Here is a 239,021-nt window from a genome sequence, read left to right as displayed (position 1 = left end):
GAACTGGAAGAAGAGTCATCCGACTTGATAAGCCCATGTCCTTGGAAGGATTCCAGGGTTTCCCTATTAAAATGAATTTCACAAAGTCCAGGGTTTGCTGGTAGAGGCAGTTAGGTTCAGTGACTGATGCACCCTCATAGGCATTTACACACACACACACACACACACACACACACACACACACACATCAATATTACAACCCAACTTCAAAAATACCCTCACTTCAGGCATATAAGGTTTGTTACACTGAGACACAGTCCCCAATATCACCTATTAAGCTTCACATTTGAGTAGGGTTGAGTCTCCTATTTTGACACAGTACCCACTATAAATCACTGGTTTCCCATGAGATATGTGCCGGCAGATAATTACTGGCAACTGTACCTTTGGGCTAGCAGGACATTCCTATAAAAACTTCAGCCCTACTGAATCAGATCAAAGGTCTGGCTAGCTTAGAGCAGCATCCTGTTTGCCACAGTGGCCAGTCAGGTAGGACGGTAGGCAGCTGCCTTATCCCAGCTCAGACCACAAGCCCATCTAGTTCAGCCTTTCTCAACCTAGAGTCCTTAGAATGTTGAACTACAACTCCCATCATCCCTGACCATTGACCATGCTTTCTAGGAATGATGGGAATTGTAGTCCAACAACACATGGGAACCCAAGGTTGAGAAAGGCTGGTCTACATTGAGTTGCAATGGCTCTCCAGGGTTTCAGGCAGGAGTTGTGGCAACAATAGCTCAGCCATGCAGTGTGTGAATAAATACTATTGTTTGTCTCTCCTGAACATGCTACCCTTCAGCTTCATCGAATGACACCAGATATCCTTTCTCCACACTATGCATAAGTTTATACAGCTTTATCATGCCCCTCTGACTCAGATTTTTTTCCAAGCAAAAAAGCCCCAAATATCATAACCTTTTCTCATAGGGGAGTTGTTCCAGCCCGTTGATCCTTTCCATTGCCAATTTTTGTAGCTTTTCCAGCTCTACAATATCCTTAAGGATTGGCGATCAGGACAGGACACAGTATTCCAGAAGTGGTAAGATCTTATATTTCTATTAAAAACATTATCACACTGACAGATTTATTTTCAGTCGCTAACATTTTAATTCAGTGTTGGCCCTATTCAGTGTTGGCCCCAAGATTCGTTCTCCTGGTTAGAACTGCCAGTTCAGATCCCATTATGTGAGCTTGAGACCGAACCACAATTGCCATTTGAATGCCCATTTACCAAGATTGAGGAGATCCTTGTGGATACTCTTTACATCTCTCCATTGCAGCAGCAGTCCAATTATTCCTCCTCTCTGCTTCCTGCCTCTAATAGCTACCTCACCGCTGCTTGTCATCCATGCCGGCACCTCCTGTATATTGCAGTACATTAGCCCTACTGAGACATTAACTGGTGTGATGGATAGACATGTGTTCAAAGCGCTTGTGGGACTACATCTTTAGCCCTGGCCCCTTCATTGCATGGCCATAGGCCATTTGTTCAGTGTAATACTCTCTCCTTTGGATGCCTCCCTGATCTCATTCTCTATTACAGGATCTCCCTTGGTCAAGGGGCAATGGTACAGTCTCCAATGCTAAATTACTTTCATAGCCTGGTATTGCTAACCCCAGCAATCCCATGGAGGAAGATCTGCCCCTTCTGAGACTTATCTACCATATTTTTTGCTCTATAACTCACTTTTTCCCTCCTAAAAAGCAGGGGAAAATGTGTGTGCGTCTTATGGAGCGAATGCAGGCTGTGCAGCTATCCCAGAAGCCAGAACAGCAAGAGGGATCGCTGCTTTCACTGCGCAGCGATCCCTCTTGTTGTTCTGGCTTCTGAGATTCAGAATATTTTTTTTCTTGTTTTCCTCCTCCAAAAACTAGGTGTGTCTTATGGTCTGGTGCGTCTTATAGAGCGAAAAATACGGTAGTTTGTTTGACTCTGTGTTCTCTTTGACGTACAGAAAAGGGGGCTTTCCGAATTCCTCCAGGTTGCCTTTCAGTGTTCACAAGTGAGACTAGCATATTTTGTCACTATAGATTAATTCTGGTAGCTGCCACCGCCTTATCCATTCATACCGAACCAGATCAGCAGCCGCCAGATGTAAAGCTGACATAGCCTTTAGACACAGTTATTTAAATCTAATTTAGGTGGTTTCAAACTACTGTCAATCCTTCCTCTATGTTGTATCAAGCAATGTTTTGAACGTTTGACAATGCTGCTAAATGGAAGAGCTGTGAATAACAGAGGGGCAAAGAATCAGCTAAACAAAAAAGGACTTATTTAGGCCAAGAGAGCATAGCTTCAGGCAAGAAGGAAGTAGCATTCTCACTAATGCATGTGCAGTACAATCCTGCCTATGCAGGTTTACTCAGAAGTAAGTTTGATGGTGTTCAGTGGAGGAGTTTATTCCATAGAAAGCATGCTTAGGTTTGCAGCCTGGATTTGCATGGGTATTAAATGCTGGAGATAGAGATGGAAAGCTGAGGAATTCCTTTGATTTACTCAATATAATTTTAGCAACAAAGCAATGTTTGTGTCTCATATGGAAGAAATCAGTGATATATCACTAGGAAGTTGATCACTTAGAAGGCAGCTAGAATCTGAGGACACTAACAGTATAATCCTACACATGTCTATCATAAATAGTAAGTCCTATTGAGTTCAGTGAGGTTACTCCCAGGTAAGTAGATAAAGGATTGCAGTCTGAGTCATACAGGACACTTGCGACCAAGTTATTCAAACTCAAGAGACATTGCAATTCTGCATGGGAACAGACTCTTCTTACCTGTGTACCATTTGCATGAATTTATGGCTGAGACATAAATGATTCATATTCTGCATTTGTAAGAACTCAATCCTTTAGTGTGGCAGCACCTGCACTTTGGAATTCAATGCCTATTGAAATCAAGCAGGCTCCTTCACTGTATTCTTTTCAGGTCCTGCTAAGAATAGACAAGCCTACCCAGATGCTTAGAAAGTTGAGGTAATTTTATCGGTTTTAGTATTTTAACTTTTGTATGTTTTAAAGTAGGGTTGTTAATTCTTCTCAGTTTTATTTTTATCATTTTGTAAACTGCTTTGAGGGTGGTGTTGTTGATGTTGCCCCAAGTGAGTGAGCGTAAGGTCCAGTTATGCTTTTTAAGAGTCTCATTAAAAGGGTTTGTCTTACCACCCAGATAGGCAGGAAGACACAAATTGTAGTGGAGAGACAAAGACACTTAATAGGTGAGAACTGGGTTCAATATACATTCCAGGAACAAACAACCTGAGATTCCGGGAGGCTGAACTTTTGACCCTAGGATGGTAAGATGGTTACAGATTCAATTCACAAAACAGACATGTTCTAGTATTTTGTCACAGTTACACATTCCAGCTCTTAAAATTTATCACATTCTATTGTATAACCACAACTTGTGAATACGTGCTACAATATAGCCCTTTAATATTTTTGCTTCCTACCCAATCCTTAAAGCCCATCGCTTCAAGGTACTGTAAAGGCAAAATAAAGCAATAAGGCAAATACTATTAAATGCTGCAGATTCCTTAGCACAATGCATCCCCATAGTTGGGGTTTCAAATCCAGTTTCCTCTTCCTTCACAACAGCTTCTTGTTGCCGAATAAGTATGAATACCTTTGACTTGGAGCCCACTCAAAAGTCATGGCTATCAGCATAATGAGTTCTGCAGATGGTTTTAGTTGCCATTCTCCTCCTTGCTGCAAGCTAAAAACTTTCTCAAGCTTCTTCAGCAGCTGCTCCCAGATGGAGGAGACATGTGGAGTATGACAGTCCCCCTAAGGAAATGGGCAACATCTCAAAATAAGAACAGTAAAATAAGCAGTTTTGCAGAGTGATCAGAGGTTTCCCACCAATCTTTCTATCACTTGTGGGAGGGGGGGCACTGGCATAAAAGAATGCCATAAATCCCTCCCTGCAGGGAATACCACTTTGCTGTGCTCTTGGCTATAAAAGTGGTGTGTGTGTGTGTGTGTGTGTGTGTGTGTGTGTGTGTGTGTGTGATGGAAATGTAGACTGCAGCCTTATGTCACTTATCCTAGGTAAATACTTAAGAAAAATGTTTTTAGAATTTGGCCTTAGACTGTTAGCAAAATTAACTTATTTCAATCCAAAGTTTGCTTAAATCAACAGAGTTTGCTTCCGAGCGATTATGTTTTGGGTTGTAGGGTGGATGAGTTAACAGGAGTCACTGAAAAGAGTTATTTGCTCCTGGAAATCAATTTCCTACATGATACTGAATTTGATTATTAGTTCTCAGTTTCTTATTTGCACAAAAGTTTAAAACACAACTCAGCTGGAAACCTCGAAGGAAGCTTGGGCATGCCTCGTGTCATATATCTCCCTAACCAGGGGACTGTCCCCTCCAAGATCTATGGCAATATTCTACAGTTGACACACTACAAAAACCCTACAAAGCGACTACAAAACTTTGGCACCAGTTTGGATGGGATCCAAAATTTTGGATTTGTAGTTATTTAAACTGAAGCACTAAAAAGTTTATTCAGTGCTCATGAATGAGTGATAACCTCAAGTGACAGTAACAAATAAGAAACTACGGGTATGCATTCTGTAGTAAGTTTGGGGTCACCACACATCCAGGCAAATGTCTTCTATGAGACAGTATTCAATCATATCCACCCCAAAGCTTTCTTGGGGCACAAGACATCGTCAAATATGGCACCCAGTGTCAATCAAAGTCAAAATATGTAGAAATTCATAAGAAATTGGGGGTGTACACTTTCAAAAATTGAGTGCCACACAATATCCAGGACGCAGTCCTCTATGAGATTTCACTGATTACATTCAGTTAAAAAATTTCCTTGGGTTCAAGACACTCTCAAGTGCATGCACCCATGTCAATCAAAGTAAAAATATGTATTTTTTAAAATTAAAATGGAAGTAGGGGTGCATACCCCAAGATAAGCTTTGGACTGCCACAAATCACACACATATAGGACAGTGAAATGCATCCAGCCAAAATCTTTCCTTCACAAACCATAATAAAAATAGGTAGAAATTAATAAGGAACTGGGGGTGCACCCCCCAAAAAAACCTATTGAGCCATCATAAATCATGCACCAACACATCCAGGGCAGTGTTGTCTACAATAAAGCACTGAATTACATCAAGCCCAAAGCTTTTCCAGGGTCCACACCTACCAGTCAGAACATGTCAAAAGTAATAAGAAACAGGGGGTGTGCTATCCATAATAAGTTATTGGCCACAACAGGTCATAAATTCACACAACGAAGAGATGTGTTTTGACACACAATATTGTCAAGGGTGTGTACCACTCCAACAAAGCCAGAATATTTTATTGGGGGGGGGGAGAGGTCAGTTATGGCTCTTCTGTCCTACCTGTCATACTAACTTTCTACATGTAGGGAAATGAACAGAGGCCACTTACCTGTTAAATGGAAGTGCTCCAACTGGAGATGCTCTTTCTGTAATCTTCTTTCTTTCTTTTAAATAAATACTTAAATTAAATTAAATTAAATTAAATTAAATTAAACAGCTCTTCCACAAAAGGGTGTATAATAGTTTCTTTGGTATCTGAAGCAGAACATACGTAGTTCCAAATCATAGCCAATAAAATCTCCACACTTTAATATAATCTAATACATGTATCAGTCTTCCAAAAATTAAGTTTACTAAAGTTGTGCTGTGAAGGTGCTATTCTACTAGGGAAATCCACAAGCACATGTCCATTGCACCAACATGTACTTGAAAAGGAAGAGCAGTCACTTTGAATACAAAAAAAGAGCTTTTGTGGATTTCACTAATGGGTGGTGATTATATCTGTCTGGAAAGGGTGGGGTTGATAAAAGCTATGCTGACAACAAAGATTTATCAAAAGCTTATTTTGGGATGCTCACCTGCACTTCTATATACATGCCTTCATGTAGGAGAACTATAGCACATATCTACATATTTTAAATGGCAGTGGCCATTAGGTTGATGATTATGTCTTCAGCCCCCCCCCCCAATAATATTTGGGCTGGGCTTGTTTCACTTTAATTTTGCAGATAACTGGCTTCCATGTGTTCACATACACCCATCCATGTCCCTATATTCCCTGCATGTAGAATTTTCCCATGGATACATTCCCTGCACGCAGAAATCAGATATGTGTACACACCCTTGGCATGAAGTTCAGTGGGAATCATTCCAAATTAATGTCTCTAGGGTTGCATCTTTACAGGACTATCAAATAATTGAGTTTATATACATACTTAGGGGACATATTTTTATTTATTTATTTATTTATTTAATTTACATTCTGCCCTATACTTGCAGGTAAGAGGTTCGTTTATAATTATTTTGGGGGAAGGATTCATGTTTTTTTATAGCTGCATTGTTTTATACTTTCTGGATATCCCGTTATCATATCATAAAGTAGTTATGTTCTACGTTATAAATCAAGCACTGCTAGGAATTGATTGTTTTTGTTTTCCAGTGTATTTCTTTTCAATAAAATGTTTGATGTGGCATAAGCAAATTTTTATTCTGAAAGTCTGGCCCAGAGAAAAAGTTTGAGAACCACTGGTCAAGAGAATGAGTGATCATTTGATGATATTTCTTTGCCTCCCCCCACCCCCCATGATAACACTTACCTGTGAATGTACTGTGCAGGAGCATATTTGTACAGGTGAAAGTATTTTGGATAGTGAACAGTGGGGGCTGGAAGCTTCTTTGTGTAAGAATGAAGCGGAAATGGCATTACATGGCTTTTTAGCTGTCAATAATTGTTGTATAAACTTAATTAAGGGCTGGTTTACATACTGGGTTGCTTTAAATTGCTCCACATGGTAACTGTAACTGCACATCATTTGTTTGCAGTGTTTCGCCACTGAAGATTAATATTTTCCAGCATGTCCTTTTTTCTTGCCACTTGTAATAGCTTGGTTTAAAAAAACCTCTCTCTCTCTTTCTTTGAGGTCTGACCATAGGGTATCCCAGAGGTTTTCAACCTTTTTGAGTTCATGGCTCCCTTGAGCAGCCACACTCTTTCTGCAGCACCCTTGTGGGGCTCAGGAGCCCAGTTGTGTCACCCCTTGCCTGCAGAGCTGGCAGTCCCTCACCCCTTTTCAAACACCCTCCCTTGCGAAGTATTCCCTCAGCCTCCTCTCTTCTTCCCTCTCCTTGGGAGTCCTCCAGGAAGCTGCAGCTGCTGCCCCTGGTCGGTGAGCTGCTTCCCCTGCCCCAAAGAGAGGTGCGTCCTCATACTTTCCCACAGGGCCCTGGGAAGCACCCCCTGGCCAGCCCCAGAGCCATCATTCACCTGGGGAGCTTGTAGTCAGGGCTGTTGCAACAAACAGCTGTGCAAGCCTTTGGGAGGCAGAGATGCAAGAGGCTATCAGAGGAGGGAGGGAAGGAAAGAGAGACAGAGGTGGTGTTGCCTGCGGTACCCCTGACCATCATTCAAGGCACCCCAGGGTGCCACAGCACACTGGTTGAAAACCACTGGAGTATCCTGATTATGTCACTGCTCAGCCTTCCTGAAGGAAATTTGAAGCATAGGACAAGGGGGTAAAGATACACAAAGATTGCCCTCTAGAGGAATAAACTCTTTCTGACCTCTCAGCTGCTTTCAGTAACATGGTATCCTCCTGAAGTGGCTGTTTGGGTTGGGGGTGGGTGGCTCTCCGTTGCGATGGTTCAGGTCCTACTTGGATGCTTGTTTCCGGAGCTTCTCCTTTACATCTGCAGATGTGGCAGTGGATGTGCTGGACCGATGGTTTTGCCTCAGTAATGGACAGGATGAGAGTAAACAAACAGAAGCTCAATCGAGATAAGACTGAGGAACTATTAGCAGGCACCTCCCTAGACTGGATGAATGGGAGGTTGCCTGCTCTTCATAGGGTCATACTCCCTCTAAAGGAGCAGGTACTTGACTTGGAGGTCTTTCTGATCCATTGCTGTTACTGGAGGCTGAGATGGCTCAGTGGTGCAGAGTGCCTTCCATCAGCTTTGGCTGGTGACCCAGCTGTGTCCCTATCTGAACAGGGAAGGCCTAACTTCTGTCATCTATGCCCTGGCAACCTCTATGTTAGATTACTGCAAAGCATTATACATGGGGCTGCCTCTGGAGACACTTCAGAGACTTCAGCTGGTGCAGAATTCAGTGGCCAGGTTGCTCACTGGGGAAAGACAGCATATAATACCAATCCTGGCCTGATTGCACTGGTTGCCAATTAGTTTTATAGGTTAAATCCAGCACTTTGGATTGGGATTGTCCACAAAAGGCTTATTCCTTTTGTTTTCTTCACCTCTCCACTCCCATCCACTCGCAAGCTTCCTCCAGCTCTGAAAATGTAACTTCCAAAAATTCCCCTTAGGGATTTTCCATGTCCTCCTCAGCTTTTCCTTTACCCTAACAGTGTTTCCCAACCTTTGGTCTCCAGCTTTTTTTTGGATTACATTTCCCATCATCCCTGACCACTGGTCTTGCTAGCTAGGGATGATAGGAGTTATAGTCCAAAAACAGCTGGCAACTCAAGGGTGGGAAACAATGTCCTAACAGTTTCCCATATTTTTTTGTTCTGAAGGCTTTGTAGAAGAAAACATGCCATTACTTTTAATCTCAAGTAATCCTATGTACACAGAACAAAACAATGCTACTGGTTAAGTCAGGACCTACATTTCCCCCCATGACAGCTCTGATTTTGAAACAGCCTTAGGTGCTGTGCTCTTGGCTGAATTAGTTCATTGTATGAAAGCCAAATTAAGAAGCTGTGGTTGCAGTCAATTGCCTTTGCCAAACCCTGATCCATGTGGAATTCAGTAGAGCGCTTGGCTTTCAGAGGCTGCAGTTCAGTGGACAGACTTCAGTACATGCTTTGCATGGATAACGTTTCAGGTTGAATCCCTGGCATCTCCTGTTAAAAAGCACCTCAGGTAGAAGGGCTGGGAAATTTTTTGCCTGAGGCTTGGAAAGTCAATGCCAGGCACAGCAAATAGTATTTGACTAGAGAAACCAAAGGTTTGACTCTGTCAGATGTTTCAGAGCCAAACTAGAAGCGATGTTAAACATGTGTGTGCTTGGTTTTTGTTTAACAAAGGCAATCATTGGGTGGGTAGATGGGTGGTCTGGATCAGGAGTGGTCAAGGGCATAGGTCAGTGTTACAGCAGGTGCTTTGCCTACAAGAAGTCCCAGGTTCAATCCCTGGGGGACTCTTGCTTGAAATCCTGGAGATTTGGCAACAGTCAACATCAACAACAGTCCCAATGCAGATTCCTACCCTTGCAGCTATCTGGTAAACAACAACGAAGTATGCAAGAGCCAATAATGTAGTTAAAGTCAGGTCTACTTTGGTCCTAAGTCAGCCTAGGCTCATGCAACTGTGAGGTTTGTATGACTTAGCCCTATTATTCTGGCACCCATATTTGGGCAATAATACACAGTGGATATGATTTTTGTTCTTCCCATGGGGCCTCTGTGCAACATGAAATTAGCAAGCACCTGAAAGTGTCTCATTTGAATGCCTGCTGGCTCCTCCCACACACAATCTAAAACTTACAGCATGCACACATAGACAGCTTGGCTAACAACACCCAGCTTAAATCTTTCCCTTCCTGCCCCTTGAACTTTTTTTTTTTTTTAAGGCCTGATGAAGATTTCTGGGAACTTGAAGGTGACTATTTTACGACATTTGGGTTGTGCTAAAAACAGTATTGCCCTAATCTGAATTTGCATTTTTCAAAACTTTTAAGCTGTATTATTCTGTCTGCTGTGAATAGCATAGTGTGCAATTATCTCATATCATAACATTATAGTGTTCCTGTTTTCAGCAGACTGTTTTCACCTTAAGCCATATAGAATTTTGATTATTACTGTCTGCTGGCTTTCTAACCTTGTAAAACAGGCCTTGTCAAACTTGGGGTCACCAAGGTTTTCTTTTGACTAGTTTAAAACTGCAAGTCCACACGGTGCCACCAGAGGGGGTTCATGACACACAAAACCCAAACTTTGCTGTGGTATTTGTGAGATGCTAAGAAGACACCAAAAATGTTGAACAAATTCAGTAGCTGCTCCTTTGGAGACAATACATGATGCCCAACAGTTTCCCTCATAGGGGAAGTGTTAGGCAGTGGTTAGAAAGTTGGTTTGGATTTCATGTCCCCACTTGGGCCTAGTCCTCACAAATAGATGAGGTAAACCTGTTTCAGGGGCAATTCAGACTGCAAGTGTGAGATATCAGGGGGAAAGTGTTCTAGCCTAGACTTTCCCCTGACATTTCACCTTCTGGGTGCAGGGCACTTTTGGGGGCCCCAACCGTAGACTGAAAAGGTACAAACCGGAAATCAGTTTACTACTTCATCTGCTGTTTGTGAGAATGAGACTGCAGTAGTACTCACACCAACCTAGGAGTAAGGTAAAACCTAAAGGACCCCTGGACGGTTAAGTTCAGTCAAAGGCAACTATGGGGTGAGGCACTCATCTCGCTTTAAGGCCAAGGGAGCTGGCATTTGTCCATAGACAGCTTTTCGGGTCATGTGGCCAGCATGACTAAACTGCTTCTGGTGCAACGGAACACCGTGACGGAAACCATTGTGCACAGAAATGCTGTTACCTTCCCACCGCAGTGCTACCTATTTATCTACTTGCACTGGTGTGCTTTCGAACTGCTAGGTTGGCAGGAGCTGGGACAAAGCAATGGGAGCTCACCCTGTTGCAGGGATTCAAACTGCGAACCTTCCAATCGGCAAGTCCAAGAGGCTGAGTGGTTTAGACCACAGTGCCACCCTAGGAACAAAGCCTCTTGGAACAAAGGGGACTTAAAAGGTAAAGGTAAAGGGACCCCTGACCATTAGGTCCGGTTGTGTCCGACTCTGGGGTTGCGGCACTCATCTCGCTTTATTGGCCGAGGGAGCCGGTGTACAGCTTCCGGGTCATGTGGCCAGCATGACTAAGCCGCTTCTAGCGAACCAGAGCAGAGCACGGAAACGCCGTTTACCTTCCCACCGGAGCGGTACCTATTGATCTACTTGCACTTTGACGTGCTTTCGAACTGCTAGGTTGGCAGGAGCAGGGACCGAGCAACGGGAGCTCACCCTGTCGCGGGGACTCGAACCGCCGACCTTCTGATGGGCAAGTCCTAGGCTCTGTGGTTTAACCCACAGCGCCACCCACATCCCTGAGTAAATATGTATAGGATTTCATGTGGCCATGTGCCCTACTCCATGAAGGACAGTCCTCTATTTGAAGGGCTGTCTGGTTCAAGTCCAGTTTAAACCATGAATGGGAGGGAGGCAGGGAGGGAAAGTTTCCTAACAAGAATTAGCCCTTGGGCACCAGACTGAGCAGGGACACAATTCTCCTAGCAAGATGTGCTACATTTCTATTTAAATGACAGCAATTACTTCTAAATTTGCATTGATATGTATACATTAACACATACCGTTTTTATGCAAATGTGTCCCCCTTTGTTCTCTTTTTGGTGCTGCCCACATCTCCATTCTAATAGAATTGTGAGATGAAGGGCCTTGATCACTATCTTGTTGGTGTGGCGTCTATATTGCCCTGTTCTGTGCTAGCCAAGATTTTTCTTATCAGATTTTTCAGTATTTTGCATCTTCTATATAAATCGCATCTCAACTGAGCAGTGTTAAGCAATTCAATACAAGAGCTAAATAAACTCCAAAAAGACAACATACATAAACAACGGAAGACTGGTGTGCGTGTTCACATTTTCCTATAAAATATGACTCCTAGAAAAGTGGAGTTAAGGCAGATAAAACCATTCAAAAAACAAACACTATGAAGACGGGGTACCCTGGGAAATGACTTTACCATCACAGTTATTAAGACTATTAAGAGATGTGAAGATTATAGGGAGAGAGGGAGAGAGAGAGCGCACAGGAAAAATCAGCAGAAGAGTATAGTGAGCAGGCAGAAGTGGGAAATACATTCTGATGGTGTGATTTAAAATAACACTTGTGCATCATACAGTTAAAAACTGTACAGTATTCTTCACCAATTGTACAGATCACTATGAAAATCTAGAAATTCCAAGAAAACGAGGCATCTGTATGCATTCCAATGAAAGCCTGCTATGTAATACAACACCCTCTTAAACACACAACAACCCTTATCATGGTATACTAGATAAAGCAGGCAAGAAGGTTACAATCAGTGAAATGGAGCTGATCAGACCTTGTGCCGAAGGAAAACAAACACAGTTAATTTATTGTGTTTTTAAATGCTTAGAACTAAAGCAGCCAGCTCCTCTGCTCTAATGAGCAAAAGCGAGAGATCACAGGACACAGTATTAGGATCTCTCTGCCTAGTCCAAGGAGACAAGTCGTCCTTTCACTCTGGTGCTGGGACCTGTCTGAGACTTGTACCGAGTTGAGCTTTCTTCTTGTAAAACAGCAAGTGAATAGGCCCACAGTTAAATGTAGTGCTTATAATGCTGGCACTCCAGTATCTCACTGCCAAGAGCAAGTGCCCTGCCACCACAGAGATTAGGAGGAATTCAATTTACTGCGTTTTGTAATTTTGCCAAGTGTAGTGATTTGTTTTCTATTACTCATGCAGAGGTCATTCTGCAGAGGGTGAAAATGGAATGCAAACTTTACGCCAGCTATGCTAGGCAACTGTGCTCAATACTTTCCAAGAGCTCATTTGAAAATTACTTCAGTACTACTGGGAATCCATTTTACCTACTGTGGGGCATTCCAAATTAAATTTTAAAAAGTACCCAGTTTGCGCAGCTCTGTATACTTTTTCTTACTCCCACATCTGTCGTCAGACAGTGTAAGGAACTGGTTAAGGGCTGCAGTTATGGAGACTGACCATAGGCAGTTATACTTGGAAGTAACTCCTCTTGAGTAACATGGGATTTACACCAAAACAATGTTATAAATCTCAGTCTCTCCTTCCTAGGAACCCGGGTTAAGGCCATTGGCATGCTACTATAGATTTCCAATTACTCCATTACAGTCCAGTAGTTACATGAAAAATGTAGATCTCACTGGTAAGCGGAGATGGCATTTGTTCTGCTTGGTGATCATTGAAGACACTCTTTTCCTAGTCAGAAGTTAATTTACACTGTTTACGGTGCTGTTTTGGCATTTTCCAAACTTTTTTGCCAGAAGTAAATGAGGCTTTAGAGACATTGATCCAATTACAAAATAATCAGTACTATAGAATGGAGAGAAAAAAGCAAATAAGATTAACAAGACAATGATTAAGGAAACAGTGAGTTAATCCACTGAATAATAACATTAGCTGCATCTATTGATTTCCTAAACAACCCTGGTTTGGAGATTATGAGTCACAAAGATCTCAAATTAGTGGCATTTAATGACACAGGTACAGAAAGGGGAGGATGAGCAAAATGAAGGTGTTTGCAAATCTTTTGTTCAGTATGCCTTTTGTCTGAGTAAGTAAAATAAACTTCAGAAATCCTTGTTAAGTGTAACATTTCCTTGTATTAGAGCAGCTCATTAAAAGTTTGTTAAGCCAATGGAAAAGTATTTTACATTTGTTCCACATATACTGGATCCTGGATTTCATTTGGGAAAATAACCAATCAAAGAGCCTTGTGGCTCTTTAAAGATTAACAAACTTATTATGGCATAAATATTTGTGGGCTCAAGCCCACCTTATCCAAAGCATAAAGTGAAATCTTAGCTGAAAGATCTATAAAGGAGAATTTTGTAAAATGAGAGTTGAATGGCAATGAGATGCAAAAATTACAGTCAGCATATTTCCCCACTCCCAGTCCTTTCAGAATGAGATCCTACTAGTTGCATTTGTTTAGAAAGATGATGTTTTACTTTATGAATCCCTCCCGTTACTTTTAAATCCCAACTATATGGTGCTATAGACTATTTATTTATATCTGAACAATGATTAACAACCTTGAAAGAGAATTTTAAACAAGTAGACCTGTTCTGTAATCCTTTTCAGGAAAACACAGAAAGACTGCGACTTCACATGGCTAAAGAGAAAGCCACACAAGGATTCAATATGGCTTCTCCACTGTACACTTTGCAGTTGTCCCTGCATATGAAAAATCATGACTCAGTGGCTTGGATCAGAACTTCGCTTACAGGAACAGAATAAAGGTTAACAGAATGGGGCTTTCCTATCTGCCCCTTCTCCTGCAGCCCCCTGCAAATCTGATCCTGGACAGTTGAAACTGGTGAGGGATTTGGTGCCTGTGGAAGCTGCAGGAGGAAGAGGTCGAAATTCATCTCCTCCATTTTGCATGAACAGAGGAGCAGCTTAGAATCCAAGAACATAGAGTTGAGAGGAGCAGATTGCACACCATAACTTTTGAAGTACATTTGAAGCACATCCGCTGCCCAATAATTCCCCAAGGAAAGTGTTTGTCAAGGGTGACAGTAATTGTAGCTTTGTGATGGGCAGTAGCAGCCAGTGAGGCAGTATGGCTGGGACACTGAGGTTCTCCTGGAGCCAATCCAATGCTTCTGCCACCATGTGCTGCCCTGCACCAAACTCCCCACACACCTTGCCCCTCCCCTTGCTAAGCAGCAGCAACCTGCTGTGTTAGGAAGCCAGGAAAGACACTACAGGTGAGGGGTAAACTAGTTTCCTGTATTCTTCCAGGGGGGCAGGAAGTATGTGCTTTAAAGGTATGGTGGCATCTGTGAACAGACTGCCGTTTTTGTGTAAGGAAAGACCAGCTTTTCGTTAGTGTATGTCTACAGTGTAAACATAAAGCAGTTTTGAAATAGTTTATCTATTGTTACCATTATCATAACTATATTAAAAGAATTAACCAGCCTTCACCAGCAGGTCCCAAACGGGTTACAACAATTTAAAGTTCAGTATTAAGAATACTTACATCACAGGAAGGGATGTGGGTGGCGCTGTGGGTTAAACCACAGAGCCTAGGACTTGCTGATCAGAAGGTCGGGGGTTTGAATCCCTGCGACGGGGTGAGCTCCCGTTGCTCGGTCCCTGCTCCTGACAACCTAGCTGTTCGAAAGCACGTCAAAGTGCAAGTAGATAAATGGGTACCGCTCCGGTGGGAAGGTAAACGGCGTTTCCGCACCAGAAGCGGCTTAGTCATGCTGGCCACATGACCTGGAAGCTGTACGCCGGCTCCCTCGGTCAATAAAGTGAGATGAGCACCGCAACCCCAGAGTCGGCCATGACTGGACCTAATGATCAGGGGTCCCTTTACCTTTACCTTTACAGTCACAGGAATAGGGTAGGTCCTAAAAACACACATCTGCCAAAGATCAGGGCAAAGAGGTGTGTCTCTAGCATTCACCTGCACCTCTGTGGGCAGTTCCACAATTTAGGAGCTGCCACAGAGAATGCCTGCTACTGGGCCACCCAATCCCCAACTTCTGAAATCTGCAGAGCTAGCATCAAGAGACCCTTTTCTGCTGCTCTTAAAGCCCGAGAGGGCCTATAGGGAAAGAAGCAGACTCAGATATTTGGGACCTAAGTCATTTAAAATGAATTCAGAAATGAACTAGCAACCAACGCAACTGTTTCAGAATGGGAGTTGTATGGCCTTTAAAGGCAAATGGGCTGCTGCATTTTGAACCAGTACAAATTTCCAAGTTGTTTTCATCTGGCTACAGATTTCTGGCAGATTTCTTTAGATGCCCCCTAGCAAAAAAGCACACTCAACATATTGGTCATTATTTATTTATTTTCCAAAGTTATACGTCACCTTCGGGGTAAAGGCCTCCCAAGGTGGTCCACTTAAACATTTTAAACCATAAAATACAACTAAAACATCTCATTACAATTTCAAAAACTAAAAACAGCAGTTCTAGAATACAATATAACCCAGTACAGCAATCCAGATAAAACAGATTTTTAAACATCAACAACACAACAATTTAACAGTTAGGTACTTAGGCCCTCACCTTATTAAAAGCAAATTGAAATAAAGGTTTTAAAGCTAACACAAACAGGGCCAGACATCAATTCCTCAGGAGTGAATTCCACAAATATGGCGCTACCACTGAAAAGCCCATGCCCCTAGTGTTTGCCAGTCTAAGAGATCTTATTGACAGTGGCCATGTGAACAAAGCCTTTCTAATCTTTTTTTTTTAAATTTATTAATTTCCTTTTCTTTAGTTACAAATATACTTATAACATACAGCTTAAATAAACATCTCTTCCTCCCCCCTTTTGGACTTCCCTCAACTTCCATTTCTGATTTATTAACCTCATTAGTATATTCTGCTATTTTCTACAAATATCATATTTTTCCTTTTATTACATTACCTATTCTCTATCCGTAATGTTGTGAATGTTTATTTAAATCCTACCATCAGATCAATATTCTTTCTTTGTTTCTGCAAATATAATATAAAAAGTTCCCACTCTTTTTCAAAATCCCTATTGTCCTTTTCCTGAAGTCTGTGTTTCAGCTTCGCCAATTTCGCATAGCTCATCAGTTTTTCTTGCCATTGTTCTTTTGTTGGAATTTCTCCAGTCTTCCAATTCTGTGCTAGTAGTATTCTTGCCGCCGCCACATACATAAATAATGTCCTTTTCTCTTTCGGCAGGTCTTGTCCTAATATACCCAACAGGAAGGCTTCTAGTTGATTAACAAATGTTATTTTAAACATTTTTTTAAATTCGTTGTAGATCATTTCCCAATATACCTTAACACTTTTACAATCCCACCACATATGATAAAAAGTCCCTTCAACCTCTTTGCGCCTCCAACATTCCCTCTGTTCATTTTTATATATTTTGGCCAATTTCACCAGTGAGATGTACCATCTATACAGCATCTTCATGCAATTTTCCTTTAACAATATACAGTCTGTAAATTTCAGATTTACTTTCCAAAGTTTTATCCAATCTTCAAATTGTATATTGTGGCCTATGTCTTGCGCCCATTTGATCATTACTGATTTCACTTCCTCATCTTTCGTTTCCCATTCCAAAAGGATGTTATAGATTTTCTTTAATAATTTTGAGTTCTATTACTTCCTTTTGGAATTTAGAAACCGTGCATAAAAAGCCTTTCTTATTGTCCTCTTAAAAAATATATTTTAGCTGCCTATGATGCAATCAACTTTGAAGATGTTCCTTTATTTCCTCATATTCTTTCAATTCTAGTTTCCCTTCCTATTCTACTAACAATTCTCTATCTGTCGGCCAGTCTCCCTTTTTCCCCAATGCTTTTAGTGATAATGCCTAATAGATGATAACCACCAAGGTGTTTTGGGTTCTAATAGTTCTTTATATTTGTCCCATACTTTGAACAACACTCTTCTTATTATATGATTGTGGAATCCTTTATGGATTTTTGTTTTTCCATTCCATAGATAGGCATGCCATCCAAACCTATTGTCATGTCCTTCCACATCTGTTATCTCTTCTCTGTCAAGTTTGATCCAATCTTGGATCCATATTAGGATTGCAGCTTTGTAATACAATTTCAAGTCTGGAAGTGAGAAACCACCTCTCTCTTTCACATCTGTAAGTATCTTATTTTTTATCCTCAGTTTTTTCCCATTCCAGACAAATCTTGAAATTTCTTTTTGCCATTCTTTGAAGCATGCAGTCCCTGCTATTATTGGTATTGTCTGAAAAAGATATAACATTCTTGGAAGCACATTCATTTTTATTGCTACGATCCTTCCTAAAAGGGATGGATTCATCCTGTTCCATATTTCAAGATTTCTTTTAACTTATCCTTATATATGTTAATATTTTTTGCTATTAACCATATACCTAAATACTTTACCTTTTTGTGGGCTTCTATTCCTATCTTATCTGTTATTTCTTTCTTTTCATGTTCTTTAATATTTTTTAAAATCTTAAAAAAATCTTACATTCTAATCTTAAGGGCCAGGCAACTTCTTTTGGGTACAGGTGGACAGAGTCCTTCAAATAACTTTGTCCTGAACTGTTTAAAGGTCAATATCAGCACTTTAAACTCCCCTGGAAACTAACAGGTAATGCATCTGCTACAGTATAAAATACAAACACCATGGTTTCTAAAAGATGTGGGGAGGGAAGCAGGTATTTATGATATAGCCAAAGTTGTGTTCATTCTGAGAATGACAGGATGTGTAATGCCTTTGCACCCTCTGAAAGGTCAGCTGGGCTGTAGTTATTGCAGACTGGCAAATCTTGGCGTATATATACACTGAGCTGAAATGGTTCCAAAAAACCAACAAAGGGATCATCGCAGGAGCAACCTGTTTCCTGAGGAAAGTGGGAAGGTACAAAATGCTCGCTCTCCCTCCCCAGGGATTGATCTTGCAAAGATTCCCATAATATGATACATATTGGTTTCATATGTGAATGTCATTTTCTTCTTTTCATGAAGTTCCCACCAAGCAGAGACACATACACACAAAGTGGGATGCCCTGTATACTTTTGCTGCATAACATCCCGGCAAAAAGCTTTTTTTAAGTCAATAGCCACCATCACCCAATAAACATTTGCACATCTCTGGATCACAGTAGGAAACATGGCAGAAAAGATTCAAATCTTTCAGAGAGAAATGCTTCTGCCAGAACAGGATTCCCTGCAGCTGTCTGTAATTAGCTTCTCATGTGAATCCTTTGGATTTTATAGTGCAGGCCCCATACATACAGAGCTTCCTGAGGGCCAGAGACACAGCTGTAGGGAAAACTGAGCTACAGAATTTTATGCAAAGCCTCCTTGATGTATGTAGCCCTCCAGATGTTGGCCTCAATGTCCCATTATGCCTGACCATCAGTCATGCTGGCTGGGGATGATGGGAGTTGGAGTCGAACAATATCTGGGAAGTCACAGCTTCTCCGCCCCATTGTATGTTTAGTCCTCACAATTTACAATGATGCATCACTACCTCCTTTGGTTAGTTATCTGAAAAAATAGCTCCCCCTTTCCCTGAAAATAAGCTATTAAGCTGTTAGAGAAAATGTCCCCCTCCCCTTAGTAATAGGAATAATGCTACAATAGTATTTACAGCAGGGATAGAGAACCTGTGGCCCTCCAGATGTTGTTGGGCTCTAAGTCCCATCATGCCTGATCACTAGCCATGCTAGCTGAGGCTGATGGGAGTTGGGGTCCCATAACATCTGGAGAGCCGCAAGTTCCCCATCTTTGATCACCATTTATTTTCCTTCGCAAAATCATTCTTCTTTTTTCAGAACTAGTTGACAAACATCCAAGCAAATTTGTAACGTTATAATTCCTCGATAAGAGTTTGCAGTTTATGAACGCTTCACATCACGCTTCAGCAATACACTAGTGTATTGGGTGGGTGATTCTATTATTTTATCATGTTTTGAGATAAATTGTTTTTCACCATTAGAAACTGAGATTCTCTGTGGGATCTCTTCAGCTTTGCCCGGCGATTCTGGAACCAGATCTGAAATTGTTCCAAAAAAGAAAAAAGAAAAAGGTACACTTGTTACAGATCAACCATCTTTATAGCACCACTTAAAGGAAAGTGCTATGTTGGAAAATGAAGCCTCAGTGGACAACCACATACTAATATAAAATATTGCCACTGTGAGAACAGGATGGTGAAACAGATGGGCCTTTGGCCTGATCCAGCACGGCTCTCCTTATGTTCTTTGAGCTATGACATACCCAATATGGGTGCTAGATTGAAATGAACATTTTGTAGATAAATGAGAGAAGAAAACTTGTGGAATGGCTGCATTTGGTGATTGGTTTTAGGAAATCAGACTGTCACAGTCTCTGATGCAGATCTATCCAGACTTCTAAGCTACTAGAAAGTGCTGGCCGTGGATGCTTGGTCATCCACTGCAGTCCACAAAAGAGACCTGACTTTTTAAAGCATTAAATGATGCAGTTAAAACAAAGATAAAAGTCCATCATCAGCACCTGAAGCAGAGTCAGAAAGTATTCTGAACAGCATCCAAAACTAGTTGCAACCAGGTCAGAAAATACAAATTATGTCCACTTAGTAAGACATAACTTCAGTCTGTTTGAAGGCAGATAAAACAAAGTTGTTTAAAACTATGTGGAATTTTAAATCAAATGTTGGATAATAAGTCTCAGATTGCTAAATGCACTTTCATCATTTTGTAGTTATAACAAATCCTATTTTAAGTTTCTCATTCCACCTAAACAAAAGTTTGAAAAACGTACAGCACCCAATCCCATGCATGTTTACCCAGAAGGAAGCCCCACTATGTTCAATGGAGCCTACTCCCTGGCAAGCGTGCTTAGAATTGTAGCCTTAGTTTTTGCTAATATAAATTCCTAATATAATCATAATTTTACATTCTCTTACAATCCTAAGCACACTTACTTGAGAGTAAACATTGAATTCTGTATGAGTTACCTCTCACTATACAATCAAGACATCACACTTCCAAGTCTTAAATCCTGGCAACATACATGCTTTCGGGTTAAATAAAATGCTTTTCTTTCATAGTAAGTTTATATTTAGGCAAATATATGTGGAGTTAGGGGGTGCAAATATATGCAGTGTCCGGTTTTCTCCCATAAAGTGCTCCAAAGGCAATCCCAAAACAGTAGGAGTCAGAATCTCTGCAGTTAATTATTATTTCCAACCACTGCGAGATCTGTTAAGCAGACACACAGACATGATCACAGAAAGATTCAAATAATGCTATTCAAAAGTTACCTGGATTCTGTCTTCATCTAAATCTAATTTTTTAGCTAGTTCTTCTCTAACATCAATCCCAGGATAAGAGTTCACTCTGAAAACATTTTCCAGTACTTCAATCTAAGGAGAATAAAAAGGAACACTATTACTTATTTATTGTTCACTGCAGCAAACAATAAAGTTGAATCGCCTGATAAAAACTGAGGTCAGATTCTAAACTTAAATCCAAATCAACAGTAATCAACTAAGCTATTTTGAACAACATTGATGATTACATGTTAACATCTATATGCATTTTTATTCAGCAAATGAATGATTGTACAGACTTTTGTGAAACAGGCATTTCTGGATTCTTGCTAATAAATACCCTCTTACTAAACAATGCCCCAAGCAAAACATCCATTCTTAGATTTATGAATAGGTTAAATGTACTCAATCCCTACCTGGCTTCGAGTGAATGCAGTTCTTGGCCTCCTACCTCTGTACCAACTCAATTCCCTTTTGTAAGAAAGCTTTTCATTGACTGCAAAATAGTTTTCGCATTTCCGAACCCTTTCTTCTGCCTCTGGGTAGCTGATCGCATTAAACAATGGGATTGCATAGGAAATGGCAGGAAACCGTAGACAAGGGTTGCAATCCTCTCCTGCAAAGTCACAAATGCAGTGTTTTAATACCATGAAATGTTGGGTTATACGTTTCAAACCTAAGAAAGACAAAACTGAAAGATAACAACCTGATTTTTTCTTTACAGCTTATTTAATGGATGCACACTGCTTGTTAATTATCTTTTTTTTAAGCCCTGAACTCAGGTTAAAAAGTTAAGAAAAGAGAAATGAAGGTTTCCCTCTTACCTAAATCACTGCATTTATCCATCCATGGCCTGTGTGGCTTTGCAGCAGTTGTGCCATCTTTTTTCCGCTCTAACCCCAAAATGCTTTCAATGGAAAATGAACAAGATGCCTTTTTGCTTTCCCCAAGATTGGATTTGTCCTGATGGTTTTGAGAAGTTTCATTAAGAGGACAGAGTGATCTGCTTGCCATTCTTGTACTGTCAGCCTAGGTACCAAATGCACCATAGTTCAGGTTTTTCTTTCCCAGTTCCTCCTTATAGCTTTGTTGACAAGGGGGTTGGATTCGCCACGTCATTAATTAAAATCTTTTATTAGAAAGTTTTAGCATGTCAATGAAGATTCTCCCACCAAGAGGCACGAGGAGTTAATTGTTTATTTGTTTGCAAGTAATTAGCAACTAATGGTGACACCAGGGGGGGCACCAAGAGGGACAAAAAGTGTTATCTCGTCTAACCAGAGCATCAGACTTAACTTTCTCAAAAGAACCAGCGCACAAATATAGCACTTCTCTTTTATTTGAAATCATTAATGTATAAAATCAGGTTCCTTAAAAAAAATAGCATTCTAATGGACTCCACTTACCTAAACATAACAGCATGATAGGAAACCAGTCAAGTAATAAGTAATCTCATTTAAGTGAATTTTCTTCCAATGAAATTTTAAAAATAATCTCTTAATGCTATTAGGGTAATCCTGATGAAAAAGCTTCTGTTTTTTCATATGCATATGTAATAGTGAACATGGTCAATAATATAACAATGGTGTTTGGCATAAGGCACACTGCAATGGGTTGGCAATGTTGTCAGAGCTCAGTGTAATTGTCTTCCAAGAGCATGGATTAGTTAACAGGAATTGTTGAACTAAGTAGTTTGAAAAGGTAGAAATTTGTTTGCTTCTCCCCAGCCCCCAGCACTTGTATTATGCTGATGTAATTTTATGCTGATATTCTAAGAGGAGCCCAACAAATACTTGTACAAAACTTTGGAGAACAATCCCAGTGAAATCAATAGCAGAGGAACCTTTTGTTTTAAAAAAGCAGGATTGTACCCTGTATGCTACTGTTGTTTGCGGGGGTGGGGGTATTTAACATTAGTCAGTCTCATAGTATACCCACTGGAATCAGTTAAGTAATTTTCCATTAATTTCAGTGGGTCTACTCCAAGTTGCAAAGTACACCTTTTTATATCAGAATCTGTTATGGATTGTGTCTTGTATGACTCCTTCTGGCAACTCCTGCAGTCAAGCTGGTGCCAAACACATTGTTCTGCTTTCCTTTGGACCACATCCAGTGGTGGAGCTTCATGCACATCCTGGAGGCGTGGCGCGCCACCCACAGGGGCGTGGCACCCGGAGTGGGCAGGGGGGCAGCCGCGATGGCACCCCACCGGGATCACACTGCCGGGGGTGGCGTGCTCCCCCCGCACTCCTCTTCCTCTGCCAGTGACCACATCAGTGAGGCTGGGTGGGGGTCTTGTCATCTGGGTAGCTCAGGACCTCCATATACACTGCCCAACCTTGTGTCTGGGAGTTGCTTTTATGCGCTAAGTCAATTGGAATTTAGGTACAGTATCATAAATAATTAGTTTTGCTATCCTAGTTTTTATAATGAACTAAAGCAAAAACGTGGGTGGCGCTGTGGTCTAAACCACTGAGCCTAGGGATTGCCGATCGGAAGGTCGGTGGTTCGAATCCCCGCAATGGGGTGAGCTCCCGTTGCTCAGTCCCTGCTCCTGCCAACCTAGCAGTTTGAAAGCATGTCAAAGTGCAAGTAGATAAATAGGTACCACTCCGGCGGGAAGGTAAACGGCGTTTCCGTGCGTTGCTCTGGTTTCGCCAGAAGCGGCTTAGTCATGCTGGCCACATGAACCGGAAAAACTGTCTGCGGACAAAACGTCAGCTCCCTCAGCCGGTAAAGCAAGATGAACACCGCAACCCCAGAGTCGTCTGCAACTGGACTTAACTGTCAGGGGTCCTTTACCTTTTTAAAGCATATAAAAGGTTTGAAGTTAAATACATTTATTAAATGCATCAGTACTGTTTGTCTTTGGGCTATTTCCCCCCCCCCCAATAAAGTATGAATGGGAAACTCAATTTCATCTCTGGCCTCCACAACCTTACTGTCAGAAAGTTCTTCCTGATGTTTTGCTGGAATCTCCTTTCTTGTAAGTTGAATCCATTGGCTTGGGTCCTACCTCCAGAGCAGGAGAAAACAAGCTTGCTCCATCTTCATTGTGACAGCTCTTTAGATATTTGAGATGGCTATCATATCTCCTCTCAGTCTCTTTTCCAAGCTAAACATACCCAACTCCTTAACCATTCTTCATAAGGCTTAGTTTCCAGACCACTGATTGTCTTGATTGCCCTCCTCTGAGCACATTCCAGTTTGTCAATATCCTTCTTAAATTGTGGCACCCAGAACTGGACATAGTATAAATAATAATAATAATAAAAATAATAATTGATCATTTATACCCCGCCCATCTGGATGGGTTTCCCCAGCCACTCTGGGCAGCTTCCAACAAAATATTAAAATACAATAGTCCTTCAGATATTAAAAGCTTCCCTAAACAGTATTCCAGGTGTGGTCTGACCAAGGCAGAATAGAGTGGTACTATTTCTTCCCGTGATCTGGACACTATACTTCTGTTTACACAGCCTAGAATAGTATTAGTTTATTTGTTGCTGCATTACACTGTTGGCTCATGTTAAGCTTATGGTCTAAGACCTCTAAATCCTTTTAATATTTACTGTTGGAAATCCAGGTGTCTCTCATCTTAATTTGTGCAGCTGGTTCTTCCTACCTATATGTAGAGTTTTGTATTTGTCCCAATCTGTTAAAGTCATTTTGAATTCCGATTCTGTCTTCTGTGGCATTAGCTACCCCTCCCAGTTTGATGTCATCTGCATCCTCTCAATTCCTTCATCCAAGTCATTTATATAGACATTGAACAACAACAGACCCAGGAGAGAACCCTGTGGCATCCCACTTGTCACTTTTTCCCAGGATGATAACCATTAGTGAGCACTCTGGGTTTGGTCATTTAACCAGCTGTAAATCCACCTTGCTCAGCACACATTTTGCCAGCTTCTCTGCAAGAATATAATGGAGGACTTTGTCAAAAGCCTCACTGAAATCAAGATACGCTATATCCACAGAATTCCCCCAAGTTGGGAATAACATTGTGCCATTTTGTGCCACTTTTTATTTTAAAATGAATGTTAAATTATTGCTTTTTGTTCTACAGTACTGAGAAGAACATTAACATTAATAATAGCTCTATAATGCTGCCATCTAGTGTTGGCAATTTCTTGGTGTAAGCTTTGGGGGTAAGGTAAATTATAGTTATTAAAAACATTAAAGTCTCTTTAATTCCTTATTCAAAAGAAATTAAAAAACGAGAGTTCAATTAATCTATGAATAATAAGCTTACATTATTTTGAGTTAATAATCAATATTTGCATTTATCATAGTTTGTTTTCTGAGAATGGCTTCCATGGAAGGTAAAACTAGAGAAATAAATTACTTTATTTATGGCATACTACTGAAGCCTGCTTTGCTCCTTTCAAGTCCTTTTTTGCTGCCTTGGCTTAGTATGCTGACCAAACCCAGGTTTGTGGTTAAGCTCTCTCCAGACTAACCTTAGGTTACCAGATGTACCCGTTTCCCAGGATTTACAAATCAATTCCCTGGATTTACAAATCAATTCCCTGACAAAATCCTAACATTCCTATTGAAGTTGAAAAATGTCCCCGGATTCATTGGGGGAAAAAACTGGTAACCTTAGACTAACCACGAGCTGTAACCAAAGTTTGTCTGGAGACAGATTAAGCACAAGCCTGAGTTCAGAGAGCACATGAAGCCAATCCTTGGCTTATCTCAGCACAGGCTTGAAAAGGACCAGGGAAAAGCAAATTAGGTATGAGCTCCAACCAAGCCACAAGTCCGTGCTCAGCCAAGGTTTAGTTCGGTGTGATGTGCACAACAGCCCAGAGAAATAAGAGCACTCTGTTCCGTACCAGATGGAAACCCAGCAATGAAATGTGGAAAAAGACAGCAAGCAATCTGCAGCAGTGCAAAACATCCCATAAACATGTTCGACTTTAAAAATCCAGTACATATACAAACTCTGCTCTTCTTTGGGAATACATTTACAAATAAAACAGTATTTGAAAGTTTATTGTAGAACCTTTTTTATCTGTTGGACTCTTGAAGTGAGCAATGCTCTCAAGGTGTAACTATCTAGCTATACTTGTTCCAATTTTGCCAGTGAACTGTCTGTATTTATCTTCCGTCTAGGCAAGCAGGAGGGGTGGTGAGGGGTGCAGCCTAGGATAAGGAGCCTGGGTGTAGCTAGGGAGAAGGTATGGCCTGGAAAGAGTCCTGCAGGCAGATAGAGAAGGCTGGAGGGCTCCATTTGGCCTGCCTGACCTGAGGTTCCTCACCTCTATTGTGATTTATGTGAAGGAGGCCCTTCAGCCTGTTCACAGGTCCTTATATGATCAGTGAAAACAGTTGGTCCTGGCAAGTATTAACCGCTCTCAATCTTAACCTGATAACTGCTATTTGTCCAGATTTTAATTTGTCTGAATTAATTTGAAGATGTATTTTAATTAATTGATGCCTGTTTTTACGTATACTGTGTTATTTGTATGATGTTAGCCGCTCTGAGCCTTGCTTCGGCTAGGGAGGGTGGGGTACAAATAAAATGTATTATTATTATTATTATTATTATTATAAAAATGTAAAGAGTGAATGGCAGATGTTATATGGATAACTAATGACAGTGTCCCTTATCTTCCTAAAGATGCAGCCAGTACCTCAGAAAAGTATTTTACTCTGGAATGGGTTAAAAAACATGGATGCACCTTGAGAGTAAGTGCAAATGCAGCCTTATTATACTTTCTGGTGGTAATGTAAATTCAGTACACTGGAATTTTGATTTATGCTTTATTTATATCCTTTTTTTTTTAAAAAAAGAAACATTGGACTATTTTGATGTACTATTTTGATGTATCTGGCAGCCCAGCCAGTGCCATCTCAGTATACATAAAAAGAGATGAGAAAAGGTCAAACCAGAAAAAAAACATAATGGCCTAGGCTGCAGTTCTATACACTTACCTGGGAGTAAGAACCACTGAATTCAATACTGTAGTGCTTATTTCTGAGTAGGCATTAGATTACACTGTTAGTTAATCATTTCATTAAAGGTCTTACTTTTTCTAAGTAAGTTTGTATTACACATGGTAAATATTTGATAACGGAGTAATTCTTATCATAATGACTTGGGTTTATATATACTGTACTAATGTACTGCTGCATGTATCCCAGTCTCTGAGCAATGAGACTGCTGGGATTTCTGTGCTTACCTAGGGTTCTATTTTCTTGGAATGAAGGTCAATAGAGATTTTGGTGTCTTTAGGATATGTGGTTGTATTTACACATATATACAATCTGAGCATGAACCTACAATCTGTAGGTAAAACCTCGGCGCCTAGGACTTGCCGATCGCATGGTCGGCGGTTCGAATCCCTGCGGCGGGGTGAGCTCCCGTCGTTTGGTCCCAGCTCCTGCCCACCTAGCAGTTCGAAAGCACCCTTAAGTGCAAGTAGATAAATAGGTACCGCTTTATAGCGGGAAGGTAAACGGCGTTTCCGTGTGCTGCTCTGGTGCCGGTTCGCCAGAGCAGCTTCGTCACGCTGGCCACGTGACCCGGAAGTGTCTGCGGACAGCGCTGGCTCTAGAGTGAGATGAGCGCACAACCCTAGAGTCTGTCAAGACTGGCCCGTACGGGCAGGGGTACCTTTACCTTTACCTCTTTACAATCTGAGCATAAGATCGACTCACAGCATTAACACACTAACATATCAATTCTCCATTTGGGTTCCAGGGAAGCTCCAAGCCACAGTGCTTGTGTCCAGTACAGAGCATGACATACCTGTCTCTTCAGCTTCCAGTATCAGCCAAAACTTACCCACAAAAACCTGGCTACCATTCTTCTACCTTACAAGGTGATCTTGATTCCAAGTAGGGGGCAGAGTTAACCCCACTTGTCTATATGGCAGCATGGCTAATGTAAACAGCACTATTATACTGCCTGCCATTACCTTACCAAAGGAACAGGTTCAACTGGCTTCCACCCCCACATACACTGGATCACAGGTTTGAAGGGGCCCATGGGTGTCATCCACACTGACCCTGGCAAACTCACAACAGTATTCTTAAAGTGCTCAGTAGAACTTTATTTTAAAAACAGTACTAATATATGATCAATTCTTTTTGATTGGCCTCAGACACTTTTCTGTTGGCTAGGTAAGCATAATGTTGGATAAGCAGAGCACGCTTCCTCCTCCTAATGGTGCAGACAAGTTAACCAGCTGGCAGTTATTAATACTATGGAATCATTTTCAAATCCATCTGGAATTTGCAGATCCCAGGCTCTGCATGCCTCTCAGTATATTTTGACCCATTCTCCTTTCCTATCCAACGAATAAAATAATATTGTAAAGTAAAAAAAAAACCCAAAAAGCAAAAAAAATCCACACACAAATAAAAACGTGTTTTTAAAATTCCACTTAGCAACAGAGATGTGAGCTAGGCCGCAAAGCAGTAATTTTAACAGTCGGGGCTGGAAGGGGGAAAAGGGCATCGGAAGCGGCGGCTGGGATGACACGCAACATGGCGTGCCTGTGCCATCCTTTGCCCTCGCTTCATGGAGAAGCCCCGCTGTGACCGGTGAGCTCCCAGGTGAGCCTCGCGCAGAGGGCGACCAGCCGCAATAACCAGGGGGAGGGTCTCCCTTCCACCCTCTGAGAGCCACACGGGGTGGGGGAGGCAGTGCAGGAAGGGCCGCCAAACCCGGAGCAACAACCCCCGCATGAGAGGCCAAGAGAAGAGCGAGCCTGTGGATCCGGATTAATAAATAAGAGGCCGCGCGCCTCCTCCTGCTTCTTCTTCGGTTCGGAGTGGCCGCCTTCTCAGCCAATGGGAAGCAGGCGGCGCGCGGTCCGCCGCGTCTGAGGGAGGAGGCGGCAGCAGCTGCTGCCTTTGCAGCCGCGGCCCGCTGCGTGGAAGTGCCGGGGCGGGATTTCCTGAGCTTCCCTGTTGTGGCTGCTCCGGGGAGGGAAAGGGGAGGTGCCAGGCGGCGGGCGAGCGGGCGGGCGAGAGCGCGAGGGTGGAGACCTGTCAGCTGGGTGCGGCGTGAGGGGGCAGCTGGGCCGGTCCGGCCTGTGGAGATCCGTCCGCCGACATGCCTGGGATAGACAAGCTGCCCATCGAGGAGACGCTGGAGGACAGCCCCCAGGTGAGGAGGGGAAGCGGCGGGAGAGACGGCGAGCTGAGGGCCCTCGGCGCCGCGAGGCGGGCGGGCTGGTGGCGGGCTGCGGAGCCCCATCCCTCGGTGCCACCATCCCGGAATAGTAACGCTTCGCTCCCTCCGCCTTCCTTCCTCTCTTATCTCCCCCCCCCCTCCGTCGCCGACCGCCGCCTCACGAGCGACTCCATAGCGACAAGGAGCCTGTGCAGGCGGCAAAAACTGTCCCGCCGCCGTCTGGTCTTTCCGCTTCGCCCTCTGTAGCATCTTCTCCAAGTGACACGGAGGGTTTGCTGCACCTCGCATGCAGAAGTGCTTCTGCTAAATCTGTGGGGAAATGGTCTTCTGCGTGGGCTCAGCGTTTAGACTTGTTTGGGGACGGCCCCCTGCCCTTTTCCAAGTCGCCACGGGGCGCTTAAATGGAGTCCCAGGAAGCATAATCACGCGACTGTCTTAGGCACAAAAATAATCAAACCCAAAAGGCCTTCTCTCTCCACTCCACTCCTTTTTTTTTTTTTTAGTCCTTGGCTAGTGTAGAGGAAGCACTGTCTCCTTTCTCCATGTTTGGGCTGTTGGGGGTTAAATGGGGATGTTGCTTCTGTCGAGTATAAAATCTGGAGGGTATGTACAGGGTGGGACATAAGAGTTCTTTCAGCGTGATCTGGAGTTTTATACAGTATTGTATTCCCCCCCCCCCACTGAAGGTCTTTTTCTCAGGTCCCACAGAGTCAAGGGAGACAGTCTAGTAAGGGCAGTATAGAGCCCAGTGAAATCTGTTCCTGTCTCAAATTGCTGTGCAATTATTGAAATTGCTGCCTCAGTTTCCTCACTACACCCTTACTCCTACATTTGGTGGATTTGTTTATCAGTGACTTTAAAATTGTTTCCTTACATATAGTGTTAGCTCAATTGCCTTGTAGGGACACCTGTTCAAAGATTACGTTCAATAATGTACCATTGCCTTATGCACATTTACTTTGAATTTTGTTCTCTTGTAAGTGTGATTGTTTTCAGGTACAGTTACCTTGCAGTCCACTCCTATACACAATTAAACATTCATTTTTTGAAACTGAAATATAACAAAATTCTTGTGAACCACATACTGTCTCAAGAAAACTTGACAGATGCTTGCCTGTTGATTCTCAAAAAAGTAAAGATGTGTAACAATATACAGTAATGCTTTGAAAACCTTGTTTCAACAACTGAGTCGGTATGTGACCAGATTGGAAAGAGATGATGATTAGCATCTTCTGTTTCTTTTGAATAATTGGCTTCATTATCTCATATGTTGCTGTGTAAGAGATGTTTTACACTTCCTGTGATCTCATCTAAACAAGCTTTCAGAGTAGTGCTTTGCAGTCTCCTGTTTATGGTCTTGGCCACAGCAATAACATTAGTGTGCAAATCTTGCACGATAGATTCAACTTTGTTAGATTGAGAGAGTTTTTATACTAAGTAAGAGATGGACTACATATAAAATATGGAATTGATCTAGACCTAGTCTAGATATTCATTAAATCTAGAAGATACTTCTACCTCATCTTAAAATCCCTTCCAGAATTATAGAAATTTAAAAAGAGGGGTTCTTTAGTTAAGGGTTAGTCAACATAATGCACTCCAGATATTGTTGCACTACGTCTCCCACCATCACTGTAGACATACTTGCTGGTGATGATGGGAGTTCTAGCACAACAATATCTGGAGGGCACAATGTTTGCTACCCCTGCTTTAGTTCATCATGCATCAATAAGATGGATGGTGATTTTCCCCTAATGATGTAAATGGGCAAGAATTAAAGTATAAAATGTTTCAAAAAAGGATTCTCTAGAGACCAGAGGCATCCAAGTTGCTGCTAGCTTGATTAACAAACAACAGTCAGACCTTGAAGCACAACAGATTTTAGGGGTACTATGCATAATTTCCTATATCTTAATGAAGTTGTTTTCAAACTGTGTTCTGGGGTTCCTCAAAAACTTAAGGATGCTTCATTCAGAAAATCAGCAATGTGGGCAAGTGCGCTCATTACTAGCAGTGTCCTTACAAAGTTACTCCTAGGGCCCATTTGAGAACTAAAAATTACTGAGGTCCACCAATCACAAAATTGTGCTGCAGGGGTTGGATAGATGCAGAAATTAGCACCATCTGCTGACAGTTACTAACATCCAAAAATCATTGTGCTTGTGGAATGACTTCATTGAGTGCAATGAACTTCTCCAAACTGGTCTGGAGGGATGGAGGAAGCCCCAAAGCAAATTTAGGGGTCCTTCCTCCTCTGAATGAGGAAGCTGCTGCTGCTAGCATCTAGCCAACCAAAAGTCTACTGTACAATCATGGGGTGGGTTGTAGCATTGAGGCAGGACCAGAAAGTGGGCTCTAGGCCACTGTCGGTCCTTGAACCAGTTTGAGGAATGCTGCTCTACAGCTCTCAGCTATAGTTTGACAAATTCTAGGAATCTAGAATGTATTCTCAGTGTGGTGATATAGACCTGGACAGCGTTACTCTTGAATCAACTGTGCATGCTACTGATGCTTCGATACCCTCTGCAATGTACAAGAATTCCTTTACAGAAGTTCCTCATCAAACTAGCATAAACAGGTTTCCCTGAAAGTGGTAAGCTTTGGCATAACTCAAAGATCCATCATGCAAGCAGACAAAAACATTCAGCAAAGTTCTCAAGCTTGAGCATTCAACTGATAAAGTGTAAGCATAGGATTGTACTGTTGGCATCATAGGAATTTGTACCCATACAGGGTCATTTATCACAACCTCATTTTCTTATTCTAAATTCTTGTATCTGCAAAGTGTGAAGTTTCATTCCCTTGCTTTGCATAGCATAAGTACTCTTTCTACAGAAAAATAATTTCTCTTCCAGAGTCCAAAGGGGCCTTTGAGAGCATATCCATTAGCACACACCCCTATATAAGATAACTGAAGTCTGTTACACGTACACTTTAACTTCACACTGACACAGCCTGTTTGAAGTCTATTATGAAAAGTTATTTGTCTCATTTAACCAGCAATGGAAGCTCTGTTGAATTGCAAAACTGGATCAACTCTGATTTTGTCATGATGACAAATTGAAAGATTGGAGGCAACACACACTGAACAAACTGTGGCTTACTTAATCACTGCTTAAGCAAAATTTGACTCATAGTGTTCCTGACTCTTATCCACAATGCTACACCAGTCTAGAACATTAATAAGTTTTTACACACATTATATTTTATCAGAAGCTACTATTTTAATAGGTTTACTTCCTTTTGGAGAAGAAAATATACATTCTATTAAAAATTCATTTTGACTCAACTTTTGGAGGCATGTGATTGCACATAAATTATAAAATGAATAGATAAGGCTATAATCCCAATATCTGTCAAAATTATTTTCCACTGAGCTCATTTCTTGATGAACATGCATAAGATAAGGATGGAGAGATCATTTAACGTGACAGTACTACAGTAATAATAATAATTTAAATAAATAAATAAATTTATACCCCGTCCATCAGGCTGGGTTTCCCCAGCCACTATGGTTGGCTTCCAACAAAGATTACAAAATACAATAGTCCTTCAGATATTAAAAGCTTCCCTAAGCAGGGCTGCCTTCAGATGTCTTCTAAAAGTCTGGTGGTAGTTTTTTTCCTCTTTGACATCTGGTGGGAGGGTGTTCCACAGGGCGGGCGCCACTACCAAGAAGGCCCTCTGCCTGGTTCCCTGTAACTTCACTTCTCCCAGTAAGGAAACCGCCAGAAGGCCCTTGGCACTAGACCTCAGTGTCTGGGCAGAACAATGGGAGTGGAGATGCCTCTTCAGGTATAGTATTGTTACCATGTTAGGACAAAAACCACTATACTCAAATAGCAGCATAAAGGCTGTTCTACTACTCCAGAGGTGCAGCATTTAAACAGTTCCACAAATAAAAACATAAATATTTAAAATGGTGTTTGCCCAATCAAGTAAAAATTCATATAGCTGAATAATAAAAGATGAGCTAAAAATGTAGTGTCCTTTCTGGCACCAAAAGAACAGCAAGTTTGATGTTAGGCAAGTGTCCATGGTAAGCTGATTAGTAGTTTACAAGCACACCTAGGTAGTGTTTGTCATTCCAATTTAAATCCCAAAGTAAATAGAGTTCGGGTGGTGGCTCCAGTTTTAATGTCTACACTTCTAAATAGCTCATCGTCAGCAATACAAAAAGTAGGGCATACGTTATAGGTGTTGGCATTTGAAATAGATTTCATGCCGCCTTTGGAATCCATAATGATCTATGATAGACATAAGAAAATAGCAGGCCAGTGGGGGAGAACTTGTGGCCCTCTAGATGTTGCTGGACTACAGCTATCATTCCTGACCATGGACATAGCCAAGGGGGAGCAGCGGGGCATCTGCCCCCCTAGAGCAAGTAAATCAATACAAATACTTAACTGAGGTTCTGCCCCCACTAATATGAAGCCTGCCCACCAAAATAAATCCTGGCTACATCCATGTCCCTGATCATTGTTCATGTTGGCTTGAGCTGATGAGTCCAACAACATGGAGGTATGTAGCTTCCCTATTCCTGTTCCATCCCTCCCTTTTTCAAACAGCTGCTTAGTGTTCTGTGGTCACCAAGTATGCACGGTTGTTAATAGGTCTGCACCATAGGGTTTAAAGTTTTTTTGTACTTCTGCAAGCATAAAGGTTAAATAGCTGTTTTGGCTATTTAAGGGTCAGCACTTGACTTTGGTCACATTCATCACTTCTCTGCCTTTTGGCTAAGATCAAGTGACTATGATCACATTCATGTACTTGAGGCACATGCCTTCCCCCAATGAATCTTGGGAACTGTAGTTTACCCTAACAGCTACAATTCCCTGCACCCTCAACAAACTATAGTTCCCACAGTTGTTTGGGGGAAGAAGCTATGTGTTTTAAATGTAAAATGTGGATGTGACCTATGAGTTTGTTAGTATGCTCTTTGAAACTTGAGATTTATGGGACTTCTTAAATTGAACCAGAAGCTGTAAAATTAGTCTTTCCCTCTCTCCCCCTCTGTGTTTGTGTGTGTGTGTGTATTACATAGACCGCAAGCTATATATTCCAGTACAGTGGTACCTCTAGTTATGAACTTAATTCGTTCTGGAGGTCCATTCTTAACCTGAAACTGTTCTTAGAGGTGTGCTTTCGCTAATGGGGCCTCTTGCTGCCGCTGTGCCGCCGGCACACGATTTCCGTTCTCATCCTGGGGCAAAGTTCTCAACTCGAGGTAACTCTTCCAGGTTAGCGGAGTTTGTAACCTGAAGTGTTTGTAACCTGAGGCGTTTGTACTTGGTCTTCATTAGCAGCTAGGTGGATGGAAAGCTCACAAGGAGGACATGCTGGAAATGGCTGTGCATATTGTGTGTCATCAGGTTCCCCAAACTGGAAGCATAAGCTGTCTTCAAAGACATGAGTTCAAGTTCTTGTTTTTACAGCATGTAGCCATCGATGAACCTATTATCCCTAATTCTAGATTCAGGTAGGTAGCCATGTTGGTCTGACGCAGTCAAAATATATATAAAAAATTTGTCCAGTAGCACCTTAGAGACCAACTAAATTTGTTCTTGGTATAAGCTTTTGTGTTCATGCACACTTCTTCAGATAGTGTATCTGTATCTGAAGACGTGTATCTGAAGAAGTGTGGTAGTGTCTTAGGAGGTGCTTTCTGCTTCATGACTGCTAGACGCATGTCAAATGCCTAGTAGCAATACATTTTATTCCAATATGTTTTGAGTCACTGGAAACTAAAATCTAGCTACTACACTATAATCTTAATGTTATGAATGTACATTGTTATTTTTAGACACGTTCCTTGCTGGGTGTATTTGAAGAAGATGCTGCAGCCATTTCCAGATACATTAGCCAGCTGTATCAAGCCATGCACCGAATTTATGATGCACAGGTAGGGTGATTATTGCAGAATGCATATGTTAGCTAATCTTGAGTTAGCTCTCCAAAATAGTGTGTTTTATGTTTTCTATATTCTATATGTGTCTTTGGGTCTTTTTTTTCTTTCTATTCTTTCCCTTTCTGTCCATTACTTCACACTCCAACTACTAACTGCCTTGTACCGACATTCCATGTGAATATGTGTCTTTTCCTTGGTTTTTATTTGCTTATTTTTTCAACTGCTGTTTTCCTCCTGGTTAACTGGTTCACCTGCTCTGGAGCACTATCCAGCTGCTCCTTTCAGAGTTCTGAGGCGGCTCCCAAAGCTATGATAACTGCCTGCCTGAACTCCACTCTCCCTCTTCTCTCTCTCCCCACCACCACAGCACATATGAGCTCATGCATGCACACCTAATTATTATTATTTAACTGCCCCCTTTGTGGGTGTAGTTTTTAATATATGCATACTTCTACATACCTTGTCATTCCCTCAGGGATGCAGCAACCTTCCTTCTCATTTGTTGGGTTTTCTTCCAAACTGATTGGCAGGGGACTAATCTTGCTGTTAGAGAGAATGATACTGCCTTCTGTTTTGAATGATGGTCCCTTTTACATTGACTTAACAGCAATCTAAGTGTGATCATGTATTGTTGGTTTAACTTAGAAATGCAACTTCTGGTTCAAAAGCGTGAAATTTATAATATGACAAAAAAGATCTTTCTTTCTTTTTACTTAATAGCTAAGCACCACCTTACCATGGTTAAATAATCCAGAATGTTGCAGCCAGAGTGGCTCTTTGCAGTTGTGTGGTGTTTTTATGAAATCTACAGTATATTTCCATTATCAGTGCAAAGTAGGAAATATTTATTGTCTTTTTTTCCTTAACCAGAATGAATTAAGTGCAGCAACACATTTGACTTCAAAGCTTCTAAAGGAATATGAGAAACAGGTATGAATGAACATATTTGGGTTATGTTCTTAGAACTCTACAATTCTATGTTACAATCTGAAGATTGCTAGCCTCTTATACTGGGTCAGCTTATGTTCATTTAATGCAGGGCGGGGAATCGGTGGTCCTTGGTTGTTGTTGGGCTCCCACCTTCCATCAGCCCCAGCCAGTCTGGCCAGTGAAAATCAGAACTGTAGTTCAGCAACACAAATTCACTACCTCAGCTTTAAAAGTAGCCAGTCATGTGGGAATTAAGGAGGTGAAGTGTTTCCTGTTTCTTTATTTCTGTGCCAGGCAGGGAAAGCTCCATTTGCTTAATTTCTTCATGTCATGCTTACTGTTAAAAACACAGAACCTGACTAGTAAAGAAACAGCATCCCAAGTTAAAACCACCACGAATAAGCAGACTTAACATTTCAGTTTTAGAACAACATAGGCATTCTACTAACATCAGCTAACTTGTCTTTTTGTCAGGTATGTTCATTCAAAAAAGTTCCAGAAATACATTTTTTCTTGGCCTATAATCATCCAGGAATTTCTATTCTTTGAGCATATCAGTGCTATTAGATACCAGCATATTTTACTAAAGCTTTGGAGTGTTCTAAATCTTTATAAGAAAAGTAAACGGAGGTTAACTTCTGAGTAAAATATATGTTTTTGTTTTGGTAGCGCTTTCCCTTGGGAGGTGATGATGAAGTTATGAATTCTACTCTGCAGCAATTTGCAAAAGTGATAGATGAGGTAAGTTTGTATGTGTGCTGCTGTTCTTTTTTAGACTCACATTTGTCTATGTATTTACAAATCATAGTGATGGTTTGCAATAGTCCAATTCATACTGAGCCTTTTATGTAAAACTGGTGACTCTTCCCCTTTTCTGATGCTTTCAATGAAGAGTCTCAGTAGAATGCCTTAAATTAGGAAGGGCCTGTTGTGCTTCTAAAGCAACAGAGCATGTGTGTTTACTGCATTTCTTTAAGTTCATTTAAGAGTAACATCCTACTTGTTATTCATGGTTAGTGCTATAATTGTACCAGAGGGCCTTGTTTAGAATTGGTACCCCATTGTGCTAAATGCCGTAGTTCCTGATAAATTGAAAGAAGTCAAGTTTAATAGTTATGTTCTTTTGGTGACAGCATTTCATGGCTGAAGAAATTGGTGTTTAACTGTTGAAGAGACAGGGGGCTGTCAGAGAAAGCTTTTAGCCTATGTTAAATGTTACTTTAATCTCCAGAATGTAAGTGTCAAATGAGGTAAAGGTAAAGGGACCCCTGACCATTAGGTCCAGTCGCGGACGACTCTGGGGTTGCGGCGCTCATCTCGCTTTATTGGCCGAGGGAGCCGGTGTACAGCTTCTGGGTCATGTGGCCAGCATGACTAAGCCGCTTCTGGCGAACCAGAGCAGCGCACGGAAACGCCGTTTACCTTCCCGCTGGAGCGGTGCCTATTTATCTACTTGCACTTTGATGTGCTTTTGAACTGCTAGGTTGGCAGGAGCAGGGACCGAGCAACGGGAGCTCACCCCGTCGCGGGGATTCGAACCGCCAACCTTCGGATCGGCAAGCCTCCTTGTGCTTTTTATCTCTTTATATTATAGTTTTGTAGGTGGCATGATGTAGTTTGCATGGCCTCCCACAGGCAGCCATGCCAGTTTCAGTGCGACGAGAGAGCCTCAGGCAAACAAATGAGCAAGTGGTGGGGTGTGGGGTGGAGAGCCACCCTAGGTGAGCTGCTGAGGAAGAAGAGATGCTTAATGTAGGGGGGGCACTTCAGGGATCAGTTTTCCAAAGCATTATTTGAAGCACGTCTCACCGTTCTTTAAGTGCTGCTCCAGGAATGTAAGGATGCTTCATAGAGTGCTTCAGCAAATCACTCTTTCATGCACCCTATCTCCATTAAACACATAACAAGCTGTGAGGGAAGAGCTGTTTGAGCAAGATGTGAAAGAAGCAGGCTGGGATTTGGTGTGGGATGAGTGGGGGAGGTGGGGAGTTTGGTCAGGTGACGTGGAAGGGACATTGGCCAGGTGTGAGAGATTGGTGGGGTTGGGGAGTGGCGCAGAGGGGGAAATAATTAGATCCTTGATTGCTGTACAAAATTCATAAGGCGGTCCCTGTCCAAATGACCCTGCTACCTAACTTACACAAATACCATGAATAACCACTTTGAAGTTTTTACAATCAATTTACAACCAAATTTTAGGAAACAAATAAATAAACTAAAACCCGTTGAAGGTCGAAAGAATAGGACAGACTTTATGAAGGAAATGAGTTGTAAGGAACAACCTGTGCATATCTGTTCAGAGAGTTCAGTGGCACTTGCTTCCAGATAAGGGTGTGCAAACTGGGGTGGCTGTACGTAACTTTAATTGGCATTACTAGAATGTCGAAGTGCTTAATTTTGGCTGGATTGTGCCCTCTTTGTCTGTTTTTAATGAAGACTTGTAAGTTATCTTCAGTTGAAACTTGATGTTTGCATTAGTTGAAGTATTTGTGAAACAGGAGAAATCTCTATCTGCAGATAAAATTGTGTACCTTTGTGGTTTTTCCCTCTCCTTAGCTCAGTTCTTGTCATGCAGTACTATCAACTCAATTAGCTGATGCCATGATGTTTCCCATTACCCAGTTCAAGGAAAGAGATCTAAAAGGTACGATAGTTACTGTCACAAATGATGTAGAGAAGTTGATCATGTTTCAGTTCACATAATTTGAATTTATAGCATACTCTGGTTTCAGTAAACAGAACTCTAGTATTATATTTTAGATACTTTGAAAATTACTATTCATTGCAGTTTTTTGGTCTTCAGAGTCACTTTTGAGTGGAAAAGTAGGCTAATTGAAAAAGAAAATAGGCAGTAGTCAATGCCTATTAGACATTTAGAAATGTAAGGCTGAACCCTTATGCACATTTACTTGGATCTTTTTTCAGAAATAGAGTTGCAAAATTGGTTTTCTGTACTGAATGTTCAGTTGTCCAATTATAAAACCCTGAATCAAGTCTTTTTCTATATTTTATAGTACAGTTAGCAAAACTGCTTTGATATTATGTGCTTCCTTAAATAAAATTTATTCATTTCAGAGATTCTGACTTTGAAAGAAGTTTTTCAGATCTCAAGCAATGGTAAGTATACCTTAAATGTTAATTCTCTGGCACTTCTTAATAATAATAATAATTAATAATAATAATAATAATAATTCTTTAATGTTATGACGTATGGCTGAACTCTTGAAAATAGTGAGGCTTTACAGATGTTGTGCAGAGCTTTGAGAGGAGCGAAGCATTAACATAGTCTCAATTTCTAGCTTCAGTGGTTTCTTTTGCTAATTTGTTGGCTGAAGGAAGTATCCTCTAATTTGAAAGTTTGAAGACATAGTTATTTTAAACACAGTGGATGGGAGGAAACTTTTTACAGGTTGGTAAGCCCTTGACATTCAGCTTGCTAGCAAACTCTTACCATAATAATATCTCAAAAACTATTAAAATACTTCTGGAATAACTTAACGCATGGGGGGAAATCTTAGTAGCTATTGTGTATTAAAATATCCTACTATGGCATTTCATAATTTAAACAATTCTGTTGTGGGTAGTGAAACATAACGTCTATGAAAAGAAGCTTATTTTATCCTTAGATTAAGCACTTACAGTATCATAGAATTGTAGACTTGGAAGGGACCCTGAGGGTCCCTTAAACTTAAATTGTTTTGTAGCTGCTACTCAAATGCAGTGTAAACTTCATTTTGCAGATCATGATACTGCCATCACCAGATATAGTCGACTGTCAAAAAAAAGAGAAAATGAGAAGGTTTGAGAAATTTTCAATACAGCACTTAGATTTCATGTTATAGAATGGCTACAAAATCTGGTAATTCTTAAATGATGCACATGCTTAATTATATTAACTGTTACACACCTCCAGCAGTTTAGACATTCTTGCATAGAAAATATATATTGTTCCATTGTAAATGTGGTGTCATGTGGAATTTTTTTTTGAAAATACGTATTTCAATACAGCAGAATGGGGAGAAGGCATTAGTTCTTTTTTTAAAACATGAGGTGTTTATATATTAAATCTCCAGAGCTTAATGCCTGTTAACTACAACCTGCTCATGAATAAGGAGGCTGATTTGCTGTTGCAGAGATCTGGTTGTGTGGAACAACTCCAAATTACCCTCTCCTGGGTAATTTAGTGCAGCACCAGCATAGATTGAAAGGTAGAGGAAGTGGGTGTTTCATCTATCAAAATGTCATCTCTTTTACAGGAAGCTAGTGTGCTTGAGTGCTAAATTTGAGGGTTGGTTTTTAGTGCGGGACCAAAGAGACAAAAAAGACATCCTCTAGGTATACCACCCATCCCACTATCCAATAGTTTCCTGTCAAAGCTGGCTGAGGTGGTCTCAAAGGTGGTGTTGGAGAATCCACAGACAGTTGTACTGAGGACTTCAGCATCCACACTGAGGTTGTCTTCTTAGGTCTAGCTCAGGAATTCATGGCCTCCATGGCAACCATGGGGCTATGTCATAAGAGCAGCCTGCTGGATCAGGCCAGTGGTCCATCTAGTCCAGCATCCTGTTCAGGGAAGCTTTTAATGTTTGATGGGTTACTGTATTTTAGTATTTTCTTGGAAGCCGCCCAGAGTGGCTGGGGAAGCCCAGCCAGATGAGCGGGGTATTATTATATTCATACAGTGGCCCAATTGCTTGTGATCGTTGATCTGGTCTTTGCCACACAGTGGACCTATTTGGTTCTGTGATTGGGGTGGTTGTCCTTAATACTTTCTCATGGATGGACTGTTTCCTACTATAGTTTTACTTGACACCCAATTCCCCTCCATAGGTATGAGAGGACTGATTAGTATGATTTACCCCTAGAGGCTTATGAAATCTCATGAGTTCCTGAATTTGTTGGGGGATTTTCTGTTTAACACGTCTGATGCTCCTGCTGAGGCCCTGGTTTTGCTGTGGAATGGTGAGCGGTTGGCGGGATTGCTCTTAAACACCTCTCACTCCAGAGCCTAAATTGTGCCTTGGTTTCCTACTGAGCTTTTGATGATAAAGCAGATCAGAAGAGACCTGGTGCATATGCATATGTTCTATAGTGAAGCCTATCTAACACTATATGCTGCCAGGCCTAGTTTAAGGTGCTGATGTTAACATACAAAGCTCTGCACAACTTGGCTCCTACGTACTTGATGCAACATCTTTACCCATATCAGTCAGCCTGGGCTCTGAGATTGGCTGAAGGAGCCCTTCTTGTCTCATTGGCGAGTGTTGCTTGCTGTATGTGGAGGTTACACTGGGCCTTCTTGGTGGTTGTGCCTGACTCTGGGGACTAGTTCTCCCTTGAGGCACAGGTGGCCACATCTTGATGGGCTACTTAGAATATTCTTGTTCTCCAAGGTTTTGGAAGGATTTGGTTAAGCTTGCTTTGGGATTGGCTTTATTGCTCTGCTGATCTTAATTTATCATTTTAATTGTTTTATGGTTTGTGTAACTTTAGTTATATAGGACAGTGTTTGTGAACATAGCATGTTAATAATAAAAAAGAGTTGTTAATTAATAAATGTCATGTAAAACAATTCTTTTATTGGCACAATACACTGCCTTGAGTCAGAAATTCTGTTTCTCCTCAGGTCAAGTATGAGGTTACAGAAGATGTATATACTTCCCGGAAGAAACAACATCAGACCATGATGCATTATTTCTGTGCATTAAATACTCTGCAGTATAAGAAGAAAATTGCTATGTTGGAACCCTTGTTAGGATACATGCAAGCTCAGGTGAATGTCTATGAAATGAGATGTGTACATAAAATTATTTTGGTTAAATAATAAGTGTACTTGGGATTCACGTACAGGCGTGCTAGCATTATAGGAGTGTTTTTGATGCTTAAAGCAATTTAAAAATACTAAAACCTCAAAAATAAATATGCCAGTTGCATGAAAATTCAGTACATGAGGAAATAGGACTGCCTTGTGCTACCATTTGCATTTAGTATTGACAGAACAAGTCCTTGACGGGTGAGGTGTGGGGAGACTCCCAACATGCAGATAAATTGTGGAGACTGAATCTGTCTAAGCTTTTTGAGGAGATAAAGGCATATATAAACAGAAGTTAAAACACTGTACAGTCTGTATAGTTCTTCCTCCTTGTAATTAGTGGGGATTATTATTTTAGTTAGGAGAAATTGTGAATACAGTCTCTTACAGGGGTTGTGTTTTTCTCAGTTTACTCTTTACTTAATCATATAGTGTGACTGATTATCCTGCTCTGCGTCTGTAGCTATATTTTTGTTTCTTTAAAAATAGAATCTTAATTTCCATTATACACACCTAAATGTTAATTGTTAAATGATTTGATTCTCCTTTCTAAAAGATAAGCTTCTTTAAGATGGGCTCAGAAAATCTTTCTGAACAACTGGAAGAATTTTTAACAAATATTGGGACAAGTGTTCAGGAGTAAGTTAACTTTTTTCTTTTAAAATGAATGGTTTAACGTCTTTTTTTATTAAAAAAATACTTATTACAGTTAAACTAAAGCATTTGCCCAATTTGTTTAGTGTTCGTAGGGAAATGGACCATGACGTAGAGACTATGCAGCAGACTATAGGAGACTTGGAGGCAGCCAGTGACCCATTGTACCTGCCAGATCCTGATCCTACAAAATTTCCTGTCCAGCGGCACCTTACTCGGAAAGCTGGTTATCTTAATGCAAGAAAGTAAGAATCACTTTCCTCTGTCTACGTATGAATTGCAACAGCCTAAGCTAGTTTGTAGGACCTGAATTATTGCTATGTGCATTTAAAAATAGGAGTATTTCCTATGTCTTCCAAATATTTGAAATGGTTTAAGTTTCTAATCTTTCCCCTAACACTGTGTTGAATAAACTATTTTGAAATGACATACTTACATTTCGTGGCAAGTGATGTAGAAAATTTAATAGAAGAACTTGCAAAAAGAACTTTTGAAATCAAAGTATTTTTAAAGAACTATGCTAGAATGCCAGTAAATGCTTAGATTACAAAGTTGAAATGCAATGCGTATGGTTTTGTCTTAATGTGGTAGAGACTTTTTATGTTCTTTATTTGCAGTTTTATAAGCAGCTTCACAGCCAAAAGGTATTAAAGCAGTGTACAATAAGATAAGATACAAAAGATTACAGAATTGGAAAACTGAACACCAATAAAATCATTTATTATAATTAATTCATTAATATTCCATAACATGATTGGGCCACACTTCAGGGAAAGCGTTCTTGAACAAAATATTTTAATAGTGCCCTAAATACCGAGATGCTAGGTGCTTATCTAATTTCAGGTAGCTTATTGCAGAGGGCTGGAGCTGCAACACTAGAAGCCTGGTTTCTAGTACTTACTAAGTGCATCTCTGAAGCATGTGGCACACGCATCAGTGCCCCATTAAAGGAGTACAGTTGCTGGGCAGGGAAATATGGGGTCAGCCAGTCTCCTTGGGACCTGGTCCCAAGTTAAGAACTTTAAATGCTAAAAGCAAAACCTTGAATCAACAACCTACCTGCTGCTTACTGTATCAGCTGCAGCTTCCAGACTAACCCCAAGGGAACCCCTACATAGAGTGTATTGCATTGTAATAATCCAGCATTGAGGCTACCAGTGCCAGAACCACAGTGGCACAGCTATATCAGTCCAGGAATGACCAAAACTGTCTTATCAACCAGAGCTGATAAAAGGCACTTGACTGATAAAATAGCTGCCATGCACACTCTTGTTAGATTGGGAAGTGATGATATGAACTTTACACCAGGCCTTGGATTTGTGAAAGCTCTTCTGTGTGGAGATGCCTGCCTATGCTCGCCTCCAGCTAGTAAAATATTAAGTTAATCTCTCTTCTTAATTTTCAGTAAAACGGGGCTGGTGTCTTCCAGCTGGGACAGACAATTTTACTTCACTCAGGGTGGAAACCTAATGAGTCAGGCAAGAGGCGATGTAGCTGGAGGACTTGTTATGGATATAGACAACTGTTCAGTAATGGCTGTGGATTGTGAAGACAGAAGATACTGCTTTCAGATAACCTCTTTTGATGGCAAAAAGTTTGTATTTTGTTTCTTTTGTTTTAACTAATGTAGCTGTTAGAGAGAAAATTGAAAGCACTTTGGGTTTGGGGGGGATTATTAAAGAGAGAATGTGTGGGTAGAAGGGAGGGAGGCTTCATTTTTTGTCCATCAGATTGGAGAAAATGGCAGGCACGTAAAACTTCTAGTAAAATCCAAATTGTTGATATTAAATCAGATCATTTGATCAGGACTTGATATCATTCTGTGCGCTGAAATTTTAAGTAAATTTTGTAGTCCAAAAAAATGAGAGGATGTGCTGTATTCAAGCTTTACTTGGAGTAGGCTCATTAAAACAAATGTTTATATTGGGTATATTACCATTTTAGATTCTTAGTTAAAATTATTTTTGTTTATCTAGCCCCAGATTATTTTCTACTGAACTCTTCATTACCTGCCGCTTGCCTGCCTGCCACCTCTGTTCTTTTACTGAGAGGACAGTATTGCACAACCCCAGGCAGGGCCAAATTCTTGTTATAATAGATACCTCAAGATTGCTGACTTTTACCACCCTTGTATCAGTGAGTGGCTGTCTCAGTTGCTTAGCTCATGGACACAGCTGGATATGTGCTATTCACCCCTGGGACTTGGTAAGCCCCATGGCACATAGATAAACTTTCCAAATGTGAAAAATACACCTGGAGTGTATTTTATCCAGAGTGTTTTATCTATAGTTTAGAAAGCAGCAAAGTGTCAATCCTATATTTAGTAAAGAAATACACTGCCTAAATAGTATCAAAATTCCTACTATTATATTTTATATTATATTATATTATATTATATTATTTTATATTATATTACATTATATTATTTCCCTTGAGAAATACATTTAAATCTGTTCATTTTTACTTACTTTTCTGCCAGGTCTTCAATTCTTCAGGCAGAGAGCAGAAAAGATTATGAAGAGGTAAGCTGCTGCACAAGAATGAGTGCTAAAATTACAGATTGTCTTGTGGCGCTTCAAAGACTTAAAGAGATGAGCATCTGACAAAGTTGACTGTGGCCCCAGTCGAAGCAGGTTAAAATACAGTACACATTGAAACACCACCACAGTAAAACCAATTCAGCACATCTTATTAAAGCAGATAAAAAGATGACATCATCAAAAGTACCCAGAGAGTCATAACTGGATTTCTCAACTTCCAGAACCAACTAAATTCCAAGTAATTCAAGAAAAGCTTGCACAATGAGATTAATTCTTCACCGTATTATTAGACTTATTCTGTGTACCATTTTGATCAACTGAAATGAGTATTGTCAGTAGGTTATTGTAAGGAATTCTTTGTACTTTTGACCAGGTATGAACAGCTTGCTCAATAATTTTTATTTTAAAAACAGCATTATCTGGAATCTCTATACTGTTGGTTTCCTGTGATTAAACTTTCCACTGTTGCCCCCATGTGATCAGATGAATCAGATTTTTAAACTCCCTGAAAAATTAGCTGCTTCAGAAGTTAAATATGAACATGTAGAGGAAACAAATTACATGGAGAAAATGGAGTGAAAAATATGGATTTTTGCACTATTTTAAACTTAGTTGCACCTATTGGCTTTCTTTTTCAGTGGATATGTACAATAAACAACATCTCCAAACAGATCTATCTAAGTGAAAACCCAGAGGTAATGTGATTTATTTCTTCTAATGTCAGAGTAAATTTTATTTATAAACATAAATGAAAAGTTAAATTTGTGTTTTAATGAAATTTCCTAATCTAGTCTGTGCTGGGAAATTAAGAGGAGTGTTTTATAAATTAGTTCTCGTATGGAGTATGAAACTTCAGGTTTAAACCTGCATTTACAATTTAAAGCAACTTATACCGCTTTCTAAGCATACTATGATTTAGAGCTACTTGCTTGTTTTTGTTTTCCATTTGTTCAGCTTTTCTGTTTCAGTGTTAAGCTGCCTCAGAGACACAACTATAGCTGTAACTTTGATTTGTCAGTTCATTCATCGTGCACTCTTCTTCACCATGATTTGGAATAAAGTCTGAAGCTATAAGTACCGTAAATGAATCCTTGACATACCAAAGGCTTGCATGGCAAAAATCAGTTACTAAAATTTACCTATAATTTTGCACTTGTGTCTTTAGAAAATGATACAAATTGTATTGGGCAGTAATTGGATGGAGAAGGGAAAGTTTCATGGAGTTTCTCCTTCTCAGCCATAATGAAGTCAACTGTGATGCTTTGTACTGGAGAGAAAGAATGGAATTTGTTAGAGTACTGATGAGACAGCCTCAATTATTCAAGGTTAATTTTACTTGCTCCATTTTAAATATTCTATATTTTTTCCAGCCAATAAATTAATAAGATTGGAAGAAAAGAAACGCTATACAGGCTCCCCACCACCACTTACACACAGTTGACTCGTGTGTGACCATGCATATATGTAGCGCTGGTAAATAAATACAGTGGTGCCTCGCAAGACGAAAAGAATCTGTTCCATGAGTCTCTTCGTCTTGCGGTTTTTTCGTCTTGCGAAGCAACCCCATTAGCGGCTTAGTGGATTAGCGCTGTTAGCGGCTTAGCGGGCGTAGCGGATCAGCTGATTAGCGGCTTAGCGGATCAGCTGATAAGCGGCTTAGCGGAACAGCTGATCAGCGGATCAGCTGTTTGGCGGCTTAGCGGATCAGCTGTTAAGCGTCTTAGCGGATCAGCTGTTAAGCGGCTTAGCGGATCAGCTGATAAGCGGCTTAGCGGTTTGGGAAAAGGGGGGGGGGAGGAAAAAAACCCCGCAGGAACTCGCAAGACATTTTCGTCTTGCGAAGCAAGCCCATAGGAAATTCGTTTTGCGAAGCACCTCCAAAACGGAAAACCCTTTCGTCTAGCGGGTTTTCCGTCTTGTGAGGCATTCGTCTTGCAGGGCACCACTGTAATTAAATTCAAACCTGGAAATGGTGGGAGAGAGCAGGAGAGTCTTTGTGGCTTACAAGGAGACTCTCCCCGGAGCCCAAAGAGGATGCCAGTGAGGAAGCCCCAAAGAGACTGGAGGCACAGTGGGGGCTTTGTTTAAGCTGCTCAGCCTCCTCAACTAACATCCGATGTGTGTAGTAGCACAGCCGCCGCCGCCACTTTTCTGTGCATCCTCCAGGTTCCAGCTGATCTCAGTGCTAGAAACAGTGTTTTTGGTGTGGACTGGAGAAAAAGTGGCAGAGAGGGCATTTAGAGGGTGCTCACTTACCGTATATACTCGAGTATAAGCCGACCCGAATATAAGCCGAGGCACCTAATTTTAGCACAAAAAACTGGGAAAACTTATTGACTTGAGTATAAGCTGGTTCACCACACCACAAACGTGGTGGTGGTGGCGGCAGTGGCGGAGGAAGAACAAGCAGCCCAAAAGGGCTGCTTTTGGGCTGCTCGTTCCTCCTCCTCCGCCACCAACAGCGGCAAAGGTGGTGGTGGAGGAGGGAGCAGCCTGAAAGACTGCTTTTGGGCCGCTCATCCCTCTGCCGCTGCCTTTGCCACTCGCAAGAGCAGGCATAGGAACCGCGGTTGGGAGAGGCACAGTGTAGCACCTCTCCCAACTCTGGCTCCTGTGCCTGGCCTTGCGAGAGGCAGGCGGCGGCAGGACCAGCGACAAGAAAGGGCTCCTTTATGGCCGCTCGGCCGCCACTGCAGCCGTGCGCCTCACTCGAGTATAAGCCAAGGGGGGCTTTTTCAGCATAAAAAATGTGCTGAAAAAGTCTGCTTATACTTACGTTCCAGGCCGCTGCGTGAATAACACCTGTGTAAGTAGGGACGGGGGTGCCTGTATCTATCAGCTTCATCATCAGTATGTGATAAATACACCTCTGCTGTCATTTAGATGTTCATAAATTGCATTTTCACTATAAAGATCACTTTGTATTGGGGAAAGAAATATGCGAAGCAGCTCTGAGATGTGAATTGTTTTCTTGTACGGTAAGGCTCTTTATTCTAGAAATACGCCATTTGCACCCTTATGTGTCTACTGCATTTGCCAAAATGCTTACAATGGAGCAGGGTAAAGATTTAAATATAATTATTTATAAAAATAATTTTGAGAGGGTAAAATACAGTTGGCACACAGCTTCTATGTGACTGTCAATGAGAAGTGTATATTCAAATTTAACTGAAAGGAAACTCCTTTTTTTGTCACCCTCCCTGCAAACGTAGGAAATTGCTGCACGTGTAAATCAGTCGGCTTTAGAAGCTGTTACCCCCTCTCCTTCCTTCCAGCAGAGACATGAGAGCATGAGACCAGCTGTGTAAGTTGTAAAACAGCACACTGTTTAAAGATTATGTTCAGTCAATCCTGGTTATTTCTCCAGGAGCCAGTGAAGTTTGGATGGTTATTTGGGGTTGTTTTAAAATATCACTGAAGGTTACTTAAAGCTTGCAATGAATTGCCATGCATTTCCTCTCAGACATATTGCAGAGAACAATAGGAATGGGAACATTTGGAGAGAAGTATAAAGTTCCTTGTCTTTAAGCAGAGCTAATGGAAGGGAGCTGCAGTCCTATATACAGTGGTGCCTCGCAAGACGAAAAACGTGCAAGACGAAAAACGCGCAAGACGAAAGGGTTTTTCGGTTTTTGCGTTGCTTCGCAAGACGATTTTCCCTATGGGCTTGCTTCGCAAGACGAAAACGTCTTGCGAGTTTGTTCGCTTTTTTCTTAAAGCCGCTTGAAGAGGCGCAGTTGCAACGGACCGTGCTTCGCAAGACGAAAAACATCGCAAGACGAAAAGACTCGCGGAACGAATTAATTTCGTCTTGCGAGGCACCACTGTACTTCTCTTCCAGCTTGATGGAATGGATGCTGTAGGTATGTCACTTTAATAGCCTGTTTGACCTGGACATGATCTGAGGAATTATCACATTATCTTATTTAGGCCCTTGCTTATTATTCTTCATGACCATTCTGTTAAGGCTTCTAAATTGATGGTGAGGGTAACTGTTAGATAGGCTTTGAGCTGTCTTCAGATGTTGTTGGACACCCAATTCCCATCAGCCTTAGCCAGCATGGCCTGTGGGCAGAGATGAAGGGAATTATAGTCCAGCATCTGGAGGGCACTGCATTGGCAATCCTGATTTAGGGTGTTTCCGTGATCCTGAGTTTCAGGTGGTTTATTTAAAACCATCATACTGACTTGAAGTGGGATGATTGGCAGGTAGTTTCAGATTGGTAAGTGGGAAGGAAGTGATTATTGATGATGACAATGATGATGACTAGGGATTTCCTCAGAATCCACTGAAACATAAAACATTGTATAGCTTGAGACAATTCCTTCTGTTCTTACTTGTGTGGTTTTATGTTTTTTTTAGACAGGCTCGTCCTCCCACGACTCGTACTAGCAGCACTGGGTCTTTGGGCTCTGATTCAGCATCTCTGTCAGCTCTTTCCTTGGACTCTCTTGTTGCACCTGACACTCCTATACAATTTGACATTATTTCTCCAGTAAGCGAAGATCAACCTGGCCAAGCAAAATCCTCAGGGCAGGGAGGCAGGTAAGAGAAGAGCAACAAATGATGTACAAATGGCAAAACACAACTGAAGCAAATGCTGCTGGTTTACAATATATAATGCCCTTCACTGATGTATCTGAGCCTATGCAGATTAATGCTCACAATCTTTTATTTGATAATAATTTCTGTACCACTCAAAAGTGGTTTACAGAAGATAAAATACGTATTACAGCAATTTAAAATGGGGAAACCAAACTGCAGACAATAAGGGAGACGTGTCAAGTGCTACTTTAATGGGATGAGGAGCATGCTGTGGGACAGCTTGCTGTCTCCCACCATGGCTGTATGCTTTCAGTCTACCATCAACTACTTTCATCAGCTTTAACTATGTTTAGTCCTAAATAGGGCTTGATTTAATTAAGTTTTAAGTTTAAGGCCTTGAAGCAAATATCAAATCTTTGGTTAAGAGTGAAACCAGAATAGCATGTAGCCACTATTAAGGTGTATGTTGACATGGCCATTACCTGTTTAAAACTCTGTGAGGAATGCATGCATGTAAGGGCAGGGGGCTGGCTTCTGAAAGTGTCTGGTTCCACAGACTCTGGCTCAGTCCTTTAAGGGCTAGGATTGCCAGATCTGCAATGGCCCCTCCTATCAGAGAAGAGCTGCAAAATCAAAATAATGCACAAATGGAAAAGCGTGTGCTTGAACCTCTATGTGCAATATCTTAATTCTTGCAGCAGACTTCTTTCATCCTTCTGAGCAAACTTTAACCTGTTTGGTTTAAAAAAACAACAACCCATATTTTCCTTTCCTACTGCTTGCTTGCCCCAGCACTTTGGGCATTTCCTCTTAGAAACCCAAGAGAAATGTGGTAGCCCTGCCTCTAGGTAGTGATATCAGACTGATGACTGTCATCCTAAGCTTAAAAAGGTTAGTGAAAATGATCTAGGCTTTTAGGGTCACATCTCCTAGGAAGATAAATTTTGACAGTTTTTAAAGATATATATTTCTTACCTATACCCAATAATTTTATTTTAAATTTGAATATTTTAAGCATTTGCTTTTTATCAGTTAAGTAACTTATGCTTTTACATATATGAAAAATGAAGCAGCAGTCAGTACCTACAGTAAATCTACAAGGCTCCAATAAATGCAGTTTTGTAACATGAAGACTAGTCTTAATGGAGAATGAGGAAAGTGATAGAGAAGCTTTAAAGCTAAAACAGGAACAGGCAGTATCTGACTCAATATACTGCATGTCTTTGTCTTATGGCTCTGCAAATGTGCTAGGACTCTTCTACTCTGTACAGAAATTACAGCATGAGGAGAACCACTGCTTTCTACTTTATGTGGTGCCTTAGGCACCCTCGTGATAGATAATGGGACAGCCAGGTGCTGACTGAGACAGTTATGACTTGGATTGATGTATGGGATTTTTGTGTAAAGGAATGAGTGAATTTCAGTTACCACTAAGAAAAGTTCAAAACAGGTAGAGAATTGACTCAAAGAGAACTGTTGGCAGAAGAAGTGTGAGTTCATATTTAATATTTGAAATAAAATGTCTGTGATACAAAGTTCCCAAGAACTCATTTGAACACCACTACCAAGGTGCAATGACAGTAATGAAGCTCAGTTTCTTGAGCTTTGCTCTGATGGAGACACAAGCTATTTCGGTGAAAAGTCCAGAACTGAGTGATCATTGCTAAACTGACTGAATTTCTTAAACGATGCTGAAAATGTCTCAGACTTCAATTAGTTCTGACCCCAAAGCTGAAGGTCAGTATTCCGATACATTTAGTTGTGTTGAGCAGATGCATTCTGGTTGTAATTCTGAATGGCACTTGGAAACTCCAGTCAGAAAATTCAGTCTAGTAGTTCCTATCCATGAAAAGACAGCAGTTTTAAAAGTTTCCTGAGAAACTGCTATAAATAAATTGGCATCACAATTTAACTGAGATAACCAATAATTTGCTGCTTATTTGTTTAAGTGGCTTCTGTTTAAAATTAGCATAGTGAAAGCTGCTCTTTTTCTCTTTTTTCCTACTATTGTGAAAACATAAGCTCTGAATGTATTATACAATTGGGTGGTATTCAGCTAAGTTTTACTTAGAATAGACCCACTGAAATTAATGAATATGACTAAGTTGGGCCTATTAATTTCAGTAAATTTAATCTGAGTAAAACTTAGTTCAATACCACCCACTATATTCAAAAGTATTATTAACAAAATAAGACCCAATTTTTAAGTTTTGTTAAAGTTTTTCATATGCCTGTGATACACACTAGAAGCCTAGAGAATTTTCACAAGTATAATTCTACAATTAATGATACATCTGCTGATAGTCATGTGTAGCCCATGTTTCTTTTAACACTAAATCCAATTAATGCTTTCAGAAAGCTGTATTTTAAATGGTAGTTGTTTATAACCGAATAGTATAACAAATAAATGGGATGGTATGCATTCTTGACTGGAGAAGATGGCCTTTTGCTCTGTTTGCAACTTGCAATCTTGCATTGTATTTTTCAAGTGAAAGAAAATTAGCTAACTTATCAGACTAGAACTGAGGTACATAAAAGTTTCTCATGGGTTGCTTTTGATCTTCTAGCTAAAACATTGGGATGGTACTCCAAGCTACTGATCTTTTCACTTGATTTTTACTGAAGTGCAGCAGTTCTTCAGTAGAATAGATCTTCAAAAAGTTTGTGTTGTGAAACCCATTGCTGCATGTATCATCACATGATCTTAAAATCTTGATCGTTGCTTTGTTATAATACAGAATTAGATTATTGGGATTCAGTGTGCAAGAATCACTGTATTATTATTTATTATTAACAGACGAACAAATCCATTTGGAGAATCTGGAGGAACCAAATCAGAAACAGAAGGTAGAGCAAAACTGTACTTAAATTGAAGATGTATTTAATTATCATCTCTGTAGCCCCCTCCCCCTTCTTCTAAACGTGTTGATGAAAAGTGTTGGCAAACACTTTTGCAGTTGAGCCTGAACAGAATTAAACAGTTCCTAGTTGGAGTTTTAATAATTTTCATAGCTAATGCCTCCTAGTAGGGAAGTGGGGTAGGCTTTGAGACTAGAAATTCCTGTCTTTCTCCCAGTGTTCCTGTCCATTTCACACCTTGTTCATCCTGAGGAGAAAATAACTGAAAACTGGCCATCCTGTTTGCTTGACAAAAGGGTGAAAGACTTTTGATGGTGAGCGATTAACTGAACCATCTCTTTGTCTGCCTCCTGTACCATTAGCTTGAAGGCCTCCATTCAGGAGTTTGGATAGACTTTGCTAGCAGCTTGATTTGCAAGGTATGAAGTATTTCCTGAGATGAGGCCAGCATCAGGCTTGTACCAAGGTCAAGCAAGGTTCAAGATGGAGAATCTCATGTCGTGTTTAACCTATGTCAATCTTGTACATCATCATCATGATCATGGCATCATGATCTACAGAGACAAACTATATAATAAGTTCAGATTTGCACACTCCTGTCCACATCTCCAAAGGCAAGGAAGCACAACTTTCATTTGACAGTGCCATTTCTTGTCCTTAGATTGGGGAACGCTTAAATTTGCTATATCCTTTTAAAGTAATTGAAATTGAATTAAATTGGGGCAGTGTATTGTTATTCTGTTAGGCCAAGGCCACTGGTTTTCTAGAAAGCCCAGATGTTGTTCATATCATTTTGTTTAATATGTGCTTGCTCCAGATTCTATCCTACATCAGTTATTTATTGTAAGATTCCTTGGATCCATGGAGGTGAAGTCGGATGAAAGTCCTGATGTTGTTTATGAAACAATGCGCCAAATACTAGCAGCTCGAGCTATACACAACATTTTCAGAATGACAGAATCACATTTGTTGGTCACATGTGATTGTTTAAAGTAAGTATTCTCATTCCAAACCAGCACATTTGTCAGTGTTTAATTACAGTTCTCTTTTTCTTTGTATCATAACTTATAGTTTCTTAAATTAACACTTCTAGGTTAATTGACCCTCAGACGCAAGTTACAAGACTCAGGGTGAGTTGCTAAAATCAAAGCAGTTATAGAAACATACTTCATGATACATCAATACACTCTCTGTTTTCTGTCAATTATAAGTTGCACCCAAGCTTACCTTCCATTTACTATGTGTACTTTTACCACAACTTAACAGGCTCAGGTTCCACATATTTATCATATAACATCCATTCCGTAGTGTCACATTTACTCCAGCATTTGTAACTTGTAAGTTATAACAGCAGCCTCCAGATGTTGCTGAACTACACCTCCCATCTGGCCCAGCAACTAACATTAAATATGTTTATCTGGTATTCAATGAGCTTTAAAGTTCTCTCATTTTTTTCTTAACAGTTTCCGTTGCCAAATGTAGTTCTGTATGCCACACACCAGGAAAACAAACGGCTTTTTGGATTTGTGCTTCGGACTTCAGCAGGGAGAGCAGACAGTAGACCAACTTCAGTCTGCTATATATTCGAATCAAATAATGAAGGGGAAAAGGTATTTATCATGCTCCAGCTAAAGTTCTCCAATACGCTGAACTATTCTATACTTGCAGCAATGTGATTTAATTATATATTTAAAGATGGTCACAGTTGATCATGTTTGCTGTGTGTTCCTTTTCCCCCTCCCATTTAGATTTGTGATTCTGTGGGACTTGCAAAACAGATCGCATTTCATGCTGAATTGGTAAGACTTTTCATTTGATGTAAAATATGTATGCATTCTGTTGGCACCGCAGAATTAATGAGCTGAAAGGAACCTGAAGGCCATCAGTTTAGGCATCTTCAATAACACAATATATTTTGCCTATTAACCATTTCTAACATGATCTGTTAACCAGTTGTTTCTTAAATGTACTATGACCAGTGCTATGGGCCTGCATTTCTTCCAGTGCTTTTTTTTCTGGAGAAACATTTCTGTTTCATAAGTTCTTTATTAATAGTGAATGGATGCCAATTGGAAATATATTAAGCAGTTTGAAAGTTTTTTAGTTTTGTTTACTAAATACAAGTAAAATAAAGATGCTAAAGTAGATCACTCCTTAGGCCATCAGAAACTTTTCTGATGCAAGCTGCAAATTATTCTATGATTTCTTTTTTAATTTGAATTTTAACTTTTTTGGAACATCCATATCACTGATTTTTACAGAGATACCTGTAAGCAAACACTTTAGTAAAGCAATCCAGATCTGCATTGCATTTGGCATGAGTTGCTAGCTATCAGGAGTTGGAGAAGAAAAACCGTATTAACTTCAAGGCAAAATTAGAAGTGTCCTTTGTGACTCCTCATTTAACCACCCTGAGCTAGAGAACAGGAATGTATTTACAGCAGGGGTGGCCAGCTCCCAAGAGACTGTGCTCTACTTACAGAATTAAAAACTGGCAGTCATCTACCCCCATTTTTGGGGGGTTCAGGTCAAAGTTGTTGACTTTTTTTTAGGGAGGGGGAAAGCCACGATTTTTAGGGGTACAGGGCAAGGTTGTTGAGATTTTTTTAGGGAGGAGGGAGGAGGAAAGCCTCGTTTTTATGGGTTTTGGGAGAAAAAACAGCCACTCACCAGCAGATCTGGGGAAACAAACAGCCTCACTGAGTAAACTCCGTCTTCCGTTCTGCAGATCGTGCAACAATGGAGGGTGGGGCGAGGGGACTGGAGCCAGATTCTGTTTTACCAATGCTAAGAAAAGGGACCCAGCGATCGACCGCAATCTACCAAAACCTCCCAGGGATCTAACAGTAGATCGCGATCGACCTGTTGGACACCTCTGATTTACAGGAACAGAGTTCCTTAAGCCTTTAAAGGCCATTGTCTCAAATTAAGGACTAGACATGCTGCCTGAAACCACTTTTCCAGGTTTTTTGGCTTTACAAATTCCTACCCACTGCCCAGCCATATCTTTTGAGAACATGCTTCATGACTATCTGTTGCTAAAGTATTATTAACTCATGGCATGTGGTCACTGTGAAATCATGCTGAGTTTTCGTTTAAAAAAGCAACAAAAAACTTGCAGCATTGCAAAGTAGGCAGGAAATTCCTTTTCAAACTAGTATTCCTTTTCAAACAGTGTCCAGTATAGAAATTATCTGGTCTGGTAGTTTATTGCTTTTCTGCTGTAATCTGATGGTGCAGAAGAATCATGCAGAATCATGCAGGCAGTTCCTCTATTTTGAAAGGCAGCAGCAGATATTTATTAAAAATATTTGCTACGTACATCAGTTCTCTGAAGTGAAACTTTCCATGGAACATATTATATAACATACTAATGCAATTTTTCATCAAGTATTTATGACGTAAATTACTTTAACAATTATTAATGTGCTGTACCTTTTTTAATTTTCCAGGATCGCAGAACATCAGAAAAGCAGAAAGAAATGGATAGAGTGAAAGAGAAACAACAAAAAGAACTCAGTAAACAGAAACAAATAGAAAAGGTATGTTGTTTGCCAAAATTTTACCTGGAAAAGAACTTGTATGCAAGAAAACAGATTTGTTCTAACAAATTGGCAGATTGGCAGATAGCTGTGAATCACCCATTCCCACCACCCTTCTGAGTAATACCCCTCCCCACCTTCTCACTATATAGAAGGATCTGGCAACTTCTGTTTCAGTGTATCTGAAGAAGTGTGCATGCACACGAAAGCTCATACCAAGAACTAACTTAGTTGGTCTTTAAGGTGCTACTGGAAGAAAAAAAAAAATTTGTTTTGACTATGGCAGACCAACACGGCTACCTATCTGTAACTAGATTTGTTCTAATGACTAAACTACAATGCAAATTTAGCTTTAGAATTTGCATGAGCTTGGGCCTTTTCTGTAGAACATCTGCATTGAGAAGCATTGAAAACTAGTTACTGGAGAAAAGGCAAGCAGCGGGGGAGGCTGGTTGTCTTCATGCCCTGGAGTCTTCCAAGAATTGTCCAGTTTTATAACTTGTGGTTTGGTGGCCATAGTAAAATTCTTGCTAGTCTTTTATGGTTGAAAATCATTGCACTATTCGTATGCCTGTTATATATAAGAACATTAAGAATAGCCCTAGATCAAAGGCCTATCCTATCCCACAGTGTCTGGCCAGATACCTCTGGGAAGCCCACAAACTAGACATGGTGGCAATAGCTCTCTTCATTGTTTCCCTGCAGCTGGTATTCAGAGACATGGTGAGAAATTCAGCGTCACACCCTTCTGATTTTGGCTTGCCAGACAGAGCATTCCGCACTCTCTTCCTCCTATAAAGTTTCTTAGTAGTTCTCCTGACTCTCTGGAGTGGATTTGAGGGAGGCACAGTGAAAGGAGGCAGGGAAAGCTCTCGAGGGAGCCCTGGCAGTGGCTTCTGCTAATGCTTAAGATCCCTTGAATTTGGGCCATGGTGTCACTGATCCTGGAGGTAGTATGCAGCCATCATGACTAGCAGCCATTGATAGCCTTATATTCCATAAATTTGACCAATCTCCTTTTAAAGTAATCCAAGTTGGTGGCTACTACATACCATGTGGTAGCAAATTCCATAGTTTTAGTTGTGCATTGTATAAAGAAGTGCTGCCTATTCAGCTTCATTGGGTAACAATTCCTGATTCTAACATAATCATTTTCACCATGCCATGCATAATTTTATAAAACCATATTGTATTTCCCTTACTTCCCTTGTTCACCTTTTTTCTAAAACAAAAATCTTACATTGTTGTAAACTTCCTTTGTAGGCTACCCTTTCTGCACCTTTTCCAGCTCTGTAATACCTTTTGGGGGATGTGGTGATCAAAATCTACACTGGTATTCCAAGTGTTTCAACAGCATAAGTCTGTATAAATGCAGTTACAATGGAAAGTCCCATTTAAAACTGAATGCTTTCTTTCAGGATTTGGAAGAGCAAAGCCGGCTAATAGCTGCTTCTAGTAGATCCAACCAGAGCACTGGGGAGGGACAATTTGTAGTCCTTAGCAGTAGTCAGTCGGAAGACAGCGATTTGGGAGAAGATGGAAAGAAGAAACGAGAATCTGAAGCATGAAGTGACTCTGGTGTGCAAGTCTTCGGACCTGTTGTCTGACATGGAAAGTCGGAGAAACAAAGGTGGTGGGTTTGCTTTATTAGATGAAACTCCATTGTGCTTTGATTTTTCTTAAACAGCCAGCTTAATGTGAATATGGACTTTCTTCCATATCATAAGGTACCATGGTGAAACTTAGCAGAAGTATACATGGCTATATATGGATCTTTTTTTCTTCTTCACTTGCCTTGCTGTGCAGATAATTTCATGAGGAAAAAATTGGTATAAGGTAAGCATAATAGACAAAAGCTTTTGTCTTCACTTTCAACCTGCATTGGATAACCATTTAGTGTGTTGTGGCAAAAACAGAGTCCTTTGACTCTTTTAAAGACTTAACAAATTTAATATTATGAAGTGGAGTGCAGTCTGCGAAGGGCTCTGCTATAATAAATTTGTTAGTCCTTATTTTTTCAAAGTTCATTTTGATTCCCAAAGATTACCGAGAACAGAAACAGAGTGCTTGCTTGTAGTTTAAACATGTCTGAAAATGAATTGCCAGCAGAGAAAAGTTCAGGAAAACTGGTAATGCTGCAATGCTATTTTTACTTGAGAATGTACTTGGTGGTACTGCCCTTGGCTATTCTGCATTATACTTCAGAGCACTTTGGTGTGGAGGGTGTCAGAGACATTAAAGCACATATTAGAAGTTAGGCTGCAATTGCAGTATGTGTTTTGGTAATGTACGAATACGTTTTGTAACAAATACAAATAGATGAGAAGAACAATTTGTATGGAGACATTGCCAACTATTATTTCAGATAAAACTGATTCTGTGATCCATGCCCATATTTGCACAATTTCTCTAAATACCATTTAGCAAGACTTACTGAACAATTCCACATACAGCATAAGTGCATTTACTGTAAACCTGCTGAATCACTGAGGAAAATTATGCTGAGCCTCTTCTTCTTGATCATTTTTAATTGCAAGTGTATGACAGGTTTAGTTATATCAAACATGTATTGGCCTTTTCCTCCAGCAAAGTAATACTATCAATACAAAACAGTGCATCTGTTTTTACAATAGTCAGATCCTTTAGTTTATGCAAAAAGAACAATTGGTCTTACCTGAAGAGCAGACTTGATAGGTTGCTGATGACTTGAATGAGTTGGGTATTATCTTATCATGTGACGAAGGCAGGAGGGCAAAGAACCCTGGGAGGCAGGTGCGGTCATTCCTCAGTTTTATATGATTCACCGAACTCCAACAGGCATTGAACTTACAGTAGGAATGAAAATTCTCTACATATGCCTGCCTCTCTCCTGGCTCAATATGTAAACTTTAAACAAACATATGTTGTAAACAATGCAGCAACTAACCAAATTATCAGTATCACTACAGTCTATTCCAGGGAGAGGTCCCATTCATGTCATCAGCAGCCTATCAAATCTACTCTTCAGATAAGACCAATTGTTCTGTTTGATTCAGTTGCTGATGCCATGAATGGGATGAACGTATCACAGCTTTCCCAATTAGGGCGGGTCCCAACTGCAGTTACAGTAACTAAAGCACCTGTTGAAGGACTGCGTGCCCAAAGGTAGCGTCAGCCAAAGCAGAGAGGTCCATTTTGTAATGCCTGGTGAATATACTTGGTGAGGACCAAGTAGCTGCTTTACAGATCTTTAATAAAGGAGCATTAACTATAAACGCAGCTGAAGTTGCTGTTGATCTAGTGCAGGGGTCAGCAAACTTTTCAAGCAGGGGGCCAGTCCACTGTCCCTCAGATCTTGTGGGGGGCTGGACTATATTTTGGAAAGAAAGAAAAAAGAACAAACACCAGGCAGGCCCCACAAATAACCCAGAGATACATCTTAAATAAAAGGACACATCTACTCATGTAAAAACACCCTGATTCCTGGACTGTCTGCAGGCCAGATTTAGAAGGCGATTGGGCTGCATCCGGCCCCCAGGCCTAAGTTTGCCTACCCATGATCTAGTGGAATGAGCCAATATGTGCAACGGCAGAGGCAACTTGAGTGACTCGTACGCTAGAGGTATGCAAGCCCTGCTCCACCTTGCAAGGGTGGAAGGAGCAACCTTTATACCCATAATTGAAAGGATATGAACAAGGAGTCAGTGATTCTAATGCCCTTTCAATATACACCTTCAGTGTAAGGCAAAGGTTGTGCCATGCTTTCTCTCTCAGATGTTTTGGATCTGGACAAAAGATAGGTAGCACCAACTCTTGCTGGACATGAAAGTGGGAAAGGACCCTCCGTAAAAAGGAAGGATCTGTTAGAACCCCTTTGTCTTTGTGAAAGATGCACAGATGTTTAGCTACCAATAATACAGACAACTCAGACACTCGACATGCGGACATAATGGCCTTTAAGAGAACCTTAAAGGATAGATACTTTACAGATATCTTGCACAAAGTTTCAAATGGTGGTTTCTGCAGTGCTGCCAGGAAGGAAATTCCAGGAAGGAAAACGATGTGCTACTAATGGATTTTGCAGAAATGCCCCATCAAAAAGTGTTTAACTAATGAGTTTTGCAAATTTGTGAAATGGGGGCACGACCTGTAGTGCACAAAACGGAAGATATTGCAGAAAATTGCCTTTTTAGAGCATTTGGTTTCAAACCATTCTGTCACCCATGCATTGAAAGTGTAACATAGTTCACATAGAGCTTCAGTTCCGGAAATGTCCAGAACTGAAACTCTATGTGGACACAGCTTCACTGTAGAAACACCAAGTCCAGGTTGCCTAATATATCCACACAGTGTAAGGTCTGCATGAGGCCAAAATGGTGAAGGTGACAGCTGCATCCAAGCCTTGATGTTTCAGACGGCTGCATTCAAATGCCATGCAGTCAAATATCGCCACTATGGATTTGGAAGGAACAATGATCCTTGCTGCAGTAGGTAGGACAACACTGGAAGATGGCAAGGAGGTGAGATGGCTAGCGCTTGGAGCTCCGACATCCAAGGCCTGCAGGGCCAGAAAGGGGCCACCAGGATGATCTCTTTCTATTCTGATCTTTTGGAGAACACGTTGCAGAATTGACTGCAGGAGAAAGGTATATAGGAGACATTTTGGTCAAAGATACCATCAAGGCATTCCATGCTTCTGCTTGACTGTCTTTGAACCTGGAAAAATAACATGAAACTTTATTGCAAACAGATCCACTTGACATGGACCTAGATACTCCTGAATCAGGTGGAAGACTTGCCTGTTGAGCATCCACTCCCCCGAATCGAGAAGGGAGCGACTCAGCCAATCTGCCTGTAAAGTGCTGTCCCCTGCAAGACTAAGGGTGTTCCTCTCCCTCCCCCCCCCCCAGTTGAAGAGGAGCAATGATTCTTTTTGCAGAGAAATTGATCTTGTCCCACCCTGCCTGCAAATGTGTGATTTTGTGGTGGAATTGTCTTTGTGGAGCAGCACATGGTTGATGTGCAAAATGAAACATCACCAACCTGGTAGCTCTTAGCTCCAACCAATTTATCAAGTGCTTCTGATTTTGTGGTGACCAGCACTTCTGTGCAAAGTGACCTTGATAATGAGCTCCCCAACCCTGAAAACTGGCATCTCTGATGATCACAGTTCTCCAGATCACGAATGGGAGTTCCGTTCTGTAGATTGGATTCTGCCGTTCACCATCTCATTGGCAGCCTGACCAGCGGAGGTAACTTGAGCACACTGCAATGCTTGTGAGCGATTGCCCATTGATGAGGAAGCAGAAACCATTGTAGGTGATGGGCGTGATCTGAGAAGCTGACATACAGAGGCTCATGATTATCGATAGATGCTTGATATCAATTTCCTTGGTAGATTTCAGCAGAGATGCTGCTGCTCTGATCTTGGTGCACTTTGGAGACTGAGCCACCAAACCTTTGACTGTGTCCAACTTGGCTTCCAGATGGATAAGCTGCTGTGATGGCTCAAGGCAGCTCTTCTCCTTGTTTATCAGGAAACCAGGGGATTGAAGGGCCAACATCATCGCTTGGAGATGCTCCCTGAGCTCTTTGCAGGGTTGTCAAGATATTTCCAGAGCCGATTCCCTTGACGTTTTCTACACGTCACACTTTCCAGTTCACACTGGCTGTCGATGCAATGCACATAATCAAGGCAAAGATACCAGTCAGAAATGCACATAACTGGAGGCAAGGACAGCTATCTCACCACCAGAGGTCCTCTTGCCCACGGGGGGGTGGGTTAGGAGAGGAGATGCCCCAGGTAGACAATGGCAGGCATCGGTCTTCATGCAGATACAGTTCCGTGCAAGGGTTTTGCCGACAAGTTCTTCCAGAGTGTGGTGATGTTTTGAGGGGCTGTTTACTTTTCCCTCCTTCCCCGTTTCATCCTCACCTGAGGAGATCGTGGCCATTCTCTTGACAGTGACCTCAGTTCTCAGGCCTGATTTCTGTTTTCCTTCATTCCTCCTCCTCCTGGCCTGGTTCAGATTGATATGGTCCATGTAATAAACACCAATCTGTTTCCCATCCTAAAGTTTCCATAAACAGTTTCCCATCCTAAAGGCAGTTCATCGCCAACACAGTCGGCAAATGCCGATGGCTTTGTAATCCACATGATCCGTCAGTGCAAGTGAAACTTCGGCTTTTTAGTGCTGCTGCCTCCGCCTGCCTCCCAGCCGGGCTCGTTTCCATCACCATGGAGCAGCTTGCTTCCTCCTTGGCCCTTCCCTTGAGGGCCCCCTCCCAGCTCCCTGGCTGGTGCTTGGCCGCTCCTGAGGCGCACACTGCTGAGTGGGATGGAGCCCCTCGCTAAATGCTCTCCTGCCTCTGTCACATGACGAGATAATACCCAACCCATTCATTGCATCGGCAACCAACTCAAATTGTGAGTAGATAACATAAATCAATTTCAGCCTGTTGATTCACTACTTTCTAATGTGGTCTGCCTTTTATCTAAATCACTTCTTAAAAGAAATCAACAAAATATATTCAGTAACTTTTTAGAAACAAGGTGAGAGAAGAAACCAATATTCTTCCCAAGCTTTGCAAAATCTATGCATCACTTCTTTCGACCCCAGCAGGTTTTCAGTTACCAAGAACACCTAACTTTGGGGAAAAGTAAACCCAAAGGAGAATTTAGCTTTTCTGTAGCAAAAGAAAATGCAGCAGCCAATATTCAGGACTTTTCAGAATACGCCAGACCTTTTCCACCCTTCTCCAGAGAGCTGGGGAGGGGAAATTCATTTTGGCCTTTATAACACTTTATCGTAATGTGTGTTAAGAAGCTTTTTCATACACATTGGGGGTGTTTCTGTTCTAAGCTATCTGAAGGAGAGGGATATCACTCCAGTAAACCAAATGGACTGCAGGAGCCCATTGAGCAGTAGTGCCATCTTCTTCTGTCTCCCTTAGAATAAGATTGAGGGAATGCCACCCATATAGTTCGTAGTTCTCTTCATGGTAAGGTAGACTAATTTTAATTAAGTTTTCATATTTTTGGGCAGCTCAGTTGGCAAATCTATATTAAATTATACCACTTTTTTGAGCCCTTAAAGCCATATTTAACAGTGCTCCCAGAGAATATAAAATTTGATATAACCAGTTCACTTCATCTGACAGATGAGTTGCTTTGTTCTCATGTTTCAAGCTAACCTCTAGCAGTTGTCACCTGCAATTTGGATATGTATATGTGTGTGTATACATGTATGTTAAATCACTGTATTATAATGTGTATAATACCAAATTTTCTCATTTATATAACCAGTTATTTTTTATCTTCCTGTTAAATATTGATCTCAAAGGGCTTAATGCTCTTTGTGGAACTGAAACCTGTCATTGTTCCCATATATAATCTGTATGTTCGAAACATTAAGGGAGAGTACGTTTATACCTGCGTAATAGTGGAATTCCCATTGTCAAAGTCTAGACATCTAACCATGAATTTGCAAGTATCTGGTTTATGTAGTGTGTACAGGTCCCACAACTTGCTAGAAAAGGGGCCACTGGTCTAACCTGAAAGGTTTTTCTCTTGGGTAATCATCCCTCAAGTGAGAAAGGCAGGAAATGCATCAAATTCAAGAAAGTAGGTTACTCTGCTCACTCTGTCCTAGCCAGCCTCTTTCACGACATGACCGGGACACAAAGATACATGAAAATAGAAATACAGTGGTACCTTGGTTTTCTGACATAATTCGAGTTCAAAAACATTCGAAAACTGAAAGCGGAAGCCTCAAAACGCAAGCCTCAATATGGAAAACTCAAAACGGAAGCAGCGTTTCCCATTCAAGTTCCAAGGTATGTTCGAAAACCGAGGCATTTACTTCTGGGTTTTTGGCATTTGAATTCCGAAATGTTTGACTTCAAAGGCATTTGAGAACTGAGGTACCACTGTAACACAATCTGCATTGCTACCATACCGACTTCCCCATCACAGTTATATATCAAACAGAAATAAACATAAAATTTGAAGAACATGTTAAAAAGTAGAAATTGTAAAACAAATTACAAGTTACAGATAACAATACATTAAAAGAAAATTCATTTGAAGATAATGCTGACTGAAAGCTGCCCTTACCCCAGGCCTTGAGGGACTATCATCAAGGAGACATGTTTCAGGCGAGATCAACAGTGCCACCTTCTTGAATGACAATTCAGTAAGTGGGATGCACAAAAGCAGGCGATATTAAGGTGGGGAAAGCATGCTGTCTAGGTCTTCAAGACATATCACATGCCTCCTAAGACATAAGTAACAATTTTATAATGCTTTGTGATTGCATTTGGTAAAGATCAACCCATCAGTCAGGTCTCAAAATAGATTCATTTGTAGGGAAGGCTGCTGTAGTTGTCTTAAATTTACTTAAATGAACCATAATGTTTCTTGGTACAGGTAACTTTAATGCTTCATAGGATGAAATAAATGCTGTTATAAGCCAACATGCTATGATAGTGGATGGCACCTTTTAACTAAAGGTTGTAGGATGAAAAGACACAAAAGAGCCTTTGTCTAAAATCTATCATTCTGTTGATGTGAGGAGGGCATTAAAAGGGTACATTATCGCCTTTCTCACACCAAGGGAATGGACAAGATCAGGGCAAAAAGTTGACAGTGTTTGCCATGGAAGCTAGTGTTAACCTTTGGCACAAAAGAAGGAACCTTTGGCACAAAAGAAACTCACTGTCCTTATGAAAAAGCACAGATATCTTGCTAAAGAAAGAGCACATAGCTCTGAATCCAATGTGATTGCAACTAAGAACACTACCTGGAAGGATAGGAGCAGGAGAGGCATAGACTTCAGTGACTCAATAGGATGATGCTGTAAGGCCAAAATAATTTTCTGAAGGTTCCACAATGGGTTCCACATTGAGATGTCGTTTAGACTTAAACGTTGCTGCTCAAGCACCATGCTGTCTCAACCGCCCTGGTTCTTCTTGTAATACTGGGTCTTGTAATAGTAGATCTGGCTGAGGTGGCAAGGCTCAAGGGTGTGACACCAATAAATGAAGCACTCCTGAGAATCACACATGTCCAGGCCAAGAATCGGTTGTGCCTTTTCTTCCTGGAGCTTCCAGAGTGAAAGCACTCCTATTTGGGGAGAAGGGAAGCATGCATAAGATCCTTCAGCCATGGAACTGGGAGCATATCCACTGGTTCTGCTTCTAGAGATGGATAGTGGGCAAAAAAACAACACATTACTGACCATTGTATTTTATTTTTACAATTTTTGAGAAACAAATGGAGACTAAGAGCACAATTGGCTAGACAAAAGGCAGGAACTGGACTGGCCAGGAGAAAGAGCACAGAAACCTAGTTGCTTGAATTTTTACGCATTTCTTGCCTTTGGATGCTAGCTGGCATGAAAAAAAAATCTGATCACTGTGCAAATTCATTCTATTTCTTGCATTAGTTTTACTATTGGATACGATCGCTGTATCTAAAAATCTGGCAATTTGGTCGGTATGGTCATGGTGCATTAACTCACCTGTGCCACACTTCAAATTGTATGTTAAAAATGAGGTTTCCTACCTGTTTCCTACATGTTCCTACATGTTCATATTGGAAGATTCTAGTGTGTAAGGTAATGTCATGAAGCAAACTTTCCCTTTTATTTTTGAAATAAAGAGTGAAACAGTTCCACCCCCCATTGTCAGATTAGGTCTTTGAGTAAGCTACCACATTTCAAGTGGGACTTAATTTTGAGTAAAAATGCATAGGATCGTGCTGTCAAGGAACAGAACAGCTAAACTCCACAGTGAGCACAATTGCTTTATTATATCTTTTATACTTCAGTTTTGTAAACTAGAATGATCAATGTTTCAAGGCCAAAATTGAAGAAAGGAAGATTATTAAATGTTTGTGAGAAGTGAGCTTCCTAAGATGTGCTTTTCTGTGTTACCCAGAAATATAGCAAAGCGAAAAATATTTTTGCATGTCCCTCTCTTCCCTAACATGATGTAATTGAAATGCATTCCTTCTAATTGTTTGCATGTGAATCTGAGGTTTAAAAAAACCTCAGATCAGCATTCTCACTTGTGTTCTCTGCCAAAAAAAAAGCACTAACACCCAAGTTTGGTGAAGATTAATTTTTTAATTACTATTTCTGGACATCTCTTTTTTAAAGATCCTTATGTGAGTACTCCTCGCTCTGCAAAATTGAATTTGCAACCAGTAGACTAAGATCATGTGCTGTAAGCGGGTAGAAAGAATAAACCAGCACACAACTGAAGGAACAATGATCTATAGTGAGGTTTATATGCAAGCAAAGCAGCTTGTATAATTATTATGGGTGACTTTTATAATGTAGTGGATGGTCAAATTCTTACAGTAATGTAATGGTTTGGTCCTGTTCTAGTGATTGTGATTTTTTGCAATGTTTTAAGAATCTAATACAGTTTCCCTGAATACTTGTTAATAATATCCAGTGATTGCCAAGTTGGTATTGTCAACTGCAAACTGAAATCTAGATACTAATAAACCTATCTGGGAAGGACCTTGGCAAAGTCCAGTCAATTTTAGAAGATGGTTTTCTGTAATGATTATGTAAAATATATTTTGTTTGCAATTGCTCCCTAAAAGGTCATCACCATCATCATGTTATCCAAAAAAATTAAAAAGATCCTGAAATTTTGTCAAATGTATTTTAAGTCTGTCAGTCATTCAGGAATCTTATTCATATATTTAATATAGTCAGAGATCATTTATTGTACTTAATAAAAAAGTTAACAGCTGGAATAATGTCTTTATTTATTTCCAGTAGAACAAGAAACATGCGCTTATTGTTTGTAAGAGCTTATATATAATTTTTATTTTATTTTATTTTAGTGTGGCTAGATTGGAGAAACTGAAACCATGTCCCTCCTGATGTGACTGGGGTTTTATTAATCCATCTGCTTTATATGTAATTTGCAAAGAATGAGCGGATCAGTCTCTCTACCTTGGGATGTTTGACATCCAGAGATGTAAAAGGGGAAGAAATTGCAGTACTTTGCATTACTTAAGCTTCGTTCTTTGTGGTCTCTGTGCTGCCACACACTTGGGCTAAATCAACTCTTTCACAAACAGAAGGACTCCGATAGCTACAACTTAAAGATGCACAGAATAACGTATAGGACCCCCTCCCAATACAACTCTATATATACCTGCATTAGTAAATTCCTTTGAGGTTTCCTTGTCCATAGAGATCATACTCCTTATAGAGAATATAGTCTTTCAAGCGGTTTGGTAATCGCAGAAATGTAAGGAAGACAGGGCAGCGTAGACGCAAACGTCCTAAGCACTTGCGGATTTTCAGACGACAAAGATGTTGCAGAGAACGGGTGTTTGCTGGAGGAGGAGAGAACATGCATTCATCGTTAGGCCTGCTTTTGAAACTTCTTGATCTGGTGGGAGTGGGTACCCGGGATTAAATCACAGGACAGCCAATGATATCTATAAGCACAACCTTGCATAAATCACTGTCTTTCCTATTTTTAAAAAAGAAGTGACTTATTTGCTTCCCAGAGTTGTGAACAATATCTAATGAGATAAATGGCTCTCAAGATAGGAAGAACTGTAATACTCTCAAGTTGCAAACCTATGCCTACTTACCGAGGAGTAAGGGCCATTGAACACAGTGCGAATTACACTTGAGTAAACAGATTGTTCTGCATGGATAGGAAAAAGCTCTCAGGCTGAATTGAGAAGTAACAGAAAACACTTTGAACACTGCAAAGTGTGATATTAAAAAGGCTAATAGTTTTATTACATCAAACTTTTTTTCGTCTTGTGTAGCCTCTGTCCTAGTGTAACCTTTGCAAATTGTGAGCTGTGACAACTGGTCCAGTGCCTTGATTAATCAAGGCAGAAAAGCAGATGTCAGCTCAGCCATCCCATTGTGGATTGACTCTTGCAAGTACACAGTGTGCTGAGTAGGATATAAATAATGCACTCAGCATTTGAATACACACCTTACTGTATCACTCATGCAGTGCATTAGTGATCCATTGGCAGTGTGCTGGGGATATTTTGGATTTCCTGAGTCCCAAGCCCCCTTGTTCCCCCACCATCCCCCTAGATAGGCCAAAAAAGTGTGCCAACCTGGGAACTTGCAAAGTTATTTTCCTTCTCAGTGGAAGGATTCCATCCCCACCCATTTAAAGACAAATAGGCAAGACGGAAAACAGAAGATCACTCCATATCCTCTCTTTTAGTCCTGGCAGGCACAAAGGGGCTTAGATATGATGGACCTGTAAGATTTTTCTGCTCTGCTCAGTAAGTTGGAGAGGTTGTTGGCCCACAATGTTGACATTTGCGCATAATGCTAAGCCAAGCCATGGCTTAACATGAACTTGGTGGCTGCTGAGAAGAAGATCACAGCACTTTCGATCCTCCCTAGTCCTCTTAGCTTAATGTGGTGCAGCAGCTAAGCAAAGGTGACATGAATGCAAGATTGTGGTCAAGCTCTTTCCTCCTTAACCACGATCTGTAGCCAAGGTTTGCTCCCGGCTTACCTTGACATGTGCACCATGCCGACAAGTCATCTTCTATCCAGAAGTCTGGATAACACAAGTGTACATGTCTCTCTCCTTACAATACAGTGAAGGGTTTATTATAGGCAGTCTAGGTGACTTCATAGAGACATGGGTGATGTCAGTATGACCCACAACAATTACATTTGAGTATTGTGGCTTTGAGTCACATTTATCAAAACCAAACCTGGTGGATCTTTGTACCCATATCCAGCAATTGTTTTAATGATATTTTAAGCTTCTAATGGTGGTGGTAAATGAAATACAAATGTTGCACTACTACATACCTACCCAACCTTGCCATTACATGTAGCATTTCCTCCCACTGGCTCCAACCACTGCCTGCCACATCCCTTTGGAGGCTGCTGATTTCAGAGCACTGACATTGGTTGGACCAAGGTTGCTGCAGAAAGGGAGGCTCCAGTGTTGGAGCTCCTATGCTTTGAATGTTGGAAGAATAGGTCTGATCTAGGGATTCTGGGAGGCCCTTGCAAGGACCACAAGTTTGAACTCTCAAATGTGATGCAACTGGTAATTTGAGGACAACAACATGCTCTGTCCCTCGTATTTGAATATTACATTTCTCAAGATGCTAAAATGTATTTGACACTTACTCAAAATTTCGTGGATTTCTGGCCAGAGTTTCTGTTCTTGAAGTACTACTTGAAGCTTAGAGCAGATCTTGACGTGATCCACATAATCTAGCATCACACGAACCACTTTCCCAGACAGGTGCTTTAACCACGCTACTGTTATCACCTCACAGAACTAAGAGAAGAAAAAAGAGCATTTGAGACCAGTTCATTCAGCATTTTGCATTATTAAAGTGCCCCAGAGGACTCAACCCAGTAAAGCCCTGGCCAAAACTGCAGCAAAGCAAACCAGCCATACAGCAAATTCAGTTCAGACTTCCGGGGTGGTGCCATCGGTAATGGCGGACTCCCTCTGAATTGGAGGGACCAGCTCCGCATGAAACGGGTCTTTTCCGCTGCGGCGAAGCGGGGACCCTTCTGGAAATCACAGGCGGATGAAGCCTGTGACCTTGGGACTCGGCGGGCACCCTTAGCGCCCCCCCAACCCGCAAAGGAACCCACTAACGGGCTCCGAAGCGACGAGGGGGAAGTGGCGCGGTGCTGTGAGTCAATTGCTTTTTCTGCGGAGCGAAGCCGTATAGCCGTTACTGGAGAGCGCTGCCTTTTTCCTGGGACAATTTGGCATCTAAAATAACAACCCGTGAGTACTGAAACACTGAATAATTCTACTTGAATTAAGAACTGGCGAAATAGAAAGGAATTTGGACTTAAAATTTACCCTAATTTGGTACTGAAACGGGAAGGTCTAAACAGGAAGTCAGCCTTCCGTTTCCTTGTAGCCAGAACGAAGCAAAGACAACGTAAACTAGAGCTTTGAAAATCACTTTTAAAGGATTGGCTTTCATCATTTAAAATCACTGAACCCCCCTTCGGCAGCAGTAGAAGAAGAAAGGGGATCTTTTTTGGGCTGTTTAAACCTGCAGAAGTGAGTTTAAAGCAAAGTAATTTTCCATCGTCCTGATCCTGGAGCGGGGTGTCAGAATTGACGTTTGAAGCTCATTGACCAGAAACAAATGTTTCTGATAGATAGTTAAGAGAAGAGAAACATAGTGATCCCATTGTTTCCTTTCGCATTTTAAAAGAACAAATATGGACAAAATATCCTAAAAAAGAAACTTTGTTGCTATTGTTATCAAAAGAAAGAACAACTAGAAGCTTTCCCCCTAGAGGGGGACTGTGAAATTGTAACTAATTCCTGGGAGCTTGCAGCTGTCTCAGATTACAACCGTGGGAAAGGATTTGTGACCTTGCAGGACAATGTCTTCAGAAGCACTGTTGGGTGCTTTCTGCAAAATAAATGCCCTATTGGATCAGTTAAGCCAGAAGACGGATTTAATGAATAATGCGGCCAGAACCCTTGAACAGGTAGTGGGAAATTATATGGAGCCCACTCAGGAACTAAAACAGGAGTGTGCCATGACAGAACAACTGAAAGAAGAGGATGTTGCTGAATCTTGGGCGCCAGAGACGGAGGGAGCAGCGGCCCAGCAGGAACATAAATTTTTGGAGTTGACAAATGAACTTGGAAAAAACCAGACTTGGAAAAATAAAGTTTGGTTAGGTTTGGAAATGGGGGGCTGGATAGACTCCCCTTTACAGGGAGATTTGGACTTTTCGAGTCTGGCAATGGGCCGTCAGATGTCTGGAGCTGTGGGGGCTCTCAATTTTGGAGGGAGTCTGGAACATGTTTTTAAATACCATATGGAGTCCAGTCTGGTCTATGGAAAAGGGGCTGATTTGTTGAAAAGGGTCCAAAACATTACTAAGCTGGAGTTCCCGCGAATGAAAGGAAAATATGAAGAAGAGCTGCGGAAGGGACATGGAAGAGACTTGAGGGCCTCGGATATAAGATTACCAGGTTAATGTGCTAGATTAATAGGTTAAAAAGGACTGACAAAGCCCGGGACCAGGAGGAAGGGACGCTGGATGAAGATTGGATTGTTTTTGTTTTTTTTTTATAATTAGGATTGTTTTATAAAATTAATGAATGTTAGAAAAATGTTGAAATGAAATTACTTGGCTCTTGTAAAAATGTCTAAAGAATTAGGTAAGAATGTTATGGTTAGGAGAAGTTGGTAAAAATAAGATTTAAGCTTTAAACTTTAAGGTTTCTATATGAGAAGATGAAAATAGATTAAGGTAATGTAATGACAGAATATTATGAATTAAGGAAAGGATTTGCTGCGATTATTATTAATCAGGATACAAGAAAAGGGAGGAGGAGGTCAAAGAAAGAAGGTATTGAAAATGGGGAATCTGAGAATGATGGTTTTATTTTTTATTTTTCCTTTTCTGTCTTGTTTTTTCTTTGTGTGTGTGTAATTTTTTTTTTCTAAAAACAACAACAACATTTTTTTCCAATAAATATCATTTAAAAAAAAAAACATACAGCAAATTCAGTTCAGAAAAAAATAACACCATTTGCAAACAGGATAACCAAGTACTAGCCATTTACTCTTAAGGAGTGCCATCTTAAGGTAGCATTTGATTTTGCAGTCCCATATATCAGGCTCCCTATTTGCCTTGAAATGCTAATACACAGGGTGCTTATTTCTTCCACTGTGACAATATCCAGTTGTTTTTTTTAAAAACTTCCCACTCCTATGCAGACTCACAGTTCTGGAGCCCAGCTGGGGGGAAATAGCCTGATGGGTGTTGTAGGGGCAAATCAGAAGATGGTGCAAATGTAAGCAGTCCTCCCTCCCATCAGAAGGACTCACCATTGTGTCTTTGATAACAGTTGAGGTCCAGCCTTCAAATATGTACTGGGAATGCACACTGGCTCCATGAGGACAATCGAAGCAGCGGTGAACATTGTACCCATAATTCAGCAACATCCTTAACATTACTTCATCTTTCAACGTGTACTGCAGAGCTGATGGGAAATGTGTTGTATTAACCCTACAGAAATAGTTCACATTGGCCCCATGGCGAAGCAGGATACCAATGAGCTCGTAGTTGCCCATTCTCAAGGCCAGCTGGAGACAGTTAACTGGGTCTTGGTTTGGTAGGGCTCCAGCATCCAGGAGCAACTGAACAGAGTCAATATCCCCATTAGAGACAGCAAAATACAAGGCTGACCTCCTCTCATCGTCATAGCCTTTGCGAATTCTCTGATGCAACATAAAATTGGCATCAAATCCAGATTTGAGAAGGAACTCAAGGCACTGAGGATGTCCACCTGCGGCTGCAGAGTGAACTGGACTGATCCCACTCTCCTTGATGGCAGCACTGTCCGTCACTGGAACCAAGATCTGTACAACTCTAGGGAGCAAAGCAAATCAAATCAAAATATTCTTCGAGAAAGCTCCAGCTTGATGAATTTTTGACAATGGGGACAATAGGTCATTTGTTGCTTCTCACTCAGGCAAAAGAGGAGAGGTTGTAGCTGCATGTGTTGGGAGTTTGTTCCTACAACTTCTGCATTTTTCAAAAGATGTAACATGGTACCATAGACACATGGGCAGACAAAGATCCCAAGAGGAAAAAGAAAACGCATAAATATATCCAAAATAAAACTGCAAATTGAGGAAATATATGAAAAAGAGGGTGGGGAGGAAGTTTGGTTTAGTTTGTAGCTACAAGGAAAGGAGAAAAGTCCAAATGTTGCTGTGGTATTGGTGGTAAGAAAAGAAATGAGTGGGAAGTTGCTGATCTTGTCTGCTCAGGAATGCACTTCAGTTGAATTGGTAGACCTTTGCACCCAAAACATTTACTGAGTTAGCCCTCAAAGCTTCTGTACAAGGGTTCTGTGCAAGTGCAGAACCTGTATGGAGGACTGCACAGAGACACTACCTGCCCGCGGACTATCTCACCAGAGCAGTGCACGCTCTGGTTATCTCCCGCTTGCACTACTGCAATGTGCTCTATGTGGGGCTACCTTTGAAGGTGACTTGGAAACTACAGCTAATCCAGAATGCGGCAGCTAGACTGGTGACTGGGAGTGGCAGCTGGGACCATATAACACCAGTCCTAAAGTATCTTCACTGGCTCCCAGTACGTTTTTGAGCCCAAATCAAAGTGTTGGTGCTGACCTTTAAAGCCCTAAACGGCTTTGGCCCAGTATACCTGAAGAAGCGTCTCCACCCCCTTTGCTCAGCCCAGACACAGAGGTCCAGCTCCAAGGGCCTTCTGCTGGTTCCCTCACTGCAAGAAGAGAAGTTACAGGGAACCAGACAGAGGGTCTTCTCGGTAGTGGCACTCTCCCTGTGGAACGTTCTCCCTTCAGAACTACATAACTTTTAGAAGACATCTGAAGGCAGCCCTGTATCAGGTAGTTTTTAATGTTTGACATATTACTATATATGCTGTAAGCTGCCAAGAGTGGCTGGGGAAACCCAGCCAAATGGGTGGGGTATAAATAAATAATAATAATAATAATAATAATAATAATAATAATAATAATTATTATTATTATTATTATTATTATTATTATTATCATCATCATTATCATCAATATCATTATTATCATCATCATTATCACCATCATTTCAGGTTTTGATTAGGTTTTTTACATCAAACTTGCAGATGAGTATATGATAAATTATTGCCCTGCTCATCTCCCGCAAATAGTTATGTCACAAGGCAGATTTTGGGAGAGAGCCGACCTGTAAGGCAGTGTTGACATGCCCAGGGCATATGACTAACTCCACCAACCCCACCCACCTCCATCCCAATTGTATAACCTGTTGGCTTTCATAACTCACAAGAGGTGCCCTCTATAAGCAGCTCTGTGAATGGGCAGGTGACCTGAATGCTTTGGTACATTAGCATCAGCTCCATACTCTAGTAGGAGAGAGACACAATCGGGATTTCCTCCTCCAGCAGCTTCAAATAATATGGATGCACAATCAGATGCCTGGGAAAGAACACTGGCACCTAAGGGAGGAAGAGCAACAGAGATTTAGTGCAATAGGACTTAGTACCCTCATTATAGCACCCTAGACTGCTATAATGTGAATTCTAGTTCTTTCAGAAAGAGTTGTGCTGGAATAAGCTGGGGTTTTTTGCAACAACTTTGAGATATGGGATCAGTATTACACTGCAACAGGGCCAGTCCTGAATAAAGGGCTCTTGTAGGCAAAAGTGGCGTAACACATTCACAAACCAGCAGGTCTCTTTTTGCACATCCACACACATACATCAAATTGCTACTACAGTCTCAGTTCCCATTCTGCTTCCTGATGCCTCTAAAACCTTATTCATCCTTTCTGTGTCCTTTATGCCTTACATCTGTGTTCTGAAAGTATGATGGAGCTAAAGAATCAACTTGCCACTAGTATCCCCAAACTAGAATGCAAATGCAACCACACCCAGAATGGGCCGTCTACAAAATTCCCACGCTCAGGAGCCTCAGTGGTCTTTGAACTTTCAATCGTGTCCTGAATATATACACTGAGTTTCATTCCAATATTTCAATGCTCACTGTAATGTAATATCTACCTTATGTTTTACGTCTCTTGGCTCCTTTTTTGTAGTAGCTGAATTGGTATCCGTGAACACAAAACATAAATGTGTGTTGGAGATGCTTGCCAGATATACCAACTGAGAATGCTGAACGAGCACATTCAAGCAAAGGTCTTTCTTACTTTGCTCACCCAGCAAAGTTTTGCAAAACTCCCAGTGTATACACCTCTCCATCAGCATTGGCTCCTTCAGGTTTGCTATCAACAAATCATTATGGGTTGGCTGCTGTGAATGAGCATTCAAAGATGGAGGGAGAAAACATATATGTATATGCCTGGACAAAAAATCTCTGCCATCCACTCTGTACAGAGTATTTTAATTCTATACCTGTGTTCCCTTAGTTAGAACAGCATTCTATCACAGGACTGGTCTGGCAATTACCAGAAAAACTAGTCTTAGGTGCATCACTTAACTTCCAAGTAATTGTATGAAAGTCCTCACCTTTACGCAATAGAATTTCCAGAATTTCTGTATGCCCATTCTGCGCTGCCAGTGCTAGAGGGGTGAGTCCATATGCACTCCGTGGATCTGGATCTGCTTTAGACCAAAGCAAAAGCTCCACCATGTTTTTGAAGCCTAGCCTGGCCGCCTCATGTAAAGCTGTCCTCTTGTTGACACACTGGAGATTGACATCGGCACCAAATTGTATCAGCAAGGAGACAATTTCGTACGAATTGTGTTTAATTGCTGTAAAATGTTAAGAAAGAGCAGCATTTTACATGGTTAATGAAAAAGACATCAAATCCAAAAGCTTCCCTCTCTTGTGAAACCAAGACGGGAGAAACCATTGCTTGGCTGCCTCGTGCTATTTATATGCAGCAATAAAGGTCATGTAGCACTGCAAGGGGCTAAACTTAGAATCAGACTTTGTGTTCAGTCCCAAATTTAGCAAAATGCAACTAATATTGACAGTCTTGTGCAACTTTTGCAGGTTTTTTCAGAGATTGAAGAAACTCCTCCCGATTCATGGAGGGCCTCCCTTTGAATGGGGTGCAACCAAAGAGGGAAGCAGCAGGCGTCGCTTGATCTTAGCTGATCAAGGTATGGGGAGAAGCACATGCTTTATTTGTAAAAGGTCTCAGGTTCAATTCCAGGGACCTCCAGGTGGGGCTGGGAAAGATTTCTTCCTGAAACCCTGGTGAGTGACTCAGTGTTGACAATACTGTGTGGGCCAATGGCAGCTTCCTATCCAAAGCACGCCCTTTCATAAAGGTAGAGAGGGCCTCTGGGCAACTTAAAATCGTGTACGGCTGGGTCTCCATGGCACAGAGCTTTGCAGCACACCTAGATGCCCTGCAAACAAAAGGGGAAATAAGAAAGGGCAAGGTGATCTGAGTGCTGTCCCTCAGTCACAAACCTCAACCCTGCCACCGCTGTCTAGAGCTTGGACTCCTTCCCTAGTCCCAGCATGGCTCAGAGAGGGGAAAAGGTAAGACAGGGCAGTGGAATGAGTCAAATTCAGGTCTGCCATTTGATCAGTACTGAAATAGACAATTGTTCCCCGAGTCTTTCTCAAAATGAGAAAAAGGTTTGATACACTCACATTATTTTAAAAAAACACAAAAAGCATCCAAAAAAATCACTACATGAAACTCTGCAATTTGATTTACCAATAATTAAAGCAGAATCTCCTTCTTCATTCTTCACATCAGGATTAAAACCATTGATGAGGAGAAATTTGACGTTTTTCTCAAGACATTTGTCCACTGCTACAAACAGAGGTGTTTCCCCTTTCAGGTTTGTCAGTTGCCACACCACGGGGTGTGAAGCTGAAAGATAATCAGGAGAGACACATGGCTTTGGCACCAAGTGAGCATACAAAGCTGACTTGAGAACAAAGCTGGGGGGGAGATCCTTCTACCTTTCAGAGTTATTTCTAGAATATTCTTGTTGGGTTGTGCTGCAGCTTCATGTAAAGGAAGGCACCCTTGCTGGTCTGCTTCCCGAAAAGCAGAGCCACACCTCATTAACTTAAGCAAAGCCTCTTCTTCACCTGTTAAGGGTGAAAGAGGTCACAATAATGCACCCTTCATGCTTTTTAAGTCCAAAGATAGATATGAGCATTGTTAACCCTGATGAACTCTAATTAAAATGGTGAAGGGGGAAGTTTCACACATCAAGTGCTTTTGGGGGGGGATGCAGGGGTACGCATACCCCTAAACATTTTGTGTATCTAACGGGAGAAGAAACTATTAAAAAAAAAGTTTCTTCTTTAGCACGGTGAATCGTCAGTTCCATTGAATAGCATGGTGAATCATCAGTTCCGTTGCTACCCCCGATGGTGGCCTCATTTCCTGTCACGGTGTTTCCTGAGTCTCAGACGGAAGCGAGTGTTTAATGTGTGAAGCAGGAGTTGGAATCTAGTGTGGTGATTGGTCAGTTTCATTGTATTTACTGTATTTATTTTTCCTGATTTGAACTATAAAATGGTGGTTTTCTTGAGTCAAAATGAGAGTACCCCTAAACATTTTTTTTAGAAAAAAAGCACTGCACACATCCATGTACATCACTTGATGGTTCATTATCAGTTAATGAATCCAGTTCTTTAAAAGTCTGTGCAAGATAAAGGAAATAAAGTACTCTTCCTTGTGTCGGAATCCCACTTAATTCCCCAAAGAAGTCAAAGCAGATACTTAACTGTCCGAATGGCAGTGATGATCTTCCTGTAATCTGTACTTGTAGCAAAATTAAAGCTGAAAGACAACCAAAAATAATAATTAAAATCAGCCAAAACTATTAATTTCTCCCTCTTGTTGCACAGCTTCCTAGCATTGCTCCTTCAGGATATTTCTCCCCCAAACATGAAAAGAAACAAGAGACAATGCTCACTTGTTATCACTCCAAATAGACATTTAATATGTTTGTTTTTTACCCTCAAGGCATTTGGATCTGGCTCAGTTTCTTCTGGTGTTTTTTGTTGAATCATCCCCCCTAATACACCGTGCTTGGATGGTCAGTTATCAGTTTAGAAATAAAACAAGAGTACTAAAAATAAGATAATGATATCTGCACATTTAGGGGGCTTATTTAGCCACACAGAAGTATATCTGCTTGCAAGTTAAAAGAAAAATTAAAGTGTAATTATTTGATCCCCTAAAGCTCAACAATGGCCTATGGGCAGTGCTTTCCAAGAGCTACTGAACGCTGCAGGCAACTCCGCCAAAGTATGTTAAGACTCAAGCAGCCTTTGCCAATCTGGGGAAGAGAGAAGATTGTTCAATCTGGCAAGCGGCAATGTTTGTGCAGACAGAACATTCATAATAGTGTGACATTTAATTTCACTCATGGTTCCCTGTAGGTCTCCCATCTTAAAGCATGGGTAGGCAAACTAAGGCCCGTGGGCTGGATCAGGCCCAATTTCCTTCTGGATCCGGCCCACGAACGGTCTGGGAATCGCTGCGTGGATCACCAGCATGCGTGTGCGTTCTTTTCCTCTCCCTCACATGCCGGTGCCAGCGGCACCTCCTCCCTCCCTCCTCCTGGCTTCTCCCCGCCCTGCCTAGAGGAGGAAGGGAGCTGGGCTTTGTTGGTGACGGTGACAGCAGCAGCAGAAGCAGCAGCACTCGAGCGGCCACCATTTTAAGCAACCCCTCCCCGGAGCCCTTTCGCACACTGCTCATTGTCCCTCTGCTGCTGCCGCCAGCCCCTGCCGCTCGCAAGACACAGGTAAGCAGCCACCGGGGCTCGTAGTGCTCTTGCATCACCCCCCCCAAATACAGTCCGGCCCCCCACAAGATCTGAGGGACAGTGGACCGGTCCCCTGCTGAAAAAGTTTGCTGACCCCTGTCTCAAAGAGCTGCAGCAGCATAGATCATCCGGAGGGCTTAATTCTCCCACTGAAATAAATGGGATTTTAAAGCCCTTTGCTGTCTGTGTCACCAGAACTCTGACAGGAGGTTCGGAACAGTGTGGGAAAGGCTGCCATTTCAAAGACACACAATGGCACCTTTGATGGCAGCATTCAGTAGTGGACATACTTTGGGACAATATAGGATTCATCATTAATGCAACTGCCAGCCTTAAAATTCTCTCTCTCTCTCTCCCCTTCTCTGGTGGCATCCCATAGCCTTAGACATCTTGCAGCTGAAGCTATGAAGGTCTGTATGTGATTGTTTCTAAATGTTTTAAATACTTTAAAAAATGTTTTGTTTTACTACCTTGTTGTTTGCCACCCTGGGCAACTTTGAGAGGAAAGTCAGGAGAAACTTAATTAACTGATAAAGATAATAATGATGCTGTGTGGAGATAGCTTGCCTCTCTGTCCAGTGCAAGAGGTGAACAAGACTTCTGAATCTTGTGAGGAAAGGAACCGTAAAAGTGTGACTAATGAATGTACAATGCTTCACTTTGGATGAATCATTACTAAAATGACTATGTTATTCACTAGCCATAACATATATCATGATAACCACTCACACTCAAACAAATACATAAAATGGAGAAAAACCCATGTACATAACACTATTATGCAAAATCATTGAATGTCACGATAACAACACTATTGAAAGAGTTTATAGCCTCCAGCATGGGCGTAGCCAAGATTTTTGTTAGGTGGGGCAGGCATTTGTTGTGGGGGCAGAACCTCAGATTTGTATTGATTTGTATTGATTTTGATGGATTTAGGGGGAGCATCTGCCTCCCCTTGGCTACACCAGTGCTGGCATCCAGTGCTATGTTTTGAAGCCGCACATTCAAAAGTTTCAACAATATCTAGAAGGACATACATACCTGTCATTTCTTGCTGAAGCCTCTTTCTCACTCTTTTGAATGTCCTGCAGACTTTGCTGAATGACATACTGAGTTGGAATGTCATCATCAACATCATCATATATATCTGTAGTACTGTACATGCTAAAACCACATATCTTGGAAAACAAGTAGGATCAAATAGCTGTTCTATGCTGCAAAGACGATTTCTAATTCTTTTATTTCTTCTGCACTTCCAGAAAAATTAGTAGCTATATATGTGGAAATAAATATATAGAATTAGAAACAAATAGAGCTGAAACAAAAGCAGAGATGTCTTAACTTAAAAGTCTCAACTGATCTCTTTTTTAAAAAGCAACAACTTGATTTCCTGCCCACTGTCAGATTTTTCCCATGGTAGGAAAAAAGGGATCACATCAGATATGATGCTGAGAAATCTATTCTTGACCTTTACTATTGCTTTGCTCAATACTTGTTTAACTATTGGGGAACATACAGCTGTTGTGTTCTTGCCCCACCTCAAAAAGGTCATTGTAGAGTTGGAAAATGTTCAGAAAATGGCAATCAAAATGATCAGGAGCCTGGAGCAACTCCCCTACGAGGAAAGGTTGCACAATTTGGGACTTTATAGTTTAGAGAAGAAGTGACATGATAGCAGCTTACAAAATTATGCATAGCATGGAGAAAGTGGATAGAGAAAAGTTTTTCTTCCTCTCTCATAACATTAGATGTTGATTTCTTCAAGTACTCTGGAAGGCACATAGGACACAAAGTGGATTGCACCCATTAACAACCCCCCCAAAAAAATTCCAGAGTAAAACTGCTCAGAATTTAACTTCATAAATAAAGTATAGTAACATATAGCTTCAGAGCTTTTCCTTATTGACAGACAAGTATTTACATCTGTTATACACATCTGGTTACTTTATGAAAGCACTAATATTTGCCATGCATATTGCAAATATGGTGAAATGTTATTCTCTATTACTGTTCAGGCAGCACTCCCTATGGTAAGATGGTTCAGGTTTCTACTATTCATGGATACCAAATAGATATCTGAAAAAGTATTACAAACATTTTGAAACTAAGCAGGTGGCTAGAGGCAGTTTGAAACAGAAAATATTTATCTACTAAGCTACCAAACATTTTACCATCAATAATTTTGGCTTAAAGCAAAGCATGCAGGTAAGTAGAGGTTTTTGGTACTACAGTTGCAATAGGATTTAAAAAATGCCAGAAGTACATATATACTCTTTAAAGTTTTTATTGTTGCTTTTAGAATTTCATTAAAAAGATTTAAGAAAAAGCACAAATCCTCCTCACCTTTCTTCCACATTTGAAACAGAGAAGACCTCACACTCTAAGCAAATGTTAAAACGAAGTGTGACGTTTTATGTATTGAAAAATGATCCTTTGCTTCTTGCATAGCCCATATCCATTAATAACTTACTATAAATACCTGACCATAAGACACTCTGTTATGCATGCCCACAAGTTTCCCCATGAGGATTACACGAAGGTTAGCAGAATTCAGAGACATGAACCTGACATGTGAAAAAAAAGATCAGAAGGCCAGACATTTTTCATCACAATTCAAGAATTGCTAAAGGAAATACATTTCTCAATAGTACCAACTCAGAAATATCTTAAATGCATGGGAATGTAATTAAAACAGCTTCAAAAACACAATACATTAAAAACGGATAAATATCAGACAACATATCATTATCTACACTTTTCATAAACCTGGGGACATGATGCACCCAAATTTGAGGATTTTTAAAGTCCCATTGATTTTAGTGCAAGATAAACCAACGGGTTCTCAATTACCATTGAAATCAATAGTACGTAAATGTGCTTAACGTTAGACAAATGCTTAGGACAAATTTCCAACAGGTTCAAATTTATTTACATATCTTTGCGTTCACTGTGCCAGAGTGGACCTAACTAATCCTGGCCAGTACAATGTCACATTGCAACTTTTTAGTTTACCATTCTTTCTCCACCATCTGGGTGGGAAAGAGACTCTCCCCACAGTTTCTCCTTGAGCTTTGAGTGACTGGCTGCTGGCAGCAGATGCTGCACCACAGAAGGTGCTCACTAGTGGGTAACTGGCACTGGTTATATAGACTCTCTTCTTCCAGGATGCTAGGCAATTGCTAGTGCTATTATTCTGAATAGCACCCTGTGCACCTGTTTTTTCTGCTTTTCATGTGATGCCTTGCACCACTTCTTTTGAATCCACACTACTGCTCTGGGCAAGTTGAATGGCCATTAAGAGTTGAGAGGGGAAAACCAACATCTGTAAGCAACAGGAAAGTGATCCTCCAACAGCCTCAAAATGCCTTGTTGATACATTAAGTAAGCCATTATTTTATACTAGCAACTGACAATATTGTTACAAAAGAACAGGAGAGTACATTGGTAACTTTACAAAGGAATAACAATCACGTTTAATTTTTAATTGCAAAATACTGCAATCAATTTAGAAGTTCAAATGATCAAACTACATCAGTAACAAAGTTCTTCACTTAGGAGAAGAAATCTCCCCGTCTTGTCATGTTTTGATTCTGAGTTTTTCAACATTAGTCATCCAGCTGGCAAAGCAGAGCAACCCCTCGCTTAATCCAGTGCTGGACTGGTTGATCAGTTAATAGCATTAATGCAATGACAAAGTTAGTAGAATGCCCAGTGGTCGAAAGGGTTCCTTTACGCTCACTTGTCTTGTAGAGTGGACACATGTAAGCATTTGATTTTTTTATGGCTGATTTTTTTGCTGTAAGGAGAAAAAAACATTTTTTATTATGCTCTGTTAAAAAATATTGAGAATACTGTATTGCATAAATAATTTCAGCGCTAAATAAATATCTTTTTTTATTCAGTAGAGCCTAGGAAAAAATTACTGTTCAACTTTATGTAAGCAATAATTTGTAGGCTACCCTGTAACACAGCAGAATCAGTTTCATCAAGAGGCAAAAAAGAACAGCCACCCAACATGATGCATCTGTTGCTGGATTGTATGAATTCAGGCTGCTATCAAAGTCATAAGGGCTGCCCCAAGGGTATATTTAAAAATCCTACACCTACCAGATCTGCAAGTCAGGGATGAGATTCTAGCTTAGACTTCTCCGTGACAAGTTAGTTCAGAGAGTTTGGTTTCCTTGTTTTTCTTTTACGTCTATTTGTTTATTCAAAAATATACCCATTCTTTCAGCTCTGTAAGCTGTTGAAGTGGTTTGGCAGGAATTAGAGAATAAAATCAAATGAGACCTAAACATATCTAAGAAATTAAATTTAACCCACATCCAGGAACTGGGCACCATCTTAAACCAGTAACAGGAACTCTGCGTGACACCAGTGCAGCCAAAGTAAGGACTAGATCCAACAGCACCCAGAGTCTGCTTGAGCTTAACATCAGAGAGCATTCAACAAGCCAGCCCTCCACCCATAGTCAAAAATAGTCCAGAACATCTGGAAGGCACCCGAGTGGGGAAGGCAGGTGTCATGTAGTCCGGCAACAGGTACTACAGATGACATTGCTGCTTGGCTTTTCAGCTCTGATACTGAATGACATCAAAGCTCCTACATGTGTAAGGAGCTGAGTAATTGACCTTAATGTATATGCAGTAATACATTGATTTCCAAATACTATTAACTTCTGAATTGTCAAAAGGTATTAAAGTTTAACAGAGATGCTGAAGTAAAAGAATGCAATGCTGGATAATAATCACACACTATCTATTTAAGGACAGTCTGAAAGTGAGCCCATAGATTTGACTTGGGAGCCACAGACCCAATCATAATTCTGTTTACCCATTAAGTCTAAGTTCACCATTAAGTTCACCCACTTGCAATCCAACCAGACACTTTACACATTTAGCCATAAAATAATGGCCCTTTGATAACTAATATATATATATTGTTTCTATTTCAGGAGTAATGCACAAATAGGTTAAATAGGTTAAATAATAATTATAATTCATTTGTCATGCTTATGTTATCCTAATGAATAGGACACTACATGGACAAACATGAAACAAAATGCTATTCTTCTTTGTTTACCAGTCACTAGCAAAAGAAAAATATTTATGTTGCAGTTTCCAAACTATGTCCAGGATTCAGATTTAAAACATGCATTTCAAATTAAGTCAGCAAAAGAATACACAGGAAGGAAAAGAGTAAATCTCTTCTCCAAAGAAGATTTGCAGATATTTAGGAAAACAGAAAAAATAAAATATATAGTCAGAAAGTGCGAACAAAGCAATCTAAGAGGTCACTGAAGATGAGAGAGATCTACTATACTGAAGGATGGGACATTTCCAGTTCATTATTTGCCAAATATCCAGTTTACTTACTTGGCTTTATCCATATAATTGGCATTGCATCAAAGAGTATTTTAGGATATTGTTCAGCTAGAAGTCCTCTGATGAAAGAAAAAAAATGAACAGTGAAAAACAAATGTACACAACACACATAATACTGGCATAGATATTAAGGAAGATCTGAAAAAGAAAGTGTAATAGAAATAAGAGGGTAGAAAAAGAAAAAGTGTTGTGAAGAAAGGAAGATTGAAGTTAAAAGATGTCATAAACTTCCAAAAACAATTGCTCCAAAATAGTTTTCTGGGTGCTCTAAAGAGCTAATGAAGCTAATGAGCTTGTTCCTGATTTAGATCTTCACTCACCCCTTCTTTGCCAGTGGAAGGGTAGTGGTCCCATTTTGTGATTTACTTCAGCTGTCAAAATGTCTTGGGCTGGCCCCTAACCTACAAACGGACATTTTTCTTCTGGAAACAGTTTTGCTAGATGCTTGGCTGCATCTGCAGATGGACAAAGGAGAGCTTGCTGTCATTGCCAATGAGCTGATCATCACTGACAGCAAGCAGTTAAAATGATGGTTTATAACCTGGGATACCAGGGTTCATATCCCTATGTACCAATGATCCATACTGGGTAACCTTGGGCCAGTCATTGTCTCTCAGCCTAGCCTACTTCACAGGGAAAGAGGGGAATATGTATGCCACCTTAAGCTCATTGGACAAATTATGGGATATAAATCTAATAATAAAAAATCATAATATTGACATCACTCAATAGACAAGTGAGTGGCCCCACCCACCACTGAAAAGTGGCCCATAGAGGATAGGACAGTTCTTCCATCTGGTGCTCAGGCTGAAAAAGGACACCCTCTGCTGGTTTAAAAATAACTTAAAATCATGATTTGATATTGTAACATGTTGTAGGAATACTACTCCTGTTGAGAATGTTTTCAAGTATTTCAAGCAGAAGTTTGTCTTCAAATCAATATAGCAAATAATACATGACTATATTTATAAAAAGTGTTTTGATGGCTAGAACAAATACATTCATCTGGTTTTTCAATCTAATTTGATAGAGGAAACTACTGTAGTCTTAAAATATTATTTCAATATTAAAAATATGTCAAGATATTAAAAGGAATTAAATATTAGCATGCATGAAGGACGTGGGAGAGCACTTTAACACATGCCAATTAACTGCACATTTACTGAATTACTAACTTCTTTCTGTCCCAGCGTGCTCCATCTAAAAACAATCCATGAATATAAACACCATCTTCTGGAGCAACTTTAGAAGTGTCCTTAGGAATAACCTAAACAAAACAGAAATACATTTTCAAAGAATAAATAAAGTTGCAGTTCCATTTTTTTATCCTGCTGTTTTTTCAGATGGTTTGTGGTGTTGATGGTGGTGTTATGGCACCAAACTTTCCAACACAGACAGCCAAAGCATTAGAGGAACTTTCAGTGCTCCTATGCCTTTAATTTAAAATTTTCTATTTGCAGGCCCTACGCATCTCCTGCTTCTTGTTGACAATGGCTAAAAGAGTGGCATCTTACTTGCCCCAGTCTTGCAATTTATACCTCTTCTGCTCTACATTTTAAAATGAATTTTGCTATACAGGCACTGACTGCATTCAGAGACAAAAGTGTGCACCAGGGCACAGAGAGAATTTGATTCAGGAACAGGCAGGCAAGTCTCTGAAGGGCTACAGGGTCATAACATGGACTAAGATGGGCTGGTTTTGGAGCAGGCAGAGGAGAATACCAGATGTGGCATGACAGAGCGAGGGCTTTTCAATACTGTTCAGCAGCTACTCCCAGCATTGAGCTGCTCGGTCTCTGAGGCAAAGATTTGGGGGGGGGGTCTGGACTAGCCTATGGAGTTAGCTGACAACATTCAAACCATCTGGTATTGCAACTTAGAAGGTACCCTTGACTCACAAAACTTCATCTGCTGTGCTTGCTGAAGAACCAGAACACTGACAGCACAGGAAGTAAGCCTCCAGTGCCTGACTGCTGTGAGCCCTGTGACAGCACCTTGTTTGTAGAACTCTCTCCTTGGGGAGGTATGCCTGATGGTGTTTTGAAGAAGACTGAAGGCATATTGGTTCACCTGGACTTTTGAAACGTGAAGGCTGATAACAATCTTAGCAACTTGATGTTGTTTCCCCACGTTTTCTGGCTTTAGAGATGTATTCTTGCTTTTAACGTTTTTAATATTTTTTTGGACCTTCCATTCCCTCCCAACTCCTTCACACACACTCATATCCTCACAGCTCCTCAGCTCCATCCCTGCTTTATTCAAACCTCCGCTGTCGTTTAAAACTGCCATTTTAAAACCTGCCTTCTCTTTTGCTCCCCTCCTCCGCCTTGACTTCATGCAAATACAGGATTGTGATGAGGCACTACAAATTCTTCAATGGGGGCTGCCCAATGATAGCCTTACATTTTTATGTACGGTATATAGGAAGATTGTTCCCCAAGGATTGTTCCCATGGCAGAAGGGTAGTATACTGCTACATGTAGCAGTAGTGGAGTAGTAGTAGTAGTAGTAGTAGTAAAAAACAACAACCCTGCTAGTAGGAACTTTTAATTAACAATGGAAAGGCTCTTTGCTGAATAGTACTTAATTGTGAGTAACCCTTGTGGAAGGATCTTGATTATGGAAAAGACACTGCTGGATAAAACAGCACTATATTACTGGTAAGTGCTTTGTTTTAATTCCACTTCCAGCTAATTATGGAAAAGCAACCTCCTATAACAGCATTAAAGGGCTCTAGTATGGAAGTAAGCACAATTGCTTCTGAAAGTCCCCTTAACTTCAAAAGTTGTAGACCACTTGGCCTGGCAACTGCTTGAGAAATATAAGCCAAAGTCCCCTTGGGCATGTGAAATTAGTTGTGCATTTCTTTGGATCTGTGTCAGCTATATTATTGAACAAGTGCTTGACTTCATACAACAAAAGAGGAACAGGTATAAAACCCTTTACAGCATATGAACACCAAAGATTAGTAGCAAGCTGTATCCAATCTGAAAAATGTGGCTTATGCAGCTTGTTATACCTGAAATTCATATCCAAGTAGATCAATAGGAACAGTGTATTTTCGCGCATAGTTCTGCATCGCTCCAGTTAAAAATGCTTGCGTGAAGAAGAAACCTGACAGCCAAAAGACACAGGGCTTTCCAGATTCATACCATTCCTTAGAAGAACAACAGAAGATATACTTTAACATACTGGCTATAGATGTATCATATTTTGCAAACTTATGTAAGTAAATTATGCTGGTAAAAAACTCCTTTACTGACAAGATTCCCAAAATAGATTCCAAATGTTATGATTGTTTCTTATTAAACTAATTCATTTATTAGAAATTTGCAGTATTTAGTAACATAATACTTCTTGTTTTACCTGTAAGAATTTCAGCCTTTCTAGGAAATCAAGGATATAACTTCCCAGTGGTTTCAGACTTGGGTATGAACGCTTAGCCCAGTTCTCAGCAACTTTTCCAACGAGGAGACTGCCACAAAGGGCTTCCAGTTCAGAATCCATCACAACCAGTCCCTTAATGGCTTTCTTCAAGTTCACCAAAGTTGTACGTATGGTTCGTATTAAACTAAATATGCAGAAACACAAACACAGATATATCACTAAAATTACCAGTTACATATGGCCTGCAAATGTTGTATCCACTAATTTCAAAAATGATACTACAATGTTATGATGGCTGTACTACAAAATCAACTGTTTCTAGTGTAAGATTACATGGATTAATGAAATACATGGGAGTTTAATATTTAAAAAAAATGTTGTAAAATATAAGTATAGAAAATAATTCCCCTTACTTGTTAAAGCGCTCCATTTCTTGTACTAGCACAGTGTTCATACTTTCTTCATATCTCACGGGGTACTTGAGCAGTGCAGCTTCAATATCATAATCACTCGGAAGCTAGAAATGTTGACATATTTGTTTCCATTTTGACAAATGTAAATAGGTTTTCATTTAATAATTCTGTGATAACATAATAAACTGACATGAAAGCTCATGCTGAATGAATGATGGTCAAATTATTGCCAGCAACATCACCATTATCTCTTTGTGTGTTTTCCAGATAATTCTGTGTGGTCATATAATTCAGATGGGAATTGAAGGTGGCTTTTTAGGGACCACAGCGCAACTCAATAAATCATTACCAAATGAATCTTCACTAGTTCAAACTTTGCAATGAAAAAAGTATTAACAGGAATATTTAACTGGCTCAGACCTGATAAAGCTGGCTATGTCTATACCAGTTGTTTTCCCCAGGTAATCTCCTAGGCCACAGTAGTAATAGGTAGTGCAGTTTGCATCTGAACCCCAACCCATGTGTTTGAGTAGGGCTCCTCTTTCGTTTTGTCCTAAGGAAATATTTTTCTTTGTGAAATAAATTCACTTTCATACAATGTCACTTACAATGTTTGGACAGACACTGCAAAGGAAGTACCCTCTTTAGGCTTGCCACTTGTTTGTGGGTAAACTGTTGCTGTCTGAAATGGCAAGGTGATATACCCACTTATATGTAAACGGTTCTTGTGACATTTACAACTGACTTTTTGACATATGTAGTGCAAATACACAAACAAGCAACACAGGCAAATGAGCCAGTGAGACACACGTTAATATTGCCGTGACTAATGCTGTCGTTTTACTCTTTTTAAGTCTCATTGTTGATGGGGCAATATGAACACAATGAACATGTGGTGGTTTCAGGAATCCTAACCAGGTTCCCGTGTGGGGCTGAAACCTGATGGTGACTGAAACAGAAAAGTTTTCAGCACTTTTCTGAAGTTATAGATTTGAAGGATGAAACTGATCTTGCTATGAATCTCATACTATGTGCTTGCTTCAGTACTCCTAAAACACATGATCCATTTCAGCATTGGTACCAATACAAAATATATCACAAAGTCTGCCCCTTTTGCAAAGAAAACTCATTGTGTAAGGTAGAGCATGAAATTTCTCTAGGAAAGACTAAATACCTTGCTCAGGATGTCATCTGCAATTTCATACAAAGCAGTGTCACCACCACCTGAAGACCCTCCTTGATGGCTTCCTCCTTGTGTCAGGATCAGAGATTCAAAGAGGATTTTTGTTTGCTGGAGATCCTTTGAGATATCTACATTATCATGCAATCCAAACACCTCTGGCTGCTGACTGAAAGGGAGATTCTAGGACAAACCACATGAAGTTCATTATAGACTAAGCATTTCAGAAAGAGTCCCTTTAAGTCAAGGACAGGGAACATCAAGACTGGGGGCTTAGTTAGGCCTGCCAGACCTCCCCATTTGGCTCACTAAGTCATAGTGACCAATCCACAGTCACCTGACAATCACCTGATGTCATATATCAGTTGTGGGTAGTTAAATGTCGGCTGAGCTGGGCCAAAAGGGGTTTCTGTAGTATTGCCCATCAGCTAATAGGGATTCAGAAGCCCCTTGCAGAATGTCAAAGACCACACACACACTTGTCTTCTGAAGCTCCAATGATCAGCTGATTGACCAGGATTCTGAAGTTCCAAAGATCAACTGAGCATCAGGGCTTCAAAAGGCCCACACCCGACCCTTGCACAGAGACCTGCACAGCACTTTGAAGTCGCAAGGATAAGGCAATTGTTGAGGCTTCAAAGTGCCACCTCACCTAACATCAGTGTGACCTTAAATTTGGCCTGCAGGGGTTTGGGAGATAAAAATCTGTCCCACAAGTCTCATTCCCTACCCCTATTTTAAGTAAAGTTGGTATATGACCCAAGTACAGAGAAACAAGACAGTACCTTAATAAATTCAATGTAGTCATCATAGGTACCCCGCGGAGGGGCATAGTAACTGCCACTAGGAGAAAAGAAATACTGAGGATTTTCAACTATTTCTGGGTTGTAAAAGTCAGCAAGCATAGTTAGTAGTAGGCGTCTGTCCCAATCATCTGTCACTCGCCCTCCGTAGTTGCATTCACCCGTAAGGTAAGATATTGCTTCAAATGGAACATGTTCATATTCATTTATAAATAACTGAAATTGGAAATAAAATAGTGGGTTTAAACAACTTTGCACTATGATATGGCTTGCTCATAATACAACAGATAAGCAAAGTTTGGGCAATATTGATGAATTTATTCAGCTGAAAGCATTCTATGCATATCACATTTTATCAATATTACTGGTTATATCCAATGCTAGTTCTGCTCAGAGCAGATCCACTGAAGTGAGTGGACCCAAGTTAAACCTGTTCATTAATTTCAATTTTTAAGTAGGTCTAGCATTGGATGAAACCCTACATATAATATATAAACTTTGTAAACCACATTGAATTTAGATTTTCAAAATAATTCAATTAGTTTATTTAACTAACCATTGCTGAATATATGAATGAAGTGGCATAGGGAGCTTCTGAAATTACTGTTATAAGCATCAATGCTATACATGACATAATACCTTATATTCTTATTTGCTCTAAATTAACGGATGGTTTGCATGATGAAAAGGTGCATAATTCATATATGAACTCTTTGATCAGAATCTAGTATTTGAATAACTTTAACATAGCATATCTAACTGCTGATTAGCCAACTGCTAAAGGCTTGTTTCAGCATACAGAAACCATAGTCTGCAGCTACAGATTAAGCAACATCCTATTATTTGGCATGTGTACTTGTCAAAGACCTTGTTTTTTTAACTAACAAACAAAAAAGGAAATCTTGAACACGGTTCTAGCTAACACTGGGTCTGGTATTGCTTTTTGAGATCCCTCAGGATCTTTCATAAGGAACAACTGCCACCTTTTTTGCACAAACCACCCCAAATTCCTTTACACAGTGGTGCTGTGTTACACAGAACTTGCCAGACATCACCAAATTGCTGCTGACAACAAGTCTTGGTACTTATGCAAAAGGTCAGATGAACACTTGTACCATCATTGGGACCCTAATGCACAAGTGAAACCCATTTACAGTTCTTTACCAAGGCCTAGATGTGCTGCAGAAGGAATAAATATCTTTACCTGAAGCTGTCTTACACTGATACGCAAGTCTGATTCATTAAATCCATATGGAATATTCCATCCAAGAGGCCCAAATTTCTTCCTCTCCTGAACAAGAGCATGAAAGAAACAAACTCCAAAGAGCAGTTTCTCCCATCTCTTTAGGAAATAAAAACAAATGGAAATAGGACAATGTAACCAAAGCTGAAGAAAGTATATCAATCTATATACAATCTACATACATGTATATTACTAGATATATTAGGATAAATATATATACTCTAGGGTTGCCATGCACCCAAAATTTCCCAGACACAGCCGGGAATTCTGCCGTTGGGAACAGTGTCTCAGCAGAAATTGCTGAAATGTCTGGGGAAATCTGGATGTATGGCAGCCCATGTCAGCAGGGTGAGCAATTTCCCTTAAAAATAGCTCAAAAACTCCCCCTCCCCTCTTTTTTTTTTCTCTGGCTGCATCCACTAAACATCCTTTAATCTCCAGAACTTTTTTTTTTAAATAATTTTTATTAACCGGCCAATCACATCAAATTAAATCACATCACATAAATTCCGAATTACAAAGCCGAATTTTAAATTTTGTTGGGGGGACCCATATTTCAACATCCGAAGGGGAATTCTGATCATCTTCTTGCTGCAGCGTTAATGTCCAAATCAGTCCAAACAGAGTTCATAATTCTATCCAATCTTATCTTGCTGTTTCCACATCACATCTTGTTCATATATTTTCTCTTTTTTCTTTATGATCTCTTCTGATAGTCTCCTTAAGCCGATAAACACCAATAATAATAATAATCCTGTGTGAATTTTCCGTTCTTCCAATCCTCAAATCGAGATGGTTTCCATATATCATCTCCTTCATAGATAACATCGCTCTTTCCATCATAATCTCGCAAAACTGTCGCTCTTAAGTCCCTTAACCTCCAGAACTTCAATTGCCTATGTCTCCTCCGTTTCCAAGTTCCTAGAGTTCCTTTGACCCTCTCCTGAGCATAATTTCCTGGGCAGAACATCCCCTTTAACTTTTAACTTTCAATATTTGACTCTCCTATGCAGGAGAGCTTTTAAAGGAGAAATCAGCCATTGTACTACACAATGCAACATGGCTGAAAGTTCTATTCCTTCACAGATACTCAAAAAGAAAGTTTATTTTTCTCTATTGCAATTAGTATTTTGCACTATATTCAGTGAAAATAAAATGGGGTGGTGGTATTATTGCTGCCCTGATCTATTTGAAAGAAGGATGAAATAGGCCTCCTCATTTTCTAAGTAGAAGGCAGCTGAATGGAAAGCCTACAAATTATTTGTCTAGCAGAGGGAGAATATATGCTAAGAGGTAGATGATAGAAAATACGTGGACAGAAGTTATTGTAAAACAAACTATGGAGATACAGGCACCATACATCCATGCAAAATATAGGTCTATACTGTACAGTTGACTTGCAACTTGCACACATTTCACTTGTGTGATCACAGCTTCACGTGTTTGGCAACTGGCCAATTGATATTGCACAAAATAAATGCACACAAGCCTTAAATGCTCTTTCCCAGGCCTGGAAACAGCTTTCAGACTTGCTTATTGGAATCTGGGAAGGTCTCTTGTGGGTTTTGGGAGGCTCCCACGAGATCATGCAGGAGCCTCTCAGAGCCCCGTAAGCAAGGCCTGCTCAATGTGCTGGCTTCAGAAAGGGAGGGATGGTTGCATGGGGGAAGTTCCAGCATTATTTTGAGTATACAGTCATACCTCGGAAGTTGAACGGAATCTGTTCTGGAAGTCTATTTGACTTCCAAAACATTTGGAAACCAAGGCGCGGCTTCCGATTGGCTGCAGGAAGCTCCTGCAGCCAATTGGAAGCCGCGGAAGCTGTGTTGGACGTTTGGGTTCCAAAGAACGTTAGCAAACCGGAACACTCACTTCTGGGTTTGTGGCATTCAGGAGCCAAAACGTTTAACTTGCAAGGCGTTCGACTTCCGAGGTACAACTGTACAGTACAGTACAGTACAGGGTTTCAGCTTTATGCACAACCCCCTCAAATGTAACTCTCACAAAAGATGCAACTCTGCTGTACTTTATACCCTAAAGTTAAAGGTCATACTGAAGACCATCTTGAGCAAGCAAAACAACCAATAAGCTTTTTGGATACTTAACATGTTAACAACTTCTGAGAGAAAATTTACCTGTTCCTTTCCAGGGCACCCAGCAAAAAAGGCAGGATCAGAAAGAGGATCGGAGACGTAGGACTGAAGCAGGTTTAACCGAAGGCCTGTAGGAGGCTCGTTTGTCATCTTAACACCATTCTGTAAAATGGTTACTGGAAACTAGGAAAAACAAGTATGGCAACAGCACCACATTAGGAGATTTCCATTTTTATTTATGATTTCTGTTCAATTATTTGGTATAGAAAGTGGTTCAAAACAAGAATGTAATATATTGTCATATAATTAATATTCCTGTTCTTTTTGTGTCCTGATATCTCAGGCACAAGGGGTCTTCAGATCAAGGGACAAAATAGGACTGCCAGATGTCCACAAGGCTGCATACAGACAGTATCAGGTGTGTGTGGCAGGTAAAGCTGCAGGTGCAAACAAACAATTGAGAACCTTAAAGTACACCAGGGGACAGGGAAACTCTGCCCCCCCCGACTAAACCTGGTCTATGGGGCCTCCCAGTTTGGCACAGGAGGCTATCATGGAGAAGTCATGCCCCAAATGGGAAAGGGTGGGGCTGGGAAAGAACGGGGCTTTAAATGGACTTCCCAAGCTTCCCCTTTCAACCTCTGATTGTTACATAACAACAGGCCTTGATAAGAGAATTTAATAAAGCAACATGTTCATCCTGTGTATCAAAGGGTGGTATTCAATGCTAGTCCTGCTCAAAGTAGACACACTGACTCAGATGGTGGTGTTAGAGAATCCTTCTCTTTAAAAAAGGAAGAGCTAAAAAACTTAGCAAAAGATCATTTACAGATTACGCACCTCTTATTTAGTACAGAATACAAAATTGTTTTATAAGTACACAGTTGACAAGACACTCACACAAGTCGTCAAGCAAGAGGAGCCAAGATCACAGGACAAAGAGGTCACAGGACAAAGCACATGAAGGCAGGAGATGGACTAAGTGAGGAAAGAAAGTAGCTGCAAATTCCTCAGCTCTCATGCATTTCCTGCCTTGGACGCCAGGTGGAAATGAAGACCCATGGGACAGTTTGGCACTCATGGAAAACCTATAACATGATTTTATAGGTTGTTACATCACTCATTAATGGATCCTTGGGAAATAAAAGTACCTTGGGTGATGGATAACTAGTCAGCCAGAGTCTGAAAGTGCCATTGCAAGTTTCAGCACTGAACTCTTCACAGATTTTCTCTAGCATTGGCATCCAGGAGACAGCAAGGTGGCAGTTTTGTAAGCAAACCCAAGTCCCTTCCTCCATTCCTGATCTAATCATTTTTGCCGCTATTGGTCCTTGTCCCTGTCCCAGAGATATGGACTGAAACTTGTTTCCAATCATATTTTTGTCATTTGCAAATTTCAGAAGACCTGTCATGAAAGGTGTCATATTTTATTCTGTGTTAATTGGTAAAGGCGGAGTACAAAATGCAAAACTGAAGCTATTTGTATCATTTCATTTACACTTATCAGTGCTGATGACTAACAATCAGATCTGTGTAAAAAAAAATAATTAAGTAATTTTTATTGATTTTAAAATATACAGAGTTTCAAATTAATCTTTCAGAGACACATGATGAATAAGAGCCTTAACTGGAAGACTGGTTCAAAAGAAAAATGCACAACATTTAACTTACTGGCCATAGGATCTGCTCCAGGAGACAGAACAAAGATGAGTGGGATTGTAGAATTTGAATCTAAGTAGCTTTTTGTTAGGTCAAATGGTGGTGGCTCAACGAATTTCTTTCCAAGTTTGTCAGTCACAAAGGTGGTTATAGCAGGTGAAATCTGTTTTAAAAGAAATCTTCAGCATAAAATAGATTTTGTTGCAAAAAACATAAAATCTAGCTTGTTTCATCTAGGACCACTAAATAGTAACTATTTAGGGACTTTGAAGAAATAGAAATCTAAATCTTGTAGTCAATGACTGTAATACACACATAGGTAGACTCAGCTCATAGCTTAAGAGCAATCTTCCTAAAGAAACTAATATTAAATTGATCTGAATATTTGAAATAGCCTTAAAGAAACCAATAACGCATTTATGTTTTATTTCATTTTTGAAATTACGTTCATGTATTTTACCTTGTCAGGTCTCAGGCATCGAAGAACAATCATCTTCTTTATTTCATTCAGGTTTGTATTCCATGGTTTTGGTAAGGGAACATTTTGGGGTTCTTTACTGTCATAGATTTTACGCCATTCTTTGAGTTCTTCAGCTATATGACTCCTACAGAAAGTGTAAACTAGAAATTTTTAGACTTCAGCTTTCCACTTAGTAAGAGCTCTTCCAGATGTCAACCTTTCCTAGAGTTCATGGTGCTTGTGGGCGACCCACAAGGAGCGTGGGGCCCCGTGGTAGCTTCAAAATTGCTCTAGGCCCTCAGGCACCCAGCAGAATGCTGCAGTGGTGCCAGAAGTCCTATCATCATGCTTCTTGGGCAGCAAGCAGGCCAGAAGTGGGTGGTTCTACCTATGCCAAACCTCTTACATCTGTAGCCAATGAAGTTGTTGCCATGTATCAGTTGTCATGTCTTGCTTCATTGAATTTAGGTGGTCTGTAGAGCAGGGGGATTGCAATGGCAATATCACTACTGCACTAACAGTATGTACCGTATTTTTCCATCTATAAGATGCCCCCATGTATAAGACAACCTCTATTTTGAGGGACTCCGATTTAAGAAAAGGGGGGAGAGATCTATCTGTGTATAAGATGCCCCCAAAATTCTGGACATTATTTTTTAGGAAAAAACCCTAGTCTTATAAACGGAAAAATACGGTATATGGGGTGGGGCCCAGGGCAGGGTGCAGAAGTCCACTTACTTTTTATTTGCTGGAGAGGGGCTCTAAGGTCACCTTATACTGACCTTGACTATAGGAAAGCCACATCCTAGCACTCATCCCCCCCCTACATTTATTGAAGAGGGCTTGTACCTCAAGGAAACAAAACTAGTAATGTTACAGCAGATTTTCTGTTTTACCGTAGTCCTTTAAAAGCAGCCATATCACTTGCACGGCAGAGTTCATCCCAGCTTTTATCTTGTATCCAAGATGGATCTGGATTCTTGTATTTGCTCTTGAGGCCAACTCCTCCAGTTAATAAGAACATAAATTCTTGATGTTCTATTTCTTTTTTAGCCCTATTTTAAAAAAACAATGTTGTTTTAAATCTACATCATTATTCTAGTTTGAAATGCAATTATGTGACAATCTTTTCTTTAAAAAAAATAATCACAGAATAATGTTCATGTACTGATTTATAAACTTTTGCTCCTGCAGTTAAAATGACATGCTGTTCTGGGCAACTGGGTCAGAGCTCATGTCCCACTTGTAACAAACTTCATAGAATCATAGAATCATAGAATCATAGAGTTGGAAGAGACCACAAGGGCCATCGAGTCCAACCCCCTGCCAAGCAGGAAACACCATCAGAGCACTCCTGACATATGGTTGTCAAGCCTCTGCTTAAAGACCTCCAAAGAAGGAGACTCCACCACACTCCTTGGCAGCAAATTCCACTGTCGAACAGCTCTTACTGTCAGGAAGTTCTTCCTAATGTTTAGGTGGAATCTTCTTTCTTGTATTACTACAACTTACTACACATTTTCTGACAGTCAGTGGTTCTCTGGAAAGCATGCCTCCATCTGCTTTTATTCACTCCTACCTGCACTTACTAATGCTCTTGTGTAGCACAGTTGGGTTGTACAGGGACTGGGGGAAGCACTTGTGCAATTTCACCAATAGGATCCAGTGGTGGAATTACAAGTTGGAACACCCCTGTCCAATTCAACAGTCAAGCACCCTCCAAGACTGAAGCAGTGAAAGTGTCTATGGAAAAATGAAAGGAAACGTGTGGACAGAAAAGAGGCAAAGAACTGAGAAATGAGACAATCTGACAAAATAGCTAGAGTGGCTAATCTGCACAGTCCAATTACACCCCTACTTCAATAGTTGTGGTGCAAGCAGGTTCCTCAGCCTCCCTGGCTGCAATAATTTGCCAGAGCAAAAACACTGGTACTTGGAAGATAACTGCTGCTTTTCTTGTTTTTAAGATGCCCCTGCCTAAAGAAATCAATGTATTACTAGTTAATCAAAAGATTCCAGGAAACAGAGCCTCTTACATTAGAAGATTACAGCACAATAAAAATGAAAACAGCAGCTTATCCTTCTCAAACAGGGAACGGCAAACGTTGCAATACAAGTTGTATGTGAAATGGTCATTCAGATATCGCAGCCTTTTTTCCAAGATTTTAGACTTGTTGCTAAAAATAGAAAAGAAAGGACATATATGTATATTCAATTTAAAATGTTGATCTAAATAAATAAATAAATAAACTTTTGGCATCCCCCACCCCCCAAAAAATTGGTTGCGGTCCAAAAAAATAGGGTTGTCTTATACATGGGGCCATGTTATACATGGAATAATACGGTACATGTGCTTAAAAAATGGCTTCAGTATTTCAAAACACAACAGAAATTAAAGAACTAAAGTTAGCAACTGCTCACCTGTCATGAATAGAGTTGATATAAAGATTTACAAACCAACTGAGAGAATACTGGTACATAGGATCAATATTAGCCAGATCAGCAATACTAAAGAACAGTACAGATGAATGCTTTGCAATAGGTCTGTAGCCTTCTCGAGACTGTGCTATTTTAATTTCAGTTTTTTCTGCAATCTAAAGGGAATATATTTATTAGTAGAAACTAATAAAATTATGTCCAAATGTAGCACATGATATGGCACTTCCCCTTGTTTTCAATAAACAACAGTGTAGAAGGCTCACCCTAAACCTTTTTCTCATTATATTTTCATACAGCAATGGTCCATGCAATGTCAGTATCATGTCATGGCTTGTGCAGCAAGTCCTATGATCTGACTCCCACTGCGGGATAGAGTACCATGTATCCATGCAAAGCATATTGATGTGAATGAAGGACACCTGGAATCAGGGTTCAAGGGACCAGATCCTTTACACCAGGGGAAGGAAAATGTTTTCATCCTGAGAGTTATATTCCATTGTGGGCAAACTTTCAGGGGACACATAACATGGAGGGTGGGATGAGATGCAAACATCTGTTGAGCAATGGATGTGACTCTTATCTTTGTACAGTCACTCCAGCTATGGGCAAACCTGTCTATTTCAGTTTCGCTGTGTTTCTCATTTTGCTGATCTTAAGTTCAGTTCTCCACATTTCTACACCAGCTCTCAATTTTTAAAAGGTCATGAAAATTTATCAGCATTTTTGTGTGAATTTCTTCTAGTATAAACACTTTTGCCAAGCAAGTTTGCCTAGTATAATGTATTTCTGCATGCTATTTTGACCCCAAGACTGAGGTCTCCCACCCCTGCTTTGCATTATTTACATCAGCAGCATGACAGCAGAAGTGACAACAGGTGAGACTGCCTCCTTCACACCCCTCCACTGCCCTTGTTAATAGTGTTACAGGGTAAGGAGAATATGGGAACTGTAGTTTTCAAAATGACTCCTACAAGTTCTGAGTAGTAGTTCCAGTAATTCTCTGCACTCGATCATGCTGTTAGCCAGGGCAATAGAACGACAGAAGCAGAGTGAAAAAGTTTATCTTTTTTTTAGTATCTCCTGTTCCTATGTTTGTGCAGCCACCACTAACATTAATGGAAGGAAGGAGTGTGATCTGAGAGTGCTGGGGGCTGTGATAATGCTTAGGGATGAGGAAGGGCACAGAGATGCATAAGGGGGGTATTTTCTCCCACTCAGATTTTGATCTAAGTTGAAGAGGCTTGGGGCTCCTGACGGAGGCAGATCAACGAACTCTGAGAGGCAGGTGCAGTCCCCTCAGTTTCTTTGGATTCACCAAGCAGTATCAGTCGTTGCACTTATCTAAAAAGGAAATTTCTACAAACCTGCCTACCTCCCTACCAGCTCTACCCATGTAAACTAAAGGTAAAGAAATTTATGTTAACAATACAGTAACTGCAGACCACACTAGGGATGGGTCCCATTCTGCTCTTCAGCAACCTTTTAAAGCTACTTTTGAGACAGGGAAACGCTCTGTATTAGAGCAGCTGCTTTGTATGCAGAGAGGTTGGCCCATTGGTCTGATTTGGGATAAGGCAGCTTTCTATGTTCTTGGTTTTACAGGTTCCTGAGGTTCAGCTCCAAGCCTGAGCTTGGATAACTTCACAAACAGTGCACCATTCATTTAATACAACAATCACTTACGAACCCTGAAGTTGCTTACCTGCTGTTTCTTTGTAATCTCATTAGACATTAGTTTGGCAGAGTCCAAAATCGTTATGGCACTTTCATCTTCTAAAATATTCCCTTCAGAAGACTGCAATGTTTCTAAAATCTTATTTTCTATATCTTTTAGTTGTTTTTTATTGCTGGCGGACTGGAGAATAAGAGCATTCCGTTCCTCCTCTAATTCTGGTCTAAAAAAAGGGTATATATCAAATATTACATACTATGCTGGTTGCACAGGGAGGAGCCACACTCCACATTGAAGCCCATCACCTGCCACGCTTCAAAAACACCCTGTGGAGAATATGAACATTTACCTTTCCTTTGCTACAACAATGCCTAGAAGCTGATCTTCAAGTCCTTCTGGAGTAATCATGAAGTTGAGTAAAGAAACCTTGGTAGCTAGTTCCGGCAAATAATGTGGATTTCTTAATTTGGTGGTAATATAAAATTTGAAATCAAAGGAATATTCAATAATTGTTTCACCAAGCCGAATGCAATCCATTCCCCCTGGAGTTGAAAAGACAAACATATTTAGTTGTTTTTCCTATGCACAAAAATATATATATTCTGCAATCAAGCTTTCCTAATTGCGGAATAACATCCAAATCGTGCAGTGGAGAAATGCAGAGGAGCTAGGCAGCATTCTGCATTGCTTTCAGAAAAGTCTGGTGTTTATTTTAATTCAAGGGAGCTAAAACTAAAGAGAATCCATTTGATTTCTCCAAGTCTCAACATGAATTCAAGTCATGTTCCTGTGGCTGGGTGACTTGAACAGTTAATGGGAACCCTGGGACCTGGGCATCTAAAATCTGCCTACTTTCCTGCTTCAAGAGAAATTGTCAGCAGTGACCAGAACACCGAGCTGGAGGCTACAGTGCTGTTAAGGAGCCAGACCAGGTTCCTTGCTCTACCTAATGCTGGTAATCAGGTCACACTGAACCTGAGACTGGCAGGCAGAAGACCACTGAACCAATTCTCACAGCACTATGGTCTCTAGAACCACAGCCAGAGACCCTCATAGACACCTTCCCTTGGGTCTGAGGAACTGAATGCCTTCCACAATGCTTCTCCTGCCCAAGAGGACAGGAAGCATGCCAAGTGGGAGGCCCTGGAATGCAGGGTTGGCACTTTGAAAGAATAGTTCTCCATGAGGAGACAGAGCCTTGGAGAGATGGAACTGGAGGTAGAGCCTCAAAAGGACTCAGCGTGCTTCCAACCTTTGTTGGAGCAAGTAGCTAATTAGGCGTTGTCCTTGGTACTGCAACAACAAACCTGCTTTTCTCTATGGGCTCTTCTGCAGCACCAGAATTAAACAGAAAGATGTATATATTTTTACTTCTCACATGGCCAGGCTGGAGTCTTCACTGGTGCAACAGCAGGGAAGAGGAAGCAAATTACTTCCTTACTGTTATTAGTGTGTATTTGGGTGGCATTAAGCAAATGTTTCCCTCTTAGACATTTTAAAACTGGTATAATTTACTTTGTATGCATTCAGGAGAACCCAAATTTTGTGACTGAGCTGAGTCACTGGCGAAAAAGTGAGGCTTCTTATTTTGATTTAAAACTAGCAGAGTGTATGACAAGAATATCTGCACCTGCCAAAATATTATCCTTTATACAACTGTTTGAGGAAATTAAGTTTGGTCCTTCTTTAAAATAGGTCATTTGAGCTCTCTTCACTTTGTAATTGCTGCTTAACAGAAGAGAGTGATCAAAGCAGCACAAAACATTACTGATTATTGTATATGCAATATGGTAACTCGATCTTAAAGAAAATAGTATTAAGGTTCTTCTATTTCAATCTATTACTATACAAGACACTGCATGCAGACTATTTCATAAAATAAATATCTAAGCTCAAACATGCTTTCTTGTATTACCTTCGTCTGTTGCTATGGAGCAGTATTTAAGGAATAAAAAGAAAAGTATTACACAATGCAATAAAGTGTACAAGAAATATCCATTAAATACTCCAGTATAGTTTGGAGATCATAATGATTTGTTGTACCTTGTTTAAAAGTTGATTTAAGAAGCAGAGGCTCCAGTGAAGGATCAATTTCTTCTCCAACATTTTCAAGCAGAAGTGGAGTTCCAAACTGAATGCAGTTTTCTAGAATTCTCATGTAGTCTGTGTCTGTGAATTTTATTACACTCAGCCTGTTCTCTTTTTCAGAATTTTTTATCCATTTATTTGCTTGACCCTGGGGATCAATCATTAACGGCCTGCAACATATCAGATTTTCATTTTTTTAAAAGAATGAATGCTTAATAATCAATTACTGCCTACAGCAATTTACTTTTTAAAAACACATTAGAATAGTAAGGTAAGGTAAAGGACCTCTGAACCATTAAGTCCAGTTGAATTTGACTATGGGATGCGGCGCTCATCTCCGCTTTCAGGCCGAGGGAGCCAGCATTTGTCTGCAGACAGCTTTTCTGAGTCATGTGGCCAGCACGACTAAACTTCTTCTGGTGCATGGGACTTCGTAATGAGTGCCAGAGCACACGGAAACACCATTTACCTTCCTGCCGCATTGGTACCTATTTATCTACTCGTGGTGGTATGCTTTCGAACTGGATCTCAAAGGGAACTTTACAATAGAATCCACAGTATGGTTATATAACTGGAATCTCTGGATTCATAATCTGAATGATTTACTAGTTTATGACTACTGGGGTACACCTTTACAATATATTTTTTTCTCATTCTCAGAAATTAATTTGGCATTTGAGTCAGTAACTCTTTTCCCCTTCAAAGACTACAATTGTTTTAAATTACTAGCTAAAATAATAGCTGCAGTTTTTCAGGCTTTCCCCTACTGCATCAAAATTTAACTTGCTTTGCTGCTACATGCACCTTTCTGCCTTTTTGATTCATAGGCAAACTGAGTGAAATGCAAACCAAATGCTTTTACCCTCTCTACGACATATATCATCGCTGAGGAGAATGTGATCAAAGTCAGCTTCTCTCTTCAGATACCCCATGAAGTTTGACGTAATATATTTCCCCCATATTTTGTTTCATTTCATCAACACAATAAATCTGACATCAGGAATCACAAGACAGAGAAACCAGTAGGAGAACACTTCAGTCTCCCAGGACATTCTATGCAAGATCTCAAAGTAGCTGTCTTATTACAAAAGAATTTCAGAAATAGACTGGAAAGAGAAGTTGCTGAATTGCAACTTATTACCAAACTTAAAACCATGGAGAGACCTGGTCTGAATAGAGACACTGGATTCTTATCTCATTATACATGATAAAGCTATTTTCAGCCATCTCACCCCTTGCTTTTTCCTGTAAGACCAATTGCAGTTGTTAACAGTTGTCAACAGGTCTACCACACCTATCAGCCAATCACCCATTCCCACCACCCTTCTGAGTAATACCCCTCCCCACCCTCTCACTATATATAAGGGACTGGTGACTTCTGTTTCAGTGTATCTGAAGAAGTGTGCGTGCATGCACACAAAAGCTCAAACCAATAACAAACTAAGTTGGTCTCTAAGGTGCTACTGGAAGGAATTGTTTTATTTTGTTTCGACTACGGCAGACCAACACGGCTACCTAACTGTAACAATATTTTGCAACACATACACAAACACATCCTCATCAATTTTGCTGCAAATGCCCAAGGACCCTCCATCATTAGTTCCTTACTCCTGCTCTCTTCCTTGGTCCAAAAATTGACTGGCAGCTCATCCATACATTGGACATGCACTTTCCAATAGCAAAGACCACAGGCTCCTTGCTGTATAAAATACTGAGCAAGATGGGCCAATGGTCTGACTCAGTGTAAAGCAGCTTCCTATGTTCTATGCATACAGACTGTCATGATTATTTTTATTTTATGTACTTGACACTTTATATTCTCAACAAGCCGTCAAATACATATTTACATCATTTTGAGGACAATTTTAGCCATCATAAAAAGAATATTAGAAATCTGAATCAGCGTTATGGAAAGTATAAATATTACTGCAGTAAGCTAATTTTAGTTTAGTTTAGCAAAATAATAGGTTTGCATTACCTACCAACGTCTAGAGTTGTTGACAATCACACCATTGTCTATAGAAAACTGATCTGTTGGAAGACCTGCAATATTCCAGGCTCTAATTTTTATTGGATCACCAAGTGTTTTACTCAGGGAGAAGCTCTCAGAACAAGGTATATTTTTCTCCTGTAAAGACAAATAATTTTTTCCTTAATATCAAGTATTTATGAACAATTTATATAAAACCAGTTAATGGCTTGCACTGAACCTCAGTTTCTAGCAGGGCAGGTGACAGTAAATGAGGAAAGGACACAGCAGGCAATCACAAAAATATTTTTCCAAGTCACTACAGTGAGTTATATCCAATTATGCATAGTAGGCTCTTGGCTCCAGTGGAGGCTTCTCTGAATGGTAAGGAAAGGGGCAATTTTCACAAATGCCCTTGCAGCCTTCCCTGGCACCACCTCCCACCATGTTTCAAAGGGTCCCCAACCACACTGGAGCAGTTGTGGGGGGGGCACAGGAGGCTGCGGAAGAGAGAATCTGCAAAAATGGGCTTCCCAGATTCCATTCACAGAAACACCCGCTGAACTGAAGAGACGTCTAAGAATGGAGAATTAGCTGAATGCAACCCAACTTTTAAGAATATGTTCTGGCTAATAAGTTCTGACTTAGAGGGTATTTCTTGAGTTGGGATTGTTTTGTTTTTGGCTAAGGCCACAAAACCACATTAAAATGCCTGAAACCTACACAAGTGTGTTTCCCTGGACTGACAAGAGTGGCCCAGGAAGTGGGGATCCTTGCATACAACTTGGCCATACATTCTTGAAAGCTGCTGACTTTTCCTCCAGTTATTTATATTGTTTCCATCTGTTGATAAGTCAATCACATTCCTAGCAAAAGTATATCCAAACATTTCAGATAACACTAAATCAACAAGAAAGCAAAGTGAGAGACAAAGGATCAGGCCATGCGTCCCATTATGTTGTATTCAATGTTAGTCCTTCTTACAGTAGACCCTCTGAAATAAATGGAGCTAAATTAGTCATGTTCATTCTTTTTAATGGATCTACTCAAAGCAGCACTAGCAATGGATGCAACTCAAAGGGCAAGATTCAACTAACAAGTCCTGCTAGCAGAAGCCTGCTCATAGACTTCTACAAGCACAATAGGACTCCCCCCCCCCCATCACCTCTACCTCCCCACACCCAAATTGACTCAGGGGGTGTTGGGAAAGCCCCCAAAATAGTACATGGAAGAAAGAGAGGGAGAGGACATTCCACCTGGCAAGCTGAAATGTTTGCACTAATGTAACAATTGCCATAGTGCTACACTATCAGAGCCATAAATAATTATTTAATTCCATTAATTAAAAAATCCCCATAAACACTTGAAACTCACCCACCATAATCAACAAAATACATTTCACTGTTCCCTGACCTGTACGTAGATATGAGTTCTACTGAAAGAGCCAGCACTAGGAGAGGACTTTGTTCTGGAGATTAAGAGCAATACTTTAACACAGAGGTTTTCAACTTTTATGGGTCCATGGCTGCCTCAACCAACTACACTCTTTCTGCGGCACCCCTGTGGAGCTCAGGAGCCCAGTTGTGTCACCCCTTGCCTGAAGAACTGGCAGCCTCTCACCCTTTTTTGAACACCCTCCCTTGTGGAGTTTTCCCTCAGCCTCATCTCTTCTCCCCTCTCCTTGGGAGTCCTCTGGGTAGCCGCAGCTGCCACTCCTGGTCTATGAGCTGCCCCTCTGCCCCAAAGAGAGGTGCCTCTTCGCACTGCCCCACAGGGGGCTGGAAAGCACCCCCTGGCCAGCCCCAGAGGCATCATTCGCCTGGGGAGGTTGTAGCCAAGGCTGCTGCAACAAACAGCTGTGCAAGTCTTTGGGAGGCAGAGATGTGAGAGGGCATCAGAGGAAGGGAGGGAATGAAAAAGGGACAGAGGCCAGTGCTGTCTGCGGCATCCTGACCATCATTCAAGGCACCCCAGGGTCCCACGGCACACTGGATGAAAACTACTAGTTTCACACAATCTTACTTTACATAGCTTGCTCCAATCTTTTGCACACTCTTGTCGAAATCCAGAAGTGAAAGCACCCAGATAAGCTATCACTCCCGCTGATATCAAGACATCTCCTGTCAAATTATCATATGTGTTTTGAAGGTCATTTGCTGCATTAGACCACCTAGGGGAAAACACAATATTAAATTAGGTAAAAAAGAATAGCCTATTTCATCAGCATTTATTCCAGTTACATGGGAGCTGTTGTAAGAATTAAAAATGGCATTTGTATCTTATTTAAAAATCATGTTGTATGTTATTTAAACAATTGAAATACAGAGAATGTTTGGGGACATTTTTTACTTATGTAAGCTAACTTTTTCATTTTAAAATGTTTGTGTATTCTACTAAATATAATTTATTTTATACAACATGTGCGTCTTAAATCTAGTTCTTGCTAGAATGGGTACAATGTATTTTCATCTGACCTTGATTTTTCTCCACCAAGTCCTCCAATGAGCTTTTCTGCTCTTTCCAGCTTTTTAGCACACAAGTCCACCTGAAATTCTAGGCGAGCTTTTTCTTCAGTTTTCTCAACAAAGGTTTGTTGCAATGCTTCCAAACGGTCTTCAACCGCTTGAAGTTCAGCTCTTTTCTGATTAAGTAATGCCATTGTTTGTGCCAACGACTGTTGTGCTTCTGCTAAACGGGCTTTCTTAGGAGCAACCACCTATTAGATACATTTAATAAAAGTTTACTAAATTTTACTAAGGGTGATAAAGTAATATTAAATGAATCTAGAAAAATACATGAAATTGGTGTATCTGGCTGGGATTTACTCTCAGGTAAGTGAGTTACACTGCTTGCTTCCATGCACCAGGCATTTGGTTAAGACTTATGTCCTAAGAAATAATTAAGTTTTCTTCTTTAGCTAGCTTCTGCATTTAAATTTTCTGTAAACTATGGTTATACTGGAAGTAAATTCAATTTTACTTTTTAATTGCATAATGCACCTTGGGCCTTTTTCACCCAGATGCCTATTATGGCAAATGTATACTGGTCAAAAAAATCATATGCAGGATTTTAAGGGGTTTTGGCTGCTGTTCAGGGGTCAGTGTGCTGTTTCCTTCTATTTGTCTACTTGCCACTTTTGTATCCCTCCCCTCAGAGAATATATGAACTTTCCAACCAGCTTTCCGTTCAGGTACTGGCAAGACCGAGATCTACTCACCCTCAGTGGCAGAAGTGTAGTGGGCGGGCTGGGGGGTGGCACTTTGGTCTGGGTGCATTTTCTGGACGGGGCACGACCAGGCATCCCCCACAACAGACTCCAGCGTGTGAGGGAGCTGCCCAGAAAGCTTCCTTATGCCCAGACGCAGCTCTGCTTCAGCTCTGTTCCCAGGTCACGTCTGACCCAGGGTGGAATGGAGAGTTGGTGGCAGAGAGCTGCCGCCTCTCTCCTTGGCTGAGCTGTGTTGCACAAAGCTCTACCATAGTGGAGAGAAGCCGCCAGCTGTGACAGCTCCACCCCAGATCCACCCTGACCCAGGGGAAGAGAGGCTGCAGGCATGCGAGGTGCCCAGCTGCAGCACCTCAATCCATGGGTCAAGCCTGACCTGAGGAGCAGAGAGACCCACCCAATGGAGAGAGGAGGGTGGGTGGCTGGCTATGCTGCCATTCACTCTCCTAACTGTGGCATGCAAGTGTACCCCCTGCACTGTTTTGCAAGGAGAGCCGCAGGGTGCTCCTTCTGCACCACACCCCTCCCAGGGGTGCATCCTGCCCTGGGCAGCGTTTCTTTACGCTCCGCCACTGCTCAGTAGTAGAATCTTTCAGACACTTTCAGCCCATTCTAGGGTTAGTACACTATGACTTGAAAAGGATAAGACAAATCACTGAGGATAAGCCTATCCATGGCTGGTAACCACTATATTTAGATGCAGTATACATCAGGTGTATATGTGAGTATACTAGAGGATAAATTAAGGTAAATAATCATACCTTTGCTACTCTGTCATAAACTTCCATTGCCATAATCCATTTACATAAACCTTCCGCTGCTGAGGATGCTTTGGCCACTTTAGGGGGATCAAACTCAGGATTAGTTAGATATTCAGCACGAATCTTCTGCATCACAGATACCTATATGAAAAATACATTACATAAAGTTGATTATAAATTTATATTTAGGATCCAGTAATTCAATTTCTGCTAATGCATGCACTAATGGTGTACATGTACAGCCACACTTCTGCTTGTCCCATGTTTCCCAAGAGCTTTTTTAGTTGCCCTGCTGTTTCCCCAGGAAGACCCACTGTTTACCACATTTTTTATGTATGCAACCACGGCGGCTCAAATTTTAGCAGCCCAAAGATGGAAAGTGAGCGAGATCCCTAGTAAGGAAGTATGTTTAACTTATAGAGTAAGAGAGCAAGAAGAATCTTTATTCAAAGAGGAGTGTAATTTTTTTGCTGAATATTTAGAAAATAATTGTGTACAATTAAATGCTGGTAGCATTTAGATAAATTCAACAGTATGGTAAAGGAGAAACAATTAGATTGGCTATAGTAAAATATGCAGTAAGGATAAGTAAAATGAACTATGAAAGGGGAAGAAGGGAAGTCAAGTGTTACATGGTATTATGTAAAATGTTTATTTTGAGATGTATAAACTGAAAAATTAATAAAAATTGTTATAAAAAAAGAAAATTGGAAGGAAGGAAACCACTTTCACACTGACTCTAGCAAATAAGAACATACATACGAAACTTACTGGAATGTTATCCTTGTCATACTCTCTCAGATCTCTTAAGAAATTCATGTCACCCAAAAGTTTTTTGCTAGGTCCCCAGTAGTCTAAAATCTTTAAAAGAAAGTTAAAGCAGTATGTAAAATATTTCAACACAAAAGAAAATAAGAAAATACAAAAGATGCTAAAGAGCTATTCAGATAATAATTAACAATGTAATTCACATTTTTCATGAGATTTTGAGCAGTATGATGGAAGCTGAAGCTTCCTGCATGAGGAAGTAAAACTTCCATGCTTGAAGATCAAAAATATTCCCTTTGTACATCCTAGGAATTTTGTAATTAGATATTTGTTGTTCTACTGTCAGCTTTTTTACCTTTCCTCCAATCCCTGAAGGATCTGCAACTTTTTCAGGTTTTATGTCCTTCATGACACAGATGGCAGCCATAACAAGTTTAACACCAGATGGTGGATTCTTCATTGATTTCACAATTGTAATATCTGAAGGCTAGAATGAAATAGATTGTTGACTTCTATTACAGTATAGAATGCCTTAAAACATGATATATTAAAACAAAATCAGTCTTCATGTTGAATTTTTCACCTATATCTAGGATTTATCTAATAATATGATAAGTCAACACATAACATTTATGTGACTTATTTATGTCAACATATAGCAGCTGGAATCTTTAGAAATCCATGGTCCAATTAATTCATTTTTATCTTCATATATTAAAATACGAGCAGGCAAAAGAGTAAAGCTAAGCTGAACCCTTTACAAGAAGTTAACTCTACAAATTGCTGATACATTAATCACCATGACTTGTATGGGGAAATGCCCCATTCACTCCGATAGGAACTTCCCCATCACCACCACCATCATGCAAATAACAGGCCTGGATGGAAATGTCTGATCCGGACAGCAGGGACCAAAGGGTTAAAGTCCCCTATCCCACACACCAGTGTCCTGAACAAGAATGGACGCTTCATGCTGATTATGTGGGGGAGAACAAAATATTGTATTTGAGGGCAAACCTAGTGATTAACATAACCTGCAGTTTGACTCTGACTGGCCATGGCTCCCCAGGGCTTTAGGGAGAGGTTTTTCCAATCACAGGCTACCTGATCCTTGAACTTAGAATGTCAGGGAATGAAAATGGGACCTTCTACATGCAAAGTATGTACTCTACTGCTAAGCTTTGGGACCTCCCCTTCAATTCATCCATATCAAAATAATTCCAGGTCATGTTCTTATTCTATTTATTTAACTTGCCTTCAGTGTATCAAGTGCAGACAATGCTGCCTCTAGGGCTGGAATGGCCTCTGCAAGATCACTTTCACATTCATTCTTCAGTGCTGTGGCTTCTGTTGCTTTTTCTGTAGCAAGCTCTTCATCTATTTTTACAGTTTTGCTTTTTGCTTCAACTTCTGCAGATTCTTTCTCAATTATCTAAAGAAAGAAGACATGAAATGTTCCATGTAGTAGAATAGTCCTGTAGAGCTCCATCAGATTTCTTTGTTAATTTATTCAGAAAAGCTATTATTTTAGAAAAGATGAATTGATGTTATAAAGGAGAACTTTACATAAGATTCTAAGCCCCGATTCCAATCAGCTGATATAATACAGCTAGAGGCACACTTTGTAGTTACACCTTCCCTGAGGTGCAGTGTGGTAGAGTGAAATTATTACAAAAAGGGCCGCAGCTGATATTTCAATAAAAGTGCATGTGTGTGTAGAAATCTAGACCTAACCTGTTAATTAACAAATAGCATACTGGATTGCAACTGGCCTGAAATAAAGCAAACTGGACATTCCCCAGCTGCCCTTTGTTAGATGCCCAGTTAAGCTACACCAGCATCATTTATTTATTTTTATGAAATATTTATTAAGATTTTTCAAATTCAATACAAAAAAAATCAAAAAGAACAAAAAAAATGCAAAAAAGAAAAAAAAATTTAAAACACATGAAATTTACAATTCCATATTTTCATTACCATATTTCCCAGACTTCCCCACACCTCCCCTTCTTGTATTCCAATTCAAATTGTTTGTTCAACAAGTTCCTATCCCCAATTTTTAACCTTTTAATATTTAATTCATTTAAAAAAAAAAAAAAAGAAAAACCAATTTTAACTTACAGACATCAATATTTGTACCTCAATACACAAACCTTTTTCTAAAGTCGACCCAAATTCCATTCCACGAATTTCCCAATTTTCATATTAATAACCAAAGAAAAGTAAAACAGATCATAATTATACACCCTTTGAATTCTCAAACCCCACCACCCCCAAGCTACACCAGCATCATTTAGAGCACTGTGTGCACTGCAGCATTGATACATCTTTAGGAACAGAAACGTTACCTTCATCATATTGGCATTGTCCACTTTAGCCTGCTCCAACTTAGGCTGCAAATCAACTAATTCTTGCTTCATTTCACCAACCTAAAATGAAGAGCAATTTTCCATGAGTTGTTTTAAAGTATGGCAAATGGGGGGAAAGATAAATGAAGCATTTAAATGTGTCATTAAGAAATACTTACTTAGGGGGAAGTCCCACTGAACGCAATGGGCCTTACCTCTGAACAAACATTGGATAGTGCCATAAGCAAAGTATTATAAGACAACATGATTGATTCATTCATTTGAAAGATTTTTAGACTTGTTTACATTTAAATATCCAAACAGTTACCAAAAAAAGAAGAGAGTACAGAATATAATATGCTCTAAAGATAGAATAAAACTAATTTCAACACAGTCAACAAGTTTTAGGAGTGAAACACAGAGCACACAGAAACAAATGAATGAAAACAAAGGGCAAAACAAACCAGGCTACCTGCTGTGTTTTCTCTAAGTTGTGGTTTGTTTTAGTGCAACTATGGTTGCACCATACCACACTTCCTGAACCTCACCCCTTCCTTCTTGCTCTTGTTAAGCATGAGCAACAATCTGTTTTGAGAAGCCTGGGAAGCTGCAGTGCCCCACCCACATCTCCTCACCACCCTTCTGGATAGTTGGGATTCTGGACTACACTGCAGAGAATAGTATCAGTGTTTCTGACCAGCATCAGATAAATAATATGGTATGGTTTGGCTGTTGCCCAGTGCAGCTGAAAAGCTGCAAGGACATAGTAACTAGGGTGATGATGTGTTGAGCTTATGCCAATACTTGAACAAATCACAGCTTCACTCTACATGAAAACCAAGAATGGGTAAGCAACCTTAGTTACAATGGACATACCTGAGATTCAGCGAAAGCTAGTTTATCTAAGCCATTAGTATATCTTTTCTTTGCTTTCATGACATTATCTCGGTTCTGAGTTAAAAGTTGTTGGAAGGAAGCAATAAGTTCAAGATAGGAGGTAGGAGTAACATAATTATGTCGTCCCAATTGATTCAAAAATCTGTGGAATGAGAAAGAAATATTTCACTCTACCAGGTATTAAAACAGAAGGATCCATTTGTTTCATTGAGCATCTGATATTATCTGAACATTTGTCAAACTTTGCAAGCCTATGATACTAAATGCTTTTTCAGACAATCGGCTTCTTCTTCTAAGCCTATCTCCTGCTATTTATTACTAGTGAGGTGAATATTATTTTCAGTTTTGAATAAGGATGGTGAGACTGTTGTACGAAGACAATCTGGGAAAGCTATAACAAAATGACTCACTAGCAAAACCTATTCCATTAGTTTAGCTAAGGGTCAATCTAGATATGACATGGATGATCTGTGAACAGAATCTTGTGTTGTTGTTTTTTAATTTATTCTCCATTCCTACCTGAGGTGGTGCATGGGAGAAGCAAACATTTACCTGATTTATCCCCCTATGAAGCTGAGATTTGCAATGCAGAGGAAAATACACAAATATTGTGTGTGTGTGTAAGAGAGGCTGAGATCTAAATCAGGAATATGGGGAGGAGGGAGGCAACACTCCAGCATCATAATCTTTATCTGAATCTCTCCATCTCTTTGCTTAAAAAAATAATGCAAGAGATCCCATTCACACACCTCATGCTTCTAATTTGATCCTGAGTTGAGGATGAGGCTCTTGCTACGCATAGTCTATTTACTCTGGGTAAATTCAAGTCATATAAATGAGATAATCTAAAGCTGGCTTACATAATGCGTTCAAGCGTTACTTCTAAAATATTTTGTTTATTTCTGTACTAAATTTTAATTTTGTTTAGCATTGTTATTTTAATGTTATTGATCAGAGTCATAAAAAGACTTTTCTCTACCCTTCTAGTATTTCCCTCCCTCCCCGCTTTTATTTACAACAGCTTGCTTTATGAATGTATTTTTAAAAGACCACCTTTCAGAAAGGGACAACACGGAAGTATGGAAGTGTTTACAGATGGGAACAGCTTCCTGACGTTCATTGTCTGTGAGCTCAAGCCTTTCCAAAAATTTAATAGCCACACGCTCAAGAGCATCTTCAGGCCATGGCTGGAAAACATAAGAATAGAAACACTACTTGTGATATTCTCTTCATTATTAAGCATAGCACAGCATATTTGAGTATGTCCCCATCAGCAGTTCTTCATGAAATCTGCTGCTAGCAGTTTGGGAAAGGAGGAATGGTTCATATTATTTTCCTGCAAGTCAATGTCTGCATTCTACTTTCTGGATTTCTTATTCCCCTGACAAACAAGCTGCAGTAGTCAACACAAATCTTCTGTTTCTAGTACTATCTTACCCCTTCAACCAACATCCCTCACTGCCTTTTCCTGACTGCATCCTAGCTTCTTCTGTGTATTTCCAGGCATATGTTAAGAAGAACTCTTACATAGGTTTTAACCTCTTCTAAACTTGGCCTACTATAAGCATGCTGTTTATTGATTTTAAGATTTTTCGTAAACGTGCTAATTCCCTTTTGATGTAATCAGATTTACTTCTGATTTATCTCTGTTGTCTATGTTAACTCTTGGGGTGCCAAACTCTGGAGTAATCCAACTCTCAACAGCAAAAGATCCCCAGAGCTGAATGTCAGATTGCCTGTGAATGGCACACTTTATAATACAAACCAGTGTGCTTTGAGACAATTTGCTGTGGAGGGAGTTTTTAGTTTTTTGCTTTTACAAAAGCAACCTTACATTTATAGCACAAGTTCCCACCAATTCACTGTGACCTGGTAACAGATGTACATGGTACTTACAAAGCTGGATTACTCTCTATGGGAGGAGGCATACGTAATTCTTGCAACGTGAGAGAACATGTAAGAGAGGCGAAAGCAAGCTTCTATAGGCCAGACTATATTGAGGAAGCTATATTGAAGTCTCAGTACATAGTTTAAGTACCTGGAACCAGTCAATAGTACAGCAGTTGATGAGAGATGGGAACTGTCTCAGTCGGTTGCGAAAAGCATCACCAATTGGGCTGAAGGCTACCACAACATGCAAATTGTCTTTGCAGCGGTTCACAAAGAAAGCAAATAAAGCCAAGGGACTGAGCTCTTCATGCTTACTGCCTGCCTGGGCTACTGAACGAACACCCTAAAGGACAATAAATGTACCAAAAAGAATTACAAAAATTCTAAAACATGATTCTGAAAAGTAATAAAAAATAAGTAGTATAATCTATGCAGGATAAGACAAAGAAATTATATTTCTAGTTGCGAGTTAGATATCAGCAATCTTTGTTAATATGCAAGAAAATCATGCCTGTTAAACTAGTTTATAAGAGCTCCTAATCAGATGTAATGACCTCATTATGAGCATAAGAAATATTCCTCTTTAATGCTTAATCTTTAAAAGGGAAATAGCACATAGCAATTAAAAATAATCAGCTACTTGTGTTAGCAAAGCAGATGGTTGTACTCAGCCAAGTCCTTCTTTAAAAAGATCCATTGAAATTAATAGTTTGAACTGAATTCTAAGCAGTAGGTTTACATATTTTTTTAAAGCAATGTTTATTTTAATTGTAACATTATACTTTACGAGAAGTAATAAATTATGCATTTCTCATCATAGCACCTCCATAACTTCTTGCTTTTCATCAGCTGCAAAAAGGTTGGGGACTTCTCCAGTGTTTAGCACACTATCAACATCTTCTAAAAATCCTTCTTCCTTAATTTGTGTGTCTGTGATCAGAAATACAGTCTTCAAGCCCTTCACGCCGGCACTCCTCAAAAGACTCTAAAAGCAACAACAAATATTTAAGTACAATAAATGTACTTAAATGTATTCAATAAATGCTTGCATTAAAAAAAATATTCCTGGGTGCACATCCTAATGAAATGTGTTGCGTATGTCTATGCTAGATGTACAGAAATGTTTGATTTGTGTAAAAAACAGAACAGTGAAATGAGAAGTTGATTGGTAAATCTTCTGATGGTGGTGGCTGGTCCTCTTCTCTGCTGCAAGAATCAGTTGTCTTCTGATGGTGGTGGCTGGTCCTCTTCTCTGCTGCAAGAATCAGTTGTCTTTTGAAGGGAAAGGACACCCAGCTACTTGCCAGAGGAAGAGCAAGAGCTGTGGGGAGGTTTATTCCCTTCAAGCAAAAGTTCATAGTTATGAATGGTTTTTAACTACCTGGCTTTAAAAAGTTTAATTCATAAAAGCTGCCCTTTACTGTTCTGTTCAGGACAGGAGTTGCTGGAGCAAGTTGCTCTTGCATTTAATCCCCTTTTAATAGCACTCAGGTTCGGGACTAGTGATACAACATAGGGAACAGGCATGTAAACTCCACTCCTCACACTGTACTGCTCAGATTGGAGTCCACCACCACTATTTCCCCACAACCAATTCATTCTTCCTGCTAGAAATCACTTTGGGTAGAAAGGGAGACTGCATCTTCCTGTGAGTTTTCCTAGGCTCCCAACTTGTAAAGTTACAGTTTGCATCCAATAAATAAAATAGCATTGAGCAATATAAAGCTTACTGATTCCAGCCTAACGCCAACATATATAAACCTTTACCTTCAGATCGTCCCTCCACTCGTTCATTCCGTAGCTCTTAGAGATCTCTGGTTGGAATATATTCATTTTTGCCATAGATGTAGCTAAACGAGTCATGGACTGACGCCCACTTCCTCCCATTCCAACAAGTAAGGCATTACCTCCTGACTGCTTGAGCACACGGCATATCCGAGACAAATGTTCTAGCACATACCTATCACAAAAAATATATATACATCATTATTAAAAACAAAGATCACAAATCTAGTGCTTATAGTTATACAGACTCCCAGAGGGTATTCTCATTTCTCTCTCTCTTTGGATAATCCCTCACCTTGGCTTAAGTGGGCAGCACTAACACTTCACTATAGTTCATGGGCATAGCTAGGATTTATGTTGGGGGGGAGGGGGCAGAATCTCAGTTAGCTAAGTATTTATTATTGTCCAGGAGGAAATCACCTTTATGTCCAGGAAAATCTGACTTCTATGTCGGAAGTGCAAATTTCCTTAAAAGTTTGGGCAAAAATTAAAAAAACTCAAAAAACTCAACAACTTTTCTGTCTGGATTTGAAAGATGGCATGGACTTATTTTATTTCACTGGGCTATCCGATTCAGACTATATGACCTTAGGGAGCATGGAAGGGAGTTTCACTACTCACTCTCTACTATCTGACGTTTAGAAGACATCTGAAGGCAGCCTTGTTTAGGGAAGTTTTTAATGACCGATGCTTTAATGTATTTTTAATCCCCCGTTGGAAGCTGCTAGAGTGGCTGGGGAAACCCAGCCAGATGGGTAGGGTATAAGTAATAAGTTGCTGTTTTTGTTGCTGTTGTTGTTGTTGTTACTACTACAGTGGTACCTCGCAAGACGAATGCCTCGCAAGACGGAAAACTCGCTAGACGAAAGGGTTTTCCGTTTTCTGAGCTGCTTCGCAAGACGAATTTCCCTATGGGCTTGCTTCGCAAGATGAAAACGTCTTGCAAGTTTGTTTCCTTTTTCTTAACACTGTTAATACAGTTGCGACTTGACTTCGAGGAGCAACTCATAGAACGCAGTGTACATAGCAGCCTTTTTTGAGGTTTTTAAAGACTTTGGTGATTTTTGAAGCTTTTCCAAAACTTCTTTTGCAGCCACTTGGCAAGTTAAGCTTTTAAAACTTTTTTGGGGGGTTTTGGATTTTGGGTTGGGGTGTTTGCAATTCAAGGACTTGGTGTTGGGGAGGGGTTTGCAAGAATCTGGAAGCTTGTGTGTTTTTTCCTGCATTTTAATGATTTTTTTGTGACCATTGGGCCACTCTGCTGTTTTTTTAAAAAAATTCTGGATTTGAATTTCAGTGTGCTGGGTGGCTGGGGGAACAGTTGGGGAGGGGTTTGCAAGAATCTGGAAGCTTGTGTATTTTTTTCTGCATTTTTATGATTTTCTGTGACCATTGGGCCACTCTGCTGTTTTAAAAAAAATTTATGGGTTTGAATTTTGAAATGCTCTTTACAGTATGTGTGACTTTAAAGAGCACTTAATAAACTCTTGTTGTACCAAATTTGGCTTTGTTTGGACTTTTTTTGACCATAGGAACGCATTAATTGATTTTCAATGCATTCCTATGGGATTTCGTGCTTCGCAAGACGAAAAATTCGCTAGACGAAAAAATTCGCGGAACGAATTAATTTCGTCTTGCGAGGCACCACTGTACTACTACTCTGGATTTAGACTTTTTGGCCAGATCATGAAAGAGTGCTGCCACCTTATAAATTGTAGGAGTAGGTGCATTTAAATTTAAAGCAAACAGTCTTTTACACACTGTGGATATTTGAGAGGATATTTACTAAAACTTTTCATGGTAATGCATGTGTATACCACCAGCTGTGGCCTTTTTGAAACAGCTGACATGTTTCAGCAGATTGTACAAATAGTTGGTGAGAATCAACAAGTCATTTGATTAAGTGGATCATCTTAAGTAAAATTCTGTCTGGAAGCACCCTCAGAAGCAGCCCCAGATACCACAGTTCTAAAGAGAAATAATCCATACAAACCCTAAGACAAAGTACCACATAAATCATTATAAATAAATAAAGGTATGCACCTGAAAATTACTAGGTTCATTCTTGTTTTATGAGTTTGGTTATATTCATCCAAACACAAATCCACAACATCACTAAACATTTGTACACTTGGAATTTCAAAATAAAGTCTTTCATCTCCTTCAAGATCTGGATTCATGTAGTCTCCAAACAACAGATTTCTCATATCTTCCTCAGTTACCTATTGGCAGAAAATAAATCGCATATAGTCTATGGCATAGCAGTTAGAGTGTCAGACTTGGGCCTGGGAGGCCAGGGTTCAAATCCCCACTCAGCCATGAAGCTTATTGGGTGACCTTGGGCCAGTCACTGCCACTCAGCCTAACCTACCTCACAGGGTTGTTGTGGAGCTTAAATGAGTAGGGAAATAACTATGCAAGCCACCGTGGGTGCCTTGGAGAAAAAGATAGGATACAAATGCAATAAACAAATAAGCAAGCCTAAATGTCTTAACAACCTATTTTAAGAAGGTAATAAAGGCCCCGTTATAACATAGGATCTTGTGGTGCCTTTTAGAAACTAAAACATTTATTGTGGCATAAGTTTTTGTGGATTAAAACACACTTCCAATCCTCAGTTGGAGTGCATGAATGCTATCCACAGGAGAGAGAGAGAGAGAGAAATTGTACAGTGGTACCTCGGGTTAAGTACTTAATTCGTTCCGGAGGTCTGTTCTTAACCTGAAACTGTTCTTAACCTGAGGTACCACTTTAGCTAATGGGGCCTCCTGCTGCTGCTGCGCCGCTGGAGCATGATTTCTGTTCTCATCCTGAAGCAAAGTTCTTAACTCGAGGTAATATTTCTGGGTTAGCGGAGTCTGTAACCTGAAGCATATGTAAACTGAGGTACCACTGTAATCCAATTGGAATGTGGTGGCAACTGTTGCTAAGGAGCCAGTGATGGCAGAGGACGGTTGCGGAGGCCAACAGTCACTTTGGAGAGAAAAAACCGATGGCACATTAGGGATCCGAAATAAAAATAATAATAAAACCTTGTCTGCAGTCAATTAGAGGAAGCAAGGGAATGGGAAGGAAAGTGAAAGTAAAACCTAAGAGAGAAAGGTTTGTTTCTTTGTTGTTGTTTTTCCTGAGCGGAGATAAGAAAAGAAACGAGGAAAGTTTGAAAACGGACACGCACACAATACTATAAAGTGAAAGGATATAGGAGGGAACCAAAAAGGAGTAGAAATGAAGTACTGTTAAAGGTAAAAACACTTAGCTGACAGAGAAGATCAGAGAGAGCCGGGAGAAAAGGACCTGATCCGTCAGACAGGAGAGAAAAAACTGAAGGGGACTGAGCCTCCCTCCCAGAGTTCATTGCTCTCCTGCCTTCGTCACAGGATGGGAGTCGTAACCCAACCCATTTGGGTCCTCAGTAACTGTATCAAATTGTAAGACAATTGTCTGACAATTCTATGTACAATTTAAATATATACATTCACAATAGAAGTTATTCCTCTTTTCATTTTTTTGTTTTGTTTTGTTAACTTAACATTATACAATTATATATATTTGCTGTTTCAGTCATTGGCATTTTGCATCTGGCCCCATGGGCACAGGCAACCCAGCTGTGATGTTTTCGTAATATAAATATACGGGACACATATGGTCTCAAATAAATATATTTATCTACTTATTTATTTGTGTCTAACAAAATGTCTATTATTTTATAATTGTTGTGTGTTGTGTGTGTGTGTTGTTGAAATAACTGGACATGAGCAGGAGTTAATTTCCTTCAATAGCATAAATCACCTCATGGGTGAACTAATCACAGGTGCAAGCTCAGCCGAGCCAGTTGCTATGACAACGGCACAGTGTCTTGACTATATCTGTGACAAATGCATGTCAGCTCAGTAGTGTGTCCGTCTGTTAGTCAGCATTACTTATCAAGTGTTGCATCTTGAATTGCTAGACTTATTTACAGCAATTGAGATACTTTATGTATCTATATGTACATAAATAATATCAATGTTTTCCTAATCCCCAACAGACAAGATTGCTTTTTGCACATGGAATGATACAAGGTGGTATGGTTTTGCTTTGGTTCCAATAAAACTAGTCAGGCAGAAATACACATGAATATGGGAGAGAAAAAGAGAGTGATCATCTTGTAATGAACAATATGAATACTCACTGGTGCATTTCCTTGTCTCAGATGTGAAAACACTGCATCAAATGATTCTTTGAAATGTTCTTTCACAATATCCTTCATTAGTTTGAACAGCCAAGCTCTATCAGTGTCATCCACAAGGCGGTCATAAAATACTCGAAATACTTCATGTACAAAAAGACGCACCATTGTATGCTTGTTTACAACTGAATCCTTCTTGATGAGCAAGCAGCCTAGGATAACTCGTGCAAAGTCACGCAGATTGAATGTATAATGGGATTTGGCGGGTGTTGGTAACAGGTTGTCCATGGCCTTCTTATATACCTTGAAGATTGAAAGAAAAAATAACAAAACTATTTAAATTAAGTTTTGTACTTAAATACTTTTCATACTTAGGGCACACAGATGTTTCTTGCACTCTTGGTTTAGTACATGTAGAATATTTCCCTGTGAATGCAGAATCTAAAAGAAAAACTGCATTGTTGTTGCTCTGCCCTTGAGACAATGTCCACACTGGCCATAAATGAGCTACAATGAAAGGGAAGGACCACAGAGGACTGGATGCTGAATAACTACAGAGCATCAGATTCCTGAATATCCTCTATGCCGACACATCCTTAAAGTGCTATAAGAGTGAAGTCAGAAAACAGCCGAAATATCAGTACTGGAGCCTCTATAGCTGTGTATAATATATGAAGAACTGAATAATACTACATGGCATTAAATTGAACAATATCAGTATTGCAGATTGAACTATAGAAGGTAAGCAGTCATCATAATGGCTTAATGCTAGGCTATCTGATGGACTACATTCTCCCATATGAACCTGCCCAGGTTCTGAGATATTCTGGGTAGGCCATTCTCTCATTCCCTCCACCCTCACAGGCAGATTTGGGGGGTGGGGAGGAGAAGGGATTCTCAGCAGTTGCTTTCAGACATTGGCATTCCCTTCCTAGAGAGGTCAGACTGTCTTGCGATCCATCCACTGGCAGCAGAAACATGAAGAACAAACTAAAGAAGAAAGTAGCATTAGAAACTATTCCCCCTTGGAAACTAGCCAGAATAGGCAGATATATATACCTTTCATCCTAAATGGTTAGTCCATAGTTAGTCTAATTAATCTGTAACAGTAAAAAGCACTTTGAGTCAAGAAAAGGAGTTTTAATTGAATGTGCATGTGCAGACATACACAGAGATGTCTGAACTGCCCTCTGAAATCTTAATTTCAAAAGCCTTTTCATGTGCCTTTCTTTAAAAAAAAAAACAGCTACGTGCCTTTCAGAACTGATATGCCTTTGAGACCCTCTGACCCAGCTGGAAGTCACCTATATATTCTGCCTGTGCAGGTAAACCAGAAATGTAGTGTATATATTGGCATTGTACCTCCATAGTGCCACTGACAATTTGGTTTCCAACTGTGAAGTATTCTGGGATAAATTCATTTGCTCTGAGGTAGAAAGATACAACAGTAGAGAAAATCCGGACCATTGTTTCATCACTAAAGGTATTAATCGTGCAAATGTTGAAGTGTCTCAGAAAACGAGGTGTGACTGGATTCCTTCCACCACCTGGTGGACCCATGGCAGCCATCAACTGTATTTCAACTAATACAATTTTATTTGTATCTTTTAGGTCATACCTTCAAAAGAAATAGAAGTATGATCATCAGACAATTATACATGGAACAGTACTTCTGCACTTGGAAATCTCTCATGTATAGTATCATGGAGTTTGTATTCTGCAGCAATAATTATATGAACACATTACATCAACATAAGATACCTCCTTTATTTTTATGACTAATTTCAGCAAAAACAACAAAAGAAACTTAGATGAAGATGAAAATTAGAGATGGACACTCTGAATATCAGTAGTCTCGGACTTATAAAGTTTTGGCCAATGTTCACAAATCTAGTTTACAAATGCATTACATAAAAGCAAACTATAAAAATTACACTTTTCTTTTAACTATGTACATAAAAATAATTTAGTCTGAATAGTTACCAGATGCCGTGGTCAAAAAACTGTCTCAGAAGTTCAATAGGAGGCTGTGCTCCATACTGTTCTAATGCAGGCATATTCATGTCATCCACAAAGATTATACACTTCTTTCCCATAGGTGGGCCAAATATTCCTTTCCGTCTCTTGTCGAGCCTGGCCATAATAATGTTCTAAAATTCAAAAGCATAACATATTTCTTAAGGATTAAAACCAGCTCATTCAAAAGAACAGTTAATGTTGTTTCCAGAGGGAAGTGTGCATAATGGGGTTGGTGAAAGCCGACTTTTTTACTGCCTCCCACTCGCAGAAGTTTGTTCATCCTCCCACCCTATTCAGCAACCCTCAGGGGAATATTGTGGGATCTATTGGAGAGAGAAGGGAGCAGGAAAATCAGCTTCTGCCAGCTTGTTATCCATGCTTTTCTCTGGAGCCAATCCATCAAATTCTAGCATGTATTCTATAATAAATACAGGTGTGTCTAAAGGTAAGTTTATTCTATTAATTTATATTGACTGCATTCACCTACTCCCCAACCATGCTTGCTAGCTCGTCTGCCTGCTGGTCTGTTGTCACAGAGGAGTTGCCATGGCCGCATGCTGACAGCCATACAAACTGCAGCATGACAACAGCCTTACAATTTTATTATATAATGAAATATGCAGTTGTAAACTGCCTGAGGGCCCATTTGCATCAAAAGCAGTCTGCTGTTTATTTTTACCAACCTGAGTCTGGTTGGCACTGGTTCGAGCAGAAAAATTAACAAAGAATGGAAAGTAGAGATTCTTTTCTACATGGTTCATTAGCTTGTCCTTCACATATACAGATTTTCCAGTACCTGTTGGTCCCACAAAAAGCAGCGGTCTTGGAAAGAAATTCATATACTTGTATTAGTTTCTCATTAGTGTAGACATATTGTTTGGAAATTAAACATAATGCTTGGAAATTCTCAACAAATAAAGACTGTTGATGGTAGCATTTTTACAGCGATTTATAAACATATCACATTTTTCTGTTTGCATAAATATATAACTAAAATCACGGAAATGTAAGAGAACAACTATAAATAAAATGGGATGTAGAAGTATACGTTAGGCAAAAGACTCTTAGCTACAATTCCTGAATTATATTACAGAGTTGGTCCCCGTAATTTTATTCACAACTCAAGTTTTTTTATATGAACAATAAGTATTTCAGAGTTTATAACTGAGAATTATAAAATTATAAAGAATATTTCTAAGACCAGACTAGTGTAGATTAATGTTTCTAAACTCTTAACTAGTGTCACTTACTTTTGAGACACAATGCAAAGTGATAGTTTACCTTTAAAGCCATAAACAGTGGTATCGAAAGGGCTGCTTTTCCCTCAAATGAACCTGGATACTTCCACTTTGGAGGTCAGGTAGAGGGCCTTTTTGGTGGCGGCAAACAAATCATGAAACTCTTCACAAACATATTCATCTAGCACTTCTTTTTTTTACTGTTTTTCAAAGTCCAGTTTGAGCCATCCAATTATTCCACATCTTAATTCTTATAATGGCCCAATTTGTCTGGTGTGTGTGTGTGTGTGTGTGTGTGTGTGTATCAGCAGGGATCCCAAGTAGTCTGCACAGCTTGAATAAGATGGATCAGTGCATTTAAGCCCCAACATTAAACTGGGGTTAAATATGAAACAATCAGTTAGCTTCAACTGCGTGCTGTGTGCATCTATACCATTTATTTCAGCAAATGGGAAACTTTTCACATAGATCTTGGGCAAGAGCCATGGCTTTGAGCTGGAATATACATACTAAAAAGTGCAGTTGGGAACAATTCAAAGAATCTTAGCACCCTACTTCTTGATGACAATTCTCAGAATTAACCCCCCAATTTATTATTCTGGAAACTTAAGGAGCACACAAAAACCCCAGCTGGACACAAATCTAAGAGGATTGTTTTTCTGGGGGTTTTATTTCTTAGAGTATTTCTTGGAGTATTAATAACATTATTAGAATAGTATGATCTCATGAACAATGAAAACATTTTCACTATTATAGGAAGCAATTTTTCTTACTTTCCATATTTAATGCACAATTCCATCAAATAGGTATATCTCACTGTGTCCATTGTTGGGACTATAATGTCTTGAACCTTAAGATTTTTATCATTATAATTGATACTTTTAATGGCTTCATTCCAATGCATCCAACGGCCCTTGCCTTTCATCTAAGAAGAAACGCAGAAATAAAGTTTTGCAAATGATACGGTACGGTTAAAATATATTCAAAATTGTTTCACTAGAACTTGATGCTTTTAGCATTTAGTTGTTGTTGTTTTTTACACTTTCTTCCGCTTTTTTTTTTTAAATATTTTATTAAGGGTTTTCTTGTTTTACAGTGTAAGTGTAATGCCTCGTATTTTTTTCTTCCATGTAACATTTTTACAAATCCATTTCATTTGATGAGGCATTAGGGAGAGAAGAAAAAAGAAAGAAAAAAAGAAAGGGGGGTGGAGGGAGGGGAGATGGATGGGGGTGCGGTCGGGTAGCATTTACTTGTTTTAAAACATTTAATTGAATCTCAAAGCAATGGTTTCAAAATTATCAGCATTATAGACGTATAACATTGTACCCTCCGAACTTGAAGCATGGGAAGTCCTATTAAAAATTTATAATTTGGCAGAATATTCAGATTATTTTACATGTATATGTATAATTTGGAATATTTAATGTGATTTGATTGGATTGTTATAGTGGAAAATTTAATAAAAATTAATTTTTTAAAAAATATAATTTGCTACATATTTAGGGTAAATTGCAATATATTTTTGAATTTCCTAACAAGTAATAATATTTAGTACTGGGGCTCAATAAGCTCACTCTCTTTCTTGCTCCTTCTACATATGGTGTGCACAGCTGTGTTTATATAAAAAGCCTTACTTGACATAAAGCACAGTGGTGTATTAGTTGGAGTGTTGGACTAGGAGCTGGGAGAGACTAGGGTTCAAATCCACATGAAACTCCCTAGGTGAGCTTGGGCCAGACACTTACTCTCACAGCCTAACCTACCTTGCAGGGTTGCTGTGAGGGTAAAATGGGGAGCAGAACTTGAGCTCTATGGAGGAAAAAGGGTGGGATACAAATGCAATGAATTAATAAATAATAAATTCCTCCTTCCCCAAAGAGGAAAAAAAATGTGTTTTCACTTATTCAAACTGAGCTTTGGCCTCACTGCAGCTTCCTTGCAAAAACCCAGTTGGAAGGAGGAAATACCCTTTTTTCTCTGTGAAGAAAAGGATGAGAAGTCTCGTTCTCTTCAGTTTTTGCAAGAAGCAGCAAACTAGTGCTTGTGCTACTTCCAAAAACCTTTCCTTTCTTATCTCTGCAGAGAAAAGGAAGAAAAGAAGATAAAGCCTCCGCCTTGCAAGCTGACTTTTTTTTAAAAAAGTTTTTATTAAGGCTTTTTGTGTTACAAAACAAAAAGGGAAAGGTACATCTATTGTCTCCACACTCTATTTGTAGCCATTCCTCATTATTGCATATTACAAAAACAAGGAGGAAGGGAAAGAAGAGGAACAGAGTTTTCTTTTGTTTCTCTCCTGTCTCATTGGGTTTCTTGTAGGAGGCGCCAGCAGCAATGTACTTCTAGCCCTTTTTGCAAAATATCTATTTAAAAATAAATGTAAGCGATATTTTAGCAATTTATTAGGTTTATTTAACACATATACAACACAGCAGTAATTATTCAGGCACATAATTCAGCAACCTTGCTTCTATTATGCAGTCCTGTTTATATATAAACATAAACATACATACATATTTCAGTGTTAAGGAAAGTGCAGATCAAGAGGCCCATGTATCAAATCCATGAGCCTTCATCTAACTGCTTTTAATGCAAACAGTGGGAATGTACTGATACCATACAGTATTTCCAACTGTATGTGTCATGCAGTTCCCAGGTAATGCAAAGCCATTTGAAGGCATGGGCAAAGCTGGGGGGGCAGCTCCCCCCCCCCCCGATCAAATAAATGAATAAAAATACTTAACTGACCAATTGCATTGCAGATAAATCAGTTCTGTTCCCCCCACAAACATAGCCTGCCCCCCCTAAAGTAAATCCTGGCTATGCCCATATTTGAAGGCAAAGCTTTTGTGGATGTACCATATATAGGTGTATAATGCAGCTTCATGTTTTCAAATTCTATGGCTTTCAACAGCTATTCATTCCTAATGAAATATTTAAGAAATTCAAATATCTGTTAATAATTATAAAAATTTTTCCATACCTCAAACATGAAATCATACACCAAGCCTCTCTCTTCAAACGGATGCTCCCATTTCCCCACAGCTGCAGGCATCGGATGTTTGTCCATCTTCCCTCCTATAATATCCCTCATAAAGGCGTCAAACAGAACCCGACCGTCACCATCACAGGTTCCACCAATGGACCAGACCGTGGCAAAAGCAAAACAACCCTTCCATTTTTAAGAAGAGAAAGAAATGATGAGGACGATGATGTATTCACGGCAAATCTCACTTGAAAGGCTTTAAAGTTATACTATTTATCTATAGCAGAAATAGTTTTTGAGGATGCAATCCTCCAGCCAGTTTTCTGGATATTGAACTTAGTGGGACTTACTTAATAAACGTATTGGGACTGCAATTGTAAGTCTGTTTACCCATAAGCTACCCATTTCAGAATCTCTTGCAGGCTGGATCTAGATTTGCCCTTCTGTGAATAGAAGGGTTCTTGTCACTTTGTGGAACGCCCTGAGAGCCAATGAAGGCAACCTGCTAACTGAAGGCAATTTTGCAGATTCTACCTCCCCACTGCAGCCCCAAGCACCAGACCATATGCTGTTCCAGAAGGTCCACAGGTGCAGCAGCTTTTCAGGGTGTGCAGAGGAGACAGAATCAGCAAAACACACCTCTACTCCTTCCTCCAGCATGAGAATCTTGTGAGAGAAACATAACTCATGTCAATTATGGACTGTGGCATAGGAAGCCTCTGGGGTGCCTGGGGCAGGTGCGCACACCGCCCATGGGGCCAGAGCAAGCTGATGGTAGGCCACACTGCCAGAACTGTGTCCCAGCACCCTCCACCTGGAGGGCGGCTGAGGGGGAAGCAGTGTGTGCACTAGCACTGCTTGCAAAAGCAGTGTGGGGCTGGAGCCCGAGCCGCCATGTTCTTGGTGGTGCGCCCTTCAGCTGGAGGGCAGCTGAGGGGGAGGTAGTAGGTGGGTACCAGTTGAGTCTTTCTTGGCTGCCCTCTGGTGACTGGGAGAGATACAGCAGCCCAGAGCGCTGCAAGCCCAGCCCCAGGCCGCACTGCTTTTGGGAGCAGTGTGCCGGGCTCTGGGGCACCTGGACTTCCATGTGACCTTGGGCTCTAGTGTGCCACCTCCAAGGTAAGTGCTATCAGGGGCGCACACACCCACCCCAGCTACGCTACTAAATATGGATTCAATTCAAGTGGGGTGAAATATCTCAAAAGTTTGCTCAAAGAAGTGAAAAGATAAAAACATCAGACCAACCATAATCCATTTGCGGATGTGTGGACTGGTAGGCTCCTTCTCCACTGCGTCACTAAGCAACATTTCAATAAGCCGAATGAGAGAAACCACATTATTGCTATTGCTGGTGGGAACCAGCTCCTATAAAAGTAAAAGATATATATATATATATATATATATATATATATATATATATATATATGAATGCCTTATGAACTTAATCAGTTATAGAACATTTCAGTCAATAATCTTTTGTTTTTAAAATGTGTACTGATTAATATTTGTGTGTGTGTTCCGTATAGACTTGATAAAGATCACAAAATACTTACTAAAAATACTACAGCAAACCAACTGGTGTTGTCTTGGTTCAACATTAATTCCTTCGCTTCAGTTAACATGTTTTACAATAGATTTCATTATGGTAAGACTGAATATTTCTTTATTTACCCTGCGCCAATCCCATCAACAGTGGATTCTTTCTTTCTCTTGTCTAGGCTTTAGCTAGACTCCATGCTTCTACTTTCTGTTTCTTTGCCTGCAAACTGTGTTTACTATTTTTGTTATGTATTCAGTGGTTTTCAGGAATGTATATAAGCAGTTGCTTTGCCCCTGTTTCCCAGTTACAGTATGTAGTTCAATAAAGGTTCTTGCTGTTATCGCTGTGTCTTGCCTCGTGGGAACCCACCTACACTTCAATTTTCTTTTTGGATTAGTTAGGATCCACTTCAGAGAGGTACCAGCCAGTACCCTTCTAAAAGGTAAGATCTTTAAACTAACTTAATACAGTGGTACCTCGCAAGACGAATGCCTCGGAAGACGAAAAACTCGCAAGACGAAAGAGTTTTTCGTTTTTTGAGTTGCTTCGCAAAACAAATTTCCCTATGGGCTTGCTTCGCAAGACGAAAACGTCTTGCGAGTTTGTTTCCTTTTTCTTAAAACCGCTTGAAGAGGTGCAGTTGCGACTTGACCGTGCTTCGCAAGACGAAAAACTCGCAAGACGGAAAGACTCGCGGAACGAATTAATTTCGTCTTGCGAGGTACCACTGTACAGTTAAGAGAACCAAAGGAGGAAATTCAATTTGGTCTCAAGGGATGCCTTATCAATCACTCCATCACTGCCTGAGCCTTAATGGGGATAGGGATTTATTCCAGACAAAGACTGTGGAAAGGAATCACTGAGGGAAAACAGATTCCTCCACGAGTATCTTTGCTGGGAGGATCCCTGCCTGTCACAGTGAGAACTCTTGAAGCTGAGGGTTAGCATTACCATCTCCTATCAACTCTTAACTCCTATCAACCTTTAACAAACAAAAAAAACCTGTAGACCCAACCCACGTACTTAACAATAGACATACTAAACTATTTTTTTTTAGAACAACCTACTTTGCATTTTTTCTGACGCATTCTTAATGCTGGTGGTACTATCCAATTAAAGAGATCTTCAAAAAGTTCTTGATACTCCTTTTGGTCCAGAGGTTCAGGAAGTGTACTCAACCAAGATGTTACAAGTGGCAACCAGCCCAGCTGTAAAGGCTCCAAATAAATCATTCCACAACGACTGACTGTAGCAGGCTGCAGGATAATAATATTTATCTCTCTTAAAATTTCATTATATCTCTAATTTCAAGTCCTGTGAATTATTTGATCTTGCCTTTAACATACCGAAGCCTGAGACAGATCCATAGCTTCAAAGATGAGGCTCATCTGAGGGGACATTTGAATGATTTCTCCACTCATCAAACAAAGCTAAGAACAAAAACAAAAAACAAAACCCACACCCAGTTTTAGACTGCTGCAAATTTCATGCACCAGAAGCAACCCAGCTTGTTTAACCCCAATTTGAAATAGGGAGGGTATTGGAAAATTTGAGCAAGTACAGGTATTGTGACTTATCTCATTTATTGAAACGTCAGGATCTTCTATAATCAAATTTGGAAAAATGCTAATTTATTAATATCCAGTTTTTGGCCATTGCTCTGCTCCACTATCACTGTATTGCTGTTGTTATTTTTAGATGCTTAGTATCCTATCTAAAACTATAGTTCCTCTGAACAATTATTTAATGAAAGAGGAAGTACCAAGTTCAGATTTAATGCAACTCAGAAACTGTTGCGTGACTGAGTCCTTGTGCTAAAAAATAAGCCCTGAAATACTGAAATCATAATTGGATTTGGATATCAGTGCAGATTGTACCAAATACTGGATATATATGCATCCATTGGTTCTGTATGGCTCTTCTTAAGCTAGTTTTTTCTGCTACTTACAAAACCTGGCATTTAGTCAGTTATAGTGCCATAGGGTCCTGAGAAATTCTGGGAGAGAAGTTTGTAAAGGATATTAGTTTTACGATGAATTCCCCCTCCTCCCAGAATTAAGAAAACCTAGTAGCTGACAGGTTTCCAAGAGTGTGTGTGTGTGCTGACTGGCTCAAGTAAGCTGGCTCCTACTTGCAGTTATTGTTAAATCTGGTACTACAAGCTTAGAAAACAAAGTGCCTCTCAAAAATACAAACATGAGTGCCAGAAATAATGATGTAATGAAGTAATAATGATGATGTTGATAACATTAGATGTGCATGATATGGAATGAATGTTAGAATGATTTGACAAAAGACCTGACTGCTTATATATCAGCTCTGCTACTGACACTCTTTCCAGTTTCCTCTTTCCTGTAAGTGTTTCTTCTTTAAAAGTCTTCTTTGAAACCCAATATGCATCTGTGATGTCAACTGTGCTGTAGTAACACAAAGAGCTAGCTATTTGGGGTCAAGGCTCAATGAGTAACTTCTCAACTTATTTTATCTCAATACATTTTAAAATTCCTTGAACAATTTTAAAGACAACAACAACAACAACAACAACAACAACAACAACAACACCTTTATTGTCAATGTGCAACCTGTGTACAATGAAATTTACAATTGCCTGGTGTATTTGGATTACTTAGGCATTACCTTTTTGTTGTCATCCAACACAGTGTTCATGCTCTCTATCCAAAGGGTATCAATAGGACCATCAAAAACAACCCATTTTCGATCAGGTGTCTCAGTTAAAGCAAATTCTCGAAAAGTGTTGGCAACTATGCCATCTGTCCACTAAAATAAGTGACAAAAGACTTTTTAAAATTTGAAGGAAGCATTCAACAGAAACCAATTGTGTAAATCATTTGAATATGGTAACCTGTTCTACTGAATGGACAAAACCTAAGCAAATAAACATCCAGGAGAAAGCTAAGCTTAAATTGTTTTCTGGACACACTTTGGAATAAAACGTAGATATATTACCATTAATATGAGCTAGGCGGAGAATGTGCAAAAATACTACCTTTCTTTGTATGAATATGTATTCATGCTAAGGGTTGCTGTCCCTGCCCACACTGTTCACAATGCCACCTACCCTCCCCACTGCCAACCCAAGGGCTTATATGGTTCATTACTGTAAGGTACTTTTTATTTCTCCCTGCTCCTCTGCTCTAAAAAGGTAAAGGCAAAGGACCCTTGACAGTTAAGTCTAGTTGTGGCTGACTCTGGGGTTGCGGCGCTCATCTCGCTTTATTGGCTGAGGGAGCCGGCGTACAGCTTCCGGGTCATGTGGCCAGCATGACTAAGCCGCTTCTGGCGAACCAGAGCAGTGCACGGAAATGCCGTTTACCTTCCCGCCGGAGTGGTACCTATTTATCTACTTGCACTTCGACGTGTTTTCAAACTGCTAGGTTGGCAGGAGCTGGGACCCAACAACGGGAGCTCACCCCGTTGCGGGGATTCGAAACGCCGACCTTCTGATCGGCAAGTCCGAGGCTCTGTGATTTAACCCACAGCGCCACCCGCGTCCCGCTCCTCCGTTCTATTTTGTGATTAACTTACCTCATGAGATACTGGATCAAATCTTCCAAAAAGTTGTCCCATAGTAATAGCTTTCGGATTCACAGTTCTGTGAACTACCTTTTCTTCGTCCCCATACCCACGTTCATTCATAAGGGAAAGTGTATCTGCCAACACATGCAAAACTTTGGTCTTCCCGGCAAAAGGCTCACCTACAAGCATAAAACTGATAAATAAAAAGTTATTTGGTATTTTCCTTTTTGCCAATAAGTTTCATGACTAAACATGAACATACATTTAACTGTTTATTATTGCAAAAGCTAGAACATTCAGCTCCTATGGTAGGACTACTAAGCTGATTTTTTTCAGGGATCAGTGGTGTAACTGATTTTCCGAAAGGGAACTCAGTCATGTAGCCAAACCAGCAGTGTTCAACTCACCACCCATAGCTGTGAATTCAACCTTACTTTATGCAGGGATCAGCTGTACAATCAAGTTCTCCATGAAGAACTTGGTTGCACAGTCAACCAAGAAGGATAGAAGTATACTTTCTCCATGCCATGTATAACTTTCTTAACTTCCCTATCATGTCACCTCTTATTTGCCTTTTCTCTAAACTAAAAAGTCCCAAATGCTGCAACACTTCCTCAGATGTGAGTTGTTCTATCCCTTTGATCAGGCTGGTTGCCATTTTCTGAACCCCATACCTATGAATATTATTTATCATAATTATACTTACCCATGTCTAACTATCATCATTTCATAGGTCTGTATCATCTTTTCTAGAAAAACTTTAACAGGCTGAACATTGTGTGCTTTACAGCATTCATTTGCACATTCCAGAAAATCCTGAAATTTTAAAAGGTAAATCTTAGCTATTTCTCATTTCTGGTATGCATTTGCACATGTACACAAACACACTTTTCATTTGAAAAAAGATTAACATTCAGTTTTCCTTCTTTTTCTTAAAATGCAACTCATACACCTCAAATTGTCAATTACCGGTAAGTGTTTCAGTTGAGTTTAACTAGGCTAGAGAATGGTAATCTGAATTCAACAAACATCCAAACCAGGTGAAATTATGCATTTACAGAAATGAACAGAATTTTGCTATGTTGTTGTAGAATCAGAAAAGGAATGATACTATGTAGTTACCAAGTTAAGAAAAAAACGACTTTGAAGGATATGAAGAAATAAAAATGAAAGGAGCTCTGTGAGCACCTTAAAACTGAGCAAAATCATAGGAACGTGTTTCACAATCGTATACATGTTACTTGGAAGCTTTCAACTGCAATTCTGCACACACCTTGGAGTAAGCTCAATTGAAAATACAGTAAAGAGACTTATTTCTAAATAGACATGTATAAGGCACACATATGTATATTGAGACCGCTGTCATTAGACTGGGGACCTTCTTTTTAAATGACATGAGGCAGTGGCAGCTGGAAGCTGAAGAAAATCTTGAGGGATGTTTGTGACAAGTTACTAAGAGACTAGGAAGATAATCCTAGTAGGAATGAGATGGATGTCAGGATTACTAGCAGTGCAATCACATGCACATCTACTCATAAATAAGCCCCACTGAATTCAGTGGGGATTATTTGTAGGTAAGTGTGTGTAGAAATTAAAAGACGCCTGCTTCTTGGGAGAAAAGCGATAACAAACCTAGACAGCATCTTAAAAAGTAGAGACCTTGCTAACAAAAATCCGTATCGTTAAAGCTATGGTTTTCCCAGTAGTGATGTATGGAAGTGAGAGCTGGACCATAAAGAAGGCTGATCGCCGAAGAATTGATGCTTTTGAATTGTGGTGTTGGAGGAGACTATTGAGAGTCCCATGGACTGCAAAAAGATCAAACCGATCCATCCTGAAGGAAATCAACCCTGAGTGCTCACTGGAAGGACAGATCCTGAAGCTGAGGCTCCAATACTTGGGCCACCTCATGAGAAGAGAAGACTCCCTGGAAAAGACCCTGATGTTGGGAAAGATGGAGGGCACAAGGAGAAGGGGACGACAGAGGACGAAATGGTTGGACAGTGGTCTCGAAGCTACGAACATGAGTTTGACCAAACTGTGGGAGGCAGTGGAAGACAGGAGTGCCTGGTGTGCTCTGGTCCATGGGGTCACGAAGAGTTGGACACGACTAAACAACTAAAGAACAACGCATGTAGCAGTGCAGCCTAAAGTAGATACTGAAAGATTGCAAAAGGATGAAGCCTTTTTGCTATCTATTACAAATGCTGGCGGGCTTCTACAAGCAGAGAATTGGTCCTACAGTAGTGATGGAAGGTACTTGAGGCTACCACTTTGCTAAAGCTGAGCAGGTCTGACTCTGATCAGTTCCTGAATGGTTGACCATCTGGGAACCACAACTACATTGGGTTCCATGATTGAAGAGCAGCTGAATATAAATGTGAGAAAATAAAATAAGCAAACACATCAAGTTCTGAAGCAGACTTTGGGTTCATGGTAAGACTGGGTGAACTGAAGTTTTTTGAAAACAATCCACTTAAAAAATAGACACAGCACATCATTCAGTTAGAAACAGACAACCGCATGAGCTAAAACTGTCAAATACTGGAAGAATTACTGGGGAACAATGCACTAAAAATATACTCACATTGTAGTCAGCTTCAGGAAGCTTAATACCAGGGAATAAATCACTTGTAATGCCCATAAACAGAGGTATGTCATGTGACAAAAACTTAGGTTCATTTACATCTTTGATTGATCGAAGGAGCTGAACAAAGGAGGAGAAACAGCAGCAGAGTTGGAAAGAAATAATGTTCTAGTTTATATCACAAATATTAAGCTGCTCAGCAATAAAAACAAAGTTCTATCAACTGCACTGTGTCTCCTATGAGTATTCTTCTTTCAAGCTGATAATTAACCACATTGCTAAGTTAAAGCAATACAACCCTAACATGAATCAAAACTTGTCTCCAACAAAGAGAAATTAGTTGGGGGGAGGGAGGATAGGGCAGTGCTGGATCTACATATTTAGCTATAGGAAGGCAAAAGTCTTTACTGCTACTCTCCTCTCTTGCAAGTACATGTCTGCCTCTTGCTGCCGCTGACACCACCAAATAGAAGAATGCCTACACACAACTCCTTCTCTTGGTGGCAGTGCCACCATGGGAAAGTCACAAAGTGGAATGTTTGTTCCCCCTTCATGGTCTATGCAGGCTTCCTTCTCTTGGTGGCAGAAGTGACAGCACAACAAAAGAGAGCATTTCTTCCCTTCATCTCCCTCTGCCACAGCAGCTTCTCACGTTCTTCTTCCTGGGGTGAGCAAGGAGGTGGGCCTTTCTATAGCCACCCCTCTTCTAATAAGTGGAACTTCTGCTTATTAGAAGAGATGCCACACTTGATCTTAGCCAAAAGGCCGAGAAGAGATGTGTGGGCTGTAGCACATTGTCATCAGGGAGGAAAGAGGCATGTATATGCTCAGTGACTCCTTTTATTCTGGCCGGGTTCCACTTATTAGAAGAGTTGTCTACCCAGCAATACACTGCTTTGCTGCACCCTAACCTGCCACCTAGGGCATGTGCCTCCACTTGCTCCCCCATCTTGATACAGGCCTGGGAAAGGGACACATTACTCACTCCTACAATGGGTATGGCAAACCACTTCTATGACCTATAGACTGAAAGGGCTTTGTAAGTGTTAGTTATGTTGAATCAGTATGCCTAACATTTGCAATCTATCTGAGGGTTTTGCTGATCTCTATGTTGATCACAGCTAGCTTAAGCAGCCTGGGAGAACACTATAGGTGACAAAGCAAACATCGTTCAAAGCGACATAAAACACTTGTGCTTTTACGAGGAGTACCTGTCTCCCCCACTTGCTGCTGGTATTACAGTTGCTGGGGAAAGTCCTTAAGTGTATAATTTTGGGGTACTCTGAGGGTCTGGTATATGAAAGCTTATGCCACAATGTAGCTGTCAGTCTTTAAGGACACACAAGACTCTCTCTGGTATTTCTAGTACAGTCGTACCTTGGAAGTTGAACGGAATCTGTTCCGGAAGTCTGTTTAACTTCCAAAATGTTCAAAAACCAAAGCGTGGCTTCTGAATGGCTGCAGGAAGCTCCTGCAGCCAATCAGAAGGTGCAGAAGCCCTACCAATTTTGTGATGAATTATAAATTGGGGATGTGGGTGGCACTGTGGGTTAAACCATAGAGCCTAGGACTTGCTGATCAGAAGGTCAGCGGTTTGAATCTCCGCGATGGGGTGAGCTCCCGTTGCTCGGTCCCTGCTCCTGCCAACCTAGCAGTTCAAAAGCACATCAAAGTGCAAGTAGATAAATAGGTACCGCTCCTGTGGGAAGGTAAACGGCGTTTCTGTGCGCTGCTCTGGTTCGCCAGAAGCGGCTTAGTCATGCTGGCCACATGACCCGGAAGCTGTACGCCGGCTCCCTCGGCCAATAAAGCGAGATGAGCGCCGCAACCCCAGAGTTGGGTCACGACTGGACCTAATGGTCAGGGGTCCCTTCACCTTTTTATAAATAAAGTCAAGAACAGTACAGACGTACGTTGGTTTTCAAACAGCCTAGTTCTCGAACGTTTTGGCTTCCAAAAGAATATTCAAAAACTGGAACAGTCACTTCCAAGTTTTGATCTTTTGGGAGCCAAAACGTTTGAGAACTAGGCTGTTCGAAAACCAAAGTATGTCTGTACTGTTCTTGACTTTATTTATAATTCATCACAAAAAAATATTCATTTAAATTGTGTGGGGAACATCAGACCCAGGGGCTGAATGTGGTCCCTGGGACTCTCCTCAGGCTCCTCCCTCTCCTCATTTTGCACCTCTCACTGGTCATACAGGAGTCCATTGTGTACTGACATCACTGAACTGAACTGCTTTAGATCACTGAACTACAAAGACATCTGCCAGCTGATCTTCGAAATTTCATACATGGAAAAATTACACCAATGTTACTGGAATGGGATAAAACAGCAAGATACTAAAATGCTCTAAGTCCATTTGAGAACTAATGACTATTTCTAAAGTCAAGTTAATAATGTGCCACTTACCAGTATATCTTCATTTTCAAAAGGGAATTTCAGTTTCAGATTGCCAGCAGCTATCAGCACTGCTTTGACTGCACGCATACCATAGTCATAATGGAACTGAGATGAAAGCTGTTCCGAGCACAATCTGTAGGTCATTACTATTTTCACTGATAAAGGTTTAGCATTCAGAAACCCATATGAATAGAGAGAGATTTCAGCAATGAGAGCATAGTTAGGAACCATCATGGCAACAGTTCGGAAGAGGACCTAAAAGGCACATCAAGGAAAGTACGATTGTTAAAAAATTCAAAAATCGAAAAATAAAATATATGAACAAATTGGGGGGGGGGAGAAAGTATGGCAATTCTGCCCCCCTCCAAGGCTATATTTTTTCAGTGGCACTAGTATGCTTATTAATATATACATTTGTCTTTCACTTTAACAAAAAAAAAAAACCTCCACAAATGTTTAATGAATTTTCATACAATTGTTCTGGAAACTTTATCTCATAGCTGCTAAGCACCCTCTTATTAAAGAAGAAAGGACTTGCCATCCAAGCTGAACCATACAAAAAAACCTACTGAGCTGTTTTTTCCAAAAATTTCCAGAGCAAGAAAGCTACTATTTGACCACCACTTATATGCCATGCATAGGGAGCAAGCCAAATGCAAAATCTGCTATGAGCAGAGTTTGGAATAGGCAGGTCTGTGGCTCAGCTGGGGCTACACTGACTAAAATCCCTCATCCCAGCTCAGAGATATGGCAGAGTATCTCAGTTCTCCATCCTGGCCCAACTGGGACTCGGCCAGCTCAGTCATGAGAAGGGGACATTCTGGAGGAGTGGTGGAGCTTGGCAGGAACATGGGGTAGGGACAGGTTTACTCCTATTCAAAACTGATTCAGCTCAGTCACATGACCTAGCAATCCAGCAGACGTTACACTTGAAAAAGGGTGGTGTAAGACAAACTCTTATTTTAAAGGCTCCCCCCACCCCAAACCCCACTCACCTTGCCTTGGGACAGCTCAGCCAGCAGTAGTCTCACTCCTGAAAGGAGTTTAGAAGTATGCACAGATCTTAAAACGATTTTTAGAGAAATCATGCTTTTAAAAGCAGTATCTGAAATGACTCTCAGTTAATATGGTTTTTCTTTCACTATTTTACCTTGAGATTGTCCGGCAGTTCAGAGCGCCCGGCATAACCTGGATTCATAGTAATAGCAACAAAGCAGTTGGGGTTCAGCTTCAGTTCAGTCCCTTCGAAATTAAACGTCTCCAGCTTCAGCTGTATAGCCCTCTGGATGCAAAGGATCTGCTGAGCCACTACAGACAGGACTTCCAACTCAATGCGATTGAATTCATCAAAGCAGGCCCAAGCACCTGAAGAAGCCAACCCCTTGAAAAACTAGAAACAAAATGGTAAGCCCAGCATTGTATAACTAAGCAATAGTTCGAAGATGTAAAAAGGAGTATTGTGATGCCTTGGGAACATTTGTTTACTACTATTCTTACAGCCTCATCAAATCTAGTTGTATTAGGCAAATGAACAAATTGGGGTGCCTCTATATAATTGTTGCTTGCTTAGACTGTGTACAGGAAATGGTTTCTGCGGAGAAAGCAGGAATTATTTCCCCTTTACAGCTATCGTGGCAGTAATCCTCCTGATCAACCACTAGTAACTTAATAAATACATAAATACCAGAGAGGCATTGATGGAAGTGAAGTCTGTTTTCTTCATGTTTCCTAACTCCCACTTACAGCTATTTAACCAACCCCATAAGAGCTGATGAAGTAGTGAAACCAATTAAATCAGATCAAAAGCAGCCGGTTTCACTCTTATGAGAAACTGTACTTTAACTTATAAGGGCTGTATGAGTTCATGTGTGGCTGCGGGCTGTTCAAACACTAAAAATAATTTTGCAAGAACATTTTAAAATCAGTTCCAAAGCTGGCATAGAAGTACATTACTTGCCTTAGAATCAGTTTCACAAGTGCCCAAGCAAATCACATCAAATGTATATTCTTTGATTGCAGCAGCATTAATTATGTTCCTGGATACTGCTTCAATTGCAATTTTAAAAAGACCTGCAGAACTTGTTTGGTTTGGACACATTAGCAACCTCTGTCTTGTCAAACTATCCTGACCCCTCAAAGTTTAAAAGCACAATGCATTGATGAAGTACAGTTGTACCTTGGAAGTCGAACAGAATCTGTTCCAGAAGTCTGTTTGACTTCTGAAATGTTTAACTTCCAAAATGCAAATTCTGATTGGTTGCAGGAAGCTTCTGCAGCCAATTGGAAGCCGCAGACACCCCATTGGAAGTTTGGCTTCCAAAAGAACGTTTGAAAACTGGAATACTCACTTATGGTTTTCGATCGTTCGGGATCTGGAACGTTCGACTCCCAAGGTGTTTGGGGGCCGAGGTACAACTGTACTTAAAGAGAAAGATCCTCTGCAAGTTTACTCAGACTCCCAAGTTAAGTTTGCATAGGACTGCAGCTTAAGTATTAGGATGGATGCCCTCCTTGACAACGTACTTAGTAGTTGTTGATATTTGTAACTTCCAGGAATAGAGAAGGCCTTCCTGGGCTGGCCAACCCATGAGGCAAGATGAGGTGACCACCTCAGGCAGCAGGATCCACAGGGGTAGCAGATCTGGCCTCCAAGGAACACACAGTCCTCTACAGCAGCCTCTTGGTGAATAGGAGGCGCTGCTGGTCTCCTCTCACCCCTAGGGATGAAATGGTAGGGGCTGCCTTATGGGGTCTCCTGGGCTTTGCACCTGATTCAGAGTGGGCCCCTTTGATTCACCTGATAGTTGTGAAGTTAACTGTACAGTTCTGTGCACAATTGGATTGTGTGACCAAGGTATGTGTTATTGTTTTAAAATGTTTTTGTTAAAGATTAGCATCTACTGAAAATGAAAAACAGTGCCACCTTTAAAAATTGGAAATCAGACGATAAAAGATGGGTTCAATTTACCTTCCCCATGGCTAGGTAATCAAGGCCATCAGAACAGTTGAAGACAACACATTGCACGGCAAGAGCTTTAGCCAAATCTTTGGTGGTCTCTGTTTTACCTGTCCCAGCTGGGCCCTCTGGAGCACCACCGAGATTTAAATAAAATGCTCCAATCTAAGAATAAGAAAAGTTCATGAAAATATTTCAGAAGTCACACAATGTTTGGATACAAAAAAACCTACATCCAGTTGTATATGGTGGAGATGAAATATTGTAGAAAACATGTACCCTCCCCCTTATTTTCTTACAGATTGCCTTACATACTTTGTCACTGCATTCTCAGCTCCCACCAAATTCTTCTTTTCTTTTGTTTTTGCTCTCTCTCACCCTAAACCATTATTTATTCATCTATTTATCCCAGGTTTCTGTTGTTCCGCTTGGGAACATACACCTACACAAATTCTAATGCAAACATACACATCAATCGTCTCTATTTCTCCACCCATTTTTCTATTTCCATTCTTCATTCCTAATCTCAACTTTATCATATTTTCTTCAACTTTTTCATAGTGCTAATGAAATAGCCTGTAACAACACAGGTGTTACTTTTTTTGATTCACTGATCAATTTAAAAAGACATTTTTTGCTGCATTACTAAGAGATCTGCAATCTAGAACAAAAGGATCTATATTTGCCTTGTCTCACAATTTTATTTACAGCTAATCAGAATCAGTTTTAAATTTTAAACTATGTCTCCAGTAAATAGAACATTAATGCTTTAGTCCATTGAATTTAATGGAGTCAAGAGTGCTTCCCTTATTGTCAGAGTGTTTAATACAGTAGTTCTGAGAACCTCAGCAAGACAAAATTTCTACAAGCTATAGTCATAAACATAGGTGGAGAATATGCCTCATTGTAGCTAATTCCGATTTGTAAGAATTCTTATTAGCAATTTAATATTAAAAAGCATACCAGAGTGCGGTAACATCTGTCTGTAAGAGGAGTGATGACAAGCCGAGGAGAGTTGCCAAGGTATTCATATGCATATTTTACATTGCAATTGATGATGCGCACCCTGACATTCTCATACTCCCAGTAATACCGTAACTGAGCAAGCCATTGAAAATCTGTTTCATGCAACACACCTGAAATAATACAACCATGGGAAATGTCTTAGGCTCTACTCCTCAGCATACCATGGAAAGGAAGTAGGAAGGGGAAACAAAATGTTTTGAAGTTGCAGGTGTCAGATCCAATTTTTCTTTCATCTTAAACAGTGCTTTTTTTCTGGGGGTACGCAGGGGTACGCATACCCCTAAACATTTTGTGAATCTTTGTACTTTTGTCCATTTACTGTATTTATTTTCCCCGATTCGAACTATAAAATGGTGATTTTCTTGAGTCAAAATGAGAGTACCCATAAACATTTTTTTAGAAAAAAAAAGCATTGGTCTTAAAGCAATGGGTATACAGTGGAACCTTGTGTTACATACCGTTCTCTTTACAAACACTTCGGGTAATAAGCTCCGCTAACCCAGAAGTAGATGTTCCCAGTAGCAAACTTTGCCCCGGGATGCAAGCGGAAGTCGTGCACTCACGACACAGCGGCAAGCAGGATGCCCCATTAGTGAAAGTGTACCTCAGGTTAAGAATGGTTTTGGGGTAAGAACAGAGCTCTAGTTCTTACCAGAGGTGCCACTGTATGTCTTAAAATAATAAAATCAATATTTTAACATTGAGAAGATTAGTTTAAAAAGCAATGATTTCCTGGAACAACAGAGAAATATCAGGCAATGTATTAATATTCTAATTTATTCTATGACAAACAAGAACAAGCTATTAGGTTACATACCACTTTCAATCATTTCCATGACGACATCTCTAGCGTGCACATCAATAGTAACCAAAGCACCCAGTGTGGTCCTTGTTTGTTTAGACAACTTCCCTCTTACCAGCTCCACAATATCATTTAACTGAAACTGAAGGTTAGCGTAATAATTCTTTAAGCCCTGCAGAATGAAAATGGATTTTGATGAATTCTATCTGCCACAAACAACTACCAAGAGGAAGCTTGGTGGTCTCTCTATGTTATTATCCTGTGATTTATTTATTCAAAAGCTCATTATTGATTGCTATACCAATTTTTAATATAGATGCCCCAGTCAGGTAGATCTGGCTTGCATAACACATTCCCATTCATATTTACTGTTCTTTTGCTATTATGTTATGGGCTTGACAACCATATGTCAGGAGTGCTCCGATGGTGTTTCCTGCTTGGCAGGGGGTTGGACTCGATGGCCCTTGTGGTCTCTTCCAACTCTATGATTCTATGATTCTATGATTTTGTGTTTTTATGTTGTAAACCACCCTGTAATCTTCTGATGAAGGGCAGTATATAATGAATGAATGAATAAATAAATAAATAAATAAATAATCAGCACATATTGTTCTGTGAGCAAGAACATGGTCTCTGCACCAAAATGGGTGCAGCTCTTGGAAGCAGAAGAAGACGGTATGTGTGTGTGTGTCTAAAGCTCCTGTACTAAAAAGACAATTGCTGGATTGGGATGCTGGTATTTAATATTACAAAAGTATTCATGCTATTGCGAGTTCACAGGGTAAAATGAACAACAGCTTCTCATATACACTAGAGCTGAAATTCCTCAGAAGACAATTTTCAGTAAAAAAATCCTCAGGCTTTTTTTCTCCGGAAATTTTCTCCACAAACAGGGTGAAACATTTCAAGAGCTCATTTGTGCACATTCAGTATCTGACATTTATCTGACCTTCCAAATATTTAGTTGTATTTTACCTGCCTGAGTATTAGGATTCATTTTTAATTGTTGTGTTCAGTTTTACTTCAAGGGAAAAGGAGGAAAATTAACATGAAATATTTATTTTATGAAATTATATGAAGCATTATTAATTCAAAGAGGCTGGTGACAATTCCATAAACATCTAAATCAAATATGGCTCAGTTTGAACAAAGTACCAAAATAAAGCCAGGAAACATTAAAAGGAAACAAAAAGCTTTGTGCAGTCACCATACCTCTGGGCCACTAGCTATGGCTTCGTGTACTTCACTTGTCCAGAACATTTGTGAGACACAAATAACTACTTGACCAGGCCATTCTCTCACCCAATTTTTTCTTTCTGTTTCTGGATATGCCTAGGAAAAGTAAAAGACATTGCCCAACAGGATCACTACTAAGCACTGAAACTATTATGCTGAATCATTTATACAACCTATTATGAAATCATAGTTGTTGTTGTTGTTGGCATCCATCAGTCTCAGGAGGAGGAGTGTGTCTCTGCAGGTGAAGTCAAATTGTTATGAAATCACTCAGTGCTCACTCCCTTGTAAAAAGTACAGTGGTACCTCAGGTTAAGAACTTAATTCATTCTGGAGGTCCGTTCTTAACCTGAAACTGTTCTTAACCTGAGGTACCACTTTAGCTAATGGGGTCTCCCGCTGCCGCCGCCACGCGATTTCTGTTCTCATCCTGAAGCAAAGTTCTTAACCCAAGGTACTATTTCTGGGTTAGCGGAGTCTGTGATCTGAAGCATCTGTAACCTGAAGGATCTGTAACCCAAGGTACCACTGTATAGTGTTTATGTCTGGGTCTTTCTCCAACATCTTCCATATCAACCAGTGCAAAAAAGTCATTCATTAGTCTCCCCCTCCTCCTTCTATAATGCGTTCGCATCACAGATTTCCACAGATTTAAAACAGGTAACTGTGTCCAGCATTGTAAACTATTTGTATCTAGGTTGTCTTTTAGATCAGTGATAGGGAAGGGTTCATTGAATTCATCTGAAGCGAGTGTCTCAAGGGCACTAGCAGTATCATGAGGAGGACTGGGCAGTGTCCACTGGAGAAGTTCCCCAGATGTTGCCAGACTACAGCTCCCATAATTTCCGACTATTGGTCATACTGAATGGGGCAGATGGGAGAGTTATGAGTCCAACAACACTTAGAGGGCCGCAGCTTCCCCACCCCCATTTTAAGTAAATGTAATACAGTGGAACCTTGTGTTATGGAACGGATCTGTTCTGGAGGCCCGTCTGTAAGACGGAACTGATGCAAGCCGAAGCGCCGTGTCTGCGCACGTGTATGACACAATTTAGCGCTTCTGCGCATGCACGATTTAGCACTTCTGCGCATGCACGAGCGGTGAAACCTGGAAGTATCCCATTCTGGTACTTCCAGGTTGTCGCAGAATGCAACACGAAAACACGTAACCTGAAGTGGACGCAACATGAGCTATGACTGCATATCAGAAAACTCCCCCCCTTTGTTCTCATTTACATTTTACTAAGAAAGAATTCAATGTATTAGTTGCTATAACAATCCAGTTTTATATGTTGGATGACAGTAAGTGGAACAATATAGAGCTAAGTCCTCACAGATACAAAATTCTCACTGACTTCATTGTTCCATTATGATTTTTGTGTGTGTGTGCAATTCTGCCTCTAGTAACTTCAGTTTTTACTTGCTTAAATAGCAAGAAGAAAAAAGAATAGGATTCTAAAAACAGAACAGAACTAGCCTGAAATCAAATAAACGAAATGCATGCATGTTTGGCAAGATCAGATTCTATATATTTAACGGAAAACATACCAGTCTTGACCTTGTAATGACATCATGTATACTTTTCAGCATGATATCTTCCACTTGTATTAGCCACTTCTCCACAGCACCTCGAGCTTCAGAAGTTGAGATTGTTGAAATAAACTCCACCCGTTCACCTTCAGTGCTGAACATTGACTTAATGTCCAGATTGGAAAGAAATTCCAGTTTAGAAATGCCCTCAAAACACTTTTTCAAGTGAGGTTGGACTCTGAGAGGGTCTTTAGTCTCTGACAGGATCTCCAACATTTCATCATTAGACAAGAAGAAAAAGCTGCAAAGAAAGTACAAATGCATTAAGTTTCTATGACTGCATGTATTTGTTTGGAATCAAATACGAATTGAAAATAAAAAATATTTATTCTAGCTTAATGACAATCAACACGCAGCATACCGAGGGAAAAAGAGACGCTTTTTCTCAAGATATGCATTCAGTCCTCTCATTATTTTGTCCAGAAGTTCATTACAATTCTGAAGCTTTTCCAATAAGCCCGTCAGTGAAGTAGCAGCAAGAACCTAAAAAACAACAGGGTATTTAATAAGCACACCAACTACAGTGGAGAATAAAATTGTAATACAAACAAAATATCAATCTATTGGTCATATAAAAAGACATTGTTTTCTGTTCCACCCTGCATCCATTGCCTGCAGTGCTGTTGCCTTTTTGCTGCAGCCCACACCATTAATTTCACTGGGTGGAGAATGTGAACTGGGTGGGGAAGACCCCCAGTATACTGCAGATTGGGGAGAAATGAAGACAGTGAGTACTGATTGTATTTGCCCACCTGATCTCTGCCCGTTTGTAGATGGACCCACTAACTCTCACCCACAACTTTTGTCAATTTTTAAAATCTAATTATTAGTCTCAAGTACACTGAAGTTTTTAGTTACAGTCTACATTTTCTTTGAACTCGTAAATATGGTTGGGATACAGAGAGCCTTGAGGGCAGTGCTATTTTTCTAGAAAAAGAGGTGCAGGAACTCACCATGAATGCCTCCCAATGGCCCCCTCCTGAGGTGCCGGAAGTAAGTTCCAGCAAGTTGCCCCTGAAAAAAGTTCTGTTTGAGGGTATGTGTAAGATCTTCTGTGTGCTAACAAGGACTGCCTTGATTTTAATTCTGACTGCTATTTTCTATTCTCTGGCAGATACGACCTTTGTGGTGGGCACAATGGCTACGAAAAGAAAGAAGAAGAACCTGAAATGTTCTTGTGCATAGTTTAAGAACTTGTGATTTGTTTCACCTGCTAACTACAGGCTCATCATTACTACTTCACCTTGGGGTCTTTGGCACAGTATTTCATAATGTCTTTCCAGTATCTATCCACCGTCTGGAACTGACGTCCCTCCTCTGGCATCTGTTGCATGATGTCCTCTGAAGAAAATATTGGTTCTAAGTAAAGCCACTGAGCCTGTACTTTCAACCACTCATCGATAGTCTCTTGAATCCTAATCAAGCGATCTTCCCATTCCTTAAAAAACACAGTATAGTTATTTGCGTAAGACATCCATGGCATGTAAAGCAAAAGACAAAAATAAAAGGCATGAAAATAAAACAACTGATATATATACAGTGGTACCTTGGTTTTCGAACGTCTCCGTTGACTATTTCAGTTTTCGAACGCCATAAACCCAGAAATAAATGCTTTGGTTTTTGAACGCACGACTTCCATATTGAGTTTTTAGTTTTCAAACATTTCGGAACTCAAACGGTCTTCTAGAACGGATTATGTTTGCAAACCGGAACACTCACTTCCGAGTTTGCAGTGCTCGGGAGCCAAAACATTTGACTCACAAGTCCCTTATTCTTTAATTTTGGGGACAATCTGAGCTACTACTTCTGACCTCTTAACCATGGCTGAGAAGAAGGCCACTCTCTTCCTGCTTGCACAAAAAAATTTCCCAGACTTCACCAGCTAGTTTTAATCATGGTTAATGTTTACATCAGGGCAGACATGAACATGGTTAATGCTTACCAGAGTTTCAGTTTCATCTGAACTAACCCAACAAGTTTAGATGTAGGGTTATATTTTAGTTGCAGTGATTTAAACACATGAATGACACACTATTTTGCTTCTTATAATTGAATTGTAAGCTTCTTGGGGTCTGATGAGATAAAAACCAGTCTGAAAATAAATTTATGAATTTAAGGTTTTTATAAAAATCTCAAGAGAAATTGTTACCTTCCTTCAAGAGCCTCAAAAGTGTACTGTATATGTAAACACACTTTACAAAAGAAGTGAATAAAAGGAAGCTATATAAATAAAAGTGTACAAATACCTTCATTTGTTTTTCAAAAGGCTTTATGAAGGGCGATCCCCTCATTGTTTGGGTTTTTATAATCTGGTCATCCAGAATAGTCTGAATTTCATCGACTGCGCACAGAATATTAACACCAGTCTCACGGTATAAGCTTATTTGGAAGGAAATTGAATCCCAGGTATCCATCATAGTGTGCATTGCTTTCTCTAATGAGAATTCCTACATCATAGGGAAATAAATGGTGTTGTTATTACTATTATTCATTTCAGATGGATTCTTATGTATGAAATTTCATCATATCTGATCTCCTTCAAACATTGTTTGAAGACACATCTTATTAGAATGGACATTAAATGGTCCTCTTATAATTGGTGTTTAAATTGGGATATCAGATAATGAAGCTACTGTCCAATAGTTTTATTGTTCAAATGCAATGGGTTTTTACAGGTATATGAATTCTTATATTAGAACCATAAAATTGTAGAGCAGGAAGGGACTCTGAGGATCTTCTAGTCCAAGCCTCTGCAGTGCAGGAATATGCAGTTGTCCCTTATGGGGATTGAATATGCAACCTTGGCATTATCAGCACCACACTCTAACCAACCGAGCTATCCAGGCTGGGTAGTTATATTAACTCAATTGTTAAATTAACAATTTAGACAGTTTTATGGATTGCACATCACTTTCTGAAGCAACTGTCCTAGGAAGCAGAATAGAAGTCTTCTAAATAAATAATAATCAATCTGTGCTGGGGCAGAAAAGTTTATGCTTGTTCTTACCTTGCTTGCTCCCATACTTATAGTTTCAAATTTCTCTAGGAAAGGGGTCAAGTTCTGCTTTAAAACCTTTCTTAGGGTAGTTCCAGAATCTGGAGTTAAATCATAGCCAACAATTTCTGACATCTGTTTCCAGTGGCGAGCCCTTATGCCTGGGTTACAAAGGATAGTCACCAAAGGGATATTTTCCTAGTTGAGAAAAAAAAAATGCAAAACAACTGTCACTGTTGTAACTAAAATCACTTGGAAATTATGTTTTATTCATCTAAAATCTTTAATCCTAGAATTGGAAAGTTGAAAGAGGCTACAAGGATCATCTAGTCCAACCCTCTGCAATGTAGGAATCTTTTGCCCAATATGGAGCTCAAACCCACAGCCCTGAGATTAAGAATCTCATATTCTATCGACAGAGCTATCCATTGGACATAGCTTAGATCTTCAAATAACTTCTAATGTATCTTATTATTCAATGTGGGGGATTGTGAGCTTTCATGAAGAGGCCACATATTTTTTCCAAGTGCTCAAATAATATTTGTACAACAGACTCTAAAACATTTTCCATGTTAAGGCCATCTTATTTTTATAGATCTCCAGTTACCTTGAAATCTTTAACTTGCTCCATTACTGCAGTACACATTGAAATAGTTGGGCTGTCCTTCTTTTCTTCCTCTACTCTCTCTTCTACTACTGCTCTCCGCTGCAGTGACTTTTTTCTCTCTAGTTCAGCTTTCTTTAGCTTTTGTTGAAAGAACCTTACTGTCTTATAAATTTCTCGAAAAAACTCATCTACCTCCGTTTCCATACTTTCACCATTGAGATCTAAAAAAGCACCATCCATCCATCTAGCAAAAGAAAAACAACATTTTTAATGCATCATGAGTCATAAAAAGAAACCCATCACATAACATGGTGAAGTAAAATATAAACCATAAGACATCAAGAATTACAGCCTTGTTACATTAGCCAGGAATGCATACTTCTGGACAAACAGAATTACTTAAAACAAAGAAGAATTTAATTTTAAAAAAGAAACTTGGTCACACATTTTTCTATGACAAATAAAAGCACCCTTGAAATTTCAGTCACTTTCTGTACATATAATTACCTTTTTTCAGTCCGCTGCCATTTCAATATAAAAGCAAAAAGTTTTTGGTAGGGCTCAATGTTAACTTTTAAGGTCTCCAACTCTGGGTAGTCAGTCTGCTCCCAATTAAAAAGCTTTTCTTCCTTGTTAATGAAGGCAACAGTTTCGTCAGCATCTTGAAGGCGTTTCTGCATTGTTCTCATGTCGGTCACATACTGGAAACAGATTTATCTCTCTTGAGAAATACTGGGCAATTCACTTAATAATGTAGTAGTCCTTAACATTACAAGACAACAGGCTGTATCCAATCTTCTCACCTGTGAGTGCAAGTCTCTTGTGCTAGCAGATGGGAGAGTTTTAATGTTGTGCAACAGACAAATCCAACTGCACTAGCCTTCAGTTAGGCATGTACTTGGGAGTAAGCCCTACTGAACTCAGTAGCACTTACTTCTAAATAAATGTGAATAGTGAATTCCCCTAGTTTAATGCAATAATCTTTTCAAGAGGTTCTGAGAGACTGACAGCTGTTGCTTGTGAGATTAGTGGTTTGATGGTGGACTACCAGCTTCTGCTGCTGAGTACCATGGAATAGTAGAATGGGACCAAATGCCCTTTCTATAAGGTGCAGGATGCAAGTAGAGGAAAGGTAACTGCTACTTCAATATCATACATGAAGATGACTAGTGAGTGCCTGCAAGGAGAAAATATACTAGCCCTCATGCCTCCGCCCATGCCAGTTACCATTCTTTGGTAAAGACGTTGAGTCCCTTATCTTGAAAACAGAGATGAGCGCCACATCTCACAGTCAAATGTGACTAAACTTAACAGTCCAGGGGCCCTTTACATTGTCTTTACCATTCAATGGAGCTTCAGTATGGAATTTGGAAGTGTACTAGTGAACCACTGTATGAGCTGCTGTTGGATTCTTATGGATGGATTTTGTTGGATTTTTTGCTGGGTAAGGTTCAATAACTCACCCCTTCCCTGCTGCAAATATTGGCTCCAATAAAGGGCTATTTTCAAGCCTAATTGTTGTGTGGAGGAGTGATCTTCACGGAGATTGCAGTACAGGGTCGGGGAGGCTGATTTTTACCTCCATAGATGCACTCTCTTGGAAGATCCCTCCCCACACATTAGGCTTGAAAAAAGTCAATAACACTTCTTTTCAAGACTAATTGCTGTTGGTGAAAGTGTGAGTGTGTGGTTATGATTAATGTTGTTTATGCAGTTGTCATGTGTGCATGGTTGCAGGGTGTACAACAGTTTTCCTGGTTTGGGCCTAAAAAGCTTTGTGACCCCGATCCAAGCAATGAAATTCCATTATGATGTTCAATAGCAAAGTGCTAAATTTAATTAGCACTATAGCACATAGATAAAGCTTCATCGTTACACACAAAGAATGTGTATTCCTTATGCAAAGTAAAAAATCCCCTTTACACCATGTGCCACAGACCTGTTGCATGCGATCCAAATCCTGGTATTCTGTAAACTCATGCATACGACGAGTTTGCCTATCTATTTCCAGTATCAGTTTCTCACGTTTGGCCAATAAGTCACTTTCACCTTTACGTTTAGACCTTTCAATAAGCTATAAGACAGAGAAGTAGTTAGTGGCAGGCATCCATGAGGATAAAGATTTGTGAACATTATCTAGAGTCACTACACTACACGATATCAGACCAACTTCAGTTGTCCTCTAATGTTAGGCATGACTCACAGAAGGCTTCAAAATCAGCTCTCAAGAGTACCAGTATTTCCAACCCTGCTGTCTAAGCATTGCTTTTTCACATAGTGGAGTATTTGATATAAAAATGCATATATTTACTTCATCATTTTCATCAAAGACGGGATTAATATTCTGAGGCCATAGTAGGACAGTGGCATTCAATGACAAGCCTTCTGGGTCAAAGGTAAAAACATCTAGGAGGTAGTTCATTCGCCGTTGACTTTCCTAGAAAAGTAAATAGTTAAATAGTTTATATCTATTTTTAAATTAACAGGAGCCACCATTTCTTGCAGCCTGTCCGAAAGTTATCTTTCCTCAAAGGAGGCCTCATGCTAGGAGGCCCACAAGTAGCTCATAGCCCACCAGACAGACTGAGTTGCTCTTAGGCCCACTGCCCACCTTCCCCTCCAGAACAGCAACTAAATACAATGGGTCGGCAAACAGGAGCTGCTGCTGCTGCTGCCCTAGAAGAGCCCACATATTTAAAGGGGAGAGATTCAAAAGGCAAGCTGAACCCAGTGGGATAATGCAGCTTACTAACTGGATGCAGTGAGGCAATGCAGTCTTTACCCTGTTCCTGGATGGATGGATGGATGGATGGATGGGTGTTGTTCTCTCTTTACTAAGGCAATGAAAGGGATGCTTCAGAGGTCAGTTGAGAAAGACTGGTGGGATCTTCCTTTTCTCCCTTCCTTCCCAAGAACTCAGCATAGTTGGGATTTCTGTACATACCTATGTTCTATCTCTCCATCCCAAGATGTCTTAAGGAAAGAGCCCCTCCCCTTTTAGTGCATGTAGAACTTTCTATTGTTTGTTTTCCCTTCTCTCTTATCCCATAATTTTGTGTGTGTGTGTGTGTGTGTCCCTAATGTGTCCAACAGATTTGTTTTTCCTTTGCCCAGCCATCCAAAGTCACTAGGAGTTGTGGCCAGGTTGGGGAAAGAAGCCAAACCAAAATGGTTCAGTAATTTCCTTGAGGATTATATGTACCCATCCCTCAGGTTGGATAGGGTTGCAGCTGTACAGCCTGAGCAGGTTTACTTGGTGAGTAAAGCTTATTGGGTTCTACTATGCTGGCGCTTACCATACGCATAGTGACAAATGGCAGAAGGAACCGCACAAAATGAAAAGCCAGTTGAAGTTAAATGGATTTAAATCAACATCCCACCTATCATTGTGCATTTAGTTTTAAAAAACAACAACCCAACCCTAAAAGTATATGATACCTTACCTTGATCCTTTCATATAAACTGTGGATTCCTACGGTTTTAGCCTTGTCTATATATACTATGCTTTCCATCATTTCTTCTGTTGTTTCGGGAGGTTTTAATGCACGTACTTTGATGGTCTCAAATTCCTTGCATATCCTAAAAAAATATTATTATGTTGATATATTTCAAAGTTTAAGAGACATAATTTGTTTTTTCATTGAACCATAAACATTATTATTTAACTTATCTAATCAGGGGGGAAGTAATTGCATTTAAGGAAGCTCTACTGAATTCAACAGAGCTTACACCCAGGTAAGTGTATCTGGAAACGCAGCTTTGAAGATGGAGGAAAACACACATGGCTATGACTGCCACCTAGTGCTCAAGCTTCAAGACAGAATACAGAATCCATAAGCTGTGAAAATAACTCATTTGGAAGCAATGTATCACCACTCAAAGCAGTTCATCCACCTACCACTATGGAAGGCAGCTTTGACAGAACTATTTGTCTCAGTCCCAACTTGCATTTCAATGGCCTTCAATAGTCAATCTCACTGACACATTGGATGGCACATTTCTCCACCATCTTCCAAGGCACAGGGCTACCTGCCTTAGGTCAAGTAGACCTGCCTCCCTTCACAAACTTTCCCCAACTATTTGCATAGTCTTTTGCACCATTTAAAACTTAGTTGCTACTGTTTTGCTTATAGAATTTTATTTATTTACAGATTTACTTATTTTCAGCACTTGCAATGCCATCTTCCAGGAATAAGCCTTCCAAGGTGGCTCACTATATACGAAAGCACAAATTACTATTTGTAAAATTACGGTCTAAATGCTTAGCAGTATTATAATCAGAAACAGTTAATATGACATAAGACAGTTAAACATATGCTAAATATAAAACCAAGAATGCTAGTAATGTGAAAATATAAAAGAGCTATATTTAATATAATATAAAAGAGCTATATTTAAATATAAAAGAGCACTAAGATATCAATTAAAAGCAGAATCAGTAGTTTAACTGAGAACTGGCACTGTCGTTCCAGCAGCAGCTAACACTTCACTGCAGTGGCAAGGGTAGTTATTCATGCTGGAAAAAAAGATATGAGCACTGGGAGTCTAGCACCCAATTCTATACTGTACCAGGGGAGGCTGGTCTCCTAGAACAGAAGGGGCATTGCCCTATCCAGCAACTTCAGTCTTCCTTCATCCAGCCTTTCCCTCCATCTGCCTTCTTACTTACATCGAGACCAGTTCTCCGCCTTGGTCTTAGTGTTGTAACTGTAGAACTCACCAAGGAGAAGGATGGAGGCAAAACTAGAATTGGGAATCCCCAAGAAGGCTTGGAGCCCCGGGATTGGTGGTGGGACAATGATAAGTAGTCAGAGGGAGAAGAGCAAGAAGATTGGGAGGATGTGTCAGAAGCTGAAGAGGTAACAGGGTTTAGTGAGGAGGGACGGTCTGCGGCAGGAAGAAGTCCAGAAGCAGAAGGGGAAGCAAGAGAGGAGGGAGACTAAGAGGCAGAGATGAGTCGGGCTGATAAAGAATAGCAGGGATCTCCTCCTGTTGTTCCCCCTCCCCCTGGACTCCCAGAGGCATGAAGCAGGAGGACCAAAGGTAGGCACACTGGTATAGTCTCAGATGGCTTGGGAGAAACCCTGGAGAGGAGGAGACCTGGGCAGCTGTAGGAAGGCAGGGACCTTTAGTCTCTGCAAGACCTACTGAAGAGAGTCGCTGTGCTCATTAGGCCTAGCACTCTTGTACAGAGTGCTTTTCTAATCAAGAGTTAACTGAACCTACTTGGTGTGATTTACTGCGGGCTCGCTTCTGGCAGAACTCATTGGTTCTGCCTGTCATTGGTTCTGGCTCTATAGCTGGTTCTTCAACAGTAGTTGCTATTGACCAGCCTGCCTTCTGACCCACCTGCCTGCCTTCAGTCACCATTGTACTATGCAGACATCATACAGCAGAGCTTAAGGCCAGGATCGCAGTGTGCAGCAATAGTGAATTACAAGGGTTATTCTAGAGAATAATACACAAAGCGGGGTGGGGTGGAATTAACAATGTTATGCATATGGCAAAAACTATATTAAGTGGAAGATGATTAATAACAAGATTTACTTACATTTTATTTTCCGATTTGTGATTTTCTGCTATTACGTACAATAATTTATTTGCAAAGCTCTTTGCCTTGTCGCTCAAACCTTGCTTCAAATCTTCACAGTCTAATCGCACCATAGGGAAATGAGCAATCATTGGCAAGCTCATTATTTCCTTTGCAAGACTGAAAAAGTCATCTATAAACTTCAAAAGAACATTATATTTGTTAATTTAAACTGCAGTCTTTAAAACATGTACGTTCTTGAATAGGACCACAATCCTATATGCCAGGGGTGGGAAACCTCAGGTATGGAGGCCAAATGTGACCCTTGAGACCTCTCTATCCAGCTCTCAGGACTCTGCCAAGGCAACATTTCTTACTGGCCCTACTCCACACCCTCCTTTAGTAATTTGCCTGGCTGGCATGGATGCTTGAATTGTGATAATGATTCGTGCTTGCCTGGAGGGATTTGTGTGCGTAGGCTTCTCTATGACTGGAATGCAGTGCACCATACAAAAGTAAGAGTCATATCCGTTGCTCTGTCCAACCAAGCAATCCCTGGAGGATTGCCCTTAATAAAATGAAGTGGTTGTAAGGATTGCTGCAGTCTTCTTTCTGGCCTCCTATCGTCTTCCCTTTGTCTACTCACATACACACAGTGCTCTGCTGCCAAAATGTCTCATCTCTCTTGCTACAGATAGGACAGAATGTGGAGCTTCAGAACTTCCGCTGCCTTTTAATACAGTACAACTGAATTAGACTTGGAGAGCAGGAGATGAGGGGCGTTCCAATAGCAGCAAATACATTTTATCTATTCTTGCAGAACACAAGCTGCCAGCTGTGCTGCTGGGAGCTTGGGACTAAAGTCCGGCCTGCTCCTTAATAACCACCAAGAGGGCGTCAGACTATGGGAGCCACCAACAAACAGGCCTGGCATCAGCACCCGGGCCAGTATGATTATGTCAGAGTACATGGAAGCGGGGTTGGTGCTGGTCACCTCAGCCTTCTTTCTTCTCTTTTAAAACTACGTTTCCAAGCACAATTCAAAGTGTTGGTGCTGACCTTTAAAGCCCTAAACAGCCTCGGTCCAGTATACCTGAAAGAGCATCTCCACCCCCATCATTCTGCCCAGACACTGAGGTCCAGTGCCGAGGGCCTTCTGGTGGTTCCCTTGCTGCAAGAAGCCAAGTTACAGGGAACCAAGCAGAGGGCCTTCTTGGTAGTGGCACCCGCCCTGTGGAACGCCCTCCCACCAGATGTCAAAGAGAAAAACAACTACCAGACTTTTAGAAGACATCTGAAGGCAGCCCTGTTTAGGGAAGCTTTTAATGTTTGATGGACTATTGTATTTTAATATTCTGTTGGAAGCCACCCAGAGTGGCTGGGGAAACCGAGCCAGATGGGTGGGGTATAAATAATAAACTATTATTATTATTATTATTATTATTATTATTATTATTATTATTACAGGCAGGAAGCAGTGGACAGACATGTACATGATTATGGGGGTTAACTTAATTATTTTTCCTTTTTTAAAAAAGTATTGTTGCAACAAAATTATACTTCTTCCTATGTATATGTGTTCAGCCCTAGGGCAGCAGAATCAAACACCATTTTATTCCTACACGCATGATGATGTCATGATTTAAATGAGAAAGAAAAAGAATAGGTTTTTAAAAATCAGGGCTGGAAAACATGGGGGGGGTGATCTAACATATCAAAAAATATAAACAGTTGTAAAGCATGGGAAAGAGTGTGGGGGAGAAGAGAAATGTTACTTATGTGCTTCACAACTGAAGTCACACACATGTGGCTGTCTAAAAGGGGGTGCAGTGGGCATAAGACTGCTAAATCCAGAGACCAAACATACTTAACAACAGCTTTGCAAGCTGGATTTATCTGTAATTATATAGGAAAATTACCTCTGTATATTCATCAAAACTATGCTCCTCAGCTACAAATTCTCTTATTCGATCATCTGCAGTCCCATCTACTAGCCAGCCATATTTGTCTACTGCAAAGCAACAATCACAATAAAAGTTTGTTAACTATTATTTTGCAAGGTTATTTTGAGACCACTATATTGCAAAGCTCCACTTACAATGACTTACAATAATACTCCAACTGTGCTTTTGGCCCTTTCAAGTTTTCATTAATTGCTTCCCTCAGTACAGAGTTTGCCCATGATATAACATGCTCAGGAAGTTCCGTATCAATAGTCACAACTGTGGTCCCACCGGCTAGCCAGGAATGTACTGCCTGGACATTCTGTTCAAAACACGCAAGAGTTATTTATGGCCTTTAAATTGCGATTTCATAATGATTACAAGCAATAATAAATAAACTTGTCAATGATTCCTTAAAACACATCCAAAAGAATAACTTAACTTTTAGAAAAGTTTTATATCACCTTACAGTGATCAACATTAATTTAATATGCACTTAGAATTACTTGTGAGTAAACATGCGGCACATTACTTTTTTAAATGAAATTGTTCTCTAAGCCTCTTTGCAATTTGTTTCGGATCTGACTGTTCAGCTATTTTGCTTCAACAACAGATTCTGCCATCACACTTTGGATACTTTCAAATGGAAGCTTTATAGTACAAATGGGCTGTTCAGGTTCTGTTATGGGTGCTTGATTAACATGTTACATTCCACACGTTCCGTTTGGATATTTGCTACTAATCAGACATTTCGTGCCCAGTGGGTGCAGCTTCACAGAATGTGTCTGGGCTCTGTTATTTTGTCCATACCCTCAACTGCTCCTACCGCACCCTCCACTACCCTTTTCCATTCTGACATTTGTGCAGGTAGTTCTGCATCTGTGTATAGGCCCTTTAAAAAATGCACAACAGCACAAGAATAGATATCTCTCATTAGGCAAAATGGAAGGCTGTATTCTGGGAGAATATCAATTTCCATTTGTTTGTTTTTAAAATTTTAATACTGAGGCCTTGAACCAGATTGATAGGTATATCAGTCTGTAGTTTGGAGTGAGATGGATGACAACATCCTAAAGAATTAAGAATACCCCATAGGAATAGCCCTTACCACTACCAGCACAATCACACATTCTCCCACCCCCCGAATAAACCACAGCCATAATGAAATACTAATAATGTGGTCATGTACATGACCTCCATTTTTTTAAGCACAATGTGTTTACAGTTTTCTCCAGAGTGAATAGTTTCTTCAAATCAGGTTGCTGAAATATGGGTGTGCTTTCAGCACGTGTGGTCTGCCAGAAACAAAATGTCTTGGTCATGCTGAGATAAGCAGCAAACAGAAGTTGGGGGCGCTGACACAGGACACCCATCAGAATGTCACCAACCCCAAAAATGTGTTAATGAGGCTCCACACCCCACAGTGACTGCGGATGTAGAGTGGTACCTCGGTTTTCGAACACCTCCGTCAACGAACATTTTGGTTTTCGAACGCCGTAAACCCAGAAATACTCCAGTTTTCGAACACGCCTCAGAAGTCAAACATGCCAGGTGGCTTCTACTAATCTCAGGAGCTCTCTTGCAACCAATTTGTTTTTGTGACTCTCTGTGCTTTGGTTTTTGAACATTTCAGAACTCAAACGGTCTTCCAGAACACATTACGTTAGAAAACTGAGGTACCACTGTATAATAATTTTTATTAATTTGATTTTTTGCAGACGAGCTCCAGCTGCTAAAATGAATAAAAAGTATGGGCCGGTATTTGATGACAATGATGTTGTGGGGACAATGCAAGAAAAAAAAAGTCCAAGCATGAGCAGCAGGGATTTCACAACAAACTTCCTTCTGGGAAAACCCTTGCTTTTTGCTACAGATGACTAATGAATACATTCAACAGTGGAGCTGGCATGTAACATTTATGATTACCTGTGTTCAACTGAAATCTATAGAGGTGTAAGTTATTTAAATTCTTAAAGAATTTATGAAATAAAGTAACAACAGATTAAACAACCTGCAGAGTCTGTGAAATCAAAAGAACTATAAACAAAATAGCATCTTCCAGATCTTGAAAGGATGGATAGAAGTCCATTTTCTCATCATCAAAAGTTAGCTCCATCTTAAACAAAGGCAGACGTCTTTGGTCTTCAAGATCAAATAGTTTCACATAAGCCTCAACCGTTCTTTTCAATAATTCCTTTAGCTAAAAAATACATAAATCACAGGTAGATTTCATTGCACGTGGCCAATAAATAACCACATAAAGCTAACCCCCCACTCCCAATCATAGCAAGTTCATGCAACATGTATTTTAGAGACATCTAAATAATTATTTTAATACACCAGGCCTAAAATCTAGTTCAGCATTAAGAATTCCAAATTATATGAAAATGCAAATTCTGAAATTTCAAGTAAAGCATGAAAATTTAGAGCAACAAACCACAGGAACCATCTGTACCACTCCTGCGGGTGCTAACGAGAGGGGATTCTCTGCTGCCACTCCTCTGGCAGGTGTGCAGCCTAAATATTATGTCTGCTTTGGGGCCCTCACTGGTAGAGAATTGCATTTATTAATTTAAACCATTTATAACCTGCCAATCTGCTGAAACACTCAGGGCTCAAATTAACTTAAAATGTTAATTTGTTTCATGCAGAATATTCAGAATGACACCTAACATTGTATGGTGAAATATTATTTTCTCCTGCTTTTAAAAAATAACATTAATCTCCAGTTGCTGGGGGACAATAAATGTTATCATACACACACACACACACACACACACACACACACACACGTACATACATACATACATACATACACCCACACCCTGATGCACTGAACTCTTACAGGTACAGAATTTCTTTTTTCTTTTTTTGCCAATTAATTTTTCTTAGTTTTCAAAAGTTTTAACAAATTTACATCCAATACAAATTCATTGTTGACTTCCCCAAAAAAGGTTAACAACTTTTGTGTCTGGACTTATAGTTCTTGAAATATAGCAACGCTACTGTTCCCTTCTCCCACCTTCTTGCTGAAAAAGTAGTACATACTATAGAAGTAGAGCAAAGCAGGTGCAGAATTTCTGATTCACACACAAAGCTCTACTTCTTCCACAAGAGGGTTTGTATGCATTTCAACAAAGGCAGAGGGTTCTTTGTCTGTTAAAATTATCTGGGAACTCAGGACTTCTGAAGATGCACAGTGGGACAACAGAGGCTCTGCATAGGACACACATTTGTTACTGACATGAAAAATTAGTGTTACCTGATTAGACATAAGTGTAGACACACAATTATAGAAACTATCAACTTTGTCAGGCTTTACACCCTCCAGTGCTTCTTTTCTAGTGAAGAGATTGATAACCCTCGGGTACCATGTGTTTAATAACTTTTCTTCAGTTTTTAAGCAGTTTATAGACACATCATTCTGAAGAGATTCATACTCAATTGGGCCCCTCGACCTATATATTAAGAAGAGAAGACTGGTCTGGAAAGGGAAGCTGCATTGAAATACAGCTAATTATGTTGCTTAGCAGAAAAAAAATGTGATCAATATACACAATGAAAACGTCATGTTAAAGAATTAAATACTGAGCCCATATTTTATATATCAAGACTCTTAATCACATCAGTTGCAAAAAAAAAAAAAAAGCCAAGCCTCCAAACCAAAGATAACACAAATAGGACCTTCAACAAAACATTGCAGTATGACATGCTCCTATTCAGGGTTCCAGTCAGCTGGTGATGCCCACTTCCAGGACACTCCATTCCATTCCCTATTTCCTTTCAGTTTTCTGTCGGTCTCTCAACAGTCAGCATTTTGTGCCTGCTGAGCGTGGTCTGTACTCACAGGGCTGTTTTTGGTTTCCCTCCCACTTAGGTTTTTCCCCCTAAATATTTTTGTACTTCTGAAAACCGTGGAGTTTCCCCCAAGACTGCCAATACCTCACTCTTTTGCATGAGGCGTGCCCCTTTGACTATATAAGGATCCAGAGAGAGAATGAGTTTGTCATTAATATATAGAAAAATAATAGTTATAGGATATCGTAAGTGCAGCAACATTTCATTTTGGCTGCCTTACATGACTAGCATGTAAAGATATTAGACTCCAATCTTAAACTCACTTACTAGGGAGTAAATCTAATGAAATTCAATAGGAACTGTGGTCTTAGTATGACACATTAAATATAATTTTTACATAAAATAAGCTGCAGTTTAATGCTATGTGAACCTAATTAGAATTACACGTGCACACCAAATTTAAAATATTAATGCAACAACATCAACTTTACCTGAAATTTGACACATCTACTACAAGTAACTTTGAAAAGGTTTTATAACCAATATCTAGTAAAATTCTTAGAGTTGGGTGCAGAATATGTAGATTTGCAAATATCTGTTTTCTTGCTTGTAGAAAGCTTTTATGCCAGGGTCTGGAAAAGTCTAATCCTCTGAGAGAGGAGGAAATGAATAAAAGTAAGATATTAAACAGAAGTCCATGCAATAAAGCTTAATCAGAAATAGAAGCGGATCATACATCATTTTTGCCTTTAAAATCGCCAATGTATGAAGATGGCTTGGTACCTGAACTCACTTTTCATGCAAGGGGTTCATCATATACCTCACCCAAGGAGCCAGAATCTAAGTTGCACCATTTCACCAACTGCTTAAGATCCTTCAGTATTCAGAAAGTTTCTAGCTAAGAGGACAGAGTGCACACTTCTAACATAAGAACAGAAGGAGAGGCTGCTTGATTAGGCCAGTGGCTCTTCTGGCCCAGCAACAGAGGTCAACCAGATGCTTATGAGATGCCCACAAGCAAGATCTCAGTGCAACAGTACTCTCTTTGGCCGACTGTGCTGCGGAGAGCAGCCACAGCAGGCTTTTTGTGCATTGTGCACACAGCCAATGGCTGGCCAGGCGGCAAGGCACTGCTCCTCCAGCAGGGCCTCTGATTGGCCTATTTAGTTTTGACTTTCTGGCAGGGAATCCAGCTCAGTATTTCTGGCTGGCTGGGTAATTCCCTTAATGGCTGGCAAGCACATGAGTTTCTGCCGCTGGTGGTGGTGGATGGGGTGAAGGTCCATAACCACCTGGGAAGGGTGAGCGGCCATTCTCTCCCCCCTGTGGTTTCCAGCAACTGGTATTCAGAAGCATACTGCCTCTCTGCGGTTTCAAAAGTTGAAATTCCAATAATCTCAATCATTTAATTCAAATGCTATAAATAAGGGGGATGGGGGGGGACTATTGCAGCACATTAAATGTTTCAGATCATTTAAAGAAAGTGCTATGTTTCCCAATAAAAAATAAAACATTTCCAGTTTTTAAAAAAGAGGTTTCAGTTTATGATTATCCATCACAATGGAGTACTCAACTCCAAGCCACAGCATTGCTAATTTTAATATCTGACAGGTCATAGCAGAGGCAACCTTTCCTTAGCTTTTCCTGCATAGGGCCCATTTAAAGGAGTGAGAGTATTGCAACATCATGTTCTTGCACATGTTGCATTCATTTCAGCAGACACATGAAAAAGTATGCTCTCTTTGGTGATGTTAAAGGCCTAAGGTATACTTTAGTTCTTGCACATGGCACCCACAAATTTAATCACAAAATATATTATTAAAGCTGCAGCCAGTGTATCCCCTCCTCTCTTTGTGGCCCAGGGTCACACCCACACAACCTGCCCACACCTCCTGCTGTAACTAATTTCATATTCACAGTCTTAATCCATTTTAAAGGTATACAAGGACATGGAAACTCAATTTTCAAGAGATTATATTTTCAACCCCTAGCCTAATATTCCAGTGATCTTTTTGCTGCTCCAACTGCATATGCACACTCAAATGGAATAATGATGTGGAAGGTCTATGAAATTATGTTTGAAAAATCTGCCCTTTGTTTTCAAATGACCATAATTTGTCATTATGTCTGAACTGGGACAAACTGTAGTTAATTTTAAATATGGCTGAAACCATGGTTTACAATCATAGATCGTTCAGATCAATCATAGTTAACACTAATTGCAACTCCCAGTTTGGACATAATGACAAACTTGGTTAGCAAAAAACGGGGGGGGGGGATGTTTCCAATCTCTTCCTTATATTTGCACTAAAGCAGGGGAAGCAAGAGTAGGCCCATGTCTCCAACACAAAACTATGACTTAGTATTATGTCTAAACCAGCTCATAGTGAATTACCATCTCAATATTAGCCACCAGCAAACTACAGATGTGAGTAGGGTGCCTTGTACTGGGTATACATTCAAATGGTGGGTTGATTAGACCCTAAAGCATTCATTAATTTAATTTACTCACATAGGTTCAACCGGCAAAGGTTCCTCTTTCTCATATTCAAGCAATTTTACGTTTGGTTTGACAAGAACACTTCGCACTGTAACATATGTATAAATTGTAACATTTATACAACTGAAGGGAGTAACAATATTATAAATTACGAAACATTATTTTAAAGAATGCTACCTCATTTTTTTTAAATTTCCTACTAACCAAATCAACAGGACTTACATTTTTTAATGTGTTCCCTCAGGTACTACGGGAAAACAGCTTTTACATTTTATATTAGCACATTTGTTAAGTAAACAGAGATTTTGATTTTTTTAAAAAACAACATATTGACATGTGTCAAGTAAGGGTACAGATGCTGGTTTCTGTGTGTTGCCACTGTGCAGTGCTCTTGGAATCACAAGACTCTGTTTTGCATTCCAGAGACATTCCAGACTGTTGGAAGTCTCACGGAAGACAGGAGACGGATGTGATGTTACTGGTTTCCTGTTCCTTTGTTGTTCAGTTGCTCTCTGCTCTCACAGAGAGAGGATGTTTCTTTTCTGTCTGCGTAGCGAGAAATAAAACTCTTTAGCCATGTAGCTCATACTATCTCGTCCTTCCCTGTGCTGGATACTCTGCGTAATGGGGGGACGTGCTTGGAGCCTTATCAAAGGCTCAGGTTGTTAATCATCATCAGAGGAATAGACCGGAGGAGTCACTCGGTCGAACACTAGTCTGACAGCAGTGTGGAGGCTATAAAATCCCAAGCTCAAGTCTTGCCTTAACTATGAACTCACTTGTATCCTGTTCCCAACAGGGGTCATCCAAATACCCCTGGAAAACCCACAAGCAGGTAAACCACCATCTCTTAGCCTCAGCCCCCATCTACAATATAGGGATGATAATAATGGCAGTGGTGTAGTACAGGTATCTCACACCTTAGAATCACTAAATCATAGAATCGTGCAGTTGGAAAGGACCATGAGGGTCATCTAGTCCAACCCCCTCCAATACAGGAATCTTTTGCCCAATGTGGGGCTCAAACCCATGATCCTGAGATGAAGAGTCTCATGCTCTACCAACTGAGCTATCTTACGTGATCACAGCTCTGCGCACGTAGGAGGGGTGGGGAATAAATAAACGAAGAGTGGAAGAAACCTACTCTCCATTTATTTATTCCCAAACCCACTCATGCAGAGCTGTGATCAAAGGCTTACCCGGCTTTGGGAAGGGGTGAGTGAGTGCCGCGGGATGCTGTCAGAGCACTAATTCTTCCTTGCTAAAGCTGGGTAAGGCAGGCACCAGGCTTTGGGCAGGAAGTGTGAGGGCTCTGGCAGTGCCCTAGAGTTCTCATGGCTTCTTCCCAGAGCCTGGCGCCCTGCTTACCAGGGTTGGTGAATTGAGTGGGGACATGGCTCTAGAACACTGCCAGAACCCTCATACCTCCTTCTCAAAGCCAGGTAAGCATGCATTTACATGTGGATCTCCAGAACCAAACACTTGCTTAAGATGCAAGTTATTTAGAATGCTGGACTATGAACTTCCCTGGGTGGCTATGGACTCACTATCTCTCAGACTAAAATACTTCTCAGGATCATTGTGAGATGGGAATGAGAACTATGTGCACTGCCTTGGGGTCACTGAAGGAAAGGCAGGATATAAAAGTAAATAAATAAATAAATTACTACAGTTGTTGACAGCACTATAGTGGTACCTCCGGTTGAGGACAGGATCCGTTCCGGGGCTCCGGTCGGATCCCGAGGTTTCTGCAATCAGAGGGACCACTTCTGCGCATGTGCACGGTGCGGTAGAGTGCTTCTGAGCATGTACATGTGGTGAAACACTTCCAGGTTTGCCGCTTTCAAAATCCAAAGTTTATGTTACCCGACGGTAACATTAGCAGAAGTGCTACTGTACTGAGGTGATGTATGTGATGTGCTATGCAAATACCAACAATTACGAAGAACAAAAATAAAAGCATGCTTTGAAGAAAATTAGAATGCAGAAAACGTCATAAAGACAAAAATTAATGTAGTTTTTGGTACCTCTTTTGTCAGGATTTTATGTAGCTGAAAGCTATTATTGTTTGATTTACATTACTGCTCCTCTAAAATAAAATACCAGCTATAAAATATGCTTTATGTTCTACAAAAGCATTTGTAGGTATATATGGGGAAAATAACTTGCTAAGGGATGTTTTGCAGTATCAACATAAACATAAGGTGGAATATAACTTGTATAGACATGAGACAATATTGCTAGTGGAACTCACCCATGTATCTCTTCATGCTCATTTCATAATCATTTGTTATCTCAGCTAAGAGCTCCTCCACCAATTTCATTCTGCCCTTGCCTTCCATTAGATTATCAGGTACCAAAGTGAGCATGGACTCTAACCACTCTTGCTGAATAGGCACTACTGGATTACTTTCAACACAATTCTTCAAAAAGAGATAGTTGTTCTGAAATGACATGACAATGACAATGAAATGACAATGACAATGAAATGATCATGAACACAATCTGTTTGACACGACCAGATCATTTATTAAGGAAATTAGGCAACTTTCTTTCAGTTAAATGCAAAAAATGTATTAGCAAAAAAGTAAAAAGGTAAACGTTGCTTGACTATATAATCTAACACCTAGAATACAAAACAGCATAAATTATATTGGTTTAGCTCAGCACACAGTGCATGAGTAAAGAATATCAGGGAGGGGAAAAGCAGCTCACTTGTTCACATGGTCCCAGTAAACCATAGTTTGGCTTACTGTGACCTGCAAACCAGGCCTACGTTACTTCTCCATATAGAGATCAGCAACTAGATATTGGACATATTTACATAATTTCTAATTCCTTATGTACACACTCTTTAGAAAGAATCTATCAGAATCTTGCAACAAGTTAAAAAAACAACTTACTCTTATTTGTTTCTGCTCACTGTTCATCTGTGGGGGAAATGCAACAAAAATATGTTATATAAATCAAGAAATAATCACAAAATAGAATAAGAAATCATTTGTTTGCAGTGGCACCCAGTGAGGGTAAGCATGTTTTTACTGGTAACTGCTGGGAGAGGTCATTTCATTCAGCACCAGGCTACTGAGCACTTCCTGGCTGGTTGGTAGATGCAATACACGTAAGGGCTGCTGATGTCAATAGGGGCTGAGAATCATCAGCAACTGTAAGCTTCTCTGGTGCTGACTGAAACACCATTTGCCTCCAATACAACCTATTGATGGCTATGCATGAGTTTTTAAAAGCTAAATGTTATTCTTGAAACACATATGCCTGTGAACACTTTTGATAATTAAAATATTCATAATGACCAAAGTATATGCATGGGTTTTTCTAGGATTTTGCTTTATATAAACTTTTGTACCAGTTCAAGACACAACTTCCTACTAAGACAGGAAACAATAAAGAACACTGATCTCTCACTCAAGGCAGGAAAGTGAGCCAACTACTTTCCTATTAAACACTTCCTTGCCTCTAAGCTCCCTGTTTCACACTATCTTAAGTTTACAATAGCGTAGCTCATTCAACTAGTACAGTTCTGCAAAGAGATGGGGCAGAGTTCAACATGCATGCATGAAATGAGGTCTGATCATGCAACGAGACTTTGCCCCTTTTCCTCCCCATGCCTCCCTTGAATCCTGTTTGGTGGGTTCCCAAAGCATCCAAAGCAGATTTAGGGGGTTCAAAGGGCATATAGGAAGCAGAGGGTGGGGGAGCCCTGTTGTGTGAGTGGACCTCATTCCATGAACATAACTTAATTGAATCGTACTCAGGGATCCAAATAAATTTACTAGGCTGAGAAAAATGGAAAGGGCAAGAGAAGCAGATTTGCAGAGATCTATCCTAAAAGAGGGGGCCAGTTAGGGTCCTGAAATTACTACAAATCTAACCTGTAGTAACTTTGTTACACATTATTATGAGAAAGCGAAGGGAAGAATTTAGGATCAAAACCATCTCTAGCAATCAAATGCAATTCCATAAACAGGACACTAGTCCACTTGCACAACGGACACAAACACAATACTCAGAGGCCAGGAATACCTACCAAAAAGCGCAGTACACACAGAGACAACTAGTACTGAGTATAGATGCACAATCCTTTTATCAAAACACAGCATTAGCAGTGAGGGCATTAGAAAATGGCACAGTTTTTGCAAGTATGAATCCATTATATTTTTGCTTGAGTCTCTAGATCCCTCTTTGGCTTAAGTAGAATCTTCTGCTTAATTTTCTGGAGGTGACAGGAATTTTGAACTTAACCATGGACGTAGCTATGGTTTTTGTTGGGGGGGGGGCGGTAGCCAGGATTTATGGGGGGGGGCAGGACACCAACCTGTTATCATCCTCTGTCTGGCTCCGTCTATCAGATTCAGAATGAAATGTCTCAAACACAGTTGTTTTAAATTACTTCCTTTTGATCGCAAGTGCTCAGAAAAATCTGTCAAAATCTTTCTACAGTTTCTACTTTTAGTTAAATATTTTTATTTATTTACTTGATTTAAGGGAGGCATCTGCCCCCACCTATGCCCATGAACATAATCTAATTACTCTGAACAGTGGCTGAGGCAATGTGTGCTTTGCGTGTAACTCTGTCCTCCTCCCAAAGATGCAACATGAGTGTAGGTCTTAGATACACCCAAAATCTCTGTGGATTACGTATTTGATGAAACTTTACTACAGAATTCAGGTTCCATGCAGGTGCATGGGAACAACCAGGTAACATGCATTAGCATGCTACTAACTCACAGTAAATCATGATAAACCAGAAAATCTGGCTGGTTATAATGAGGGAAAACAGCTTTTAGAACCAACTCCTTGGCAAGGTTCTTAATCCAGGCCTGCAATAGGGATTTTCCAAGACAAAGGAAGGGGTGAGGCTGGGTTGAGTTCAAGAGGACAGTAAGTCATTAATGCACTATGCCTGCCCACCACACATATTGTGTTGCAATAATCTAACAACAACAACAACAACAGAACCCAAAGAAATTATTCAATAAATGAGAAACGTACAGTTAAAGGCAATTGTGGAATAGGAGACGGGGCTTCTCTTCTAAGAAATTCATCTGTGGCGTCTTCATACTCTCTTTGGGCCTCTTTAACTCTGAAGTAAAATTTTCAGTTAAATCTGAAAACTATAAACAATGATTCGAACAGAAATACAAGATACAGCAAAAGAAATGGTCCCTTAGTCTTTTGTCTGTCCCCTTCCAAAAGTATTCCATCAGCATATAGGCACTCAGCAATCATCAAATGAAATTATGTAAAGGTGGGCCAGGTTAGACAGTAATTCATTATGTTGTCCATATTTTCTCAGTGTATCTTTGTATAACTTACTTTCAGGTAAGATCCTAATCCAATAAAGTTAATGATTCATACAACGATCAGGCAACAGAAGGCAATAGCCCAGTATTCTAAATTCCCTGGAGTACCTCTGGTGTCTGTTTACTACCCTAAATTGAAACATTTGAAACATACATTTGAGTATAACAAAATGTATATGTATTGATGTACATCATTTTGGTGGTGAGCCTGCTACGGAAGTATACTCACCGGACTTGTAACACACATGTATCCATCTTCCCCAGGACCAGGAAAATATTTCATTCCTGGAGTAGAATCTGAATTTACACAATGCTGATTGGCTAAATCTTGTGTCCCATAGTGTAGTAGGCTACTACTTTAAACAGCTCTATTACTATATTATTATTAATGTTATTTTAAAAAGATATAACCTATTATATCTGCAGTTGGCTGTGGCTAATTAAACAACCAATGGCCTTTTAAACTGGGAGGGGGGTATTATTAGTATATTATGTATTTTTGAGGTTTTTATACTGTAAACTGCCCTGTGATCCTTGGATGAAGGGTGGTATACTTACTTATTAAATAACAAACAAACAAATCACCAGAATAAGAAATATCAAACTACAAAGTAGTAAAATGATACTTGTTTTCCCTGAGGTTTCGGGGAGGTGTGCATTTCTGAAGAACACTCCATAAAGCTGACACCACTACTAAAAATGCCATGCTTCTATTGTATAGCAACTGCACTTCAGTTATTGGTAGCACATGAAGAAGGCATTCAGATGTTGAACCAAATGCATGGGGAACGCATGCATGGGGAAGGTGCTACAGATATGCTCAACTGGCTTGAAGGCAATACCAAGCTGTAACACTCCAGCTTACGCATCTGCTGTCACCTCTCAATCTACTCTACCTCCTGAGCAAAAAACAAAACAAAATTCCAAGAGCTGCTGGTGAATTTTCAATCTTGGAAGAGACAGCTACCAAGTAACTCCCCAGTCACTGATTTCAAAATATCAGTTTAAGAAGCTTTACTGAGGTTAAGGATGGAGAAATAAGGAACAAGGGGGAAGTTAACAAAGAATAAAACTAAACAAAGAGTCTATTCTCTAAATAACCTACACTAGAAAGTTTTAAATTAGAATCTTTAAATTGTAAAGAACAAAGATCACTCTTGATGTTCAACAGACAACAAATTTTCACAAGTCCTAATCTTATATGGAATCAGGGGGAGGGTTTTTTTCAGGGCAAGGCAGATCATCTAATCCATGGGTAGGCAAACTAAGGCCCAGGGGCCGGATCTGGCCCAATTGCCTTCTAAATCTGGCCTGCGGATAGTCTGGGAATCAGTGTGTTTTTACATGAGTAGAATGTGTCCTTTTATTTAAAATGCATCTCTAGGTTATTTGTGGGGCATAGGTACTCGTTCATTCACCCCCCCCCAAAAAAATATAGTCTGACCCCCAAGGTCTGAGGGACAGTGGACCGGCCCCCTGCTGAAAAAGTTTGCTGACCCCATCAGATATGGCAATAATGGCTTGGCACAGCATGCAGAGTGAATTACAGTAGTCCAATCTGAAGGTGATCTAGGCACAAATGATTTGACGATATCATACTAGCAATATGAAGTGTGGGTTGATAACTGTTGTACTGGTAACAATGTGAAGCTGCTCCAAGCAGCATAACTGGCTGGTTGGTAACGCTGCCAACTGATCAGGAAATAAAAATTGTCCTGGTCTGTTCTTTTGCTTTTATCATTAAATAAAGTTGCTTGCTTTATTTATATGTTATTGTGTTTGATAGTATAGTTACAACAATGTCTTTTTAAAATGTGTTTGTGATTATTGTGAACTGCTTTGAGCACAACATTTGTTGTTGGAAAAGCGGGATAGAAATATTAAATTGAGTCATGATGTACAAAAATCAGCAAGTAAAGCTTTTCACAGTGTGGATATACACATTTTCAACTGCCAATGTCTGCATGGCTAGCAGCAGTTAGAAGCAGAGCACCAGTGGCTGGTTGAAATGTTAGCATCCTCCTAGCAACAGAGAAGTTCAAGGCACGGATGGGAGCCATCCTCATCGCATAGAACTTGCCACTTGATAAAAGATACAGTGAGTGATGTGAGAACTCTTGTCCTTTCATAATAGCTCTGTTCAGGTACTATACCCATGTGTACTATACCAACACACAAGAGGGGAACAGGGTCACAAGCAGTAGCACCCCCCTGCACGAAGTAACTCTTCCCCTCGATGTCCATGTATACAGCACAAACTTTTGCATGAAAGGGGCCTTCACACTTACAACTCTATGCGCTCAGGCCATCTCTCTGCAGATGTTCACGCTGTATAATCTGATGCTGGGGGAGGGACTGCTTGTCACTGGTGGTGAGTGTGGGGATACTCAGTATGGCCCTGCTTATGTCTTAGACTGACAATACCACATATAATACATAAGAAAAAGAGACAGGAATATTACATGATCTGATTAAGCATCTTCTGCTGTTCCTTGACTCTTCGGTATCGCATTAGTTTTTTTTGTTTTTCTGTCAAACCCTGTGATGTGGAGGGCAAAGCTATAGGTGGCAGCTGAACATTCCACGCATCGTCGTCGTCATCATCAGGGGAGCGTGAAGATTTTCCTGGAGCTGACATCTAAAATAACAAGGAAATAATGTTCATATGATTAAACTGCACTTGCATTTGAGCATCCAATTCTGATGATGGCTCTAAGAGCACCTACAGTTTATGTACCTGTTCCTCTGCACCTCTGGAATGCAACTGTATCCAGAACTGCCAACATCCCCAACTCCTGGACCTTGGAACTACCTACCCACAGGACCCTATCTTTTCTGGATTCCATTTTAATTTATCCAGCACCCACTCCACACCCTGCATCCAAGCACTGGTCCAACAGCTGCACAGACTTACCTGATTCAATGGGTACAGAGATACAGGGCTGAGTATCATCTACATACTGATGACATCTCAGAAATCTCTAATGACCACTCCCAATGGCTTCATAGAAATGTTAACCAGCATTGGAGACAAAATAGAACCCCATGGTACTCCACAGACCAAAAGACCCTAAGGGGTCAAGTAGGTATCACCGAATGTCACTTTGTGTTAAGTGACCCTGTAGTAGAGTACAGCACTCTTGTGTCACAGCTCCCTACTCTCAGATACCATGGCTGATGGTATCAAAAGCAGCTGAGAGATTGAGGGGAACCAACAGGAACACTCTCTCCCTGTCTCTTTCCCAATAAAGATCATCCATCAGAGCAACCAAGGCTGATTCTTCTCCCAAACCAGTCCTGAACCCAGAATGGAATTTAGCTACATAAACTGTTTCCTGGAGTACCTGGAGACAGCGGTGTAGCTAGCCACTCGAGTGCCCAGGGTGATGCATGTCCAGTTCCCTGGGGTGGGGCAAGCCACCCATGGGGTGGGGCAAGCTGGGACAGGATGCACTATGTGGAGCTTCCAAGGAGTCTGTCCTCCCCCTCAAACCCTCCCCCTCAGCTGTAGGGTGGCTGAGGGGGAGGCGGCAGGCGAACGCAAGCCCCACACTGCCATTTCGAGCAGAGCAGAACCTGCAGGCGCCCAAGCCACCACGTCACTCCCAGGAGAGTTGCGTGGCTCAGGTGCGCTGCGGGCCCCACAGTAAGTGCCTCCCCCCACAGTGTGGGGCCCAGTGCCCTCTGCCCCCCCAGCTATGCCTCTGCCTGGAGATGCACTGCTACCATCCGCTTGACCACTTTTCCTAAGAAGGGGATATTTGCAATCAGGCAGTTGTTGTTGCAAACCTCCAGGTCTAATCTGGGTTTTTAAAGCAGTGGTTGCACCACTGGCTCCTTCAGAGTGGCAGGCACCAACTTCTCCTGCAGCAATGCATTCATTGCATATCAGACCCATTCAGGCAACCTCTTTTGGCTTGTTCATACAAGTCACATAGGAAAAGGGTCCAGAGGGCACATGATACTCCATACCACTGTGTGTTTTGTCCATATGCTCAGGATCCAAAAGCTGAAACTGAGACTATAAAACTGGACCAGCCAGTGAACTGTACTCCTTCCCTGGACTTGTTATATTTACTCTAGAGTCCATCTCAGCATAGAGGTAAGCAATTTTATCCTCAAAGTGCCTTGCATACTTGTGCAAGCGATCCAGTCTGCCATTGACTGGGGCTAATGACAAGAGCCCTTCACTTTTCAGAACAGCTCTGCTAGATGGCAGTGTGATTTTCTGTTCAACAGTGCTTACTCCCAGGTAAGCATGCATAATATGGCACTGTGCATTTAGGACTGAAATCTTGTGCCAACTAATGTAATATGAGGGAGCTGAGCTTGATGTGTCCTTTCCCAAAGGCTTGTTTACAAGCCCAATTTTATATGTATTTATTTGCAAGTAAATTCATCTGTATTCAAGGTGGCTTACTCTGAAGTAAGCATGCACAGGATTGCAGGTTTAGTGGAACTTACTTCCAAGCAGAAACCATGCATAGGATTGGGTAGTATCTTGTAGCTCACTGAAGGCCACAGGGTCAACCCCTGGTATATTTATGTAGGGTTTGGAAAGGCTCCCATCTGCAATCCTGGAGAACAAATCACTTTAAGCAGCACTAAGCTTGCCAGATAGACCAATGTAAGTCCAGTCACTTTTCAAGTCCTCTGCAGAGGCTGTGAAGACAGAAGAGCAGCTGCTATGGCGGGTGGGGTGGAGAAAGCAAAAGTGCCTCTGTCTAGCCCTGTCCGTGTAACTGTCATGCTTTTAAAGGGGGCGATCCATCTGCACTGGGATTTTGTTCCAGAACCTCTTCTCAGTCAGTGCCATGGCACGTGTTGAATAGTTAGCACCAGCATCACCTTGTGAGCAGTGTTTTTCTTTTCCGCAGCATGTGTGGGATTCCTGGAGGTAAAGGAATGTTGCTTTTAAGCAGCTCATCTCGTTTTATGAAACCCAGGAGGGTGTTTTATAAGAAGAGGTTCTTGTTTCGTTCTGTTCTAGTTTTTATTATGTATTTTGAATTTTTATCTTGTCTTTTTATGTGAATTGCCCTGAGATGGACAGATGAAAGGCAGCATGCAAATGTAAAACAAAACAAAACAACTTGCTGGTGGTGCCAAGGCTCCCCGCACCTGGCCCATAAAGAACTGCCGGTCTGACTTCCGGCCTTACTCCCCTCCCGGCTGCTTACCTTTCTCAGCGCTGGAGCCCCGCAAGAAGGGCGAAAGTTTGGCGGGCGGTGGAGGGTCTGCTGCCCTTTTTGGGGGAGACAGGAACGGGCTTGAGCTGCGTCTACGCCGAGCTCCACACACGCTTCGCGGTTCGTCGCTGGCGGCAGCGGCAGCGCGTTGTCAACAACGCCTAGGTTGCTATGGCGACAAGAGGCCGGCCATTTCCCCCAGGCTCCTTCGCGAGCGGGCGCTGGAATCCGGCTCTGAATAATGGAGCCCGCAGGGCGCAGCAAGGGAAGGCTCCCGACAGAGGGAGCCGGAGGCTGAGCGGAGCTGCCGGAGAAAGGGGCGCTGGAAGACGACGTGGTTTGCTGAAGCGAACTGTTGACGCTCCCTTTATAATCACAATCGCAATTATGATAAAAGGCAGGCATAGGCAAACTCGGCCATTTAGATTTTTTGGGACTACAACTCCCATCATCCCTAGCTAACAGGACCAGTGGTCAAGGATGATGGGAATTGTAGTCTTAAAAAAAAACAAAACCCGGCGGGCCAAGTTTGCCTATGCCCGATAAAAGCGGTGGCTAGGCTCAGCCATGCTGCTTTGGCCCCAAAACCAATCCTTCAACCGCCCGAGTGCCTGCATTTACTTCATAGTGTATAGGAAATGCACCCTACACCTGCTCAGAGGTAGACTTGGTATAGCTTCACGTGCTATCAGAGATGCTGGTTCAAATCAGAGGGAAGCCAAGTCTTCATACGAACATAGCAAGGTGCCTTATACTGTGGGCAGTGGCCACGTAGAGTTTCAGCCTTTCCCAAACCCTACTGGCAGATGCCAGGGTTTGAACCCAGGACTTTATGCGTGCAAGGTGTGTGCTTTGCCGCTGAACTACAGCACCTTTCACGATCACCTTGGATGGCACACACACAAGGTTTTCTGCCCTGGATCATGCTTTTACATATTTTGTACAAGTACTTTATATACAGGTTACAGAATGCTGTTTGTCATAGGATTTAATAAAAAAACACTGCTTCTATCATATGGCCCAATGCCACACAACATTTCTGACATGCAGAACTGTGGAGGTTCGCTGCAAACTGTTCGAATGAACTGATAGGCCTGCATCCAAACTTTGCAGTAGAATCATACACGTCTCCTCAAATGTAGGAGCCAGGTGTATAAATAGGATTGCTACCTCAATCGCTTCCAAGCTGGATTACTGTAATGCACTTTAGATGGTGCTGTCCTTGAAGACAGTCCACAGCTTTAACCACTTCAGAACGGTGTGGCTGGAGTTTTTTTTCTGGGCTTAGCAGGAAATATCATATTGTGCTGTTTGTGAATCAGTTTGATTCATTTCCAGTTTGTTTTCAAGCTAAACCCAAGGCACTGTCTCAAGCTGGTGTTGAATCAGTGCATATCAAGAACTACCTTCCCCAATCTCACATGAAACTGCTCATGACCTTTGCTCAGTTTCTGATACCCTTCTTGTTCCCCTGTCAACAGAGATGTAGTGGGTGGGAATGAAAGAGAAGGCCTTTTCAACAGCATTCTAAAACAGATTAGTGGGGCCCCTTCTCCTTTTGTCTATTATTTTATTTCAGTGCTTGTTGGCTTCCAATAGGGATCTGGTGGGAGACTGTGGTACCTTAAGGCTGAGCTATATATGCCTTTGGTCCAATCCAACAGAGGAGGCCAGAATGGTAGTCATGTTAACCTGAGGCAAAAAGAAGAGTATTATGGCACCGTAAAGACAAAAACATTGGTGAGGGCATAATCTTTCATGGACTAGTCTACTTCTATCCATATGAATTACTATCTTGAGTCATGAATGGTTGTGGGGAGGGAAATCGTATGCCGATTCTTACTACGGGGGCCACTTCATTCTATTGTTGTTCATATCTGCTAAAATCACATTTGTTTAGGTAAGTCTACCAAAAAAATGGTTGATTTTATCTATATTTTGATAATTTTATTATATCTGCTTGTTCTTAAAGTCCACTGATTTTATCAGTATTTTTAAATTAACATTTTATATAAAACTTTTGGGTTTTTTGATTGAGCAATGTATTATATCTGGTTAAATAAATCAAAATAAATAAACAGTGGGGTGAGCAGTATTGTAGTTAATGGTGGTCCGCACTGGGCAGCAGCTTCCAGAGGGTGGCCCAACCGTGGGCCTGCAGGTGCCCCATCTGTCGCCTCCCACTCAGCCATGGCCACCCTCCAGCAGCCCAAGCGCTGCTGGAAAAAGCAGCGCAGGGCACAGTGCCAGGAAAACACCCAGGAAGGGCGCCCCACGCCTGTGGGCACTGCAGGCACTCAAGGGTCACATGCAAGCCCTGGGCACCTTGCTACACTGCTGGGGGTGAGAGGAAATAAGTGCAGAAAAGTACAGACACTGCTAATTACATAATTAACAGTTGGTAGAGCATGGGACTCTTAGGGTTGTGGTTCGAGCCCCACGTTGGGCAAGAGATTCCTGCATTGCAAGGGGTTGGACTGGATGACCCTGGTGGTCCCTTCCAAATCTACAATTCTATTGTTGTTGTTTAGTTGTTTAGTCGTGTCCGACTCTTCATGACCCCATGGACCAGAACCAATTCTACTCCTGTATTCTAATTCACGAAACAGTTGATAACATCCAGGCATTTCTAAGTCACGCAAGAACTATTTCTCAATTTAACCCACTGAAACTCTTTATGTATTGCAATGTAAAGCTGTACAGTAATGTAATGGGGGGGAAAATTCCCCCCCAGGATAGCCATTCTAAGGCCCCTTAACAATGTTCTGGGAAGTTGAAATGTTCCCCCATTCGCTCTAGTTCAGATGTTCAGGTTGTCTCATTCCTTAGGTAGCCAAAATGACACAACCCACGGACAAAAGGGTAGTGTCAGCAGGCTTGAGAGAAGCCTGAACGCTGCACACGGCTACATTTGACTGTACATCCGACCTGCATTATACTGTACTGATAGAGAACTACCACCACACACAAAGCGGTAAGTCTTAGCAGGGCTGGAGGCAGGAGCCCCAAGAAATGTAACATAACAAAAATGAGACAAAAATCCCTTAAATGGGAGGACACCCCCCCCGCCGCCGCAAAAAAGGGCATGCTCAGCTAGCATGGAGCGTCGGCTGATAAAAAACGGCTGCAGCGTTCTGTTGCAAGTCCAGCCTTCTTCAATATAATTGCGAAATACGTAAGATGCGATCTGGGAAACGACCAGTCACTTCCAGCTTGTTCTACTCCAACCCCCGCATTAAGATTTATTGATAGATTTACAGGTTTCCAACTTCCGGGTTCATCTCCCTCCATGCTCCCGGCCCCTCCCCCTTTTAAGGGAGGCGTGGACACAATTTCCCAGCAGGCCTCGCGTTTCCTGCTCCGGCCCTCCTCGCCTCTCGCCCCGGCTTTTCCCATCGTCCCTTGCGGGGCGGGGCAGCCAAAGTGGCTGAGTCCTGCCTGGCAACGGAGGAGAGCCGGAGAGCGAGGCCGGGAGGCGCAGGGCAGAGCGGCGCGAATGGTGCTCGCGTGGCGGCTGCGAGTTCATGTGGCGCCTGCTCCGCGGCACGCTGAGAGCCCTTCCCGGCCTGAGGAGGCGGCGGCAGCCGCGGCCGAGCGGTTCCGGCTCCGCCAGCGGCGCGCTGCCCGCCATGGAGCGGGCCGTGGTGCGCTGCGTGCCGGCCGAGCCTAAGCTGAGCGTGTCCTTCGTGCTGGGCGACGGCAGCGCCCGGCACATGCAGCGCGACCAGGCGGAGCCGCTGGGCCGGGCGCTGGCGCGCATCGCCAACAACGCCGGCAAAGGCCACGCCAAGGCGGCCAAGAAGAGCAAGAAGGCGCGGGCCGAGGCCGAGGCTGCCGTGCCTCCGCCGCCGCCGCCCGCCGTCTGCCTCTTCTCCCAGGACGGCGAGGCCGTGGCCGAGGACGTGCCCAACGCCGAGGCCTGGCAGGACGGCGCCGTGCTGCAGATCGGAGAGGCCCGCTACCGCGTGGAGCGCAACCCGCCGGCGCTGACGGAGCTGCAGCTGCCGCGCTCGCTGCTGGCCGGCTTCCCCGTCTGCCCCAAGTTGCGCGCCGAGTTCGGCTCGCCCCGCGACTGCCTCTTCCGCTGGTACCAGGAGCAGAAGGCCGAGGCGGCCGTGGGGACAGCGGCTGCCGCGGCTGCCGGAGGGGAAGCTCCGGGCGGCTGGGTGGAAGCTCCGGGCGGCGCGGAGCGGGTCTTCACGCCCAGCAACGCGCACATCGGGCTGCGCCTCAAGCTGGTCTGCACGCCGGGCAACGGGCAGCGGCGCTACGGGCTGCCCCGCGAGGTGGAGAGCAGCGGCCCCGTGGAGGCCGGGCCGGGCGCCTGCACTTTCGACGCGCGCCACCTCTACACCAAGAAAGTGACCGGGCCGGGCCTCATCCGCACCGTCACCTACAACGTCCTGGCCGACGTCTACGCGCAGACGGAGCTCTCGCGGACCGTGCTGTACCCGTACTGCGCGCCGTACTCGCTGGAGCTCGACTACCGGCAGAACCTGCTGAAGAAGGAGCTGGCCGGCTACAGCGCCGACATCATCTGCCTGCAGGAGGTGGACAAGTCCGTCTTCGCCGACAGCCTGGGCCCCGCGCTGGACGCCTTCGGCCTGGAGGGCCTCTTCAAGATCAAGGAGAAGCAGCACGAGGGCCTGGCCACTTTCTACCGAAGGGACAAGTTCAGCCTCCTCAGCCAGCACGACATCGCCTTGAACCAGGCGCTCCTCGAGGATCCCCTGCACAAAGAACTGCGAGACAAGCTGGCCCCCTATCCGGAGGTGCAGGAAAAAGTGCACCAGCGGTCCTCTGTGTTGCAGGTAGAAGTTAAAGGGAGAGAGGGTTAGGGGGATAGGGAATGGTGGAAGTTGGCTCTAAGCTGAGTAAGGGGACCAGATCGAGAGAAAGGCAGGCTTCCTGTACTTTTCATGCAGAAATTGAATAGGTACACTTTTTTCAAAGCTGGCTCTCCATGAAAGGTTCACCAGGCTGCTTCCCTTTACATCCCATTGCTTTGGGGCCAACTGCTCTCCCCTCAATACTCTTCCCAGGCCACACACCTCAGTGGTCCTGTTCCAGGCCATCTTCAGGTCCTTTTGTCTTGCTGGAATGTGTCTGAATTGTAGCAATGCCTCTTGCTTGCCTTGAATTGAGATTTCTATGTTGGGGGAGGGGATATGGAAACCTTTGATTCTTGTGTGTGTCAAGAATGTAGCCTGATGCATAATAGTAAGAGTCACATCCATTGCTCTGGCCACTTTCTTTTACTTCTTGCCCAGCCCATCTCAGGCATTCAGCCTCCAGATGGTTGCCCATAAGGGAATAGAAAGTTCCTCACCCGTGGTCTATGGCTAGGTATGAGCAGAACTTTTTTTTTTAAACCCATCAGAAATAGACCATCAATCATGTATCCTAAATCCCCGTGTTCAGGAAAATCTGTTAGTGCCTCTTTGCCTCTAGAGCAGAAGTAGGGAACCTGTAGCCCTCCACATGCTGTTTGACTCCAACTCCATCCACTCAGCCAGCAGAGCCAAATGGTCAGGAATGTTGGAAGTTGTAGTTCAGCAACCTCTGGAGGGTCAGGGGCCAGAGGGTTCCCTATTCCTGCTCTACAACTTTGATGTCAAATGAAGGATTGCTAGGCTGGAGTTACAGCTAGCAATTCCAAATGGAGTTCCACTTAATACTTGTGAGCAGTGTTAGAAACTCAGATATGAAAACTAGGAACTAAACGGTACCTTAAACCTAGGTTATGGGTGCAACAACAGAATGTCTGGGTGCGCTTTTTTATAACAAGAATACAGTGCTGAAAATGAATGAACTGCGGCTAAAATATTACATTGATTTTTCACATGGTCTAGGCCTTTCTCTGCCCACTCCCCTAATATTCTTAATAGGGTCTCTTCTCCAGTCTTCAAAGAGTAGTCAGAAGTGGGGAGGCAGAAAAAGGTCCTCCTTTCCTTCCACTCTGCCGTTTTAATCTGAAATCTTAGTTGTGGTACTGCGCCCAGAGCTCGGAAACTGCTCATGCAAATGAAATTTCCTGTCGCAAAATGCGCCTAGAACAATGGGAGTTTCAAACACTACTTGTAAACAGAACATGGCTTGGAAATGGATGCCAGGATATAAAGAAAGGGGAGTAGAGTAAGCTTAGTTCAGTCCAGCTGGTTGACAGTGGGGGTGGGGTGAATGAGAGACCCACACATCATATTTATAATTTTAGGCCGGTAGCTTTATTAGCACAGAATTGTTATAAGAAGTCAGTTTTAAAATACAGTAAGCCTGCAACTTATGCAGGAGTTATGTGCCAGGATTCACACCTAAAGCGAAAATCATGTATACTGTAGTAAAAATCCATTGGGTTCAATGGTGGATGAGGTTGCCCAAGTCATTTTTCCTGGAACCCTGCTATCTATCTATCTATCCACCTATCTATCCACCTGCTATCTATCCATCCATCTATCGCCACATGTGTAAAGCTGAATGCACACAAGATAGATGCATGTTGCCAGCTTACAGTACTTTCTGGCTTACCGTAATTTCCATGTTCCTTGTAGGTTTCTGTTCTTCAGTCAACAAACGATTCTTCAAGAAAGCTTTGTGTTGCCAACACCCACCTATACTGGCACCCAAAAGGTAATTCTGTTAACAATACAATGAACCATTCTAGGGTATATTTTGGGCCCTGAGGTGGGTTATAAATTTAATATATTTATGTATTTCAGTATTTCTAGTCCACATTTTCATAAAAAATACAGCATGTGTTAAACAACAAACAAAATTACAATGCCATCAGTAAAAGCTGGGGGGTGGGGTAGAATCCATTCAGACCTGTCTGAATATCATATTTTTCTGGAGACGTATAAAAGTAGGCAGGAATGATTCCTGATGTGGGGAACCGCCAGAAGTGTCCAATCAGAGGATCTCAGTGGTCACAGTACTAAGAGCCCAAGTTGTTTAGGGCCTTGTGAACTAGCACAAGAACCTTGACTCTGGCCCAGTAGCAAACTGGCAACCAGTGCAACATCTCCTGTGAACAGCTGCTGCATTAGTTGCAATTTCCAGCTCAGATGCACGGGCAGCTCCACATAAAGCAAGTCTTGGGGTTATCAAGTAGTAATACATATGCAATGTGTGAATCCTTTCATGAGAGCTGTTGACTGAACTGACATCCTGAGTAGCCTCAATAAGGAAAATGCTTCCTAGCCTAATTGCTGGACAAATGTGTGTAATTCCAAAGGAAAAGAAATACAGTGGTACCTTGGTTCCCGAATGGCTTAGTTGTCAAACAAATCTGCTCCCGAACGCCACAAGCCCGGAAGTAAGTGTTCTGGTTTGCAAATGTTTTTCGGAAGCCGAACGTCCGAGGCGGCTTCTGACTGAGTACAGGAAGCTCCTGCAGCCAAATGGAAGCTGCACCTTGGTTTTTGAACGGTTTCGGGAGTCGAACGGACTCCCAGAATGGATTAAGTTTGAGAACCAAGGTACTCCTGACACACCCTTGGCTTTTTTGAAATGGCTTGCATTTGTAAGTGGTGATAAAAATTCCTCGGACGGTTTGGGGTGGATGTTGAATGACTTAAGCTGAATTTTAAGTCTTATTGGTTGAAATGACTTTAAGCCTGAAGGTTAAAAATAGGTCCTTATTTTTATTTTGTCCTTAGGTGGGAACATCCGTCTAATCCAAGCTGCAATAGCATTGTCTCATATTAGGCATGTAACACATGACATATATCCTTCTACTCCTGTCATATTCTGTGGGGATTTTAATAGCACACCATCAAGTGGAGCATATAGTTTCATCAGTTGTGGCAGCATTGCTGAAGAGCATGAGGATTGGGGCTCAAATGGAGAAGAGCAGCGGTGCACAATGTCTTTAGCCCATCCATTCAGACTGAAAAGTGCTTGTGGAGAACCAGCTTATACTAATTACGTTGGAGGCTTTCATGGATGTTTGGACTACATTTTCATTGATGCAAATGCTTTAGAGGTTGAACAAGTAATTCCACTGCCAAGTCATGAAGAAGTAACCACTCATCAGGCCTTACCAAGCGTTTCACACCCTTCAGATCATATAGCACTAATATGTGACTTAAAGTGGAAGTAGACTAAAAAAAAGTTGGTATCTGTTCCTTTCTCTTAAGCAAGAAATTTGGGCTACTTAGGAGAATTCAACTTGAATCCTGGCTTGGCTACCAGCTTTTACAAAAGATAATTGGATAAAATGTGTTTATATGCCTATTAGGAATGTTAAACCAGATTTTCATCTCTCTGTAACTTGTCATAACCAGAATGTTCTTATGGCAAACACTCCCCCTTTTTTACACTAATAAGGAAAGCAATCAATGTTCAATGCTTCTTTTAAAGTTAAATTATCTTGTTTCCTTTTCATATGGTTTTTGATTAAGGATATTTTGTTTAAACTGAATTTATATAAGAATTGGAACAACTAGAAGGGTTTTGGTATTCTCAGCAAGTAGTATGCCCTGTCAATATATTGCTGTTGCCTTTTGAAAAGATATTCCTTGACAAGCTGCCAAAATTGAATACACTTATGTTGACCCTACACAAATGTCCATATCAAAAGTTAGCATTCCAAAAATGATTTGACACAATTACCGCTCTCAGGCAATGTTGGGGGGGGGGGGCTGTCCATGTAAACCAAAATAATTGTGCTTAAATAAATAAAAATCATGATTATATGTGAAAGTGTTGATTCCCCCCCCCAAGAGTATGTAAAAGGTAATCTACAGTGATTCTGAAGTCTTTTGATAATGTACTGAAGTGTAAACAGAACTTGAAAAATACAGTTTGTCTCATTTGCTCTTAATACTGCAATTGATTTATTTTTCTAGTTGGCTGTGTCTCTATGCAATGAAGTTCTGAATTTCCAGTTATGCATGCTTCACAGCATAGAAATGATTCACTTCAAAATGTCATGTTATGTATGATACAGGGCCACTTTGGGGTGAGAGGATAAATCTGTGTACATGTTATATATTTAGATATATATTTGGGAAAAGTGACATGGGAGGAAAAGTCTACAAGAGAAAGTTGCAGTAGTGTAGTCACAAGTTGACTAGAGCACAAGTTTAAGCAACAGATAAATGAGTATGGGAACACAAATGGCCTCGAAAGAGGGAGTGGACTGTATAAACCTTCATATATATATATACTGTAGGTTCTGATATGTTTGTACCTTGTTAAATGAGTCTTTTGCTTTGCTCAGCTGTATGAGCATAGTGGCCCCTCCAAGAACTGTTGAAGACAAAATGTGGGCAGCCCCAATGTGTACAATCTTGCATGAACACGTGAAAAAATAACAGATTTATCTGCTAATAACAGTGATTAAGAGGGAGAACACTACTGATTTGATCTTCCCCCAGTTCTGCTATCATACTACTTGGAGCTAAACCATGGTCTGTCTGAACCTGGGCCTTAATGCCAAGATTTGTTGTAACCAAGGTTTGTTCTTGGCTTACCTAGGCTTGCACTAAGCCAAACTAGGGCTCAGCTGCTGGTAATGTGCAGTAGGAGGACCATGGGAAAGGTGAAGCAGCCCTGGTTTAGCCTGCGAATAGCCACACACATTCATGCTTTGGCATGGTTTGCCTTAGTGCTGCATGCAGACTGGGCCATTGTATGCATACAAATGCTTAGAAGCCCTCCTTTGTGCTGTATCTGTGGTGGTTTAAAGAGCTCAGTGATATTGGAGACAGGGCTCGTGTGTGTGGCCCTTAAACCATCTGTGTTGGGCCTTGCGTGTTCAGGAAAATGCCTGAATGGACTTCACCACCTTACTTATCCATACTTATCCAAGTCTTTCCCTAACCTCTGCCTGTTGTTAATCAGGTGTAGGTTACCCACTCTGTTCCCTCTTTAAATCCCTCTTTAACTGTGCCTTATTATTTTTTAACAGTCCATGTCTTTGCTCCTTGACCTTGCTTGTTATTGCCAATCAATCCCCAAAGCACTTTCACGCTTGTTGCAGGTTGATTTTTAAGTGTCTGCAGTTAAACATCTGTGGTTTCAGCATACTATTGGTAGGAGTGTTAAATAAGAATAAGTGCCAGAAATACCACTCTAAATGTTTTTGTCCAAGGAGGGGAGCTAACCTGTGGCCATCCAGATATTGCATTTAATCAGCCCCAGCCAGCATGGTCAATAAGAGTTAGTTTGCCAACATCTGGAGGGAAAAAAATTAGCTGCTCCTGGATTAAGATTTGCTAGATCAACCAGAAGAAACCTGGAAAGATACTTGTTCATACTTCTTGCAAATAGAAGCAAACAGCTGCTTACCTATTTCTACCTTTACTTTTAAATTTCTGTTACATGAAAATGGAAAATACAGTCTGACAAACTGTCTGCTATACTATATACCATGAAAGGTGATATAAATATAAAAATATAAGAGGTGGAACAGAGAGGGTCTGCCATTTTAGAGTCAAAATATATGCCCATTCCTGGGTGCAGCATTATATTCCAGAACCTTCTTTAAGAATGAGAATCCTGGATAGTTTTCAAGCTTTGAACAAGGTAACCCGTATTTGATGCATTTTATGTTACCCCTCATATGTAAAAAATAAACTGGCAATACTTAAGATCTAACAAGTCTATGCTATGATTATAGGTATAACCTAAATTATAGGCATACTCTTGTAATATTAATACAGCCACTGAGTCTGGTGAATTTCATCATGAAATATTCCCCCTCCAATTGGTGTTACTTCTGCCACATTCAACAAGCTTCAAAACCTTACTTTGCCATTGGCCTTTCAGCTGTATTCTTTCCTACACTACCACGTACTTCAGTAGATCAGTTTTATTTATGCTTCTCCTCTAGCACGGCTGTAGTAAATCAACTTGTTTCAAGCTGCTCTTCAGAACATGAATGTCCCAAACACTGCAAACCTCCAACATAGGATGGAAGAATTACTAAGCCCAGCAGCATATAACCTTTAACCTTTACTGTCAATCTCCACCTCTTGTGAATTCCTGATTTGGCCTATTACTGACCCGAGTGTTGTGTAACAATGCCACATTTTATATTCTTTTATAAAGAATGTGGTGGTGGTGGTGGGAGAAAAGAGTGGGGAATTCTGGTATGTCTGCTGATGTGATGGTGGATCTCACCCATGGTAAACTATATAGACACTATATTGAACAGGTATGGGGAGACCTCAAGCTTTTAGCCTCCAACTCCTGTCAAGGATGGTCAAACCCTACACCAAAGGATAAAAGGACATAAATCTGGTATCGGGAATCAAAAGACAGAAAAACCAGAAGGAGAACACTTCAATCTCCCAGGAGATCTCAAAGTAGCTGTCTTATTACCAAAGAATTTCAGAAATAGACTGAAAAGAGAAGTTGCTGAATTGCAACTTATTACCAAACTTAAAACCATGGAGAGACCTGGTCTGAATAGAGACATTGAATTCTTATCTCATTATACATGATAAAGCTATTTTTAGCCATCTCACCCCTTGCTTTTTCCTGTAAGACCAATTGCAGTCATTAACAGTCAACAGGTTTACCACAGTTATCAGCCAATCACCCATTCCCACCACCCTTCCGAGTAATACCCCTCCCCACCCTCTCAGTATATATAAGGGTCTGGTGACTTCTGTTTCAGTGTATCTGAGGAAATGTGCATGCACACGAAAGCTCATACCAATAACAAACTTAGTTGGTCTCTAGGGTGCTACTGGAAGGATTTTTTAAAATTTTGTTTCGACAACGGCAGACGAACATGGCTACCTACCTGTAACTAGAAGGATGGCAACTGTAATCCAACATATAGAGAGCAACAAGTTCCCTGCACCTGACACAAAGTAAATACTAATTGGCCCTATGACAGAAGCAACAGGGCGGATTGTAATTATCAGAGATACAAAAAGAACAGAGGTGTCAAGATTCAAGACACAACTGCAGAAGCTGTGTATTTCACAAAATGTCATGTTCAGATTTCTGTTCAAGCATGTGCTATCTCACAGGGTTTCTGCAAGGTGGCAATTCAACACATGCTTCAATTAATTGTCTGGAGAAAGTGCATGATTCAGATGTGTTAAAAATAAATGGTTCCCTTTACACTTACTGCTGCTACGTGTAGAGCAGTCAATGTTGCACACCTTAGACTGTAGAAGCATGAAGTTGCTGTGAGAGTTTCTCTTGCAAAGCACACTAATTTTCACTTTATAAAGGTAAAGGAACCCCTGAACGTTAAGTCCAGTCGCGAATGACTCTGGGGTTGTGGCGCTCATCTCGCTTTATTGGCCGAGGGAGCCGGCGTACAGCTTCTGGGTCATGTGGCCAGCATGACTAAGCCACTTCTGGCAAACCAGAGCAGTGCACGAAAACACAGTTTACCTGGAGCGGCACCTTTTTATCCACTTGCACTTTGATGTGCTTTTGAACTGCTAGGTTGGCAGGAGCAGGGACCAAGTAACGGGAGCTCACCCTGTCGCAGAGATTTGGACCGCTGACCTTCCAATCAGCAAGCCCTAGGCTCATTGGTTTAGACCACAAAGATTAAATATGAACATCCAAGACATTTCAAAAGCAATTGTGCCTGTCCTATATGATGAGTTATCCCATAAATACTGCATGAAGTGCCCTCAGCCTGGTGAGGACTTAAAATCTCTTATTGTAACTCTATATACCAGGGATGTCCAACCAGTAGATCGTGATCTACTGGTAGATCCCTGGCTGATCCTGGTAGACTGGGATCCTTATCATGTACAAAAAGTTATGAGGGAAAGGCTAAAAAACTGTGCAATCCTCCCCCCCAAAAGCTCAACTCTGGGCAATCCACCCACCCTCCTCCTCCCTCCAATGACAATGAATAGATCACTGCCAGTTTTTTTTATACTGGGAGTAGATCACAGTCTCTTGGGAGTTGGACATGCCTGCTATATACCAACTTAACTACAATAAGAATTCAGGGAGATCCTTACTGCAGATAATGATACAACATTGGAATCTAATACAGTGGTACCTTGGTTCTTGAAGTTAATCCATTCCGGGAGTCCGTTCGACTCCTGAAACCTTTCGAAAACCAAGGAGTGGCTTCTGATTCGCTGCAGGAGCTTCCTGCACTTAAGTGAAAGCCGTGTCAGACATTCAGTTTCCGAGAAACGTTCACAAACCAGAACACTTACTTCCGGGTTTGTCGCATTTGGGAGCAGATTTGTTCTGACAACTAAGCCGTTTGAGAACCAAAATACCACTGTATTTCTGGTTTACTGTATTTCCTCTCAATGTGCCAGTTCCGAATTTGGCTGGAGTAAAATGGGGGGGGGGGAAAGGAACACTGAAAACTCAGTTTAGGAAAGAGGGATATGAGAGTAAAATACAGACGATGTTAGATTTTCTAAGCAAGTGAACTACAGGAAAAGGGTTGCTAGCGAGCACAATGCAGTCCTCTCCAATTAAGTATGAAACTGACACACTATTTGGGCAGTTTGTACTTTATTACAATTTTCAGCTGTTAGTACTCTCATATCTGGACATTTTAATTTAGATTTACAGCTTCAAAAAACACTTTTACAGGATTTTAGTCTTGATGATTAACCAACTACACTGTACACAAGTTTAACTGCCCATCTTAATTTTTTGCCAAATTGAAAACAATTCAAAGGCTATTCAGATCTGTGTTTGTGTTCAAAGTACAGAAAAAACTCCGTTTATTGAAAAAGAATAATCTGTCACACATTCATATTATCAGTTCCACAAACTTAAGATTCAAGGAGCATACACAAAGCTATACATCTGTTTCATTTTTATTAAGAATAATTCTTAGTAGGTTATGAAGAAATTAATCCATTGAGTCTGAAGAATTTTCCAAAATCTGTCTTCATGAAGATATGTTCACCAATAAACAGTAAACCTTAGCAGAACTATTATACACTGGGCAAAACAGGCTGATATCAAAAAGCAACATGCAACAACAGAAAAAAAGATACAATATAAAGGAAGACAATCTGCTGAATATTGAAAACCTCAAAGAGCTTGTTGCAACTGGCACAAAAATGTTCTACCAATCAGATTCAATTCACACAAAGGCAAAAGTGGGTTGACAGAACCCAAGGGGTTAATTAAATGTTCCTCAGTGCAGAATATTTGAATAGTGTTTTAGAGCATTTTTCTGACGAACAATAATAGGAAGTGTTTTTATAAGAGAGAGAAATAAATATAAATGGAATGCTAGATTAAGTCAGCAGACTGTCTTAAGGAATGAAGTAAGATATCAGTAACTTAAAGAAGAAAAGGGGAAAATCTTTTTAAAATGTACTTAATTTAATTGGGGCTCAAGAAGCATTCAAACAGATTTCAAAAGTCACAACTATATTCAGGCATTTAGGCTAACAATAGAAGTAAAAATCAGAAGATACACTTTTTCCAAATTAAGGAGTTTTCTTTTTAACCCAAGCATATTGTTACCCTGGCAACATATAGCTTGGGTGAAGAATAATTGGCAACAAAATAAGTCAAAATGCTGTAATATCCTGCCCAAACCAGTTCCAGATACTGTACTGTATAATAACCAAGATGCAAACTAATTTTGATGTAACAAGCCTAGACCACTTATATCAAACATGTCCCTGGTGCGAAAGTCATCCAGTTAGCGCTTTGATAGCTCATTTGACAGCCAGTCAAGTCCCTCATACAGACCAGTTCCTTGTGTAGCACAGGTAGCTTGAACATACCACTGTTGAGAATGAGAAAGTGAAATATTTAATACCATACAGTCCATTTTTGAGCACGTTACAGCTCTCCAAGACAATATTCTCATGCCCACCCCCACATCATGCAAGGCAAATTCAAACATCAGAACATAAAGAAGCTCACTTGGCCAAGGCATAGATTAGAACACGGCAGAAAGACCAAGTAAAGTGAAAAACTACAAGGGCAACACAGGCATTATGAAATCTCTAGCTGAAAAATCAAATGAAAGGTCTTAAAGAGCCATCACTCAGCATAAAGGGAACGTAGTCAGTCCATAGAGCTGCTTTAGACAGGAACATACAAGCAGGACATTCCACCACCCAAAAATGTAAAGGGGTAAGACAGATGGCATCTCAAGTAAGCGCACACACACACACACACACATACATACAATTTTTACTGTATGGAACAATGAATAATTATGACTATCAGAAAAGATAAATAGTAGTCATCTTCTCTGCGCAAATGCATGATAACAGAACAGTAAAGGTAAAGTAAAGGAACCCCTGACCAGTTGTGGCCGACTCTGGGGTTGCAGCACTCATCTCGCTTTATTGGCTGAGGGAGCCGGCATGTGGCCAGCATGACTAAGCTGCTTCTGGCGAACCAGAGCAGCGCACGGAAATGCCGTTTACCTTCCCACCGGAGTGGTACCTATTTATCTATTTGCACTTTGACGTGCTTTCGAACTGCTAGGTTGGCAGGAGCAGGGACCGAGCAACGGGAGCTCACACCGTCAAGGTGATTGGATCTGCTGACCTTCTGATCGGCAAGTCCTAGGCTCTGTGGTTTAACCCACAGCGCCACCCGCGTCCCTTTTAACAGAACAGTACTAGCTCCAAGAACAACCTTCAGTGATTTAAAACCTAGCAGAGGAACTCAACAGTTTGGATCCAAGGATAGCCTTTGTTAGACATTTCTACTTACATAGAATGGGAAAGAAAAGCACTTGCTATTCATACGTTCCAACCCACAGAATATCTCAAGATAGGGAGAAAGCCACATGGCAAACTATTTTTTGCTTTACGGTACTTACAGTTCTGTTGCGCAGGGACTGAAGGCCTAGTTTATCTGTCATTTCACTTATTGCCATGGCATTTGGCAAGTCTTGTTTGTTTGCAAAGAGAAGCAGCACTGCATCTCTCAACTCGTCTTCCTGAAGCTGGAGGAGGAAACACCATGCTAGTTATTTCCCCTATTGATAGTTGCTACCACCAAAAGTACAAGTTAGGGAGGCTTCGGGGCTGGCAATATTTTTGTCCTTCACATTTCTCCCAGTAGTTTTCAGTAGCTAGTTGATTTAGTTACCATCAGTGCATGTAAGCAACTCAGACAAGAAACACTATGTCAAGTTAGGGTGATAGTTGCAAGAAGGATTTCACTGAAACCCAATAGGGAAGTTCTGAGAAGCACCACCTCTCATATTATTGCCTCTAAACACAGAACAGTACATCCTAACATCCCACACTAAAATATCTGATGTTTTTGTAAATTAACCTCTTGATTTTATTAGATATGGAGGACTAAACCATCGGAGTCAGACACAGAAGGAGCTCAGATTGAGTTAGCGGCAGTTACCATTTTCTGGAGTTCTTCTGCTGCTTCCTGGATTCTCTCTCTGTCGTTGCTATCTACCACAAAAATGAGACCCTGAAAAGAAAGTGTATTTCTCATCAAGTGTGTTTGACATCTGAAATACCATTCAAATAAAATCTGAAGTCACCATTATAGAGATATTTAATGAATCTTTACTCCTGTGACAAATGGGAATATATGCAAGAAATCAGAAGGTATCAGAGACCAAAGATCCATGCGAACTATTCTATCACAATGGGCTAACACCTCAGAAGGACCAGGGACACTAACAGTTTAGTCTCATTGTTTATTTTTAAAGCAACAGTAACATATTACAACTTCCAGCAGAAAGCAATACTCTCTTCAGCAGAGGAATTATTGCAACAGTGTCATCCCAGTCAACATGAATACAAGCATTTTTATTTGCAAACAATTCACTAAGTTGTCACAGCAGGCTGCCAAGAGTGCTTCTACATCACTAGGATGGTTTGGCTATAATAGTTGTTGCGCTGCATGGAGCAGTTGTGCCAAGTCACGTTGTTCAGATGCAGTGATGATGGTGAATGAAATTTCTTCCCTACCACAAGTATAGGTTTTCAAAATATGCTCCAAGCGGCGTATAATCAGGCTCGGCTCATGTTTTCCACCAGCTGTGATCCACAGACCTCATTGCTGTTTCACTGCTGGTAGATTTTTGTAAAACTGCAGCAAAAAGTATTTGAACTGCCTGGTCAGAGAGAGGCAGCTGTTCACTCTGCAAGCCCAACATGTAAGAGAGAGAACCATCAATAAACTACACCCACCCACCTGACAGGGGCCATTAGTCTCCAGAGGTATACTATTTTCACTGATGCAGTTAGTGATCTGTCTGTGGTAAGGACATAATTGGCTCTTGAACTCAGATCATTATTTGCTTGGCCTCTGAAGAACCAACTTGAGCATACATCCTGCTATGTGCACAAGGCCATTAAAAGGTGGAATGCAAGACTGCACAAACAGATGTCTCCCTCCCTCTGCCCACTCAGAGCCCATGTGCCCCCAAAATATGTTTGAGGGTCCCCCAACCCTCTGAAGCAAAATTTGAAGGTATATGGAGGGCTGCAGGGAGCAAGAGAGGAAGCACAGCCTATTTATTAGTGTGAGGAAGGTGAAGCCCATTTATTAAAGAGGAAGGGTGACAAAGAGCACATGGAACCATATTTTCCTTTTCGGCCTAATTGAATGCAAATTATTGCCTATTAAAACCTTGGACAGCTTGGATTCTGTGTGTCTTAGTACTAGTTAAGTCCACAGTAGCTTTAATGGTCTCAGGAAAATATCACAATGCCAATTTGAAAATTCCAGTGTTTTAAAGTAGCACTGAAAGTTAGTGTTGGCCTATGCTGCTATTGGGATTATACTGGGAAGGGGGTATTAGTACAAATCTTTTTACTAGGCAGTATAACTTTACACCAGTCTACAAAAGAGAGAGTGAAAATGGATTTGGCAAAGCATATGTCAGAGGAATTACCTGTGTGTTCTGAAAATAATGCCTCCAGAGTGGCCTGATTTTATCTTGACCACCAACATCCCAAACAGTGAAACAGATGTTTTTATATTCTACTGTTTCCACATTAAAACCTAAATGGAAAAAAACCACACAATTATGATAATAAGGACCAGCAAGCAACCAATTTTCTAGCACTACTCAAGCTAGGCAGATGTGAGCCCAATGACCAGGAAAGCGTGGGGTGTCTTAACTTCCTAAAGGACTATGAAATAAATTTAATAAATGTAAAGTCACCAAGATCTGCAATTACACTTTTACATATTCATGCTTCAAGCTCTAGGTAGAGCAGGTGTTTGCCAAACATTTTCAGAAGACTATTACATGTTAGTTTTCTGAACAATTCTGGTTTCTTTAATTTGTCTATACAGTAGCACCTCGGCTTACGTTACCCTCGGGTAACATAAACTTCGGGTTGCAAAAGTGGCAAACCCGGAAGTTTTTCATTGCGCGTGCATGCGCAGAAGCGGTCCCTCTGGTTGTGGAAACTTCAGGATCTGACCGGAGCTCCGGAACGGATCCCATCTGCAACCGGAGGTACCACTGTATTACAAAGAAATATATTAAGACCTGGCAGAAGAAAAGCTGGGCTTAGAAGCAAGCAGTGTTCCAAATTCACCAGGAGCATTTTTGCACATGGCTATCAGCCGCTTGCGACCAAGTGAAGACGTCAGGATGACACCTGAAGTCTCCACCATCTGGAGGTGCATGCCTGGGGATCCCTAGATCTTGACTCTTTTCACACACCAGCAGCACATCCTGTAGAATTCTGTTATTTTTTAATCTGCACAATCAGAATGAATTTCAGAAAAAGTTATATTGAAAAATACGACTTTCAAGCTACCTGGCCCAAAAATGGCAAGTAGGCATTCTGTTTTGGCAACTGTAAGTAACCCTGGTTTAAGGAGCCATTTGGTGCCTATTATCTGAGTTTCTAACAATGGAAGCAAATGGAAGATGTCGCTAAAAATCTATGTAGCAATCACAAACATCTTCATCCCCAAGTGTTACATTGGTTCCAGGATGCTCTCTTTGTTGGCTTTGCTACCCAAAGCAAGAATCCCTCATTTCAGGGAAAATTCACAATCTTTCAGGAATTGTGAAATCCAGTAATATGTACCATAAACATAGTGTGGAAACAAACTTCAGGAGTTCTACCTCTATCATATTCTCTGGCAAGTCGCTCTATATCAATTCCTGAAAACATAGAATATATATTTTTTGTTTCAAAGTTTAAAACAAAAACGGTTGTTCATATTGACAATATGTATCTGATCTTGCTTACCAATTGTGGGAATTGTAGTGACAATCTCTCCTAACTTCAGTTTATACAGAATGGTTGTTTTTCCAGCAGCATCCAAACCAACTAGAGAAAACAAATGTTTATTAGTTTAATAAAATGAACACCCCATTTCATAAAATCTGTTTTGACAATGAAAAACAAAGACTGCGGTACATTTAAAATCAAATAGCTAGTTATTACCGGTACTTTTAAAGATGTTTTTTAAAATAGAATTTCCATTCTGGGTTAGTTCAGGCATAATTTTATACAGTGTAAACCAAACTAGATATAATACATGTTCCATTCTTTCATTGTACTCTGCAATTCCCTCCCTAGTTTGTCAAGTAAGCCACTTATTTGCCTTACATCCAAACTAGACCTCACTCGTAAGAGCTGATAACCAAAATTTTGAGAAATGTGGCTCTCTGAAATAGATTCAGAGACAGACAACCTGTAACATCAACTGAAAATTGCAGTTTTTGGCTTTCTGTGACTATTTTACTGCTTTTAAAAATGAGACCAACGTCCTTGGTATTATATATGGACATAACATGAAGTTCCCAGTAGCTTCCTCAGAGTACGGCTAACAAACTCAGTGTTGGCTATTAACAAACCATAGTACAGTCGTACCTTGGTTCCCAAACGCCTTGAAAGGCAAATGTTTTGGCTCCCGAACGCCGCAAACCCGGAAGTGAGTGTTCCGGTTTGCGAACGTTCTTTGGAACCCGAACGTCTGACACGGCTTCCGATTGGCTGCAAGAGGTTCCTGCAGCCAATTGGAAGCCGCACTTTGGTTCCCAAACATTTTGGAAGTCGAACAGACTTCTGGAAAGGATTCTGTTCGATTTCCGAGGTACCACTGTAAATGGCAGAGGTTAACACAAAGCAATCAGAGCATAAAAGAGTTTATTCTTTAATAATTGAGTGGGATGTAGCGAGGGGGAATCCTGAGACCTCTATATTACTCCATCTGACAGTGAACTGAGGGAAGGAATGCCGACAGCGCTGTAGTCAAAATAGGGAAACTGAGAAACAAGAGGTCAGGGGAACCCCAAAATTTGTAAAGGTAATGGCATGAACAGAATCACTATTGCTAGGAGTGGAGGATACACTGCAGTATTTTGTGGCAGGTCCCACCCATTAGAGCAACTCCCTTCTTCTCCATGAACCTTCAGAATATTTCGAACATGAGTAAGCAATAATGAAAGTGCACCTGGTAGCTAGATCACACATCCAAAATGGTTTCCAAAGCTCATTTTTTTACTGCTTAAAACTTAAGAAAACCAGGAAAATTATCCTTGTATAACATAGTGCAAGAAACCTTGGTTTACTATAAATTACAACTGTAAATTATATAAGCTCAAAATCCTATGGTTTCTACCCTATACGGTTATGGACCCGGCTCTACATGGAGCAACTAAAATGTTTTAGTTTCTTTTCCCCACTTTACTGTTAGCTGATCAAGTACAAATGCTTTAGTACATTTTTTTCAATAAAACAAGTTTATAAGTCTTCAAATAGTGGTGGAATAGGTCTTCTACTAGTGCAAGACAAGATGTAGTCTGAGATTGCCTGCAGTACTGACAGAGTACACCGAATGTATTTTGTGGGCAGAATAGTAAATCATTAGGGACTATTTAATTGTTAATTAAGGAAATATTAAAATGCAGTGTCTGAGCTAAAAAAAAATTAAGTTGTGCTATAAATTATTTTCACTGCATTCTTAGCACAGTGCAATCTGGGACTGAATGCTAAAACACTAAATAAAAACGAAACAGAATTACTGCATCTTTCATTTAAAAAAAACCTTCAGCAAATAGTTGCTAGGGTAGAGCCCAAGGACTATGGCACTGACCAAGGTATCTTCCGTTTCTTGAATAAGCTATCAGAATTATCCTATACTGCATATTAAAAACTGGCTTTTCTATTTTTGCATCTCCCCTATTATCCATTATTTCACACCAAGCAGTGTTTAGCAATTACAGTATACAATGAGGCTGCTACCCTGAGAACTGAGTGGAAGAAAACTGCCCCTTTGTCACATACCACAACAGCCTTCTGCAGCCACAAAACAGCTTATCTGAAAGTGGGGGGAACCTCCTGAACAGCATTTTATGGGGCACAGGGATTGTTGCTCAAACATGTACAACCAACTAGAGAAGCTATTAGAGATTAGTGGGGTTACAAGGAATAAGAAGGGACAAGGAACCACACTTCCACTCACAGTTCTCAGGATCCAAGCTAACAAAGCAGGCTGCTAATTTTTCAATTTAAAGAGAATACATATTGGGCACAGTGCTTTTTTGCACCTGCATGAACTATGCCACTGCAGAACAAAGTGGAAATGATTCCCCATCACCACCGCAGGCTATTACAGGGAATGGGAAGCTTCCTTCTAGTCCCCTCTACTTGGTCAAGGAATGAGAACTTGAAGAAGCCATAAGAATGAAAAGGGGGCTTTGTTATGTCCAACTGAGCTCCTTTTACATACAGGTGCTTCACTTGCATGTGAGAAGCCTGTGCAGTGTCTTCCTTCCTACGGTATATTTAGGATCTTGGAATAGTGCTTATTATATTGTCTTCTGGTGTTTGGTAAATGAGAATGCTTTCTTCTGATGTTATCTAAAGAACTTTCCGTACAGGCTGGAAAGTTTAATGTGCTGTCTATTTTTTCAAGCTCTGCTGAGTGAAAAATAAATCCAGCATGTTCTTACATATTGACAGTATATAAAACGTACAAATCTAAGATCTGCAGCTTCTAACGCATTTGCTTTACCTTCCTGCCTTTTCAGGGCAATTCTATGTTCTGGAACAGGGAAGGCAACCAAGATATCGCATTGGTTAACGACCAGTGTTATGTGAATAAATTGGGTTTTTTAAGTTATAAAATTGTTTTGTTAGTTAAGCCAAGAAATATTTACAGAAGAGGTTTTTATAAAGAAAAAGTCAAGTGCATGAATACATGCCATCTAATCTTCATGTGACCTGTAAATCCTGTGGCTAGGATTCAGAACTCCCTTGAGAGGTACTTCACTCTAGGAGTCTCCTGCTGGGGAGGTGGGGACCTTTTGCTCTGCAATGGATGAGATTCTGGAATAATGTGGGAAATGGTGCAGGGAAGAATCAACAAAAAAATGCCCCCCCCCCTTCTCCAGCAGAAGCCTCTACTGTACATCATATGAGTTTGAAGGCAACAACAATTTAGGATGCCTTAATGGGAGCCTAAGATCTAGATGCTCAAACTGCTCTTAACACCAACAGTGGTAAAGCTGGATATATAATATATAAGCTACAGTAACCTAAAGCTATGTAACAAAGTTACCATCAGATAAGTTCATATTAGATGTAAGCAAGATTCATTACCACTTCCTGTGGTACCTATCTCCTAAAACGTTCCCTGTGAGAAAGGAGATAAATAAACTATAATTATTATTATTTATTGAATTTATATAACACCCTATACCCAGAGGTCTCTGGGAGGTCTTCAGGACTAGGATTCCATCTTTTTTTGACCTTCAAAGTGCACAGATAAGGGAGACTAGAAGGCATTGCTTTGTGTTGATTAATGCCTGAGCAAAGAAAGATGGATAAAAATGAAGTTGCTTATTTAGTGTACATTGAGAAGTGCTGAAGGCAACTGGTTTTGACTGAAGGGAAAATTGAGGACAGTCCAGGTGAAGCTGTAACAGGAAAATCTTTGGTGTGTAAGGTATTTGCATGGGTTGGACATATTTTTGAAAAACACACGAAAGATCCACTTTACTTTTCTATAAAGCTGATTGTCTACTATAATCAAAGCATCACCATTCAGATTAGCAATATAAATATCTAATGTACCATCTCTAACAATATCAGTAATTGCTAGGGAGAAACCAAACATCAGCTGCTTTGTGGGAAGCAACTTGAGAATGCTAAGTGTTTTGAAGTAGTTGATAAGGCTCCAAAAGTCTTAGCACTACTAGAGACACAGAATCTTAGTATATTTAATACTGGCAGAAGAGATAAATGACCTGGTTTTGAGTCCACATCTATGTGTAGTCCAGCCAAAATGAAAACTTAAACACACATGGTACTGTCTCATCAGCAATTGCTAAGAAGAGTGCTTCACCTACAGTGACACACATACAAGCCTACTTCACCCCTCCCCCTCCAACACATGCCAGGAGGAGATTGGAAGCTTCCATTTCCTTCTTTGAAGTAATCCAAACCGTGAAGTGAAGTGTAGTTAGTTTAAATGATGGTTTATTGCAACAAGACCACAGCTGGTTTTGACTTGTTCCAATAAACTATAGTTTATGCTAACCATGGTTTGTGATTGTCAGATGTAATGACAAACAAAATTTATTTTAAATCTGGAAATGGATTCTTTCAATCTCTTTCTCTGGCATGTGTCCAAAGAAACAGGAGGAGGGAGTGCTCAAGTCCAAGTAGGCCTGTTTGCGTAGCATTAAGCCATTGTTTAGTGTTGCGCCCAATGTGTCCCTTTACGAATTATCATCTCAGACACAAACACAAGAGATAATTCTAGAACAGACACTGGCCTTTTAAAATTCAGATTACAGTAACGTAAGTCCAAACAGAACTTCAACACTCAAAACAGTTTGTGACTACATACTATCATTCTGGAATTTGAAATGAATTTTTTAAGGGGAGGTATGTCAGCATGTTTAGCATCATAATCATAGGATATTCCCACATGCATTGTAACAATAATCCATTTTAAGTCTCAGTTCTCTCACTAACATAGTTCAATTGGCTGCAAAGTGATCCGCCAGGAAAGACCCCTTGTGTTGTGCTTAACAGCAACCATTTGAGACAATTAAGAGCTGGTATTTAAAAAGCTGTGTCTAGACCATGGACACTCAGGGATCCAGGATAAAACAACACTAGCACTCATTAATTTGATGGGGAATGGTTAGGGTGCAATATTAACCCTGGCTGGCAGCAATGGAGCTTTATGGAGTTGTACAGCCAGTAATGCATTCACAGTGTGATGCTCATGCTGGCCAAGGCAAGGGAAAAAACACCAGCTTTGGGCAAGCATATAGGAGAGCTCCCTTGCACAGGGTTGGACAGAGGGCTATCTCCACACCATCCAAAAGCCCTCCAGCATGGTGGATCTGAGGCTTGGGCTGCTCTGCCCAAGGATGACAAGACAAAACAAAGCACATATGGGTGACATTTACCATTTTAAAATTGCAGCCATGCATCCTTGAGACAACAGAGCAATTCCAAATTCAAAACCAATGACCTTTCACAACAGCCACTGTATATAATAAGGGCAAAATCCTAAGTTAACATGCCAGGCTATCAACAGGATACAGCCAAAGAGTTATAAGCATCTTTCTGTGAACCACCCAGCTCAGTACTGATTTGTGTAATCTTAAACTGAACAAACCAACAAGGCAGGGCATGCCCCTTAACTCCATACATAAAAAAGCAAATACAAAATGTGCATCTCATTTTAATAAAAACTAACAAATACTAAGAACCCACCCTATCCAAAATACTAATGGCATGAAGCAATGTGGATATCTGCACACTGATTATTCACCATCCCAAAAGTGTTGTGGGATAGGATGAGAGGCAGGGGGGGGAGAAAAAAAAGTTATGCTAATGCAATTGTCTGTAACAAAAAAAAACTAGGAGACAGCCGTCAGTGTAACTGACTCTTCCATTTTTATTTGCAGTATAATTATTACCGCATTTCGCTTTAGATTTCTGCATTGGAAGAAAAATGGTGCGTGTATTGTGTATTATGTATGTATGTATGTATGTATGTATGTATGTATTAAAAGAACAATTCCTACGATCACCACAACAAACGCGAAGGCTCTCTCTGTGCGCCGAGGTTAGCGAGTGATCAGACTGACGGCACCGGACTTATTTTGAAACACAGGAAGCCCATCGGGACGGAAAACGAACCCACATCCTGAAAAGAGCAGAAGGCCCCGGGCGAAGATAAATTCCGCTCGTTCTAAAAATGTCTCCCAAGGTGGATTCCTTAAGAACGTCCTGCAAGGAGGGCGGGGGGGGGGGAGGCCATGGAGACCCTCCCTTCCTCTCTCCTTCTTTCTCCCCCCTCCCTCTCTCCTTGTCTCCCGACAGCACAAGGCCTGGCCCGAACAATGCTGCCTGCCCGCCTGCCTGCCTGGCGCCCGCCCGCCCCACTGCTGTGCCTTCCCATCCCAGCCCCCGCGAAGACTCCAACACTCCCCCCCCTCGCTAGGCGAACGGGGAGCGAGGGAAGCAACCGGCCGCCGGCTCCTCTGCCCGGGGTGGGGTCGCCTCAGGCCCGGCTCGCTACCCCGGGTGGAGCGGGTGTGGAACGGGGGGGGGGTTGAAGCGCTCTCTCTCTTTGCCCGCCCGTCTCACCCATGAGGATGCGCATCTGCTTCTTGCCGAAGAGGCGCGAGAAGAGGGAGGAGATGGTGAGGCCCATGGCGGCTCCCGGCTGGGCGGAGGTAGCGGCGGCGGCGGCGCAAGAGCGGAGCGGGCCGAGTGCGAAGGCGGCGGCGGCGGCGGGGAAGGCGAAAGCAAGAGGCCCCGGTCCCTCTTTCTCGCTGCTTCTCTTCCTCCTCCTCCTCCTCCTCCTTCCTCTCTCGCTCCCGCAGAGACGACGAAACCAGCTGAGCCTCGGGAGCGGGCGAAGGGCGACCGCGGCGTCCGCGCACCGGGGCTGATCTGTGTCGGGGGAGCCTGGCTCTCTCTTAGCTCTCTCTTTTCTCTCTCTCTTTGCCACGTCACGGCCGCCCCGGCTCCAACGCGGACAAAATCGCGTCACGCCCGCCACATCCTCACCGCGGCACCACCCACACGAACCTCGAGCAGGCCTCACGACACGCAGGAAGACTACGGCTCCCAGGCCGCCTCTCGCCGCCGCAGCCTTGGCGGGTCTGGTTTTCGGCTCGCGAGGCACGATGGGAAACGTAGTCCTCAAGAGGCTCGGCTGCTTGCCCCTCTGGAAAGAGAGTTTGTGTGTGTGTGTGAGAGAGAGAAAGAGGCGCAGGGAGCGCTGGGAAGTGTAGTAGTCTCCCCCCTCCTTTTTCTTCTTCTATCGGCTTCCCGTCTCTGCAGCAGGGAGTGCTGGGAGTCATTGTCACCGCGTGCTGAGCTTGAGGCCTAGCCCCTTCGTGTGGATGGTTAGAGAGCAAAGGTAGTTGTGGAGCCACCGGCAGCCATAGACCTCATTCTCACAAAGCAGCAAATGCAGTGGTGGCAAACCCAGTCCTGGACTATATCACTTCAGAGTTTGGGGGTGGAAATCGTGTATATTAAAAGCTAGATGTTAGGCGCTTCTGCTTCTCCCTGACACGCTCTATTTCTAGGTGCAGGGAGGAGTCATATGAGACCACTTGTCGCTGGAAGTGGTACAGCAGATTTACCACTGCACCAGCCGCTTGTGAGACTTGTCCAGACTATACTAGAAGGAACTGGTAATGTCTCATTGAATCAAATCCTGGATCCCCAAATCTCTGCTTCCCTCAAAAGTAATTCTTGCTCATCTGGAAGGATTAATGACACAGACACATCCTTTTTTTCTCCTTATATATTTCTGTAGTTAATCATGTTATTTCTCATAAAGCAGAAGACCATAATGATTTTAGATTGCCTACATTTGTGAGAGTGGTGCCTGTTCACCTTTCAACTCAGGATCCTGTTTAATTATTTCCTTGGAATTTTGAAGGAGACATATTCTTACATAATGAAAACAACTCCAGGTAGATGGTCCCCAGATTTATTTGTCTATAAATGATGCTTGTAATGAAAGCAAAGTGGGAAGGGCAACAAGACTTCTCAAATGTTAATAAATGTTTGCTATGAAATATTGCACATCAGTAGTTGTGCTGGATTACAGGTTATTTGGAATTTAATATCTGATATGAGTATATTAATAAATTCTCAACTCCATCTACAAAAAGAAAAATAGCTTCTGCTCAATCCTAATCTGGTTTGTAGCAGAATCACTAGAATGAAGTACTGTACATGATGAGGTCTTGTCACTTGTGTTGCAAGACAGAGGTGTCCTTAAATTGTTTTGCTTTGGATCACTGTTTTGGTATAGGGTATGATATTACAGCAAGGGAAAAGGTCGGCTGGGATGCCTCAGCAAAAATAGATTCATGGTAGTTCTGTTTGATTATTATTCTTGCAGCTGGCAGTTGACAGGTGGAGGCAGAGTTCAAGGCAAGAATGCTGCTACCACAGCACAGAAACACACTTATCATTCCTCTGCAGGTATTGCTCTTCAGTGTCTGGTATGTCCACATAAAAGTTCCCTTCAACTTTTTTAAACACTTTTCTTAATAACTTAATTTTGATAGTTTAAGTTTCATAAAGACTTTAGAAAGGGCCAACTGTTTATTATTGTAAAATAAGTATTTCTTATGTCACCCTTTACCAACCGGGTGTTCTCCCAATGGCTCCCATCAAACACAACAGAAGGTTTATAGATTTGCAGGGACCCTTGTACTAGAGCTATTTGTCATTGATGTGCCAAGAACTCTGCTGATCAAGTCACATGCTTTTTCAGGGCACCCAGACCAAGCATTTTCCACACTGTCTACATCTTTTCCTTTTCTTTTTTTGTACAAAAGGTTGGAACCTTCTTAATGAGGTAAAGGCCTTCTTGAAAATGAGCTGAACAGAATTCCAACTGTCTCACCATGGCCATTGTTCTCAATTAAAAGAGCTTCTTTTGTTCTTTTGCTATATTTTCGTTTTCACTCATGTGCTCATTTACTAAAGGTTCTTTAGCTAAAGCTAGTTCACAGTCAAAAAATATGTGCATTATGAAGATTTTCCTCATTTTTTTTCCACTGCATGGCACATTTATTGGTTCCAAGGATCCCTGTAGGTCATTTCAAGAATTTTTTTCCTTTTTAGTAATAGGCACTTAATTAAAATAATCATAATGGATTGTTATCATGGCATCTTGCTTTTGTGAAAACAGGACTCCCCTCTGTATGGCCCCAAAATCTGCTCCAGAGGGTTAGGGGACTCACTGGGTGCATTGAAGGGCACAAGGCAGAGGAGAAAGAGGAATTCCATTGTGCCCATTAGGACGGCATTGGATCTATCCTAAAAATAGTAAAATGTGTCAACTATTAGTACCTGGACTTCAAAGGTTAAAGCTCAAATAAAATGCAATATGTGTTGGTCTAGATGCACCCTTAAATTAGCAGTAATGGCCTTCTTGCCCTTGCTGATAAATTTAGCCCTGCTGTCTCATAATTTGGCACTATTATCTCTTGGCCTAAGGGCTCATGTTTCACTGTAACGATTCAATTGGTGTTGTTCTACTGATGGAAGGCATCTTTCTGCCATGGACTGGCTAGATGCAGAGGAGTGGCGGGAGGCACCAACTGGAGAGCCCTCAAGGAAACCCTCAGGGAAGAAGACTCGGAGCCAGTGGATTGGTGGTGGGATGACGGTGAATGGTCAGAGAAGAGGGAGCAGACTAAGAGAGGTGTCAGAAGCTGAAGAGGTAACAGGGTTTAGTGAGCAGGAAGAGGCTGTGGCAGAGAGCCAAGGAGTGGGGCCAGGAGACAAGTGAGGCAGGCTGCTGAAGAATCCAGGGAGTCTCCCCTTCCTGCTGTGACCAGCTCACCTCTCCCCTGCTCTCCTAGAACTTGCAGTGAAATGAAGAGGGCAGCGCTATGAGAGACAAGGTGATGGAGCTGTCAGCTGCTGGGGAACGAACCTGGGAAGGAGCCTTAGAAAGCTTTGGGAAGGTGGGGATCTTCAGTCCTTGCAACTGCTTCGTTGGGTCTAGACCTACAGGGAAGGGTTGCTGTGACCACTAGGACTGAGTTGCTTTGTTTCTTTGAATAAAGAGTTATCTTCACCGCCATCAGGTGCTTTATTATTTTATTGATGACCTAGCCAGCTCCTGACACTGTCACGAGTGGAAACGGAAGGGAGAACATAACAGTAGCCTTCTGGATCAGTCCAATGTCCCAGGTAGTCCTGTCTTCACAGCAGCCAACAATATGCTTGTGGGAAACCTGCAAACAGTACTTGAGCACAGGAGCGCTCCCACATCCCTTGCCCAGTGATTTCCAGCAACTGGTATTCAGAAGTATTACAGCCTCCATCTGCCAATGGAGCACCACCAAGTGGATACCGTCTGTCTCTGGTATGGTCCACAAAGAAGGCAAGAAGGGACAGGCAAAGTTGGGGAAGCAGCACAAGACTCGAGGCAGTTGCTGCTGATAAGTAGCATGCACTTTGACCCAATGCTTGCTTCCCCAAGTCTAGTGTCAAAAGTCCCACACAGTTATGCATAGGATTTCAGCCACAGAATTATAAGCAAGAATGAAGTTCTTCATAGTAAGAATTCCACTGGATACATGTTTTTATTTCATGTGGTTTACTGAATAAACACGGACAAAGTTTCTGTAAAAGTGAAATTTATTTGCCTTAAAAAAATACATTTAGAAAATAAGCTAATGTAGCTAGTTCCAATATACTATGCAATGCTCCAGTTAATGAAGATTTAATGGCCGTATTTTAAAAATGCTACTTAATTGTGCAAAACAGTGAGTTAAATATTAATGCAATAGTGGCATAATTGTCGAAGTCCTCTTTTATACATGTTATTCTCAACTTCTGATTTGGAATTCATGTAAGTGAATATTAAAAATACATCTCCTTAAAAATACAGAGGGTAGTGTATAGCTAAAATTAAAGACTCTAAACAATGGTACAAAATGTCATAGAAAGGCAGTCTTTTTCCTACAACGGGCCTGAAATAAATGAATAAAATGTGGTGGAGTATTGATCATCATTAAATCTTGACCCAGCTGTTGCATTTCTGCTCCTAATGGTAACATACCACAATATACTGGTAACAAACTCCTATGTTCTTGTGTTCAAAAAAAAGTTATGCATCTAGCAAGAATAATTTATTACAATGAGAAATGGCTCATTATGCATATATTTATAGTATATACATTAACCCTCTTCAGGTATTCTATTTCTCTGTAAAAGTAAGTGGAGTGGAGAGAAATGCACTAAATGTGTACTACCCAGAAGCTGGGAGCCTCCTGTACTTGTGAAAGGTCTCAAGATTTTTGAACCCCCAATTTAAAATCACACAGGAAGCATCCACAAGCCCAGAAGGGCTCCCAGCTTCAGATGTTTGTTCTCCAGCTCATGGAGGTTGAACTCAGCATACTTGTCCACACTTGTCTGTTGCTTTTACCTGTGGACAGAATACTTGAAGGTTATTGTTATAGCAGGGAATCACAAAAGGCTTCCCTAGAGAAACAGGAGATTAAAATCAGCCTCTTCTTACATAACCACATTCTTTGAAGGCAGTTAAAGTTAAGTATTATGACATGATAGCAAAGCACCTAATGCACTTAACAAAATTGGGACGGACATTGATTTGATGCAAGTTAGTATTCCTGTTGCTATTTAACTGACATACTTTGGTGTAAATGATCATCACCCCAACCCATCAAGGGCAATCCACACACACAAAGTGGTTTTTGCACATGATCAGCCCCATGTGTGCATAATGGTGCTGGAAAAGATAAAGCCCTAACATGGGGCCGGGGAGGTGAGGTAGCTCTCTCTAACCACCACCATACAAAGAAGGCTGCGGCTGTCCTCAAGGCACTCTCATCTCCCCATTCGTGCGTGGGCATGAGGAAATAAGAGGCATTTAGTTCAGCAGCCTGGTCTATGTGCAACAAACTCCGCAACACATTCAATGTGTATTTTCTGGAATGGCCATTATGCAAAGTTTCTGTTAATCAACCTTTGCCATTTTAATCTTTGTGCCACAATTTAAAATTTAGACTTATGTTAGGAAGCTTAAGACTTTAGACAAGAAGCACCCACTTAATTTTAATTGTTTTCTTTTTTTAAGGGGGGCACCACTAGTTTTATATTCTAGAAACAGATCTGTGACCTGATAGGTAGTAAATTCACTATTACACACTGTAATCTCAAGTCATTTGATTCAGATGTCTCAGAGCTGATGTGAGAGGGAGGTGCTCCTCTTCCCTGGGCTTCCATGTTCCTTTCCATAGTTTAAAATAAACTTGAGCTGCTGTAATATCTGAACTGCGTAGACTATGGTTACCTCTAATCACACTGCCTCAAAACTAAGAATGAATCGGGTTTCAGTCCTGTGTGGGGACACAGTCGAAGTGGATTAAAAAAGCAATGTTTAGTTTCAGTTTTGTTGTTTAAAAAGCTCAATTCCCCACCTGTTTTTTCAAATGTGAAATTCAGTTTTAAAAATGTAAATATGAAGTCTAAAATACCAACTAGGTTAATATTAAATAACCTCAATATAAGCATGTTGGCTCTAAAAGTTACACTGTAAACTGAATATATTCATATACAGTACCAGATCCATTGAATTAAAGGAGGCTTTTCTATGTATGAAGAACTAATTGGATAATTTATCAGATATTAATATTTACATTCCACCTACACTTTGCCAAGTTACTTCTGTTGTATCAGTCATGGGCATTTCAGTTTTGATTGCTACTTTTGTTTGATTCTGTGAGGCTAGGGCTTGGCAAAAGCATAGCGAAGCAGAAAGGAGCAACGCTGGAGAGAAGAGAAGACAATTGTCCAGTGTTCAGTTTCCTATACTCCCAAACTTAACCTCACAAACTGTCATGGGTGCCAAGTGCAAGAAAGAATCTACATGCAAATATTTTAAAAGGTTGAAGAAGGAAAGCACACAAAATATATGTAGTGAGGCAAAAGGCCTGGTTACAAGAATGAAACAGTATAAATACTAATTTAGTTATTAATTAGTAGGGTCCCAGTGGTGAGATTTGCACCATTATTTAGGAAATAATAAGATTTATCCATGAGAATGATTTAAACCAGCCTTTTTTTTCTTGCTGATTTAAACTGGGATTTGTACTGCCTTGATTTAAAATCAATACACCCTGCAAACTATGATAAGCAGTAACCCGAGTTTTCCCAGTTGAAATACTAGAGCAGGCTCCAATTATTGTAATTAGGAATGTGGGGAGAATATACATGGACCTAACAGAAGGAAAATGGAGGAGTGTCCAAGACTACAGGGATGATCCCAATTGTTAAACCAGTGTGAGAGCCAGGGTGGTGTACTAGTGGTTAGTAATGGACTAGGACTGGAAAAACCTGGGGTCAAATGTTCACTCAGCAATGACTCTCACTGACCCTCAAGCAGTCACTATCTTTCAGCCCAGTCTACTTCAAAAGGTTGCTGTGAGGGTAAAAGGGTGGGGAATCATATACAGCTCATTGTAGGAAAGGCAGGATATAAATTGAATAAATGAATTCAGGTTTGGCCATCAGCTCTGTAATAACTGAACTGAATTATAATATTTAGTAGACTAGCATTTGAGATCTTAAGAGGAAGTAAAATATCAAGACGAAGTTCTCACTGGACAGCTACTAGTTATTCCATTAAGTGTGATAGTCCATTGAAACCAACAGGAATATTGCTTCCCCTGAGTTTAATACAATTGGGCAGATCACCACCCATTTAAGAAGCTCTGCAGTGTCTGCACTGCATTGTGGAAGTTTAAGATGCATGCAGATGTTCAGTAAGAGCACTTAATTTTAAACGTATGCAAATAAAAAAATAAAAAAAATCAGTTCCTTCCATATTCAAGTTGAACCTAAGGGGCTGCTTAAAATGTTTTAAGTATTAACACGGTCTGTTTCCAGTACCATATACTTTGCATGTCCACTGTTCTTTGCAAGTGCCTTTACACCTTTCAAATGTGCGATGTGGTACATATGGCTGCATAAAAGTCCAGTTAGTCACGTTGAGCCCGTTTTGATGAGTATACCCTGTAAATCTTCTGGCAGTGCAAGAATAATTGAATCAATGTGCATCTGTAACTTTTCCACAGTGCCTGGTTTCACAGGTAAGTTTTCTCCATCAGCCTATAACCACAGAAATTGCAATTAAAAACCCATGGTCATCTTAAAAGAATCCATAAGAAGTCAGCATTTATGAAAACAAGCATGACAGAAGAATCAGGAAAATACACACATTGGCGAAATATTAGTGCAAGCATCCAAAAAGAGACATGAAGTGGCTCATGTGTAATTGAGACTAAAAGGGCCTCAGTACATTCAGGATTCATACAAATTGAGCTCACTGTAGCTGGAACCTTCTCTTGGGGCATACCCTTGGCTGCCATCTGTTGATTTGGCTTTTTGTTTACAGATAAGCTTTCATTATTCTTCCAGTTTTTAAAGGAGAATTTGCATATAGAAGGTCACAGGTTCAATCCCTGGCATGTCCAGGTAGGGCTAGGGAAAGATTCCTCTGAAATGCTGCAGAACCACAGCTGGTCAGTGTGCTAGACAGACCAATGAGCTAGACAGACCAATGGTCCGACTTGACATAAGGAAATTTCCTATGTTCTTATTTAAAATCAACCTTTGGTTGAAGTGGTCTCTCACACTGAACAGAAGTGATAGCAGATTTAAATAAAATTTAATGGAAAACACAGCTACCAAGTATTCTCTAAGATGGTTTGTAAATGCAGTTCTCTTCAGTAACTACATGCGACCACCAGAGGGATTTACTATCAAGAAAGCATATTCTGCAAGCAACTTTCTTCAATCTCAAGTAAAAGCTGCAGGTAGGGAAGTGTTGGAAGTATAGTAATGATGTACCTTTATAATGCAAGCCACCAAAGGAATGGCTACCTAGATCTGCTGGAAAGCAACAAGTGTGCCCATGGAGAACATGCAAGGAAGCCGCCTCAAAAAGGGGGGCTTAAGTAGACACATGACAAAGCCAGCAATAAAAAGGGAGTAACAGGGCTAAATAAGAGAGAGAATGAACCTAGGATATGGACTATTGCAACCCACATCCTTCTAATCTAGCCAAGAAACTCAGCAGAGAAAGCTTATCGGTGCTCAACCTGCTACCTCCCACCCTTTTCTGGTCAGGAGTGGAAAGCATGCACAGTAAACGATGGCTGTGTGCTGGATTTCCCTAGAATCACTTTGGCCGCTGTGCAGGTTTTCTTCTGATAAGAAGGGGAAGAACATTCACGTTAAATGTTTTCTGACAGAGGGGGTTGTAGTATCTTAATTATAAGCTATTTCCATTGCCCAGTTAAGACAGAAGTCAAGTTAAGACTAGCTCTTCCCATAGGACTGAGAATCTGCTCTAGAGGTCTCCTGAGTATCCTTGTGATTAAAGATGAAGAATTATGTTGGGCCTTTAGAGAGGCTTGATAATCATGCTCTGTAGCTTTGTCCTTTCTCCTAGAGAAACCAAATAATGGAGCTTCTTTAAAATCACTACTCTTCCCCCTAATAATAGTACTCAAAAAATGAGGCGATTGAGCATTGCAGCAGGTCTTAGGGACAGGTCCAGTACGACAAGTACAAGCTAAGCAATGAGACTGTGGGGGAGATGGAAACCTCTCATTAGTGAATTCAAGCTCTGATGGAGTAGATGATACTTGACTAGACTAATAAGAATGAAACATAACACAAAGTACTGATAATGGACGAATAGTACGTTGAATACATTTACCCACCAATTTGTCTACCTACCACTTTATCCTTTAATTTCAAAACTAAATCCACTGTTTCCACTTCAGTATGCTTCTGACTCCAGAAAAGCAAATCCTATCAGAAGAATATGTTCAAAAATCAGATTCAGTTAATTTCTTTACAATGAAAGCATGGGGGGGGCTTTTATCATTGGAGCTTTAGGAAATGTCTTAAATGCCCACTTTATTGAGTGGTAGCCCCTGTACCTAAGGCAGTGCTGATCTCCCAAGGGTCCCTTGACTTTGGAGAGGATTTCAGAGGGCACAAAGAACTCAAGTTAGAAGACAGCAGCTGAAAAGACCCAATGTACATAAGGGAGAATATGCATAGCCCTTTGGATCCCAGCCATTAACAAATGCTACTCTAATCAGGGCTTATCCACACTTCCTCTTGTTCCACTACTTTCCCCCAGGGGAAGCTGCTCCTTAGTGCTCCATCGGAGCAAACAGGTATTTGGGTTTTCTCCAGCTTGCTGTTTGCTCATAATTTAGAGCTAAATAGTAGGTTTTTCCTAGGAAAGGAGTAGGGCAAGGGGAAAACTGCTTGGGGCCCATGCTTTCTAGGCACATGGCAAATGAAAAGTGTGGAAATGCCCTCACTGGCCATACCATTTAAATTGGGGTTTCAAGGACAAATTATGCTTTTTATTTCTACAAAGAAGACAAGGAAGAAAAAGCTTAAAGCAAAGCAGTTTTTCCTGACCTCATTACATAGCGCTTCTAAGTGCAATGCCTCCAGCTTCTGTGTCATTTCTTTCCGCCGAGTCCTGAACCAGCCGTCAAAGTTGTACGATTTCAAAAAATGCCTTTAAGACAAAGGGGAAATTAGTTCTACTAGTGGAACAAGGTGACACTCCGAAATCAAAGTTACAAGATTGCTCTGCCAAGCATATGGCTAGAGGTTGACATAACGTACTTTCAAAAAGCTTTCGACAAGGTATCTCGCTAAAGACTCCTGAGTGAGGTTAACAGTTATGGAAAAAGAGGAGCGGTTCACTTAGGGATCAGGTGTTTGTGAAGTAGGCAGCAGAGAGTAGGTTTAAATGGACAGTTCTCTGAATGGGGGAGTGTTATTGGGTTGTTGTTTTTATTCTGATTTATATGTTGTTATGTTTTCTGTGAACCGCCCTGAGACCTCCGGGTATAGGGTGGTATATAAACTCAATAAATAATAATAATGTAGAAAGTGGAGTCCCCAAAAGGACCTCTGCAAACTGAGTGAATTGGGTGGTAAAATAACAAATGTAACACAATGTAAACAAGTGTAAAATGATGCACAGCACTACAACAAATTTTTTCACATACTGTATATGCTCAGGGGTTCTGAAATGGTGGTGATTTACCAGCAACAACACCTTGGGGTTGACCCAGCAGTTGGGAAAAAAAAGATTAAATCCATGCTATGTCATGCATCTATCACTATCATAATGCCATTATACAAATCTATAGTGCGACCACACTTGGAATACTGTATACTGTTCTTCTTGCTTCAGCTCAAAAAGGTTTCTTTATTATTTCATTTATAAACTGCTTCCCACAAAACAAGCAATTTAAAAACAAACAATACATAAGGCTTTGTACATCAGTACTAACACTTTGAACTTAGCCTGGTAGCCAACTGTTGATCAATTAGTCATGAAAATCCACTGATATATAAGACTCTACTAATGTGAACAACAAGTTAAACATATTTATAAATTCCTGTAAGAGAAAAGGGGCAACAACCATAACATTATTTTACAAAGTAGTTCAATTAGCATTAGAGGCAAGGGTTGTTTGTTGTTGTTGTTTTGCTGCTTCCAAAATATTTTTAACATGAAATTTGGATGTCTCTCAGGCTGTAATCTTAGCAATAGTCAAGGTATAAAACAGAATTACCTGTAGAGTCCTATCCAGTCTCCTTTTAATCTAGAGGTGAGCTGAGGCCCTGCTTTCTCAAGAGTTTTCATAAATTCCTCTTGGTTGAATGGCTTCAACTGTGGCGGGCTCTATGAGAGAAACACAGCTATAAGCACAGAAGCCGGCAGCTATTCACAAAATGAATATTTAGGTTATCAATGAATTTTCACCTTCCAAGGTGATATGCTCTTTTGCAGAGGCATCAGACTTGCTACGTATCGTTCCTAGAACAACAAATAGATGCAAAAATAATGATGTTGAATCTCTGCGTTTGGCAAATCCATATTATTACATTTCTTAAGCATTTTCTGATAGCTGTTCAAAAGCTGGCCTCAGAACCCACTGAGACTACTCTTCAGATTATTAACTTTATTTTAGCTTCTTAAAGGTTTAGATTACAAAGCCTTGGTTATGTTCATTGTTCAGTATAGAAATGTCATAGACATAGCAGCTTACTAGAGGAATAATGAAGCTCTGGGTCAGTTCCAAAAAATAACGACGAAGGATTATGCTTTGAGCTTCTCCGGGACGCTTCTGCTGTACTCCCTAAAAAAGGCAATCACAGTCAACGAGGAGAACCTCAAGCTATAGCAATACCAATACACTGTTGATAAGGGTATCTAATATTTAACAGACTTGATACTATGAGTGCATTCATATAGTTCAACTACAAGTCTAAAATTACCTTTTGTAACTGCTTGATGATTTCTTCATCTCTGTTCAAGTATGACTTATAAGATGTATAAACACCTATGGGGGGGAAAACAACCACCATGGGATTGTCCTCTGGTTTTGGCCCATAACAATATTCTGCAAATAGTAGGTTATAGTGATGAAACATTACCAGGCTTAGAATCCAAAGTCTTTAAGTTCTTTAGCTTTTTCACTTTCACCTGCTTTGGTACTTCACCTGCCAAAATGAAGGAAGAGACACTGTGAGTATAATCACTCAGATACTAAGATCTGAAGAGCCCTGGGCATGTTCATCCAAGAGGTTGTTGCACATCTTTTGGTGTAAGCATGTAAAACATAAGTTTAATACAATTTTGTAAACGGCCAAGCTTACAAAATATTTTCATAGATGAAAACATAAATATTCAGCTTGATGCAGAGTTTTGTTGGTTTAAATGTACACTTCATCACATTTCAAAGAAGTTGGAAATACATTATGAAAGATATTACTTTGCATATTTTTTCCTATCACTACTTATTCCACTACCTATTCCAGTTCAGTTTTTGCAAAGTCTAATCTATAAAGTGACTTGAGTCAACTGAAGAGGCAAAACCAGCCTATAGATTTTCATTAAATCGAAACCACCTCTCTACTCCTTAACAATAATGCCCCTATTATTTCATATTTTGTTCACATTTAACTAAGCTAAAGGAGGAAAGACAGTAACTTGTAATACTCTGTACACTGCAGAAGAAATCTTCAGTCAATTAAAAAAAATTACCTGACAGTTTAATATCTCCTATTCGGATGATGTGTGGCCAGTGTTGCAGTGTTTTAGCAAAAAATGGATTCGTCACTCCCAATATGACAGAAGGCCTGAAATATGGAAGATTATCAATAAGATCAATAACCTCCGCATAGATTTAAAGTAACCACATTCCAGAGAAGCAGTCTGGATAGTCTGTTGTAGAAAACACCAATAGTAGCCTTCTGATGAACTGAAGACTAAGGCTTGGATCTACAGTAGCCTTTCCATGAAGAGGAAAGCTCCTTTCATTGGTGCAAGGGGGAAGAGGAAGGACTAATTAATTAATTTTCATTAATTTCAATAGGTCTACTCTGCATAAAACTAGTTGAATGTCACCCATACATAGGAATTCTGGTACACCATATAGGATCTTTTTTTTTTTTAAGCAGGTCCCTAACTGCAAATTTATTTATTTTAAATAATATATAATCATTTGACAATTATTAACAGTAATCAACAAAGCTGCTCAAGAGGAAAAAAACCCTTTAGGTCCACAATATTCTACAAGAAAATATGACATAATGTAAAATTACAATGCTTCTTTTAAAAAAGACAAAACATACTTGAATCTGTTTTTATGGGAGGCCATTATTTTCTTGACAATATTGTGTTAAGGGGCAACCTGTTTTCCCAGAATTTATTTCTAGAGTCCCTTGCAATTCTCACTCTTAGGTGTTATTTTTCCTATTATTGCCATATAGGATCTTACTGGATTTAAGAAATGTTTATTCTGATTAGGAGGATGTCTTGACAGTCCTGTAATCAGAATTTGTATTAGTACAAGCTGAAACTCTATATACTGGAATATATCAAAACATCAGCTGCTTTCTATTTTCCATCTCTCAACACGAGACTCCATTAAAACAGTTGACTGTGGCCTGCACTGTTAGAAAACTGAAGGGCAGGGCTTTTGTTAAAGCTTCCTAGGCTAAGGTCCCTAGTCTACACGGATCCTTTAAAGTCAAGAGTTATGATTAAATGATGAGTCTAAATATCAAAACTGTATAATCCATTTTACTTACGGGGTCTGCGTACGAGTGGTATATTCTTTGAATTCACTGTCATGTATTGTAAAATAAGGCCTAAAATCACTATAGTACTTCAGGGGTGAGATACAGCTGTGAAACAGACACACAGAAGAAAAGTGTGTGAGTGGAAAGAGAGAGATTATTATAAATTTACTCTATAAATCATCAATTGGAGACAGGGTCTTTTCCATGATTTTGGAACATCCCCTACCCAGGGATGTCAGCTTGGTGTTGACATTGTCCATTAGATGAAAAAGAAAGAAACTCTCTTGGGTTCTTACAGATAAATTTTGCTACATTGTTGCTATTTTACTACTGTCTTTCAAAATACATGCTACTGAACTGTTACCCTTATCCTAATAGAGAACATATTTTCCAAATGTAGATCCTTATGTGGCCAAAATAGCATACTAGTTAGAAGTATCAGCAGAGTAAATGAGTGCTGGGGGAAGGGATGAATGGAGTGTCAAAGAAAAAAGCACAGCTGGTTCGCTGAAACCCTGAACAGGAACTCTCCACACTAAAACATTTTGTCCTGAGTCCCACTTGCTATTAATTTGATTCTATTTTCGAAGTGTTTGTAAGCTGCTTCGAACACTTCACTTATTTTATACACTTCACTTATTTTAAAGTGAAGTACAGTGGTACCTCTGGTTATTCATGCTTCTGGTTACACACGCTTCAGGTTATGAACTCCGCTAACCCGGAAGTAGCTGCTCCTGGTTGCAAACTTTGCCCCAGGATGTGAGCAGAAATCGTGCACCAGAGGGAGACCCCATTAGCGAAAGCACACCTCGGGTTAAGAACGGTTTCGGGTTAAGAACGGACCTCCGGAACGAATTAAGTCCGTAACCAGAGGTACCACTGTACTTTAAAATAAAGGTACCGTATTTTTCGCTCTATAACACGCACCCGACCATAACACGCACATAGTTTTTAGAGGAGGAAAATCCGTAGGCATGCCACCCGTAGGCATTTCCTCCATAACACGCACAGACATTTCCCCTTACTTTCAAGGAGGAAAAAAGTGAGTGTTATGGTGCAAAAAATACGGTATTTGTTTAAAATTAAAAAGACATCAACAAAATTTTTAGGGGATTAACTCCAAGTCTCCACCACTTGAAGTTATGGTAATCTGTCCTATTGGTTTCAGAGAGGCTTAAGCCCCGGTACATGGGGTCAGTTCCATCCAATACTGGTGGTGAAACACAACCCATGTCCTTCTGACATCCAGTTGTGTCTATCCACAGGGAGAACACATTTCTGCTTGCACAACAGTACTGTATTTTTCGTCCCATAGGACGCTCCGTCCCATAGGACACACCTAGTTTTTTTGGGGGGGGGGAAATAAAGGAAATTTTTTTTCCTTTATTTCCCCCTCCCAAAAGCAGGTCGGGGAAACCTAACCAGGTCGAGGAACAGCGGGATGGCGGCGCTGCGCCTCCCTGCTGTCCCCCAAGCTTGTGGGGCTGGCCGATGTCTGCCCGGCGCGAGGGGTGCTCTGCTTCAGGGCGCCTCGCCCGCCGGGCGGCAGGCTGCTATCCGCAGCGTGGGGAGCCCTGCGGGGAACTCCTGCAGGGCTCCCCACGCTGCGGATGTGTTCCCGAAGCGCCGGGCGCTCTGCTTTCAGGGCGCCTGACGCTCCGGGAAGCAGGCTGCTATCCGCAGCCTAGACATCCCTGCGGGCTGCCTAGGCTGAGGATGTCTTCCTGAAGCCTGGAGAGCGAGAGGGGTCGGTGGGCACTGACCCCTCTCGCTCTCCACGCTTCAGCGAAAGCCTGCATTCGCCCCATAGGACGCACCCAGATTTCCCCTTCATTTTTGGAGGGGGAAAAGTGCATCTTATAGGGCGGAAAATACGGTACTTCCTTACTCATGTAGACACCTCCAATGCCCCATAAATCTGGTCTGGAGGGTTGGGGAATGCTCAAGAAGAAGAGTTTGGATTTGATATCCCACCTTTCACTCCCCTTCAGGAGTCTCAAAGTGGCTAACATTCTCCTTTCCCTTCCTCCCCCACAACAAACACTCTGTGAGGTGAGCGGGGCTGAGAGACTTCAAAGAAGTGTGACTGGCCCAAGGTCACCCAGCAGCTGCATGTGGAGGAGCAGAGACGCGAACCCGGTTCCCCAGATTATGAGACTACCGCTCTTAACCACTACACCACTTTGGGGGCACACATGGAGGAAAGTCCAGCACTTCCAATCACACAATGTTGGATATCACTCATTATTTTGTAGCATTTGATAATATTAACTTCTTAGAAAAAATCACTGTAATTATTATTTAATCCACATTCCATGCTTAAAAGATAATGCAAATTACATCAGCTTGTGCAAGTAGGGTAGCAGGTGTTTCCTGAAGGTTTGGGGTTTGCACAATTTGTGGTTTTCTTTTAAGTGCCTTGGAAAACAAGAACCATTCTGGGTCACTAAAAAGGCAGAGGGTGAGGCTGGAAGCTCTGCGAAGACTCTTCTCAGACTATCAGCAATAACCCCCCCCCCCCAAAGTATTACGGTTTTGCATGCTTTTCAAAACTTTTCTTCAGTTTTGCAGGGGTGTTGTCATTTTTAATGAAAACCAAGCCATTCCTAGGATTCTGCTAGAGCCTTCACATTCTGTGACTCATGGTGAGATCACAGTCATGCAGCTTTTTCGACTCCTCCATATGTTTACCTTACAAGTGCCAAAACGGTTTCTGAAGACTCCGATGGTGATGGTGCCATGACAACAAGCGGTTCCCCTAACAACACGAGCTCCCATAGCATCTGGATGTGAAAGAACACTGGCGAGAAACATCTGAAACAGATTTACAAGAATAGTCTTTTCTTCTTCTTCATTTTCTCTCTAGTTATAGCAGAGAGAGCGGGAGCAAAGAAAAAGAAAAGCAAAAAAAGAGAGGCGGGGAGAAACATGCAACTGAAAATGTGACCTTGGCTCACAACCATCTTGAGAGTCTTAGATATGCCTGGCCGTTGAGGCTTATTGAAGGGTGTAAAAAGTGAGGAACAGGAAAGCCGCAAATATGAAGTGTGGATAGATCTACAGCCAGAGGCCATACAACTACAGCTGTCCAGCTTTGGCCAGGTTATGTGGTGGCCAAATACATAATTATTACACTGTGTTGCACCTGCTATAAAGAGAGCATAAAGGTGCTAAGATATTTGGACAGGGCTGCAGGAGCGTGGCCCAGCGGCAAGAAGAATATGAGTACTTTCTCCCTTACACTCTTGCAAACTGTATCCCTGAGAAATGGCAGAGCTTATATTAAAGGAGTAATGAAAATCTGTGTTCTCAATGCACTCAACAGAGAGACTGAAAACACCAACATAACATGTCTCCTCAGAAATAAGCCCCACCGGATTAAATGAGACTTACTCCCAGGTAAGTGTATACATATTTGTAGGCATATTAATAATACAGTTAAATTAATTGCCACAACGTTTATAAACAATCCCTCCTTTTGTATGCTCTAGATTACCAACAACGCCTCGCTTATGCTCAATATCCATTTGCTAGGCAGTGATTAAAACCCACAGTGTTTGAAACTCTCTTTGATGGGGTATGACAGCTTCAGGACTTCAGAAAGATTAAGCCAATATGCCTTTCAGTTTTTACCTGAAGAGATCAACTTCATGGACAGTAGGCAACGCAATGGAGACCTGTGTGTCTGTCTAAAAGCAAAACAAAAAGCTTTTGGTCAAATTAGCAGCAGATCATGCAATAAAAGGCCGGGTGTACTGTGCTACTTTTAAAATGATGATGAACTCTCTTACTAAGTATATCGCAAAAGTCTTGATTGGCCCTGCTCTCTTATGGCTGCTGTCTTAAGCTTTCCTTACCTACCCACCCACTCCCAGCCAGCAAGGCTTTATGGAGCATCAGGGACCCTGCTACATCCACAGTCTACCATTCATGGCAGCTTGGGAGGAAGGCATGGGGCAGGCAGTAAGAACATTGTGCCAGCCTGGAGCACGATAGCAGGTAGCTTGGCCCAGACCCACTCCATTTGGGGGCTTTGGCTGGCTCCCACTGGTACTTCCCACCTAAATGTTCAGTGGCTAGCAGGAGGCTTGGCCAGGAGAGCTGGGCAGAAAGATACCTCCACTCATTCCATCCTCCCAATCTGAAGTAAAGGGGGGTTGGACTGTTGCCTACAGTGACTAACATTCTCAGAGTTACTTTTTTCTCAGTGAATATTTCAATTGATACCCTGAACGGGGTTTCACAACTGCTGCTCACTGGGTCAACATTTTCAATGGGCTATCTACTTATAACCCCAAGGTTTCATTATTGGTCATTCGCCACCAGTTTCATGAACTGGTGTTCCATATGTTCCATGAACAGATATATGTGCAATTAACATTTTTAAAATCCAGTGTACATCACTTTATACTTGCTTACACTGTATTTTATTTGCCATTTTATGGCCTACCCACACAGTTTGGAGAGATCCTTCTAGAACTCTCCACAATCCCTTTTTGGTTTAACTACCCTGAACAATTTGGTATTGTCAGCAAACATGGTTACCTCAACTACTCACCCCTCATTCTACATCATTACAGCTATGGTAGAAAAGCACACCTTAGTTTTCTAAAGTAGGCTACTTCCTGCACACATCTCTCGTATCTCCCATCCAGGCATGCCAAAGGCCTTCTCAGAGGTCAATGAAACTTTTGAGCAAGGGGGAAAAACCCAACAGGGCCAGGGAGGAGTATGGGAAGAGTCATAAGAGCCAGATAGGGAGGCTTAGAGGGCCTCAATTAGCCACTGGCTACAGACCAAGGCCTACAGACCAAGCCTGTGCTGGAGGGATGATATGTTAATATATGAATTTTATGTTTTAAAGGGGCTTCAAATAACTTCTTAAGGTATTAAGGATTAAATTAAGACACAGGGCTTGGAGGCAAGCTGTACTATGCTTCAGTTTTAACAGACAGAAAAGCTTATGGAATCTAATCTATGTTTGCAAAAAATGTTTGTGCAGATTTCCACTTTCCAATTCCTACGCTACAGTTTTGTACTTGCAACTCTACAGCTAGTCCTCATTTACAGAACACACATTCCCTTATACTTAAGGTCTGGAAATAACATTTGAAAGTCAGCCCCTTGTTTTGATGGAGTATTTAAGTGGCAGGTGAACCATTCACTACCTGCTGTGTGGACTGTAATACTTGGGTTGTTCCAGGATTGTCGTGGCAGGTAGGAATCCGCACCTTAGGAAACAGATATTATATGCTTCATTTATTATTAAGAATAATACAAATAACCTAATATGCTAAATTGACAAGTTAATAGAGGCATCAGCCACTTCTGAAAGCAATACTTAGCTAGAATTATATTGGTACAAATATTTATTATTAATGTTTTTTATTCAATTTTGATATGACCCTTCATCCAAGGATCACAGGGTGGTTTACAATATAAAAACACAAAAATGTGTAGCATTGTAACAAACAAACTAAAATATTCTTCCCTAAAAACCATTGTGTCAATCTCAACATCCCAACCTATGGGTACTAGCCCTGTGAACATCTGAAGTCTTCAAAGAAATTATGCAAAGAACAAACAGGGAGACATACTGAAGCCACTATTAATTACTTAAGAGCAATAACAGAGATGTTAATTTTAAAAAACACAGAAGTAAATTAAGTAAATACTAACACAATGTCCATTTCATGAGTGCAGCTACAGGCCTGATCTAAATAAATACTCTTCAGTAATATGGATTTCAATAGGTCTGTGTAAATTACATGTTTAAATTACTCCAACTGAAATAATCCAGCTTCAGGAGAATAAAGAAACACATGCTGACAAGTCTAAATATGATGGGGGAAATTCAAGTTCTAGAATACCAGAATTTTCATACATATCCCTTCTATTCAAATACACCCTCTGCTCCTACCCATTATGTGAACCTCACAAGCATAAAATCAACGCAAACATACAGGGACTATGGTTTTGAAAAATGTTCATTGCATTGTTACAAAGCCACAGCATGAATTCATACAGCAAACAAGAAGGGAAGAGGCTCAGCATTACCTTCATTACAATGCCCATAATAGGCAAATGTAAGGTTTTTCCTGGGACTGGTGGTGGCCATCGATCAATATCGCTACAAGCTGAAAAATAATAATAAAGCAACAGGATTTGCATGTAAAAACAACAACAAACCCTCCCTTAACAAATATCTCTTAAGATTTGTGGTTTATGAGACCTACCAACAACCCACCCTGACCAAGGCTACAGCTTCTGTTATGCCATATGGCTTCTCAGCGGGCAAACTGGCAACCCACACATGAATAAACACCTTCCAACCTACTGATCTTCTCGGCTGCATCCCCCCCCCCCATCTGAATGTCATATATTCATAGTGCACTGCAACTTTAAAAGGTCCCCAGAACGGCACAAATGTGCAGCTAACTGTAATTTGCAACAATATTACCAACCTGCTTCCAAGAAAGGTTCGTTTTTTTCAAAATATTCAGGTGCAATTTTTCCAAGCACAGTGTGAAAAATGTGGCTATAAGGCAGCTTGCTGATCAGAACCAAGGACTAGTACAGGAGAAAGAAAATAATCTGAAATTAATCTTTCCTCAAGCCAGTACTGGTATTTAGAGTTATAAATTAAGCATCAGTTCCTCACTAAATACTTCTAATGCCTATAATTAGCTGTTATTTTTTATTCTGCTACAAGCAGTAACATTGTTCCTAACCTACATGATGCACCTATTATGTGACAATGTCTTAAATGCGGAGAAAGTCCATGGGGCAAACTGGGAAGACTGTGATTTTGAGCATCAGCAGGGATGGGTGCTAATCTCTCCCTGTTTACCGATCCCCCATCAGGGGCGAACAAAGGCTAACCGACACCCGGGGTGGGTGCGTGGCTGCGCACGCGTTGTGCCACTATGTACGACGCATGCGTGGCGTGGCTACATACGCCGTATGTAGCAGTTTGCTGCCAGCGCCGTCCAAGCGCCGTATGGATGGTAGCGGGATCCTATGCTTGCAGCTGCAGCAGTGGAGGAGGGATCCCACCACTGTCCATACGGTGCTCGGGGCGGCGGTGGCGGCAAACCACTACGTACAACGCATGTGCGGCGGCGCTACATACAGCACATGCGTGCAACACCGCACATGCGTTGTATGTAGCGGTTTGCCGCTGGTGCCACTCGAAAACCACACGGACAGTGGCCGCGGGGTGTCTTCTTGTCACCCCCCTAGACATGGCACCCAGGGCGCACAGCCCCCCCTTGCAATGCCACTGTCCCCATGTCAAGTTGCAATATCCCCCTGCCCCATGTTTCCCCCTGGGGGTTCAAGGTTTTTCTACTAACATGCATTTGGAAACTTGTGCATAACTTGATCTAAAAAAGGGAGAGATTAAATATGTTGTTCACTGCATTGGGGGTGGGCGGGCCAAAAAACAAATATGGAAATAAACCAGATTGTCAACAGTAAATCCAGCGAATCAACTACACAATTTGTAATCCAATGATTCCTTTACTTACTTATCTCCAAGACTGTACATTGGATATATTACTTTGCATTTATGCATGCTGGTTTTAGTCTGAAAATTAACAGCCAAGACTAAGGGCATTCACCTCTCATTCTTAAACACATTATATGATTTCAACAGAACTTATTTCTTTCCAAAACTAGATTACCTTCTGGAAGTAGCCTCTTTTTAAGGTTTTGTCTTGTACTTGTCTGAAATATACATAACCATAATAATATGCAGGATCCTTCTGTAAAGAAACCAAAACCTTTACTGTTTTTAAAAAACAAATACATTCCATAATACTTTATACTTTCTGAGCAATATTTCAACTTTAGGGATGAGTCAATTATGTACAAAAATAAAATGAGAATAAGCCTCCTTCTCATAAGAGAATCAGTTTTCATATTTCATTTTGCTTAATGCTATATATGGCACTGTAAAAATACTTAAGTCTTCAACTCATCTGAATATGAAAGGTAAGAAAATCCATTGTTATAACATAGAAGCAAATGTTTTCCGAGATTGTTGAAAAAATCTTTGCATAGTTTAGCTATATTTTTATAACTAGGAATCTGAACACAGAAAGGAGGCAAATAAAAGCAAGCCTGCTATGAAATAAAAAATGCCTCCATCTAACTTGGGCTGTGATTCTAACTATATTTAAAATAAAATAAACTTTCAAATAAATATACTAATCATTCAAACTACTGAGATTTAAATTCTCTTAAAGGCTTGAATAGGTTACTAATAGTAAACAGTAATGGTTTACAACTTGGTGTTCCTGGAACCCTCTGCATTTTGCAACCATAGGGGTGTGCTGAATGTATTCTAGGGCATGTATAGGAAACCTGTGGCCCTTCAGCCCCAGCCAGCATAACCAATACTCAGAGATAACGGGAGTTGGAGTCCAGCAATGTCTGGAGGATCACAGGTTCCCCATTGCTGCTTTATGGTCAACTGATACACAACTGAATGTTCACCATAGATACTCCTCTGCAATAATCAGGAATTATTTGGCAGACAAACTGACAAAGTAAGGGTTTCCCCAAAACAGAACATTTGAAAACACTGTACATAGGAACACTGAAAACAAATTTCCAAAGGATGGAAGTATTTGCGGAAGATTAAATATGCTATAATAGTTAATATTTCCATGCCACCAGAAATAATATGTTGATCATTAGAAGTTACATGACTCAGTACACCACCAGCTATTTGCTGAGCGGTGCCTCTTGAAGAACAAGTTTCCGAATGGACCTCACAATTTCATTATGAAGTATCAACGCAATACTTGCTTGCCAGTTATAGAAAAGCACTACAGTATAATGTTTGGCCAAGTGAAGATAAGCTACTTTCCCAACCTTCAAGTAAATGGGTAGGTCTCTGTCAAACTGGTCCAGTAGACAATGCCATGAAAGCTTTCTGCTAGAAGACTGTCGAAATCTAAAACAAAATTGTGTGTCTCCAAGGCAACCTAAGCCAAAAGGAAATGGGGGGGGGGACGGGACACACAAAGTAAATACAATCAATAAATACATTTACTGAAATGTCCCGTCATTTTATGTCTAACAGCAGCTAGAGTGCATCAGTAGGAGAAAGACAAAGGCCTGGTGTAGCTGTGCTGTTTTCTTTTGAAAGACAGAGAGAGCACCCATACTGGGACAGCCGAAGCAGGATGCTGTGCTTCTCCATTAGACTAATATAGCAGCATACTATGGTTTTTGCAAATTCTAACTTTCCTCTCTTGGCAGAAAGAGAGAGTGCACACACAATACACATGCTTAGTATACACCAAGAGTGGGTCCACTCCTGCCTGTCTACACTAATATGCATTAGAGGTTGAACAGTACTGGAGTTCCTACCATTGCTGTCCAAACCACAGGAAAACGGGGTAATGGTTTGAATAGTTGAAAACGAGTCATGATAAAGCTCCTGTCTTAGTTCTGCAAAGTTTCCACAGGCAGTATTAATGTGGTGTGGCTTCCTGTCCCATTGCCCGGCTTACATTCTGTGCTTAAAGGGAGATCGTCGAGAGCTGCCACGGTATTATTACCTGTTAAAGCAGGGGTGGGCAAACTAAGGTCGGCGGACCGGATCAGGCCCAATTGCCCTCTGGATCCGGCCTGCGGACGGTTCTGGAGTTGCCACTTGGATCGGCGTGATTGCCATTTTTTTCACGATTTCCCCCCTCCTTCCCTCACACACACAGCACCGGCACCTCCTCCCTCCCTCTTGCTGGCTTCTCCCTGCCCTGCGGAGGAAGGGGGCTGGGCTTTAACAGGAAGCCTTGCCGCCCACCTGGGGAAAGCTGGCACAGAAAGGAGAGGCGCTGGCGCTGGCTCCCAACAGCAGGCAGAGCGGCGGAGAAGGTAGGCAGGGGGAGGGGAGGGCTGGGGGAGAGAGGGGGAGAGAGAGAAGCCCCCTCCACCCTGCGCACTCAGCCCGCCCCACCAAAAGGACAGGGGGACAATGAACCAGCCCCCTCGCAAAAAAGTTTGCTGACCCCTGTGTTAAAGCAACTAAACTTGCACTCTCTGCAGCAACTAGGAAGCACCATATTTAAATCCATGCAATTTAAAACTGTGGATCCATTGGCACGGGAAAATTTTACCCGAACAAGGTTTAGGAAATACTAACAAATTTGTATCTCATATGCCAGAGCTGGAGCTATACCAGATATGCCATAATGGAGTAATTACAAATAAAACAGAAGTAGATAAACTGTTTAAACTTCTACAAAAAAACATGATTGTTTCTCCCATCTCTTATTGCCAGTGGCTCAGTATAATGACCATTCTGTTTTCCATGCTCTACACTTCAGAAGCAGAACAAAGAGTATTAAGTACTTGCTGGTTTATATAGTGATAATGCTAAGCTAAACAAGATATTGATTAAGAACTGCAAGGATATATATACACTATCTTAGTACAAGAGCTGGACTTTGAACTATTTATCCAATGGGCTGGGCAATCTTTGGGGCATGTGTATAGGCATTTTTTAAAAAATACATTTGATTTTTTTAAAAATATTCAGAAAAAAGCTACGGGACAACAAAAATGTACACATAAGGGTAAAAGCTCATCATATAAGGTTACAATTATTTACACTACAAATTGATTCCCAAAATTCCATATTCATACTCAAATTTCCATCTCTAAGGTTCTCCAGTTAATATTTAACTGTAACATTAGCTCAATATTAAGAAATTATAGCAGCAGCAAACCAGGCTCTTCCTTCAGTAAAATGCTGATCCAAAACAGGTTATTGTTTTGCTAAAGAGCAATCATAGAGACCTTGATTCTTGGGGTGGGAAATCAACTTTAAAGGGAAACACAAGTTGTAACTAACTGATTTTTGTTGCAATACTGGTATAAAAAGCTGTAGCTAATAATGTGTCTTGAAAGAACTATTCAACAATAAATTGAATAGGAGAGTTACATGTAATTTGATCAAGATTCCCCAGAACATTGTTAATGCAGTATCATACAAATTGGCTACTACATCACAGGGAACTGATTATCCAGTTCTAAGGCAAAAAGCAACTTCAGTGCTTAGAGACTATAAAGAGGAAAACTTTCCATGTGATGGAGTGCAGGATTACACAAGGTGAAATAAAATACAAAATTATAAAAGTTAATTATTGGTTTGGCCAGGACCAAAATCATGGAAGGACCTATGCTGGCCAGTCTCTCTCAACCCTTTCCTTTATAAAAAGAAAAGAAAACCAGTTTAGAAAAACAACAACGACAAAATAGGCCTCTAGCCCATTTGCTTAGAAAGAAATAATAGCATAAATGTAGCTAGTAGTATACCAAATTGCTCTCAAAAATAGAAAGCACACATTCGTTGGAATGGTTGTCCATTAGGCAGCACAGCATGGGGAGGCAGGCTGATGCACAGGCCGGACTATGTTTCCGCCAGATTCACAGCCCATTTCTGCTCATACCCAGGACTTCCAGATCCATACCCTTTTGCCATCAACGTGCTCTGCCATGTCCTACCACCACACCCAGGGAACCTCCAGACATACGTATATTATGTAACCAAAAACATAAAAAGAAATGTGAGAACTGAATCAACAGTGCTGATTCTGAACAACAATGAGATTATGACTAAGGTTGGTGATACCTGTTTTCATAAAGAAAAAGCAAGTATAATATAGGTGCCGAACATTTTAAAACAAATAAATAAAACAGCCAAACTTAACCACCTCATAATTTAAAAGAATTTATTTCTTTTTGATGTTCCAACATGAAAAGAATGTACAGTAGTCCAGTTTGAAATGCTTTATTTCACTTGAATTTACTTTGTTACTTTTTTTTAACAAAAAGAAAGATCAGAGCTGAACATGTATTTGATACCTATACATGAGACTGCGTTAATTAATTCATATCTCAAAAGCACTTTAACACTTGCAAATCCTTCTACATGCTGGACGTAATCCAGTCAAAGTTAAGCACTTTGAATTCCCATTGATTTCATTCAGACATTTAGGCAAGTGTTTAAAATCAATGGGACTTCAAAGTGCTTAATTTTGGAGTCCCGTCCCCCCCCGCCAACAGCAGTACAGAGTTCTACAGTGCAATCGTAACCTTCCACCCCACCCCAGGATGTTGATGGCTGCTTTACCCCGTCATTGAGAGAGCTACCGCTGGCTGTTCAGCTGCTGGTGGCAGCTAGTGGAAAGTCCTGAAATGGGGTAGTACCACAGCAACTTTGAATCCAAAGGACCCAAAGCCCTGCAGATACCCTGAAGGGCCAGATACTCAGACCCCTCAGCTATGCCAGCCTTGATTTGAATTCTCCATGTAGGACAAACAATAAGTGTTTAGTTTTTTCCTATCACATGCACTTAATAAAATTGAACATTAATTAGAATGACAATGGTATTAACAGTACAGTTAACAGAAGCATTTCATTTTTCATATGCGTACAGCATGAATATCTAATAAATAATTACCTGAATTGGAATCTGGGAAAGACAAATAGCAAATATTGGTTTTCTAGGGGAGAAAAATAGAAGTTACATTTTGGTAGGAGAAAAGCGCCATCGTAAATGTATTTTAAAACTTCTACTCACCTCTTTATCTGTAAGTTTTGCATGTTGAGGATGTATTACCTGCAAATGATAAAACTTGCATTGGTCGACAAAAAGATGGTGCAATCTACCAGCATTACGAATTGTGCAAAGTTATATGTACTAGCATACCTGTGACCACATATTCTCATAAATGGTGGGGTATGCACTTATAGACAGTAGCCCCCATCTAGAGATTTCAAGGTTTATTCACAGCAGCTTTGCAAGGGTTTGCATACATCCAATAGATTTTTTTTTCTTGACCAGTCCCTTCACTTTACACTGCAAACAGCATTTGGAAAGTTCAAAATCCAATCCATTACATAAAGGCAGCAACGATATCCAGGGAACATCAGGAACAAACTCCATGCATTTCCCTGCAAACATTTTTGGCCTGTTCATTCCTGCTTATATCATCCATTTTTGTTAATAAATCACAATGCCTTATCTTCCAAGGTACATGGTATTACCTGGAACACAAAGAACTCTTTCCAGCTATTTATAGCTCTGTGCAGATGAGCTGAACCTGTTACACTTATATCCATTTATATCTTTCTTATATTATAGCATACTTTCAACTGATAATACATGCTATAGCTCGACTGCAGATTAGGGATCAGGAATGTGCCAAAGACTCCCCTCTCGCTTACCATTTCCCTCCTTAATTTGCAAGTTGCTCAAGCCATAGCTCTCCATGATCTCGAAAGAAGGCAACGATGGTTAGTGCTATCCTACAAATGCCTTGTAAACCGATTTAAAATAATAGTTATAAATACCGTATTTTTCACTCTATAACACGCACCTGACCATAACACGCACGTGGTTTTTAGAGGAGGAAAATCCATAGGCATGCCACCTGTAGGCATTCCCTCCATCATCATAATAATAATAATAATAATAATTTATTATTTATACCCCGCCCATCTGGCTGGGCCTCCCCAGCCACTCTGGGCCGCTTCCATAGAAACCAAAAATACAGTAAAATATCACACGTTAAAAACTTCCCTGAACAGGGCTGCCTTAAGATGTCTTCTGAATGTCAGGTAGTTGTTTATCGCTTTGACATCTGCTGGAAGGGCGTTCCACAGGGCGGGCGCCACTACCGAGAAGGCCCTCTGCCTGGTTCCCTGTAGCTTTGCTTCTCGCAATGAGGGAACCGCCAGAAGGCCCTCGGCGCTGGACCTCAGCGTCCGGGCAGAATGATGGGAGTGGAGACGCTCCTTCAGGTATACTGGACCGAGGCCGTTTAGGGCTTTAAAGGTCAGCACCAACACTTTGAATTGTGCTCGGAAACGTACTGGGAGCCAATGTAGGTCTTTCAAGACCGGTATTATATGGTCTCGGCGGCTGCCCCCAGTCACCAGTCTAGCTGCCGCATTCTGGATTAGTTGTAGTTTCCGAGTCACCTTCAAAGGTAGCCCCACGTAGAGTGCATTGCAGTAGTCCAAGCGGGAGATAACCAGAGCATGCACCACTCTGGCGAGACAGTCCGCAGGCAGATAGGGTCTCAGCCTACATACCAGATGGAGCTGGTAAACAGCTGCCCTGGACACAGATTTGACCTGTGCCTCCATGGACAGCTGTGAGTCCAAAATGACTCCCAGGCTGCGCACCTGGTCCTTCAGGGGCACAGTTACCCCATTCAGGACCAGGGAATCCTCCACACCTGCCCGCCTCCTGTCCCCCAAAACCAGTACTTCTGTCTTGTCAGGATTCAACCTCAATCTGTTAGCCGCCATCCATCCTCCAACCGCCTCCAGACACTCACACAGGACCTTAACCACCCTCACTGGTTCTGATTTAAAAGAGAGGTAGAGCTGGGTATCATCCGCATACTGATGAACACCCAGCCCAAACCTCCTGATGATCTCTCCCAGCGGCTGCATGTAAATGTTGAAAAGCATGGGGGAGAGGACAGAACCCTGAGGCACCCCACAAGTGAGAGCCCAGGGGTCTGAACACTCATCCCCCACCACCACTTTCTGAACACGGCCCAGGAGGAAGGAGCGGAACCACTGTATGACAGTGCCCCCAGCTCCCAGCCCCTCAAGACGGTCCAGAAGGATGTTATGGTCGATGGTATCAAACGCCACTGAGAGATCCAGCAGAACTAGGAAACAGCTCTCACCTTTGTCCCTAGCCCGCCGGAGATCATCAACCAGTGCGACCAAGGCAGTTTAAGTCCCATGATGAGGCCTGAATCCCGACTGGAAGGGATCCAAATGGTCCGCTTCTTCCAGGCGTGCCTGGAGTTGTTCGGCAACCGCCCGCTCAATCACCTTGCCCAAGAATGGAAGATTTGAGACTGGGCGATAGTTGGCCATCGTGGCCGCATCTAAAGATGGTTTTTTAAGAAGCGGTTTAATAACCGCCTCTTTCAGCGGGTCTGGGAAGGCTCCCTCACGGAGGGAAGCATTCACCACCCCACGAAGCCCATCGCCCAGTCCTTCCCGGCTAGCTTTTATAAGCCAGGATGGGCAAGGATCCAGGAGACAGGTGGTTGGTTTCACTCGTCCAAGCATCCTCGGAGGTAACAGATTGGAATTGATCCCACTCAACTTGACTAGACAGAACTCTAGCACTCTCCCGCCCCGGCCCTGCTCCCACGGTGGAGTCTACTTCTTCCCGAATCTGAGCGATTTTATCTGCAAAAAACTTTGCAAAATCATTGCAGGAGAACATGTGGCCCGTACTGGGCCCCGATGTTGCAGGTGGTTCCGCTAAATTGTGAACCACCTGAAAAAGTCTCCTGCTGCTGTTTTCTGCAGATGCAGATGCAATAGAGGCGGTGAAGAAATTCTTCTTCGCCGTCGCTATCGCCACTTGGTAACATGCAAAGACATTTTCCCTTACTTTCTAGGAGGAAAAAAGTGAGTGTTATGGTGCAAAAAATACGGTAATTTTTTGGAGGTTACCATTAACCTTTTACCTGATTCAGCTATCACAGTTAGACCAACCTAGAAATGGAGGAAGGGATTAACATCAAAGAGATTGTGTACATTCCAAACCTCCATAGTTTCAAAGACAGTCACTCTAAACTGAACCAAAAAGACCATATTGCATTACAAGATTTCAGTTTACCGATCAGAATAATGGCTTGCAAGCATTTTGTCTTTTGGATGTTCATTAGTTAACATTAGTTCTAGGGAACTTCCAGTCCATGAGCCTAGCTAGACACTCACCTGCCCTAGACCTAATGATTGCAGGGTTTGCAGCCATTCCTGATCAGCTGACTCTCTGTGCCTACAAACCATTGTGCCTTTGCCCATGAAATGTGGTTTCAAAGTACAATGGCAAAGGAAGCAGAGTTTGCAGGAACTGACCATCAGCTGATCAGGAATATGTGCAAAATTTGTTCCTTTTGCCCACATGATTTGATTTCAAACAGCACAGGCAAAGAAAAAAGCTTCACCTGATGTCAGGTAACTGACAGGTTAGTGGCTGCACCCACCTGTCAAAATTGCCCACAGTGGTTGGGGGAGGTCATCCACTTCCTCAACTCTGCTTACCATACATTATCATTTTAAGGAGTTCAAGATAATGTGCCAGATGTATATAGGCTAGCTAAGGCTAAAAGTGTGTTTGCTTTGGAATTTGTCAGCTTTCAATTCTACAGAGGGGTCTAAAAGGATATCAGTATTTAAATGGAAAGTGCCACAGTGCATTTTTTAAATGTTTGAAGAATCTAAAACTTACTTTTGAATACAGCCACAGGTTTACATTTCTGACGTGTGAAACGCATTAATTTAGTTCATTTGAATCACCTATTCCTTCAAGGAGCCAGAGAGACATATATGCAGTTATCACGTTTTAGTTATTTATGATTTCTTAAATATACAATACTACTAGAATTATAGAATTGTAGAGTTGGAAGGGACCCAATCTAGTCCACCACCTGCAAAGCTACTCTTTTTGTTGTTTCTTGCTGTTATTATAGACTTGTTTCAAGGTTAAATAGTGAGCTTCATAGCTGGGCAGGAATACACATCTTGGGTTTTCTAGATTCAAATTTAACACTCCAATGACCATTGCACGCTAATTTTCTCAAGAGGAGACAAACAACTGGAGGTTCTTTCTCTTTCAGCCGCTGCTAGCAAGAGGTAAAAAATAAACAAATGAAAATACCCTAAGTTAATTGGTTCTTTTGCGGCGGGCAGGCGGGGCTGCTACATGAATAGATTTGGAACTCGGGACTGTGGTCTATGATCATAAGACACGCACAATTTTGTTAAACTGGATTATCATACTTAATCTATTCCAAATACATTAGAGTTATAGAATCCATTATTTTACAGGATACTTCCCCCCCCTAGAGTAAAATGTTTGGGACCAGCTGTAATCTATTATGTATATCTTAACATGATTGGAGTTCAGAAAACACAAATCACACATAGGAACTAAGTCTTTTATGTGCCCTGTGACACTCCTTACCTCTAAAGATGTGGCAGGATCCGTCCCTACCTTCTTTCAGAAGTCTTCTATCAACTGTACTCTTTAGACAAGCCTTCAGAATATGATTTTTTTTTATTTTTAACCAGCCAGTATCTACTGATGTTTTATTGATATGTTTCATTATGTTTTATGGATATTTGTAGACTGCCTTTATTGTAGCTGGATAGCACAGCTGGCTACAGCACTGCGCTGATACCAAGGTTGCAGGCTTGCTTCCTGTATGGGGCAGCTGCAGTCCTGCATTGGAGGGAGTTGGACTACATGATCCTCAGGGTCTCTTCCAACTCTACAATTCTATGATTCTATTTTTTTTATTGTAAGCTGCCTTGATATATTTTATGAAAGTGTGGATTATAAACAGTTAAATAATCACCCCCTTAGTTAATCCAAACTGGTGAAGGCCAATGAAAACTGAAGATCAGGGTGCATGTAGATGACAGTGTCTTATGTGCACTGGATATGAACCGAACTCCAACAAAAACTATTGCAGAACAGACTTGCCCCTCACTTGAGTTAAGATATGGCTTTTACACTTCCCAGGCTCACTGAACGAACACTAATATACCATGATGCTGTGACAACTGTACTGTAGTGGCCCTTTACAATGAAGCTCACAGTGTAATGATCTTCAGCAATGAAGTATAGCCTTGGGCTTATCACCCTCGGCTGCCTTCTCCTAATGCACCCCATCAGTGGAAGCCCAAGGACTTTCACTTGTACAACACAGCCTCCCTTTTCTCTTCCTCCCATGTGCCCCAAAATTGACTAGGTCATGAGAAAAAAGGCACTGGGATCATTCCATCCAGAAAGATGCAATGCTTGCACATGCTGAAGTCCACCCCATGTCTCCCAAGCTTAACTTGCCTCACAGAGCTGTTAGGGTGGTTTAGAGTTATCTAATTTTTATGACTGAATTTTTTGGAGAACTGATGAGGAAAATTATAAGACCCAAATATCACAATTAACCTTGTATTTTGCCTCCAGTCACATATTACATTTGATACATGAAAAACAAATCTTGGACTAAAAAGGTACTTGGGAAAGGAATCTGGGCAGAATACAGTAGCTACTTTTCTCAAACAAGCCAATCTTGAAGGAACTTGTAACAAGAGCGCTGTTTTTTATTTTATTTCTTTTGCTATCACTTTCGTTAATGAAGCAGCCTCCTTTCCCGCTTTCCAAACAACGGAGCCTCTTGGATAAGGAAAGCAGAGGCTCTTGAGAGCAACAGCAGCTGATAAAAGGAGAGCCGCCCAAACTCCGCACATTTCAAAACACGTTACACACGCGTCTGCTTTTGCTGTTATTACGCGGAGCAAGACCAGCAAACGGGGGAAAAAATAGAGACACCCTCTTCTCGGGAAGCAGCAGTACTATTATCCTGAATAATGCTCCAAAAAAGCGATTAAGAGCCGCTGTATCAACAAAGACAGCCTGGCGACCGACCCGCAGCGCCCCGGGGAGATGCCGGGAGGGTCTCCACTCCATCCTTGGGGAGCGGCGTTCCCACGACCCGTGTCAGCCCCCGGGCAAAGGAAACGAGCCAGCCCCGCCTTTGCCTGCTCTCCTCCCCACCTGCAGCCGGAACCCGCCGCATCTCTCCTGGTGGGAGGACGGGCGGGCTTCCCCGTCCCTTCCCCGCTCACCTCCACCGCCTGCCCGAGCTCCAGGTCGAAGCCCACCACGCACACGCAGTGCAGCCAGGCCGAGAAGCGGTCCCAAGGCAGCAGCGGCATCAGGCGCCCGCCCGGCGCGCATTCCGGGAGCTCCCGAGCCTCCTCCGGGGAGCCCGCCCGCCTCGCGCTTCCGCCGCCGCCATCGCCCGGCTTCCGCAGGGACATGGCGATTGGCGGCGCCGCACCGAAACGGCCGCCGGCACCCGAGCAGCAGCCGGATTCCCCCTCACTTTCGCCCTAAGCCGCCGTGCAGCCGGTTCTGCCAGAAACCCCGAGGGAGGGCCACGTGACGCGGGTCTCTGGGGCCGCGGCCGCCCCTAACCTCCCCCCCTCCCGCTCCGCTATGGGAACGTCCACAACAGACCGAGAAGAGGGAGGTGGAAGAGTCCAAACGAGCATCATAGGGGTGGAGACAAGCAGAGGGGAGGAGAATAGCCCTTTGGCGGCCGCAGGGAGGAGGGAGAGTATTTAGTCCGTCTTTGGAGGGGGTGTAGGAAGCTTCTTCAAGGATTTTTTTTAAAAAAACAAACAACTCTCCCAAAGAATAGGCTGTGTTCACTGGGTTGGTGGTACAGACCCTCAGGGGAAGGAGTTTTCCTACGCATACTTTAAAATCTGCCTTTTCCCCACCCTGAATACCCAGCCATAGAGCGTTCCAGGCGCTTCTCCGGTTATATTTAGCTCAAGGCCCTTTAAAACGGCAAATTTGTTGGCGTAAGGCTGGGAAGCACTTTAAGGTCATGACATCTGATCCAGTCCCATGCACTGAGGCAGGCTTCTCTTCCCCATTCTGGTATTTTAGACACACACACACACACACACACACACACACACACAAACGATTTTGACTTTGCTTTAATGAAGCCAGAATAACTACAGTTCTCTTCTATATTTGCAACCAGGAACATTAAGCAGAATTCTAACTGCATAATTCATGTGCAACCCACATTTGGTTATTTAGGGTACAGTATTTGCTACCTTGCTCTTCTGTTCTCAAAGGGTTTTCCAAGGCAACTTACAATGGAAGTTTCAGTATAACCCTTTAAGCTTTCTGGGTGGTTTATAAAATACGTTACATCTTTATCTGCAGGAATTGATCCTGAATATATATCGACAACTATATATTTTCCTCCCCAATATGAAGGTGCAATTTTTAATACTCGTGGGGATGGGTAAATTCCATCCTTCCCGCTGCTATGCTTCTCTTTGATTTGGGATGCATCTATGCAACTGCTATGAACTTTTTTTTCTACACTACATAAGACCCCTGTCACAGATCTGCACCCAAGCCTAGGGTAGCACTGAAATAGTATCTGATCTGGCACCAATAGGAGCTTTTCTCCTGACACAAATACCAGGCACTAGGATTTGGGATGGGGGGAGAAATTTAACTTTGTTTGCATTTTAGCGAGATACCACCTAATTTGCACTTCTCAAAGGAATATGAGAACCAAAACATAGCCATCCTTCAAAATCTGCACTTCTCTGAATTTTGTGATGTAGAGCTGTCCAGGGTTTCAGACTGAGGTCTCTCCCAAACCAACTTGGAGATGCCTCAGATCGCCTCTCCCCGTATGAACTGACCTGGAAACTGCAATCATCATATGAGGACCTTCTTTGTGTGCCTCCTCCATGAGAGGTCCAGAGGGAGGCAACATGAGAACGAGCCTTTTCTGTGGTGGCTTCCCACTTTGGAACGCTCTCCCCAGTGAGGCTCGCCTAGCACCATCATTACATATCTTTAGGGACCAGGCAAAAATATTCCTCTTATCCCATGCCTTTGGCTAATTTAATAATCTATGGCCTATTAAACTATAGAGAGGTATTGTTTTTGTTTGTTATTATGGTATGTATTTTTGTGTTTTTATATTGTAAACCACCCTGAGATCTTCGGGTGAGGGGTGATATAAAAACTTAATAAATAATAGTAATAATAAAAAATACTAGGGATTGAACCTGGGAGCTTCTGCATACAAACCAGATGCCGTACCACATAGCTGCACAGTTTCCCTAAGATAGAGCCAATACTTCTGGCTTTCTGGCTTCCCTCAGTGCAAAATTGGGTCATTAACTAATATACAGTGGTACCTTGGGTTACATACGCTTCAGGCTACATACGTTTCAGGTTACAGACTCCGCTAACCCAGAAATATTACCTCGGGTTAAGAACTTTGCTTCAGGATGAGAACAGAAATTGTGCTCCGGCGGCGCGGCGACAGGGGGAGGCCCCATTAGCTAAAGTGGTGCTTCAGGTTAAGAACAGTTTCAGGTTAAGAACGGACCACCGTAACGAATTAAGTACTTAACCCGAGGTACCACTGTAAATGATTGGCTAGCCAAGCACATACATGATTATATAGAGCTGCTCTGGGAGCCAGATGAGAGGGGGGAATTTTCACCAATGTGTTAGGGCAGTTTCACAGGACACCAAAAAGAGGGTGTCCCCCCCCCCATGCATATTCTGTAAAGTGATTTTTTAATTCTACACTAACTAATGTAAGTTTTATAATCACATTACAGAACTTTCATTTGGAGCTTCAAAGATTAGCTGTATCAATTTTTCAAGAAGCAGATGATTGAATTAAACATTGAATAGTTGCTCCGATAGTTAGGTCTGAAGAAGAGCTCTAATAATTTATTGATTTCTTTCATTTTACATGGTAAAGGTTAAAAAGAGCTTTGACGTATTTTCCAGGAATGAACATGCACATGAAAACAAACCAGGAAATTGCACCTCACTATGTCTCCTGGTAGGTCCATTTCTTGGGGATAAAGGTACTGTCAACCTTTAGCATGATGTAACCATTAATTGCATTCTAATTATTAGCTAGATTAAAACTAGTTAGATTAGTGCCTTGAAGCACAAGTCTATGTTTTCTCTCTCTTCAATCTAGACTTATATTCTAGAGAAGCTTTCACAAATGATGCTAATAACATATTTTATCTGGAATGTATCCCTTGTAGATGTTTCTACTGCAAATAGAAAATGCATTTTAATCAAATGTACATTCTAGCCTTTGTAGGTTTTACAATTAAATTACTTATATAAGCAATGGAACAGTGTGAAATTAAAGCTGCCTATAGGGGGCTACTCTTGACTATGAGAACCTTTAACTCCTACAGAATGTGCTAAGGTTGTGTCAGAGACAGTGTGATCCAAAGCATGTTTACTCAGAACTCCAATGGACCTTGCTTGTAGTAAGAGCATTCAGTGTTGCAGCCTGAGCCAGGCTTCTCATACAGTGTTTTTTATTTGGGTGCATAAACCTGATTACAAAAATTGGCAGTTGCAAAAGGTACATATTATTCACTTGTTGTTATGATGGCCACTAACTGAATGGCTTGAAAAGACAAATTCATGGGGGATAAGTAGCAGCGGCTAATTTTGATAGCTATAAATTACCTTCAAAATTGGAGGCTGGGTGTGTCAGAATATCCTGTCACTGGGGAACAACAGCAGGAAGCTATTGCTCTTATGCCATACCTGTGAGCTTCCCATAGGCATCTGGATGCTGAATTAGATAGGCCTTTAGTCTGGTCCAGCAGGGCTCTTTATTCATTCCTGTGTTAATTTTATTCAAACAAGAATTACAAATATAGTCAGTGTTGTAGTTTGAACTGAACCCTAAGATACCTGAGAATAAGTGTCACTGAATTCAGTAGGACTTGCTTCTGGGTAAATTGCACTGTATATATATTTGGCTTTTCCAACTAGGAAAATAGCTGAAAATTTTATTTTAATAGCTTCACTATTTTATTTATTTGCTTACAAAAAGGAAGGTTTTATTATTTGGGTCTGGAAAAGGTAACCCTGTATGGAAGTAATCACTTAATTTATTCTGCATGCTCATAAAGGCTTTGTAATTGAGTTTCTCAAACAAGATCCCTGTTGCTTACGGCAAATCTCTTTTGAATTTTAAAGCAGTTTGTGATACGGCATTGGGATCTGCTGTTCAAAACAAAACAAATGATTGGGCATGTCCAAACCCTTGAGTTCCTCAGCCTAACATATCTATTTGGATCCCTGCCACTTTGTAGACTTCAGGGTTATCATTCAGAAACAGAAGAAACAAACACGTCACGCTAAAGAACTCAAGAAACAAACACTCCTACAATGGTTGTTTTCAGTTTATATACAGTGGTACCTCGGGTTAAGAACTTAATTCATTCTGGAGGTCTGTTCTTAACCTGAAACTGTTCTTAACCTGAAGCACCACTTTAGCTAATGGGGCCTCCTGGTGCTGCTGCACCGCCGCCGCACGATTTCTGTTCTCATCCTGAAACAAAGTTCTTAACCTGAGGTAATATTTCTGGGTTAGCGGAGTCTGTAACCTGAAGCGTATGTAGCCTGAGGTACCACTGTATTTGTAATGCAGCTGAAGGCAATTCAGTTATGTTTATAAAAATATACCATCACAAACAAAAGCCTCCAATCCTTTGTACACTGGATTCTGAATAAGCATACACAGGATTGAGCTGCAACTGTCATAGTTGCCATAAATTAATTTAGCTGCCCTAAATCCTTTTTTTGTGTATATTCTACTCCACCACAGGACAATTGCACTCTCATATCATATTCAATATATCATATCAAAAGAGCACTACCACCATATCATCAACATCATAAAATATACTGTGAACCGCCCTGAGATCTTCGGATAAAGGGCAGTATGTAAATTTAATCAGAATAAGAATAAAATATTACCCACCCATTTAAAACCGCAATATACCTGCTGAAAATTGAGAAGCAGCAGTTAATTTATCATAGCAATTAATAAAAAGCAGGCTGAAATAACTTCTATGTTCATGTCCAAATAACGGGGCCACAGTGAGTGGTGCTGTGATCTAATCCACTGAGCTTCTTGGGCTTGCCAATCAGATGGTCAATGATTTGAATTCCTGCGACGGGGTGAGCTTCGTGCGCTCTGGTTTCAGTCACAGTGTTTCGTTGTGCCTGAAGCGGTTTAGTCATGCTACCTTTTTACCTGTTGGGGCCATGTGTATTTCCTAGGTGAGGGAATTCCATAGGTGCAGGGTAACCCGCAAAACGGACCTATTTCCTTGGTTCCAGAGATAATCTATCCAGAAAGTTTCACTCAGTGATTGTAAAATGGTGGTGGTGGGGAACCTGTGGTTCTTCAGATGTAGCATGGCTAATGGTGGGAACTTTCTCGGCCCTGCTACATGGGATCCTACGATATGGATATGGTAGAGCAGGCTTCCTCAAACTTGGCCCTCCAGATGTTTTTGGCCTACAACTCCCATGATCCCTAACTAGCAGGACCAGTGGTCAGGGATGATGGGAATTGTAGTCTTAAAAAAACATCTGGAGGGCTGAGTTTGAGGAAGCCTGTGCTAGAGACTCAACCTGAGAATGTACGCATACAAACATGTGTCTTGACCACTGACCTATGACTGCTCCCAAACTACAATATTCTCTTGAGTGATTATACTTGCAGGTGGGAGGGATCGGGTTGTAGCTAGATGTAGTCATCAGAATCACAAATCATTGCTATTACTAGCATTCTCAAGGGGGCCACCTTCTGCAGGCCACATGCCAGCAGCCCATGAGGCGAGGCGAGGCAGTTGTCTCAGGCAGTAGACCCAGCTTCCTCTGCCACCCACCTCTTTTGCCTCCTCTGCACCGACTTGTATTACTGCCACAGCCACCTCCTTTGCGCCTGCCCAACACTGTGATGCTTCCCACTACTGCTGCTTCCCCCCTTTGCCACTGCCTCCACCACCTCCAGGCCTACATGCTGCTGTGGCTGCCTCCTTTGCACCTGGCAGCGGTTGGTGGTAGCAGAGGAGACGGGCACACATGGAAGAGGCAGCTGTGGTGGTGGGTGGCCATGGAGCAGGTGGCGGGGTGGGAGGGGCATTTTCTGTACTTCCTGAAGTGGCAAAAGACCTGGGTTCATCCTGGTAATTCATGGGACCAGAGGCAAAGACCAGGTGAAGCAATGGCCGTGATGTTGACTTTTGATTGTGAGGCAGCCACATAAAATTTGGGGGTTTCTACACATGCACATGCCCATTCAGCCAAGCAGGAGGTATTATCACAGTTCCTGGAGGGCGTCATTTGGGTCTTAGGCCTCAGGTTTCACATCCCTATGGAAGCTATTAATTTTAAAACACTGTTTTGAAATGTTCACTCATTCTGAAAAAGCAAACATGCTTTTAAATCCCCCAGTCTCCATTTCAAGCCTCAGTAAAATAGCAACAACCCCCTTCAAGCTTTCACAGTTCTACTCTCACACAGAGCTGACAACTAAATTTAATTATAGAATCACAGCCTACAAAATGTCTTAATTTTTTTATTCTGAAGTAGAACCACGATCTACTTAGTGTCTTGCATTTTTATTGCAAACTTTGGACGTGTACTTTACCAAAACATTTTGAACTGCCCTTTCTTTCTATATGCCAGCACAAGAGGACATTTGCTGACATTTTGTAAACCAAACAGCTTTGTCTTCTCCCTAAAGCATTTTAACTGATGCATTTGAGCTAGTTTGTTTTTATGAAAGGATGATGGGAAGCTTTCCTGGCAAAAAATGCTGATAATCACTGGCAACCTGCCAGGCAGCAGCAAAGTCTAAGTAGATTAGTGTAGTCAGAACTGGTTGTCTGTATTGCGTAACTTTCCATAAATTATTATCTAAATTCTACATTACTTTCTGGACCCTTGATTTGCCTCAAGTCATTTTGCAGGTCAAGTATTATGATATTTCAGCTACCAATTTTTTGTGTCTAGCCTTTTGAAATATTGCCTTAACTTTAGAATCTGAACACTGAAAATAACAGATTATTATTCCTTTTTTAAAAACATACACGACACCTTGACCATAAATATATTTCCTTGCAATTAATATTATTTTTAGCTAGATAATTCTAAGCATGCTTAGATATACCAGATCATAGTTATATTCATTTTTTTTAAAGATCTATTTTTTATTATTCTGTTACAAAATCACACACACAAAATACAGTAATAAAAAATGATATGATTGATAAAAAATGGATCACTAGTGGGGTTAAATACTTAATATTAATTTTGTGAACCTTTCATCATTTAGGATCCTCACTCCTGAGCCCTTACTTTTGCCTCAGCCAATTATTTTGTAATGTTTCTTAAAAGGAGTCAAGAACTGCATTGAATTTCTATTAACCCTTCAAGTCTGTTCCTTGCTTTCCTCACATTGCATACCCAGTCTCTTACACACACCTCCTTCCCTGCTTCTTGCTCCTGAAGTAGATTCTCTCCACTCCATCTGCAGTCCTGCAGCCCGCTCCATTAACCTTGACCTATCTTTTCCCTTCGTCCTCATCCTCTCGTTCATTTCTTCCTTTGCTAGGAAACCTTCAGGCTGTTTCTGTCTTATGGCGCCTACAAATGTGTTTTTCCCCTAGATTCCTTCCAGGAAGAAGAAAACAAAACCCAACCTGAATATCACATTTCCTTTTCCTGAAGCTTCTTCAACCTTTCCATCTTCAAGATTTCCTAGGCCCCATCTGCACGATATGTTTAAAGCCGTATCATATTTCTTTCAACTATCTTGGCTTTTCCTAAAGGATAATGGGAGTTGTAGTTTGTCAAAGGTGCTGAGAGTTGCTAGTTGTTATGCCCCTTACAGAGCTACAATTCCCAAAGTGGTTTAACAATCAACCCCCTCTTCCAAGAAAAATTTGATACTTGTTGCTCTTAACAAAGTACATTTCCCAGGATTCTTTGCAGAATGCCATTCTATTATATTGCTTTAAATCAGGGGTTGGCAACGTGCGACCCACGGGTCGGATGCAGCCCACGAACACCGTTTTACCAGCCCATGAGCCACCCCCAAACCCAGCCACCCACTCAGCGAGTCCCCTGTGCGCTGCAGCCTTTCCTTTGTCTATGGTGGCAACTCTACCTGAGCAGGTGTGTACCATGGCAAACAACCAGTAAGGATGCAAAAGAAGCAACATCTGTCAAAAACCAACCATTTCTAAATGGCAGTTTCCGCAAACTGAATAAGTTCATTTAAGCCCTTTTATAGTTTACTTCACTGGATCACACCCAAATTATTCTGAACTCCCTTACTGAGTTCATTTGTTTACAATACGTTATTTTATTCTTAATATTTAATGTTGCTTAAAAATATTACTAAAAAGGCTGCAGCTTAAATAATGAAGCCATACTGCTACAGCTACACACCTGCAGAAAGATTTTGAGTAGCTTAACTTCATTATATGATCCATTAAATTAGGAGAACTGTACATGCAGTAAGAGTCAGGCAATTAGCATGTAAGAATTTGCAGAACTGGCCTCTCTGTTCCCCACACATAGAAACACACCCATGTTTACACACGATAACATCTTTAACCAAGACAGAAAGGAATTCAGAATACAAAAACATACAGTACAAAATGTGCCATCATGACATCTCAAGCAAGTGCCTGAGATTAATAACAAACGTTAGCAATTACATGAGTACTTGAAAATAGAAACAACGTACATACAGTAGTAAATCGAATGGAAAGCACTTCCCTTAATGGTAGTTTGCATGGGATTTGTCACATTAGAGCCATGGGTATTTGCATCAACCTTGACATCTAGAGCATGGACAGGATACTGGAATAGGAAAAGGGGAGTGATCCTAAATGAAGTATTTGATGGTGTACTGCCTATGGCATGGGTGAGGAACTTGTGGCCTGTGGGGAGGATCTGTCCCACAGCATCCACCCTGCGGCAGCATAATGATTAATGTTACAAAAAACCCCTCCCATTTACAAGACTGGGAGCTTTTTCCTAAGCCTAATTGCCAAACTGAGGTCAATTTCTGGAAGTATGGCATTTACTTGGGAGTAAGTCCCACTGATATCTGTGGTGTTTACTGAGTAGACATGGATAAAATTAGGGTGTTCAATATACTTTCCAGGTTATAAAGCCCATGAGCATAATTGCGCTTACCTCTGAGCAAGGGACCTGGAACACAAAATATCCCAAATGAATATTGTCAAATATGGTGTCAGATGTGGTCGCTGAAAATGGTGCTCTGCAAGTGCCACCAATCAGCTGCTTGTGGGTGCTTGCAAAGTGCTGTGACATTGCCCTTTGATTTCAGAACGTTGACAATGGGTCACCCCACATCACCATCATGTTGTGAGGTAGCTGACAGGTGGCCAGTCCCACCTACCTGTCAAATTTGCTACACACACCCTGCCCCTTAGCCAGATCCAGTTCTGACTCCTATCCTAGACAATAGAAAGTGTTGTGCTATAATATGCCCTATGAGGTTTTTCAAACAAAAATGAATCCAAGGAAGCAGAAGTAAGTGCCCTTTTTCTTTGTTAGGGTGATTTACTATTCCATATTATATATTGGAATTGGGGAAGTAAAATGTTCCACAGAACTATCTATGTTAGGCTGTTTTGTTGCTTAATTATACATTATTGCATTGATTTAGGCATTGTTCCTGCATCGGAGGGGGTTGGACTAGATGACAACTAGGGTCCCTTCCAATTCTACAATTCTATGATTCTATTGTCAGTTCTTCTGTGCATGCTGAAGATCAGAGGCCTAATTCATTCAGACTGCAATCTTACCCCACCTACCCAGAAGTAGTTTCTTCACTGGGCACAATTCTGACTAGACATGTACAAGATTGCACTGTTATGTAACATGTACAGGACTACGCTGTTACTCACATCTTTCCCCTGGCCTTTGACAGCTAAGATATTTTGTTTTGTGGGACCCACCTCTTTTGTGGAATTTATACTGGCCTGTTCTAGCTGGAATGGTTTTACTTGTTTTTTAATTATAACTGTTTCATTTGTTTTTATAATTGTATGTTACATTGTTGTAACCTGTCCTGGGAGCTTATAGCAAAGGGCCGAAAATACATCTTAAATCCTATCAGCAGTACTGCCTCCCACTGTCCTTGGGATCTCATGTCCCTGATTATTATGGTGCTTGTTTCCTCCTCCTGCTATTACACTCTGATGGCTTCTCCTGTCTGTGCACTGGAAATGTAAGCAAGAACTAAGGCTCTCCGGGACTTGTGGTTTTCGACAGAATGTGTTACACAAAGAGGGATTTGTCACTTCTGTCCCTTAAAACTACCACCCTGAGTGTTTCCTGTCCAAGCAACCTTGTGCTCTCATTCTCTCCTGGAAGATAGCCTGGGATAGCAGCTCCCTGTTTATGTTCCAATGCAGCTTCTGACTGACTCTAGCAAATCTTACAAGATTTGGAAACTCTATATAGCTACAGGGAAATACTGTAAGCTTTCATAAACTTCCTCAAGCACCCTCAAGTGTCCAACTTCCTCAAGGTGGCGTGGGGAAGGAACTCTTTTCAGCCACATTCCCTCACAGGTAACCTGGGAGCAGGTATTTGCCACCAGTGGGTTTATGTATGCATTTCAGTTGCACTTAGTTCCAAATAAACCTCACAGTATAATTTTTGAAAGTGCCACTGTCAATAGCTAGTTATCTTCCATCTTTGGGTTTGGGTTTCTTCAGTGTAACAGTTTGCCTCTGTCCTTTCTAATTTGATTGTTGATGTGTACAAGTGTACAAACAACAAGCCGGTGCACGCTTAGTTTGGAGTCCATGCAAATGCGGTTTCTGAGTAAATCCTGTACATGTCCACTGAGAAAACAAGAATAACATTGAGTTCAATAGGCCTCAGTAGTGCTGCCAATCCAGGCCTCTGTCCCAGACGTTAAGTTCCCCATTCAGCAGGAGGGACCCCAAATGTGGCAGGGCTGGTTTCCAGAATTTGTAGTAAGTTTGTAGTAAATAACATTACCATCTAAAACAGGTGGGGGGGGGGAGGAGGAGAAGAGAGTCCATTAAGTCCCGAGTCTAAAATTAGCTAACTGCACCACTGATGGGATTTGCTCCCAGGTGAGTGCCAGATTGCAGCCTTCGGCTCCTGCTGCACTAGATTTACCGGAATCGTAGCACCTGCTCTACATAACTTGTGGAGCCGCGATGATATGAAGC

General features: G+C 41.0%; 8 protein-coding genes and 2 long non-coding RNA genes across 31 annotated transcripts in view; 4 read left to right on the top strand and 6 right to left on the bottom strand.

The window, feature by feature from the left end:
* Positions 1-15,636: 15,636 nt before the first annotated feature.
* HESX1 (HESX homeobox 1) lies at positions 15,637-22,755 on the bottom strand. Of its 2 annotated transcripts, XM_083603128.1 has the most exons (5): positions 21,421-22,755; positions 21,013-21,212; positions 20,588-20,689; positions 19,274-19,336; positions 15,637-17,554 (listed from the first exon to the last, which is right to left on the bottom strand). In XM_083603128.1, exons 1-5 carry the CDS (start codon positions 21,608-21,610, stop codon positions 17,150-17,152), a joined length of 960 nt encoding a protein of 319 aa, XP_083459254.1. In that variant the 5' UTR covers positions 21,611-22,755; the 3' UTR covers positions 15,637-17,149. The 2 variants fall into 2 exon arrangements, with proteins under 2 accessions (XP_083459254.1, XP_083459255.1); XM_083603129.1 differs by having other exon boundaries at positions 15,637-19,336.
* Positions 22,756-28,579: 5,824 nt separating this feature from the next.
* Positions 28,580-66,292, top strand: APPL1 (adaptor protein, phosphotyrosine interacting with PH domain and leucine zipper 1). Of its 3 annotated transcripts, none has more exons than XR_014545347.1 (23): positions 28,580-28,721; positions 34,552-34,650; positions 35,527-35,586; positions 36,256-36,327; positions 38,143-38,230; positions 38,662-38,703; positions 39,327-39,385; positions 41,213-41,359; positions 41,955-42,037; positions 42,139-42,297; positions 43,458-43,646; positions 44,532-44,574; positions 45,231-45,287; positions 47,805-47,896; positions 48,956-49,138; positions 51,936-51,985; positions 52,815-52,989; positions 53,091-53,127; positions 53,461-53,607; positions 53,746-53,796; positions 55,450-55,539; positions 56,958-58,184; positions 58,547-66,292. XR_014545347.1 is itself a non-coding variant. In XM_083603032.1 (22 exons), the coding sequence occupies exons 1-22, from the start codon at positions 28,668-28,670 to the stop codon at positions 57,105-57,107; spliced, it is 2,127 nt and encodes a 708-aa protein (XP_083459158.1). In that variant the 5' UTR covers positions 28,580-28,667; the 3' UTR covers positions 57,108-66,292. The 3 variants fall into 3 exon arrangements, 1 of the variants encoding a protein (XP_083459158.1); XR_014545348.1 differs by having other exon boundaries at positions 56,958-64,544; positions 64,590-66,292; XM_083603032.1 differs by having other exon boundaries at positions 56,958-66,292.
* Positions 61,978-80,374, bottom strand: ASB14 (ankyrin repeat and SOCS box containing 14). 2 transcript variants are annotated; one of them, XM_083603072.1, is made up of 11 exons: positions 80,154-80,374; positions 78,852-79,081; positions 76,757-76,816; positions 75,985-76,116; positions 75,734-75,892; positions 74,565-74,810; positions 73,364-73,535; positions 71,378-71,921; positions 68,679-68,832; positions 66,697-66,880; positions 61,978-64,716 (listed from the first exon to the last, which is right to left on the bottom strand). In XM_083603072.1, exons 2-10 carry the CDS (start codon positions 78,949-78,951, stop codon positions 66,702-66,704), a joined length of 1,746 nt encoding a protein of 581 aa, XP_083459198.1. In that variant the 5' UTR covers positions 78,952-79,081; positions 80,154-80,374; the 3' UTR covers positions 61,978-64,716; positions 66,697-66,701. The 2 variants fall into 2 exon arrangements, with proteins under 2 accessions (XP_083459198.1, XP_083459197.1); XM_083603071.1 differs by having other exon boundaries at positions 75,985-76,120; positions 76,765-76,816; positions 80,154-80,227.
* On the bottom strand, positions 80,079-172,096 carry DNAH12 (dynein axonemal heavy chain 12). Of its 2 annotated transcripts, XM_083602808.1 has the most exons (74): positions 170,244-172,096; positions 167,526-167,701; positions 164,753-164,843; positions 162,646-162,672; positions 161,997-162,186; positions 159,755-159,830; positions 157,734-157,892; positions 156,707-156,902; positions 155,456-155,644; positions 153,610-153,766; positions 153,421-153,512; positions 151,523-151,701; positions 149,415-149,550; positions 148,283-148,408; positions 147,911-148,045; positions 146,479-146,672; positions 145,972-146,215; positions 145,377-145,562; positions 144,616-144,816; positions 143,613-143,807; positions 142,731-142,852; positions 142,328-142,610; positions 140,756-140,875; positions 139,559-139,715; positions 138,679-138,851; positions 137,728-137,880; positions 135,910-136,149; positions 134,769-135,014; positions 132,354-132,473; positions 130,473-130,582; positions 129,776-129,959; positions 128,867-129,007; positions 127,576-127,659; positions 127,297-127,485; positions 125,935-126,054; positions 124,687-124,875; positions 122,477-122,628; positions 121,149-121,287; positions 120,430-120,596; positions 119,809-120,064; positions 118,450-118,749; positions 116,319-116,497; positions 114,258-114,450; positions 113,314-113,475; positions 112,639-112,833; positions 111,654-111,787; positions 110,580-110,742; positions 109,704-109,784; positions 108,611-108,787; positions 107,711-107,842; positions 107,359-107,448; positions 106,588-106,728; positions 105,075-105,316; positions 104,623-104,770; positions 102,614-102,759; positions 100,587-100,801; positions 98,893-99,085; positions 98,574-98,766; positions 96,854-97,026; positions 96,469-96,609; positions 95,329-95,487; positions 94,433-94,577; positions 93,985-94,135; positions 93,465-93,718; positions 92,356-92,496; positions 90,182-90,319; positions 88,960-89,193; positions 88,169-88,357; positions 86,995-87,098; positions 86,561-86,765; positions 86,214-86,351; positions 84,370-84,461; positions 83,186-83,253; positions 80,079-81,606 (listed from the first exon to the last, which is right to left on the bottom strand). In XM_083602808.1, the coding sequence occupies exons 1-74, from the start codon at positions 170,655-170,657 to the stop codon at positions 81,416-81,418; spliced, it is 12,315 nt and encodes a 4,104-aa protein (XP_083458934.1). In that variant the 5' UTR covers positions 170,658-172,096; the 3' UTR covers positions 80,079-81,415. The 2 variants fall into 2 exon arrangements, with proteins under 2 accessions (XP_083458934.1, XP_083458935.1); XM_083602809.1 differs by lacking the exon at positions 112,639-112,833.
* A 1,483-nt stretch (positions 172,097-173,579) lies between these two features.
* Positions 173,580-179,073, top strand: PDE12 (phosphodiesterase 12). Its single transcript, XM_083603077.1, has 3 exons — positions 173,580-175,063; positions 176,801-176,879; positions 177,908-179,073. Exons 1-3 carry the CDS (start codon positions 173,777-173,779, stop codon positions 178,348-178,350), a joined length of 1,809 nt encoding a protein of 602 aa, XP_083459203.1. The 5' UTR covers positions 173,580-173,776; the 3' UTR covers positions 178,351-179,073.
* Positions 179,074-183,693: 4,620 nt separating this feature from the next.
* ARF4 (ARF GTPase 4) lies at positions 183,694-196,354 on the bottom strand. The gene is made up of 6 exons (XM_083603156.1): positions 195,746-196,354; positions 189,374-189,454; positions 188,053-188,162; positions 186,546-186,617; positions 186,004-186,129; positions 183,694-184,950 (listed from the first exon to the last, which is right to left on the bottom strand). Exons 1-6 carry the CDS (start codon positions 195,810-195,812, stop codon positions 184,864-184,866), a joined length of 543 nt encoding a protein of 180 aa, XP_083459282.1. The 5' UTR covers positions 195,813-196,354; the 3' UTR covers positions 183,694-184,863.
* LOC310757705 lies at positions 184,959-186,610 on the top strand. Its single transcript, XR_014545433.1, has 2 exons — positions 184,959-185,303; positions 186,481-186,610. It is a non-coding gene; the product is annotated as an uncharacterized lncRNA (long non-coding RNA).
* An 18-nt stretch (positions 196,355-196,372) lies between the features above and the next one.
* Positions 196,373-212,934, top strand: LOC310757661 (uncharacterized protein). 16 transcript variants are annotated; one of them, XR_014545360.1, is made up of 5 exons: positions 196,387-196,526; positions 196,699-196,806; positions 197,526-197,628; positions 212,634-212,707; positions 212,800-212,934. XR_014545360.1 is itself a non-coding variant. In XM_083603165.1 (4 exons), the coding sequence occupies exons 1-4, from the start codon at positions 196,510-196,512 to the stop codon at positions 198,012-198,014; spliced, it is 255 nt and encodes an 84-aa protein (XP_083459291.1). In that variant the 5' UTR covers positions 196,373-196,509; the 3' UTR covers positions 198,015-199,776. The 16 variants fall into 16 exon arrangements, 8 of the variants coding, with proteins under 8 accessions (XP_083459291.1, XP_083459295.1, XP_083459294.1 ...); XR_014545362.1 differs by lacking the exons at positions 212,634-212,707; positions 212,800-212,934 and adding exons at positions 196,932-197,091; positions 197,832-201,371 and having other exon boundaries at positions 196,421-196,526; positions 197,526-197,778; XR_014545367.1 differs by lacking the exons at positions 212,634-212,707; positions 212,800-212,934 and adding exons at positions 196,932-197,091; positions 197,968-199,776 and having other exon boundaries at positions 196,421-196,526; positions 197,526-197,608.
* On the bottom strand, positions 199,766-228,421 carry DENND6A (DENN domain containing 6A). Of its 2 annotated transcripts, none has more exons than XM_083603066.1 (20): positions 228,003-228,421; positions 221,908-221,946; positions 221,788-221,830; positions 218,189-218,301; positions 216,994-217,074; positions 215,773-215,878; positions 215,366-215,445; positions 214,477-214,539; positions 212,942-212,997; positions 212,000-212,122; positions 209,318-209,413; positions 208,269-208,363; positions 207,659-207,724; positions 207,500-207,564; positions 207,271-207,360; positions 206,985-207,038; positions 206,794-206,903; positions 205,619-205,721; positions 204,917-204,991; positions 199,766-203,281 (listed from the first exon to the last, which is right to left on the bottom strand). In XM_083603066.1, exons 1-20 carry the CDS (start codon positions 228,195-228,197, stop codon positions 203,156-203,158), a joined length of 1,779 nt encoding a protein of 592 aa, XP_083459192.1. In that variant the 5' UTR covers positions 228,198-228,421; the 3' UTR covers positions 199,766-203,155. The 2 variants fall into 2 exon arrangements, with proteins under 2 accessions (XP_083459192.1, XP_083459193.1); XM_083603067.1 differs by lacking the exon at positions 228,003-228,421 and adding an exon at positions 222,555-222,616.
* Positions 228,422-234,962: 6,541 nt separating this feature from the next.
* LOC310757693 overlaps positions 234,963-239,021 on the bottom strand; it is a 4,571-nt gene continuing 512 nt past the window's right edge. Inside the window, exon 2 of the long non-coding RNA XR_014545418.1 lies at positions 234,963-238,827. This is a non-coding gene — a long non-coding RNA (uncharacterized lncRNA). The remainder of the gene's footprint in view (positions 238,828-239,021) is intronic.

This window comes from Podarcis filfolensis, assembly GCF_964270895.1.
Source record: "Podarcis filfolensis genome assembly, chromosome: 2".
NCBI classification, from domain to species: domain Eukaryota; kingdom Metazoa; phylum Chordata; class Lepidosauria; order Squamata; family Lacertidae; genus Podarcis; species Podarcis filfolensis.
Note: the sequence above shows the minus strand (reverse complement) of the source record. Positions and strands in the feature narration are given on the sequence as shown.

Excerpts from the sequence above, each read along its gene's own strand:
- HESX1 (XM_083603128.1), bottom strand. The coding sequence starts at position 21,610 with ATGGCAAGCAGATCACTCTGTCCTCTTAATGAAACTTCTCAAAACCAT. Across the intron at positions 21,213-21,420 it reads GGATAAATGCAGTGATTTAG|GAGAGGATTGCAACCCTTGT; the intron begins GTAAGAGGGAAA and ends GTGACTTTGCAG. Across the intron at positions 17,555-19,273 it reads GAGAATCTCAGTTTCTAATG|ACAATACCAATAATAGCAGG; the intron begins GTGAAAAACAAT and ends TATCTTTTTCAG.
- APPL1 (XM_083603032.1), top strand. The coding sequence starts at position 28,668 with ATGCCTGGGATAGACAAGCTGCCCATCGAGGAGACGCTGGAGGACAGC. Across the intron at positions 36,328-38,142 it reads TTGCAAAAGTGATAGATGAG|CTCAGTTCTTGTCATGCAGT; the intron begins GTAAGTTTGTAT and ends CCCTCTCCTTAG. Across the intron at positions 42,038-42,138 it reads ATTGGGACAAGTGTTCAGGA|TGTTCGTAGGGAAATGGACC; the intron begins GTAAGTTAACTT and ends CAATTTGTTTAG.
- ASB14 (XM_083603071.1), bottom strand. The coding sequence starts at position 78,973 with ATGTACAGTACTACAGATATATATGATGATGTTGATGATGACATTCCA. Across the intron at positions 76,121-76,764 it reads AGATCATCACTGCCATTCGG|ACAGGTGAAGAAGAGGCTTT; the intron begins ACAGTTAAGTAT and ends CTTTCACCCTTA. Across the intron at positions 71,922-73,363 it reads GCTTATAGAGGGCACCTCTT|AGTTGTACAGATCTTGGTTC; the intron begins GTGAGTTATGAA and ends TTTGCTCCCTAG.
- DNAH12 (XM_083602808.1), bottom strand. The coding sequence starts at position 170,657 with ATGCCTGCCTTTTATCATAATTGCGATTGTGATTATAAAGGGAGCGTC. Across the intron at positions 122,629-124,686 it reads TGTATGATTTCATGTTTGAG|ATGAAAGGCAAGGGCCGTTG; the intron begins GTATGGAAAAAT and ends GTTTCTTCTTAG. Across the intron at positions 102,760-104,622 it reads ATTGGAGCAAGCTATGTAAA|GAGAAAAATATACCTTGTTC; the intron begins GTAAGATTGTGT and ends TTGTCTTTACAG.
- PDE12 (XM_083603077.1), top strand. The coding sequence starts at position 173,777 with ATGTGGCGCCTGCTCCGCGGCACGCTGAGAGCCCTTCCCGGCCTGAGG. Across the intron at positions 175,064-176,800 it reads AGCGGTCCTCTGTGTTGCAG|GTTTCTGTTCTTCAGTCAAC; the intron begins GTAGAAGTTAAA and ends TGTTCCTTGTAG. Across the intron at positions 176,880-177,907 it reads CCTATACTGGCACCCAAAAG|GTGGGAACATCCGTCTAATC; the intron begins GTAATTCTGTTA and ends TTTTGTCCTTAG.
- ARF4 (XM_083603156.1), bottom strand. The coding sequence starts at position 195,812 with ATGGGCCTCACCATCTCCTCCCTCTTCTCGCGCCTCTTCGGCAAGAAG. Across the intron at positions 186,618-188,052 it reads ATTATTTTCAGAACACACAG|GGTCTCATTTTTGTGGTAGA; the intron begins GTAATTCCTCTG and ends CTTTCTTTTCAG. Across the intron at positions 184,951-186,003 it reads AGTCCCTGCGCAACAGAACT|TGGTATGTTCAAGCTACCTG; the intron begins GTAAGTACCGTA and ends CATTCTCAACAG.
- LOC310757661 (XM_083603163.1), top strand. Across the intron at positions 196,807-197,525 it reads GACTATACTAGAAGGAACTG|CTGGCAGTTGACAGGTGGAG; the intron begins GTAATGTCTCAT and ends TTATTCTTGCAG. Across the intron at positions 197,609-198,708 it reads CACTTATCATTCCTCTGCAG|ATGCAGAGGAGTGGCGGGAG; the intron begins GTATTGCTCTTC and ends TGGACTGGCTAG.
- DENND6A (XM_083603066.1), bottom strand. The coding sequence starts at position 228,197 with ATGTCCCTGCGGAAGCCGGGCGATGGCGGCGGCGGAAGCGCGAGGCGG. Across the intron at positions 215,879-216,993 it reads AAAGAGGCTACTTCCAGAAG|TCCTTGGTTCTGATCAGCAA; the intron begins GTAATCTAGTTT and ends CTCCTGTACTAG. Across the intron at positions 209,414-211,999 it reads ACCGTTTTGGCACTTGTAAG|CTGTATCTCACCCCTGAAGT; the intron begins GTAAACATATGG and ends TCTGTTTCACAG.